This window comes from Heptranchias perlo, chromosome 44, assembly GCF_035084215.1.
Source record: "Heptranchias perlo isolate sHepPer1 chromosome 44, sHepPer1.hap1, whole genome shotgun sequence".
Lineage (NCBI taxonomy): Eukaryota > Metazoa > Chordata > Chondrichthyes > Hexanchiformes > Hexanchidae > Heptranchias > Heptranchias perlo.
Genome location: NC_090368.1, coordinates 2,238,059 through 2,524,471, shown reverse-complemented (window position 1 = coordinate 2,524,471; position 286,413 = coordinate 2,238,059). Strand labels below are relative to the sequence as shown.

At 47.2% G+C, this 286,413-nt stretch overlaps 8 protein-coding genes and 1 long non-coding RNA gene across 15 annotated transcripts in view; 2 read left to right on the top strand and 7 right to left on the bottom strand.

Annotated features, from left to right (window-relative positions):
• LOC137306590 (threonine--tRNA ligase 1, cytoplasmic-like) overlaps positions 1 to 8,800 on the bottom strand; it is a 32,678-nt gene extending 23,878 nt beyond the window's left edge. Inside the window, exons 1-8 of the mRNA XM_067975885.1 lie at positions 8,660 to 8,800; positions 7,950 to 8,030; positions 7,617 to 7,807; positions 5,771 to 5,894; positions 3,447 to 3,568; positions 2,409 to 2,526; positions 2,256 to 2,320; positions 95 to 173 (exon numbers count right to left, since the gene is read on the bottom strand). Of these exons, the coding sequence (XP_067831986.1) occupies positions 95 to 173; positions 2,256 to 2,320; positions 2,409 to 2,526; positions 3,447 to 3,568; positions 5,771 to 5,894; positions 7,617 to 7,807; positions 7,950 to 8,030; positions 8,660 to 8,749 (870 nt within the window). The 5' untranslated portion in view covers positions 8,750 to 8,800. The remainder of the gene's footprint in view (positions 1 to 94; positions 174 to 2,255; positions 2,321 to 2,408; positions 2,527 to 3,446; positions 3,569 to 5,770; positions 5,895 to 7,616; positions 7,808 to 7,949; positions 8,031 to 8,659) is intronic.
• A 5,355-nt stretch (positions 8,801 to 14,155) lies between these two features.
• Positions 14,156 to 81,493, bottom strand: LOC137306589 (regulation of nuclear pre-mRNA domain-containing protein 2-like). Of its 2 annotated transcripts, XM_067975883.1 has the most exons (11): positions 81,085 to 81,493; positions 56,202 to 56,331; positions 47,650 to 47,750; positions 43,028 to 43,066; positions 41,673 to 41,725; positions 39,429 to 39,555; positions 38,477 to 38,652; positions 36,610 to 36,901; positions 35,387 to 35,605; positions 30,817 to 31,032; positions 14,156 to 29,118 (listed from the first exon to the last, which is right to left on the bottom strand). In XM_067975883.1, the coding sequence occupies exons 1-11, from the start codon at positions 81,260 to 81,262 to the stop codon at positions 26,030 to 26,032; spliced, it is 4,620 nt and encodes a 1,539-aa protein (XP_067831984.1). In that variant the 5' UTR covers positions 81,263 to 81,493; the 3' UTR covers positions 14,156 to 26,029. The 2 variants fall into 2 exon arrangements, with proteins under 2 accessions (XP_067831984.1, XP_067831985.1); XM_067975884.1 differs by lacking the exon at positions 35,387 to 35,605.
• Positions 81,494 to 81,889: 396 nt separating this feature from the next.
• On the top strand, positions 81,890 to 85,862 carry LOC137306588 (uncharacterized). Its single transcript, XR_010958912.1, has 2 exons — positions 81,890 to 82,173; positions 84,736 to 85,862. It is a non-coding gene; the product is annotated as an uncharacterized lncRNA (long non-coding RNA).
• Positions 85,863 to 88,735: 2,873 nt separating this feature from the next.
• Positions 88,736 to 113,152, bottom strand: prpf3 (PRP3 pre-mRNA processing factor 3 homolog (yeast)). The gene is made up of 16 exons (XM_067975881.1): positions 113,049 to 113,152; positions 109,154 to 109,306; positions 108,088 to 108,218; positions 106,569 to 106,709; positions 102,337 to 102,420; positions 100,578 to 100,798; positions 99,527 to 99,836; positions 98,727 to 98,893; positions 97,039 to 97,121; positions 96,095 to 96,238; positions 95,895 to 95,994; positions 94,610 to 94,723; positions 93,894 to 94,012; positions 93,054 to 93,137; positions 92,423 to 92,484; positions 88,736 to 91,125 (listed from the first exon to the last, which is right to left on the bottom strand). Exons 2-16 carry the CDS (start codon positions 109,302 to 109,304, stop codon positions 90,976 to 90,978), a joined length of 2,061 nt encoding a protein of 686 aa, XP_067831982.1. The 5' UTR covers positions 109,305 to 109,306; positions 113,049 to 113,152; the 3' UTR covers positions 88,736 to 90,975.
• Positions 113,153 to 115,676: 2,524 nt separating this feature from the next.
• LOC137306586 (extracellular matrix protein 1-like) lies at positions 115,677 to 132,192 on the bottom strand. Its single transcript, XM_067975880.1, has 6 exons — positions 131,774 to 132,192; positions 126,389 to 126,810; positions 125,434 to 125,844; positions 122,453 to 122,673; positions 121,136 to 121,223; positions 115,677 to 117,335 (listed from the first exon to the last, which is right to left on the bottom strand). The coding sequence occupies exons 1-6, from the start codon at positions 131,838 to 131,840 to the stop codon at positions 117,192 to 117,194; spliced, it is 1,353 nt and encodes a 450-aa protein (XP_067831981.1). The 5' UTR covers positions 131,841 to 132,192; the 3' UTR covers positions 115,677 to 117,191.
• A 10,453-nt stretch (positions 132,193 to 142,645) lies between these two features.
• Positions 142,646 to 177,631, bottom strand: LOC137306585 (zinc finger protein 687-like). Of its 2 annotated transcripts, XM_067975878.1 has the most exons (11): positions 177,546 to 177,631; positions 177,346 to 177,457; positions 175,300 to 175,416; positions 155,255 to 157,512; positions 153,378 to 153,556; positions 152,041 to 152,217; positions 151,126 to 151,288; positions 149,615 to 149,878; positions 148,849 to 148,961; positions 147,956 to 148,088; positions 142,646 to 146,985 (listed from the first exon to the last, which is right to left on the bottom strand). In XM_067975878.1, the coding sequence occupies exons 4-11, from the start codon at positions 157,490 to 157,492 to the stop codon at positions 146,545 to 146,547; spliced, it is 3,708 nt and encodes a 1,235-aa protein (XP_067831979.1). In that variant the 5' UTR covers positions 157,493 to 157,512; positions 175,300 to 175,416; positions 177,346 to 177,457; positions 177,546 to 177,631; the 3' UTR covers positions 142,646 to 146,544. The 2 variants fall into 2 exon arrangements, with proteins under 2 accessions (XP_067831979.1, XP_067831980.1); XM_067975879.1 differs by lacking the exon at positions 177,346 to 177,457.
• A 5,117-nt stretch (positions 177,632 to 182,748) lies between these two features.
• On the bottom strand, positions 182,749 to 203,163 carry LOC137306584 (SH2 domain-containing adapter protein E-like). The gene is made up of 6 exons (XM_067975877.1): positions 201,608 to 203,163; positions 196,031 to 196,160; positions 188,068 to 188,304; positions 187,306 to 187,468; positions 186,535 to 186,654; positions 182,749 to 184,769 (listed from the first exon to the last, which is right to left on the bottom strand). Exons 1-6 carry the CDS (start codon positions 202,712 to 202,714, stop codon positions 184,583 to 184,585), a joined length of 1,944 nt encoding a protein of 647 aa, XP_067831978.1. The 5' UTR covers positions 202,715 to 203,163; the 3' UTR covers positions 182,749 to 184,582.
• Positions 203,164 to 205,867: 2,704 nt separating this feature from the next.
• LOC137306735 (tudor domain-containing protein 10-like) lies at positions 205,868 to 226,660 on the top strand. Of its 4 annotated transcripts, none has more exons than XM_067976101.1 (16): positions 205,868 to 205,923; positions 207,346 to 207,376; positions 208,653 to 208,747; positions 210,075 to 210,127; positions 211,130 to 211,200; positions 211,563 to 211,710; positions 213,237 to 213,282; positions 214,579 to 214,648; positions 216,012 to 216,159; positions 217,724 to 217,775; positions 219,727 to 219,796; positions 221,096 to 221,243; positions 222,151 to 222,290; positions 224,213 to 224,367; positions 225,765 to 225,835; positions 226,552 to 226,660. In XM_067976101.1, the coding sequence occupies exons 1-16, from the start codon at positions 205,902 to 205,904 to the stop codon at positions 226,588 to 226,590; spliced, it is 1,359 nt and encodes a 452-aa protein (XP_067832202.1). In that variant the 5' UTR covers positions 205,868 to 205,901; the 3' UTR covers positions 226,591 to 226,660. The 4 variants fall into 4 exon arrangements, with proteins under 4 accessions (XP_067832202.1, XP_067832203.1, XP_067832201.1 ...); XM_067976102.1 differs by having other exon boundaries at positions 213,237 to 213,288; positions 217,724 to 217,769; XM_067976100.1 differs by having other exon boundaries at positions 213,237 to 213,288.
• A 5,251-nt stretch (positions 226,661 to 231,911) lies between these two features.
• Positions 231,912 to 263,071, bottom strand: LOC137306583 (ubiquitin-conjugating enzyme E2 Q1). Of its 2 annotated transcripts, XM_067975875.1 has the most exons (13): positions 262,331 to 263,069; positions 249,244 to 249,348; positions 247,337 to 247,441; positions 246,385 to 246,435; positions 244,171 to 244,311; positions 243,100 to 243,184; positions 241,665 to 241,725; positions 240,095 to 240,185; positions 239,168 to 239,226; positions 238,178 to 238,226; positions 237,040 to 237,135; positions 235,874 to 235,940; positions 231,912 to 232,424 (listed from the first exon to the last, which is right to left on the bottom strand). In XM_067975875.1, exons 1-13 carry the CDS (start codon positions 262,484 to 262,486, stop codon positions 232,393 to 232,395), a joined length of 1,098 nt encoding a protein of 365 aa, XP_067831976.1. In that variant the 5' UTR covers positions 262,487 to 263,069; the 3' UTR covers positions 231,912 to 232,392. The 2 variants fall into 2 exon arrangements, with proteins under 2 accessions (XP_067831976.1, XP_067831977.1); XM_067975876.1 differs by lacking the exons at positions 246,385 to 246,435; positions 247,337 to 247,441 and having other exon boundaries at positions 262,331 to 263,071.
• Between the last annotated feature and the right edge of the window lie 23,342 nt (positions 263,072 to 286,413).

Here is a 286,413-nt window from a genome sequence, read left to right as displayed (position 1 = left end):
TCCCTCTACATTGTCCCATCATGCGGGGGTGGAGGAGGGGCAGGGAAGAGAGAGACTGATCTCATATCTATACAGAGAATGGCCCAAAACCCACCTTCACGATGCGGAAAGCCTTGATTTGGCCAATGTGCCTGATGTGGGGTCCTCGACACAAGTCAACCAATGAACCACACCTGAAGGCGGAACAAACAACATGAAAGCAAATCAAGAAAAGTGGGTCCTCACTAACAGGAGATCACAGAGAGGAGCAGGTACTGACCACCTAATCAACACTATGGTGAAGCTACGTCCCAGGCAATCACCAGCAGGTCAAGAGGTAAGAAGGTAATTCGGCCCAGCACTCAGGCTTGTTTGATATGGTCTCACGTTGAACAACACTGGGACGATGAGCCTGTCCAAGAAATAAGCTGGCAAATATCTACCTCTGTTTAGCGAGGGGATTGCAGTTTGGCAATCAGGACCTGCAGTGAACATCAAGGTGAATTGGACAGGACCCGTGCAGTGAATTCAAATGGTGCAACTTCCACCACGAGATGGTGATTTAATCCCCAACACAGCTCACTGAGAACCTCTTGTGGCAGAAACCTGGCACTGCGACACACCACCAGCAGGTAAAACTTGGTAAAATACTTGAAGAACTCTGTTGAGTTGGTCAGGAATTAGACCAGTGAAACACTCAGTTCTTTTTCTTAATGATAAGATTAATCATCATCTCATCTGACCCCACATCCTCTCCATCACCAAGACCCCCTTCTTCCACCTCTGTAATATCGCCCGTCTCCACTCTGCCTCAGCCCACCTGCTGCTGGAACCTTCATCCATGCTTTTGTTACCTCCAGACTCCACTATTCCAACACTCTCATCTTCCACCCTCCGTTTCCTTCAGCTCATCCAAAACTCTGCTGTCCCGTATCCTAACTCGCACCGAGTCCTGTTCACCCATCACTCCCTGTGCTCGCTGACCTACATCAGCTCCTGGTCTGGCAACGCCTCAGTTTTAAAATTCTTATCCTTGTTTTCAAATCCCACCATGGCTCTCGCGCCCCCCTCCCTATCCCTGTAACCTCCTCCAGCCCTACGACCCTCCGAGATCTCTGTGCTCCTCCAATTCTGGCCTCTTGCCCATCCCCGATTTTAATCGCTCCACCATTGGCGGCCGTGCCTTCAGCCGCCTCGGCCCTAAGCTCTGGAATTCCCTCCCTAAACCTCTCCGCCTCTCTCTCCTCCTTTAAGACGCTCCTTAAAACCTACCTCTTTGACCAAGCTTTTGGTCACCTGTCCTAATATCTCCTTATGCGGCTCAGTGTCAAATTTTGTTTGATAATCGCTCCTGTGAAGCACCTTGGGACGTTTCACTACGTTAAAGACACTATATAAATTTAAGTTGTTGTAAAAACAAAACATAGTGGGGTTCCCGACTAACTATCACAGCCTCTGTGCCATACAGACCAGGAAGGTTTCAGGTTCAATCCCTAGTCTGTGCTGAGTTAGCCTAACTGAGTTGAAACATTCACTCCCTTCACCACCGGCGCACTGTGGCTGCAGTGTGTACCATCCACAGGATGCACTGCAGCAACTCGCCAAGGTTTCTTCGACAGCACCTCCCAAACCCGCGACCTCTACCACCTAGAAGGACAAGAGCAGCAGGCACATGGGAACACCACCACCTGCACGTTCCCCTCCAAGTCACACACCATCCAGACTTGGAAATATATCGGCCATTCCTTCATCGTCGCTGGGTCAAAATCCTGGAACTCCCTTCCTAACAACACTGTGGGAGAACCGTCATCACACGGACTGCAGCGGTTCAAGAAGGCGGCTCACCACCACCTTCTCAAGGGCAATTAGGGATGGGCAATAAATGCCGGCCTCGCCAGCGACGCCCACATCCCATGAACGAATAATAAAAATATAGCTGTGGGGCACAAACGTGGTGATAGAATCCCTGGGTTAACAAAGGGAAAGATCGCCCAGGGCTCCTAATCACCATCTGGCATCGTCTGCTCGATACGTGCACCTGTGGGTGTCGAGGCGAACACAGGATCAGGCTCGACTGCGATGCCACCCGAGGTTGAACAGCCCGACACCCAACCTCTAGGCTCGTACGTGGAAGGAACCAGAGGGCAGCAGTTCCCACAGAACCCGTACCCCAGCAAGAGCCCGTGCCTTCAGAAGAGGATTAGAGGCAGAGAAGCAAATCATAACACTTAGAATTAACACACAGAAGTTGGCGACAATAGATAAATTCGGATTACCTGTAAATTGTAGCCATTGGTGTTGTCACCTTGTTCTCGATAAATCGTAACTTAAACTTGTTGTACTAAGGAGGAAAAACATTTTTAAATGAGATTTAGCGATCCCTCCCGTGCCCAGAAATTCACAATTTCTCCAATGCACTCGGACTCTACCTTGAAGAGTTCTAAAAGCTCCTCTCTGTGCACCTCCACCCTCTCGAAGGGGTGCTCCTCTTTCACCATCGACCTGCAGATATTTTCCAGCTCTGGGAAATCACTATTGGGAACAGGCCTGTTTGGGAGGAGGGAAAGAGAGGGAGTAGGCAGGGAAGAGAAGGAGTAAGTGGGGAGGGTGGGGAGAGGGAGTAGGTGGGGAGGGTGGGGAGAGGGAGTAGGTGGGGAGGGTGGGGAGAGGGACCGAGGAGAGACAGGTGAAGCAGTGATGCGATGAGGCTACTAGCTTTAAAGAAAATAAAAGCATTTACACATCACAAAATCACATCCTCAGGACGTCCCAAAGCGCTTTACAGCCAACTAAATACTTTCTGAAGTGTAGTCACTGTTGTAACGTAGGAAACGCGGCAGCCAATTTGCGCATAGCAAGATCCCAAAAACAGCAATATGATAATGAGCAGATAATCTGTTTTTGGTGGTTTGGGTTGGGACCAGGACTTCTGCTGAACTCCCTGCTCTTCTTCAAATATTGCCATGCATTTTTTTTTTACAATCTACCCGACCAGATGAAGTCGCAACAACAACTTGCATTTACACAGCATCTTTACCGTGGTAAAATGTCCCAGGGCGCTTTATAGGAGCGTAAATCAGACAAAATTTGACACTGAGCCACATAAGGAGATATTAGGACAGGTGACCAAAAGCTCGGTCAAAGAGGCAGGTTTTAAGGAGCGTCTTAAAGGAGGAGAGAGAGGCGGAGAGGTTTAGGGAGGGAATTCCAGAGCTTAGGGCCGAGGCAGCTGAAGGCACGGCCGCCAATGGTGGAGCGATAGAAATCGGGGAACCAAACACGGGTCCCCTCAGCCTGCCAGGCTCGGTTGCTCACCGCCGACACCAGGCGAGGCGCCGGGGTGAAGTGGGGGGGGGGGGGGGGGGTCCCCTCGGAGTCCTACACGGCCAGCGTGACGGGGAGAAAAAGAGAAAGGTTGAAGTTCTCCGTTCAGCGTAAGGATGCGGAGGCTGGGAAACCATACTCACCTGCCTTCCATGTACATGTCGTAGAAGAATCCGTTCTCTGTGTTCGGCCCGCGGCACAGCAGGCCCGCGTAGAAACGCTCCATGGCAGCTCCAAGGAGGTGGGCGCTGGAATGCCAGTACACCTGTGCAAAAAAGCACAAGGGCAAAACGTAACGACAGGAGCAAGCAGAGAGTCACAGGTTTACAAGGCTGATTCCAGAACGGAGAGGTTATAACCGTCAGGAAAGACTGAACAGGCTGGGGCTCTTTTCTCTAGACAAGAGAAGGCTGAGGGGTGACCTGATGGAGGTCTTTAAAATTACGAAGGGGTTTGATAGGGTAGACGTAGAGAAAATGTTTCCACTTGTGGAGAGACCAGAACTAGGGGCCATAAATATAAGAGAGTCACTAATAAATCCAATTGGGAATTCAGGAGAAACTTCTTTACCCAGAGAGCGGTGAGAAAGTGGAACTCACTACCTCAAGGAGTGGTTGAGGTGAATAACATAGATGCATTTAAGGGGAAGCTAGATAAACACATGAGGGAGAAAGGAATAGAAGGATATGCTGATAGGGTGAGATGATGTAGGGAGGGAGGAGGCTCGTGTGGAGCATAAACACCGGCATGGACCAGTTGGGCCGAATGGCCTGTTTCTGTGCTGTAAATTCTATTCCAGGTCACGATGCTGACTGGCTGCAGTGACCTCAATCCCTGTGGTGCTTGGGCTCACCATCCTCCCTTTTAATTAGTCCACTTCACTCTCACAGGACACCTAAACAAACCAAAACAGGAAGCCACACATCGACTGTTACCCACACTAGTCTTTTCCAAACTTTCTAAGGGGGGCGGGGGGGGTGATATTGATCGACTCCCAGGCACCTATTGTCCTAACTTCTTCGACTGTCAGTTGCCCAAAATTCAACAGTGAGACATTTTCAGAAAATCCCTTTCTTTTCTTACTTAGCGGCACAGAATCATTGATGCTTCCAGCAGAAAAGGAGGCTGTTCGGCCCATTGTGTCTGTGTTGGTTCTTTACTAGAGCAATCCAACTAATCTAAAAAACTAATCCCACTGCCCCCCTCTCTCCCCATAGTCCTGTATCTGCCTCTGCTTTAAAGATTTATCCAATTTTCCCTTAAAAGGTACAATGGTCTCTGCCTCAGCCACTCCCTGTGGAAAAGCATTTCATGCTCCAATAAACCCTCTGTAAATAGAAATTTTTCCTAATCGCTCTCCTCACTTTCAGTGAGGATTTATAACATATTAAATTGGCTATGTATGGCACGCACTCCTTATTTGGGCATCATCATTCTGTGACACACAGTATTGCCTGCAGCTGCACACTTCTACCACTAGTGGGTGCTTTATAAGGTTCAGAAGCAGCAGCTCCCCATATCTATACCTATAGAATTACTAACGGATTGGAGGGAAATTCACTTTGTTTTGACTTTTCATGGGCAAAGTTAGGGGACATTCACTATTTTTAAACTGATGACCCCTTGTCACTGACTCTCCAATCAGAGAAAGTTGTGTTTCCCTGAACACACTATCAAACTCTTTCAGAATTTTAAAAATCTCTATTAAATATCCTCTTCAGTGGAAATAGCAACCAAACAATGTGTGAATAAGTCAAATACAGAGCTCTGGTTAGACCCCATAAGTATTACGTTCGGTTCTGGACACCGCACCTTAAGAAGGATATATTGGCCTTGGAGAGGGTGCAGCGCTGATTCACCAGAACAATACTGGGGCTAAAAGGGTTAAATTATGAGATCAGGTCGCACAGACTAAGCTTGTATTCCCTCGAGTATGTAAGATTAAGGGCTGATCTAATTGAGGTGTTTAAGATGATTAAAGAATCTGATAGGGTCGATAGAGAGAAACTATTTCCTCTGGTGGGAGAGTCCAGAACAAGGGGGCATAACCTTAAAATTAGAGCCAGGCCGTTCAAGGGTGATGTCAGGAAGCACTTCTTCACACAAAGGGGAGTGGAAATCTGGAACTCTCTCCCCCAAAAAGCTGTTGAGGCCGGGGGTCAATTGAAAATTTAAAAACTGAGATGAATAGATTTTTGTTGGGTATTAAGGGTTACGGAACCAAGGCGGGTAAATGGAGTTAAGATACAGATCTATTGAATGGTGGAACAGATTCAAGGGGCTAAATGGCCTCCTCCTGTTCCTACGTAACAAACTTGAAGGGCTGAATGGCCTCTTCCTGTTCCTATGAAACAGGCTCGAGGGGCTGAAAGGCGTCCTCCTGTTCCTAAACAGAGTTCTCCAGACGTTGTGCCCGGGACAGACACAAATCGGCTGGCCTTCAGTTTTGAGCTCGCCCCTCACTCACCGCATTTGCTGCCTCGCTGTCGAATTTCAGAACCTCCACGATCGAGTCTCCCTCCAGCGGCCGGTCAAGATCCCACAGTGCTCCGTTCACTCGGGCCACCACTGCACTGTCCGCCAGCCCCCGACTGTCAGCCCAGAGGGGAAAAGGAAGAATTCAACTTTTTTCCTCCTTGTAGGTTGGAAGACATCAATTATTTTGGAAGAGAAAGCCATTGAGTCTGTCCCTTTTTCTTGGATCAACCCCCACCTTCTTCCCATGTCCCTCAACCCCCTTCTCTCCCTACAAACATCTCATGAGCCCATTCGCACTTCAATATCCTTCCTGGGTAATTTATTCCACAGCTTCATTGTCCTTTGAGTGAAAAAACTGCTCCCCCTGACTGCAGAGGAGGTTTAATAGAATGGTACCAGAGATATGGGATGCGGGACTCCAGATTTGTGGAGAGACTGGAGAAGCTGGGATTGTTCTCCTTAGAGCAGCAAAGGTTAAGGGGAGATTTAATAGAGGTGTTCAAAATCATGAAGGGTTGTGATAGGGTAAATAGGGAGAAACTGTTTCCAGTGGTACGAGGATCGGGAACCAGAGGACACAGATTTTAAGATAATTGGCAAAAAAGTTGTCGGGGGAGGGGAAAACTGATGAGGAGAATTTTTTTTACGCAGCGAGTTGTTATGATCTGGAATTCACTGCCTGAAAGGGCGGTAGAAGCAGATTCAATAGTAACTTTCAAAAGGGAATTGAATAAACAGTTGAAAAGAAATTTGCAGGGCAACAGGAAAAAAGTTGGGGGGGGGGGGGGGTGCGAGTGGGACTAATTGGGTAGCTCTTCAAAAAGCCAGCACAGACATGATGGGCCGAATGGCCTCCTTGTGTGCCGTATCATTTAATGACTACCCTTCTTACGCATAATATCTTCATTTCTAACTTGTGTCTCTTAGGATTTCAACCCTTCACCAAAAGGAACGATTTGCCTGGACCAATTTGTCAATTCCCTTCAGAATCTTGTAAACTTCTATTCTGTCATCTCAAAGTCTCCTCTTTCCCAAAGAAAACAATACCCCCAACTTGCTTAACCTTTCTTCAGAACTTAAATTCCTGAAATCCAGAATAGTCTTGCAGCTCCCCTCTCAAGCTTCACCTAAGCTTGCTCTTGAATCAGCTCCTGAGCAGTGTAGGAAAGACAGCCATGAGCCAGCCCATTCTGCAGTCTCTGACAGTAACTCATCTCACCTTCACTCATTAACCCAACACAGCTCAGTTACAGCTCTTCCGAAGGCCCAGTGGGACAAACGTTTGTGCAAAACAAAATCTTAATTCAGTGTTTCACTGAACTTTGTACCCCCAAGGAAGGAGATGTTCATACTGGGGATTGGAACTTTTCACACACTCAGTGCCAGCATCAAACACTCCCAGGGCAGGTACAGCACGGGTTAGATACAGAGTAAAGCTCCCTCTACACTGTCCCATCAAACACTCCCAGGGCAGGTACAGCACGGGTTAGATACAGAGTAAAGCTCCCTCTACACTGTCCCATCAAACACTCCCAGGGCAGGTACAGCACGGGTTAGATACAGAGTAAAGCTCCCTCTACACTGTCCCATCAAACACTCCCAGGGCAGGTACAGGGTTAGATACAGAGTAAAGCTCCCTCTACACTGTCCCATCAAACACTCCCAGGGCAGGTACAGCACAGGTTAGCTGCAGAATACACTGTCACAACAACATGCTTCAGCCTGAACCTCAAAAAGACACCCAGTTCTTTTTCCCTTCCCTACTCTGAAGCAGCCAATCTCCTGATTTCTTTAAAGCTCCGTCTTTCAGTGGAAGTCAGTTTGAATATTCTGACCTGATTGCTCTGATGATTTGGTACGGGCTGGTTTTCCACGACTCCCCCTCCACGCACTTCCCATCCGCCAGGCTGACCTTGATCGGCCGACTGTCTTTCGAGGCTCTCTCTCTAAGGATTTCATCGTGAGTTGCCTTTAGTTTCTCAAACCGCTGTAACCGCTCCTCGACATACGGAGGCCAAGGCTTCACCTGGAGGATGCAGGAAGAATTTACATCTCTGAGCAAGGACAAAAAGAAAAACTGGAAAATGCAGCCCACGTCAATCAGCAAGTGAAAGGGAAAAGACACGTCGATGTTTTTTTTTGTTTCACCCTGGCCCAGTGTCACTTACCTGCGTGCCACCGCCATCATCAAATCGTTTTCTGCAATGCTTGCCCGTATGTTCATTATTAGGTGCTGCTTCTGCTGTACTCTATCAACGAAAGTGAAAGGAGGTCATTATGGCTGCAAAATAGTTTAATAGCTGGCTCTTCCCTCTTCTCTCGAGACCCATAAAATGCTGAGGCCTTGTATCATTTCAGGCCCTGAGGTGAACTTATTTATATTTTAGCGAGCTCGGGGTGGGGGGGGGGGGTTCCCTCTATTAATGTAGAAGGGATGGTGATCAGGGGTGTAGACGCTGGTCGATTTCCCCCCTTCCTAAGTCAGGGGTGTTATTGTAGCCTCCCTTGAAGTACAGGAAGATCCAGGGCTGTGGGGCAGGCAGCAGGGCAGTGGGATTCGTTTTTGGATTATTCCAGCAAGGACCTGGCACAGGCGCAATGGGCTGAATGGCCTCCTTTTCTACAGTTACGGCTTTGTTGTTGCTCAGTCTGAGATCAGCGAAACAGTACAAGCCAGAGCTGGAACATGGGGCCTCCCTGATTTATGTGTTCCAATAATATAAAATGACCCCCCCCCCCCAACATCACAGAGGGAAGCATGGCAAAGTATTTTTATTAAGGCTGTAAGGAAATATTCAATAACAAAAAAAATACGTAGGACTAAAATTACGTAGCAGGTCTCGCATTCGGTAAAATAAAGTCCAGGAGTTCAACAGACCCAGCAGCGTCGCAGGCGAGGCTCTGAGGCGGTGGAGACGCGGCTGAGCCCCAATCTCCTAACAGACAGACTCCAAACAGCGACAGCCATTCCCTTCAGCCTCTTTCATGTCCTCTCCCTGGGCGCCGCCATGACAGCCCCTCGCCAGCCGCCCATTGGTCCAAACAATGTAACCAACTGCGGCAGCCCGCCTTCCGATTGGTCAATGTCCCCATCAATCAAAGGCTTGAGCTTCCGCATGGCGCTGCACCCAAATCCTTCCGGGAGAACATTAGCCAGTTAGTGTTATTATAGTCAGGTTTTGTTATACCACAATTACTGTTATATATATTTTTTTAAAGTTTGGGGCAAATTACCTGTGCTGTGTCCCATCCCCAGTGTTGTTGAACCTATGGGAAGCAAAATAGAACTCATTAGCTTTAATTTTAAAATAAAGCCTATTTATATTGACATATTAAAAAACCTGACATCTGCGCACACTTCATGTCAACTTTTCCCATTATAAATTCCAACCATGCAAATTTATAATGGAAAAAGCAAAATACCGCAGATGCTGGAAATCTGAAATAAAAACAGAAAATGCTGGAAATGCTCAGCAGGCCAGGCGACATCTGTGGAGAGAGAAATACAAAATTAATGTTTCAGCTTGATGACCTTTCGTCAGAACATTCTGACAAAAGGTTATCGGCTTGAAAGGTTAACTCTACGTTTCTCCACATTTTTTTTTAGAAGTGCAAGTGATAACGTTTTATTTAAATTGTATAATTCCATTTGCAAAAAAAATTAGGCCAGCTGTCCGCAATCAGTGATGGTAATTTTCTTGGTGGTTTTGCCACTTGAGCTGCCAAACTTTTCCATCTTGTTTATAACATCCATGTTGTAATGGATGCTAGATAAACACATGGGGGAGCAAGGAATAGAAGGTTATGCTGATAGGGTGAGATGGGAGGAGGTGCATGTGGAGCATAAACACCGGCAGTTGGTCTGAATGGCCTGTTTCTGCGCTGTACATTCTATGTAATCCTTCACAGAACCAAACACAACATGGCATCCATCCAACTTCTCAGTTCTCACTGTGCAAATAAAAAACTGGGATCCATTTGTATTTGGCCCGGCATTGGCCACAGACAGGATACTGGTCCCTGTGTGCTTCAGTTGGAAGTTCTCATTTATAATGGGAACTGCTTATGTAAACTCGTCATGCTGCAATTCCACCTTCTTCCAGCGGTGGCACAGCAGCCACTCGGCAGGCTGTAATTACAGCGTCAAAAATTTACTTAAGCATAGGAATTTATAATGGAAATATATAAAATAAATACAGCATGTATGACGTCAAATGAGGACTGAATTATGCCTGCGTACCTTGGTCTGATGATCCTATGTCCTGCAACTCCACTTCACCTGAAGAGCACACTTGGTCTTGACTTGCAACGCCACTCTAGATCAACTGTCGTAATGGGACAGAAATTGCTCGCCGCTCCATAGATTCATGCTAACCCACTAACTTACCGCGGTCTTGTCTTCGGGCACTTCCTCGAATAGCAAGCGGAGAAGAGCCCAGCGTCAGTTCACACAAAGCTAGGACCCAAGGACAAGCGAGAGGATCACACTCTCCTCGGCTGATCAGATTTAACAAGCTGTGTTCACTGTCTCCGCAGGCGTGGAACATTAAACCAGGAAGTGAAAGGTACAACATTGAAATCAATGCAAAAACAGTTATAGACAGCAAAAGAGAGTAAGAAATAATTGAATTAAATAAAAGAGACAGAAGGGAAAAGTTTTTTAAAAATTAATTTTTTTAAAAAATATTTTTTAATGACCCAAAGCTATTAAAATAAGGAGTAATGAGGCTCCACATTTTTAAAAGTTAATTTTTAGTTGTTTGGCAGTCATTAAGACTTACCGCACTGTTAAAACTTAGTTTAAACGTACCTCTTTTGTGGTGTAATTAGTTACTTTCCAGCTGGGTAGAAAAACAAGTTTGCACTCTTTCAATGATTTCTCTGATTGCAGCATGCAATATACCTTTAATTCAAAACTGTCGTATTGCCGGTGAACCAGTAGGAGCACGTTCCGGATTTCCACGTTTCACTGCACGTGTGCGAACGTCAGAACGTGCTCCTCCGTTTCGCTGCTAACAACGGTGAGCGCTGTTGAGCTCACCGTTATTTCGCAAGCAATTTCTGCCCCGCGACTATTGTTCGGTCTTCCAGTGATCTCCCATTGTCTCCTGAAGACCAACTCTTGCTGGGCTATGGTTCCATGGGCTCTGGCCTCCCTTCAGTACTTCACCAATTAACCGTTCTTTCATGTAAGCCTAGAGAGTGAGTGCCATCAGCTGTTCAACTATGGGGGTATCACATCAGTCTGATCCTGACCACACCCTGATGTGCACCTTTCAGCACTGGATAGTTATCAGGAGTGGGAGTCCTGGTTGACTTTTCCCTTCCTAACCAGGAGGTGCTGAGATCAACTATGGCACCTCCTATACCTGAGATCAGTCAATCTATACCCGAGTTGTTCGACCCGAGACCAGTCAATTAAGTGCCAACCAGTTTCTTGTTTTTCAAAACTATCCTTGAAAAATTAGTATGGAAAGTCATGGAACACTGCTTGGAAATAAATGATGCAGAGATGTTTTCACAATGCGATGACATAATTCAGGGGGAAAAAGACATTGCGGTTATTGCACAGGGACAAATACAATTCTCTTCCATCCTCTCAACACAACACTAGGCTCCTCCTAATTTTCACTGTCCCCTGCATCAAGGTGCTGAGCAGGGCATCCCGACAGAAAACCAAAATTAGGAGAACAAGCTGAGGAGTGGCTGGGCAGAAATCTTGGAGCAGGTTGCTCACCTCTCAGCTGCAGGCCTTCGTGGTTTGGCAGGCTTAGAATGAGGAAGAAAACCAAGTCTATCAAATACCCTCAGACAGGGAGTCCTAATAGGATTGGCATGCACATGACCACAATGACAAGCAGCTCTTCTGGGCAATTTCCTCCCCAAAGAGAAACATATAAACCTCCCTCTTCCTCCCTGGCCCAACCCCAGACTCTGCTCTATCAGCAAACGCCTGCCTATTGGCCCCCACCTTCCAATTTTGTCTCTTCTTCTCCTGAAGGTTTTGACTCTTGCTGGGTTCCTTTCCACTGGCCCTCCACTACCTCCGAGTGTCCATTAATGTGTGAGCCTAGTCAATGAATATCCACAGACAAATGGCAGTGGGACTCTCACAACCAATGGAACCCCAGCTGTTATTGCCTCTCCCCTGCCCGGGGACGCCGAGGCCAGTTATAATACCCATGCTGCTACAGCACCAGAGATCAGATAGCTTAGCACAGTCCAGGGATTAAGCTTGGAATCTTCCAGGTCTAAATGGCTCAGTTCCATACTTAGCATAGCACTTATCAGCTGAGTCATTGGGGATGGTAAACAGCACCACCCAAACCCACAACCTCTACCACACAGATAGACCAGGGCAGCAGGCGCATGGGGACACCATCACCCCCAAGTTCTCCTCCATGTCACACATTATCCTGACTTGGACATACACTGCCGTTCCTTCATCGTCGCTGGATCAAAATCCTGGAACACCCGACCTAACAGCACTGTGGGAGCATCTTCACCACACGGACTGCAACAGTTCAAGGCGGCGACTCACCACCATCTTCTCAAGGGCAACTAGGGATAGGCAATAAATGCTGGCCTTGCCAGCGACGCCCACATCCCAAGAATGAATTTTTTTTTAAATCTGTATTTGTTTGGACAGTATGTGGTGTTAACTCACACCCACTAGGAAATGGGTTGAAACTATTCCAGGTTAAGACCCTGAGTCTGAAGAAGAATTTCATCCCTCTCACCAGCTGAGGTTCAAACCCAGTTTAATGGCTGACCTTAGTGGGATTACACTTATTAACAAGTCCTGCATTAAGCTCAGCTCACAGACTGCATGACTGGAATAACTATTTTTGTCCCTCCGCTCTTCAACTTTGCCAGTCGTGGCAGCTTACCTTATCGGTTACAAAAAAAAACTGAGACCGCAAATCTTATCCTACCACTCCGTCATGTGACTGGTACCAACAAGGATCCTGTCCTGCAGCTGATGATGATGCTAAGATTCTGCGCAAGGTGGCTGTAAATAGCTGTAAAAAAGAAGTTTTGAGAGAACATTTTAGCCACGCTGTTTGCTGAGGTAGAACCTATGGAAAAGAATGAACTTATTTATTTTCCCCATTCCTCTCCTGAAGGTGCTGATCCATAGTAGGTGCCACAACTGAGCCCCATTCTGTCTCGCCAGGAGCACTTTCTAGCAAGAGTCATTGGATAGCAGTCAAAAGAAACACTTGCATTTATATAGCGCCTTTCACAATCTCAGGATATCCCAAAGCACTTTACAGCCAATAAAGTACTTTTGGAAGTGTAGTCACTGTTGTAACGTAGGGAAATGCAGCAGCCAAATAGCACAGAGCAAGGTCTTACAAACAGCAATGTGATAATGACCAGATATTCTGTTTTAGTGTTGTTTAGGGACTTCAACCCACAATCTTCTAACACAGAGGTGAGAGAGAGCATTACCACTGAGCCACGACTGACACCTATCAAGAGGGGGAACCCTGGCTTATTTTTCCTTTGCATAGTGCAGGGCTACCGAAACCAATTGTTATATTCCGACTGCTGAGATAAGCTAACTCAGCAGTGAGTTCCCACTCCTGATCATTATGTTTTGCTGAAAAGTGTACACATGGATGTCAGTTGAGATTAGGACCGGGCCCCAACTACAATGAACCCACTCAAATATTGCCTTGACACATGCTGTCTAAGCTTATAAACAAAAAGCAGCTGCTTTGGTGAGTTCACAGAGGGCTATCGGGGCCCTTGGAACTACACCTCAGCAAAAGTCAGTGCTTTCAGGAGAGGAGGTGAAAACCTTTTTTTTTAAAATTCTTGAAAAAAAAAAGCAACTTACCACTCTCAACCAGCGCATTTGAAACACTGGAGTCATCAGTAAAATTAAGGATAAGAAACCAGAAACCCAGCACATACACAGCAACTACTCAGTTGCAAACATAGGAGGAAAAAAAAAAGCAATTTGTTAGATATAAAAAGAGATAATAATTTACAAAGCTGCATTTAAACAATTTTAAATAAATGTGATTCCCTTTGTTCAGAAAATTTTGCTAACAAGAAGGGCAGTAAAATCTGATTATATTTATATTTAAAACGCTCCCAAAGTACTTGATTCACCTGTGTCTCCATAAAAGTCAAGAGGTTGACATCCTTTGGCATTGCCTCTGCAGTTAGACAGCAAGGAGAAAGTTTAGATTTGGGTACATCAGATAATAATAACCATGCAGCATCACAGTGATGTCAGAGGCACAAAGTTACAAGGCTGTATGATTTCCATCTTCTGACTGGGAAACACAATGATTTTCAGGAAAATGCTGACAAATTAAAGTAGCTGTTATATAGAATAAACACGCACGCAAGTCATATATATATAAAAATAAATTTTATTTCAATGTGTGCACAGAGCTATCTTGATCCAACATTAACACTGATATGTTCAAAGTGTGTTATGTTCTGCTACTTTCAAATATCTTTTTCAATAAAGTAAACATTTGCAATGGTATAAACGATGCAGTGGTGACTGCTACACAGGACATGCAATTAGGAAAGTGTCCCAGTCCTCACAGAGTAACTCGTTGACTTAAATTACTAATATCAAACGTTCACCTTTTTCCCCTCCAAATTCTGACCAGCAATGGATTCCTTTATCAAAATTATAATTACAAATTCTGAACATACACTAAGCTCTTTAGTTTTGTTTTAGAATGCAAAAAAAAAGTTAATTACATATTTTTCTGTGACACTCATTCTCAATGATGACATCAAACAGCTGTGCAGCCAATGTAAATTTCAGTTCTTTTTAAACTGACATTGACATTGGTGTCTCTTTGATTAAGACTACAGGACATTATAATTTTTTAAAAAATTATAGACAGTAGGGAGCATTGAAAGGCTGTAATTTAATCTCAGAGCTCAGGTACAGTAGTGCAGTCATTAAGGTATTGAACAAGAAACGCATAAGTTGTGTGTTCAAATCCTACCATTATAAAATTGAATTCAATAAATCTGGTTCGTTCCAGAAAAATAACCATGAAAGCTACTGGACTGTTATAAAAACCTTACTGGTTCACTGATACCTGACCTACACGTGGCTGATTCCTAATGCCCTCGGGGAAACTGGGGATAGGCAATAAAGGTAGCCATGCTGGTGTTGCCGACATCCCAAGAATTTTACAAAAAATAAAGCACCCAAGATTTGCTCAAGTCATTTGCAATGTTGGAACCACAAGATTAAATTTCAGCTTTCTAATAACCAACCATCCATATTTCACACTATATATTTACAAACACACACTATATATATATATATATATATACACACACAAAATCTTATTGCCAAAATTGATCCTTCCCAAGTCCTTTTACTGTTCTCCTGGTCCCCTATTCCAAACAAAACATACTAGAATCATGGGATAGCACTGGGTTATAGCCACATGCTGTTCCATGTTGGTTTGAGGCTGTAGATTCAAAACCAAAAAAAAGTCCCAAAGTCCTGCTTTTGCAATAATGAACTGCAAATCAGGTTATTTTCCATACGATCCTGTATTTTTGTATCTGCCCTATTGTCATGAAAATTAAACTGAATGTTTATGTCGCATTTATTCAAAAATTGCATGAAAATGGCCAGGTGCAGAATTAAAGCAACGGATATTTCATTAAGATGGCTCATGATAATGTATCTGCTATGAAAATTACCTGATTTACAGTAGTTATAAATGAGCTATTTGCCCTCACCACCACCACCAATTGATGGACAGCGGTCTTGATTATGTCATGGCAATATAACAGTACAGCCAAGGGTATCTTTAGCCAAAGCTGAGGGTCCTGCAATACTGTTGGTGTTCCTGTATGTTGCAAACTTACTGCAAAATAACCTGCTACTTGATAATGCCTATAAAATACAGAGCAATAAAGTAGCCAATGTGGATATTACCTGAAAGGTATGGTTGACAGATTTTAGATGATGTTAATGCATTGCTACCAAAGGTTTATGTTCTTGGAACATTATTATTCCACAGGTCAAGAGAAATTCTCATTTATTTGATCTGGTAGAGTTAAAATAAACTTCCCTTAGGCAGCATGGATTGTTGAAGCATCAACACATTGCACCACATGTGTAGCTTTGAGTTTGCCCACATCTTAGATTCTGAGAGCTTAATCTCAGTGCTGCCAACTAGAGGCCAGGCCAGGCAATTGCATACAATTGGGAGGGAAGGGGGTATAAATCAGGTCATCCCTGGGTCACTCTTGCTCACTTAAATCCAGAAGCAGGAGACCTGCGAGCAATCTGTCCATCAGCCTCTCAACCACAGGTACCAATGGTACCTGGCGTGAAGCAACTGGGGAGAAAATGAAAGGGTGGAAGAAAGAGATAAAATGGAGAGCAAGGGGAAGAAAGAAAATGAGAAAGAAAACAAGAAGAGCGCATGAGAAAGATAAAGAAATGAGAATATTGAAGAGTACAAAATGACAGAAAAATGAAAGAGAAATTGGAGGGAAAAAAACTATGCTTTCCTCAACAAAGCTTAAATAGGAATATCTTGGATTCTGTCCAGAACAATTTACCTCACTGTGTGTTTAATCTGCAATCTGAGTAAGTCATGTTTTTTCACACAAGAAATACACACATACAATGGTGTCTCCCCAGAATTGTGTTTCAAGTTTATACTGCTGGGCAGGAGCAGCCTTGCAGCACATTTCCTGTAGAAAGTGATTTAAAAGTATTCTCTGGAGGGATGAGGGTAACAATATAGCCTTATGTGTTTATTAAAGAAAAAATGTCATACTGCTTTAACAGGTAGAACATTCATCAAAAAATTATCATTTACAAAGGAAATGTTCCCATTATGTTCAGTGTTCCCAACACACAACCAGAGAAAATCTTCTCTTTAGTTCTGGCTTTGAATTTACTGCCACCCATCCACGCCCAGAAGAATAATCATTTAAATTTTTTTTTCAGTGTGTAATAAGCAATTTTTCAATAAAATATAAAGCAACACTGAACAAAAAAAATCCTCTAAATGTTTCACTTTCCCTCACCACACCTGATTAGTTGGTTTGAAACAATAGTCAGCTTCTCAACACCTCTGCGTGGCTGGACACAGCTTCTGGTAGCTTTCTCCCAGCATCCACTGGTGATCAAAAGTGACTATCTCTTCAAAACAATCAAACTTCATGTCACACAATTATAGGGCTGGAATTCCGGAACAGCAGATTTAACAACAACTAATACCTGCCAGCTGATTAACAAGCTGCAAAATGTTTAAATTGGCAAATTTTAATCTCCAACTTAAATGATTGCCCACTATTCATGTGTCCATCTCTTTAACCGATGGATAGCCTATAGCTCCCAAATTATTTCTAAACTTCCTCACGCAGTTCCAAACTCCTTAAGAATTCTTAAAATTTAGTAAGCAGTAATTCATATTTATTAAAGTGCCTCTTCTCCCCCAGCCATCATGCACAATCCTGCAATTCAGAACAAAAGTGGAGAGGTATGTTTCTAGGTCTCAGTGGTATGCTAACATTTGAGTATCAGGAAGTGCACAGCAGTCAATGTTACTACATCTCTAATTTCTCCTCCCTGCCAGAAAACACCAGGGTCTCCGATTAGCAACTCTGTGACTGAGAAACAAAATTGACCATACTGGGAATCAAAGGTGTAACACTGCACTCCATGGTATGCCAATGCAGTCTGCCAACATACCACCAATAAGCAGTTATATAAAAAAATACTATTTTGTAACAGGGAGCACGTGAAAAGATGCTCCAACAATTAGAAAATAACACACTTGGGACACAGAATTTCCCAGTGATCAATAAACTTGAGGCAATAGTGTTGGCCACTGATAGTCTTGTATGTCACGAAGGGCATCAACTCTTGCTGGCTGCACCAATGGGTGCTGCAAGCATCAAAATTAGCTATGAACAGTCGATGCTTTAGCATGTTGTTGTTCTAATGCAGTGAAAATGGTTAGCAATTTAAGCCTAGAATTTTCAATGTGGTGATGAAAGAGAATGGAAGAAGTGTCGTCCAAGACTTCTTAGTGACTGGTAGCAAGAGTGCCATTGGCAGATACTTCCAAACAGGCTGCCCCATGTTTTTGACTGGAAAAGGTGTGTGACAGAGGGAGACCACAAAAGGGAAAATGAAAAAGTGCAGACACCAGAAAGTGTTTTCAGGGCTTTAATTTAATCTCATGGTTCAAATTAGGCAGGAAACAAGAAAAATAAGACTTCACCCCTCTGCCATCACTCACTCCCAGCTACTCTTTCTGCAATTTAGTCCAAGTTACATGTAAGAAAATTGGCAAGTGTGCAAGGTCTTTGAGTAACTGTGATGGTCACCCATAGCCACTATGAACACATCAAGAATATGTCAGAATTTGTTGATATATTTAACCCAATTAATTGGGACTATGAGGTAGATAGAAGCAAACTGGTCAGATCATCCCCACTAAGGTTTCAGTGCCATATTTTAAAAACTTGTTAAAAGTTTTAGTTGAATGAACTGACATACTAAATGATCTCTGAGTAGGTTTCACATTTTCCACACTGACACTTCTGACTTTAAATTTGCCTCTGGCAGCTCCCTAGAAATTGCAGGTTTGCAGAATACCTCCCCATGGGACACTATCCCAATATAAATCCTGCTTTCAACAATGCTCCTCAGAAAGAGAATCGGAGTGCCAAACAGGAAAATAAGTAAGATGAATTGTGGGAAAGTAAGGAAACTGGAACAGTTGTGTATTTGTGTGGAAGACTCTTCTTCAGAGATGGTTACAATATAATCATACTCATTCCACACTTACACCAATATTTCTGTGCAGCTTATCAAGCAGCATTGAAGGATTATGATGAATATTTTAAAAAAGTAACCTAAGGGGGCAAAAGTGTTGTAGAAAGGAATTTACACATAGTTGCAACCAGTTCCAAGACTTTACTCTGAACGTGCTACGCCTTGAAAGGTTAACAACAGTGGCAGGAAACATGCAAAACAGCATGGTAGTCCTATGTATTTGCTCCAATGGAAACAGCCACCAATAGACAGAAGCTATTCCTCCAGTAATTCTTAATGCAGAATGGACAAGAAATGCAGTAAAATAGGAACCTTCCACAACCCAATTTTGAGCTGTTGTTTAGTGATTGTGATTTCCTAATTTATCTGCCTTATAGAAGAAGCAAATAATGAACTGGCAGGAGTTTTTTTTTGTTCTATTATTTAAACAAACAGCATTGTTATTGGGCTTAAATGTGCAAGTGAACATTATGGACTGTTGTAGCTGTAGTCCTGATAGAAAGTGTACAGCCTATCTTGCTAATATCACTGGGGTCTGGAGAAAATCCCAGAGTCCATCCAAGGAGTGCATTTTACACTCAAGATTTGGCACACATTAAGACAAAAATTCTGCAAGCACGGATGGCAATGTAAGTTGGATGGAATTCAATGCTAGGATAAAGACAACCGGATTCTGAAACATCTTTGTAAAATGGGGAAGGGAAGAGAAAAATCAATGATTAGAACTTTGCAGTTCACCATTCCATCTAGCAGGAAAATGCCTTTTTAGTGACAAACTTTATGTAGCACGCCATTGCTGATTTAAAACTAGTGCGACAGTTTGGGCATTATCAAGGCTAGGACCCACTTTGAAAAGATGAGCTTAACTGATGGTCATAACAGGATACAATAATAGAAGTAAAAGTGAAAACAGACTTTGCTGTTTTCATCCTTGTAAGAAATGGAATATCTGAAATATGGTAAAGATCCAGCTTTCCATACCCATGAAGAAGTTTCTGTTCATTTTTTTTCACTGCAACCACTATTGTAGGAAGGTCCAAAACATTCTCCATCCTCCCACAATCCATGTATCATTCCCTTTACAATCTAGAATTACCCTTGAAATTCATTGGTAGGTTTTGTCCACCAATTTTGAGTTGCTTGAAAACACAATCCACCAATACTTGTGAAGGTTAAGGCAATGTGCATCAATGACACACAAAGGGTTGAATGTACAAGATTATGAACTGCTGCTGGTATATCCCTGAAGCATAGAAAAAGGAATACACCTACAGGCACTCTTGTTCACATTATCAGGGACTGGGAAAACAGAACATCTTTCCAGGCAGGTTAAAGGTTTCAACAGATTCCTTCATTCTCTTGCTAAAAGCTACTCAAGATAGGAGTAAACACAAACTCTTATCTTTCTCACAGATGAGAGTTAAGGGCCCAACAAGATCTTGGCTGAACGCTTGAGGCACAAATATCAATCCAAAGGACTCCTTTGACTGTTAAGTTGCAGGCACTCATTTTTTTCAAACTAAAATGCAGAAATGTGCATTTAAGAAAAAGTGCTTCCAGAATTTTCTATTTGCTTGCATATTGGTATGGCTGGACATTTTGCTTAAGTAACATTTATTTTTAAATGGACACTCCATTGTTTTGGTGAAGCTCACGTGGATCATGAATTTGCCCATACAGGCAGGTTTGTGCAAACATCTTAAGACAAGATAAGCCACAAGCCCTTGCCAACTTTTGTAACAGAAAAATTGAGGAGTAATCACTTCTCAAGGTATACATTCTATGGCTCCTGATACTAGATCTGTTACATTTTTTTAGACAAACTATTGCCTGGAGAAGATATTGATGGGGATTATGAATTGTCAATTCCATGAAAAGAGGAAGTATAACTTTGGCAATGATGTTCTAAAATCTAGGACTCAAACACAATAGCTTTTCATTGTCCCAACAAATCCTAATGGCAGTCGATACTGAATGCTCTTCCTGCTTAAGAGGATCTTTTCAAGCAGTAGTTAAAAGAATATCAATCAGAAAATGGAAAAGGATCTTCAGAAGGAAAGTGCTTGGGTCTACCACTCAAAAGGATGACAGATGAAAATATCTGTATAATGTTTTACTGTGTTAAAAGTGCTATATAATTGCAAATTGATGTATATAATCCTTAATAAAAACTTGAGGCCAAAGGTCTAATCAATTAGACGACCAGTTTTCTGAGCCCCCTGATGGAAAGAGGGCTCTTTCCAAAGTTCAGCCAGAGGAGGTCACTTCACAAAAAGATATTGAACAGTGAACTAATAACTCCAGTATACCACACTCAAAGCTGTTGGTGACTAACCACAGCCAAGATGAACGATCAAGACTTAATGTCAAAATGCTTTTCAATCTCCCTTCGCCCAGAGATCAAACAAGTCTGGACAACTTGTAGATCCAAAACTGTTGAATAACCAAGACCTAGTATTGAAGACATCGTAAGTGATCTGAAGGTCCAGTTTCAGTGTATTCCTCCAAATATGGACTGAACTGTTTACATCTATATTCTGAGAATATAGGTTGAGCACAAATCTCTCATAAAATGCAACAGTAAATCATAGAGGTAGGTAACTGGCAATTTTGTGCACAGTATTATGCCCTTACACCCCAATTTAAATGTGCAAAACTGATACAAAGAGCATTAACAGCTGATCAATGAAACAGGATCAAATTGGCTTCATGGGAGGTTGCAAAACAAATGCATCCACTCAGTACAAGGTCTTCCTCGTTCGTCATGGGAACTTTGAAAGTTTGGAGGTGTTCCTCCATCACCTGCTCTGAATTCCAAATGACAGCCACCTAGACATGGGCATTTGGCTCATAATCTGTATTATATTCAGAAGGGCAGGCACTCTGTCAGAAAAGTGTAAAAGTTACAGAAGTAGGTATCCACGTTTATAATTGAAAGTGAAGACATTTGTTCTTAAGGAGTTTGTGCCTAGCCAAAAAAAGCTTTGAAACAAAATATCCAGTCATCCCATGTGCCAAGGGGACTGCAAATCTATATCGCCATTGACGTCCCATTGACAGTGATTCAAAAGCCAAAGTTGAATACCTATGCAGTTGTGCGAAACATTTATGAATTGGAGACCCACACTCAATAATAAGGATGAGTTGGCACCAGATGACAAGCAGAAAAGCCAAGTGTTGCTGACAGGTTGGTCATTACACCTTGTAGGAATGAATGAGGGAATTTTCTTTATTAGAAACAAATTCAGTCCAAAAATGGAAAGTAAAACCTCAGTGCTAGGAAGATCAAAATTTTGCACTTGAGTGCCAAGTCAGCACAAAGGAGGGGGAGGAAAACAAGCAGCAGGGAACCTAATATCTTGTTGAAATGAGCACAGATATCCATCAGCAAGATAGTAAGTACCTTAAGAAGAATGCATTATGCTGCGGGTCTGAGCAGATTGGAAAAGAAATGCCAACATAAATGCAACCCTATCCCTTTGTCGGCAGAACCAGAGGGAAGACATCACAACTATGAAGAGAAAGTAACTGTAGCGTGAGAATTTTTAATTTGCCAGCCAAATTTTGCACATTAAATCTAAAGACCAGATTTGAAGGGGAATTGGCAATTTGAACCCTTCTCAATTACAGCCTCACATCTGCACCTTAAAATTACATTATCCACAAGTCAAGTATACTAAAGATTTTTCTTCCTCTTTTTAAGAAAGCTGACTACAAAAGGCAAATGGTAAAGTTTTGCTCCATTTAACTGCTTTCCTAGCCAAAGATCACAGTGGCGTGTATTAAGTAGCTGAATGTGTGCAATGTAAAATATCTTGCAGCAGTAAGAAAAGAGAGAGTAAAACATAGGCCATGTGCAACACTTTGGTTGGTTTTCCAAACAAATGTCATGTGGTAGAGGCTGGGGTATCAAATTAGTACTAAATTACGATCATATGTGTAGCAAAATGGTTTCTGCAGTTATTCACCGACTCCAATGAATCCATTAGTCAGATCTTCAGCAAAAACCTTGCTACTGATTTAGACCCAATGAGAATTACTTCTACAGTTCAAGAAATTACCTACAATTCCCACATTACCCAGGCTCCTGTTACTGGTTCCCCCTGTCATTAGTGACTGTGTAGTGGTTGGACACGTATGAGCACAAGAATGTTTCCATGCAGAAAATCTTTGGAGGTCTCAGGCTTCTTCACAATGATTATAACATACTGCACTCTATCAGTGGACAGTGCACTTTCTACTAGGCTAGACATAGGTCAGCTTTTCGTCCACCTGAGGCAAGACACTCCATTTGTCAACCGAAAACTTTCAAAGATCCCCACAAGCATATGTGCCACTGGTGGCATGACAGTAATGATCTGAATCTGTGGCCAACTCCATCAAAGGGATTGAAAAACAATCACTACGGTGCTTAGAAGCTCTAGCCTTGAACTTCCTTTTTTTTTAAAGATTCCTTTCTACTATTTCATGTGGCTAAGCTTATTCCTTCTGGCTGATGGACAATGCCAGCTGTACATCTAGGCGGCACATTTTCTACAGCTATGTCACTCCATAGCCGGTGACCAGTGCAGCTCTTGTCCTGCAGCATATGTCCAATGCGGGCAGTTGCATTTTGCTCTATCCTCCACATCAAAAGACTGTACAGCGTACTGTTGGATGGAGTACCAGCTAGTGCCCCAGCCAAGAAATGGAAAACTTGCCCAATAAGGGCTAGTGTGTTCAAAATAAAGTCAAGGCTGCAAATCAACTTCACAACTCTTGGATTTGGAACACGGTACTCCACTTTTAGATGTACCAGGCTACTTCACATGTCAGTTTTAATATGTATTTGTAGATTAGGCAGAAAAAAAAACCCAAATACTACATTGAGCCAAATGCAGACACAAGCAAATTTATACAGGTCTTTAAAAAAGATTTCACTGACCCCTCCCACCTAAGTAACATTCAAGTAAAGGTTCACTGCTTGCGGCAAAATGCTGAATCCTTATTCATCTCAAAAAGAATTAGACTAGTTTTTTGTTTATTAAAGTAATTACAGGTCATTTCCAAAAGCATTTCAGTTTTTTCTCTAAAAGCAGGCAAGTCTTTCACTCAGCTTGACTGTTTCCAACACCATTAGTGAAGACATATAAGTCTAAGTGCGTTAACCAGACAACATATATTACAGAAGTATGTTTCGCTTTCTGGATACCACTGGATCTATAAAGTTACCCTTTCCCTCCAGTGAAGTTATATTCACTCGAAAAATGGTGTCATCAAGAAGTGGTGACAAATCAGCACAGTTGTACAACATAGCTCCAGGAGCGAAACTCGAAAGGGGTCTTCACAGCTTAAACTTCACATTGAATGCAATTTCATTTGTCATGTAGAATTAATAAAAATTGCTAAACGTTTACAAACTCTTAAGAAAAAAAAATGGAGAACTTGATCTTCACTTTTTAATTCAGGAAACAAAAAAAGTTTTTTTAATCTCTCTTGCTACATACAACATTGTACATTTCATCTGGGAGTAACCATTAATTGTGTGTGTGTGTGTGTGTGTGTGTATTTATTTATATATATATCCATATATAGATATATTTTTCAAAAAAGTCAAAACTCAGTTACTAACAGCGGTTCTTCAGCGTCAGCACAAAACGTGAACTGGATTGTATGGAACCAAGTCTGGTTACACTGTATCCACCTCGATTCATTGTATTTCTTCAAAGTCACCTTCAATTAAGCAAAACGAGCTCTGAAACAGACTGGTCATAAAAGTCAATGTTTTACAAAGCTGCTCCAGTCACTGCTTGGTAGTGTCCCCATTCCCCTATCCTCCCCTCCCCTCCCCTCCATTTATTTTTTAAATATATATATATATATATATATATAAACAGAACAAGTGTTATTCAGCAAGGGCGCTCCTCCAGGTCAAGCACGTCAGTTTGACAGAACGGTGACTGGTAAAGAATGAGTCAAAGAAAAAAGGCAAACAAAAGCACATTGGGTAGCTTAATGGCTGATCAACTGTTTCACCAGCCTTGGATAGAAATAATCAAACTCTTAACAAACTGCACAAAATTAGGTTTTATGTGGCCTCCTAATATCATTGGTTGGTCAGTCTATTATAAAAAGCTCGTAATATGCCCGAGGAATGTTTATTCCAAGGAGTTACCATCTTTTTGGAGACCAATGATATGAATCAAATTTTTACTACACTGTCATTAGAAACACTGCAAATCTCATTGTGGCCTGGTAGTGTAACAGGTAACTGAGCCCAGTCCACAGGTTCCAGTCCTGCCCACTATGCTTTTCATCTTCTTGCCTTGATTGCTGGGAGTCGCGTTAGGTTATCAACCAGGTTATTAGATGGAGCATCTTCCACCATTCCCACTTCTGGGAAGGACAACCAGGGCAGTGCGCTTCTCATTCCACCATAAGCGTGCCCTCCCTCTCCTTGGCATCTTAACGAGCAGCACTGATATTGCCAAGGGGAAGACGCTCCATCCTTGTGGCTGAAGGGGGTGCTGTGGAGAAAAAATTAAAATGGGGTGGGAGGAGCCGGGGAAGCTTACATTTTTTAAAAAATTCCTACATCAAAATATCACACAATCGACACATGGGACGATCCCAATATTCAGCTAAGTGGCTGATGCTGCACACATCCATATGTTTAAAAAAAAAAGTTTAGCGATTGGCACACAAGGAACAATCCCCAATGTGCAGGCAATGGATTGTAAACGTAACGCATCCCCGGCCACACATGCCTGCTGAAGTCGACTGATGCAAGCAACAGGCAACCCTCTACAAGGGGATGGCACCCATGACACAAAGTCAAAACAGCGTGTTGTCAAGTTTTAAAAGTCTGGAGCTGAAACTTGATTGTACACAAGTAACCAGGGGCATCTTCACAAACACTTTCAATGACGACAGAGACATTTGCCATTTGCGTTTAACCACTTTTTTTCCTCCACAACTGGTACAAAAGTAAAACTGTAATTAAAAACAACAAACACAAAATAGCAAGGGTCTGGAGAGAAGCTACAGCATCTTAAGACTGTATTTATGACGATTTTTGCATTAATATAAAAGTTTTACTTTGTGTAAAAGTAAGTGGTTGTCTAGCTCCAAGAAAGATTTCTATGCATCACTGAAGTTTCAAAGGTTTTTTGATGGAACCTTGTCGTGCAGTAGTTTGTAATGACACTGTAGTGAAAAGTTAACCTATATACCTTTGACCTAGCACAGCAGGTCAGCTTTGGGGAGGGCTGGTGGAGGAAAAGGAGAGGAACCAGGAGGGAGAACAGACTAGGACACAAAAAGACATGTAGATGACCTAAAAGCACCATGCTGAACTTTTGCCACTATGACCAGAGTTGCTTAGTGAGCATGGGTCAGAGATGAAGTAAGAGTTTCACATAATCCCCAATACAGAACATTCATGTTTGTCTGCTGCTTTCCTTTTCAATACCGTGGAGGCATGTACGGTCGTTTAGGAGCATTGGAAAAAGGGGGACTCCCATATGGCAAGCCAGGTCGTTTTCCACTTTGAAAAGGTTCTCTAGGCCTGAAGGACCCTCTGAAGTCTCTATGAAAGAATCTACCAGGACCACTGTAATCTCGTTGGGGTCCAAAGGGTGGCCCAAAGTAATCTCTCGGAGACCTTTGCATTGGAGGCCTAGTGGGTAGGCCAAGGAAGTCTCTTGGGGGGCATGGCAGCAGGCCAAGGAGTTCTCTTGGGGGTCCAGCTAATGGGCCAAGGAGGTCTCTTGGAGATCCAGGCAATGGACCAAGGAGGTCCTGTGGGGGAGGGACAGGAGGTGGGCCAAGCTGATCCCTTGGAGGAGGACCGGGAGGCGGGACAAGGTGATCCTGTGGAAGGGAGCCAGGAGGTGGTCCAAGACGATCCCTTGGAGGAGGACCAGGAGGGGGCCCAGGAGGGGGAATGGGAGGTGGCCCGAGGTGATCCCGGGGAGGAGGGCCAGGAGGTGGCACGAGGTGATCACGGGGAGGAGGGCCAGGAGGCGGCACAGGGGGACCAGGAGGAGGTCCAAGGTGATCCCTTGGAGGGGGCCCTAGGTGATCCCTTGGAGGGGGGCCAGGCGGTAGACCAGGGCCAAAGCGGTCAGGCGGAGGGCCAGAGGGCGGCCCAATGTGGTCAACGGGGGTTCCAGGAGGTGGTCCAACATGGTCCCGTGGCGGCCCAATTTGGTCGTGGGAAGGAACAGGAGGTGGACCACTGAGGTCTTGTGGAGGACCAGGGAATGAACCATGGTCTCTTAGGGAACCTGATGAGACACCCAGGTGCTCCTGAGGTGGGCCAGGAGGGCCTAGATGATCGTGTGAAACAGGAGGCGGACCTGGGGGTAGACCCATGTGATCTCGCGGGGGCCCAGGAGGCAGTCCAATATCCCGCAAGGGAACAGGAGGTGGTCCGACGTGATCTTGTGGGGGGCATGGGGCAAGTACAACGTGGTCTGGTGGAGGACCAGGTGGGTGTCCAATGTGGTCTCTGGGTGGAACGGGGGGTGGCCCAATATGATCATGCAGTGAACCAGGAGGAAGTCCAATCTGTTGAGTCTGCCTTTCAAAGGGGGTGTTAAAGCTGTTGTCTCTAAAGCTGTTTGAAGTGTCTGGGAACTGGAGTCTGTGCTCTTCGAACTGGTTTCTAAAGCTGGGAGGGACACCTTGAGTCATCTCAGAAACATCAATAGAGGAATCATCATCGTCAAAGTCTGAAATGCTTTCACTCTGTTCAAACCAACTGCTCCTGGACCCCCCTCTCCCATGACTCATATTGCCTCTGCCTGACCCTCGGCTGGAGTCCAGCGTCTGGATGGGCTCTCCAAACATCAGCCTCCCAGCCGATGGTGTACTGGAACCTAGTGTCTCTATGGGGGCTCCTTTTTCCTCTATGCTCTCGGGTAAATCTGATGTAGATACACGAGTCTCTATACAATGCTGCTCTCCATCTGCATGCTCTGCAATCGCAGATTGTCCAAAAACTGGTAGGTTCCCTTTCTCGCTCAAGCCTCCTGTTGGAGCAGGACTAATGGGACTTTCTAAAGGCTTGTCATCAGTAGGCCTACGAGAGGCATTTTTTAACATGTTTTTAAACTCTATGGTCGAAGTGGCAGAGACAGGAGAGCCTAGCGTTACAGCTTTTTCAATGTTGGTGACAGATGCACGGCTAAAAGAACCAGGTGCAGCACTTTGTGAAGAGGAAGGCTGTCGGGAAGGGGCAGAACAGAGAGAGTCAGAAAATGCTTTCTGAAGTGGCCCTGTGCGAGATAAATCTGAGAAGGACGGCTGTAATATGATGTTATTAGACTCTGAGCGGAAGAACTGATTGTTTTGACCAGGTGAAGGCAGATTCTCATGCTCAACTCCCTGCTCATCATTCCCATACCCTCTGCTACTATTTGGCCTACTGCCATAAACTTCCTGCTTCTTAAGGATGGATTTCATGGGCTTGGAGAAAACAGATTTTAGACGACTGTAACTGGTAGAAATGGACTGGTATTCATTGGGACTCTGCATCTGATCTGCCGGTTTGTTTGATTTGAGAATAGATTTTGGGGGCTGCTTCACCAAAGTGGAAACTGAAGGAGGAGGTGGTCCAGCGTAGTCAAAATCAGTGCAGGATTCACCAGAGTAAAACTGTTCTTGAGGAGAGTCTCTGTGGGGAGAAGATTCTTCCCACATCTCTGAAGGTTTGTAGGAGGAAGGGAATGGACCCCTTCCACGGTTATATGAAGCGTTGCTTTGGTAAGAAGGCACTGTATTGGAAATCTCTGAGTAACCAGAATCTCTGTTTTGTGGGAGTGAAAGTGGGGGGGATATTGTGCTGCTGGTCGAAGAGGAGGGCGGGCTGATTAGCTTAGACAGTAAGGACATTGGATCAATAGTGCCTGTGGTTGCTGGTTTGTCCATTATTTCATCCTGGGTAGGAGTTCCACCTCGCTCATCTCTGACTGGCGTGCCATCCTGGTTGTCTAGTATGGTACTGTTGGGATTACGATTACCTTCTGAAGGCTGCAGCAGACTCTTAGAGTCACTGGAGCCCAAATTGCTGAGAAGAGGGATATTCAGATCTAAAGCCTTAAAGCCTGGATTAACCTTCAGAAAGTTGTGAATTTTCAACTCCAAACTTGATGGTGAGGATGGCTCTGCCTCCATTTGGGCTGTGACTGCCTCAGTGGATGCCTTGTGACTGGTCAAGCTTCCTCTTGATGCAGAGGTAGTACTGCGAAGGGAACTTTCGAGCACAGTAGTGTTGGCTGGTGCCTTCAGGCTTGTATTGGACAGAGCAGGGCTATGGTTTACTGGGGCCGAGTTCACTGAAGAAGCAGAGGAAACTTCTGATGCAGGTGAATTTGGAGAGCAACCAATAAGCCCTTGAATCAAAGACTGAGTGCTGGCATTAATAATGGGAACATTTTTGTCCATTGGACTGGTGACGTTCGTCACTGCTGGGGTAGAAATGCTTGGAGTTGCACTGCTGGATGGGACAGAAGCGTTTCCTGTCACACTCTGAAGCAATGACGAAAGACCTAATAACAAGGGAAAAAAAAAAAGAATATTTCAGTACGGTTTTTTGTAGACCCACAGATTAATTTTAAACCTTTCACCTTGGTTCCAGAAAAAACAATGGGCATTAGATTAAAGTTGTTAAGTTAAAAAATACACTTTAATTGCCCGTTGTTACGTTTCTCTGTGTCCATCCTAACAACTGCATTTATACAGTACCTTTACCGTAGCAAAACATCCTGAAGTGCTTCACATAAGGAAGGAGGTTAGGTTCTAAAGGAGGAGTTGCGGGAAGATACTTGAAAGCTTTGAGGAGGCTTTGAAGGTGGGAAAAAAATGTCAGATGGATTTGAAAGGAAATACTCGTGTGTGGAAGCTTTGATGGCTCTGCCACCAATGGAAGGTGGAAGGAGATGGAGAAGGGAAGGCTGTATTCATAATAGAGTCAAATTAGAAGAATATGGGGTACAACAATAACATGCATTTATACAGCTCCTTTAACATAGTAAAACTTCCCAAGGCGCTTCACAGGAGTGTAATCAGACAAAAAGACACCAAGCCAAAGGAGGAGATATTAGGATAGGTGACCAAAAGCTTGGTCAAAGAGGTAGGTTTTAAGGCATGTCCTAAATGTAGAGAGAGAGGTGGTGGAGCAGTTTAGGGAGGGAATTCCAGAGCTTAGGGTCTAGGCAGCTGAAGGCACGGACGTCAATAGTTGGGCGAGGGGAGTCGGGGATACACAAAAGGCCAGAATTGCAGGAACGCAGAGATCTTGGAAGATTGTAGGGCCGGAGGAGTTTACAGAGACAGGGAAGGGGCGAAGCCATGGAGTGGTTTGAATACAGAGATGAGAATTTTAAATTTGAGGCAATGCCAGACCGGGAGCCAATGTAGGTCAGTGAGCACAGGGGTAATGGGCGAATGAAACTTGGTGCGAGTTAGGATATGGGCAGCAGAGTTTTGGATGAGCTCAAGTTTACTGAGGGTGGAAGTTGGGAGGCCGGCCAGGAGAGCATTGCAAAAGTCGAGTCGAGGTAACAGAAGCAAGATATAGGGCTGGAGGTAAGGGGGCGCAAAGCTGTGGTAGGATTTGAAGGTGAGAGCAGGTGAGCGGATGTGCTGCAGACTCCAACAAGCAACACCTCTTTATGCTGAGGAGGCTTACTTGCACAAAGGGAAACCAACATTGCGGCAATTTTTCTTCAGTTGGGTTAAAGGTTCCACTATCCTGAGATGCACTACCTAGTGGATGGTTGACAACAGGCTGATTATCAAAGATCAGAATGCAGCCAATTTAATTCTGCAATTTTTTTTTAAATTGAGAAACCCAGGAGAAGGGTCAGGAAGCATAGTGCAAGAAACCACCAAGGTTCAAAAGAATAAGGAAACAGCAAAATAAAAATCAAAAAATAGCAATCAGGTGACACAAAAATTGGTGTTAAAAGCCTGTGGATTATAGGAGGAAGGGAAGACAAAGGGAGTTGAAGAGCACCACGGATTTGAGATCCTGGGAAAGAGTGAGTTAAAATTAGGAAATGATGCAATGTGTCTTAGGGTGGTGTATATTTGGAGCTTGGGAGGATTAACCCAAGGGGAGGGCCTGGGTTTGAAGTTATCGGTCTCAGGGGCTCGGTGTCAAGAGGTGCTGAGCATAGACCAACTGGCGCTGGGAGGGAATCAGGGTCTGCTCAGATGGTTTTCATGCAGCTCCCTAGCTTTACCTTGCAGAGCTGGAGCAGAGGGCCCCTGGGTCTTGCTGAGCGCTGACAGGATACTCTCCGGAGTTAATTCAACTTTTGACAGGATGCTTGCCAGAGGATTGGGAGTAACTGGAGAAGGCTTCTGAATGGGGGCCTTTAGACCACTATTGAGTTGCACACCAGAAGAAGCCGCTGATGTTACTGCAGGCACAGACGTTTGACCAATCACTGGGCTGACTGCAGACAAGAGGGAGAGAAAAGAAAAATCTGATATGTTCAGTAAGCTGTGCAAAATAATGCAGCAACAAAGTTTAAAACGATTAAACAAGATTTCAGTGCAATTTAGTCCTTTGAGAGACTTAACGAGTTTTAAAAAAAAAAGGTTCACAGATAGATTGGTGCCATCTCACGTAAAACATTACCCTGAAGTGCAATACCTGTGTTGTCACTAACCCCTCCCCCCAAAGGTGCTGATACTTGCTAGGGGAACAGGTGCTGGCTGACCGCCCTCTTGTACCTCACCAGAGGGGCAGGATTCACATGTGAATTTAGAAAGGGGCCATTCACGTGTGACTATGGGGGAGGCATCACACAAGGCCTGATCCTGTTGTCCCTCGCTCGTATTTTCCTGCAGAGGTCAATGGATAGTGATTAGGAGTGGGACGTTGTCTGATTTACCTCCACTCCTCCATAGCCCCCCAGGAGCACTAAGACCAGCTGTAGCTCTTCAATTGACGTCTGCTGAGCTCAGCTCACCCAGCGGAGTCTGGTCTCACTAATTACCATATTGGCACCAATACAAAGGGAAGAAAAGTTGTGTAATGTGCTTCTTGTATTAATTCATCCCCTCAAATTGCTCCCAATCCGCAGCTCAAAATGCTCTCGAGAGACACAACCCATGTTTGGAAGAAACCAAACCTGTTTGTTACAGTTCAACTGGACATAGCAGCAACATTTCACATGCCCAACATTACACTTTGCTGAAATCCTACCCACAGCCCTGGAACATTAGCATTTCTCGTTTGGTTCTGCAATGCCAGATATATGGACCATGCTTTGTAGAACACTGGAAAGAAAAATTGGGGAATTTTAAAAAATTTTGGATCAAAGTGCAGCAATACCTTCGAGATTTGTCCGAACCTACCTGCGTCTTCATTAAAAGGATAAGAAACTGTAAAGCATACCTAACAGCCAGAGACGTTTCTAACAATTGGACGGTCAGTTCCGATTTAGTCTGTACAATCCACATCTGTTCACAACAAATTCAAGTTGCCAAGAAAGAAAAAAAAACTCATTTGCATCCCGATTCACTTCCTGGCCATTGTTACTAACTGATCCGATTTCTGTAAAGGACACAGGGATAAACACTTCCAAACAACAATGGGTGCAAACCTAAAAAGCACAGCAACTCTCAAAGATACGGGTCTTAGAAATCAAACTTGAAGTTGTCTGCTTCCTTCCCCCCTCCCCTCACCCCTCCCTCCCACTCCTAGACTCTCCTGAAGGCACTGACTGTTTCTGAGCTACAGGTGCTGACCACTCTCCAGTAGCTCGCTCACTTGACCATTTTTCCATGTGTGAACCTAGATGTTTAACCCTGGAGGGGCACCATAGCCAAGCCCAATCCTGGGCTCACCTGATGCCCACACACACACTCTCCAGCTGTGGTCACTGGAAAGCATTCAGCAGCAGAAGCCCCTTCCTAGCCCAGGAAGAAAGGAAGGAGGAAAGGAATAAAGAACTTGCATTCATTTGGGGCTTTATACAGCACTTTTCATGACCTCACGGCGTTCTAAAGTGCCTCACAGTCAACAAAGTACTTTTGAAGTGTAGTCACCGTTGTAATGTAGTGAAACTTGAAAGTCAATTTATGCACAGCAAGGTCCCACAAACAGCAATGAGACAAATGACCAGATATGTGTTTTTCTTTTTAAGTGATGGTGGTTGTGGGATAAATAATGGCCTGGACACCAGGAGAACTCCTCTGCTCTTCTTCGAATAGCACCATGAGATCTTTACATCCACCCAAGTGGGCAAATAGGGCCTCAGTTTAACACCTGATCTGAAAGACGGCACCTCCGATAGCACAGCGCTCCCTCAGTACTGCACTGAAGCATTAGTCTAAATTATGTGCTCAAGTCTCTGGAGTGGGGCTTGAACCCATGACCTTGAGCACCGAGATTAATAGCAGCCATCCTATCACTATACCCGAAACAGATTCTGGGACCTTGTAGTTTGTATGGTCCAATAGCACCTTCTGATAGAAGAATTTAGTCCATTTGAAGTAAACTCTGGAGGCAGAAAATCTGTAGATGGAGTAAATTGGAAATAAAACGCTCATTGATAAGGAGTAATCTTACATGGAATGGTTTATTGCCCAATAACAAATAATTATGTTTCTAAGGTTTCTTTTATCTCCTCTTCCACAAAATAATTACAGAAGAGACAACCTTTTAATTCACTGAAGGACAGAATTCTAAAGGCAGGTTTTTTTTTTGATTACCGTCAGCAGCTCATTATCAGGCTGAATAAAACGGATGGAAGTGCAAGCATATGTCTAATCATAGTCTTAACGTGAACTGCGAAAACCTCCCTGCCACAACTAATATGATTAGATCTGAGACACATTACTGGACATGATGGTATAGTTATTGCTTAGAGGCTTTAGTGCTTGTAAAGGTGAGGGACATTTCACAGATCTGTAATCACTTTACTTCACCCTGGTGATCTATAACTCTCCAGGTGTAACCCACGCTTGAAAGGCCAAAATCGATGTTTCCCCATTTCAAACTATGAACAGGGGAACTTTTGTCTTTATATTTTTTTATATATGTAATGACTTTTAGTTATGGTAAGACCAAATCAAAAATGCCTTCAGCCAGTTGCCTTGCTGGGATGCCCGTGTAAAGAGCCCTTTCCTCATTATACTGGTCAACTTAACTCAATTGGGACATCTTTCCCAAATTGGTCAATCCACGTTGGGCTATCACACTGTTAAGTGTTCACGGGATTCCCCGCAGGGCCATTTAATGCGAACACATTCTGGTGATTGATGGCTGTTGGTTATCATACTGTGGACATCATTGAGGAAATCCTGGACCATAAACTCATTGTTTACTGTGGTGGGTACCTGCTCAGATGTCTTTTGTTAAGGACAATCTTCAAAGTGACTGCTCTAATCCAGGCTCCTTCTCAGGATCTTCAGTCTTCTATTCACCCAGCCTCTTTTTTGCAAGGAGGTGAATAGGAACTCGGTCACAAATCATCTTATGCCTGCACTATCAAGACTGTGTTACCAAGAGAGGTGCTGCAAGACTTTTGGATACTGTCTTGGTTTTTAAAGTCAATCCAGTTTGTATTAGAATGAGCTGGATTTTGTAATAAATTGTACCATACCAATTTTTCTGCTCAAGTATATAAATAAATCTGAACAGTAGTCTTAGCCTGTATGCCGTGTGGTGCTTTCCCACATTTCTGAGGTGATGAGTTAATGTACTGATCATCCCACATAATCTACAGTGAGTGATTTACTGTAATTGTTAGACCTGGGCTACACCAACCTATACGTGACAGAAAATAAAGACACAGGTTTCAGTTCATAGCACAGTCTGCTTTTGCAAACTATAGTCCAGCTTTAAATACGAGAAAGATGTTGGGGGAAAAAATTCCAAACTATAACACAAGCATCCAGTGTCATTATTTAGCACTCTCAGATCAGGTACAGCCCATGTTAAACGCAGAGTAAAGCTCCCTCTACTTTGCACCAGTAATGTGACTCAGCTGCATCCTCAGAAGAGAGTACATCAGTGTGACAATTTCCCATATCAACCTTTCTGTGCCCTCTTTCAGAGGCTGACAATTTGGTGATTAGTGCTGAATTATGGCATCTGTTTCCTGTGGTCTGATGTCCACAAGGAACTGGACTGAAACTGACAAAACTTATTCCAAGGATGTATTTAATTTACTGGCTGAAGATTCCACTTCCCTGACTCTCAACAATCAAGCTCAAAAAAATAAATGGACTTATATTTATAAAGCACCATATCACATCTCTCAAAAACTTCTCCAACCGCTTAATATTCGAAGAATTGCCATGTTGCACAAAGCAAGATCTCACAAATAACAATAACCAGTTAATGCATTTTTAGTGGTGTTGATTGAGGGTGGGTTGTTGGACAGGACACAGGAACTCACTGCTTTGCGTTAGGTAGTGCCATGGGATCTTCAACAGCCACCTGAACCCCCAAAAAAGGCTGAGGTGGGCCTCAATTTAACATCTCATCCAAAGCACACTAATGACTATGCAGCACTCCCTTAGCACGGCAACTGGAGTGTCAGCTTAGATTATGGGTTCAAGTCTCTGGAGTGGGGCTTAAAGCCACGATCTCCTGATAGAGGCAAGTGTGATACCGACTGTGCCAGGCTGATGGATACCTTTTTAATTAACTAGCAGTCTTCCTATTCAGTTCAATTGTCAAGACCTCATTGCATGAGGAGGTAATGAAGGAACCTGCGACCCACCCCCTAAAATAAAACAAAACCTGCAGTGATTTGTGTTGGGTGGTCTCTGGCAAGCCCCTACATTTCTCACCTGTGTTCTTCATCGCTGATGTCAAGCTGCTAAGGATAGAGCTGATTTTGCCCAAGTCGATGTTTGCCAGGTTTGGGAGAGCCAGGGGCGGTGTTACAGTGTTGCTCTTTGCCTGCGGGGTCTCTGCTGGCGTGGATGTTTTTTCTGGTTGTGGGCTCACGCTTGCTGCTGTCGCTGTGTTTGGACTGGACTCCTCCTTTTTCTCTTCACTCTCTATTGCTAAAGGGCAACGATTTAAAAAAAAATTCAAAGTGGGATCATGTTTTCCCCATGATTGATTTATCTGCCAATTTTTTCCCACCCCCTTCTGGGTGCTTTCTTGTCCTTCATGTGCCCAGACAATAGGATGTCATGTGACATCATAATTAGACCAAATTCTGTCCTCGCCGAGTGTGAACATATTCAGTTTACAGTAGGAAACAGGAGCAAGAACCTCGTTCATTTTCCTCTCACTGGTCCACGGGGACTGAAGCTAATTGTAGCACCCCTACTGTCCCGCCAGCTGACAGGGTCCGTATGCTCATCTACTCACTGGATATATTCAGAGTCACCAGGAGAGGTCTAGCTTGATTTCTGACTGTCATTTGTTGAGCAATGAGCTAGAGTGTTCACATGAAAACATAGTTGGTTGGGTTCCCTAGTGATTAGTAGGTAAATGCACCATGTGGTGCTGTGCTGAGCCACAAACACTGTGAAGATTCCATGTTAAATTCTTGCTCTGTGCTGCATTAACAGACTCAACTGGAGGCAGTGATAAGGGCACTGCAAGAGGCCTCTGTACCCTGGGCTATTGCAGGATTCCCATTTCTATCAAGTGAGTCTTCCTGGAAAGTTACAGCTTTGTGAGGACAAGATCGGGCCTGTGATGTCTCCAACTGTCAAATGGTCTGGCATCTAGGCCAGTACATGAAGAATACCCATTCAGGTCAATGTATCGGAGCAGTGTCCGATCTGGGGAACTGAACCCCAGATCAAAACGCCATGAGGAAGAGAAGACTGAGTAAGCAATAAAACTGCTAGCACTGACTAATGGCACCAGTCAATGTAGGAAACGAGAGGGACATTTTCAACTGAAAATTAAAGCCTTATGTTTTATTTTAAAGAAACATATTAAACAAAAAAATCACAACTTATGATGGGATAAAACAATCTAATACTCAGCATAAATTTGCTAGTTCCTCTGATTAGGAACAACATCTGGCTGCTATTTCCATGACTAGTACCTATGATGTTTGCTGCTCCTGCTGCTTCATCGTCTGAAAGCTCCATGTCCTCAACGTCACAGTTATCGCCCGAGGCTTCGGGTGTTGGCGGCCCCGGGCTCTCCTCCACCGTCTTCAGTGGCTCCACGACAATCTCCTCCACGGGCCGGACAGGGGACTCGGAGCCAGTCGGTGACGGAGCGTCCATGCTGGGAGATGGAATGGGAGACTCATCTGGATCCGGGAGTGTGGTTTTCAGTTGGTCCAGCTTCTTCTTCAGGTTGTTGACTCTGTTGGCAAATGTCTTGTACGCCTGTGAGAAAATAGCAAATAGCAATAGTGATGAATAAAAAAAAACAGGATGCGGCTCCCCATATGGCTCAGTTAAGTCAATAAGTAGCTAAACAAAATACATCAAAAGCTAGAAGGTTTCTTCTCTGGTTTGTGCTGAGTTACTTAATCTGAGCCAGGGCAGCAACAGGAGGAACTCGAGAGGGGTAAGGAGGACAGCCAGGGTCCCTGCTCCTGATCACCGAGGTTACTGGAGGGCAGCTGGTGCCTGTGAGTGTATCCAGCACGCATGTGCACCTTCATAAAGCAGGGAAAAACCGCAGGGGAGAGGAACAATATGAATTAAAGTCTCGTGTTGGTTACTCAGAAGAAGGTGGCATGCGAATAGCAAAAGGTAACACTGGCCATTTTCCTCTTAGTGGAATATCTTTAGTACACTGGCTAGAGACCATCTACATAAGGCAAAATGTAGGTTCACCTAGACATTGGTGATGTCACTAAGCTTACGTAACTATTGGAATCAACGCAATATAGGAGAAATTGTATTTAAGCCAAATCTTTTAATGTTGTGTGATAGGTTTCCAACCCCAGTAACAGACCTGCTCCCACCACTATTTCACCCTAGTTTTGTAGTTCAAAATGTTCTCTGCAGACACAACTCAACTTTGGAAGGACAGTTTCCTGAATTGCCCTTCCAATTGGGTGTTTTATTCTGTTTGTGTTGACATGGTACAGAATAGCAGAAAGGTGTGGAGGACGTCGAGGAGAAATTTACTGAGCACTCCCCATGTTGAAATTGGCAAGAGTCCAATACTGATCAAGGAGACTGAGCAAGGGTCAACTCAATCACCACCATCACCTGACAGCTTTATATCCTATTTTAATCCTCATTTCTTGAAAGCTTCTGCAGCTATTCAGGAGATCCTGGGAACCATTATGACAGAAAAGCCATGTGCAAGTCCATTGGAGATTCTGCTTACCAACTAATCCAAGCTGTGATGAAGTAGGGCTTCCTAAGAGGGGAGGCACCAACAGATGCAACCACACTCACAGGGCATGGGCTTTAGCTTAGGGGCATCACGGCGAGGAGACAGAGCAGATGCCTCGGGGCCACTCTTCAGCACCTACCAGCGGTTGGAAGAGAGCATCACTGGCAAAGGTTTGGGAGCAAACTGCTTGCTTGTCCTGTTAGCCAGGGTCTGCATGTCACTCAGGGATCGTTCAGGCTTCTTTTCTTTGGAAACCAGGAGACTTCGAGGTGACCTAATTGAAGTTGTCAAGATTATGAAGGAAACTGATAAAAGTTGATCCAGGCAAATTGTTCACCATGCTTATGAGTGATACAAATACAAGGGGCACAAGTTTAAAAGTAAGGAACTCGGGGGTAAGGCAGAACTAACTTTTGCATGAAGGGTAATAGGAGTTGTGGAATAAATTACCAGGGAAGGCCAATGGAGCAGACAGTAAATGGGTTCAAGAGGTAATTAAACACGTTTCAGGAGATACATTTGCAAGGAATCCCCCAGCAGTGTGGGCACATTTGCGGCACGTCTCCCCACACAGAGAAAGTTTGAGATGAAGTAAAATAGACACTTACATTTGCTACGATCTTCACCTCCTTATACTGAGCCTCATAGAATATCTCTGCATTTTCCAGCGCTTCGATCAGTGGTGGAGTCTTCTTCACCTCCCTCTCAAGTTCAGCGCAGAAATCTTCCAACTTTGAGCTGGATTCCTCAAAGTCTTTGGAAAATCGTTTCCCTCCAGCACGATCTATAAAAAGAGAATGAGGCATTCCTACAAGTGAGCTTTCCAGTCTGTACAAACTACCAGTGGGGGCTTGTGGAACAGAAAACCACAGCAGGGTTTTAAAAAAGGACTGGATGAACTCTTATTAGGAAAGGGGATGCAGAGCTATTAATTCCAGACTCAATGTAAGGAAACCAATGGGAGGTTTGGAAGGGTAGGCTTGATGGATGAATGGTCTTTTCCTGCTGAAACATTACTATGATATGAAATCTCATTGAGGGGTTCAAGATGATTCCAAAAAACCACAAGAGTGAAATTCAAGCAGAGTATATAGATCCCGTGTACCCATATATAACTCCATATAAAACCTTGTGAACACACACTTTCCTGTCCATAAACTGCACTTACTGTTATTATGACTTTTGGTTATGCGTATATCAACAATTTTCCACATTTCCCAACATTATAACAGTGACTTCACTTCAAAAGTACTTCATTGGTTGTGAACCACTTTAGGATGTCCCGAGGTCATAAAAAGCGCTGTATAACTGCGGGTTCTTTCTTTAAATAGGTCTCGGTGGCACTCTAATTGCAAGTTGGAGCCACTGGGTGGCATCATATTCCACTGTATCCTGATAGTGAGCAATTCCACAGGAGACCTACTTGTACATTAAAACTGAAAAAGGCACACATGTAGGTAGTGAAACAAATAATGTTCAAACCCCTCCCCACAACAGACGTTCTACAAGTATTCAATAGATTAATTTATTGCCTGCTTCATGTTGGTTTCTGTGCTTTACCTTTCAATCGTTTCAATGTCTCTGTGCTACAGACGTCCACACGGAGGGTCCCAAGCTGCTTTTCTTTGAATTCTCGCTCATCCTCAGCTTGTTTGTATGACCCCAGCTGATCAATCAGTGCCTGCGGCTGCAGTGGAAAACGAACAACACAAAGTCAGTTTCTGTGAAGTTTGTGATTCAATTCCCACTGCTCCTCAAGAACTAGTCCCTATTATTTTGCTTTTGCCCTAGGGTCATTTACAAGCCATGGCATACCTTGTATGTTCAATACTATAAAAATGTGACATGGAAATGAAGTACAAGCGGAGAAGCATTGCAGTAATAAACACAAGCTGCTGGGAGAAGGAGGTGCCAAGTTTATTGTTTTCTAACTGTGTCAGCGTGGCTCAGTCGGTAGCACTTTCACTTCTGAGTCAGCAGGTTGTGCATTCGAGCCCCACTCCAGAGTCTTGAACACATGATCTAGGCTGACACTCCAGTGCAGTACTGAGGGAGTGCTGCACTGTTGGAGGTGCCATCTTTCAGATGAGACGTTAAATTGACGTAAAAGATCACACTGCATTATTTCGAAGAGGAGCAAGGAAGTTCTCCCCGGTGTCGTGGCCAATATTTGTCCCTCATCCAACATCACTAAAAAAAAAATTATCGGGTCATTACCTCATTGCTGTTTTGTGGGATCTTGCTGTGTGCAAATTGGTGCCGCGTTTCCTACATTACAACAGTAACTACACTTCAAAAGTACTTAATTGGCTCTAAAATGCTTTGGGATGTCTTGAGGTCGTGAACGCGCTATATAAATACATGATGTGGAGATGCCGGTGATGGACTGGGGTTGACAAATGTAAAGAATCTTACAACACCAGGTTATAGTCCAACAATTTTATTTGAAAATCACAAGCTTTCGGAGGCTTTCTCCTTCGTCAGGTGAATGTGACATAGGAGAAAGCCCCCGAAAGCTTGTGATTTTCAAATAAAATTGTTGGACTATAACCTGGTGTTGTAAGATTCTTTACATATATAAATACAAGTCTTTCTTTCTTTCTATTACAGCCACCAGGACACTGACGGTGCACAGGGATACAACAGTATCATGGTAATACTGCCGGTAAGCAGCTATAGCTGGAGTTCCTTCGTGACTGAGTGGGCGAATGCACTGCATAATGTGGTACCGCGCTATACAGACCAAGACGGTCAAGGCTCTCCCTGCGCCAAGTTTACTGATCTAAGCTAGGGCAAGTAATGGGACTCGGTAATTGGCCTCAATGACACTGGGCTGAGGAAAGAAAATCAGTCACGGGTCCCATTTCTAATCTCTATCCAGTAACCCCATGTATGGACATGGGGCAAGGACAAGATCAGGTTTCACTGGTGAATAGCCTGGTGAGACCCATGTCTTGGCTCACCCATCAAGTAAGGCAAGGTACTGAAGGGATACCAGCACTCATGAAGCTGTACCAAATCAGAAGTCACCACAGGAGGGGATAAGTTTGGGGGGGTGGGGTGGGATGCAGGAAATGTTAATATTAAGGTGACAATACATTTGGAGCACTTGCTACTAACACTGCACTGCCTGATTTTAACCACAAAAAGGCTGAGTTATCTATTTGTCTTTCTTACTCCTATCACCAGGGCAAGTGGGGGGAGCTGCTTCACTTTAATGAATGTGTTTTGCAGTGATATAGATCACTGCACCCTCTCTGAGGGGAGTTAAACATATAAAATCCGTTCTTAAATTCTACACAAGTGTAACTATTATTTTAAAGCTGTGTGGTCATGTCATGGTGAGGGTTTTCAGTGACTATGAAGACTAAAAAAAAAATCCCTTCATAAGTCACATTCAATCCACATGGTTGAGTGGATAATTGCGTGAGATACTGGGCTGCACAGACCAGATCCCATGTTCCATCTCTGATCTGTGCTGAGTTAGCTAATCTGAGTCTGAATGACGGTAAGGATGCCACAAATCAATCTCTGTGCTTCTGGACCAGGGAAGGGAAAAAATAAGCAGTCGCTGTTACTGCTCCTGATCGCTGTTCAGTAACCCCACCTAGAAAGCGTGTATGTGCGGGCTTCAGGTGAGGACAGGCTGAAATGCCTCCCATGGCCCAATGCTGGCATTGACCATCCAGGCTCGCACATTTAGAATGGGCACTTCAGTGAGGCGTCAGAGGGCAGCTGTACCTGTACCCCAGCATTCAGAAGAGATGGGGAGAAAATTGGGAAATAAAATGATAAAACACTCACCCTGAACTCAGCGAGTATCTTGGATTTCACAACTACTCGGGTTTTATTGCTCACTGTAAAGGAAGGGAAAATGCAATCAGCAGTGTAGACAGCAGCCTCACCAAAATACAGTTCTGCGGGGCCGTCACTAAGGTTTCAGTGAGTCGTAAAAGTAGATGTGTCAAATACATCACTAGTGTTTATCTTTTGGTGTGCATATCATACACAGCCACTCACTGGTATCCGTAGCGAGAAATGCCGTCAACCAAAAATGAGAGCAAAGCGTCACAGTACTCAATACCAAAAGAATAATAGATACACTGGAGCAGCTTTGCCTCAGGGCTCAGATGTGATTTTTATAAGCCATGACAGCTCAGTTCTGGTTTGGATGTTATCTGAACCCATGGCAATACCACTGCTCTGTAATGACTCCCTGGTAAACCTTTACTATACACACAAAACTATACACTACAGCATTAGCATCCCGTTGAAACATGATTTTACATAAGGTCTCAGATTCGATTCTCCCAGACCAAAGCTAGGAGAGCAGTAGGTACTGGTCCTAGCGATCTTGGATTACGACAGGAGAAGGAGGTTAACCCGATTACCACCCAGCATCTACTAGAGGAAAGTGTCCACGTGTGGATATCAGATGAGGACAGGATCTGACATGGCAGATATGCCCCCTCCCAATCCTATAAAGGAATATACTACCAACACTCATTGCCACATGAAGAATGGCCATTTGGCAGGGGTACCAGATGCACCCATCAAACAGTACTGCAACAAGTGCCAGTAACTATCGGGGGGGGCGGGTGCGTTCTGGATGCCACAGATAGCAAGCACGGAGCTCAGCGTTGTCAAATCTGTATTATTTCTGCTGACTAGCTAACATGTTATTTCTGCCAATGTACACTACTCAAAAAAAAACCTCTGCAGTAATAGCATTGTTTCCCTTTGGCCGGCTGACAATGTCTTTCGAGTGTTAGGGCAATGGGATTCCAGGAGAATGTCAATATCTGCAGAGGTTCCCCTACAAAGTAAAGCTTGAAAACCATCATGTTAGACAGACACTGGAGTATGGATATCAGAAGACGCAGCTCAGACCTGAACACTCAACTAACTAACCACAGCCAAAGGTTTAATTAATTAGATATACAGACACTTCACTGCCAGGTTAAGCTGTCACAAGATAGAAGAACAAGGTACCCAGTACACTTACAATGTCTGATGTTTAACTTCTGTTATCAGCATTGTGAGGGCATGAGGACAGCACAAGTCCTCCTTCCCCAACGTCACAAAGATTATTTAATAAAACATTTTTAATTTTGAGATTCTGATCTCATTTTTCCTACTGCTTGAAATTTGTTCCATACCTGTTGCCACTTTTGTAAATTCAGCTGTCTTTCGTCCCACTAAAATGAATGGAAACAAGTGAAAAAATAGTGAATTTCCTGTGTGCTTAGTCTGAAGTCTTTGTAACAATCGATCCGAACTGCATCGTGATACCTTTTGTTTGCATTTGTACATAAGGGAAGCAATAACTATTAAAAACATTTTGTGTAAAGCATCTGGCCTCATTAAACGGTTTTAACTGGTGAGAGTCGGCAGAAATAGAACCCCCCTCCCCCACCTTCAGTCTCCTCCTCTGCCTCCTTCATTTAGTTTTAAATGGACGCCTCTCCCCAAATGATATATAAACGCTGTGCAGGTTGTTGTTCAATTGCTCCTGCCCGTGGGGAAATGCTTTGTCTCTGCTTGGCATGTCCTGTGACTGAGATCGATAAATTGTCAGGTGGGGAAATTGCAAGCATGAAACTGCTTCCCGTTCAGTCTGTGGTGCACATCATTGGGACACCAATCAGTGGTACTTGATGTAAACTATTGGTTCATATAAATCTGTTCTGCTCAATGGCCTGCGCAGTCCTATATACTCAAACTGCAATATTTCTATTTTCACAAAATTTGCTAAAATAAAACGTAGGCATGGTCCTAACAATTGGAGGGTAACCAGAGGGGGATGACAGACCAGTATTTTATGGTCTGGGCTGAGTTAGGCAATCTCAAATACAACAACAGTTATGTGCTAAAGTTGGCCCTTGGGTTGGAAGGGGAAAGAGAGGAGAAAATCACCCAGGGTTTTTGCTCCTGATCATGAAACTGCAAGCGCGTGAACGTTAGGTGAGCATGGACTGGGATCGGCTCTCCACGGTCAAATAGCCGGTCAACACTCTCAGTCTAGGTCAGGACAGAAGAATGGTCCCTTGGGGAAGTATTGAAGGGCTACTGGTGTCAGTGGAACCATTCTCCAGCAAGAATCAGCATTTTGAGGGTAGAATAAAAATTGTTGAAAAAGCACAAGTGTATAAACTGTGCCCTTAATGGTGGCTGCTGTTTCAATACAAATTGCATATCTGCATTTAAGGAGAGATAAAATACATAGATGGTGGTGCGATATACACACCAAAGCATTTCGCAATTCACAGACAAGCACGGTAGGAAAGATATATAACCTGCTGCAGGCTGAATTTTCCAAAGTTAAAAGTTACCAGAACAGACATCAGTAGCTGTCACAATATAAATGCCACACAAGCTCAATTTGTCATTTTAACAATATGTCCTTCGGTGGGTCACAATTATGTTACCTGTTTTATAACATTGTGCTTCCTTGACCTTTTTAAAAAGAACACAACATAAACTAGGAACACAATCTCTTGATATACTGCACAAGTTCCTAGCAGTTCATTGGTTATATTTTATAAGGCTATACCCCTCCTCCCTTTCTTTGCGGGTGCTTAGCTTGTGTCGAGCCAGTCCTTACACCCTGGTCGTCATTAGAGGCCTCTTGACTGCATAAATGAATACTCCTTGCTTGACAGGACAATGATTTGGTGAGCTTGGTCATTAATAGCTTTGCTCCAATGCATGTTTATGACCTCTAACTCTGGGTTTTGTTATGCACTTACTTTGGCATCCCTCAGCAATTTTTTAATTAGTTAAAGCATAAAGAAATGCACAATTTATATAATGTGTGGGTGTGTGTTTCTCTGCATTTAACAGCAGTACAACCGAAACTGGCATCAGTGTTAGTTTCGTCATCGATTGTTACCCTACTGCAGCTCCTGGTTACATTTTAAGAAAAGCAAAAAACCGCAGATGCTGGAAATAAAAATAAAAACAGAAAATGCTAGAAATACTCAGGTCAGATGACATCTGTGGAGAGAGAGAAAGAGAGTTAACGTTTCATGTCGATGACCTTTCATCAGAGGTCTTCGACCAGAAACATTAACTCTGTTTGCTCTCCACAGATGCTATCTGACCTGCTGAGTGTTTCCAGCATTGTCTGTTTTTATCCAAGTTACATTTTGTTTTGTCTGGACTAAGAAAAGGAAAAAACTGCCACAACGCCTGCAAAAGCAACAAAATCAAAACACAGTTCCATACAATTACATGAATTCCACAGCACAAACAAGTCTTTCAGTCTAACTGGTCTATTCCAGTGTTTACATGCCACACAAGCCTCTTCCCACCCTGCCATCATATTCCTATCTGAGGTAGGGGAAAATTAATGTGCTGCCTTCATTTTTATGATCAGGGAGAAGAATGTAAGCAGAGAGTTGGCACCCACGAGTGGGTCCAGCAGTGGCATTGGACGGATCATTATTCTGAAGCTTGTAAACTAGGCTTAACTTTTTGCTGCACACTGAGGAGAGGCCAATTTAAGATACAAACAGAAAGTTCTTGGCACCTCCAGAGTAACTGAGTTGTGGAAAAGGTACATAGAAGGTTCACGAGAACGGTATCCGAAATGGGAGGTTATAGCTTTGAAGAAGGGGATCGTTTTCATTGGAACCTTGAAGGTTAAGCAGCAAGTCTACAAAATTATCAAAAGGTTGGAGAGGATAAATATTGAAAGGTTGTTTCCACCACTGAATCACTAACAAGGGGGCACAGACCAAGGATCATAACGGGAAGAGTGAAGGGTAAAGTTAGAAGAATTTTTCTTTCACACAGAGGATTATTAGAATATGGAATACTTCACAAGTGGCTGTTGAGGTGGAGACTGTAACATCGATTAAAAGGAATTTGGATAATTATTTGAAAAGGCAGAATATAAAAGGATGTAAGGAAAAGGCAGGGAAATGGGATTAGACAGTTCCAATTGCCAAACTAGCAACGGCACGATGGGCCGTAAACTTAAGATTCTATGAGAAAAGTACAGCACCAGTGTTACTGGGTCAGTGATCCCATGGTATCAGGCCTTTTTTAAAAAAAAACACACATCCCTTTTTGGTTGCTTTTCCAGTGTGTGGAAGTTTAAGCGCACAAAAAAATGATGGAAACAATGAAACTGTTTCCACAATTTTCTTTGCACTGTTCTTGTACATCTGGACTTTTATTTTTTTCAATCTAATTTAAGATTTCTATTCACTACTAATGGTTGCTGCAGTTCCTTTCTCTCTGCTGGTTCTCTACTTCTCTTGCAATGATTTGGTTCCCCTTATTCCCCTCTACCCACCGTTCATTTGCTGCTTCTTACTTCCCAAACTCCTGCTACCCAGTTCAGTTGTTGGATTCCGGCAAGTTTTGCTTTTTAAGATTCTACTTTAGAAAAAAAAAATGAATGTAACTTTTGTAGATTGTTTGCCCAAGAATTAAATCACATACCCTGAAGTAAATAAATGAGTGTCACAAAAAACAAAAAAGGATTCTCATATTTATTTTTGAACAAAACTTGTATTTATTTGGCACCTTTAACGTAGGACAACGTCCAAAGGTGTTTTACAGTTGTGTAAGGAAAATCAGATGCTGAGCAAAAGGAGAAGAGATTACAAGGGGTGATCAAAAGCTTGGTCAAGGGGGTGGGTTTTAAGCAGGGTCTTAAAGGAGTAGAGATGGAAGGATTTAGGGAGGCAATTACAGATAGCTGGTACCTATGTAGCTGAAGATACCGTCACCAATGGTGGGGAGAAGGATGGGGGAGATGCACAGAGGCCGAAGTCAGAGTAACAAAAAGTTCGGGGATGGGCCTGGAGGAAGCTACAATGATAGAGAGGGATAAGCTGAAGTTTATGGAGGGTGGAAGGATGAGAGCCCAGCCAGGAGAGCATTGGAGTAATTTAGTTTGGAGATGTAAAAGGCTTATGAGGTTTTCAGTGGCAGATGGGCTGAGGCAGAGGTAGAGGTAGAGGCGGTCAATGTTAGAGAGTAGGGAGTATTTGTGAGGGATAGCAATATCCCTAACTGGGACTGTCATGTTCTGATCTTTGGGAATATACAATGCATTATAACTGCGGGATAGTTAGCAACAGATCAGCTGGTGCGCGTACAAACTTCAAATTATTAGCTACCCTCCAGAACATGAGTAACTCCTACAGGCCAGGTTCCAAACATATGGGCACCTATTGCTTAGAAGTTTTGTGTAGGATAGGTCCAAAGTTTTAAATAACCCTTCACGTCAAATACAGTGAGGTGTGTTACAATTCTACACCATGGCTACTGAAATGCATGGAACTCCCGACCACAGCACCCTCCAGAATACAGTACCTTACTGTAACTGCGTCCATGGAAAGCACCTGTTTAACAAGGTTACTGGACTGACAGCTCGCAGGTGCTGAATAGTATTGTATAGCATCTCACAAACTGGTAAAGCGCTTGCTTTGCCACATGGCACAAGGTCACACGTGCCTTCCAGTTCCGGCACCTGTCAGCTCTCCTGCCTGGGAAATGGGATGTTACACGAGGAGAGGGGATGGAGCAGAAGACCAAACAAAGAACAGAGAATTCACTTATTGCGTCAGTTAATATAGCTCTGTGGCTATAAAGTGACTACAAGCTTGCAGTAATGCCCACCAGTAAGAAGGGTCTTGAATAATTGAGTTGTGTTACCGTTTAGGGTGAAGTATCCTGCTTTTTATATAAAAAAAATCAAATATCTTCTGAACATTTCTGGAACCAACACCGTACAGTCTTTTTTTTTTACACAAACTGCCCTCACCAAGAGCAGCTCGCAGGTCCACAATCAATTCCTCTGGGTAGACGCTCCTCTGCTCCCATATTGTAAATATTCGCTCCACTGATTTGCGAATGGAAGGATCCCTAAAAAAAGCCAAAAAAGTAAAAGAACATTTGTGAATTAGTACTAGTTTGGAACCACGAACATTTTACTTAGCTTTTTACACTTGGGTGACTGATTAAGATTGTTATTTGAGTCTCCTCAGATTTATCAAGTGTTGGGTCCAAGCTTATTATATGAAAAGGACAAAGGGAAGAGTACATTTTGTTTGTGTGGATCTCTCCTGTGCTGTCCCCATTCCCACATTCTTTTCTCTTTTTTTAAATCTCTGCACCATCTTACTAATGATCTTTCATATCAAATTACTTTCTATTAAGCATTTTGCAGATCAACTAATCCATCTGCTGATCTCCTCCCTCACCCTCATTTTCTATTTGTTTCCCCAACCTTCCTAAAATGCCTGTTTATCTTTCAGGCTTCAGTTCTGATGAAGGGTACACACCCAAAACGTCTTTTCTCTTTACAGATGTTGCCTAACCTGCTGTGCATTTCTAGCATTTTCTGTTTCAATTTCATTACCTGTGTTGGCCCAGTTTTGGATTTCACTGCAAAACTTGCCCATCTGTGCAAGTTCTTCTCTTTACACTAACCGTCCCCTTTAAAAAAATAAGAAAGCAACATCGCTAGTTGGTTTCTGTCCCATATCCCCTGAAACAGGCTGCAGGAACTTAGCAAGCCAGTGTCTATTATCAAATTCAGTTTGCAAATTGGCTGAGAACTTGTAATTACAAAGGTTTGCCAATATCCGACTTGAGAAGAAAAAAAATAAGGTTGCTTTGAGCAGGTTACATTTATTCGTGTCAGTATAAAATGCACCACTGTAGGGCTTTTTGCACATCTGTTGGCACAATAGCACGTAGCTGGAGACAACTAACAAGGACAGGTATACCACAAATTTGGCCAGTTGCTGTGGGGAGAAGAGGGATCACCTGGAGAAATTGCACTCCAGTACGAACAGAAAAGCCAGAGATTTCTCCTAATCTAATTCATGCTATAACAACCCTGCTTCATCAATTGTAAACAATTTTACAACACCAAGTTATAGTCCAGCAATTTTATTTTAAATTCACAAGCTTTCGGAGGCTTCCTCCTTCCTCAGGTACAATTGTCAACCCCAGTCCATCACCGGCATCTCCACATCACTGCTTCATCAAGTGATGGTTAACTCCATATCTAGACCTTGGTGCACCGGGACAGAGCTTCAACCAACAACACGTTCTGGAAGAGTGTTCCAAGTACAAACAGTATGTGAAGTTTCACCCTGGGACTGCAAGGCATCTTTACCTATACGGAGTTACTAAGTTAAGCAGTTGACAGCACTTTGCATGGTGGACATGTTCAGTGGCAATTATTTAAAATATCCCAAATTTACCTTTCCAAATATTCTTTGTACGAATTCCTGTCAAGTTGATTTGGCCACTTTTAAAAATATTATGCAATGATTTCAGTTATCCATGTATGTGTAGTTTCAATTTTCTATAACTGCCATGAATTGTTGAAATCCATTTATGATTTCACTGCATGCTTCTCCAGATTCAGGTCACTCTGTCTCTGCACTAAACTTCTTTTTAGGCCTTAACTTCTGTCAGAAAAAAAACTGAAGGGTGACTAATGTTACACTCAAAAGAGGGGAAAGGGATGTGCCAGGAAATGATAGGCCAGTTATTCCTAACTCAGTTGTGGGTAAACTTCTAGATACCATATTACGCAATGGAATTAATGAACATTTAAAGAGAAATGGGCTAATCAGGGACAGTTAGCATGGATTTGTAGTGGACCACTTGACTAATTGTACTTTTTGAGGAAATCAGAGTGTACAGATAAAGGGGTGGCACTGGATTTTCAGAAGGCATTTGATAAGGTGCTACATTAAAGACTTGTAACAAAAATTAAGGCACATGGTATCCAAGGAAATGTAGCCGCATGGGTAGAGAGCTAGCTACGGGACAGAAAATAAAGATGTGAGTGTGGACAATGGTGTGACCCATGGATCTGTGCTGGGACCTCTGTTGTCTATTTACAAAAGTAAGTTAGACATAGACACAAGAGAAATGATATACAAGCTTGTGGACAATGATGATGAACTAGGGGGCATGTCAAACTATGAGAAAATTTTAAGAGGACATTAACAGGTTAGCAACAGGCTAACAGGTGACCACACTATGAGCAGAAGTTTCATCCAATTCCATAGACCAATGGAAGAGATAGTTAATGAATATTCAGGGTTGAAATTTCAGCAAAGTATTCATCAGTTCAATACAGGACAAAAAAAGGTGCTTTCATAATTTATTTATACTAGCTGCAGGCTCTCATTCTTGGATCATAGAAATTATAGCACAGAAAGAGGTCATTTAGCTCATGGTAAACCATCTGTTCATATCATTGTCTCCTATCTGCATATTGTGCAGGTGCTAGCTCTTTAGCAGGAACTCTCTCAATCTTAATTACTGTAAACAATTTTACAACACCAAGTTATAGTCCAGCAATTTTATTTTAAATTCACAAGCTTTCGGAGGCTACCTCCTTCCTCAGGTGAACGATGTGGAAATGAAATCCTCGAAATGAAGTCGCATTTATAATTCACAGAACAATGCTTGGTGAGTACAGACAGTTTTTTCAACTGCCCGTTGCCAAGGCAATCAGTGTGCAGACAGACAGGTGTTACCTGCCAGGTCTCACAGAATATACAAATCACCAAAAAAAACAACAAACAAAAAAAAAGAGATAGAGAGGTATAAACATGCTTAATTACACCAGTGTCAAGTTTAGGATGCACATATATGGACATGCAAAGGCAAATAAATTTCTCAAATGCAATTGTAACTAAAGATAGCTTATTATTGAGATAACATTTAAACACTTTGTAATCTTGTAAGCCTCATCATGTAACAGTTTATTACATAGACCAGTTCTCCTCTTCTATTCCCCAATTACATCCAATATCACTAATCGCCCTTTTATAGTTCATGATGTGAATGGTTTTACAATTTACAAATAGACTTTCTTTAAGTGAACATTTAATGCAATGTTGTGGGTCTCTGACCCAGCACCGGGGTTCCAACTTCCTTCTTTACAATGGTGACTCCATTTTAAAAGTACTCCATTAGCTGTAAAGAGGTCGTGAAAGGCACTATATAAATGCAAGTCTTTCATTCTGTTTTCTTTCTTTATTGGACTTGAGCTGTTCAACATGCTTATGTTATGACACAAACACACAGGACTACTGATCAAGATTCACAGTGATGCATGCACAGTGCTGAAAGGGTCATAGTGCCAGTACAAAACATCCATGCATGCAGAGAACAACAGTTTTTTTTAAAAAGAGAGCTGCCTACATGGAAGCTGGAATCAGTGAGCTACACAAACGTGGTAGGCTGGTGGCACATAGTTCACTCTCTCAAGATTCAGACCCTACAGTAATGTGAAAGCACTGTGTCCAGCTTAAAATGCCCCTCTTCTGATATAACCAACGCTTGAAAAGTCAAAAGCTAGTGTACTGGTTGGATGCTTTTCATGCACCATCATTATTACACTTTACTGAAATCCTAGTGACAACATTGTTAGATTGATACTCAATACACATATTTCAACTGGTCATGTACAAGAAAGGCAGCTTATAATAGATGTAAAAAAATAGCCTGCTTTAGTAAGAAACTGTTGAATTTTAATCAGTTCAATTTGGTTTTGCACCTATTCCAGTTCCTCAATAAAAGGCACCAATTCCTAAGATACCTGACCTTCCTAAACACCTAGGATTCCAATTTTAAACGAACTGATCAATCCCATTCTGACTTGTTCTCTTTTCTAAAAATGTCATTTTTGTTCCCTATAACAATACAATATACATTCTCTATTTGTTTTCATTAAGTTCAATTGGCAAATCTCCAGCTTACCAGAGTCAAAAAAACTGCTATTACAACAAATGTGTATTCAATAAACAGACTGCTTTAAAATATTCAATTGTAAACAATTTTACAACACCAAGTTATAGTCCAGCAATTTTATTTTAAATTCACAAGCTTTCGGAGGCTTCCTCCTTCCTCAGGTGAACGATGTGACGAAGGAGGAAGCCTCCGAAAGCTTGTGAATTTAAAATAAAATTGCTGGACTATAACTTGGTGTTGTAAAATTGTTTACAATTGTCAACCCCAGTCCATCACCGGCATCTCCACATCATTAAAATATTCAGTAATTCATCCAGATGTGGTGCTGCCGAGTTCAATTGTGCGAGGCAACTGGATTAAATACATAGTTGTGGCATCGTCTCCCTCCAAGTTTCTCTTCTCCTCTCCTGAAGGTGCTGACTCTTACTAGGGTACGTGCACAGGAAGCAGCAGCCCAAGTGGCCATTCTTAAAGTGAGAGCCTAGACAGTGAGTGTTGGCAGGTCATTCAACCATGGAGACGTCACAATCAAGCACAATATTATTCTCAGCCAACTTTCAATAACAACTTGCATTTTTACTGCGCCTTTAATGTGATAAAACATCTCAAGGCGCTTCACAGGAGGGTTATCAAACAAAATTTGACACTGAGCCACATAAGGAGATATTAAGACAGGTGACCAAAAGCTTGGTCAAAGAGGTAGGTTTTAAGGAGTGTCTTAAAGGAGGAGCGAGGTGGAGAGGTTTAGGGAGGGAATTGTACAGCTTAAGGCCTAGGCAGCTGAAGGCACGGCCGCGATGAAAATCGGGGATGCGCAAGAGGCCAGAATTTGAGGAGCGCAGAGATCTCGGAGGGTTGTAGGGCTGGAGGAGTTTACAGATAGGGAGGGTCGAGACCATGGAGGAATTTGAAAACAAATATGAGAATTTTAAAATCCAGGCATTACTGGACTGAGAGCAAACATAGATCAGCGTGCACAGGGGTGATGGGTGAACAGAACTTGGTGCGAGTTAGGATACGGTCGGCAGAGTTTTGAATGAGCTCAAGTTTATAGAGGATGGATGATGGGAGGCCAGCCAGGAAAGCACTGGAATAGTCAAGTCTAGAGGTAACAACGGCATGGATGAGGGTTTTAACAGCAGACTTCACCACACGGACTGCAGCGGTTCAAGAAGGCGGCTCACCATTACCTTCTCGGGGCAATTAGGGATGGGCAATAAATGCCGGCCTCGCCATCCCATGAACGAATAAAAAAAAAAGATGAGCTGAGGCAGGGGTGGAGACGGACGATGTTACGGAGATGGAAGTAGGTGATGATGGAGCAGATATGGGGTCGGAAACTCATTTCGGGGTCAAATTACCTTCCAGTAAGGGGGTCACTGGATAGTGATCACGAGTGGGAACTATGGCTGTTTTGTTCAAACTCCTCCTAGCACAGGGCGGTGAGGTGAATTTAGTACCCAACTGTTACCCCAGTTGAGATCAGTTAATTCAGCAAAGACTGAGAATCAAACCCATGTCCTTTAGGTTTGTCCTGTCATATCATAGAACGGTTACAGCACAGAAGGAGGGCATTCGGCCTGTTGAGCCCATGCCGGCTCTCTGCAAGAGCAATCCAGTTAGTCCCACTCCCCTGACCTCTCCCCGTAGCCCTGCAAATTTTTTCCCTTCAAGTACTTATCCAATTCCCTTTTGAAAGCCATGATTGAATCTGCTTCCACCACCCTTTCAGGCAGTGCATTCCGGATCATAACCACTCGCTGCGTAAAAAAGCTTTTCCTCATGTCGCCTTTGGTTCTTTTACCAATCACCTTAAATCTGTGTCCTCTGGTTCTCGACCCTTCCGCCAATGGGAACAGTTTCTCTCTATCTACTCTGTCTAGAGACCCCTCATGATTTTGTACACCTTTATCAAATCTCCTCTCAACCTTCTCTGCTCTAAGGAGAACAACCCCAGTTTCTCCACATAACTCAAGTCCCTCATCCCTGGAACCAGTCGAGTAAATCTTTTGTGCACCCTCCCTAAGGCCTTCACATCCTTCCTAAAGTGCGGTGTCCAGAATTGGACACAATACTCCAGTTGTGGCCAAACCAGCGTTTTATAAAGATGTATCATAGCCTCCTTGCTTTAGTACTCAATGCCTCTATTTATAAAGCCCAGGATCCCGTATACAAACTGGTGGGATAGGGACAAACTGGTGGGATAGGGTGGCATTAATAAAAGGAAATAAATGGCCCATCCAAACTAAAATCAGTAGCGGCTAATTCAAAAAGCAATCATCAAATTCAGATCAATAACTTTCAGGTTTGTATGCTCAGTACAATACCACCCCACATGATGCATTACCCATAGTGTGAAATGTTCTGATCTTAATCCAAATCTTTTCCTAGTCAGGCTTAGTAACTTCACCCAGCCATTTGTATCAGCAGGGTTACCAGCACTAAATTTCTTAAATCTGCAAACATTAGCTGTTTCCCAGAAAAACAGAATACTAATCAAACACATTCTTTAAATTTCACAATCAGATTTATGCAGACAATGAATGAAAAATAAGTTTTTAAATCAAAGGTTTGTCAGCTTCTTCTCTTATCAGACTGAAAATGCTGTGAAGCATTTCTGTGTCTCCACAGATATTCTAATCACACAAAAAGCCAGCACAATCACATTGATCTCGCATTGAAGCATGTAGTAAAAAAGATCTCAAATCTAAAAGAAAGAAATACAGCACTAAAATAATGAGGGCAGTAAAAGCAGCAATGATTAAAATGGGCTGGTCTGGAAAATATAGTTCTTCTATTATCACTCTCACACTCACAAGCGCATGCACACACAGGAGAAACTTTCTGAAAAGAACTACAGCACTTCCCTGTTGGCTCAGCAGGTTGACGTGTTGAGCCAATCGGACCAGGAAAGTCCCGGGATCCACCCGCCAGTGGCTGATTTCAGCCAGGGTGGCATTGGGGAATTACAACTGACCTCAGCATCCAAAGGTCCCGGGAACGTGGGGGGAGGAGGCACTGGGGAAAACCAGCCACGGTTGTCATTCATCACTCATCCAGTGACCCTTGCTGGAAAATGTCTGTGCAAGAACAGTGGTTGAGGACTGGATCAGGGTTGGCCGTGATGCTTCCCGTGGTAAAATAGCCTGCCGACACACACCATCAAGCTCACACATAAACAATGGCCACTTAGAAGAGCAATGGCATGACAGGCACTGTACCCCTGTGAGAAGTCAACATCTGCAGGAGAGATGGCAAGAAAATTGACAAAAGGAAAAAAAAAATCTAATTCCAAGAACACTATATGATGTTACCACTGTACTCCAAGGGCATGCCCACAGGATACAAAATAACCTCAAATAAATGAACAGTCTTTGCACTGGATATCTTGTAAATTCCAAATGCCAATCCACACTACTTTGCATTTATAATGTCCCAATCGGTTATTGGTTCTAAGCTTGACCAGCACATCAACAGTTCTACCCACTTTTAATTTTAAGCCTCTATAGTGGGGAGAATTAGAAAATTAATAACTTTGTAAGTTTGCAAATCTGTCCCGACTGCAACATAAAAAAAAACTTTTTTTTATAATTTGCCCGAGAAAACAGAAATTAATTCCAAATAATATCATTCAGAGACCTCTCGTCTGATTACTTAGCAGGTAACTGTACTGTCCAGGGCTATGCTAAACCACAAACCAAAAAACCCTAACTTCAATCCCTCGTCTCTGCTGGTTAGTAGATCATCAGGCAGTAGGGATGCTGCAATTGGCATCAGCACCTCTGCATTTTTATTATTTGTTTTTAGGATATGAGTAACACTAGCAAGGCCTCATTTATGAGGTCCTGAGAAGTTGGTGGTGGGCCATCTTCCTGAACTGTTACAGTCCTTGTAGTAATGGTGCCCAGCAGAGAACCCAGGATCCTGACCCAGTTACAATGAAGGAATGGCAACATATGTCCAAGTTAGGATGGTGAGAAACTAATGGTAATGGTGTTCCCATAACACTGCTGTATTTGTCCTTCTTAGTGGTACAGGCTTGGATGGAGGGAAATGCCATTGAAGTAACACTGGTGAGTCGCTGCAGGGCATACTGTAGATAGTGCATACTGCAGCCACAGTCGGTGATAGAGGGTGCGGATTCTGAATCCAGTGGCACGGATTGCATTATGGAGAAGGGGGAAAAAACAAAAGTAAAATCAGTCAGGGTTCCTGCTACTGATCCCTATTCCCTTACTCCTGGTGGTAAGTGTAAACACATGCAAGTTTGTCCGTGATGCCCCCTACAGTTAAATAGTTTGCCAACACCAAGCTCCCAAGTCACTTTCATTCATGGGTGAAGTACTGGAGGATGGTCAGTTCCTCAAACAATACCCCAGCAAAAGTCAGCACCTTCAGGAGGGGAAGAGAAAACTGGAAGAAAACATTAAAAGAAAATCATTCATAGTCTACAGACTCCTCATTTCACATAGCAAGGAGGGAAGTCCTGCATACAGGCGGCATTCTCAATCAAGAAAAGTGATTGGCAAGAAAGTTCAAGTTATACACCACAGAAATAAAAATACCCTTAAAAAAAATTGCTTCACTTACCTCACCAAACTGCCTGCCTCAATTAGAACCTCTGAAAAAGCATCTCGAAAAATAATTGCGTTTTTCCTTTTGCAGTTCTGAATAACATCGTTGGCAACATAGAAAAGGTTCAGTCGATGAGGGATTGAAGCTAAGAAAAGAGAAACAGAAAGCTTTATTAATTTGTGACATTACCCCCCAAGGTGAGCAGAAGAGTAATATAATTCTCCAATTTACCAAAATTAAATATTCTACACTGCACAATACCAACACCAGAGTGAAACATGAATGGCCAGTGGCACAAGTAATAAATGACTGCTGGTTGCAGAGCAATTTCAATCTTAGATCACACACACAAAATCTATTATATTTAGGCTTTGTCCTTTTGATGTGTTTCCAACCTCAAGTAGGGCCATAACAAAACTCTGGTGCTTAGTTACAGGAAGTAATTTTCACATTTGACTCTCACTGTTCCCACTAATAATAATTGTTAAGACGAAAACTGCATCTGTCTTTCAGAATTATTCTGGTTTGTGCCTCTCATGGGCACAGAGGTGGCTTGTAAGAGCCATCTATGGGTGACAATCACAGCCACAGTACAGTCGCAGGAATTACTATGTAAACTGATCAATTAAAACTTTCTCTTTTCCTTAGCTAGCTATGTATTACTTTGAATTTACAAGTGCTTGCCATATTTTACTTCTATTTCTGTTTTGGGCTTTCTCTTCCCATAAGTCAGTGAGAATATTGATTCCATAAGGACAGGCTTCATCCAAAACTTCACAATCTCAGAACACATTTCATAGAATTATACAATGATACAGCACAGGAGGCCATTCAGCGCATCGTGCCTGTGCCGGCTTTTTGAAAAAGCTATCCAATTGGTCCCATTCCCCTGCCCTTCAGCTTTAATACTTTGTTACCAGTCCTAAATTGTTCTCTCTGACTGTGGTCATGCTTTATCTGCATAGATCATCACCATCATTGGTTTTAAATGTGCACGCACCAAAAGCCATTGCCCCAAAAGGTGCATTTATTATAGCTTGAACGTAAAGCTGCTGTAAAGCACCAAAAACCCTGTAATTCATTCTCAGCTGAAGAAATGGAAAACTGTGGGATACTCAATACATGAAAATGAAAGTTTGGACACTTGTGTGAAACCCACTTAAAATGCAATGTAAAAGGACAAAACAACTGAAACCTAAGCCCTGCCACAATGACCACTTTAAGCCATGGGCGTGACTGACTGCCACCTACTTTGGTAGTAGCTTCGCATTCCAATTCCAACAGCTTCAGCATAAGAGACCATCAGATTAGAATGTGAAATGGACTGATCAACCAGCAACTGGAAAATACCACAATCAACAAGTCACCAACTACAAGCCACAATAAAGTAGCGATCATTGTAAAAGTTGGACTGAATCATTCAAACTAAAAGTACTTTGTTATAGCAATCTCTTTAAAGCTACTTAAACGATGAGTTAATTTTGGAAAATACTATGGCTTTCTTCCCCAATTCCTTTTAAAAATATTTTCCTTTCCTTTTTGGCCGCTCCATAGTATACTTGCCTGGGGGGGGTTAGAGGAAGAAAAAGTAAGAGGAGCAGGTTAAAAAAAAGTTTTTAAAAAAAAGCCAATATGGAAAACTGGGGGGGGGGGGGGGGGGGAATCTATCACCCAATTATGTAACCCACAAAAAAATCTATGACCCATCAGTTATCACAGCGCCCCAGAGAGTGAGGAATTTAATTTTAATGTGCAATGACTGTTCCACAGATGCCATAAGCAGGGAGTAGGATACTGGGAGCTAGAAAATATAAAGAGGTGCTGGGGAATTAAAGGAAAGTGGAACCAGGCCAGCAACGGGTGAAGAGTTTCCCAGATTGAGCCACAATATAGCCTACCAACATGATTCACATACAAGACCTCCCCCTACATTCAATCCCCAAGAGGTGGCCTGAATTTATAACCTTGTACCTGGGTATATACACTATTAAGCTGTGTGTTTTAGTCTAGATACAGCTAGATAAGCAGATTTATAAATCAGGTTGTTACACAGTAACTAGTTTATCACGAAACATTACTTATCAGAAATTCAGAACAGAATATTAGTGAAACTGCTGCATTAAAACTATTTTTGCATACTTTCAATTGGAAATGCAGTTTCTAAAATAAAAATGCCACATTGTTCTGTGCTACCTGCTGATTACAGAAACAATAATAAAGTAGCTGCCTGCTGTGGATATTGTAGCACGCTGAAATACGTCATGACATAAACGGATGAGATGCAAGTTTGCACCCAGGATTTCACAAGTGAAAATTTTTTAAACTCAGCCAAGCTGTTGGTGGAAGTGACACTTAAAAACTAAGTACTGTACTGAGTCAAAGGGAAAGGGGGAGGAAAATGAAGAAAGCAAGTCATCAAGCTGCTATTGTGTACTCAACAGTAGGGTTTAGAGCAGCACTGGTAAAACACGGAGTAGGTGGCATAGCAAGGACATGGTGTATCAGAGATTGAAGAGAAAAGAGGAAAATTATAGATTTAAAAACCGCTTCAGTAGCTCACCTACCTAGTGAGTAACGGCATCACTTAGTATAGTACTAAGTCATGCAGACCAAAACGTCCCAGCTTCCATTCCTGGTCTGTGCTGATTTAGCTGTCAATCATTGTTTGACATTATATAGAAGGATTAAAGCAGTGTTACTCACTAATTTTTTTGGTGAGGGCCACAGTCCCAACCAATAGCAATACCTTGATCAGGAGCCACTCAGAAATGATGCAACACTGCACTAGAGAGAGATGGGTCGTTGGCCTGCACCTGCAATTGCTCACACAATGAGCTCCTGATTTTAATTACATCACTATGGGTAGTTGCCCAGTAGAGGTCAAGCATCTCCCACAAGAAGCGAATAAAACTATAGGAAAATAATTTTATTGGACTTCTATTTTTAAATGCGCCCTTTCACTTGCATGGGAGCCCTGCCTCCTTCAGGCATTACCTTGCCTTCTTTTGCCAGGCAGCATGAAAAGGAGAAGGAACAATGTTGGATCCAGTACACAATATCCTGCAGCCAGGCAGGCCATGAATTGAAGCCCAAAGGCATGTGGAGCAGCAAGTCTGCTGAGGATCAAAAGTGAAAGGAAGGCTGCAAATAGTATTAGATGCACCACTGGGCTCGACAAAGTAGCTGGAAATTATTTAGCACCATTAATAGTGAAGCGTTATTAGTGTAATGGTCCATCTCCAGTTTCAACCGGCAGTAATATTATCATAAACAGAAGACTGTGCTGAGGTTAAATATAAATTGGGCCCTGTCGTGTACCTTGCTTGAGAGTTTGTGATGCTGACAATGGGTGCTAAAGTGCCCGCTTCCCCAGCACAAGCATCCCATAGCTCTTGACAAAAAATTCAAAAGAAATAATAACCAGAAAATAAGGATGCAAACAATAGAACTTTAAGAACGAATTTCAGAATGAACAGTTTAGAAGTTCCTTATACGTTATCTGCCTCTATCTCACTAACCATGCTCAATTCCAACATTGTGCCTTTATTTGTACATGCTGCAAATCCCAAAAAAATACCTACACACCAAACGGTCTTAACTGTCCATTCAGAACAAAAACCACAAAAACTTCCTCCGATAACCGCAAAGAATTTTGTTGCGCTGTAATCAGCTTCTCTTAATTCACTTGCAGATTATTTTAACTCATTCACTGCTTTTGCACTGCTACTGTCTACAACCCACATCATGACATCATCTGGCTTACTTGCAGAACTAGGGACTACAGTGGGGATTCTGGAGAGAAAACTGAAATATTAACCAAATTTTAGTAAGGCAATACCTTATTTGCCCCAAATTCTATTTGCTACAATAAGAACTACCCAAACTGCAAGTAGCAAAATTAAAACCAGCACCAATGGGGAAAAGCTGCTTGATAAGATGCCTAAATGTATAAACAGAACAACTCCACTAGAAGCACCAAGTGTCAATATTAGTTCTAGTGTTGTCACTAGAACTTCAGTATGACACAATAACGAGTCTGTTAAATTTTCACACTGTGTCTGCTTGAGCTGTAAACACCCCCAGCAATTGTATCCTTACAAACTGGGATTGTGGCCAGAGAGAACATTTTACACTATGGAGCAATACGGTGAAGTGCTGTGGTTATAGCAGTCATTGGTGGTGGTATTGGTGGGATCAATTTAATGTGATGAATTCAACATGTCACACAAGAAGTGCATCACACATGAAAGCATATCGGTTAAAGAGAAAATTTTCATATAATGCTCTGGCACCAATATGTTTAGCAAGCCTATAACATACTGAACACACAGAATGCTAAAAGGTTATGCTGGTCTCAAATGTAAAATCTGAACCATGTGTGTTTAACTGCACATCATTTCCAGAACATGGTTTCTCCCCCCACCAGTGACCTTGAACTGAGAGCATGCTTTTAACCAGGGCAGAGACCATCCATTTTGCATTAGTGTTTGAAAATGGCAGCACAGGTCTCCAGTAAGTGAAGGGGGAAATAAAGTTGCTTTCCACAAACAGCATGGTGCAGAATCGCAACAATTAAATGCATCATATTCCAAACTTCCCCCCTCCACCGCACCCCCCCCCCCCCAAAATTAAACTGACCCACTGTTGACTCAGTTAATATACAATTTAGTCACATCTTTTCTACAGCAGATTGGAAGCATGGTTGCACTAAACACAAATAGATTTTTGTTATTGTGTTTACTGGCTGCTCAATTAATGTAATAGTGCCAAAAAAAGTGTAACCTAAGCGAAAGAGAGTTAATTTGACATAGTGCAAGTTTCTGAATCAGCGTTATGAAATTCAACCTGGAAACTAGCCAACAGACTGGTTTCTCCCCCTCAGTTTTTTTTCCTTCCCATACCCCTAAAGGGACATGCTGGGCATACAGTTCAATGGATGCTAGCCACCCTCTAGCACTTCACCCAAGTGACCTGGAGTGTGAGTGTCACCTGGCTGCTCTACCACAGAGGGCATCACGTTTGAGGTCAATCCTGTCCTGACCTAACATCCACATATACATATACATGCACTTTCCAGCAGGTGTCACTGGATAGCAAACAGGAGGAATTCTGGCTGATTTTTGCACTCCACAGCCCAGGGAAACGGAGGCCAAATGTAACATATACAACTGCCCCAGGTGACATCAGTTAACTCAACACAGATAAAATTTGGTACCTTCTTAGTTTGTATGGCTCAATATCACACTGGCCAGTATATTTACTCAGGCAGTGATAGCCAAGGGAGAGTTGCTCATCAGCTTTCAAATGCAGAAAAGCTGAGCAACTTTCTAAAATACATGCAAGATTGATGATTATTCTTCGATCGGCAATCTTTTCGTTCCATTTTCTTGTTGTGTCTGTGTTTTGTGTCTGGTTCCAGCACTTTTCTGCTCCAATGGCCAGCTCTTTCTCTACACTGAAAATTGTATTCCGTTCCTTTGTATGGGTTATATTATCTCTCGTTAAATACTTTTATTGGCAAAAGAACAATAAAATCAAAGAATTATTTATTTTCAAAGACCCACCTCCATGAATTCCCCAGTGACGTAGTGGGTAAATACACGGCACAGTTAACTAAGTCACTCAGAGGTGGTCCCAGGTTAAATCCAAGGCTTGTGCCGAATTAGTGAATGACAGCCAGGGCATCAGTAGGGATCGTAAATTTGCTTTAGTAGCCCTAAATTGAGCAAAAATCAGAAAAGGAGCCTCCTAAGCACAGTACAAAGATCTACCAGCACCTGTGGAATCATACCCCAAGCAATTGTCAAAATTGAAGAGAAGTACTACCCAAAAAGCAACAAGTAACTTATTTTTCCAGTGTGACCTGAATGCTCATTCAACCAGAGACAATACTTCAACCAGATTGGTAGTCATGGCACTGAACCGAAGAAAGCAAGCTACTTGCTCGGTGATAAAGACTTTGAATTGGTGTTCTTGGCAAATGCATTTTACCCACTATTAGGTAATGTATGTTTTGGCAAAAAGTTCATCTGCACTTCAAACATTTATCTACCTAATTCCACCAAGGACTTCAAGCAACAAAACATTCTCTTCCTGTACTGTCAGTAGACTTATTTGCCATAGGAAACCATTTTGTTGTATGAAAATCACACTTAGGCCAATACATTTTAATGGTTGTGCAATGCACTTGTGTGATACTTCTAATTCATCTTAAACTGCTCACTCCTCCCACCATAATCACCAGTACTTCTCCTAGTGTTATATAGCTCAAAATGCTCTCTCCAGACACAATCCAAGTGTGAAAGGGCAGACTCTACAATTGTAACGTTGGGTATTATTTTAAATTGAAGTGGACATAAGTTTCATCTTCTAACATTACTCTTTTCTGAAACACTAGTGACAAATCAAACCCAATAGAATCTGGCCAACATAAAAATGTCACTGTCGCATTTAACTAAAACTCTAGTGCTAGCACTGTCCTACCCAACATCCTCCTGATCATTCATACATTTTATTTTAAATCAGCTCTGAAGATCGGTTAGTAAACAATTTCAACTCCTATTAACAGTCAATACACCCAAGTATAATTTAATTTAAATGATGAGTATTTTGTTCCATGAGGGAACTTAACCTCTAATTTACTTTACCCTCAAATTTCATTCCCTTCCCTATTATTCATTACAAGCTTATACAATGTCATGATGTGGAGATGCCGGTGATGGACTGGGGTTGACAATTGTAAACAATTTTACAACACCAAGTTATAGTCCAGCAATTTTATTTTAAATTCACAAGCTTTCGGAGGCTTCCTCCTTCCTCAGGTGAACGTTTGTTGGAAACGTTCCAACAAACGTTCACCTGAGGAAGGAGGAAGCCTCCGAAAGCTTGTGAATTTAAAATAAAATTGCTGGACTATAACTTGGTGTTGTAAAATTGTTTACAATTATACAATGTCAGCAGGCTTTGCGGAGGGCATCACTGTCAAGTTCAATCCTGTCCTCATCCAACATCTACAAGTAATCTAGCAGGTGTTAAAGGAGCAAGAAGCCTGACTAATCTTTCCCTTTCTTGGCCCAGGGCTCCTAATATTAGTGATAGATACAAGTAATCACACACAAATAGTGTACCCCATAAAAATTTTCATTTCAAAGCCATTGTGCTATGCTGAAGGTCTTAAAACATGGATTTCCAGATCTGCCCAATGGGGATAAAAATACAGCTTTTAAAAACCGTTGTTCACCACAGGGACTAAATCATGGCTCTTTCCTGCACCACCAATGTCCATCACTAGAAGTAAATACTGTACATGTATTCTGTGCATTGATGATACTATTTGTAGAAAACTGTTAATGCAACTCCATGACTAAACTTTCAGATCTTCTTGCATGCACTCTTAATTCATCACTTCAAATTGCTCCCAATCTGTAGCCATCAGTAGTGGGAGGGAGTGGGGGGAAATGAGGAAAAGGACTTCCATCCAATTGTTGCTCACCCTGTAGTCTGGGTCCCTGTGCAAAATTTGTTCAACCATGTTTATTTTTGTTCTGACTTGGCGTCAAACTAATTTCAGGAGGTTTATTTTACACCTGAAATTCTACACTTACAGGGTCATTAATGAGTTCTGAAAGTCTTACTCCCAGAACATATTGTGTTCTCAGCTTATGCAAAAGGTTTGAGGACATTGTTCTCTTGAGGAACTAGTATGCAAATATCTCCTTATCCATTTCCATCTTCACTTCTGAAGCAGACTGAAATGTTAACCTGTCTTTTCTCTCCACAGATGCTGACTGACTTGCGGTGTGTTTCTGATTTTGTTTCTCATTTTCCTCTCCAATTTTCTCCCCATCTCCCCTAAAGTTGCTAAATCATGCTGGGATACATGCAGTGGATGCCAATCACTTGCTGAAATTCTGCATTTGTGAGTCTTTTACAGCGAGAGTCAGCAGGCTATTCCAGCATGGGGAGACATTTCAACCAAGCTCAATCCTACCTCCCTTCAGCAGACATCCATATAGGATCTGCTGGATAATGGTAGAGGAAATTTTGTCTGTCTTTTCCTTCCTAACTAACGCCTAATGTACCGCTGCCCTGGCTGATCAGCTAACTCAGCAAAGACCAGGAATCAAATCCAGCATCTTGGTCTGCATGACTCAGCTACTCACAGAATAAACTCTCAGAGCAATCTGGGAAATACAGGGGCAAACAGCTCCACTTTCTCATGGGAATACTGAGGATAACATATTCACATACACATATAGTGATACTGACACTTAACTCAGAAGTTGTGCAATTAACTCTGTTCAAATTATTGTATTACCCCATCAGTTTATTTCACTTATTCTCAATATGATTTGAAAGAAACTAGTACTAAACTTATTTTTGTTCACATCTGACCCAAAGGATTGGCAAAAAAAATTCACGGTCTTGCATCAGCTAGTTCAAAGCTGACAACATAACAAAACAAGTCCTGTTCTTTTGTGCGCTGCTCCAACTTTTGATTATAGCTTGTACCCTGCCCCCTCCTCGCCACCTATCAGAGGGAGTTCAGCCACTATTCCCTGTTCTTTGGAACTATCTCCCAAAACCTTTTCACTCTGTTAGAATTTAAGACAAAGATAAACATACATTTTAGTAAAGTTGGAAAGAGAGAGAGAGGAGAAGGGGTCAACAGATATACCAATCACAGGGAGGGAGTTAATGGGGTATATGACCTGCAGCTACTTAATAGTAAGCTGTTGGACAATACAAGATCTGTGAGACATCATAGCTTGTCTTCTTTCTACAGATGCTGAATGACCTATGCATTTCCAGCATTTTCTGCTTTTACTAAACAATGTTTTCATGTCAGTTCTCACTATATTATTACATCTGCCTCACTATATTATTACATACACCTGCTGGCAATCTCCTCGCCCCCTCGTGAAGTGCTCAGACTTTCCCAATGTAAGAATGTTATAAAAATGCAAGTTGTTCTTGTTGTATGCAATGTGGCAACAAATCCTTCAGCCATTTCAAACGATCAGTATTTCAGCTAATTTTAACAAGGCTGTATCACAGACCCTCCAAGACCCTTGGATGCAGAACTGAAAGTCCAGATTGTGTGAACTTCATAAAATTTCACTTAATTCCTGCAAACATTGATTGTGTTTCCCAAGAATTTATATCACAAATTTCAAATGCTTGCTGATTTTCAAAAAAACAGAAGCTGTTTATTTGTGCATGAAACACAAGTCCAACAAGGATGTTCCAGTATGAGCTCGCTATCGGACCTTTTTGTACAATCTCCGCACCCCCATCTATCTCATTACCATCACTCTCGAACTTTACCTCATCTTCCTTTCTCCCTACCTCCCACCTTTTGGTTTCCCAGCTCCTGGTCCATTTTTTTTCCCCTTTTGCCCTGCTCTCCTTTTATTCTTTCCCACGACTCCAAAACTGTTGAACTCCTTACCTTTCTCCTACAATATGAAGGCTTCAAAAAACCCAAACTTAGCGTCACCTAATGACTACTTCCTGATTTATCTCCTCTCCGTTTCAATATTGGTGTCTCCTACACAATAGGTTTGGCCCCTTTTCCATTTTTAAAAAAATAAAAATTAAATATGATACAAAAGACAAGACAGCAACCCAAATCTTGAAATCAGTCTTCTCAATGAATATTAGGTTTACTGTGAGGTGCACTGTACTTAAAGGTAGTACATGAATAAATGATATCAAATCAGGGCTTTCAAAGACATGTAGGGAAACCCATGTAACCACAGCAACCTCTAACAAAAATACAAAGCTTCATTGGCTTTTGATCACTAAACTGCTGTTACTCTTTCTTTATAAACTGGTAGAATTAGACTGCAACCTTTAAAACACAAAACTTAATCAGATTAGCCAATATAAAGTCAAAGAAAGCCACAGGTCATTGATGTACTTATAACACCATCTTTAAAGCTACATAGGCTTTTTAAAAAAAACTGGGGGGAGGGGTGTGGTGGAAGACTATGAATCCCTCTATCCCTCTTTTTCCCAAACTATGAAAATCCTACAGTCAAAAGAATGCTGTTCCAAATAGACCTTGTAAAAGACTTTGTAGATATAGAAAAACCTGGTTGTTTTGAATTGTAACTCACAGAGAGTGAGATAGATAGAGATGGAGAAGAGAACAAACTTGCATTTATATAGCACTTTATCATGTCAGAAATATTACAAAGTGCTTGAGATGCAACAAATTACTTCAAAGTGCAGTGGCTGTTGTTATGTAGGCAAACATGGCAGCTATTTGGCATACAACATGATCTCACAAATAGCAATGAGACAGAGACCAGCTAATCTGTTTTTGGCTAAGAAAGTAATGTCAGCCAGTGCACCAGGAGAACTCACTGCTCTTCTTCAAATATTGCCATAGGATCCACGCGAACCAGCAGAGCAGGGCTTAGGTTAACATCTGATCCAAAGGATGGCACCTTCGACACTTCAACATTCCCTAGATACTGTACTAGAATCTCAGCCTAGAATACGTGCTCAATTCCTGAAGTGGGACTAGAATCCTCAACCTTTTGAATCATAGGAAGGTGTTCTAACTTTTCAATGCAACTTTATGCTGCCATACTCATTGTTTTGTCATTCTGAGACCTGAAGATTGCTCAACAAATCACACTGTTGATCTGCATGAGAATGTAAAAAAATTACAAACTTTTAAACACAATGCCTCATTAAAGAAAATGTAAACATAAACCAGCATCAAAATTCACTGATGCTACACATATTCAAACCCTCTTCAACCAGCTCTCAATCCAAGTCTTTATTGCCTTGTGTCAGGTATCCATTATTCCATATTGAGAAAATGACCTGCATTTCACTATCCACAATAAAGGGAAAAAAAAACAAAGCACTGTCGGAATCCCCCATGCTCCAATTTGAAAGTTATCCTAGATTCAATTCCTAATCTAATTGGTCTCAGCCCAGTTGACAAAAAAGTGCTACTCTTGGTGGGGGTGGGGAGAGAGAGAAACATAACCATCCAGGTTTCCTGCTCCTGAACAGTATGCGATGATCCCTGTTGGAAAGTGTGCTGTGTGGACATTAGGTGAAGATAGGTCCAAACTTAGCTGAAGCACCTCCTAAACCGAAGGTCAAAGTAACAGCTAACATCATTAAGAATGGCCATCTGGGCAAAGCACCAGACGGGAACTGTACCGTAACAGGTGTCAATGTCAGAGTCAGGAAAATTGCCTTAAAGATTTTTTTTAATAGTGGAAGATGGGACTGAACATTTGTGGGACAAAGTGGACTCCTTGGAATTATTGGCAAGTCATTTTGCTTAATTTTCTTTGTTCTACACCCTCCAATATTTCTGCAGGACTCCACCATTATGAGCCATGAAAAGAATAAGAGAAAAAAGGATTAAAATAATGTAGTAGTGATTAGGTAACACCAAATTTGAGTTTAAGAAGCTTGTAGAAGTCAAGACTGAGGATAGGTAACAAGTTTTAAGTCCTTTTATGTCTTGCCCTAGGTTCAGTTTATTCTGAGGTGAATTAACTCTTACGGCACTTTTGACTTTAGACAATAGCAAATAAGCAGCACCCATGGCAGTTAATAATATAAACTTGCCGACTTCCCTTGTTCCACTGACAATAGAGACCCACTTCTTTGTGGGTCTGAGGAGTCAAGATCAGATATGCTAACTCCTTTTCTGTCCAACACCTGACAAAAATTTAAACATGGAAGATTGTCACTGAGAGGCTTGTGCGCCACCCTTCCAAAACTGGCACTGAAATGTAAAAGCACTGTCAGACTGTCAATAGGTTCAAGAAATTGCCTCCCTCTCTGAGCCAATCTTTTTTAAGCAAAGTATAGTACTGAAAAAAAAAGCCCCATCCCAGTAACAAAACTGCTGAAACTTCAGGAATAGATTACTGTAATATTAATCCTAAATTTTTACCTAAAATACAATTTTACATAAAAAAATTTAAAATGTCAACTTTATCTGTGCTCACCGCCATCTCTATTTCTCCAATGCAGTATTTTATTTTAACTTTAATTTTCTTTGAAGTTTCTTCACTAATCCTAACAGTTTTCTTTTTTTTAAAATTCTTAAAGCCCTCATTAACCTTTGTTTTTCTGCTGTTCCCACCATCCACTGGAAGTGGTAGCAAGTTTCTTTTTTAAAAAAAAGGATGGCACAAAACTGTCTTTAAAATGTTACTTGTCTAATTTCAGGCCCAGATCCTGAAGATTGATGTGGTTGCATCAGAGACACAGAAAGGTCAATGTTTGCCAAGTCAAAACACATCTAAACCCCACAGGGCTGCTTCCAATGAGTATATTGGCTGGCAGCCACAGCTGCCCAGAGCAGTGAAGTGTCAGTGGTGCTACAAAGTGTTAAAAGCAGATGGACACATGCATTTTTCCCCCCCTTGCCCATTTATGCAGCAGTGTGATAAAAGTTCCGGGATTCGGTTGATTTAAATCTGCCACCTAATAGGAGGGAATATTTAACTGTGAATAACTACACTTCTGCAACCAAGGCTAATGCTAAATGGGGTCACCCTTGAGTTCTCCCGACACAAATCACAGTAAACCAAAGCAATCTTGTTATAAAAATCACACTTCAGTTTCTATATATATGAAAAATAATTAAGAGATTTAAAAACTTGTTATTGTAACTGTGCACATTCGGCAATGTCATAGGTGGAAGTTAGAAAACTTTAACAGCTTATGTAGTCATGTGGTAAAAAAACTCCCCCAATGATATAGTGAGTTTATCCACTACCTAAGTAGCTCAGCTAGACAGGTTCGATCTCCAGTCTGAGAAGTTACTTGATGTCAGCTGGGGCTGCTACAATCAGCCTCAGTGCTCTTGGTTTAAGGAGAGGAAAATTGATTAGAGTTCCCACTCATGATCATTATCCAGCCTCCCCTGCTGGAAGTGAGCATGCGTGTGCATTGAAGGAGAGCAAGACAGGGCAGTAAAGTCTAACCCTCTCCTGCAGATGTACAGCCTTCCAACACATATTGTCCCGGTTCACACAGGAAAAATGGCCACTTGGATGAGGTACCAAAGTGTATCTAGAAACCATGGAACCTTACCCAGCAAGAGATGGGGCTAAAGAAAAATGTGGTCGTGTAATTTTGATGATTTCACAATACTGACAAGCAGGAGAGAAGACAAGGCAAATAAGAAAATAACAATGATCAAGTTTTGGTTTTAAGAGTTTGTAAATTGCAGAAAAAAGGTGAGACAGAGGGATTTCATGGTGTATAGGTCATGGGAAAGAACAAGTGAGAGTGTAACTGTGTGACGAGTGTAGATTTCAATGCAATGAAGTTGTAGAGAGGAGGAAGAGTGTGTCGGATCGTGCATTTGAACCAGAGAGGACAGTTCAGGAGAGTATTCAACGTGGTAGTATTGACGAGAGAGAGAGAATAATGATGGAAATAGGAGTGGTTAAAGTGAAAAGAATCCCCTTCAACAAGTCTTTTTGTAGCCCGTCCTTGAGTTTAAATCCTTTTGAGGCCTTGCCCCAGCCTATCTCTGTAACCTCCTCTGGCCCTACAAAGCCCGCCCCCTGAACGCTGCGTTTTTGGTCACGCCCCCCTGACAAAATCTCCACCTTTGGTCAGGCATCCATTTTTTAAAAATTAAGCCTCGATGAAGCCTTGGGAAGCTTTTCTACCTTAAAGGCACTACATAAATGCAAGTTGCATGTTGTTGATCTAACTGCAGAACACCACACAGGGTACATTTATGGCTTTGATTCCAATTAAACATGCTTCAGCAGGAGAGCATTAGATCTAGTTTGTAGCAGTGAGCCAAGATGGTGAAAATTTGGCAGCTTATGAGCATGCAAGTAACAATTAAGCTGATTTGATCTTAATAAGGACATCAGTCTAATTATAGATTTTGCCCTTTAAAATTTTTATTGTGTCAGGAGAAAACACTTTGAGGTGTAAAACAACAGATTGAAGTACTGATGGTTACAGATCTTGTGTCATTGGTAGTGGTACTGAAGGGAGCGAATTGGGGTAATGAATGAAAAGAATCACACAAGAAATGTGTGGACACAATAATAAAGCTAATTGCTCTAAGCACAATTATTTCTACAGGTTTTAAAGTCGGAAAGGGAGGTGGATAAGTGGAGGGGTTTAGATCAGGAATTCCAGAGCACGAGGCTTAGGTGACCAAAGGTACGGCTGTCAATGGTGCGATGAAGCGGGGAAGGGGTGAGGGGAATCCACAAGAGGCCAGAATCATAGGAACAGGGAGTTCGGTGGGGGGCACAGGGCTGGAGGAGGTCACAGAGATAGGGAGAGATGAGGCCATCAAGGGATTTAAACATGAGAGTGAGAATTTTAAACTTGAGATATTGGTGGAACCAGGAGCCAATGTAGGTCAGTGAGGACAGGGATGATGGGCAAGCAGAACTTTATGCAGGATAGGTTACAGACAGCAGAATTTTGGATTAGCTGAAGTTTACGGAGGATGAGAGCATTGGAATAGTTGAGCCTGGAAGTGACAAAGACATGGATGAGGGTTTCAAGAGCAGATGGGCTCTGGTAGGCAATATGATGGAGGTAGAAGTAGGTGATCTTTGTGATGCAGAGAACAAGGGGCTGGAACCTCTGCTCAGGTTAAATAGGATGCTGACATTACAGTGTGGTGCAGCCTGAGTCAGTGTCCAGAGAAGGTAATGGAAATCGGTGGCAAAGGAAATCGGAGATTGCACCTCCTCCAAGACTGGATGTCGGACAAGCAGTCTGACAACTCAAAGACAATGGAGGGTTAGAGGGAGGTGGTGGAGAGGTAGAGATGGGTGTTGTTAGCATACATACAGCATACAAATTGTGCACCTCTCAGGCTACATTAAAATCTATGAGAGCACACATCTTCGCTGCCCATAAGATGGGTATCTTTTGTTGGGGTGGAGACACATTGTTGAAGAGTAAACAAATCTTTACTTGACATCTAACTATGATACTGTGCTTGATACTGACACCAGGTGCCCAAAATGAAAATTCCCCAGCACATGACATCCCTCGCTTCAATAGCATAACATCCACATTTTTTTAAAATTCCCTGTTTAAAATTCAAAAAACATCTATCATATTTGTGCTTTAATGCACTTGCCAACATATATTAGGATATGGGTTTATAAACATAATCTGTCGTGCAGCTATTTCCCAATTTCTGTTACACAATTTTAGGAGTAGAAGTAGCACTGTCAGTGGCCTGGAGCCTGGACACTAGAAGAATGGTACATGTTGCAGGGAGATATGAAGAGGGAAATGAGAAATAATAACTCAAAAATGTGAAGTAGCAATAGACCATAACACACAATCTCCAGATTAAATTCACACCATTTTTACATTGATACCAGAGTAGATCATCACTCCAGCAGAGAACCATGACGTATGTACATCTCTATCCCCATATTTGAAGGCCTGAACCCAAAGTCTTGTCCTTCAGTTGATCTGGCTATACTTCAAAAAGTAAGCCATTGGTTGTGAAGCACTTTAGAATCTCCTGAGTGATAAAGCACTGTATAAATACAAGTTCATTTATTCTTTCTTTACAGTGCAATTTTGAGGAATCCTGCTCCCATTGTTTCCAATGCAGTCACTCCAGGATGCTACCCATCAGTGACATCATGGAGCAGCCTAGTAGGCAAGGTGGCAATATAAGTGGCCTGTGTGTCCCCAGGCAAGAGATGGGAAAATTCATACAGGGTTTCTACTCCCATGGAAATTAACACTTTTAAAATGTGAAAACAGATTTTGATAAGCCAATCGCTTTCCAGTATAAAGTGGGGGAATACTATTAAAAAGTAATCTCCCTGGACTTAACTTCCTCTTTAAGTCTCCATATACAGTAATTTACTTGCCATAAAAGTCTTAATACAAACTGCCAAAAGTACTTTGTATGATCTATTCACATCTGTACACAGCAGAGAAAACAGTTTTATTAAGAAGGAAACTATATGTAAAGTAATCTGTGGCAGTTTATGCATGTAAAGAGCTGGCATGGAACAACATATTTCAGATGCTGAGCAATGCATTAAATATTTTTAAATACAAATCAATCTTCCATTTATCTAACAAGTGCAAAACCCAACCCCTGCAAATTTTAAGAAGTTTTTCACCACGATGCTTATGATAATGCTACCTCTTTGCAATACATTAACTGTCACATCCCAACTCCTTGATACTTACTGAGTGAAAGCACCACCTGACATGGTACTGAACTATGTAGGCCAATAGGTCCTAGCTCCAATTCCTAGTCTCTACTAAGTTAGCTGATCTTCCCCAGGACAAGTGGCCTCAGTGCAGTGAATGGGATAAAAAAAAAAACAGGCCCCGATTACTACCCAGTGACATCTGCTGGAAAATGCACATGTCGATATTGGGTGAACACAGGATCAGACTTATCTAGGATATCCTCCACAGTTAAATAGCCTACTAACATTTAAAAATAAAAACTGGCTACTTGGAAAGATACCAAAGAATAGCCAATGCTTGTGGAGTTATGCGCCAGAGTCATTAGCTTCAGGAAAGATAGGGAGAAAAAAATATCGAACTAAACAGCAGATTAAGACAGCACAAATTTGAATCTGGTCATGATGTGGAGATGCCGGTGATGGACTGGAGTTGACAATTGTAAACAATTTTACAACACCAAGTTATAGTCCAGCAATTTTATTTTAAATTCACAAGCTTTCGGAGGCTTCCTCCGGTGAATGTTGTGGAAAAACATTCCATAACATTCACCTGAGGAAGGAGGAAGCCTCCGAAAGCTTGTGAATTTAAAATAAAATTGCTGGACTGTAACTTGGTGTTGTAAAATTGTTTACAATTGAATCTTGTCACTAGCTTAATCTTTTTCCTATTTTATGGCGTCACCTTTTGCACCTGTACTTTATCTCAAAATATTTCATTCAATGCAGTCAGTTGGAACTGCTACTGCAAACTGTGAATTTACTTAGAGCCCAGCAGCATTAACTAAGTGAAGGAGGACCATAGTATGGCACAAATCCAATTTGCTAGGTACTTCTGCAGGTTTTACTTTTTCAAATGCTATTATTACTGCACTTGCTGCTCAGCATTACTTCTTTCAGAAATGAACTTTATCCTGAGGCAGTGATTCATTTTCTCAATTACTGCTTTTCATACCTTCCCCTACCTAGTTTAATTTTAAGATTTCATTTATGGTGTTACATTTCTCACACAATTTTCTCTTTTTTCTCCCCCCTCTCCTGAAGGCAGTAACTTATGTTACGTTACAGCTTCACAGGCACTCAGCTGCCCCCCGTATATCCTTGAGTGGGGATTCTTCACATATGAGCCTAGATGATGAACAGTGATGTGTTACTTAACCATGGAAAGCATTGCAGCTGAGCTTGATCCAAGTCCCACCCATTCAGTTTCCAATAGCTAACTCTACACAGCCCATGGGTCAAATCTTATACGTTCCTGATCTATGTTATTTAATATCACACCAAGTAGTGCATTTACCCACGATCTATCGGGTGGGTGGCTTAATTTTTTTTGACAATGTCCTAGTAATATCATTTTCTACACCTATCAGTTTTGTCACCTCTATCTTTCAAAGTTATGATGTTCCATGCAAGTTGGTCAACTTTAAGAATCTGATTTCTCTCCTCACTTTTGTCACACTGGTCAAGTAGAAAGTAATTTTCTCTGTAACTTTGCCATTTAAATCAGGTGTCTACTTCAAATTCTATGTATTTATCTACAACAGAGTTTAAAATAAAAGCAGGATAATAGTTTTCCACAAGCTAGTGTTTTACATTGAGACACCCAAGTGAAAGGCCAAGAACCAAAGCAGATCATACTTGGGTTTCAAAAGGCTGCAGATTGTAAGAGGAACAGACTGAGGGGGCTAAGGAGCTTCACAATAAGCTTTCTGGGAAAGAATGATACTTTGCAACTTGCCCCAATTTTAACACCGTGAAGATACAGGGAAAGGGAACAACAATTTGTGCACATTTGAAGTTTAGTAGAAATGAGAAAGGAAAATTCAGATGATTGTAGTAACCTTTTCCACTGCAATTCCATTTTATTTATGCACTGCATGATCTGAAATATATTATGAGAAAAGGCCAGACTATCAAGCTCAATCCTACAGACAGGAACAATCTGCACTGTCATACTCTCTCCAAGTTAATTTTTTCTTAAGAAAAAGAGCAACAGTGTGCGACCTAACTGTACAACAAGCTGTTTCCAAAACAGTAACTCTCAGACAGACAACATGCTTACTGCTGCACTTGTCTGTCACTGATCTGCCTCGGGATTAACTCATATGCCAATAAGGCTGGATGAATTAAAGGGCGTGCTATCCATTAAAATCAGATCTGTTTGGAGATGGGTTTATTTAAAAATAAAAACAAAGCAGAAACCTCAAAATGCCCTAATATCAAAAAAGCCTCCAAATCAGTTTTCAAAATTCAACTTGTTCCTGATGTAAAGGTAAGGGCTAAAGCGGCCTACCCGTTAAAAACAGACATCTGTACGCGCGTACACACACAGCGGCAGTGTTCACACTATCACAGTAACTGAAAACGTTATTTCCAATCTGTCGTTTTGCGCCAACATGCATTTTGCTGGGAGCTGTTACATTTTTTGATGTGGAAAATCTGACAACAGGAATTTCCACATGCAATGAACTTTTTGTTTGGAAGTACAGAAACAGATTAGACTCATCACTGTAAAGATGTTTTTCTCTTAGGTTAGCAATGAGCTGCGGGATTGTGAGGGTACCACCAATCCAAGTTCCAACTGATTATGGCTCACTCCTCTGAGTTTACAGGAACTTGAGCCTGTGTTAAAAAGATTGTTGTCAGCCAATAAGAACATAAGCACTTAAAACAAGTGTCAAGAGTCATAGAACTCAGCACAGAAAGAGACCATTCAGTCCCTTATACTTAGGCTTTTCTAAAAATCTAGTCTATTTCCCTGTATCCTTTTATAGAATCATAGAATTTATGCAATTATTTCCATAAAGCATGGTGTCTTTCCTGGCCCCCCAAATTTTCCATCTCTCCTTCAGATACTGACTTTAGTTGGAGTACAATTCTATTGGTGCCAACAGCCCTCTTACGGCCAATCTTAATATGCGAGCCTAGACGGGAAGCGTTAACACGCTTTTCAAATGCAGGGAGGAATCACAGCCCAGTCCAAACCAATCCTCATCCAACACCTATTCCCACCTGCAACCATTCAGCAGGGATTACTGGATAGTGATCAGAAGTGGGAACACTGGCTAACTTTTGTCCTCCCTAGCCCTGTGGCACTGAGGCCAATTGTTCTGCCTCACTGCACTGTGTTCTTAACAGAAAGATTTCTTCAGCTCCTATGAAAAGAAACCTAATCATAACTGAGATAAAAACATAAAATGCTGGAAAAACTCAGCAAGTCAGGCAGCATCTGTGGAGAAAGAAACAGTTAATATTTCAGATTGATTAACTTCTTCCAATTCTGACGCAAGGTTAAGATTTAACAGTTTTTAAGCAAATACATAAGACCATAAGAGACAGGAGCAGGAGTAGGCCATTTGGCCCCCCGAGCCTGCTCCGCCATTTAATGAGATCATGGCTGATCTGATTTTTACTTCAACTCCACTTTCCTGCCCTTTCCCTATATCCTTTGACTATCTTGCTGATCAAAAATTTGTCTAACTCAGCCTTGAATGTATTCAATGACTCAGCCTCCACAGCTTTTTGGGGTAAAGAATTCCAAAGATTCACGACCCTCTGGGAGAAGAAATTCCTCCTCATTTCCGTCTTAAACGGGCAACCCCCTATGCCCCTTAGTTTTAGATTCCTCCATGAAGGGTAACGTCCTCTCAGCATCTACCCTATCGAGTCCCCTCAGAATCTTGTATGTTTCAATAAGATCTCCTCTCATTCTTCTAAACTCCAATGAGTATAGACCCAGCCTGTTCAATCTTTCCTCATAAGACAACCCTTCCATATCCGGAATCAACCTAGTGAACCTTCTCTGAATTGCCTCCAATGCAAGTATGTCCTTCCTTAAATAAGGGCACCAGAACTGTACGCAGTACTCCAGGTGTGGTCTCACCAGCACCCTGTACAGTTGTAGCATGACTTCCCTGCTTTTTTACTCCATCCCCCTAGAAATAAAGACCAATATTCCGTTTGCCTTCCGATTACCTGCTGCACCTGTATGTTGACTTTTTGTGTTTCATGTACGAGGAAACCCAGATCCCTCTGTACCACAGCATTCTGTAGTATTTCTCCATTCAAATAATATTTTGTTTTTTTATTTTTCCTCCCAAAGTGGATGACTTCACATTTTCCCACATTATATTCCATCTGCCAAATTTTTGCCCATTCACTTAACCTGTCAATATCCCTTTGCAGACACTTTGTGTCCTCATCGCAACTTGCTTTTCCACCTATCTTTGTATCATCAGCAAATTTGGTCACAAGACACTCTGTTCCTTCATCCAAGTCATTGATATATATTGTAAATAGTTGAGGCCCCAGCACTGATCCCTGCAGCAGAAGTTAAAGATTTAACAGTTTTTAAGCAAGTACAGAGCCAGGCAAAGGGGAGGGTGGTGGGGAGGGGGGGAATGGAAAGAACTAAAGGGAAGGTCTGTGATAGGGTGGAGGGCAGGTGTGATTAAATGACAAAAAAGGGATGATGTGTGCCTCCTTGCCTTGCACTATCATCCCTTTTGTCATTTAACCACTCCTGCCCTCCACCCTATCACAGGTCTTCCCTTTTGTTCTTTCCTCCCCTCTGTGCCTGGCTCTGTACTTGCTTAAAAACTGTTAAATCTTTACCTTCTTCCAGTTCTATCGAAAGCTCACTGACCTGAAACATTAACTCTGTTTCTTTCTCCACAGATGCTGCCTGACTTGCAGAGTATTTCCAGCAGTTTCTGTTTTTATTTCAGATTTCCAGCATCCACAGTATTTTGCTTATCATAACTGAGAACACCGCTTTAAATGCTCACATTACAGACTATGACCTCAATCTGTCCGCACTGTATAATTCAGTGCTCACGATCATGACAAACTCTCTGCTGCATTATGCAATACTAGTATTTACAATAATAGTCACTAGGCTCATTTAGCTTACCGGTACTGCACAATAGAAATTACATGCCATTACGCTTCTTTTAATTCATAAGCACAAATTGCTCCCATCTATCACCACCAACGGCAGAGTGGTGACCACCAGTACTGCACCTTAGTGCTGCCCAGTTCAAAGCACACTCTCCAAACACAACAAAGGAGAAATTCCTGAAGTCAGCCACTGGGTGTTTGCACAGTTTAAGCGGGCATAGCGCAAAAGTTTCACAGCACATCAGTGTGTTCTACTGAAATTCTAATGACAATACAGAGTGACGCTTGCACTTGCTCTCAACTGAACATACAACTTGGGGTCAATTCATATCATTGATATTGGACTGCTTCTAGAGGAAAAAGGGAGATTGGAAAACGGATCCCACAGCTGCTAAGTACATCATAGCTCCAATGCAATGTGCCACACAAAGTACAAAGAGGATCTGTGTCTTGATTGTCTACTTGGTTATCTTCTGATCAACCTGTTCTGTCAGAAGGTGGTGCAAAAAAGAGGACAGGCTATTTTTCTTGGAGAATGGGGAGAACTAAAGGGCATGTCACCCTAACCTACAAACCGTTATAGAACTGCATTGCCACAGACCTAGATTATAGTGTGGGGCAATTTAAAGATGCTTTTGTATTGGTTTAGTGCTATTATCTCTCAACATGCAGGTCTCCACAACCATGCTACCACCAAAGCAAAATAATCAAGGCTGGCAATCAGGAAGACCTAGTGAAAAGAAAACACTAGTCTTCCCAGCCACCTGCCTTCACAGATCTGGCAAGTCTACTTCAGCATTTCTGCTGGCTGCATGAGACTCATGCAGTAGGAACTGACTGCATAAACTCATCACTCAACCAATATAAGGAGAAAATATTAATTTAAAAAAAGAGAAACTTTAGCTTATCTAGCAGCAATCACTTATGTAAACCAGATCTGTTGATCCATCAGATTTCCCTGTTCAACATTTAAGACACCACTTGAATGGACTTGGTCAACTTACAAATTGCAAGTGTGCTTATTGTAGTGAGGTTTCTGCAATTCCCACCTCAGTGGCAACACAATACACTTGCGTATATGGATCTCGTGTCTGTTCACCCCAAGCGTTTGCACATTCTTTTGTCCTTTTTATATTTCCGCACCAGCTTACCGATGATCTTTTATGTCACCTGTTTGCTATTAAGCCGTTTACAGATCATTTAACCCAAACCATATTGTGTACGTTCATATTTGGTCCAGCACTTCACAGAATTAATACACATGGTAACGTAGTCCCCTGGGGATTGGTCGTTGAGGCCAGGAGAAGGGGGTAGCATGAATGGGGAAGAAAAGGAAAAGGGTGGACAACTCTGGATTAACAGAACTTAAAATACTTCCCTTCTCCACCTTGAAGCTTGGTCTTGTTTCCAGACTTTCTATAAATAAATGTGAAGAATATTTCTAATCCAAATTTCTTTTCACAACCCTGTTTAAACCTATCCTAGCAGCCATTGACAAATATGTTTTCAGTGCTTGTATTTTTTTTTGCTCTTTTTCAGTAGGAATGGCAAAGACAAACCGATGCTACTACAGCCAGATTTTTGTTTACGGCTTAGTCTATGTTCAAACTCCTGCACTTTTCAATAAAACATGCTCTCATTGCCTTCAATAATGATCATTCCTAATGGGATATTATTTCTGATTTCACCTTCATCTCAAACCGTACTCTACAATGTGTCAGCCAGCTCATCATGTCCCCATTAATAAACCACAACTATCTTGCAGGCAGAGCCCTAGTTTGAAGAACTGCTCTAAGGCATTAAAGACAATTAAACAATCAACAAATGCAACTCAATGTTTATAAATGTGCTGCCCCGAATTGAACTTGCACATATATATATGGACATTCCCAACAGGAGTCAGTGAGATCAAACATCTCACTCTTGTTTTCCAAAGTAACAAATTCAGTGTTGCTGATGGGTGTATTTAGTGTGTTAGTACCAATATGCTATGAAAAAAATTGCATGTAAACCATCTTTTAATATGTGATATGCTTCTTAGTGCATCACACCAAACAGCTCCCAACACGAGTGCTTCATAATAGTGTTATACAGTTTAAAATGCTCTCTCCTAACAACAATAGAATCTATAATTGTACAGCTCAGTATTTTACAGTTTGAGTGGACATTGCATAAGTTTATATTATGCTGTCCTGAAATTCTAATGACGATACCAAACACATTTTGAACTCGAAAACTATTAGTTTATATTTCACTGCAGGTTAAAGGAGAATACACTTTGCATTTACTGATTTAGGTTAGCAACAACATATTCAAAGCATATCAACATTTCCCCATTTGAAACAGGAAATTAAACATTCATATCACCACAGCCAGAGAATCAGAGTATACTAGTAAATGTCAATGCAAATTGGGGTAAGCAGAAATTAAGCCTCAAAGATTAAACAGATATGTATTTTTATTTCCCACTCATGATTTTAAAAAAAAGGAAGAGCTTTGGAAAGCAGTACACATTGAGGAGTTTGTGCAACACTCAAACTACACAAGCTCTGGTCGTGCAGTTATTATTTGCAGTTATCAGCTTTGGTCACATGGTAGCACACTTGCTCGAGTCTCCACTCCTGGACTTGAGCACATAATCTAGGCTGGCACTCCAGTTCAATATCGTCAGAGGTGTCATTCTTTGGATGAAACTTGAAACCAAGGACCCGTCTACCTGTACAGGTGGACGTTAAAGATCCCGTGCTACTGTTCAAAGATCAGGACATTCTCTTGATGTCCTGGCTAACATTCATCCCTTAATCCACACCAACAATAATGGATCAACTGCTCATTCACCTCATTACAGTTTGTGGCATTTTGTTGTGCGCAAAATAGCTGCCACCTTTGTTTACACAACAGATACCATAAGTCAAAAATAATTGAATGTGAAACACTTTGGGACATATGAATTGTGATAAGGCATTATATAAATGAAGGTCTTCCTTTTTCACATCCTCCAAACTGCTCGACGTATTAGGGCCTCGTAACACTTGAACCACTATTAGTCCGGTACTAATTCAGTATGAAGTACAGTACCTCATACATCTTGGGCTGAGTGACACTGCACAAGGAAGTAAAGCCATTAACAAAATGTTGGAATTTCATAGTTTTCTTGACCTAACAATGGTTTTGCCATCCATCCATTTTTAAAGTTTTGTTACCAGTTGCTGTTCCTATTGACGTTTGACCTGTAAATGCCAGGCACAGAACCTACTCAAAGCACAGCTACACAAAGCTTTGTTGGAGGCAATTGGTCTCCCATGATATCGCTTGCATGTTGTCTGGAGTTCAATTATCTGCTAAAATGGAGGTGTCCCTTTACATCCACTATTAAAGAAGCGCAGGAGCAGGGGCGGGAGGGGGGTGTAGTCTGAACAGGCACATCCTAAGTTCAATTAGAAGCTAGTTTCTGTTGATTTGGCAGCCACTTGTAAATCTCCAGCTCCTGTCCTTTCCAAAAGGACAGGTTATTAAGTTCAGAAAAACCAGCTAACTTGTAAACCTTTTGGAAAGGCCAGATTATTAAGTTCAGAAAAAAACAGCAGTAAATGACTGGCTTTTAAAAAAAAATTACAATTGACACTTTCAAGCGTGACAGATGCTGGCAAATTAGATGCACAACTTTCATATGCATCTTCAAAGATTCGACAAAATACAGAAGCATCTACATTTCATATATTCACATGAACACAATGCTGTGTGATCTCAGCCCCACTGCATAATATCCACATCAGGTTGCCAGTTATACTCACATTTCCTCATACACTTCATCCAGTGCTTGACTATGGAGGTGTAGTGTTTCTTGTTCTCGAGGATCCAGGAGGACAGGCCTTGGATACTGTCCATCGTGTTGGTGACCATCAGCAGTTTCTTCTCCAGCGTCGCTTCCAGACCACTCGAACCGGCAGAGCCGGCTGCAACGGCCGCCATCTTTCCCCCCCCTGCGCGTCACCTGGGAGGGGGGAGTAGGGTCGTCGCAGGAGACACACGCGTGTGTGCGTGCGTGCGTGTGCACGCGCACGCACGCAATACCAATAAACACGCGGGCGCGCACGCAATACCCTCCGCCACCAAAATAAACACGCGGGCGCGCACGCAAACAAAGTGAGCGGCGCGCGCGTAAACGAGAGGAGCGGCGCGCGCCCGCCCGCCGGTTTTGTTTTAATCACACACCCCCCCCCCCCCCCCTTTCAATTTACCCCCAACCCACACACACGCCAACCACCCACCCACCCAGATCAAAAGCTCGGTTGTTAAAAAAAAAGGGGGGGAAATTTATAAATTTAAAAAAAAAACCGCGTAGCTGGGAAAACGGAGCGTTCCCCGATTAATTCCTTCACGCGCAGTCGGGTGAGGGGGGAGGGGGTTGGTGAGGCGGGGGGAGGGGAGGGGAAGGGGAAACCGTTAGCTTATGCGCCTGCGCACACGGGGCGCAAGCTTTCCCCCCCTCTCTACACTTTCGCGCGTACGGTCTGGCCTCGCGCTCTTTCTGACGCATGCGGAGTAGCCCGCTCTCGCGCTCCCCCCCCTCCCCCTCGCGCGCGCACCAACCGACGGACGGACGGCAGGCAGTTCACGCGCGCGTGCCGCTCGGAGCGGACAACACGGTGGCCGGAGCTCGAGGAACGGCCCCCCTCGGGATATTTCCCCCCCCTCCCCCTTAATTAATTTGGTGGATTTATTTATTTATTTTATGAGGTGATTTATTTTTTTTATTCGCTGGGAATCAATTTTTTTTTAAAAAGGAAGAGGAGGAGGGGGGAAAAAAACGGACTCAACACCAACCAACCGCCGCCCCCCCTCAGAGCGCGCTCTCGCCCGCCTGTCTCCTGCGACTTGAGGTAAGCACTAATCACCCCTCGGCCGGCCGGTTGCTTGCTTGCTTGCTGCTGCTTCTTCTTCTCCTGCTGCGGGTGTATCTATATATAATGTGTATATATATGTTTTCCTTTTTCACCGTGCTTCCGGCGGTAATTCCAGTCACGATCTCCCCCTTGCCATCAGGGATTGCGAGGCGCTAAGACCCCGACTCTCACCGCCGCCGCCGCCATTTTACCTCCGCTCCGCGCACTTCGCAAGCGCGCGCGCAGAAACGGGCCGTCGGACCGCGCCATTCGGCGCCCTTGTTCGGAGGGGTAAGGAGGCGGGGCAAAGAAAAAAAAAGCCGTGCTGGGGGGGGGGGGAATAAAACTAACCGCCTACCGGGTTATTCACTACGAGGAGGGGCCCGTTACGCCTCGCAAACACCGTGCGGGCCGACAGGCTTCTCATCGCGGCGAGGTTTATTTCCGAATCATCGCCCCCCCCCCCCTAAAGCAGCGGCATGGTTCGTCCCTAGATGTACGGGACGCCGATGGGACCAAACCCCAAACGCGACGCCGCGCAGGTTACGCGGGTTCGTCCCGCTGTCTGGCGTTCAAAATTTTAAAGGACGTAACGTGGGCTTGGAAACTTAAAAGGCACGGTCATACGTATAAAATATTTTTTTTTAAAAAATCTTGCGCCTGCGTGCGTTTCTTGTCAACTTTTCCACTGTGATTCTTATCTCTGCATTTCATAGAATGATACAGCACATAGACGAAGTCCCCAAGTAAATACGTCGCAAAAATTCTAATTGGAGACATTACTGATTTCATAGTCCGAAACCTGCAATCCTTGTTATTGAACAGCAATTGATTCAAGATTATATAAAGTTAATTTTGCATTGTTTATAGCAATATGCATGCAATTGTCCACTGTATGTCAGGAACTTTATCAGCAGGGCACAAGTCAGTAAGTTTTTTAAAAAAAATTGGGGTTAACATCAACATCATTTTCATTTTTTCCAGCAGGTTTTATTTTTTTTCTTTAAACATTGAATATTGACATCAGAGAATGGCTTGGATGGGTTACGGAGCCTAGCAGTACAAATTGACAGAACTGAATTAACCTAACATAAAGCTAAAACTGAAGCAACCTAGATTAATAATTGTATCAATTAACCTGGCACAGGCACGATGGGCCGAATGGCCTCCTGCATGGTGCTGCATCATTCAGTGATTTACAGAAGGAGGCCATTCGATACTGTCCTGTCAGGCAGTAATTACACTCTTATCCTACAGACACGCTCCAAATAAAACAGAAAATACTGCAAACACCCAGCAGGTCAGGCAGCATCTGTGGAGATGAGAAAGGTCAGTTTACCGTTTCAGGTCAATGACCTTTCATCCTACTGTGTAACACAGTAGGCATAGATAGAGTGACAAGTTTACATAGGCAGTTCCCATTATAAATGTGGACATAGGACGTTCATAGAATCTTACAGCACAGAAGACGGCCATTAAACCCATCCTGCCTGTGCCATTTATAATGGAATGGTAATATACAGAATGGACAACTTTAAAACGGGGGACTATTATATATGAGCACCCTACACCAATATCTCCTGTCCTAACCCAGCTTCACCTGAAGACCACAACAACTTGCATTTATGTACAGCAGTGCCTCGAACATAGAAAAATGTCCCAAGGCACTTCACAGAGGAGTAATCAGATAACATTTGGTCTTGCCTCCCCATATGCAGTACCGTGGGAGACTGACATATATATATATATATATATAAAATCAAACCTAAACATGTAGGCCTGATCACGTAAGGGTAATGGGGCATTAATGAACCCATAGGTTTTTTACAAGAATCCAGCTGTCATGGTTATTTTTTCTGGAACTCGGATGATAGCAGGGATGGGACAATATAGTTATAATGAGAAACTTGGGTTACTGGAAAAGGGGGAGGGGAAATCTAATAGGTTCTAAATTATGTAAAGGTAAATTTATTTCCACTGGTCAGTGAATCGGCAACAAGGGCACATAAACTCAGGATTAGTAAAGGGGGGAAATTAAAGGACATTTTTATACAATAGAATATGGAATATTTGCCATAAGAGGTGATTGATGTCGAGCCAATTGCAGTGTTTAAGAGGGAATTAAATGAACACTTGGAAGAAAATTATGAAAGGAAAATAGGGTTTCAATGGATGTTAAATTTGGAGCTTGCAGTGGCACAGGCACAATGGGCCAGGATGGTGTCCTCTGATTACATTTCTACGAAAAACACAAAACAAGTCATCAGCAATTTACAGAGCGGTATTCTAGATACACAATAGGTCTTCAGCCCATACTATATTCTATTAGCCACTTAGGGTATTTATAGTAATGCGTGGGGACAGGTGAAATAATTACCAATAGCGACAGGAACCTCACAACATCAGCAGCCGTGTGTTTCCCCCCCCCCCCCACCCCACCCCTCCTCAATTTCTGCCCTCTTTTCAAAAGCATTGACTCATAAAATTGTCCAACTCAGCAGAGACCAGGGAATGAAAGGGTTTACACCCGAAACAGTAACCCACCTTTTGTCTTTTCAGATGCTGATGGCTGCGCAGTGTATTTGTATTTAATTTTTACTGTCATGGTTGATGTAGCTCCGAGCCGCACAAGCTGTCACACATATTTGTTAAAAAGTGATAACAGACCTGCAGGCTATCCAGTTCTGTGGCAGAACATCCCTGGGCAAATCCCACAGATTTCTACACTGCCTGTTTGCTACTCGAGCATCAGAATTTTGCACTAGAAATCCCAGAGACTGAAATTGATGGTGTCAGGGTAAGTGATTTGCTCTTGCACAAATGGTAATTAACGTAACATTCATGGGAACATAGGAATTGCTGGACAAAAAAAGACCAAGGTGCATCTAGTTCACCTTCTACCATCCTGGTAGTCACATGATACAACAATAATGGAGTTGTTGACTAATCATAGCAATCAATTAGTCTACAACAGACCTAGAAATGGCTCGAGGAAAACCCCAGTGGTGGAGAGCTTTGGGAACCATAGGCCCAAAATCACCTGTTGCTCCCAAGCCTGCTACACTTACCAGTAGGTAAGATTGTAGAAGAAAAATACAGGATCTAATTGCACTGCCTCAAGTGATTTAAAGGAGGATCGACTGTTCCACGGTGCCCTCATTAAGGTTTTAATAATTACAATGCAACATTTATCTGTTGCTCTCTTCATTTCCACTCAAAGACACTTGAAGACTGGCCATTTGGGCGAGGTGCTGGAGGACATCCAGTGCCCATGGAATTGTCCCCTAACAAGAGTCAGTACTCTGGAGAGGAGATGATTTGTGGAAAATAAAGCCGAACCAGATCCACCTGTTTTCGGGAAGAGGAGGACACAACACCAGAAGTACTTAATCCCTTTGCTACACCATGTAAACAGTAACAGCAACCACCTATATATAAACAAATTTAATTTTTGGTTGTGTTTTTGTCAACATTTATCATTGAAAAGGTCTATGTAAACATTTGGAATGGAAATCCTACATATAATTATTTTTAACTATGTAGATGGAGGCTCTAGTCACTATCTGGTACTGTGGAGCAAGTTTCTCTCTGACCTCCACTGCCATCTTGTACATATAAAAAAAATTTAATCAACTGCGGGAAATGTCATGGGTAATTTACTATTGTTAATAAAGAGGACAAACATGGTTTATCTCCAAAAACAAAATTTATTGATAAAATAGTTACAACAAAATGGAAGCCATCACTGCTCCAAATTAGGTATTTAACTGAAGGGTCCACACAGGAAACCAATCTCCCACTACCTGTAGAACTTGAGGTCTAAGGCATCCTGCAGCATTCCTAGAAAAATTGAATATTTTGAACTTTATATCCAATTCGTCGATCTCTTGTGTCACACAAGTGTAGTTTTCAGGTGAAGTGAGGTTAGAGGGTGGGGTGGTAATTGGGCCCATGGGCATAACTTGGTACCCAGTTTAAAGTCACACATGGAACCATACTCTGCAGGAGGCCATTCGGCCCATCGTGCCTTTGCCAGCTCTTTGAAAGATCTATCCAATTAGTCCCACTCCCCTGCTCTTTCCTCATAACCCTGCGAATTTTCCCCCTTCAAGTATTTATCCAATTCCCTTTTGAAAGTTACTATTGAATCTGCTTCCACCGCCCTTTCAGGCAATGCATTCCAGATCATCATAAAACGCTGTTTAAAAAAAAAATTCTCCTCATCTCACCTCTGGTTCTTTTGCCATTGTCCTTATTTTTATAATACTTTGTTTTGATATTATTCATAGTTAAATAGCAAAACATACAGCAATTTGGGAAGCAAAAAGTAGTTGGTTGGAGCATTGAAGCTTCTCTGCAGTGCTGGCTGAGGAGCTGCAATCATAGAATCTTACAGCACAGGAGGCCATTCAACCCATTGTGCCTGTGCCGGCTCTTTGAAAGAGCTATCCAATTAGTCCCACTCCCCTGCTGTCTCCCCGTAGCCCTGCAAATTTTTCCTTTGACGTACTACCACCCAACATGGGTAGGAGGGTGTAATTAGAGCATTGCATGGTTACATAGGTGGTTTCCATTGTAACTGTCAGCGTGGGAAATGAGTGCAGATGTGCGGTTTTTAATATATTATAGATGGATGTCAGCATCAGGTAGTCCTAGCTCAGGTACAGCACAAATTAGATGCAAAAGAAAACTGGATCTCGCCTAAGTCCAGCCTTAGACAATAATTCTCATTGCAGCGGTGACATATCTGTTTTGCGAAAGGCACTTTATAGATGGTAGGCTTCCCTAAGTGGACTTGCAGTGAGATTGCCCACTTAGTGCCAAATATTGGCATTTTTTTTTGCTGTTAACACAAGTTTTAATCCAGTTCCCACAAATCATAAGATTCCCCTGATCGTTTCAGTTGGCCAGCACACCACCTAGTGTGGAACTGAGTCATCCAGACCAGGAAAGACCCAGGTCCAATCCATGGACAGTAGTATGGACCCCCTGTAGTTGTTCTGAGCTAGTTTGGGCAGGAAGAATCACTCCTGATCACTGTCCATTGACCCCTACTGGAAAGTCCCCATGTGTGGACATTAGGTAAGGAGAGGATAGAGTTGCTTTGCCCTCCATAAAAAGAAAAAGACTTGCATTTATATCGCACCTTTCATGACCTCAGGACGTCCCAAAGCGCTTTACTGCCAACTAAGTACTTTTGAAGCGTTGTCACTGTTGTAATGTAGGAAACGCAGCAGCCAATTTTCACACAGCAAGATCCCACAAACAGCAATGACCAGATCATCTGTTTTAGTAATGTTGGTTGAGGGATAAATGTTGGCCCAGGACACCAGGGAGAACTCCCCTGCTCTTCTTCGAAATAGTGGCCATGGGATCTTTTACGTCCACCTGAGAGGGGCAGACGGGGCCTCAGCTTAACGTCTCATCCGAAAGACGGCACTTCCGACAGTGCAGCACTGTCCTCAGTACTGGCACTGGGAGTGTCGGCCTAGATTTTTGACCCCATGACCTTCTGACTCAGATGAGTGTGCTACCCACTGAACCACAGCTGACACGGTCAATTAGCCTGCTGACACACATGGGCAAGGTACTGGAGATGGGCAGCAATCAGTGCCTTTGAGAAAAAAAAATGATGGGTTGGGGGGAACCTAGTTTTACAGCAGTCAGGGAAATACCATTCTGGTCCTGAACCTCTGAGCTGTATTTGGACCAAAGTACCACAGTACCACAGACGAAGGGGTAGTTATAACAAACTATCCCACCACACCCCATTTTCAAAGATGCTGATTGTAGCTGCATCGGCACCAATTGCCGGTACAACTGGTCGTATCTGACCATATCCAGCCACCACACACGATGAGTGATGATCAGGAGCAGGTTACCCCACACCCTCACCCAAGGATGCTGAGGCCAGCTGTAGCATCCCTATTCCAACCCTGGTTCAGATTAGCTAACTCGGTGCGGACCAGGGATTGAACCTGGGACCTTCCTGATCTGCACCACCGTACGGTTAGTAAGTTAGACAGCAGGACGTGGGGTGCCCGACCAGAAAGGGTGGTGGAAGTAGAATCCAGAATAGTTTCTAAAAATTTAAAAGGGGTGTGGGAAAAGGGCAGGGGAATGGGACTAAAGGGAGAGCTGTTACAGTGAGCTAGCACAAGCACGAGGGGTCAAATGGCCACATTCTTTCCCCCAAAAGGCTGTTGATGCTGGGTCAAGTGAAATTTTCAACACCGAGATTGTGTAAGGGTATTAAGAGATATGGAACAAAGGCAGGTAAGTGGAGTTGAGGTACAGATCAGCCATGATCTATTAGAATGGCGGAACAGGCTCAAGGGGCTGAATGGCCTCCTCCTGTTCCTATGCTCAGATGATGTGCCTAACGACAGGATTCACCCACACAGAAACCAATTACCTTTGACGTAAAGTTTAGCTGTTAGGGTTTGTTGAAAGTTATTCACCTTTCAGTCACCAGAGTGAAAGGATGGCTAACGGGTCAGGCACTATGTAACCGTGCTAAACTGTTGCTGAGACAACCTGCAAAACACTGCACAGGCACTTTAGAAAAAAATAATTAGTCTTTATTATGAAACTCCAAGCTGTAACCCTCTACAGCACTGAATCACATCTGAGCAACTCCTCGTCTTTTACAGGCTGTTAACACGCTCTGAGGTTTTCTCTTTAAAGGTAACAACTGGTTGTTAATGAGATTATTCAGGTAGAGCACAGGACAGGGGGAATGCAATGGAAGAGTCACCGTAGAACATTGTGGGCCACAAAATAAAACAAGCAACTCCTCAGAGTGCGCATTACCCTGCTCGTCAAATTCAGGGAGTGACAGAGCTGGAACAATTTTCGACATTAAATGTCTCTCCCCTCCCCAAGGCCAGCATAAAGCATTCTCAGGCAGGTTAGATGCAGAGCAAAGCTCCCTCTACACTGTCCCATCAAACACTCCCAGGGCAGGTACAGCACGGGTTAGATAGAGAGTAAAGCTCCCTCTACACTGTCCCATCAAACACTCCCAGGCCAGGTACAGCACGGGTTAGATACAGAGTAAAGCTCCCTCTACACTGTCCCATCAAACACTCCCAGGGCAGGTACAGCACGGGTTAGATACAGAGTAAAGCTCCCTCTACACTGTCCCATCAAACACTCCCAGGGCAGGTACAGGGTTAGATACAGAGTAAAGCTCCCTCTACACTGTCCCATCAAACACTCCCAGGGCAGGTACAGGGTTAGATACAGAGTAAAGCTCGCTGTTACACTGCCCTAGCAACACGCCTTAACCTCAGCATCCGAACAGCACCACTGTCACATTTCCAGCTCTCACACCAACACCCTTGTGCCGTTCAAGAGTGTTATGGTCCCCGTCCCCCAAAGGGCTGCAATTGCCCCTAAACCCATTGCATCTGGGGCCTCTACAGCCAGCAGAGAGGGGAGATTTTCATCCCATCAGCCCAGGTGGGATCCACTTCCCCGAAACATTTGTTTGTGACCACAGCCACCACTCACTGGGAATACAGTGCCACCGAAACAAGAACATTTGGGCGGAGGGGCCATCGAGGAGACAATAAAACGAAGAGAGAGAGAGAGAGAGAGACTACTTGGAAGAGAAAAACTGCATTTTCAGGAGAACTTTGTCACATCAGACTTGCAGGTTTGCCCAAACCACATTCATCTTGCATTTTGGAAGGACAGTGCGGGATTACTGTAGGTGGAAGTGGGAGGATTAAACACTCCAGCCGCACTCAGCAGTGAAACTGCTCCAAGTTTGAGTCTCAGCGCTGATTTCCACCAGCTCCCCCATCACCTTAAAAAAAAACTTAATTGTTACGATCAACTTCCTATTTTTTTTAAAAAAAGAAACAGGTTCTATATATCTCTTCAATGGGCGAATCCAAAATGGAACAGAATATCCCAGATTGGAGCCGAGTTAGCCAATCTCAGCTGAAGCAGAGTGGTGCCCGATATAATTAGCCTCAGCACCTCTTTGGGGGGGGTGAAAATCAGCCAAGCTCAATCGCGATACAGTCCCTGTGTGCGGATGTCGGGTGAGGGCAGGATGGGGCTTGGCAGCGATGCACACACGGTCGAACAGTTTGCTGACACTCATTGCCTAGATGCAAACGTAGAGAGTGTCCTCTTAATTCCACAACGTACCCCTTTTGTTGGGGGTGGGGGAAGGGGGGGGGGGGGGGGAGAAGGGGGTTAAATGAACCTTGTAACAGCTGGCTCTGCATGGCACTGGCAGCAGCTGGTTAAATGTTAGTCACAGGGTGCCCGGGAAGACCAGAAGAAATAAAGCTGTTCAGAGACAATTAAGCTTAAACATTGTAGAGAATCGCAGCTCTCAAAACGGATTGTAAAGGGGACCCTGGCTGATGAAACCAGCCAACCCCTCTCTTTAAATGTGACCGGTCACAATTCCACTTTTGCACCACTCAATATTTCCCCAATACTTTTTCTACCAGATTTATCCTCTGTCAACACTGCTTTTCTTTTAATTAAAATGGGTCAAAGGACTGCGCATCTTCCAGTTTCCTACGTGCTCTAACGACATCACGGCCGTGCACAAAATGACTGCACGAAAGATAGCGGTATCTATAAGTGGAGAGAATATTGAATCCTGTATTTTCGGATAAGAGTGTTTTATGAACTCTCTGGCTTTTTCAGATCCAGATGAAAGCCCACCATCCATCTTAAGCCAAGGCATCTCCTCCTCCCTCCCAACCCCAACACCCGTGAAAAATCCAAACCGCCAGACAGTCTAAAGATGCAGATCGGAGTATTGCCGCCTCAGCCCTCTGTGACCTCCAGCACCGATTCACTGAGCGCCAGGTCCCAGTACTGTTCCACTCCGTATTTTTTGAAGTGCTCCCGTGCCATGCTCTCTGTCGGACACTGCTTGAATTTCATGTCGCCAAAGCTTCTCTCCTTTGCCGTTCCCTGGAGAAAGACAAGAAAGGAGAAAGATTTCAATGTATCAGAATTGAGATCCCGGCAGCAGCTGCAAACGCTCCAGAGCAGCAGTCACTCCTCATTCACGACATCGCATCGAGGGGAGTCCTTTAAAAACAATTTCCTCCCTCCGACAACAACTTGCATTTATATAGCGCCTTCAATGTAGTATAACATCCCAGGGCACCTTACAGGAGTGTAAATCAGACAAAATTTGACACTGAGCCACGTATGGAGATATTAGGACAGGTGACCAAAAGCTTGATCAAAGAGGCAGGTTTTAAGGAGTGTCTTAAAAGGAGAGAGAGGCGGAGAGGTTTAGGGAGGGTATTCCAGAGCTTAGGGCCCAGGCAGCTGAAGGTACGGCCACCAATGGTGCGGCGATGCGCAAAAGGCAAGAAATGGAGGAGCGCAGGGATCTCGGAGTGTTGTAGGGCTGGAGGAGGTTACAGAGATAGGGGGTGGGGGAGGGCCATGGAGGGATTTGAACATGAGGATGAAAATTTTAAAATCGAGGCGTTGTTGGACTGGGAGCCAATGTAGGCCAGCACAGTGACACAGAGTGCCCAGTGACAAGAAAATATAAATAGAAAATGCTGGAAGCTCATAGCAGGTCAATTGCAATCTGGCTAAAGGAAAGACCGGTTAAAGTTTCGGGTCTTTCATCAGAACTATTTGTGGGGCAGTGACTGCACCAAAAACATCAAAGTTTCTTTTCTGCTGAGCATTCCTGGCACTTTGTATTTTTACTTTGGTGTTTTCTGTTTCACTCTGCAATAAGAGATGACTGAGATACCCCAGTAAATATTCCAGCCATTCCTTTTCTCACATAATCTCCGGAATTTACACGGTCAGCGAAATTTCATAATTTGTCCGTAGGTAGTGGAACTTGACAGCGAAAAGTTTCCCCATTTTACGGCAATCCCTCTTAAGTAACCCTTCAGGGGATCGGTTGCTACACAGTCCCGTTAAGGACACTGATCAAGGCCTTCCCCCGACAGCTATGTTTCACAGTGACCAGTTGAGCCATTCAGCTGTGCCTTTAGTTTATCTCGGTTACAGCAGCTGCTACAAGTGGCCCCAGTTTTGGGGGGGGGGCGGGGGGAACACCAAGGACTCCTGATCGTTCTCCAGTGACCCTGTTGCATATGTGGAGTCGGGTGAGGGCAGGAACAGGTGCAGCTCTAACACCTCCCATGGTCGAATACCCTGCCAGCAGGCACTTGCCCTGCCTTCTCATATAAGAGGAGCAGGCACCAAGGCAAGCAATAAAACCACTCCTTACCTCCCACACCAGCACACACTTATTCATCTTCTTAACAACCTCATCGTCAGACCCATCATCATCTGTCGGGAACGAGAAGGGAAAACCAAAGGCACAAGATTAAAAGCTCTAGAACTGAAAACAAACTAGACTAATTCCCCACTGCAGCGAACAGCATTCAGTAACATCCCTACCCTGCTCCAGTCGACCCACATCCGTAGTAACCTCATGAGTAACCTCGGGCCTGGAACAGGGTTCTGATGTTTAGCTGCTAAACTGGCCTGTCCCTTTTAAGGCCACTGCTCCAAATAAGCAAATCCAGGCAATTGTGCATCAAGCACAGAAGGAGGCCTTTCGACCCATCGTGCCTGTGCCAGCTCTTTGAAAGAGCTCGCCAATTAGTCCCACTCCTCCAGCCCTTTACTCATAGTTGTTTATAAACTGCTGAGGTCAGTCAGAGGGAAGGGAACTGTAAGCTTCAGGCTGCAGGTCAATGGAAAGTTTTTATTCTGTCGCTGTTTTAGATTAAACTTTGGGAGCCTGCTCCCAGCGTTTACACCGCAAAATCCAGCTCTTCTATTCTGCCAGCAGGCTCGGGCACATAAATATATTCCCTGTCTTTAACTGACCAACGGCACAAACTCTGACTCACCATCGTCCCGGGAAGTGGCTGTCTGTTCATCCCATTTTATACGATGTAGCATCAAGCGTTTGAACTTCTTCTGCGCTTTTGGACCTGATTGGACAAGACAGGCAACAACTCAAAACCCCGACTCTGCTTTTTAACCCTCTCCCTCTTCCTGAAGGTGCAGATTCTTAAAGGTGGTGGTGCTGCAATAACTGCACCCCATCAAGTGGTCATGCATCAGGCGCAAGCCCAGTGAGTAAAGCTCCCTCTACACCATCCCATCAAACACTCCCAGGGCAGGTACAGCACGGGTTAGATACAGAGTAAAGCTCCCCCTACACTGTCCCATCAAACACTCCCAGGGCAGGTACAGCACGGGTTAGATACAGAGTAAAGCTCCCTCTACACTGTCCCATCAAACACTCCCAGGGCAGGTACAGCACGGGTTAGATACAGAGTAAAGCTCCCTCTACACTGTCCCATCAAACACTCCCAGGGCAGGTACAGCACGAGTTAGAAACAGAGTAAAGCTCCCTCTACACTGTCCCATCAAACACTCCCAGGGCAGGTACAGCACGAATTAGAAACAGAGTAAAGCTCCCTCTACACCGTCCCAACAATGAGCCTTAACCGTTCAAATGCCCCCTGCTGTACAAACGTGATATATTCCCATTTCTCATCGATCGCCTTTGAGTAAAATCAACAATTTGCTGCCAGATTAGGGACGCACCGCTGGGCCCAGTGGGACTGTCCCAAACTCAGAGAGGGGGAAAGACTTTCAGCCCATCCCTATAGGCTGGACTGCAGCCGGGTGTTGACGGTCAAGGTCCAGCCTGCAACTACCCAGTCCCCACATTGCCTCACCTCCCTCCACCACCACCACGTTAACGTCTTTGTGTAGGACCACGGTGCCCGTCAGGTACAGCTGCCCCGCGTTCGTCTCCACCTTGAACTTCTTCGCTGAGTTGCTCAGATTTCGGATCCTGTAGGTAACAAAGGGTGAAGCCACGTTACTGCAATTCCAGGGAGCACACTCAACGAGGGGGGAGCTGCTCAACAGGGTCCCCCTGATGATAACCTCCCGAAAGGATTCTACCGATAGGGAGAGATTATTATTATGGGCACGCCTCAAGTGCAGTACTGAGGGAGCGCCGCAATGTCGGAGGGTCAGTACTGAGGGAGCGCCGCACCGTCGGAGGGTCAGTACTGAGCAAAAATTGGTGTCAGCGCTCCTGGGCTGGGGAAAGGGGAAAGTAAAATATAATCAGCCAGTACTCCCGCTCCTGATCACTATCCAGTGTGTCTGTCGTCATCGTCCCGTTCCCACCCCCACCGGAGAGTGCACGTGTGGGTGAGGATGATCAGCTCAGTTGTGATGCCCTCCACAGTTGAATAATCCTCCGACGGTCACCATCGGGGTTAGCACAAGATGAATGGCCATTTCAGGCAAGATACCGGAGGGCCTCGAATGGCAGAGTCGCCGCCCCGGGGGTGGGTACTTGGGAGGGTAAAAAAGGGGACATTTTCCCGCCAGTGAAAACGACAAGGCTGTTAAACCTCCGGCGGAACTCCGAGCTCACCTATAGACGGCAATGTGGGCTCCCTGCGACACGTCTTCCTTCAGTTTCTTCATTTTCTTTTCTCTCCGCTGGTCTGCCGTCAGTTTCCGGGCGCTGTTCGCATCGTGATGAGCTCTGGCGGCAAAAAAAAAATGATTATACTTGGTGAGGGTGTCCACGCGATTCTCACCTGCGACTGTCTCCAGCTGTACGGCCCGGTCACACCCCCTGGCAGACTACTGCTCACTCTCCCTCTTTCGGTCACCGTACGCTGCCTGCACCTCGAACCCTCTCTCTAACCCACTTTGCCTCCCTCGCTGTTCAGACTGTACCAGCATGAAAGGCCGGTTGGATAAGGTACCAGGGCATCGACTGCCCCTGTGGAGCCCAGAGCCCCAGCAAGGAGCAGGTGCTTATAGGGGAAGAGGGAATGTGGGGAGGGGGTGAGGGGAAATCGGATGAGGAAAAGAATTAAAGACCTCGACACCTTGTCATTGGACATAAAACGTGTACAGTTTTGGTCTCCTTATCTAAGGAAGGATATACTTGCCTTAGAGGGTCACTAGATTGATTCCTGGGATGAGAGGGTTGTCCTATGAGGAGAGGTTGAGTAGAATGGGCCGATACTCTCTGGAGTTTAGAAGAACGAGAGGTGATCTCATTAAAACATAAAAGATTCTAAGAGGCCTTGATTGGGTAGATGCTGAGAGGACGTTTCCCCTGGCTGGAGAGTCTAGAACTAGGAGACAGAGTCTCAGGATAAGGAGTCGGCCATTTAGGACTGAGATGAGGAGAAATCTCTTCACTCAGAGGGTTGTGAATACTTGGAATTCTCTACCTCCAGTGGGCTGTGGATGCTCAGTCGTTGATTATATTCAAGAATCAGATCGATGGTTATTTGAACACTAAGGGAATCGAGGGATAGGGGGATTGTGGAGTTGAGGTCGAAGATCAGCCATGATCTTACTGAATGGTGGAGCAGGCTCGAGGGGTCGTGAGGCCTACTCCTGCTCCTATTTCTTATGTTCTTAAAATGACAGCCGCTCAAAAACTAGACAGGTGTTCACTCCAGTCGAGCGCTCCCCTCCACCCCCCCACTCATTCCCTGCACAACCCCATCCCCCCCACCCCATACCCCACACTTACCCTCCCCCACTGCTCCTCCCCCCCCATACTATCCCCTCCATCTGTCCACCCCTCCCCCACCACATCCGCCTCCCCCCCACACTACACCCTCCGCTCCAGTGTTTCAGCCCATTCCTTTCCAACCCCCCACCCCCAACCCCGCAAACACATGCTCACTCACTTTAGTCTCTTTGCCATCTGCGCCCTGACGTGAGCCTCGACCTTGGTCGGGTCCTGCACGGCTTCGGTCCCGAGCACTCGCATCAGATTGGAGATTCGCACTGCAGAGAGAAAGAAGGGGTGGGGTTAGGAAAGAGTTGTGGGGGGGAGGAAGGGGAATGTCACGGAGAGGCTGGGGTGACACAGTCGGCGTGTCCTTACCCTTCGGTTCGGGGGGGGGCATGAGGCCCAGGCGGATCTTCTCCTGCATTTCCTTCAGCCCTTCTCTCCGGGTCTGGCGACGAAGCTTCTTCTGTTCCTTCTTGGTCAGGTAAACACCGAGCGTCACTGGCTTGTCCATGTCGACTACACAGCGAGAAAAGCAAAGACCATCGATCAGCCCGGGGAGGAGTCTAACGCGGATCTCGCTCTGTGCCATCACGAGGATTTTGGCGACATGCGATGGAGGCCGTGCGAACACCATATACGCGGTATTTCTAACATGTACGTAACCGCACTTGCCGTATGCACCTGCGCAGCACGGCAACTTCTGCACAGTCGAAGCCTCTGAGTCAGAAGGTGGGTTCCATCCCCCGCACCAGAGACTTGAGCGCATAATCCAGGCTGACACTCCCAGTGCCAGTACTGAGGGAGTGCTGCACTGTCGGAAGTGCCGTCTTTTGGATAAGATGTTAAACCAAGGTCTCGCCTGCCCTCTCAGGTGGCAGTAAAAGATGCCAAGGCCATTATTTCGAAGAGCAGGGGAGTTCTCCTCTGTGTCCTGGGCCAATGTTTATCCCTCAACCAACATCACTAAAACAGATTATCTGGTCACCTGTTTGTGGAATCTTGCTGTGCGCAAATTGGCTGCTGCGTTTCCCACATTACATCAGTGTCTACACTTCACAAAGTACTTCATTGGCTGCAAAGCGCTTCGGGACATCCTGAGGTCGTGAAAGGCACTATATAAATGCAAGATCTTTACCTTTTATTCAGCTAACGTTTACTTTCCAGGCTCACATGACAAGTCATCAGAGCTGGGACCTTCAGGAGAGAAGACTGGGGGGCGGGGAGGAGGGAACAAAACGTTGTCTCGTTCACTCTACTCCCTCCGCTCCCCACCTGACCCCGTGGCGTCTATGCTGAAAGCTCGGTGACGTACGTACCTGGAGGGCTGATCTGAGTCGGGTGCTCGACGAGGTTCGTGATTCCGTGAAAATTCTGTTCCTTCGACAGGTTCTCTGGAGTCCTGCAGGTGCACACGTAGCGTTTCAGTCAGAACAAGGGAGGAGAAATACAGAGAAACACCAAGATAGCCGACCGGCACAGAAAAGGGTGGGGGCCCTGCTCTCTCTCAATATACAAGCTATTTGTTCTTGGAATGCGGGCGACACAGGCGGGGCTGCATTAATTGCCTTTCCCTTGTCAGCCTGGTCACTCCAGAGGGCATTAAGAGTCAACCCCGTACTGTGGGACTGCAGTCAATTGGAGGCTAGACCGGCTAGGTGCGAGAGGTTCCCTGCCCTGATGGACATTAGTGAAACAGACAATCCACCAGGTGTACTGAACTGAATTTTACAACGCGCCATGTAAGGTGAAGTACTGGCGGGCTTTGAACTCATGACCTCTGAGACGCCAGTCCAGACCCGTGTCAGCCGTGGGTCAGCGGGTAGCTTCTCTCACCTCAGATCTAGAAGGTTGTGGGTGCAATCCCCACTCCAGAGACTCGAGCCCACAATCCAGGCCGACGCTCCTAGTGCTGCACAGGCGGAGTGCTGCACTGTCGGAGGTGCCGTCACACCAAGGCCCCGTCTGCCCTCTCAGCTGGACGTAAAAGATCCCACAGCCGCTATTCAAAGAACAGGTGTCCCGGGCCAATATTTATCCCTCAACCAACATCAATCTGGGGCAGTATCACATTGCTGTTTGTGGGATCTCGCTGTGCGCAAATTGGAGGCTGCGTTTCCTACATTACGACAGTGACTACACTTCAAAAGTACTTCATTGACTGTAAAGCGCCATGGGACGTCCTGAGATCGTGAAAGGCGCGATAGACATGCAAGTTCTTTCTTTCTTTCTATAACCACCACACTACCGTACCTTGAATAACTACCGCATTAAGCCCTGGCCGGAAAGAGCATCAACTGAGGTCAGGATCTGACCCGGCTGTGCTGCCCCTCTCCCCACAGCCGAATACCCTCTCCGACACTCACTGCCGAGACCAATGGCCGCTTGGACGAAGCACCCACGGAACCCCGTACCCCAGCAACAACCAGCGACGTCAGAGATGGGAAGAACGTTGGGGAAATACAACGCAGCAGTGAACAAACGCCCCGCCTCCCTTGACCTGCAATAGTTTTGTTTCTTGTGCTACTGCCCGACGGGCCAGTAGATGGCGGTGCCACGCCAGATTTCGGTAAGATGCCAGTGAACTATGCACCATCGCCGCCATCTGCTGGCGCGTGGCTGAAAATTCAACTCAAGGGTAACCCCCCCAATGCCACAGGCCGTCAGCGGTCTGAGCTCCCTCCCACTCCCGCAGCTCCTGGTCTCCAGGGGAGCATCCGAGGAGAATTCCAGACGTTCCCTTTCACAGAAGATTTCTAAGCAGCCATGGCAGGAGGTCTTGGATGTGAGTGCGTGGGGTGCAGGACACAAGGCAGTGTGACAGTCAAATCCACTGACCACATCACAGCCCACCGGTGTAGGAGGAAATCAACTTTTTCTGAGTTGAAGTGAGTCCCTCATCCCTCCTCAGGAGAAAGGGGGCAGGAGAAGACTTAAAATTAATTACCACACATCTGTAATTCCATTGATTTCCTGCATTCAGGAAGCAACCCAGTTTGAAACTCACAATTCAATCCCTCCATGTATAATATACGAGTCCCACCACTCAATTTCTGGCACCTCTCCCTCCCTCAGCTCCTTTTTGGGGGCGATCAGAGCCAACTTGGTGGAGGTCTGGATTCCCGTCTTCTTGGCTGCTTGTGCAATCTCGGTCTGTAGTTTCTCCAGCTGTGCCTGAACGCAGAAAGAAAAGACCGAGTTAGTGATAACTTTTATCTCCGCAGAGATCGCAGCCGTCAGAAGAGAAAGGGGCGGGGTAGGGGATGGAACAATTAAGAGAAAACAAAAACACACAGACGAGGGACTTTTATCTTTTAGTCGGGACCGCGTTCACGGAAACCAGAGGTGAAAGGATAACATGTGACATTCTGAGTCCCTCGTGCCTCGAGTAGAACGGGCCTATACTCTCTGGAGTTTAGAAGAATGAGAGGTGATCGCACTGAAACATATAAGATTCCGAGGGGGCTTGACAGGGTAGATGCTGAGAGGCTGTTTCCCCTGGCTGGAGAGTGTAGAACTAGGGGGCATAGTCTCAGGATAAGGGGTCGGTCATTTAAGACTAAGATAAGGAGGAATTTCTTCACTCAGAGGGTTGTGAATCTTTGGAATTCTCTATCCCAGAGGGCTGTGGATGCTCAGTCGTTGAGTACATTCAAGAATGAGATCGATAGATTTTTGGACTCTAGGGGAATCAGGGGATCGGGCAGGAAAGTGGAGTTGAGGTTGAAGATCAGCCATGATCTGATTGAATGGTGGAGCAGGCTCGAGGGGCCGTCTGGCCTACTCCTGCTCCTATTTCTCACGTACCTTGGTTCGTATCCTCTGGGCTATCTTCTCGAACTTGCCCCTCTCGTGGAACCTGAACAGCCTCTTCTGCCGCTGGGAGGGGAGCACGGGGACGCGGGGGTCGTAGAAGGTGTTGGACTCCAGGTCGTCGGTCGGCTTCTCCTTCAGCAGGAGCTGCTTGAACTGTTCGCGTTTCACCGCCCGGATGTTGGCTTTCAGGGTGGGCATCCGGTGAGTCAGCTCCACCTCCTTCCCGGTCGCGTCCACCGTCCGCCCCTGGTCATCCAGGATCAGGGGCGTAGGTTTCAGGTGCTCCTTAGACTCGACTTTGCTGTGTGTGGGGGAAGAAAACAAAGGAACCCGCGTTAGGGTCAGGTTTTAATGCGTCAATCTTTATAAGAGGTTGGAAAGGAGTGGGGATGCGGGAAGTTCCACATGCAATATAAAAAACTGCAGTCCCACCTAGCTGAATAGCCAAATGTACCATTCATCGGGGAACCAGTCATAGGACCGCGGTCTCAGCAGCAGCACGTAAACCTCAAGCTTTCATTTAAAGGCGCAGGCATACTAGAATCAACGGGACCCGGGTTCAGTCCATGTGTGACAAGGTGGGGGATATCGGGTACTATATTTTTACATTTCTTTCCGAAAACAACGCTTTGGGACTCAGTGTACGGGTAATTGGAGACACGACATGTGGTAAGTGTCGGAGGCTGGGGAGGAACAGGTGACTTTAGATCGATGGTTCCCAAAGCTCTCCACCACTGGGGGTTTTCCTCGCCTCATGTCTGGGACTAATTGATAGAGACTGATTGCTGTGATTATAGTCAACAACTCCATTATCGTCGTATCCTGCGACTGTCAGGGTTGTAGAAGGCGGACTAGATGGACCTTGGTCTTTTTTTGTTAGCAGTGACCCCCCCCAACAGTGTTCGAGGGTACGCCCCTCACCCAGTGCTGCAGTGCCCCCCCCCCCCACCCAGTGCTGCAGTGCACCCCCCCACCCAGTGCTGCAGTGGCCCCCCCCCCCCCCCACCAGAGCCGCGGGGGAGTAGGTGGCACAGATACTCACGGAGGGGCGATGCCCATGGCGTGGAGGTTGGCGAGTCCCACCAGGTTGGTGCTCTGGAGCAGCCCCGGCTTCAGGGACAGCTGGGTCTGGATCCGAGCCTGCAGCTCCGCTGCCTTCTTGGCCTTCTCGATGGCGTCGTTCATGAAGGAGGCGGCCTGGGACGGCTGGATGGTCTGTCCCATCGGAGGCAGGTCCGCAGTGGGAGCCGGGGCCGAGACCCGCTGGAGGAAATAGAACCCACGTTTAAAAAAAAGGTCAGAAAGACAATGAAGGTCATTCATCAAAAGAAAGAACTTGCATTTCTATCGCGCCTTTCGCAACCTCGGGACGTCCCAAAGCGCTTTACACCCAATGAAGTCGTTTTTTTTTGAAGTGTAGTCACTGTTGTAATGTAGGAAACGCTGCAGCCAATTTGCGCACAGCAAGATCCCACAAACAGTGATAGTGACCAGATAATCTGCTTATTTAGTGATGTTGGTGACTGGCCCCAGGACACCAGGGGAGAACTCCCCCTGCTCTTCTTCACAATACCGGCCCCTCGAGTCTGCTCCGCCATTCGATTAGATTGTGGCTGATCTGTACCTCAACCCCATTTACTCACCTTTGACCCATATCCCTTGACACCCTCACCGTACCAAAATCTAACTATCTCAGTCTTGAAAACTTCAATTGACCCTCTCTCTCTCTCCCCCCACCCCCCTCCCCAGTATCCACAGCCTTTTTCGGAGGGGGGGGGGCTGGTGGAGAGAGTTTTCCAGGTTTCCACTACCTCTTGTGTGAAAAAGTGCTTCCTGATTTCACTTCTAAATGGCCTGGGTCTAATTTTAAGATTATGCCCCCTTGTTCGAGATTCAAGGGAAATAGGGGAAGAAGGGGAGAGGGTCACATGTAGCCCAGACTATAGCTTTGACAACCCTGCTCTAAAGTTGTTGCCTCAACTTATCCCACTACCCTCAGTAAAAGATTCAGTCATTAATTTCAGGGAAACTACTGGGAAATTCCTCCCCGACTCCTTAAGGCTCCAGTTTGAATAGCCCAGGCCCGGAAGAATCACAGAATGATTCGGCAGAGAAGGAGGCCCCTTCTTGCCTGTGCTGGCTCTTTGAAAGAGCAATCCAATCAGTCCCACTCCCCCTACTCTTTCCCCATCGCCCTGCTAATTTTCCCCCTTCAAGTATTTATACAATTCCCTTTTGAAAGTTACTATTGAATCTGCTTCCACCGCCCTTTCAGGCAGCGCATTCCAGATCATAACAACTCGCTGTGTGAAAAGTGTCTCATTGCACCTCTGGTTCTTTTGCCAATTATCTTAAATCTGTGTCCTCTGTTATTGATCCTCCTGCCACTGGAAACAGTTTCTCCTTATTTACTCTATCAAAACCCCCTCATGATTTTCAACACCTCTATTAAATCTCCCCTTAACGTCTCTGCTCTAAGGAGAACAATCCCAGCTTCTCCAGTCTCTCCACATTAACTAAGTCCCTCATCCCCGGTACCGTTCTGGTAAATCTCCTGTGCACCCTCTCCAAGGCCTTGGAGGGACCATTTCCATCCATTGAGCCAGTCCCACAGATCTCAAACCCCACCTTATCTCTCATAACCTACAAAAGTTCCTCTCCAGCTCAGCACAAAGCCACAATCAGTCACAGCACGGATTAGCTGCAGAGCGGAGTTCCCTCTACACTGCCCCTCACCAACGGAGCTCTGCCCCAGCCTCGGAGGCTCCCACTATTGGACCAGCGTGACATTTCACCTCTACCTGCGGGAACGATGGTGTGATCAGACTGAGCTGCCTTTTCCGCTCCTCGATCTGTTTTGTCGCTGCTTCCATCATCTGTTTGATCTGTAACACACAGTGAACAGAAAAAAATGAATTTAAGGTTAAACATACTAGAACTAGGGCAGCAGGTTAAAAACAAATCAAGCAGCTATTCTGTGTACAGAAAACAAATCTCAACTAAGTTTTGCAAGAGGAGGTTGATTGCACTAAATAGAATGTCAGTAAAGCTCCCTCTACACTGTCCCATCAAACACTCCCAGGGCAGGTACAGCACGGGTTAGATACAGAGTAAAGCTCCCTCTACACTGTCCCATCAAACACTCCCAGGGCAGGTACAGCACGGGTTAGATACAGAGTAAAGCTCCCTCTACACTGTCCCATCAAACACTCCCAGGGCAGGTACAGCACGGGTTAGATACAGAGTAAAGCTCCCTCTACACTGTCCCATCAAACACTCCCAGGGCAGGTACAGCACGGGTTAAATACAGAGTAAAGCTCCCTCTACACTGTCCCATCAAACACTCCCAGGGCAGGTACAGGGTTAGATACAGAGTAAAGCTCCCTCTACACTGTCCCATCAAACACTCCCAGGGCAGGTACAGGGTTAGATACAGAGTAAAGCTCCCTCTACACTGTCCCATCAAACACTCTCAGTGCAGGTACAGCACGGGTTAAATACAGAGTAAAGCTCCCTCTACACTGTCCCATCAAACACTCCCAGGGCAGGTACAGCACGGGTTTGATACAGAGTAAAGCTCCCTCCACTGTCCCATCAAACACTCCCAGGGCAGGTACAGGGTTAGATACAGAGTAAAGCTCCCTCTACACTGTCCCATCAAACGCTCTCAGGGCAGGTACAGGGTTAGATACAGAGTAAAGCTCCCTCTACACTGTCCCATCAAACGCTCTCAGGGCAGGTACAGGGTTAGATACAGAGTAAAGCTCCCTCTACACTGTCCCATCAAACACTCCCAGGGCAGGTACAGGGTTAGATACAGAGTAAAGCTCCCTCGACACTGTCCCATCAAACGCTCTCAGGGCAGGTACAGGGTTAGATACAGAGTAAAGCTCCCTCTACACTGTCCCATCAAACGCTCTCAGGGCAGGTACAGGGTGAGATACAGAGTAAAGCTCCCTCTACACTGTCCCATCAAACGCTCTCAGGGCAGGTACAGGGTTAGATACAGAGTAAAGCTCCCTCTACACTGTCCCATCAAACACTCCCAGGGCAGGTACAGCACGGGTTAGATACAGAGTAAAGCTCCCTCTACACTGTCCCGTCAAACACTCCCAGGGCAGGTACAGCACGGGTTAGATACAGAGTAAAGCTCCCTCTACACTGTCCCATCAAACACTCCCAGGGCAGGTACAGGGTTAGATACAGAGTAAAGCTCCCTCTACACTGTCCCATCAAACACTCCCAGGGCAGGTACAGGGTTAGATACAGAGTAAAGCTCCCTCTACACTGTCCCATCAAACACTCCCAGGGCAGGTACAGGGTTAGATACAGAGTAAAGCTCCCTCTACACTGTCCCATCAAACACTCCCAGGGCAGGTACAGCACGGGTTAGATACAGAGTAAAGCTCCCTCTACACTGTCCCATCAAACACTCCCAGGGCAGGTACAGCACGGGTTAGATACAGAGTAAAGCTCCCTCTACACTGTCCCGTCAAACACTCCCAGGGCAGGTACAGGGTTAGATACAGAGTAAAGCTCCCTCTACACTGTCCCGTCAAACACTCCCAGGGCAGGTACAGCACGGGTTAGATACAGAGTAAAGCTCCCTCTACACTGTCCCGTCAAACACTCCCAGGGCAGGTACAGCACGGGTTAGATACAGAGTAAAGCTCCCTCTACACTGTCCCATCAAACACTCCCAGGGCAGGTACAGGGTTAGATACAGAGTAAAGCTCCCTCTACACTGTCCCATCAAACACTCCCAGGGCAGGTACAGGGTTAGATACAGAGTAAAGCTCCCTCTACACTGTCCCATCAAACACTCCCAGGGCAGGTACAGGGTTAGATACAGAGTAAAGCTCCCTCTACACTGTCCCATCAAACACTCCCAGGGCAGGTACAGCACGGGTTAGATACAGAGTAAAGCTCCCTCTACACTGTCCCATCAAACACTCCCAGGGCAGGTACAGCACGGGTTAGATACAGAGTAAAGCTCCCTCTACACTGTCCCGTCAAACACTCCCAGGGCAGGTACAGGGTTAGATACAGAGTAAAGCTCCCTCTACACTGTCCCATCAAACACTCCCAGGGCAGGTACAGGGTTAGATACAGAGTAAAGCTCCCTCTACACTGTCCCATCAAACACTCCCAGGGCAGGTACAGCACGGGTTAGATACAGAGTAAAGCTCCCTCTACACTGTCCCGTCAAACACTCCCAGGGCAGGTACAGCACGGGTTAGATACAGAGTAAAGCTCCCTCTACACTGTCCCATCAAACACTCCCAGGGCAGGTACAGGGTTAGATACAGAGTAAAGCTCCCTCTACACTGTCCCATCAAACACTCCCAGGGCAGGTACAGGGTTAGATACAGAGTAAAGCTCCCTCTACACTGTCCCATCAAACACTCCCAGGGCAGGTACAGCACGGGTTTGATACAGAGTAAAGCTCCCTCCACTGTCCCATCAAACACTCCCAGGGCAGGTACAGGGTTAGATACAGAGTAAAGCTCCCTCTACACTGTCCCATCAAACGCTCTCAGGGCAGGTACAGGGTTAGATACAGAGTAAAGCTCCCTCTACACTGTCCCATCAAACGCTCTCAGGGCAGGTACAGGGTTAGATACAGAGTAAAGCTCCCTCTACACTGTCCCATCAAACACTCCCAGGGCAGGTACAGGGTTAGATACAGAGTAAAGCTCCCTCTACACTGTCCCATCAAACGCTCTCAGGGCAGGTACAGGGTTAGATACAGAGTAAAGCTCCCTCTACACTGTCCCATCAAACGCTCTCAGGGCAGGTACAGGGTTAGATACAGAGTAAAGCTCCCTCTACACTGTCCCATCAAACACTCCCAGGGCAGGTACAGCACGGGTTAGATACAGAGTAAAGCTCCCTCTACACTGTCCCGTCAAACACTCCCAGGGCAGGTACAGCACGGGTTAGATACAGAGTAAAGCTCCCTCTACACTGTCCCATCAAACACTCCCAGGGCAGGTACAGGGTTAGATACAGAGTAAAGCTCCCTCTACACTGTCCCATCAAACACTCCCAGGGCAGGTACAGGGTTAGATACAGAGTAAAGCTCCCTCTACACTGTCCCATCAAACACTCCCAGGGCAGGTACAGGGTTAGATACAGAGTAAAGCTCCCTCTACACTGTCCCATCAAACACTCCCAGGGCAGGTACAGCACGGGTTAGATACAGAGTAAAGCTCCCTCTACACTGTCCCGTCAAACACTCCCAGGGCAGGTACAGCACGGGTTAGATACAGAGTAAAGCTCCCTCTACACTGTCCCATCAAACACTCCCAGGGCAGGTACAGCACGGGTTAGATACAGAGTAAAGCTCCCTCTACACTGTCCCGTCAAACACTCCCAGGGCAGGTACAGGGTTAGATACAGAGTAAAGCTCCCTCTACACTGTCCCGTCAAACACTCCCAGGGCAGGTGCAGCACGGGTTAAATACAGAGTAAAGCTCCCTCTACACTGTCCCATCAAACACTCCCAGGGCAGGTACAGCACGGGTTAGATACAGAGTAAAGCTCCCTCTACACTGTCCCATCAAACACTCCCAGGGCAGGTACAGGGTTAGATACAGAGTAAAGCTCCCTCTACACTGTCCCATCAAACACTCCCAGGGCAGGTACAGCACGGGTTAGATACAGAGTAAAGCTCCCTCTACACTGTCCCGTCAAACACTCCCAGGGCAGGTACAGCACGGGTTAGATACAGAGTAAAGCTCCCTCTACACTGTCCCATCAAACACTCCCAGGGCAGGTACAGGGTTAGATACAGAGTAAAGCTCCCTCTACACTGTCCCATCAAACACTCCCAGGGCAGGTACAGCACGGGTTAGATACAGAGTAAAGCTCCCTCTACACTGTCCCAAAATGTACCTCGGCCCCACATGGAGGGGGAGTGGAACCTGGAGCCTGGCTCAGCACCGAGTGTTTCAGTTACCCTTTGAGCCACCGGACGGAGCTCCGCACAAGACTGGGAGAGGGGTGAAAACACAAGCCACGCGTGACTGACCTGAATCTTTGTCAGCATCCCCGGGCTCTCTGTCGGCGGGCCGGGGATGATTTCATTTTCCTCCACCTCTTCAAACCTCGGGATCCGTTTCCTCTTGGAGGACAATTCCCGCGTGACTTCCGAGTCTTCTCCAAAGACTTCCTGCCGGCAGCAAAAGAAAAGGATGAGCCACACATCCAGCTTATTGAGGCTCTGCAGGCAACAGCAACTTGCATTTATATAGCGCCTTTAACGTCCCAGGGCGCTTCACAGGACCGTAATTCAGACTAAAACTTGACACCGAGCCGCATAAGCAGATATTAGGACAGGTGACCAAAAGCTTGGTCAAAGAGGTAGGTTTTAAGGAGCATCTTATAGAATCATAGAATGGTTACAGCACAGAAGGAGGCCATTCGGCCCATCAAGCCTGTGCCGGCTCTTTGTTAAGAGCAATCCAGTTAGTCCCATTCCCCCGTATCCCTGCAAACTTTTTCCTTTCAAGTATTTATCGATTGAATCTGCTCCCACCACCCTTTCAGGCAGCGCATTCCAGACCATAACCACTCGCTGTGTATAAGAGTTTTTCCTCGTATCGCCTTTGAAGGAGAGAGAGGCGGAGAGGTTTAGGGAGGGAAATCAAGAGCTTAGGGCCTAGGCTGCTGAAGGCACGGCCGCCAATGGTGGGGTGAACAGAGTGGGGGATGCACAAGAGGCTAGAATAGGAGGAGCGCAGAGATCTCGGAGGCTGGAGGAGGTTACAGAGATAGGGAGGGAGGCGAGGCCACGGAGGGATTTGAACACGGGGATAAAAATTTTAAATTCGAGGTATCATTGGCATCAAGAGAAATATCAACGTGTGTTAATGGAGGCAGAGCTGACCCACAATGCTCAAAGAGATTGAATCTCCTCTATCATCTAAAGCAAGATAGAGGAGATTATGGTTTATGAGGGGTCTCGATAGAGTAAATAAGGAGAAACTGTTTCCACTGGCTGGAGGGTCGGTAACCAGAGCTCACAGATTTAAGATAATTGGCAAAAGAACCAGAGGGGGAGATGAGGAGAATGTTTTTTTAATGCACTGCCTGAAAGGGCGGTGGAAGCAGATTCAATAATAACTTTCAAAAAGGAATTAGACAAATACTTGAAGGGGAAAAAAAACTGCAGGACTATGGGGAAAGGGCAGAGGGAGTGGCACTAATTGGATAGCTCTTTCAAAGAGCCAGCACAGGCACGACGGGCCGAACGGCCTCCTGTGCTGTACGATTCTATGATAAGAGGTTTCGCCGCCAGTGTAGGCATCGCACTCTGGAAAACCAACAGGTTGAACATGAAGCACAGAGAGAGGAATAGCCCAGCCACGACTCCCCTGGCAGCACGATCAGCATTTCAACCGGGTGAGGCACCACACAGAGGCGGGGTACCGGAGAGCGACGGGCACCCTCTGAGCCGCACCCCCTGCAGGAGGCGCACAGAAAGGGCAGTGCCAACCCCTCGCGGCAGACGCTCGGCTTTCGGGGGGGCGACCGGGCAGGCTCCTAACCTTCAGCTCTCTTTTCCGGTGCTTCTCGCTGCTGGACTTGGAGTGCCGGGTGTTGCGGCCTTCTTCCACCGCCTCGAAGAGCCTGTCCACGAATCGCACCGTCGAGTCATCCAGGAACGGTTTCAAGTGCTCTGCGGGAGAAAGGAGGGGTGGGGGGGGGGGGGGGGGAGGAGGTTAGCGGTGCACCGTGTCTGGTTCTCTCCCTTCACTGCCCACCACCTCCTCCCCCCAACACAACCTCTCGTCCGATCGCAGAGCCGCCGGCAATCCTCCCACCGCCCCTCACCCAGCGTCATTGGCGAACCTGGCCGCTGAGCGCGAGGCTATTCCGTCACAAGGGGCATCACGGCGAAGCCTAATCATCACTCTCGTCTCTCCCCCACCCCCTCCCCATCAACAACATTCGGGGATACAGTATCTGAGTAATTGGAGACATGGCGTCTGGTAGGAGGCTGGGGAGGAACAGGTGACTGTGGACCTCCGGTTCCCAAAGCTCTCCACTGCTGGGGGTTTTCCTCGCCTCATGTCTGGGTCTGTTGTAGACTGACTGATGGAGATTGATTGCTGTGATTATAGTCAACAACTCCAATATCATCGTATCATCCAGGATGGTAGAAGGCGAACTAGGTGAACTTTGGTCATTTACATAGAATCACACAGAGCCTACAGCACAGAAACAGGCCAATCGACCCAGAGTCTATGCCGGCGTTTATGCTCCACACAAGCCTCCTCCCACCCTCTCAGCATATCCTTCTTGGTCGAGCAATTCCTATTAACCGTCTCTCACACACTAGGAGAGTGGATCTTTCCCCTCCCTAGCCAAAGGGCACCGGGGCTTATTATAACACCGTGTCCGACCTCAGCACAGACCTGTGATCTCAGCACCGTACCCGATGATGCTCCAGCCAGCCTGGCACGGTAGTTAACATGGATTAAAATACGAGCTTTGCCACGGTGTCCTTGGGTGACTCCGGGGACGGTAGAGCTGGGCTGGGCTCGCTGCTCTCACTCCTGTACCCAAGCCCAGCGCCGAGCCGCGGGTCCGCAAAGGACGCTACCACCTTACCCACTGTTTTCTTCTTGTCCATCCCTTTGCCCACGCAGTTCAGTGCGGCCGTGACCACGGTCTGCTCCGAGAACCCCAGCACCCGCTTCACCGTCTTCTCCACCCACGGCTTCAGCTCGTCAAGATCACGTTTCGACAGCGACAGTGACATCTCTGCAGGCGAAAGGGGGGCAAAGGTCAGAGAGAAGGTGGGGGGGGGGGGGGGGAGCACAAACCAAATCATCGCTGCAACCTGCACGCCCGTAAAGGTCAATTAGTGGCACTCTCGCCTCTGAGTCAGAAGGTCGTGGGTTCGAGTCCCACTCCAGAGACTTGAGCACAAAAATATAGGTCGACACTCCCAGTGCCAGTACTGAGGGAGCGCTGCACTGTCGGAGGTGCCGTCTTTCGGATGAGACGTTAAACCGAGGCCCCGTCTGCCTGTTCATTGAATATCCCATTTACCAGCAGGGAGTTCTCTCAGTGCCCAGAGCAACTTCCATCACTCAATCAACACCGCTGAAAAACATATTAGCATGTCATTCTTTCATTCGCGGTTTGTGGGATCTTGCTGTGAACATATTGGCTGCTGCATTTGCCCACGTAACTTGCATTTATATTGCGTCGTTAACATAGAAAAAAAACGTCCCAAGGCGCTTTACAGCGTCATAAGGGAACAATGGACACTGAGCCAAAGAAGGAGATGTTAGGAGGGATGACCAAAAGCTTGGTCAGAGGTGGATTTTAAGAAGGGTCCTAAAGGAGAAGAGAGAGGCAGAGGAGTTTAGGGAGGGAATTTCAGAGCGTAACAATGAAAAGAATGAATGAACTTCCATTTATAGAGCACTTTTCACAACCTAAGGATGGCCCAAAGCACTTTACAGCCAACAAAATACTAAGGGTAGTCACTGCTGTAATGTAGGAAATGCTGCAGCCAATTCGCACACAGCAAGATCCCACTAACAACAGAGACAAATGACCAGGTAATCTATTTTTAGTGGTGTTGGTTGAGGGATAAATATTGGCCAGAACTCCCCTACTCTTCTTCCAATAGTGGCCGTGGGATCTTTTATGTCCACCCGAGAGGGGCAGACGGGGCCTCGGTTTAACATCTCATCCGGCAGTGCAGCACTCCCTCAGTACTGCGCAGGGAGTGTCAGCCTGGATTAAGGGCTCAAGTCTCTGGAGTGGGGCTCGAAACCACAACCTCCTGACTCAGAGGCGAGAGGGAGAGAGTGCTACCCACTGAGACACGGCCGACATCAACTGCTATTCAAAGTAAGCCATTGATTGTACAGAGCTTTGATGCATCCTGAGGATGTGAAGTGCTATATAATGGTAAGATTTTTTTTTCTTTAAACATTAAAGCACAAACTGCCTATTTAAGCATCTGTCGAGTACCTAACTAAGACAAGACACACTTCTCCTTCAACCTCCGAACATTCAGAGAGTAAACACATATCCCCATGTGGTACTGAGCCATTCTGGCCCAGAAGATGTCGGCTTGGATTTTCTCAGATATGCGGGATGGAATCATTTAAATGACAACTCTGCTCTGGGTCACTGGGAACTCTTAAACTTTGACACTCTCTTTCACACCAGAGACAAAACAAGGGGGCTGTTTCAGAGGGTGGTGGGAGTGATATATTTACATATATATATATATATATATATAAAAATGCACAGACACCTCTCCCAACACCCTCTGAAACAGCTCCCTTGTTTCACAACTGAGAAACTCAGGTGAGGGAATCGAGCCACCAAGGTTGAAGAGCAAAGGAGAAGAGGGGTAAATCAGGTAGTGAATAGGTGACACCAAATTTGGATTTTGAAAGCCCTTACAATGTAGCAGGAAGGGAAGACTGAGGGGGGGGGGGGTCCCATGGTTTTAAGATCTAGGGAAGAGCTGAAGATCCAAAGAGGGTGGGGAAGAAATAAAGAATTTGTTTTAATTCACTCCCAGGAGGTAGGCATTATTGGCACGGCCAACATTTATTGCCCATTCCCATCTGTCCTGAGTTTGATACAATTGAGTGTTTTGCTAGGGCACTTCAGAGGGCAGTTAAGAGTCAACCACACTGGTGTGGGGACTGGAGTCACATACAGGCCCAGACCGGGAAATGACCGGCCGGTTTCCTTACTTAAAGGACATTAGTGAACCAGTTGGGTTTTTACGACAATCCGACAGCTTCATGGTCACTTTTTATTTCTAGATTTTCTTTTAAACTGAAAAATTCTCAAACTGCCCTGGTGGGATTTAAACTCACGTCCTCTGGATTATTAGTCCAGTAACATAATCACTATACCACCATACCCAGTCAAAAGTGATTACAAGAATGAGACGGGGAGTGAGCGTAATAAAAAAAAATCCCCATCTCTGAATATCAAAGTGGGACTAAGCGTCTGAGAGATGGCCGTGGTGTCTCAATCTGCCCCCCCACCCGAGAGATCCAGGAGGTAATAGAGGAGACTTGGTTCTTAAAACAATCAAAGATTTCACTATTTAACATGGGTGAGCACGGGATTAGAGGACACGAGCACAAAGCACATAGGCTGCGATCAAGGTTAGGGACTATTAAAAAACTTTCTATTCCCCTCACAGCGTTGTGTATGTGGAACAGACCCCCCCAAGGGAACGGGATGGATTCAGGGTTAATTGGCACCTTTAGAAGGAGTTGGGTCAATGTCTGTTGAGGAGGGTCAAGAAATCAACAGAACTGCTTGATGTATTTGGGAAGGGTGTTAAGGGAAGGAACTTATTATTCCTTAAAGTAGGGATCACTAGGTGCTGGTGACAGAATAATTAAACACAGACTCGAATGGAGGGGGACCAACTCGAGGGGAGTCCATGGCGGAGTTGGTCGAGAGAAAACTGTTGGCCAACACACTGGGAGATGCCACTGCCCTACCAACAGCATCACAGAATCGTCCACATCTTCCTGAACAAGCGGATTAACCTTTCATCTAAAGAACAACATCGAGCGTCATCCTAGATTGGGTATTTAAGTCCTGATTTGGGGCTGGAAAACCACGGTCCGCCTGGTCGAGAGTAGCACAGGCCTGATACACAGTAAAGCTCCCTCCGCACTGCTCACACTTAAAGGACACGCTGCAGCGTCCCGGTGCCATTCCAATCCCAACCGGCACCCCTAATTATCAGAGAGATCGCCAGTTAGGGGTAGTTTTATGCTGCGGACTCCCATTCAGTGGGAACTGGACTGAGACTAACAATACTAAAGCAGGGGAAGAGCTTCATCCAATCAGTCTAGGGTCGGACTGAACCTCAAAGCCCCTCAGGTTAAGGCGCTGGAACCGCTGCCTCACGAAGCCCCCCCACCCCCACTACAACTTTGCTTATTACTTTATAAACACCTGCCTCGTCCCCACGGCACGAAGCGGGCTCCCCCCACCGGCACCCGTTCTTCGCCCGAGGCCAGGCAGCCAGCACGCTGGTCGACTGTGGGGGGCATCGCAGAAGGGCTTGATTACCGCCCTTTGCCCCAGGGAGGGGGGATAGTGGAGGGGAGGGGGTCACTGGACTGGGGGGCGGGGGCAGGAACCCTCCCCCTCCTGGCTGATTTATCCTCCTCCTAACCCCGAATCCAGGGTGGTCCTGCCTTCGGGGGGAGGCCGCAACCCGAATCTTCACCCTGGAAGTAAAATCGGTCGCAGTGAAGGGGAACTGAGGCCCCGGGACCAGCAGGGATCAGGGATCAGGGACCAGGGATCAGGGATCAGGGACCAGGGATCAGGGCCTTCCCCTCCCGCCTGACCCACCTCAGCCCCGGCTGCCTGCGAGACTCGCGCCCCTTTGGGGAAGGGCTGATATTCCAACCCCTCCTCGCCCCCCTCCCCGTGGCCGTGGCTGTGGCTGTAGCCCGGGCCCAAGCCTCAGGCCTCGGCCTCACTCACTCACCCGCTCCCGGCGCCGACGTCCAACCCGCGAGAATGATCGGGACCGGAAGCCGGTGTCGCCGCCAAACCCGTCCGCCACAACCGGAAGCCGGTGTTACACCAAACTAAGTTCGTCCGGCAAAGCCTTGGCGGTACGGAGTAGGGGAAGGGGGGGTGGTGTCGCCGCAAAGGCGGTCCGGGTGGAGGCGGGGAGGGGGGGTCGCACCCAATTGAGTCCCGGATCAACGGAAGTTGACGAGCCAGCGGGAGGGTTCCGGGGCCCCGAAGAGGCGCAGGTTCTGACCGCAGTGAGGGGGAGGAGGGGAAATGAAACGTCGAGTTCAGAGGGCCGAAGCCCCGGGGTCAGTTGCGCGGGGCCGAAGCCCCGGGGTCGGTTGCGCGGCACCGCGGTGGGTTTTCGAGGCCACTTTGGGCCCGGCCGCTGGGAGGCGCCAGAGGACCGCCGGAAAATTCCAGAATGTTCAGAGAAAGTTCCAGGAAAATCCTAGAGGGTTCCAGAAAATTCCAGGAAAGTTCTAGAGGGTTCCAGAAATTCCAAGAAAGGACCAGAGGGTTCCAGAAAATCCCAAGGAAGTTCTAGAGGGTTCTAAAATTTCCGGGGGAGTTCTGGAAAGATCCAGAGGGCTCCAGTGAATTCAAAGATTTCACCGAGGAGCGCTAGAAAATTCCAGCACGTTTGGAGAGAGTGCCAGAACATTCCAGAAAATATCTAGAGGGTTCCAGGAAATTCCGGGAAGGGTCTAGAACCTTCCAGAAATTCACCCAAAAAAAAAAAAGGGGGGGTATCCAGATGCCGGGCGTTTTACCCGAGAGTCAGGGCGCTCTAGGAAATTTGAGTAGATGCGGGAAACCGTTTCCGGAGAACTTTCGGGAAAGATCTGGAGGGTTCTGGAAAATTCCAGAATCTCACACCTTTCGCCAGGGATTCAGAAGGTTCTAGAAAAATCACTCCGATTTGGAGATTTCCGGATACATTCACCAGGCGCCTTCTTTTCCTCCGTACCCTGTATATTTACGCTGCTACTTCAGAGTTTACTGAAGATCCTCAAAGACTATCCGTCACCGGTGATGAAAATATCTGAACTCAAGTCCTAAAGTCTGGCAGCTGGGCCCGGATCTAACCGACCTTCATCCGGTGGGATTGTCCCAGCGGTTTCTTGGAGCAACAATAGGTCCAGTTTGAGCGTTTAGGGCAGTTTCCTTGACACCAGTAAGTGCTGTATCAAAGTTAGAAATTTAATTTTTAGATTTTTGTTGGGTGTCACGGGTTACGGGACCAAGGCGGGTAGATGGAGTTAAGATACAGATCAGCCATGATCTATCTAATTGAATGGCGGAACAGGCTCGAGGGGCTGAATGGCCGCCTCCTGTCCCATGTTCCTTCCTAATTCTGCTGCGTATAAGCTGCTTTCTTAGTTGTCCCTTTTATCATTTCAGTGCTGGATTATTCAGAACCCTTAACAACAATATAATACAATATGCAAACCCGACAAGTTTAAACCTGGATTAGACCCAGACATAAACAAAAAGGGACACATTCCAAACTAATATGTTGTTCTGGATTTGGTATTTCTGTGCTGTAATTTAATATTTATAAAACCTAAAAAGAGCCGCCTTGTATTCAGACAAATCCCCCAGGATGTTTGAATTTGATTTGATTGACTAGGTCCTCCCCTTGGATTCTCAATTTGGACGATAGCTCCTGGTATGAATCCATTTTCTGTGGGTGAACCTGGTTTTTAAACCCCGTAGGAACCTTAACAGACAGAAAGAAACCAATTCCATAATACATTAAAAATGCTTAATTTCTGTCATAGTTCCACCCCCAGTCTCTGCTGATGAGCTAGTCTCAGCAGAAAGACTTGCATTTATAAAGCGCCTTTCACGACCTCAGGACGTCCCAAAGCACTTTACAGCCAATGAAGTACTTTTGAAGTGTAGTCATTGTTGTAATGTAGGAAACACGACAGCCAATTTGCGCACAGCAAGATCCCACAAACAGCAATGAGATAATGACCAGATCCTCTGTACTTAGGTGAGGGATAAATATTGGCCCAGGTCACCGGGGAGAACTCCCCTGCTCTTCTTCCAATAGTGGCCGTGGGATCTTTTATGTCCACCCGAGAGGGGCAGACGGGGCCTCGGTTTAACGTCTCATCCGGAAGACGGCACCTCCGACAGTGCAGCACTCCCTCAGTACTGCACTGGGAGTGTCGGCCTGGATTTTGTGCTCAAGTCTCCGGAATGGGAATTGAACCCATGACCTTCTGACTCCAAGGTGAGAGTGGGACCCACTGAGCCACGGCTGACACCAAGGGGCTAAAATTGGCCTCAGTGTCCCTAAACTAGTTGGGGGTGGGGTGAAAAGAAGGGTTCCTGCTCTCAAATGCTATCCAGTGACAGCAGATGGAATCGGTGATGCATTTATGTGTGAGAGAGCGTATGGACACTTACTGAGGGCAGGGTCAGGCTCAGCAATAATGCCTTCCATGGTCGAGCAGCCCGCTGACACATGAAGAATGGACGGGGTAAAGGAGGGCAACCAGGGTACCCCCCCCCTCCCACCCCAGAAAAGGTCAGGAGAGGTCAGGTGGGGAATTGGAAGAAAAGATATTGAGATAAAACCTAGTTTGTTAGAAATTGCTTTATTGGTGTTGCATTTTAAGCAGACAGGATAATGTGACCAGATAACAGAATTCAATACAAATTTAGAGACCTCCTCCACACAGTGCAAATTAAAACCATACTATTCACATCCAAACCTTTGGCCTGTACAGCTGGAGATCCAGCAGTGAGTCCCTCACATCCCATACAGATATACCACAGATGAATTCTTTAAGCAATACAGATATATTTCCCATTTTAAAAAGCCTATAGCCGCGCCCCCCCATCAGTTTAAAAAAATTGTTGCATTTATATAACCCGTTTGAAAGCATTGCTCCCAATTTTTGAAGTGCAGTCACTGTCATTATGTAGGCAAACGGAGCAGCCATTTTACACACAGCAAGATCCCACAAAGATCAATGCTCGGTTCGGCAGCATTGATTGAGGGAAGAACGTTGGTCAGGACACTGGGGAGAACTCCCCCTGTTCTTCTTCAAAATAGTGCCATGGGATCTTTTACATCCACCTGAGAGGGCAGACAGAGCCTCGATTTAACGTCTCACACGAAAGACGGCACATTCGACAGTGCAGCACTCCCTTGGTACTGCGCTGCGAGTGTCAGCCTAGATTATGTGCTCAAATCTCTGGAGTGGGAATTCATGATTGGAGGATCTCTTTCTCTCTCTCTCTCCCTCTCTCTGACACGGTCTGTCCTTGTCTCTCTCTCTCTCTCTCTCTCTGTCTCGCTCTATATTACTCTGTTGTCTCTTGTTCCTCCTTTCCCTCTGTCTATGTCCCTCTCCCTCTCGCTCTCCTCAGTATGTCTGTCCATCTGTGTCTGTTTCTGTCTCTCTGTGTCTCACTCTCAATAAATCAGTGTCTCTGTCTGTCCGTCTCTTCCTCTGTCTTTGTCCCTCTCCTTCTCTCTGTTGCTCTCAATCAGTGTCTCTCTATTTCTGTCTCTCATGTTGCTCTCTCCCTCTGTCACACAGTCTCTCTCTCTGCTGCTCTCGGTCAGTCTGTGTCTCTCTCTCTCTCAGTCTCTGACTCTCTGTTTCACTCTCTCCATCACACTCAGTCTCTCTCTCTGCTGCTCTCGGTCAGTCTGTGTCTCTCTCTACCTCACTCTCTCAGTCTCTGACTCTCTGTCTGACTCACTCTCTCTCTCTCTCTCTCTGTCCTTTCTCCACTCTGCAGGGTACTGACCAATGCACTCCATACTCTCCGATCCCTGTTCAGGTGGATTTTTGCCAGCCTCTGCTCTTACACTGTCCGTTCCATCACATCACTCAGGCATGTTCCAAATTGGCCACTTGAGGGCAAAAACATCTGTGAAAACTATACACCAGTGAGACTGCCCTCCGCAAGGTGCAGGGAAAGAACTGAACTGGAAAAAATACAATAGAGTTTATCAAAAGTGAAAAGCTGATGTTTTCAGCCATAGAAAACAAAGCATTTAACATTTTATTTTATGTATTTCACCGCTCGCCATCGCGAATCCATCCCCCGTGACCCTTTATTCCCCGCCCTTCCACGATACTCAGTACATATTCTTGGAGGCCACCTGAATGTGTGCCAGGTAACCAGAATCAAAGCAAGAGGCTGCGTCCTTCGAGCAGCACTTCAATTGGTCTTTCCAGGTCCTTCGCTTAACGCTGCACATGCGGGCAGGGAAAGTTCTTTTCTGTGTAGAGAAGGAGAAGGAGAAATTAAACAGATAATTTGAGGCCAACCCACGCTTCTGTTCAGTGCGAATTGCCTTGGTGACATTTCCCAACTTCCACTCCCAAATATTCTGGCTACAATTTAATTTCTAATTTTGCATCATTAGCACTGGGGGTTTGAGGCACTCAGTATAATCATCAAACACTCCCAGGGCAGGTACAGCACAGGTAAGATACAGAGTAAAGCTCCCTCTACACTGTCCCATCAAACACTCCCAGGGCAGGTACAGCACGGGTTAGATACAGAGTAAAGCTCCCTCTGCACTGTCCCATCAAACACTCCCAGGGCAGGTACAGCACAGGTAAGATACAGAGTAAAGCTCCCTCTACACTGTCCCATCAAACACTCCCAGGGCAGGTACAGCACGGGTTAGATACAGAGTAAAGCTCCCTCTACACTGTCCTATCAAACACTCCCAGGGCAGGTACAGGGTTAGATACAGAGTAAAGCTCCCTCTACACTGTCCCAACAACATGCCCCAGCCACAACCTCAGAAGAACACCTCTTACTATAGTAATGTGGCATATTTCAATCTCCCACTTCAGCAATCCTGTGGCCTCTCGGAGCGAGAGGATATTTGGTTTGAGTTAAGAAATAATAGAGGTGCCATTACACTACTGGGTGTATTCTACAGGCCACCAACTAGTGGGAAGGATATAGAGGAGCAAATTTGCAGGGAAATTACAGAGAGGTGCACGATCCATAGAGTAGTGTTCACGGGGAACTATCCGAATACAGACTGGGATAGTAATACTGTAAGGGGCAAAGAGGGGGAGGAATTTTTGAGGTGTGTTCAGGAGAACTTTCTTGACCAGTACGTTTCCAGCCCTGTGAGGAAGGAGGCATTGCTGGATTTGGTTCTGGGGAATGAGGCGGGCCAAGTGGAGCAAGTGTCAGTGGGGGAACATTTAGGGAGCAACGATCATAGTATCATAAGGTTTAGAATAGCTATGGAAAAGGACGAGGAGCAATCTAAAGTAAAAATACTCAATTGGAGGAGGGCCAATTTCCGTGGGATGAGAACAGATCTGGCCCGGGTAAATTGGAATCAAAGATTGGCAGGCAAAACCGTAATTGAACAGTGGGCGGCTTTTAAAGAGGAGACGGTTCGGGTACAGTCTGGGTACATTCCCACGAGGGGGAAAGGAGGGCAATTAAAGCCAGAGCTCCCTGGATGACAAAAGAGATAGAGAGTAAGATGAAGCAGAAAAAAGGGGCATATGACAGATGTCAGGTTAATAACACAAGTGAGAACCAGGCTGAATATAAGAAGTACAGAGGGGAAATGAAAAAGGAAATAAGAGGGGCAAAGAGAGAGTATGAGAATAGACTGGTGGCCAACATAAAAGGGAATCTAAAAGTCTTCTTTCGGCATATAAACAGTAAACAGGTAGTAAGGAGGGGTGGGGCCGAATAGGGACCAAAAAAGAGATCTACTCATGGAGGCAGAGGGCATGGCCGAGATACTAAATGAGTACTTTGCATCTATCTTTACCAAGGAAGAAGATGCTGCCAGAGTCTCAGTAAAGAAAGATGTCGTTGAGATACTGGATGGGATAAAAATTGATAAAGAGGTACTTGAAAGGCTAGCTGTACTTAAAGTAGATAAGTCACCTGGTCCAGATGGGATGCATCCTAGGTTTCTGAGGGAGGTAAGGGTGGAAATTTCAGAGGTACTGGCCATAATCTTCCAATCATCCTTAGATACAGGGGTGGGGCCAGAGGACTGGAGAATTGCAAATGTTACACCCTTGTTCAAAAAAGGATGTAAGGATAAACCCAGCAACTACAGGCCAGTCAGTTTAACCTCGGTGGTGGGGAAACTTTTAGAAATGATCATCTGGGACAGAATTAACAGTCACTTGGACAAGTGTGGATTGATTAGGGAAAGCCAACACGGATTTGTTAAAGGCAAATTGTGTTTAACTAACTTGATAGAATTTTTTTGATGAAGTAACAGAGAGGGTTGATGAGGGCAATGCGGTCGATGTGGTGTATATGGACTTTCAAAAGGTATTTGATAAAGTGCCGGATAATAGTCTTGTCATCAAGATTGAAGCCCATGGAATAAAGGGGGCAATAGCAGCACAGATACGGAATTGGCTCAGGGACAGGAAACAGAGAATAGTGGTGTTTTTCAGACTGGAGGGAGGTGTACAGTGGTGTTCCCCAGGGGTCGGTGCTGGGACCACTGCTTTTCTTGATATATATTAATAACTTGGACCTGGGTGCACAGGGCACAATTTCCAAATTTGCAGATGACACAAAACTTGGAAATGTAGTAAACAGTGAGGAGGATTGTGATAGACTTCAAGAGGATATAGACAGGCTGGTGGCATGGGCGGACACGTGGCAGGTGAAATTTAACACAGAAAAATTCGAAGTGATACATTTCGGTAGGAAGAATGAGGAGAGGCAATATAAACTAAAGGGCACAATTCTAAAAGGGGTACAGAACAGAGAGATCTGGGGGTATATGTACACAAATCATTGAAGGTGGCAGGACAGGTTGAGAAAGCAGTTAAAAAAGCATACAGGATCCTGGTCTTTATAAATAGAGGCATAGAGTACAAAGGCAAGGAAGTCATGGTGAACCTTTATAAAACACTGGTTCGGCCACAACTGGAGTATTGTGTCCAGTTTTGGGCACCGCACTTTAGGAAAGATGTGAAGGCCTTAGAGAGGGTGCAGAAGAGATTTGCTAGAATGATTCCAGGGATGAGGGACTTTAGTTACATGGATAGACTGGAGAAGCTGGGGTTGTTCTCCTTGGAACAGAGATGGTTGAGAGGAGATTTGATAGAGGTATTCAAAATCATGAAGGGTCTAGACAGAGTAGATAGAGAGAAACTGTTCCCATTGGCGGAAGGGTCAAGAACCAGAGGGCATAGATTTAAGGTGATTGGCAAAAGAACCAAAGGTGACATGAGGAAAAACTTTTTTACACAGCGAGTGGTTAGGATCTGGAATGCACTGTTAGGGTGGGTGGAGGCAGATTCAATCATGGCCTTCAAAAGGGAACTGGATAAATACTTAAAAGGAAAAAATTTGCAGGACTACGGGGAAAGGGTGGGGGAGTGGGACTAGCTGGATTACTCTTGCATAGAGTCGGCATGGACTCGACGGGCCGAATGGCTTCCTTCCATGCTGTAACCTTTCAATGATTCTGTGACTCGCTAGATTATCCCAAATTCATTACCGATAGTACTCTGTTACCAACAGAGAGGGGAAGCCTTCATCCCATCAGCTGAGATGGATTTGAACTGAGGGTTCAGAGGTGAAAGGCCAGTGTCTAACCCAAGGCTGCACCCAGTCTTTAGCTTCTTGTGTCCCCACTCTTTGTGGTGATTTACCAATCTCAAACTGGCCACCAGGGGACAGTGCTGAGCATTGGACGGGGCATTTCCTCACATTTCCAACAAACAGCTCCCCTGGTGGCTCAGCTTGGTAAAGATACTGTGCAACTGGCCTATCAAATCGAGCAATGTCCTGGGGTCAAAGTAACGGGCTGTGCTGTGAAAGCCCACCTCAGCCCAGTGGTAGCTGAGGCACTAGAGTTGGCCTCAGTTCAAGGGAAGGGCATCAGCCGGGGCTCCTGCACCTGATCACAATCCCGGCTGGATCGGGCTTGTCCGTGATGCCCCACGCAGTAGAATAGCCACCAGGCACCCTGCGGGGTCACATCCGAGCAACACCCCGTGCCTTTCGGAGGGGGAGGAGGGAGGGATGTGTGAATCGTAAAACAAGACATAACCTGACCTCTGTGACTCCACAGTGAACCTTCTGCTCCATCGTTTCAAGGTTGCAGCAGTCTTCCTGTATATTCCTCACCAGGATGGATGCAGGCCTGAAAGAAAGAAAGAGAAATAGTCAATCAGCAAACACTTCTCTTTTTAAATGTCTTATTTTCAACGACCTTCCCTCGTCCAACTTTCTCCTCACGCTTGGGTCCAGCTCCACGGGCCTCAGGACCCACCCACACCTCACCCCTGCGGAAAATCATAATGTGTCGGCCTGGACAGAGATTATTGACAGGTTGTGCGACTGTGGTAGCCATCACAGCCTAGCCCAACGTTCGCGCATCTTCCAACAGGGGTCACTGGGAAACAATAATGAGTGGGAGCTCAGCTCATGTCCCTCCTTAGGCAAGAAGCACAGAATTCCATTGTAGCACCCCTCTTATACCCTGATTGTGATAAGCCAGGCGGGTTATTTAACAGTGAAACCATCAGAAAGAAAAATGCCTCTCATGCTGTCCCTGCCCTGGGAGTGTTTGATGGGACAGTGTAGAGGGAGCTTTACTCTGTATCTAACCCTGTACCTGCCCTGGGAGTGTTTGATGGGACAGTGTAGAGGGAGCTTTACTCTGTATCTAACCCTGTACCTGCCCTGAGAGCGTTTGATGGGACAGTGTAGAGGGAGCTTTACTCTGTATCTAACCCTGTACCTGCCCTGGGAGTGTTTGATGGGACAGTGGAGGGAGCTTTACTCTGTATCAAACCCGTGCTGTACCTGCCCTGGGAGTGTTTGATGGGACAGTGTAGAGGGAGCTTTACTCTGTATCTAACCCGTGCTGTACCTGCTCTGGGAGTGTTTGATGGGACGGTGTAGAGGGGGCTTTACTCTGTATCTAACCCTGTACCTGCCCCGGGAGTGTTTGATGGGACAGTGTAGAGGGAGCTTTACTCTGTATCTAACCCTGTACCTGCCCTGGGAGTGTTTGATGGGACAGTGTAGAGGGAGCTTTACTCTGTATCTAACCCTGTACCTGCCCTGGGAGTGTTTGATGGGACAGTGTAGAGGGAGCTTTACTCTGTATCTAACCCTGTACCTGCCCCGGGAGTGTTTGATGGGACAGTGTAGAGGGAGCTTTACTCTGTATCTAACCCATGCTGTACCTGCCCTGGGAGTGTTTGATGGGACGGTGTAGAGGGGGCTTTACTCCGTACCTAACCCATGACCTAGGAACATCTGATGGTGACCTTGGGGCAAAAGGTTCAGTCCTCAAAATTGACTTTGATCTGCACTTAATGATCAGCCAAACTACAGAATAAATTTAGAAGATTCCCCACTTACTTTTTGCTGAGCAGTTTGAGAGAGGTTTGGCACAGTATCCGCATTGTTTGTTCCATCACATTTTGCAGACTGACTGTCCCAATCTCACGGTCGTACTTGGGGTAAGGGGCCTCTTCCCTGAAGCAGGAGTGCCGTTGGTGGCCGTGCAGCTTGCAGCAGTGGTAATGTTTATCCTTCACAGAGAACTCTCTCTCACAGAACTCATTGAGCACCTCCTTCCACTAGGAACGGGGGGGGAAGAGAGGGAAAAAAGGGGAAGACAGCAGGATAAAAAAGGTATGGAGGGAAAGATAGAAAAAGTGAGGAGGAGAGATGAAAAAAAGAAGACAAAAAAGGGGGAGGGAGAGGAAAAAGGGGGAGAGAGGGAAGAAGACGGGGAGAGAGAGAAAAATGGGGTGGATAAACACAAAAAGAGAGAGACAACGAGTGGAAGAGGAGTATTCACGCAAGAAACAGAGAATTGAAACAGGAAAAGATATGCAGAGAGACGGAGACAGGTACACAAGAGAAGAAACAAATAGAGCAGGAAGATGAGGTAGAGGGAAGGTGAGTGGGAGAGGGAAGGTGAGTGGGAGAGGGAAGGTGAGTGGGAGAGAGAATTTTTTTTGCATTAATATAAGTTCTGTAAACTTGAGCAGTATTTGCACACAAGCTGAACAAGGGCAAAAACCTTCCGTGCATTCCACATGGAACATTCTGGAAACATTCCCTATCAGGTCACAGACTCTGTCATTGCAACAAAGTGGACAAATGAAAGGGTTTCCTTCTCTTCCCAACCAATGATTTTCCTCCTCGTCTAAAGGTGCCGGCTCTCACCGGGATACAATTCCACAGGCAGCAGAGTCCTGCAGCACCTCACCCAAGTGGCCGTTCTTCGTGCGCGAGTGTCGGCCGGCTATTTGACTGTGGTTGGCATCACATTATAGCCGGGATCACCGGTCCGCAGGGCTCAGTTCTGCTCTGGGCTAAATTTTTGCCCATTCAACCACTGGTGAAATCAGCTCAGTGACACAAAGCTGGTCTCCTAATCAAAGGGTCAGAGCTTTAGGAACATAGGAACAGGAGGAGGCCGTTCAGCCCCTCGAGCCTGTTCCGTCATCAATTAGATCATGGGCTGATCTGTATCACCAATTACGTGGACCCATCAATTTCTTTTTTGAACTGAGAAGCCTAGGTGAAGGGCCGAGGCCCACAGTGCAGGGCAGCAGCAAGAGTAGGAGAGAAGGTAAATCAGGAAGTAGTGGTAAAGTGTTGGGTGAGACCAAGTCTGGAGGAGGAATGCAAGGCTTGAGGGAGTTGTGGAGATTAGGAGATGTCGAGAGGAAAAGAAGTGATTGGGACTAAAGGAGTAATGGGCTTATTGGAGAGAGCTTTAGTGACGGAGGAGTCAGTTAAGACGGTGAGGCCAAGTACGTCAACCGATAAAGAGGGACTAAGGGTAAAGCCATGAACGAGATGAGGTGGGAGATGTTGGTTAGACTTCGACAGATGTGAAGAATTGAAGGAAAAGCAGCGGATGGAGAAGATCAAGATATAGAGATTCAGCCACTGGAGGGCGGGAGGGTGTGAGAGGGGGTGGAGGGTGTGAGAGGGGGTGGAGGGTGTGAGAGGGGGTGGAGGGTGTGAGAGGGGGTGGAGGGTGTGAGAGGGGGTGAGAGGGGGTGGAGGGTGTGAGAGGGGGTGGAGGGTGTGAGAGGGGGTGGAGGGTGTGAGGGGGCTGGAGGGTGTGAGAGGGGGTGGAGAGTGTGAGGGGGCTGGAGGGCATGAGTGCTGGGGGGCAAGTGATGAATGTAGAGTGGAATCATTAGCTAAAGATGAAATAGAATGGAGGAGGCCATTGATAGAGAGAAGGAATGGAGAGGGAAAGGGCCCTGAGAAACTCTGGGTTAACAGGAAGGCGAACCAGTGAAGGATCTACCAATTACAGCAGGGGAAACCAGATCACCAGGAGCACAGATAGGGTGCGACAGCACATAATGGCAACTTGTTTTGAAGTGCACGGTGCCAGCCCTTGTCAGGGAAAGAAAGAACTTGCACCTTTCACAACCTCAGGACTTCCTATAAAAACATAAGAAATAGGAGCAGGAGTAGGCCATTCGGCCCCTCGAGCCTGCTGCACCATTCAAAAAGATCATGACTTCAACCTCAACTCCACTTTCCTGCCCGATCCCCGTTTCTCTTGATTCCCTTAGTGTACGAATAACCATCGATCTCAATCTTGAATATACTCGACGACGGAGCATCCACAGCCCTCTGGGGTAGAGAATTCCAAAGATTCACAACCCTCTGAGTGAAGAAATTCCTCCCCATCTCAGTCCTAAATGGCCGACCCCTTATCCTGAGACTATGCCCCCGTTCTAGTCTCTCCAGCCAGGGGCAACAACCTCTCAGCATCTACCCTGTCAAGCCCTCTAAGAAGTTTATATGTTTCAATGAGATCACCTCTTTCAATGAGGTCCCAAAGTGCTTTACAGCCAATGAAGTACTTTTGAAGTGTAATCACTGTTGTAATGTAGAAAACCTGACAGCCAATTTGCGCACAGCAAGATCCCACAAACAGCAATGTGATAATAACGAGATAATCTGTTTTTTGGTGATTTTTTTTGAGGGATAAATATTGGCCCAGGCCACCGGGGAGAACTCCCCTGCTCTTCCAATAGTGTCCGTGGGATCTTTTACATCCACCTGAGAGGGCATACGGGGCCTCGGTTTAACGTCTCATCCGAAAGACGGCACCTCCGACAGTGCAGCGCTCCCTCAGTACTGGTCAGCCTGGATTGTGGGCTCAAGTCTCTGGAGTGGAGACTCGAAGCCGCGACCTTCTGACTCCAAGGCGAGAGTGCCACCCACTGGAGATGTCCAAGACATGAGGCAGCAGCGTGTTTAAAGTGGGCCCATGAGATCATCACTGGGAGCTTTGTACCACAGGCATTTACCGAGCCGAGCCCCTTCAGGAGTATTCTCTCCGCGCCTCCCCCTACCTGCTCTTGTGCACAAGTCCATGCGTTGGGGCGTTTGCAGCATTTGGTGTAGCCGGATTCAATCCGATTAATGATCTTAGCCCGACGGATCAGCCAGCTGTAGCCGGACTTTGGCAGAGACTTGAGGGAGTATCGGGGGCGGAACTTTTTCAGGCGGCAGATGTTGAGGATGTTATGCTGGTTGGGCTCTCCGGGAGGGAAGTTGATAGTCGGCATCCTTATCTCCGACCCGGTCCTCTGACTCTGAGCGACTACTTCCTCTCTCTGCCAGTCATGATGTGCGTAGCTCGGAGACGGAGCTTCACTGGCAAAGCAGTCGTATCGCTTGTCCACCGTCACTTTACAGCAATGGTAATGCCTGGTTTTGATGGAAAACTCCTCCCCGCAGAACTGGTGAAGCTCATCCTGCCACTGCGGAGACAATCAGGACAGAATTACATAGAAGTACATAGAAATTACAGCACAGAAACAGGCCATTTGGCCCAACAACTACTTGCATTTATATAGCGCCCTTAACGTAATAAAACATCCCAAATCGCTTCACAGGAGCGTTAATCAAACAAAATTTTTGACACCGAGCCACATAAGGAGATATTAGAACAGGTGATCAAAAGATTGGTCAAAGAAGTAGGTTTTTAAGGAGCGTCTTAAAGAAGGAGAGGGAGGCGGAGAGGTTTAGGGAGGGAATTCCAGAGCTTAGGGCCTAGGCAGCTGAAGGCATAGCCGCCAATGGTGGAGCGATTAAAATCGGGGAGGCACAAGAGGCCAGAATTAGAGGAGCGCAGAGATCTCGGAGGGTTATGGGCTGGAGGAGGTTCCAGAGATAGGGAGGGGGGCGAGGGCCATGGAGAGATTTGAGAACACAGGATTGAGAATTTTAAAAACAGTGGAGCGCTTGTAGGGATAACTGAGGGTAGATGCCCAATGGTCCAACAAGAGGAGGGGAATAACTTACCACTGTCAGTGCACAGGCGAGTTTTTCTGTTTCATTTAGCTTGTGACAGCACTTTGCGTAACCGGCCTCCGTCTGATTGACTGCTGCGACCTGCCGGTGGAGGTAGCCATACCCGCTGGACGGCAAGTGCTCGGGCCCATAGGTCACGCGTTCCCCGAGGTGACGGCAGATAGCCCCAATGTTACCGGCGCTGGGACGCCCCAGAGGAAAGATGTGTCTGTGCCTCTTCTCGGCTGAGTGGCAGGGGTGGGAGCCTCTGCAGCCCGGCAGGTATTGGAAACTGCGGGGGCGATGGACCGTGCTGTTCGAGGAAGCTTCATGGTGAGAGTTGAACAGAGGCAGAGGCATCTCAATCTCGCGCTGCAGCATGTCGCGATGGTCTGTCATACCGTTTAACGGGGCCTCATTGCCCTGCTCATCATCTATATAAATAAAAAAAAATTATTAATATTGGGGGGCCAGAAACACACTCAAGTTCTTTTCCCTTTGACATTTTTCCTCTTCTAAGACGCCAACTCTTGTTGGGTCACCATTCCATGTGTATTGGATAAAAGAAAAGAAAGACAAGGATTTCTACAGCTCCTTTCACAACCTCAGGACATCCCAAAGTGCTTTACAGCCAATGAAATACTTTCTGAAGTGTAGTCACTGTTGTAATGTAGGAAACGTGGCAGCCAATTCACGCACAGCAAGATCCCACAAACAACAATGCAGTGTTAGCTAGAGATCTCGGAGAGTTGTGGGGCTTGTGGAGGTTACAGAGATAGAGAGGGACGAGGCCATGGAGGGATTTGAACACGAGGATGAGAATTTTAAAATCGAGGCGTTGCCGGACCAGGAGCCAATGTAGTTCAGTGAGCGCAGGAGTGATGGGTGAACGGGACTCAGTGCAAGTTAGGATACGAGCAGCAGAGTTTTGGATGAGCTCAAGTTTACAGAGGGTGCAAGGTGGGAGGCCGGGCAGGAGAGCATTGGAATAGTTGGAGTCTGGAGGTAACAAAGGAATGGCTGAGGGTTTCAGCAGCAGGTGAGCTGAGGTAGGAGTGGAGATGGGCGATGTTACGGAGGTGGAAGGAGGCGATCTTGGTGATGGAGAGGATATGGGGTCAGAAGCTCAGCTCAGGGTCAAATAGGATGCCAAGGTTGCGAATGGTCAGACAGTGGCTACTTCTCTGACCAAACTTCCTAATATCTCCTCCTTTGGATACACATACATTTTTTTCTGATTACGCCTCTGTGAAGCGCAGTGGGACTTATTTCTACATTAAAGACTCTATATAAATGCAAGTTGTTGTGAGACTGTCATGTGTCAGGTACTTGTCATGTGGAGTCAGGTCTGATGTCACTGACCGAGTAGCCGACAGCATTTCAGCAGCAACGAAATCCCTCGCCAACTGGAGACAGTGACTCACTTCCAGTTCCAGCCTGGGGCTTGAAACGGCCCCTCCCTCCGCAGCCCCAAATCTCCTCTAATTATAGAGAGCTGCCGTGTTTGTGCAATTTATAGCCACGCACGACTGCCTATAGAAGCAGCTGTTTACATTCGTACCATGAGAGACAGGCAAGGGAGCGTGTCTGGAAAATGAGCCAGAAATTTTTTTAAAATTGGTCTCGGGATGTGGGTGTCGCTGGCAAGGGCCACGATTATTGCCCATCCCTAGTTGCCCGCAATAGGTGGTCTGGGCTACTTATAGAGGGCATTTAGAAGCAATCACATGGAGGAGAGGGAGAGACTGTGTCAGGGGCGAGTGGAGAAAGTCGGGGGGGGGGGGATAGAAAGTGAGAGGGAGCGAGAAAGAGAGAGGGAGAGAATGAGGTGGGGAGAGTGACAAGGAGAAAGAAAGAGCAAGAGGCGAAGAGAGCGAGGAGGGGGAGAGAGAGCGAGGAGGGGGAGAGAGAGCGAGGAGGGGGAGAGAGAGCGAGGAGGGGGAGAGAGAGCGAGGAGGGGGAGAGAGAGCGAGGAGGGGGAGAGAGAGCGAGGAGGGGGAGAGAGAGCGAGGAGGGGGAGAGAGAGCGAGGAGGGGAGAGAGAGCGAGGAGGGGAGAGAGTGACAGACAGAAAAAGAGTGAAGGAGAAGAAAGATAGTGATGGTTAAGGACAAGAATGAATGGGGAGAGAGTGAAAGGGAGAAAAAATGTGAGGGAACACTGAAGGAGAGAGTGTGATGGGAGAGAAAGAAAGGGATTGAGGGAGAGAGGGAAAGCAAGGGAGGGAGGGAGGAAGAAAGTTTGACAGGAGAGAGAGGTGAGAGAAAAAACTGAAGGAGGGAAGGAACGTCTGTTGGGAGAGAGGAGGGGAGAGTGAAGGAAGTTTTAAGAGAGGGAGGGAAAGAGAGAGTGAAAGGGGGAGAGAGGAAGAGGGTAATTACAAAGAGGAACGAGTTGGGTGGTAGACAGTTACTAAGGTTCAGTTCCAAAATTGAATGCCAGAATAGGCTCAAGATGCTGAATGGCCTACTCCTGTTCCTATGACTAGGAGATGGGAGCGAGGTAGGGGAGGTGGGAGTGAGGTAGGGGAGGTGGGAGCGAGGTAGGGGAGGTGGGAGCGAGGTAGGGGAGGTGGGAGCGAGGTAGGGGAGGTGGGAGCGAGGAAGGGGAGGTGGGAGCGAGGATGGGGAGGTGGGAGCGAGGAAGGGGAGGTGGGAGCGAGGAAGGGGAGGTGGGAGCGAGGTAGGGGAGGTGGGAGCGAGGTAGAGGAGTTGGGCGTGAGATGGAGGTGGGAGCGGGATAGAGGAGGTGGGAGCGAGGTAGAGGAAATGGGAGCGGGATAGAGGAGGTGGGAGCGAGGTAGACGAGGTGGGAGCGAGGTAGACGAGGTGGGAGCGAGGTAGACGAGGTGGGAGCGAGGTAGACGAGGTGGGAGCGAGGTAGACGAGGTGGGAGCGAGGTAGACGAGGTGGGAGCGAGATAGAGGAGGTGGGAGCGAGGTAGAGGAGGTGGGAGCGAGGTAGAGGAGTTGGGAGCGAGATAGAGGAGGTGGGAGCGAGATAGAGGAGTTGGGCGTGAGATGGAGGTGGGAGCGAGGTAGAGGAGGTGGGAGCGGGATAGAGGAGGTGGGAGCGGGATAGAGGAGGTGGGAGCGAGGTAGGGGAGGTGGGAGCGAGGTAGGGGAGGTGGGAGCGAGGTAGGGGAGGTGGGAGCGAGGTAGGGGAGGTGGGAGCAAGGTAGAGGAGTTGGGCGTGAGATGGAGGTGGGAGCGGGATAGAGGAGGTGGGAGCGAGGTAGAGGAAATGGGAGCGCGGTAGACGAGGTGGGAGCGAGGTAGACGAGGTGGGAGCGAGGTAGACGAGGTGGGAGCGAGGTAGAGGAGGTGGGAGCGAGGTAGAGGAGGTGGGAGCGAGATAGAGGAGGTGGGAGCGAGATAGAGGAGGTGGGAGCGAGATAGAGGAGGTGGGAGTGAGTGAGAAAGCAAGATAGAGTGAAAGAGTGAGAGTGTGTGCAAGCGGAAGTGTGAGTCATGAAACTAATAAATAAGAAAGCTGTGAGTTCAGCTCAATGCGTCACTCTTGCAAAACTCACCATTCATCTTCCCCACAAAGTTCCCACACATACCAACAACCCCCCCCCCCCTCACCACATTCAGCCTGATTCACATCTTGATCTGAATCTTTTGTGCAGAAGCTTTCTCTAATGATCGCTCCACCTCAGAACCTGCCATTCTACATGTGTGGTATAGTTTGGCTTCTATCGGGGCCATGGAGAGTGACAATAAAAATATAGCAGTGGGTGAATGCACTGCCCAGTGTGGTACTGAACTGCAACAGTGAGATAGCTGAAACACATGCATTTCTATCGCCCCTTTCACGACCTCAGGACGTCCCAAAGCACTTTACAGTCAGTGTAGTACTTTTGAAGTGTAGTCTCTGTTGTAATGTAGGAAACACGGCAGCCAATTTTCACACAGCAAGATCCCACAAACAGCAATGTGTTGATGACCAGATAATCTGTTTTAGTGATGTTGGTTGAGGGATAAATATTGGCCCAGGACACCGGGGAGAACTCCCCCTGCTCTTCTTCGAAATAGTGGCTGTGGGATGTTTTACATCCAGCTGAGAGGGGCAGACGGGGCCTCGGTTTAACGTCTCATCCGAAAGACGCCACATCCAACCGTGCAGTGCTCCCTCAATACTGACCCTCCGACAGTGCAGCACTTCCTCAGTACTGACCCTCTGACAGTGCAGCGCTCCCTCAGTACTGACCCCCCGACGGTGCAGCGCTCCCTCAGTACTGACCCTCCGACAGTGCGGCGCTCCCTCAGTACTGACCCTCCGACAGTGCGGCGCTCCCTCAATACTGACCCTCCGACAGTGCAGCACTTCCTCAGTACTGACCCTCTGACAGTGCAGCGCTCCCTCAGTACTGACCCCCCGACGGTGCAGCGCTCCCTCAGTACTGACCCTCCGACAGTGCGGCGCTCCCTCAGTACTGACCCTCCGACAGTGCGGCGCTCCCTCAGTACTGACCCTCCGACAGTGCAGCGCTCCCTCAGTACTGAACCTCCGACCGTGTGGCGCTCCCTCAGTACTGACCCTCCGACAGTGCAGCACTCCCTCACTACTGACCCTCTGACAGTGCAGCGCTCCCTCAGCTGCTCCCTCAGTACTGACCCTCCGACAGCGCAGCGCTCCCTCAGTACTGACCCTCCGACAGTGCAGCGCTCCCTCAGTACTGACCCTCTGACAGTGCAGCACTCCCTCAGCTGCTCCCTCAGTACTGACCCTCCAACACTGCAGCACTCCCTCAGAACTGACCCTCCAACACTGCAGCACTCCCTCAGAACTGCATGCGAGTGTCAGCCTGTTTTATGGGCTCACATCTCTGGAATGGGACTGAAACCCACAACCTTCTGACTCAGAGGCGAGGTCGCTACCCACTGAGTCACAGCTGGCACCAGTAATTGATCCCAGATAGGGCAGCAGTGGATCTCAGTGCTTTCTGGGCTAGGTGTGGGAAAGAATCAGTCAGAGTTCTTGCTCCAGATCACTACTCAGTGAGACAGGGACAGGGTGTCAATTGGGGATAGGATCATCTTGCCAACCCTCATTCATGGAGAATGGCCACTGGAATGAGGTGGCTGGCGGGGGGCGGGTGGAGGGCAGCAGATCCGGACCTGAATCCTAGTAACTCATGCAAGGTGGGGGAAATCAAAACCCCAGTGTTTCGTCCAACTCTCTCGCTGTGAGTTCTGTTTCAGTTTTTAAAAAAATCACAACAGTGTCTCCCGATCTGGGAGGCAACACATCCACTTCCCGCCCCAGTGCAGTCAAACTTTGGTGTTTGTTTCAAAACTTTTTAACAACTGTCGCACCATATATAAACTTTGCTGAAACAATAAATAAGGTCAAAAGTTTTTTTGATTTAAATAAAAATATTTCTGGAGACTTACGAGCTTCGGCGAAGTTGGAAGAAGTGAAGAGGAAGAGTTGAGCGAGGAAGAGCCGCCCCCACATCATGTCCTTCTCTGGGGTTCCTTCTGTCTCCGTCCTGTGATCAACACTGGTTGTATCTCAGACCCGACCCGGGCTATATATCTACGTCGTGCGGGCGGAGGCAGATGTCTTCTGTCTATCTGACTGTGGCTTGTGTCTTTTGTGACAGTTTCTGGAACTCCTCCCAACTTGTAAACACAGAGGCAAAACTAAAACCCTTTCATTTCCCAATTAAAATCTTTCATTTCCCAATTCGCTCTGGATTTCTAAAGCGTTAATCCCACCACACCTCAGACCCACAATACGCCCCAAAGAACTCAGCCAGGGTATTAATACTCCATTTGACACAACAACAGGATATTTCCATCCCAGGTCTCGCTGGAGAGCTGCAAGTGGCTTTTGTACTATGATTCCAAGGGAAATCCTCTTGCCAAGTGGCCATTAGTCACGTGTGAGCCTAGTCAATGAATGTTAAAGGGCAATTCAACCATGGAAAGCATCACAGCCAAGTCCCTCCCTGTTCTTGCCCAAACAGCCACAAATATTTAAGGGGAAGCTAGATAAGTAAAGAAAGACTTGCATTTATACAGCACCTTTCATGACCTCAGGACGTCCCAAAGCACTTTACTGCCAGCGAAGTACTTTTTGAAGTGCAGTCACTGTTGTAATGTAGGAAACGCGGCAGCCGATTTGCACACAGCAAGATCCCACAAACAGCAATGTGATAATAATGACCAGATCATCTGTTGTGTGATGTTGGTTGAGGGATAAATATTGGCCCCAGACACCAGGGAGAACTCCCCTGCTCTTCTCCAAAATAGTGGCCACGCGATCTTTTACAACCGCCTGAGAGGGCAAACGGGGCCTCGGTTTAACGTCTCATCTGAAAGATGGGCACCTCCGACAGTACAGCACTCCCTCAGAACTAATCGCACCTCTAGCCAAGCTGTTCCAGCACAGCTACAACACTGGCATCTACCTGACAATGTGGAAAATTGTCCAGGTATGTCCTGTCCACAAAACGCAGGACAAATCCAACCCGGCCAATTACCGCCCCATCAGCCTACTCTCAATCATCAGCAAAGTGATGGAAAGAGTCATCGACAGTGCTGTCAAGCGGCACTTACTCACCAATAACCTGCTCACCGATGCTCAGTTTGGGTTCCGCCAGGACCACTCAGCTCCAGACCTCATTACAGCCTTGGTCCAAACATGGACAAAAGAGCTGAATTCCAGTGGTGAGGTGAGAGTGACTGCCCTTGACACCAAGGCAGTATTTGACCAAGTGTGGCACCAAGGAGCCCTAGTAAAATTGAGGTCAATGGGGATCAGGGGGAAAACTCAACAGTGCTGGAGTCATACCTGATTGTGGTTGTAGGAGGCCAATCATCTCTGCAGGAGTTCCTCAGGGCAGTGTCCTAGGCCCAACCATCTTCAGCTGCTTCATCAATGACCTTCCCTCCATCATAAGATCAGAAGTGGGGATGTTCACTGATGATTGCAATGTTCAGTTCCATTCGCAATTCCTCAGATAATGAAGCAGTCTGTGCCCGCATGCTGCAAGACCTAGACAACATCCAGGCTTGGGCTGATAAGTGGAAAGTAACATTCACGCCAGACAAGTGCCAGGCAATGACCATCTCCAACAAGAGAGAGTCTAACCACTTCCCCTGGACATTCAACAGCATTACCATCGCCGAATCCCCCACCATCAACATCCTGGGGGTCACCATTGACCAGAAACTTAACTGGAACAGCCATATAAATACTGTGGCTACAAGAGCAGGTCAGAGGCTGGGTATTCTGCAGCGAGTGACTCACCTCCTGACTCCCCAAAGCCTTTCCACCATCTACAAGGCACAAGTCAGGCGTGTGATGGAATACTCTCCACTTGCCTGGATGAGTGCAGCTCCAACAACACTCAAGAAGCTCGACACCATCCAGGACAAAGCAGCCCGCTTGATTGGCACCCCATCCACCACCCTAAACATTCACTCCCTTCATCACCAGTGCACTGTGGCTGCAGTGTGTACCATCCACAGGATGCACTGCAGCAACTCGCCAAGGCTTCTTTGACAGCACCTCCCAAACCCGCGACCTCTACCACCTAGAAGGACAAGAGCAGTAGGCACATGGGAACAACACCACCTGTATGTTCCCCTCCAAGTCACACACCATCCCGACTTGGAAATATATCGCCATTCCTTCATCGTCACTGGGTCAAAATCCTGGAACTCCCTTCCTAACAGCACTGTGGGAGAACCGTCACCACACGGACTGCAGTGGTTCAAGAAGGCGGCTCATCACCACCTTCTCAAGGGGCAATTAGGGACGGGCAATAAATGCCGGCCTCGCCAGCAACACCCACATCCCCAGAATGAATAAAAGCACAGATCAGGAATCATCTGATTGGCACCTTCTGGTTGATATGACTCGATCACGTGATACAATTACCCCTGAAGCCACCAGTTAGTAAAATGGTGAGACAAAAAGCAGAGTAAGCGAGTGATTAATAGATTGTGAATGCTTCACTTCATGGGTCAATGGTGATGGTAGATGTTTGTTCAGTAAATGTCCAGGTGTGAAGTACATTTACCTGTATTGTGTGTAAGATGTCTCCTACGACAGTTAGTGCTGGTGGTCAAAACAGTGTTGTCATAGTCACTTCTGTGGTTAGTCAGCAATTTTTATTGGACAACACTGATTTATAACCTCAGCTTGGCGGCCTCTTTGGAGCCAAGATTGATAATTTAGCCTTTAATTAAGTGCTATTTTGTAGCACGTTCCATGCATTCCCACAAGTAGAAAATAGATAAATCGCCAGGCCCGGATGAAATGTATTCCAGGCTGTTAAAAGAAGGGAGGAAATAGCGGAGGATCTGACCATCATTTTCCAATCCTCCCTGGTTACAGGCGTGGTGCCGGAGGATTGGAGGACTGCTAATGTTGTGCCATTGTTTAAAAAGGTAGAAAGGGATAGACCGAGTAATTACAGGCCAGTCAGTCTAACCTCGGTGGTGGGCAAATTATTGGAATCAATTCTGAGGGACAGGATAAACCGTCACTTAGAAAGGCACACAAAGGGTGGTAGAAGTTTGGAACTCTCTTCCGCAAACGGCAATTGATACTAGCTCAATTGCTAAATTTAAATCTGAGCTAGATAGCTTTTTGGCAACCAAAGGTATTAAGGGATATGGGCCTAAGGCAGGTATATGGAGTTAGATCACAGATCAGCCATGATCTTATCTAATGGCGGAGCAGGCATGAGGGGCTGAATGGCCTACTCCTGTTCCTATGTAATCAAGGACTGTCAGCATGGATTCGTTAAGGGAAGGTCGTGTCTGACTAACTTGATTGAATTTTTTGAGGAGGTAACAAGGAGGGTCGATGAGGGTAGTGCGTTTGTTGCAGTCCACATGGATTTTAGCAAGGCTTTTGACAAGGTCCCACAAAGTACATGCCCATGGGATCCAAGGGAGAGTGGCAAATTGGATCCAAAATTGGCTCAGTGGCAGGAAGCAAAGGGTAATGGTCGACGGGTGATTTTGCGACTCGAAGGCCGTTTCCAGTGGGGTTCCACAGGGCTCAGTACTAGGTCCCTTGCTTTTTGTGGTATATATTAATGATTTGGACCTAAATATAGAGGACATGATTAAAAAGTTTGCAGCTGATACAAAAATTGTCCGTGTGGTTGATAGTGAGGAGGAAAGCTGTGGACTGCAGGAAGATATCAATGGACTGGTCAGGTGGGCAGAAAAGTGGCAAAATGGAATTCAATCCGGAGAAGTGTGAGGTAATGCATTTGGGAGGGCAAACAAGGCAAGGGAGTACACAATAAATGGGAGGATACTGAGAGGTGTAGAGAAAGTGAGGGACCTTGGAGTGCATGTCCACAGATCCCTGAAGGTAGCAGGACAGGTAGATAAGGTGGTTAAAAAGGCATACGGGATACTTTACTTTATTAGCCGAGACATAGAATATAAGAGCAGGGAGGTTATGCAGGAACTTTATAAAACACTGGTTAGGCCACAGCTTGAGTACTGCGTACAGTTCTGGTCACCACATTACAGGAAGGATGTGATTGCACTAGAGAGGGTACAGAGGAGATTTACGAGGATGTTGCCAGGACTGGAGAATTTTAGCTATGAGGAAAGATTGGATAGGCTGGGGTTCTTCTCTTTGGAACAGAAGAGGCTGAGGGGAGATTTAATTGAGGTATATAAAATTATTAGGGGCCTAGATAGTGTGGATAGGGAGGACCTATTTCCCTTAGTAGAGAGGTCAATAACCAGGGGGCATAGATTTAAAGTAATTGGTAGAAGGATTAGAGGGGAGCTGAGGAGAATTTTTTTCCCCCAGAGGGTGGTGGGGGTCTGGAACTCTCTGCCTGAGAGGGTGGTAGAGGCAGAAACCCTCAACTCATTTAAAAAGTACCTGGATGTGCACCTGAAGTGCTGTAACCTACAGGGCTACGGACCAAGTGCTGGAAAGTGGGATTAGGCTGGGAGGCTCATTTTCGGCCGGTGCGCACACGATGGGCCGAATGGCCTCCTTCTGTGGCGTAAATTTTCTACGATTCTATGTTTCTAACTGCGTTGAGACTGCCCCAAACTTATTTCACATGTAGGATGTTTACAGATGGCTAAGAGAGGCTATCAGCTCAGCAGTCTGGGCTGGATTTGAAATTACAGGCCTGTGTTGTAAACGACTGCCACCCACCCAGATTGATGGTTAAAGTGTCAAACAGGTTTCTATCAAGAACATCCTTTATAAGTTGACTCCCCGATCGGGGAAAAGCCTTGCTCTACAGTTGCTAGGACATGGTGATGTATTACATTATTAGTAAATATTTAGTCAAGAATAGTTGAGAAGATGCCAGAAAAATCTTTCGAAACGTCGAATTTTATCTTTGGCGTTCTAGGCTTAATCCACAACATGTTTGTTAATTTAATGGCTTTCCGCAGGGTAACATCAGTGAAAATTAAACACTGCAACTGTCTCAGGGTTAGGGAGGGGAGAGTAAGCCTGGGTACCCTGGTGTATCAGCTGTCACTCAGTGGGTCCCACTCTCGCCTCTGAGTCTGAAGGTCGCGGGTTCGAGCCCCACTCCAAAGACTCGAGCACAAAATCCAGGCAGACACTCCCAGTGCCGGAGGTGCCGCCTTTTGGATGAGACGTTAAACCGAGGCCCCGTCTGCCCTCTCAGGCGGATGTAAAAGATCCCACGGACACTATTTCAAAGAAGAGCAGGGGGAGTTCTCCCCGGTGTCCTGGGCCGATATTTATCCCTCAACCAACATCACCAGAACAGATTATCTGATCATTATCACGTTGCTGTTTGTGGGATCTTGCTGTGTGCAAATTGGCTGCTGCATCGCCTACGTTACAACATATTTCCTACTACATGTCATTGGCTGTAATGTGCTTTGGGACATCCTGAGGTTGTGAAAGGCGAAATAGAAATGCAAGATTTTCCTTCTTTTTTTTACTGTGGGTTGAAATCTATCCAATGAAAAAAAAAGCAAAAATAATGAGGAACATTTTTATTCAATGGATAAACTGACCAAAACTGAAAGATTTATTTTTAAAAATGACTCCAAAAATGCATCATCTCCTCCAGTGAATTCACAACGAGACTCAGTACTTCAAAGGTCATCAAAACAAAAGAAAGATGATGAGTGGAATGGATAAATGTGCTGATACTGGCACTCTGCACATTCCAGGAATCAGGATTCACACTGACTACTCATTCTCTCAATCACTGACCATTTACAAAAGCTGGGAGCCATCGTATCAACTTGGGTTATAATAAAACCAAAAGGTTAAAACTTATCTACAACAAACTACCTCAGGAGGACTGTCCTGTAGGCACTGGAGAAGGTGCAAAAAAGTTTTACAAGGATAATACCAGAACTGAGAGATTATATCTATTAGGAAAGACTGAACAGGCTGGGACTCTTTTCTCTAGAAAAGAGAAGGCTGAGGGGTGACGTGATAGAGGTCTTTAAAATTATGAAGGGGTTCGATAGGGTAGACGTAGAGAAGATGTTTCCACTTGTGGAGAGACCAAAACTAGGAGGCCATAAATATAAGAAAGTCACTAATAAATCCACCGGGAAATTCAGGAGAAACTTCATTACCCAGAGAGTGGTGAGAAAGTGGAACTCGCTACCACAAGGAGTGGTTGAGGTGAATAGTGTAGATGCATTTAAGGGGAAGCTAGATAAACACATGAGGGAGAAAGGAATAGAAGGATATGCTGATAGAGTTAGGTGATGTAGGGTGGGAGGAGGCTCCTGTGGAGCATTAACACCGGCATAGACCAGTTGGACCGAATGGCCTGTTTCTGTTGCTGTAAAACTCGATGCAATTCAATGTAATGGCTCCACTCTTACCCGTACCAGTGCAGTCAGCCAATCTCATCCAAAGGCCTCTCTGCCCATCCCACCTATGGCTCCATCCTTGGCCCCTTCCTGTTCCTTGTCCACATGCAGCCCCTTGTGGGCTTTATCAGCCAGCACAGGGTCAGCTTCCACATACGTGCTGATGACACCCTGATTTATTCCTTCGCCATCTCTCTGGAGTCCATGACTGTCACCGTTCAAGTTGGGGATGGCACAGAATTTTCTCCAGCTGAACACTGGCAAGACTGAAGCCACCTAGATCATCTCACGCAAGAAAGTGCGCACTTCAAGCAGCAATTCCATCCCAGTGACCCAGTCAGGCCAAACCTGAGCTGAGCTGCAAATTCATCACCAAGACATGCTACCTTCACATTCACCAAAAGGGAAAGGGAGAAAGCTTATCATGTCAGCCCCTCCCAGCCCCACGATCTCCACCACCGAGAAGGACAAGAGCAGCAAGATCACTGCAACAGCATCACCCCCCCCCCAGTCTTGCACCTTCCTGACTTGGACCTGTATTTTACCATTCCTTCGACGCTGGGCCAGAATGCTGGATTTCCCTACCTAACACCATTGTGAAAACACCATCACCACAGGGACTGAGGCAGTTGAAGGCGGCCCACCACCACCTTCGCAGGGCAACCTGGCACAGCGACACCCACATCCCGAGAACGAATAAACCGTTATCCCGTGATCCCTGTTGGAAAGTGCGTGTGTATGGACGTCCGGTTAGGACAGGATTGGGCTCAACTGTGATGCCCCTCACAGTCCAGCCTTACACTTGAATAGTGTTGAGCTGAGCTACTGACTGGCAGCGCGGGTGAAGGTGGGGGGAAGGGACAAAAAAATACTTGTCGAGGACATAGATTTTTTTCCAAATTATACATCCCATTAGAAGTTGACTTCAACTACAGATCAACACAAACCCAACCTCAGGGAGGGATCAGCTGGTTTCCTGGGTTGATTTAGTCAGGTTCTGACCATTACACATTATAACAACCATTTCTTTTCCTCCAGTTCCCCAGAGAATTACCCTTTACTATCTCAATTTTTTTTATTTTCTCTCTCTCGATAAGTGTCAGCCATCGCTCAGTGGTCAGCACTCTCACCTCTAAGTCAGAAGGTCGTGGGCTCAAGCCCCACTCCGGAAACTTGAGCCCATAACACAGTGCGGCGCTCCCTCGGTACTGCCCCCTCCGACAGCGGGGGCGCTCCCTCGGTACTGCCCCCTCCGACAGCGCGGCGCTCCCTCGGTACTGCCCCCTCCGACAGCGCGGCGCTCCCTCGGTACTGCCCCCTCCGACAGCGCGGCGCTCCCTCGGTACTGCCCCCTCCGACAGCGCGGCGCTCCCTCGGTACTGCCCCCTCCGACAGCGCGGCGCTCCCTCGGTACTGCCCCCTCCGACAGCGCGGCGCTCCCTCGGTACTGACCCTCCGACAGTGCGGCGCTCCCTCGGTACTGCACCAGGAGTGTCAGCCTGGTTTATGTGCTCAAGTCTCTGGAGTGCAACATGAGCCACAGCTGAGCAGGGACTTTGGGCTGGAGGTGAATTATGTCAGCCAGTGAATGTCGTTAAGTAGGCAAGTCTTGTGTCCGACTCATTGTCGTTTGGTGCAGAACGGCAGTAGTGTGCAAACGGTAATAAGTATGGGACGGAGTGATATCCTGCAAATTTCTATACTTTTACCAGCTTCTGAACAGATTAGAGTGATAACAAATTACTTGTTCTGTCAGTGAGCTGAATAACCAGTTAATCTGTATTTTCTTTAATGGTGTTGATTGAGGGAGGAATGTTGGTCAGGACACTCCTTTGAATAGTGCTGTGTGATCTTTAACACCCATCTGAAAAGGTAGGCTGACATGTCATTCGAAACACCAGGTTACCCTGAATGGAGCTGGTACATCCCCTTTAACCATCCACGGTACTTTACACATAAGAGAGTCATGGCCGATCTGTACTTCAACTCCATTTACCCACCTATGCTCCATATCCCTTGATAGCCTTACCCAACAGAAATCTATCCATTTCAGTCTTGGCAGCTCCAATTGTTCCTCAGTATCCACAGCCTTTGTGGCCGGGGCGGGCGGGCAGAGAGGAAGGAGGAGGGAGAGAAAGAGTTTGCACAATTAGTCCCAGCCCATGCTTGCAAAAGAAGCAAAATGCATTGGGTGCTAGGATACTAACACAGCCTGGGGGCCTCTCACTGGTCAGGCTTGAAACAAAATTCAATAAGGTAATCAGAAAAACAACATACGCAATGTTGAATAAGTACGACTCTGTATCACTCCCAAAAACCTGCTTGTAAGCAGTACGCAGCCAGTGAGATTAAGTAAAGTTTCTGAGATATACAGGGTGACGAGTGGTAACAGAGGCTTTGTGCTTTTGCCAATTTTCTCAATAACAACAAACTTGCATTTGTACAGAGCCTTTAATGTAGAAAAAAATTCCAAAACGCTTCACAGGAGCGATCATCCAACAAAAATTGACACTGAGCAAAGGAGATATTAGGACAGGTTACCAAATGCTTGATCAAAGAGGTAGGTTTTAAGCAGCATCTTAAAAGGAGAGAGGTAGAGGTGAAGCAGCTTGGGGAGGAAATTCCAGAGTTTAGGCAGCTGAAGGCACGGCTGCCAATGGTGGAGCGAAGGAAGTGGGGGATGCGTAAGAGACAAGAGTTGGAGACTCTCACTGGGGTCTAGGTTCCACAGGCACCCTCTAGTACCTCATCTATTCATCACAGGTGAACCGAGCTGCTGTTTGTCGACCGGCTGTTCAACTGCAGGGGCACAGCTGCTAACCCAGGGTGTCCTCACTTCATGTTCCCTAAACCTTTATCAGGAGGCTGTCCCTTGGATGCCGAATTCTGGCTATTCCCCCGCCCCAACATCAGTTGCAACATCCCTATTGTTCTGGCTGGAATTAGCTAACTTGAACACAGATTTGGCCCTTCCCAATCTGCTTTGATCAGTGCTACACTGGGTGCTGCCATTATACAGGCGTCAGAAGCAGGAACACTTGCTCCCCCTCGACAAGGGGTTTTTCACATTTTGCTCCCCTTACTCTTCTTTCATCCCTTGCACCACATGGCACACAAGAGAAGCTTCACAGCAAGAGAGAGAGAGACACACACACACAGGGGAGAAATGAATAGAGACAGGCAGACAGAGACAGACATAGACGTAGATTCCAGTAACCGTCTTTCCCAATAACAGGAGTTGGATCAGTTGGATCAACAAGCTGGTTGCAAAAGTTTGTAAATGAAGGTGGAGTTGTGAAAGAGAGCAATCTGTTCTAATCAGACACAGACCAGGACAAGAAAGAAATTAATACACTTCAATTTCTCTATGCAATAAATTACAGGGCAACAGCTCTTCCTGCTGGCTGCTAGTCTCCTCTGGTAATCATTCCCTGAAGTCACGCCGCAGCAGCTGATCCAGGATAGACTTCAATTCCAATGAAGAAATTAATCATGCAGGAAGGGGGGGCGAGAATGAGGGAGAAAGAGAGAAGGGGAGAGAGATGGGAGAAAGGAATAGAGAGGGGAGAGTGAAGACACTGTACCCCAGTGTGAAACAACACCTTCAAGAGAGGAGGGAGGAAAATTGGAAAAATAATGAGCTGCTTTACTCAGGGAAGATTCAAAGAATTTTTCCTCATACTGTCCACATCCAATCCCATTGAAGGTTCAAACAGCCAAATATTGTGACTGCTCTCAATGCTTAAAAATTAAATCATCCCATTGATTTGAATACTGAGAAATTCAGAACAATGCAATTGGTAACTGAGTTACACCACCATTCTTTTGGGTTTAAATGATGGAATGGGTGCCGACCGGAAAGTTGCAAAATGACAGCTGAATCTAGGTCCACATTGGCACAAATCCCAGGAACAACAGCTGCCTGATGTTGGAAATGGAAATATGCCGCTAGGTGAGAGTGCTCTACTGAAAATAGGATTAGGGCACACTGTAGGGGGGGATTTTACTATCTAACCTGTGCTGTACCTGCCCTGGGAGTGTTTGATGGGACAGTGTAGAGGGAGCTTTACTCTGTATCTAACCCGTGCTGTACCTGCCCTGGGAGTGTTTGATGGGATAGTGTAGAGGGAGCTTTACTCTGTATCTAACCCCGTGCTGTACCTGCCCTGGGAGTGTTTGATGCAGAAACAGTGTGCCTGAAAGCGACTAACACAGAGATGTCTTGAGTAGAAAGATTCATGAAAAGGTGAGAGTGTTAGTCTTGCCTCCACTTAAATAACAATTGAAATCTGTCTCCCTCCATGAAGTAATGATGTGGAGATGCCGGTGATGGACTGGGGTTGACAATTGTAAACAATTTGACAATTGTAAACAATTTTAATCCATGAAGTAAGGAAAGGTGATTGGAAGAGCGGAGGGAAAGGAAAATAAACAATCAACTCCCTGTTTTAACAAATACTTGTGAAAATTTTAATGCATTTTTGTTACATTCACTCTCACATTCAACACAGAAATCAAACTGTAGAAATCTTTTAAATCTCTGCGACTACAATTTCAATATATAAATAAATTCTAAATAAAAATTACAATTTCTTTTCTTTGAAAGGTGAGAAGAAAACAGCTTCTTTAAAGAATAAACTTTTGACAAATTCCAAAATCTTATAGTACAATATACGAGCATTGTGCATGCACCTTGCAGACACGCCCCCTGCCCGAACCCCCTTACACATCCGAGGGAGGACTGAGCATTGATTCCAGACAGTGGTAATTAATTTCACTCATTCTCCCGCCCAGACTCCTGTAGTTTTACAGTACCCAGGCACCAGGCACCCTGTGAGACCAGGAACGTCAGCAGGATGTCTAATCTGTCCTCACGTGCACTTTCCAGTATGGGCCACTGGATAGCAATCAGGACCTTATTTATTCCCCCCCTACCCACCCCGTCCACTAACCCAGGGGTGCTAAGGCCGATGGTATCACACCCACACCTGCACACTGGTACCTCAGCCGAGATGGGTTCACAGCACACAGTCCAGGGATCAATCCTTGCCCTGCTGGTCTATGGGGCCCTGTACCACACTAGGCCAACAGGGGGAGTGGACACTTCAGTCTCCATAATCATCAAATCCTGTCTCAACATCGCCCAAACACAGGCCTGGGACCATACAAAACTGCAGCCAATCAGACATTTCCTGCTGCCACGAGAGCAGGGATTCAGATTGGGTGCCAACCTGGATGCGCTCCACTCCCAGGTACTGTAGGACCCTGCCGAGATTAGCAATTGCAAATGCTGATTATTGGATCAATTAATCAATACAGTCAACTATCTCCAGGTATTACACAAACATTGGGTGATAACCTCCTCCTGTAATAGAGAAACTACATTAATTACCCCCCACTGGACTTGGTGACCTGATAGAAACACATTCTGCTTAGAGTTCCCCCTTTTCCCCCTCTCAGTTTCCCACCGATTTTCACTGGCCTACCCTCACTAAGTGCTGATTGTTGTCGGAGCTCCACAGGCTCCAAATGCCTTCCACCGGCGAGCCCAGACATTGGGTGGCAACCGGCTATTCAACTGGGCGGGGCATCACGGCTACGTTCGATCCTGTCCTCACCTGGAAAACACACACACACACACACACACACACAGACACTATTTCCATCAGTGCTCACAGAAGCTCCGATCCTCGCCAGCTCAAGGGAACTGAGGCCAACTGAGGTGCCCCAACTGGCTGAGATCAGAATAGACTGGCAATCAGGCCTCTCCTGGTCTGTACTGCTGAGACACTCATCGAATAGCCTGTATATTAAATATCATCCACAACACGTCCCTTACTGGAACAAGCACTCCAAATGGTTCCTCCTCACAGAGGAACCCGCTGGATAGATTATAGACAAGGTCGAAGATTCTAGTTTGACGCACGCTCGACATTACCTCAGGCCACCGGGCCCCCAGCTCATACACATTACAGGTGAAGATCCCAGAGACATGACCAACAGTTCAGTGTGTATTTCCCAACACCAGGCTCTCTGCTGCTAAATGGAACCTGAAGCCCATACCTCTCCTGTCCTACAGTCGGTGACGTTTGCTGGTCCTGCAGGTCCTGACCATCCTCCAGGACCAGGGCGTGTCGGCAGGGTATTCAACTGTGGAAGGCATCACAGCAGAGCCCCATCCTGTCCGCACCTGATATGCTGCGTACACAAAAGTTTCCAGCGAGAGTCACTGCAGTGACCCTGGTTGACTTCTCTCTCCCCATCCCATTTGTAGTTGCCAGACTACCACCATCCCAGCTGGGATGAGCTAACTCGGCACAGACCAGGGCTCAAACCTGGGACCTTATTGATCTGTACTGCTCAGTACCGCACCACATGGTGCGATTAACCATCGGGGGGGGCGGAGCTCTCATGGACCCCATTGTAAATTCAAATGATTCACAAATATATAAAAGTAATAATCAGTTGTGAGGCACAGCCACACAGTAGGGAGCAGATAGGCCCAATTTAACCGTGTGCATTAGTTCCATCACAGCTGCAAATTCTCTCAGCCATTATCTGCTGTCAGATCTGGTCCCGTGTTGCGTGCAGCGGTTTTAAGTTCTGGTGATGTACAGTGTGGTGTATCCAGGACAGGGGGAATGGGGAGTGCAGACGTCACGAGTCACACCAGCGTGACAATCTCTGCCAATGTCCCCAGGTCACCAATGAAACATCACAACACCCAGCGAGAGTATCCCTCTCATTAACTCAGCAGTGTGCGAGGCAGAACAGGTCAAAAGCCTCTGGTCCCCTAACAACGCCCCCCGCCCCCCCCCCCCCCGCCCAACCCAGGGCTGAGCTTGTGCGCCGGAGGATGCGGCATAAAACCGCCACTGATCAAATTCGTCAGAAGGTTGTAGCCGGGACACAAAACTGGTCATCCTTGGATTTACCGTACTTCTCTGTGTCACAGCAGCAACTGTGATACCAGGTGTCCCAGCGGCTTGCTCTGGGTCCAGTCCACCAATAACTTGTTCAACTAGCTAACCTCATTAACCACCACCTCCCCCCCCGCCACTTCGTCTCATCTAATCCAGAGGAATAAACCCCAGATTTCACCGGCATATTTGGATTTAGCTGCCTCACGTCCTGCGCTTGCGATGGAAGCCTTATAAATGGCTCGAGGGGATAGTGACGAACATCTCCCCGCAGCTTGTCCTGAGGGAGACTTTAAACTCGGGGGTGTGGGGGAAGGAGAAAAAGGGGTGAAAGCTGTAAGGGGGGGGGGGGCAGGGCAAACACATGACTGGAAGCCCCAATATCACAGAGCGGATCCTCTTCCCGGGTACGGTCCAGCCCCATTCAAACAAAACCTCCTCTTAAAATGGGCAGAGCAGAGTGGTGGTGAGTCAATGCCACGTGCTCTCCTCAGGCACATTTATTAACAATTAAACTGTAAAGTAAACGGTCTAAAAAGTATAAATTATAAGATAATATCGACATTACCACATTACCTATTTCAACGTCGCCTCGGTGACTGTGTTGGGGGATGAGGGGGCGTCACTGCATTTACTCTGGGAAACGTTCCACAAACCACGGGCACAAAAGAAAATCTCTTTCCCCTGCGGCCAATTACTTAGTGTAGCGGAATACCCCAGTGTACCAAACCGCCTGCCTCCCTACACTGGGTGCATGGCTGCCCCTTACTGTCGCTCGGCGATATCTGCGAGCGGAGGGATATTCCGCAGGGGGAGGCAGTAACCGGAGCACTGGGGGTGGGGGCGCAGGATGCAGGGTACCGCGGGACGGTATCGATCAGGTTAGAATTTACATTCCTCCCTCCTAGGGCACAGTTTAGATATCGGCTGCCCTCCGTTCCCGTAACGAGTGCCCACTGTCGGCGTGCGATCCTGGACCATTAACCATGGTGGGGGCATCACAGCCAAGCCTGATCCTCTCTTCACCGGACAGCCACACACACCTGCATTTTCCAGCAGGGATCATCAGGGGAAACGCAGGCTGATTCTCCCCTCCCTTTCCCAGGGGCACGGAGGCCAACTGTAGTGACCCCAGGTGAGATCAGCTACATTAGCTATAGGCTGGTGATGGGACCTGGGCCCAGTACCTCACTGGGTATGTTATTCTGCCCACTGAAATTCCACTGCAGCAACCGATCTCTCTCCACGGACCTTTCAATTGGAAGTTCACCGAGAATTTGCAGAACTACAAAAGGGGAGACACTTATAATGAAACCGGAGGCCAGTTAGCCGTCTCTCAGGACCTGTGTGTCTCTGGCATTCAACATGCCAGGTCCTGCTTATAAATAAAATGTTTTTTTTAAAAAAAAAACAAACGTTGCTCACTTACTTCTCCAGACCGTTTTGCTTGGATTTAATGAATGCCATCCCGTGAGTCCGGAAATGTGTTTTTAACAGGGACTCGCTCTCGAACAGCTTCCCACACACATCACATATCACCCCGCCCTCCAATTTTATACCCTCAGTTTCTCCCTTGTGCTCCACTATCTTGGCCCCCTCAGACTCCTTCACTCCGTGCACGATGAAGAGGTGGCGGTTTAAGGAAGGGTGGGCAGTGAAGCACAGCCCACACTGGCGGCACTGGTGCGACGAGCTGCCTGTCCGGTGCTGAGGGATGTGCTTGTGGAAATCAGAGAAGCTGTTGGTGTTGTAACCGCACTTCATGCATCGGTACGGCGAGTTCCCGTTCACCTTTCGGCTCTTGGTGGTCTCCGAACCCCAGCGCTCCGTCCCGTCCCGGGAACCAGGCCGCTTGCGAATGGTTGTCTGTTGTGAGTGAGAGAGACGCAGGGAGCGACAGAGAGAGAGAGAGAGAGAGCGCGCGAGCGAGAGATAGATAGAGAGAGAGAGAGAGACAGACAGACGTAGGGAGCGTGAGATAGAGACACGCAGGTAGTGTGAGATCGAGAGAGACACGCAGGGAACAAGAGAGAGACACATGCAGGGAGCATGAGAGAGAGAGAGAGAGAGAGAGAGAGACAGAAGTAGGGAGCGTGAGATAGAGAGACGCAGGTAGTGTGAGATCGAGAGAGACACGCAGGGAACAAGAGAGAGACACATGCAGGGAGCATGAGAGAGAGAGAGAAAGAGAGACAGAAGTAGGGAGCGTGAGATCGAGAGAAAGAGAGAGAGAGAGACAGACACGCAGGGAACGAGAGAGAGACAGAAGTAGGGAGCGTGAGAGAGAGAGAGAGAGAGAGAGAGAGAAGTAGGGAGCATGAGAGAGAGAGAGAGAGAGACAAAGGGAGCGTGAAAGAGAATGAGAGAGACGCAGGAAGAGTTCGAAAGAGAGAAAAAGAAGATTTTAAAAAATTTTAAAGGAGATTTGCTCACAGTGTTGCTCCAGCACGTCTATTGCACTAAAACAGTTCCCCAGTGATGGGTCAGGACGATTAAAGACAGACTTACGGTCATACAGTAAGATGCTATTTGACTGTGGGGGCATCACAGTAGAGTCCAATTCAGTCCTCGCCCAACATGGATACACTCCATTTCTAGCAGGAGTCTCTCAATCTTGATCAGCAACAGAAACACTGGCTGATTTCCCCCTCCTTACCCCGGGCACGAACCCAAATGCTGCCTCAGCCCCGAGATCAGCTAACTCAGTACAGACCAGGGATTGAACCTGGCATCTCCTGGTTTGTAATGCAACCTACAGGCTGCTTTTACTGGGACGGGCACTGGAGGAGCTCTGTTCTGGAGATCTACAATGTACATCCAGTCTGGGTATCGGTACCTTAATGCTCACTCTCTCGAAGAGATTCTCCTGGTCCTGTGTGTGGTCTGCCATGTTAATTCCATGGATGACTTGTAAGTGCTTCTCCAGAGTCAGGCGACTGCTGAACGTCCGCTTGCCCTCGGTGCAGTGCCTGAAACACAGACAGGATATCACAACCCCGCACTTTGGGCGCGCAAACTATTACCTTTAATTTTTAAGAAATGTTTTACCCTCTCCAGCTGACTCCTGCCCTTTTTAAAATACTTGTTCTCAGGATGTAGCAAGGCCGGAATTTACTGCCCCGAGATGGTGGGCCTTCTTCATGAACCGCTCGTACGTTGCAGCGGATTTGATACAACCGAGCGGCTTGCCCACTTCAGAGGGCAGTTAAGAGTCAACCACGTTGGTGTGGCACTGGAGTCAAATATAGGGCCAGGCCAGGTAAGGACGGCGGGTTTCCGTCCCTAAAGGACATTAGTGAACCTGTTGGGTTTTTACGACAATCCGACAGCTTCACGGTCATTTTTACTGAGACCAGCTTTTTATACATTTTTTAAAACTGAATGCAAGTTTTCAAACTGCTATGGTGGGATTTGAACTCATGTTTGCAGGCCTCTGGGTTACTAGTCCAGTAACATAATCACTACGCTACCGTACCCGTATGCTGTGGGGGGCGCTCCCTCAGTACTGGCACTGGGAGTGTCGGCCTAGATTTTGTGCTCAAGTCTCTAGAGTGGGACGTGAACCCACGACCTTCTGACTCAGAGGCCAGACTGCTACCCACTGAGCCTCGGCTGTGTGCTCATGCTATATCCACCCATCGTTACAAAGCAGCGCATGGCTGCGAGGAATACCATGGGAGATTCACTTGTTTGTCAACAGGGAATTTTAATTAGAAGTAGTCAAGTTACCGGCAGTTGTAAACGCGTTTAATCCCCTCGTGGTTGACTCGCACGTGTCTTCGTAAACTGGGTGCGGAGCAAAATGACCTCTCGCAGAGTCGGCACGGGAATTTCTTCATTGCCTGTCAGCAACATCAAAGGTCAAATAAAGCTGAACATATCAGTTACTGTTCTGTGAGGCAGACTTCATACTGCACCCAATCATATCTCAGAAACATCCCAAAGTGCTGCATTTTCAATTAATCACTTTGAAGTGTAGCGACTGTTATGTCAGATCCCACACACAATAATGAGATAAAGTTCATCTATTTCTCTTGATGGTGTTGTTTGAGGGAACAGTTTTAGTCATAGGTAGTTTTACTCTGTATCTAACCCGTGCTGTACCTGCCCTGGAAGTGTTTGATGGGACAGTGTAGAGGGAGCTTTACTCTGTATCTAACCCGTGCTGTACCTGCCCTGGGAGTGTTTGATGGGACAGTGTAGAGGGAGCTTTACTCTGTATCTAACCCCGTGCTGTACCTGCCCTGGGAGTGTTTGATGCCAAAACTGGGTGCCTGAAGCATTGGTATTCTCCAATTTGAGCATTAAAAAAAATTCTCAAGGCTCAAAGCAAATGCAAGCAACTGGAGATACTTCAATCTATAACCTATCGCCATTGAGGTGAGCTACAGAGCTCCCCCCTGCTTTGTTTGTGATTTATGATGTTATCCCAACTCTCGATCACATTACTGTCTGTAGCCCTAACTCCGACCACTCCCGTGTCCCGTACACTGACCTTGCCATGGTCCTTCTTCATGTGCGTCACATACTCCTCCCGCTCGGGGAACCACATCTGGCACTGCCCGCACGTCCAGCCCGCATTCTTCAGCTTCAGTCTCATCTCTTTCCTCCGCTGGAGGCTGAGGACAGCCTTTGGGCTGGAGGACGATTCGTCTGTGGAGGATTCCGAGGAGTCCGGGCTCGACTTGGCCGCTGCTTTGACAGATGAGACTGTCCGACTTTGAATCACGTCCTCGCTTTTCAAGTTAGAATGGGTGCTCTGAGGGAAAGGAACCAGCATTTACTCTCGGTGCTTTGACAGAGATGCCTTACTCCGGTTCCCTCCCCTCCTGAAGGTGCTGGCACGTGCTAGGGTACAGGCTCCAGCCACCAGCCGCCCTCCAGTACCTCAGCTCGTCCTTCACATGTGCCTAGGCAAGTGTTGATGGGCTATTTGACCATGGTGGTGGTGGGGGGGGGGGCAACACAAACAGGCCGTATCCTGTCCTCACCCGACATCAAGCAGGGGGTCACCGGCCAGTGATCAGGAGCAAGAACACTGGCTGATTTCCCCCTCTCTCTAACCCAGGGGGGTCACTGGACAGTGATCAGGAGCAGGAACCCTGGCTGATTTCCTCTCTCTCTAACCCAGGGGTCACTGGACAGTGATCAGGAGCAGGAACCCTGGCTGATTTCCTCTCTCTCTAACCCAGGGGTCACTGGACAGTGATCAGGAGCAGGTACCCTGGCTGATTCCCCCTCTCTCTAACCCAGGGGTCACTGGACAGTGATCAGGAGCAGAAACCCTGGCTGATTTCCCCCTCTCTCTAACCCTGGAGTCACTGGGCAGTGATCAGGAGCCCTGGCTGACCTTTCCCCTCTCTTTACTCCGGGGCATTAACGCTGATTGTAGGCGTCCAGCCCTTTCCCTGATTGAAATCAGCTAACTCAACACAGACCAGGCACTAAACATGGGCTCTTCCTGATCTGTAGGATCTGTCGTTTTACCAGCAGTGGCTTTTCTCCCAACGCAACACCATGAAGCACGTCTGTACTTTCCTGAGATTCCAGGGTTGGGAGTGGGGGTTTATGGAAAAATTGCAGACAATCTTTGATTGTGTGGCATAGAGAGCGAGCTTGGGGCCCTCAGTCTGTGTTCCTTACATCTGCCTTAAATTAAAGGAAGAGTTTTATCTGAGGATGGAATATTGGCCAGCACACCAGCCCTGCTTCTCTTCCAACAGTGGCCATGGGATCTTTTACCCGAAAGGGCAGACGGGGCCTCGGATTAACGTCTCATCCAAAAGACGGTACCCCCGACAGCGCAGCACTCCCTCAGTACTGCACTGGGAGAGTGAGGTCCGATATGGTGCTGGAACCCGCAACCTTCTGACTCCACGCACTAAGAGTGCTGCCAACTGAGCCAAGCTGACCGTAACCCGTAATTCTCCCAGGCAGGTCAGGCTCCAGTTTGAGGTGTAACGAGGGGGAAGGGGAGGTGGAAAGTCCACCGTGCTACCCACTCACCTTGATGTGCTCCATCATGGTCCGTTTCTGGGCGAAAAGCACCGGGCACTGTGGACACTTGAAGACGCTGACCCGCTGCTTGCTCAGGTGCTGGTCGAAGTGGGCGCTCAGCAACGGCTGATGGGTGAAGACTGTGTCACACATGGCGCATTTGTGAATCACCCTGTGAGCGACAGAGAGAGAGAGAGAGAAGGAAAACAAAGTGAGAGGCGAGCAGAGGGGTTTTAGACACCCGCTGCCATGGTAATTAGTAACAGGACAAGGAACGGAGTCACACAGTTTCACTTATCCCTCACTGGGAGGTGATCTCGCTTAACAAGGCTTGTTGTATTAATAGATTCCCCTCCCTCCAATCGTCTCCCCTCCTTTCCTGAATTGGGTGGGTACCCGAATCTCAGAAAGTTAACATGCAGGTACAGCAAGCAATTAAGGAGGGAAATAGTATGTTGGCCTTTATTGTAAGGGGGTTGGAGTATAAGAGTAAGGCGGTCTTGCCACTATTATATAGGCCTTTGGTGAGACCACAACTGGAGTACTGTGTACAGTTGTGGTCTCCTTATCTAAGGAAGGATATACTTGCCTTAGAATGGGTGCAACAAAAGTTCACTAGATTGATTCCTGGGATGAGAGATTGAGTAGATCAGGCCTATACTCTCTGGAGTTTAGCAGAATGAGAGGTGGTCGAAGTGGGCGGGCTTAGTTGCGATGCCTTATATAGTTGAATAGCCCACCAATACGCAGGTCCAGGCTCGCACAATAAAAATGGCCTTGGGGTGAGGTAGAGGAGGGGGGCAGCCACCCATGGAACATAGAATCCTTCAGGAGGAGAGGGGATTTTGCTCTTTGTGTAAATTAGCACTGGCACCATCTCTCCCGAGCGGCACCTCACTTCGACCCCTGCCCGGCGTTACTTACTTGGCTTGCTGATTGCTGACACCCGGGTGCTGCGTGTAGATGTGCGAGTGGGCGCTGGGCGCAGATTTGAACGCCATCGGGCATATCGGGCACTTGTGGAACGCCTCACAGTGCACGTCCTGAATGTGAGACTTGATCGAGGTGATCCCTCCGTACACAACTCCACACTGGGGGCACCTTCGGAGGAAAGAGAGAGGGAGGGAGGTTTAAGCAAGTGCTGGACTATTAATTACGACTAGGTTCAAGAACCCAGGGCTGTCCCGGACGTTTACTGAAGTATCAACAGCAGTGCACTGGTCAGGGTGAGGGTCAGGGGTCAGGCTTTGTGTCCGTCTATCGGTGTGAACCACAGGGCCACATTATAAAAGTCTAAATGCTCCCGTACAGCTGCGTACATCTCAAGTTGCTGATACTACCTGATTATTCTTGGTGTTCTGCTTGGGACAGACTGCACTGCAAATTTTCCAGGATGATCTTGATATCTATTAATGACTTGAGCTTGGGTGTACAGGGCACAGTTTCAAAATCTGCAGATGACGCAAAACTTGGAAGTGTAGTAAACAGTGAGGAGGATAGTGATAGACTTCAAGAGGATACAGACAGGCTGGTGGCCTGGGTGGACATGTGGCAGATGAAATTTAATGCAGAGAAGTTCAAAGTGATAGATTTTGGCAGGAAGAATGAGGAGAGGCAATTACAACAGTGACTACACTTCAAAAGTATTCCATTGATTGTAAAGCGCTTTGGGTCGTCCTGAGGTGATGAAAGCCTCTGTATCAACGCAAGTCTTTCTTTTTCTTTCAGACATTGTCTGAGCTCCTCGGCTCCACTCCAAGCCTATGACAAGCAGCTCCCTGTTGACAGGTTTCACTTGGTAAATGCACCATGTGGCACTGGGCTGATGTTTGCTGAGCACAAGGTCCCAGGTTTGAGAGCTGAGTTAGCTGATCTCAGCCAGGGCGGTAACGGGGGCGGGGGAAAGAGAGCACAGAGGGGTGGTAACGGGGTGGGGGGGGGGGGGTTAAACAAACAATTGTAAATGCACACCTTGCTTTCTGCTCCTGATCACCGTCCAGTGACTCCTGCTGTAATCTGGGTGTGGACGTCGAGCGAGGGCAGGATGGGGATTAGTCCTGATAAGCTACGCGGCCAAACAAGCCATCGACTGCGTCTGGGTTCACGCAGGAGGGAAGGCCACGGGGAGGGGTGAGGTGCCGGAGGGCGAGAGTCCGAGACTACTGGGGAGGAGGGAGGAAACTGTCAAAAAACAAAAAAAACCCCCACACAGGCTGAGCCATGAATCCCAGGATAAGGAGCTCCCGCCCGCAGTCACTTACTTGTAGCCGACTTTGCGGGCGAAATGGAAGCAGACGTCCTTCACGTGACCCTGGATGTGCACTGCCCGGCAGACCCCTCCGCACTCGGGGCAGATGTACGGAGACTTGCTCTTGTGCAGTCGGTAGTGAGCAAAGTAGCTGCACTTGCTTGGAAGCAACATCTGGCAGAGCTGACAGACCTGGAGGGAGGGAGGAAGGAAACGAGACATAAAGGTACAGGATCTAACGCAGGGCTGGCACATCACCAGCAACAGGAGTTAGCTGCTCACTCAATACTGGCGGGAAGAATTCCAGATGTTTACCACCCCTGGTGCACTTAGAGAAGAAAAGGACGCATTAGTGCCATGGACTGAGTGTGAAGGAGCTGAATTAACATCGGTAGAGATGCAGTCAGTAACACAGGGCACTAGATGATCCAGCCATGCCAATTTGTGATTTAAAATAAGTTTCTATGATTGCTTGATGTAGTTCAGATTCACACAGATCAGGAAAGTCCCAGTTGCTGAGTAGTGTGAAAACCGCCAGTGTCCCTGTCCCCTGATCACTATCCAGTGCCCCTGGGGGAAACAGCCAGTGTTCCTGTCCCCTGATCACTATCCAGTGACCGTTGGGGAAAACCGCCAGTGTTCCTGTCCCCTGATCACTATCCAGTGCCCCTGGGGGAAACCGCCAGTGTTCCTGTCCCCTGATCACTATCCAGTGCCCCTGGGGGAAACCGCCAGTGTTCCTGTCCCCTGATCACTATCCAGTGACCCTGGGGGGAACCGCCAGTGTCCCTGTCCCCTGATCACTATCCAGTGACCCTGGGGGGAACCGCCAGTGTCCCTGTCCCCTGATCACTATCCAGTGACCGTTGGGGAAAACCGCCAGTGTTCCTGTCCCCTGATCACTATCCAGTGACCATGGGGGGAAACCGCCAGTGTCCCTGTCCCCTGATCACTATCCAGTGACTCTGGGGGAAAACCGCCAGTGTTCCTGTCCCCTGATCACTATCCAGTGACTCTGGGGGAAAACCGCCAGTGTTCCTGTCCTCTGATCACTATCCAGTGACCATGGGGGAAAACCGCCAGTGTCCCTGTCCCCTGATCACTATCCAGTGACCCTGGGGGGAAACCACCAGTGTTCCTGTCCCCTGATCACTATCCAGTGACCCTGGGGGAAATTTGGGCTAGAGACCCAAATGGCCCTTTTGACCTGCTGCAGTCTGGAATCGTGCGGCAGTGCAAGTCGCTGCTTCGGGGCAGTTCTTTTCTCTGGAGAAGAGAAGGCTGAGGGGTGACCTGATAGAGGTCTCTAAAATTACAAAGGGGTTCGATGGGGTAGACATAGAGAAGATGTTTCCACTTGTGGGGGGGAGGGAGGGGGGGAAAATCAAAAACTAGGAGCCATGAATATAAGAGAGTCACTAATAGATCCAATAGAGAATTCAGGAGAAACTTCTTTACCCAGAGAGTGGTGAGAATGTGGAACTCACTACCACATGGAGTGGTTGAGGCGAATAACGTAGAGACATTTAAGGGGAAGCTAAATAAGCACATGAGGGAGAAAGGAATAGAAGGAAATGCTGATAGGGTGAGATGAAGTAGGAGTTTGGGAGGAGGCTTGTGTGGAGCATAAACACCGGCACAGACCAGTTGGGCCGAATGGCCTGTTTCTGTGCTGTACAGTCAATGTAATTCAGGGGAGGAGGGGCAGAGGGAGGAGGAGTCAATGGTCAGTTAGTAAGTGTACCATGTGCCGTGTATAAAACCACACACTGTAGCAACAGGCAACACTTTCAAAGGCAGGAGGGAAGACTTTCGAGGGGGGTGGATGGATGAGTAAGGGGCTGAAAACAGATATACCCTCCCTCCCCAACCCTATCCCACCCCCCTCACCTGTACAGCAGCACTGGGTGCCCCCAGTTGGAAGTGTGCGGCCAGACTAACTCGGTCGGGGAGTTGCTGATCACATTCCGTGCAGTCGAAGCTGTCGCAACTAATCAGAGCCGGGTCGGGGAACAGCGGCATCACCGGGGAGCTCTGCTGGGACCCCGCGGCAGTGTCGGCCGCCGCGCTCTTCCCCGCCCTGGAGGCTCCGGCTGTTCCCGCCACCACCGGGGACACGTCAGCCTGGCCGATCATCTGGTCCAGGGTGATGGGCTTCATGACCAGGTTGGAGCATTGCATGACCAGCCCCTTGTCCTTGTGCTCGCGGGCGTGCAGCATCAGGCTGCAGCGGTTGAAGAAGACGATTCTCTTGGCGCAGTGGTTGCACGTCACGTCGATCCGCATGCTCCGCCGGTCGTAATGGCGAGCCAGGCTCTTCTCCAGGGCGAACGAGTCCCCGCACTCCAGGCACCGGTACCCAGAGGGGGGGAGAGACAGGCAGCTGTCGGCAGGCGGGTTGAGGTTGGGCTTGTAGGTGGGTAGAGGGTTCTTCCCGTTCAACAGTTTGTGAAAAGCCTCCACCAGGGGGACTTGACTGCGGGACACGACGGAGCCGTTGGCGGCGTGGGTGGTCTTCTGCGGCTGCACCGCCATAGTGCCGTTCACCGACTTGGTGGCCAGCTGAAGGGTGGTGGTGGTAACGTACTTGGGCGTCAGGGCTAGGGTCTTCGTAGCAGTCGCCGCAGAGAGAGTCTGAGGGACCAGATTCAGGCTCGCCAAGTGGACACTTTTGGAAACGGGTTTCGTGCCGCCGGCAACCTTGGCCGGTGCCAGAGTGGCCTTCTGGGCGATGCTGGCCGCCATCAACATGGCGGTGCTGGCATTCTGGAACGTGGATGTTGGCAGGACCGTCCCTTTCATGATGGTGCCATTGCCCAGTTGAAGACTGACTACCTCAGCCCCGTCGCTCCTTGCAGGAGCGGAGGCTGGCATCTCTGGCTTGGACGGAAGCTGACTCGTCTCGGCAACACTGCCTTCTTCCTCTTCCTCTTCCCCTTCCTCCATCCGCTCTGAATCATCATCCGGTGCCATTCCATCCTCTGCTGTTCTGTTTGACCGGAGCTCGGAATCAGACGAAACCCTCGTCACCGTTCGCATGATTCCCCCGGTGGAGGTTTTAATGGTCTTGATTCGCACCTTGAGAGGCCGGGAAGAGCTGGTGGAGGAGGATTCCTTACTGCTGCTGTCGTCCCCGTCGTTGCTCGATACGCTCCGAGGGCTGTCAGGCTGCTTCTTAATTTGCCTGCTGAGGCTCGGTGGTGAAGGAGACACCTTTGGGCTCTCTTTGGATATCGTGGACGCGGGAGGGCTGTGCGACTGCAGCTCAGCTGCCCCGTCAGGGGACTTTACGCTGGCAGACACGGTCACACTCGAGTTTGGATTGGGATCTTGCCACGGTGACACAGGTGAGGTTGGGATAGGGGAGGAGGTGGGATCATCCCTTGCCCCGTCAGGCTCCTCGTGCAGGCTGCCTTCCGGCTCGCTGCTTTGCTCCATCTCCTCCTCCTCCTCCTCCTCCTCCGACTCCACATCCGATTGCTTCTCCTCTTCGGAAGATCCAGCTTTCCCGTTCGTCCTCCTTTGCTCCTCGTCATCCAATGCAAACCGCTGGGAATATTCCACAGGCAATTCTTCCACGACGTCCTCGCTCAGCATTCTGGAATTCGAAGCCTCGGAGTCCGGAGGAACAGGAAAGAGGGGGGACTGTGGGGAGAAGCAGTCGGCATCTTCATCCTGCTCCTCGAGCTTCACGGTGTTCTCAGTTTCCGGGACACTGACCGGATTGAAGGGAGGGAGCCCCTCAGAGTCTTCCCCTCCATGGGGGGCACCCATTTTCGTCTGGATGCTGGTCCAGTTGTCGCAGTTGGACGATGGCGACGCCAACTTTGGTGACCTGGGCATCGAAACGGCCTCAAAGCCGTTGTGCATAGAATTGGCATCAAAGCGATGGGCGTCCTTGTTGTTGGCGGGGGTGGGGTCGCAGCGTTTGGGGCTGACGCTATTCTTGACGATCACGCTGACTGCTGGTTCATCCGGTGTGGTGGCTGGGGCCTTACTGGGGGGTATAGAGGTCTGTTTCAAATGGGCTTCCTCCTGGCCTGACTGGATGGTGTCCTTCGGATCCAGATCTGGGATGTCAAAGGCTGCCAACAGGTCATCAAAATCAGGGGTCGTCATGTCGGCCATTATAGGAAGACTAGTTAAACCTGGAGAAGAGAAAAGAAAAAATTATATATTCCTGGCTAATTTAATATTGAAAAGTACTATCCCCCCTCCACCGTTTCTCCCCCCCTGCCGAAGGTGCTGACTCTCCCTGAGCTACAGTTCTACAGGTGACAGCAATCCTCCCAGTACGTCACCCATGAGGTCATTCTCCCTATGTGAGCCGACACAGCGAGTGCTGCAGGCTCTCGACTGTGTGAGGCATCACAGCCAAGCCCGATCTTGTTCTCAACCGACATCCATGCACATTGGCTTTTTCACCAGGGTCCCTGGATAGCGATCGGGAGCAGGATCTCTTGAACTTGATTCTCCCCGCCCTAATCCAGGGGACACTGAAGCCAACTGTAACCTCCCACTGGTCAAGATCAGTTTACACAAAGACCAAAAGAGCAAACTCGGGGCCTTCCCCGTTCTTGTACAAACACTGGAGATTACAAAAGGAGTAAAACGTCACGTGTTGAGTCACCACTTAACTTCAGTAACTGCTGACGTTCACTCCAGCAGCCGACTCTGTAATTTAATCTGAAATTGGTTAGTGACGGGAAAATAAAAACATCTGTTTACTCTTATTGGTTGTCATGGCGGCCAAAGACTGCTCACAGTATCACTTTCGCCCGTGCTGGTTCCCTCCAGTCTCACTGGGATGTCTGCTGAATCATTATTCCTAGCTGGGGGAAAAGGCACACAGACCAGGGAGAGCAGGGGGGGGGGGGGGGGAGGGGGGAGACTCAGGTTACATCACTGATCCGCAGCGAGCGAGCTGACCGCAGCCGGGGAGGCCGCATGGGATGTACAAGTGATCCCTCAGCTTGCTGGGAGGGGGAGGGGGGAAAAAAATCAAATCACCCGGAGTTTCTGCTCTCAATCGCCATGCAGTGACTCCCGCTGGAACGTGCTGGGATGTGTGTGAGGGTTAGGAGGGGATTTGAACACAGTTGTAATGTTTTCCTTGCAGCCAAATGCCTGTCGGCATGCACAAAATCATACAGCACAAGAGGCCATTCGGCTCATCGTGCCTGTGCTGGCTCTTTGAAAGAGCTAGCCAATTAGTCCCACTTCCCCTACTCTTTCCCCCATAGCCTTGTAATTTTTTTTCCTTTTCAAATATTTATCCAATTCCCCTTTTGAAAGTTACTACTGAATCTGCTTCCACTTCCCTTTCAGGCAGCACATTCCAGATCAGAACTCGCTGCGTAAAAAAAAATTCTCATCTCCCCTCTGGTTCTTTTGCCGATTACCTTGGCTGATGGGGGTGAATTGAAGTAGGGAGGGAGAAGCCTCGTGTGGAGCATAAACGTCAGCATAGACCAGTTGGGCCGAACGGCCTGTTTCTGTGCAGTAAATTCTAAATAATACCTTAAATCTGTGTCCTCTGGTTACTGACCCTCCCGCCAGTTTCTCCTTATTTACTCCATCAAAACCCCTCGTGATTTTGAGCACCTCTATTAAATCTCCCCTTAACCCTCTCTGCTCGAAGGAGAACAATCCCAGCTTCTCCAGTCTCTCCACGTTACTGAAGTCCCTCATCCCTGGTACCATCCTGGTAAGTCTCCTTTGCACCCTCTCCAAGGCCTTGACATCCTTGGGTGGGTTAGACGGCGATGAATGGCCATTTGAGTGAGGAATTGGATGACAACCAGTGTCCAAGAAACAGAAGCTGAGCGAGACAGCTTGCACCTTCGAGGGAGGAGGTGGAAAACCCCAGCACAGACTGCCGACGAGGATCCAGGAGTTTGAGATAAAAGCACGTAACTTGCTGTCATGAACTGGAATGTGCTGCCTGAAAGGGCGGTGGAAGCAGATTCAATAATAACTTTCAAAAGAGAATTGGATAAATACTTGAAGGGGAGAAATTTGCAGGGTTATGAGGAAAGAGCAGGGGGCCGGGGGGGGTAGTGGGACTAATTGGACAGCTCTTGCAAACAGTTGACACAGACACGATGGCCAATCGGCCTCCTTCTGTGCTGCATGATTCTATGACTTATTTACAATTCCAACACAGCGCAGAGTCATTTGCGAAAGGGAACCGGCTGTGGGCCTTCTTTTTTTGTTGAGGAGACGACGATGTAAATTGGACAAGGCTGGGTCCTCCTCCCACACACACACAAGTCGGGTATGGCAGAGCTGCACAGGAACAGTGAATCCCTGAAAAACCACAAAAGGATGAAACAGACTCCAGAGCGAAAGGGCGCAGGGGTCAGACCTGCTGCCTGTCTTGCGTTAAGCTGCTGTGGGGGATCTCCAGCTGATTCAGTGGCAGGGATTCACTTATCACTCAGTCAGCCCACACAATTCAGCAAGACGTACCACATCATACATAACGCTGCACACAACAGGACAGCTGGGTCAAATTGGAATCAAATTGTCGTCAAACCTTCTAAAAAGTTTGGTTACTCAAAAAAAACACATGATTCTGTCTCCCGTCCCCTCCCCTAGGGGTAAAGACACCACCCGGCAGTCCCAGGCTCAACTTCTGGCCTGTGCCAAGTTAGCTCATATCAACTGAAGCAGTTACTGAGCACAATTGGAGCTGGGACCCGACCCTGGACGGGGGAGTGGGAGGGGTAAAAGAATCAGCTCGGGACCCCATTCCAAATCACTGTCCAGCGACACCCTGGAAAACATGAGTCTTTCTGCAAATAAGAGAACGTTTCAATGGGACCTTTCGGTGTCTCTTGCTTCGCGTCCGTGTAAAGTTCAATAGGATATTACACAAAGACTAATGACGAACAAAGCTTCAATGGTTGAGACACTGGGAAGCACTCAGACTTAACAAGCCCAGTATTGTCATTACTCAGAGGATGACACAGACATGGGATTGTAAGGCTACACACTTCAGTCCCCAATGGCCAAGGTTGCAGGGGCTGACATGTGACCAGCGGCAGGTACCTGACAGAAGCACAGGGATCTCTCTCTCTCCAAATGGAAGATGCCTTCCTCCATTCAGTGCCTCCTCGGGCACCAAGTTGGGATCAGGAACACCTCGGCCCTGAGGGGGACGGGGAAATCTCCTGCCACATATTGGTCTTACAACACTCCGACACACCACTTTGTGCAGCCAGCTTTGCAGGAGTCCTCAATCACTCTGATAGGCTTAAAGCACTGGGTCTGTTTACTTCAGAGCAGCACAAACTTAGAGAGGCGACCCGATACAATCATAGAATGCTTACAGCACAGAAGGAGGCCATTCGGCCCATCGAGCCAGTGCCGGCTCTTTGTAAGAGCAGTCCAGTTAGTCCCATTCCCCCGTAGCCCTGCAAACTTTTTCCCTTCAAGTATTTATCCAATTCCTTTTTGAAAGCCACGATTGAATCTCCTTCCACCGCCCTTTCAGGCAGCGCGTTCCAGATCATAACCACTCGCTGCGTAAGAAAGTTTTTCCTCACGTCACCTTTGGTTCTTTTGCCAATCACCTTAACTCTGCATCCTCTGGTTCTTAACCCTTCTGCCAATGGGAACAGTTTCTCTTTACGGCATGATATAATATGTTCCGACTGTTACCTCCTGTAGTGTGATTTGCTGGCCAAGTACCGCAAGAAGTCTCAGATATAGTTACTGTATGTTGTAACGATAGAAGCTTGGACTGAAGATAACCAGGGCAAGTGGTTTGATACAGCGGTGCGGCTTGTAAGTCACTATCCTGGCCACTTATAGTGGGGTGCGCTGCCCATGCACAAGAATTCTCAGTGAAGGTCACAGGTTCAGAGAGAATCCGAGTGACGACAACATCACTCGCCTGAACCATTGGGGTTGTTTAACCTCCACTGAAATGAGGAAATAAGGACTCATTGGCTAATTTATTGCATTTCCGTCTCTAAATTAAAAATTGGAACTAAGATCAAAAATTCAAGAAAAAGAGAATAAAACTCAAATTCAAATGATTTCTTGGAGTGAAATGTTAATTCTTCGTCACCATCCTCAAGAACACATTAAATGGATGAATAAAATCTTCCCTTCTATCCAAATCCCAGTTTATTATTCTCAACATTTCTCGTGGAGTTAAGACTTGTTCAAGAGGTGAAATGACAATTAGGGCAATTCTTGAAACATATTTTGACAGGGAATTCCTGAAAGAACCAGAACAAAAGTGTGGGATGCAGAAACTAAAGGCCATGAATAAAATCTCACTACAATTTGGCAACAAAAGACTCAACTGGGACTAACAGTGGTCCACACAGGAGATTACAACTCAAATCATTTCTTGAATGTTAAAACATATTGCTCAGGTTTAATCTGCTCATCCTCCCCAGCATGAACACATTCGCTAAATCAACAACGTCACTCTTCTGAGGTTGGGACAGTGTGGAGGGAGCTTTACTCTGTATCTAACCTGTGCTGTACCTGCCCTGGGAGTGTTTGATGGGACAGTGTAGAGGGAGCTTTACTCTGTATCTAACCCTGTACCTGCCCTGGGAGTGTTTGATGGGACAGTGTAGAGGGAGCTTTACTCTGTATCTAACCCGTGCTGTACCTGCCCTGGGAGTGTTTGATGGGACAGTTTAGAGGGAGCTTTACTCTCTCTGTATGTAGAAATGTTCGATGCAGACACAGACACAGTACAAAAATAGAGAAGTGCTGGGCAGCAAAGGGTCCAATCCTTTTTGCTTGTTCAGGAACCATCAGGTTCTAAAATTACTTCGGATTTAAATAAACTCGGGTGACAACTAAAAGTTGAAACACCTTTCTGATGTTCCCTTGGTTTTAGGGGTTTCTGATGTTAACGAGACCAAACCTACAATTGAAAACACAGATCGCCATCTTCTGTACCCTATTTGAGAACCGCGCGGCTTAATTTCTTCCGAAGCGGCCTGATCTTAAAGGATTGCGGTGGATCCCTGCAGTCGTGGAAGGGTTGTGCCTGTAGTCAGCAGAGTGCTAGTTGGGGCAGTGATTACCAGGCCCTGCAGGAATCCATCGGGCCACTCGCGGTTTGTAACCGCCGTCGGACTCGCAGGGCTGCGGATTTCACGTGGGTCGCTGAGGCCGTGCTTCACCATAGAGCCCAGAGTGTTTGGGACTTCTCGTACAGGACTCACTGCACATCACAGCTTGTGTGTGCTACTTCCTGGTCCCAACAGACACAGCAAGAAGGGAGGGCAGTGTAAAACAGAATGCTGAACAGTTTCCTGCATCAGTAAACCAGTGATGAAATTACCCCCTTCAAAGTTTACTCACTCTCTATAATCTCCATCTTTAGGGTTTGATCGATGCAAGGAGTCCAGTTTCTAGTGCTTTATCCTTTCCCATTCTGATGAGGCCCAGACTGACACTGCACTTCCTCCTTGCTCACTGCTGCCCGGCAGTTTCCCCACACCCCCACGTTTTTCCACAAACTGGCTCTCTGCAGGCTCTGACATCATTTATCCCAGCAGCAACCTTCCTTTCATTTTTTGTCCTCTTTCTTAAAATTGCAAGCACAAAATACAGAACAGCAAAATCAAAATGCCAGGGGAAGAGAGAGCTCAGAGCTGCTGAGGGGGATGTTTGAACAAAGGAAGTCACCTCTCACCTTTCTACATTAACTGCAGTGAAGAAACAGTCATCTGCTTGGATGTATTTATAATTTTTTTTTTAAAAAAAGGGGCACTACAATAGATCCCAGTGCCCCCAAGCTAGACTGGTGAGGAGAGACAAAAAAAAATCAGCTAGGATTCCCTCTCCTGATCACTATCCAGTGACTCCTGCTGGATAGTGCTTGGATTTAGCTGGGGTGCCCTGTGCTTCCCGGATCAAATACCCTGCTGACACCCCCCTATCTGGGCTCAGGCATGAATAATGGTCACCAGGGTGAGATTATCCCAGGTCACTGTAGGTCCCAGGTCACTGACGCCTGTCCTAATATCTCCTTATGTGGTTTGGTGTCAATCTATGTCTGATTTACGCTCCTGTGAAGCGCCTTGGGACGTTTTACTACGTTAAAGGCGCTGTGTAAATGCAACTGTGTCCCGGGAATGAGACATCACTTTCAGGTGAGGTGGAAACTAGAGGCGGGTTTGTACGGGACAGGGCGTGAAAGCAATAACTGGGAGTGAGGGCAACGCTATAATTCAACCTGATGATTCACAGTACACAATAAATTCAAACCAATGCAAATGACAGCCTTGTTGTAATGAGCAGCACTTAAGAGCGCCTTAAACGGAGTGAAACAGCCCGAGGTGCTTCACTGGGGTGGGGGGTGGAAGAGAATAAAAGAGGAAGGAACACAGACACCGACCAGGAATTGGTAGAAAAGTTCGGGACAGGTTGAACAGTCGAAGAGGTAGGTTGCTGCGCTCGTCCCAATTTTGGCCTCTTGTGCACCCACAATTTCTTTCATCCCACCATTGGTGGCCATGCCTTCAGCTGTTTAGGCCCTAAACTCTTGAATTCCCTCCCTAAACCTCTCCATCTCTCTACCTCTCGCCTCCTTTAAGAAGCTCCTTAAAACCTACCTCTTTAACCAAGCTTTTGGTCACCTGTCCTAATATCTCCTTGTGGTTTGGTGTCAATTTATGTCTGATTTACGCTCCTGTGAAGCGCCTTGGGACGTTTCACTACGTTAAAGGCACTATATAAATGCAAATTGTTGCTGTTGTTTTGAGGAGGCTTTGGAAATTGGGGAGAGCTGAATTAAAAAGGCCGGGTTTTAGGGAAAGAATTCCAGAGCGCAGGGATGGGTCGCATGACAGACTGGCCACTGGCGGCGAGTGGATGGGGATTGGGGAGTTGGGAAAGAAAGGCACAGCAGTCCAGATTACAAAGAGCAGAGGGTGCTAGCTGGGATCTGGTCCAAAAAGGTTGCAACAAGTGGGGTAGGATGTACAATCTGTAGATGAGGAGAAGGATTATTGAAATGCACTGTGTCACAGGGACCATGGAGAGGTCAGTGATGATGGGGAAGCAGGTATGGGATAGCATGGAGGCAGTAAAGTTCAAGAAACTTCTTTATCCAGAGAGTGGTGAGAATGTGGAACTCGCTACCACATGGAGTGCTTGGGGCGAATAGCGTAGATTGCATTTAAGGGGAAGCTGGATAAACACCTGAGGGAGAAAGGAATAGAAGGATATGCTGATAGGGTGAGATGAAGTAAGGTGGGAGGAGGCTCGTGTGGAGCACAAACGCCGGCATAGACCTGTTGGGCCGAATGGCATGTTACTGTGCTGAAAATTCTATGTGAAGATGAGGTGGTATCAAGCAGCCAGCAAAGAAAGCACTGGAGAGAAATTGAGGCTGGAGGTGACGACGGCCACGCACGAGGGTTTCAGTGGTGAAGGTGTGGCGGGGTAGGATCAGAGACGGGCAATATTACGGCGCTGACTTACACTAACAGGCCACAGTTCCTCTCTTCCCCGCAGATGTCATTAGGTATTGCTGGTGAAATGAGAGATCAGCTCCTGTTACCTTGTATCCTGCCGAACAAGCTCACAGCTCCTATATTGAAGGAGAAGTTGCAATGGAGAGGCGACTTCCTTGGAGTCTGAATTTGATTTTTTTTTTAAACAGACGCCCTTCATTTGTACCAGAATCTTCCTTTTATGTTGGGTCTGTGCTGAGCTATTTGCATCTCTCATCCTTGCAGCCGTTCAACAATAGATATCCAAAGATGTTTGAAAGGCTGTGTCAGAGCCTCGGCTTGTTCCCTCACCTCCCTCATCATTCGAGGATGCAGTTATCAGGGCCCCGATGCCTTACCAATTTAGACTTGCACCAGTACTTTTTGTACTACTTCCATATCTATAGTTTCCCTCTCTAACTGCTCCATCTTATACCCTTTCATTCTCTACTACCACACTAAGCTGTGAAAACCAAGTCCTCATGTATATATCCGCCATTCATAAGAACATGGAACAGGAGTAGGCCATACGGCCCCTCAGGCCTGCTCCGCCATTCAATAAGATCATGGCTGATCTTCAACCTCAACTCCACTTTCCTGCCCTATCCCCATATCCCTTGATTCCCTTTTTCCTCCATAAGATTTCCTTTCTCATCGACCCTACCCTTTCTTTAACCATTTTTTAAATGTTTATAAAAGCCTTTACTATTTCCCTTCATGTTACCTACCAGTCTTTCTTGATACCCTCTCTCAACCTTTCTAATCTCCTTTTTAGCTTCTCTCTATATTCCACTTGAATTTAATTTTTCTACTCATCCAAGCTTTTTCTGCACCATCTTTCCTTCTCGCAGGAACACGTCCAGTCTATACTCTTACCTTCTCCTGTTTGATCACTTCCCAGTGTTTGTGGGACGGTCTTATCAGACAGTTTTACTTTCCAGTTTATCTGGGCTAGTTCACTTTTTAGCTCACTGAAATTGGCTATCCCACTGCCCGCACCCCACCCCCGATCTGCCATTAAGTCCCTCCATCTTTGACTCTTTCCTCTCCTTTTCCATTTTTAAAAATAAAACCTAATTATGTTATGATCGCTGTTTCCTAGGTGTTCCCCAACTTTATGTTACCCACTTCAGCAGTGGTTCAGTGGGTAGCACTCTCGCCTCTGAGACAGCAGGTTGTGGGGGTCGAGTCCCACTCCAGACAAATGAGCACATTATCCAGGCTGACACTCCAGTGCAGTACTGAGGGAGTGCTACGCTGTTGGAGATGCCATCTTTCAGATGAGACGTTAAACTGAGGCCCTTTCTGCCCTCTCAGGTGGACGTAAAGGATCCCAAAGCGCTATTTTGAAGAAGAGCAGGGAGTTCTCCCAGGTGTCCTAGGCTAATATTTATCCCTCAACCAATATCACCAAAACAGATGATCTGGTCATTATTACATTGCTGTTTGTGGGATCTTGCTGTGCGCAAATTGGCTGCCGCGTTTCCTACATTACAACAGTGACCACACTTCAAAAGTACTTTGTTGGCTGTAAAGTGCTTTGGGATGTGAAAGGCACTATATAAATGCAAGTCTTTCTTTCATTTCTAGATTATAGAACCAGCACTTCCCCACAGAGAGGACCCACGCAGTGGCCTTAAAGGGACAAATCAGGTTAAACACAGCTCCATCCTAACAACTATACATCACAAGAGACGGGTTCACAAGGATTGCTACAGGACATTAGCTGCTTTAGAAATAAGTCTCGTGTGCTTTGTAAAACAAAACAATACATAGCCATGACACGGTAGGAGCTTTAATTACAGCAGGAAATCAATAGGTTCCTTAACCTTTTGCTCCGCCTTTCAACATGACACAACCTGACTGCGAGAGTGGGCCACAGCAACTAGCCATTTCCCCGAAAGAATACAGCCTGTCAGAATTAATAGTAAACACAACCAGTGCTGGGATAACACCACAATTGGCAGAAACAATCCTGGGCTGGGTGGTGAGGAGGGAATCACAATCTTAATCGCTATTCAGTGGGTCACATGTGGATGTGAGCTCAGGATAGGGTTTTGATAGTTTCTCCTTATTTACTCTGTTTCCACTGGCAGAAGGGTCGGTAAGCAGAGGTCACAGATTTAAGGTAATTGGCAAAAGAAGCAGAGGCGCGATGAGGACAAAAAGCCGGCACAGACATGATGGGCCAAATGGCCTCCTCCTGTGCTGTATCGATCTCTCTCTCTCTCTCTCTCACACACACACACACACACACACACACACACACACAGGCACAGTTTGAAGACGGGACACTCGGGTATTTAGAAATTTCACCACAATTCCTCACGGCAACAGAACGCCAGCTTTTCAAAGTTACAAGATAATTGAAAGATTTCACTCCTAAGCTCCAGCACCACAGATCCTGGATTTAAACACTTATTACACGGCAGGAAAGGCCACTCAGGGAAGACCTTAATGAGAGTTTCAATCGTCTCGGGGGGGCCGACAGACTGAACCACAACAAGTCGTCGACATAATTAAAAACTCTAACCAGGCGGCATGGACTCGAGGGACAGCGAGCGTCCAGTTTACACGTAACTGCTTCCCTCGGAGGATGGGCAGTGTGTGGAACAGACTGCCCAGGGACAGAGTGTTCAGGTGATCGTGCTGACCAAAATCCAAGTACAAAATCATCTGAAGGATGGTGTTGGGGGGGGGGGAATCGTTCTCCAGCAAGAGTCAGGTGGAAGGGAGCGGGTAAAAAAACAGCGCCAAAACTTCCTCGTTAACCGTCTAAAAGTACGTAGCTCTTACACAGCAGTTTCAGTTGGTATCAGCCGTGGCTCAGTGGGTAGCACTCTTGCCTCAGAGTCAGAAGGTTGTGGGTTCAAGTCCCACTCTAGGTACTTGAACACAAAATCTACTGACACTTCAGTGCCAGTACTGAAGGAGTGCTGAACTGTCGGAGGTGCCGTCATTCGGATGAGACATTAAATCGAGGCCCCGTCTGCCCCTCTCAGGTGGACGTGAAAGATCCCACGGACACTATTTCAAAGAAGAGCGGGGGAGTTCTCCCTGGGCCAATATTTATACCTCAACCGACATCACTAAAACAGATTATCTGGTCATTATCACATTGCTATTTGTGGGACCTTGCTGTGCGCAAATTACCTGCCATGTTTCTTACATTACAACAGTGACTTTACTTCACTGGCTGTGAAGCACTTTGGGACGTCCTGAGGTCGTGAAAGGGGCGACAGAAATGCAAGTTCTTTCTTTTCATTACTGCTGCAGCATCATCAATGTCACAGGTATCTGCGATGTACTTTCAGGAGCGAATCAATAGCAATTTTATTACCTCAGGGGTTGTTGCTTTAATGCAAAGATGTTAAGAAACACAGAAAATGAAAGCTTACTACACGCAGGTTGAATGCGGTCACGAGCAGCCCAGGAGTGAGGTGGTGATTCAGTCTCCAGGCTGCGCTGGTGTCTAATCTCCAGTCAAGCTCTGTTCCTTGCAGTTTACGGGAGCTTCCGAACAGGCTCAGTTGAACCGTAGGCTTGAGGCACAACACCTGGGACACGCCCAGGGGGCCGATTGGTCAAATCCCGACAGGTGCCCAGTCTCTCCCCTGGGTGCCTGTGACCGGGTTAGAAAGTACAGCTGGTCAACCAGTGACTGTGCGCCAGCACCAATTAATGCCTCGTTTCCCTACATTACAACAGTGGCTACACTTCAAAAGTACTTCATTGACTGTAAAGCGCTTTGAGACGTCCGGAGGTTGTGAAAGGCGTGATAGAAATGCAAATTTTTTCTTTCTTTTCTTCAAAAGCCTGTACGTTGTGGGAGGAAGTTTTAAAGGTTTCGGATCCTGGGAAAGAATGAGTTAAGAGTAGGAGACAGTGCAATGAACCTCGGTTTTGATACGGTGAGGATGCAGGGAGGTGGGAGTGTGTGTCGGGTGGTGGGATTGGGAAATTAGAAGGAACAGGAGAGGAAAGTTCCCAGGAGCGTGACCTTTATTTTCAAAAAAAGCCGAGAGGCGAGGTGAGAGCACAGGAGGAAGCACGAGGACAGAACAAAAACTACAAAACCCAACGGTGCAGCTTTGAACTCAAATTGGAACAAGTGAAGGTTCAAGACTTCAAAAACATTCCGCGGCTAGTTGCACACTAACCAAAACAATAATTAACTTTAACCCAGATAGCGCTCGGCTCAGCATTTACTCAACCTGCATTAAGTGAGTGGGCAAGAAGGTGGCAGATGGAGTATAATGTGGGGAAATGTGAGGTTATTCACTTTGGTAGGAAGAACAGAAACGCAGAATATTGTTTAAATGGTGAGGAACTATTAAGTGTTGGTGTTCAGAAAGACTTGGGTGTCCTCGTACAAGAAATACAGAAAGTTAGTATGCAGGTACAGCAAGCAATTAGAAAGGCAAATGGCATGTTGGCCTTTATTGCAAGGGGGTTGGAGTACAAGAGTAAGGAAGTCTTACTACAGTGATACAGGGCTTTAGTGAGGCCTCACCTTGAGTACTGCGTACAGTCTTGGCCTCCTTATCTGAGGAAGGATATACTTGCCTTAGGTTCACTAGATTAATTCCTGGGATGAGAGGGTTGTCCTATGAAGAGAGGTTGAGTAGAATGGGCCTATACTCTCTGGAGTTTAGAAGAATGAGAGGTGATCTCATTGAAACATGTAAGATTAAGAGAGGGCTTGACAGGATAGATGCTGAGAGATTGCTTCCCTTGGCTAGAGAGTCTAGAACTAGAGGGCATAGTCGCAGGATAAGGGGTCGGCCATTCAAGACTGAGATGAGGAGGAATTTCTTGACTCAGGATTGAGAATCTTTGGAATTCTCTACCCCAGAGGGCTATGGATGCTGAGTCATTGAGTATATTCAAGGCTGAGATAGATAGATTTTTCGACTCTAGGGGAATCAAAGGATATGGGGATCGGGCGGGAAAGTGGAGTTGAGGTCGAAGATCAGCCATGATCTGATTAAATGGCGGAGCAGGCTCGAGGGGCCATATGGCCGACTCCTGCTCCTATTTCTTATGTTATTATGTAGGGTGCATCTGTCCTCAGCACCCCTTGGTGTCAGCCGTGGCTCAGTGGGTAGCACTCTCTCGCCTCCGTGTCAGAAGTTCGTGGGTTCAAGTCCCACTCCAGAGACTTGAGCCCATAATCCAGGCTGACGCTCCCAGTGCAATACTGAGTGCTGCACTGTCGGGGTTGCCATCTTTCAGATGAGCAACCATTAAACCAAAGCCCCGTTTGCCCTCTCAGGTGGACGTAAAAGATCCCAGGGCACTATTTCGAACAAGAGCAGGGGAGTTCTCCCCAGTGTCCTGGCCAATATTTATCCTTCAACCAACATCACTAAAAATCACTAATGACCAGATTATCTGGTCATTATCACATTGTTGTTTGTGGGATCTTGCTGTGCGCAAATTGGCTGCCGCCTTTTCTACATTACAACAGTGACTACATTTCAGAAAAGTACTTCATTGGCTATAAAGCACTTTGGGACGTCCTGAGGTTGTAAAAGGTGCAACAGAATTGCAAATCTCTCTTACTCCTTCAGAGAAGGAAAAATATCTGCCAGGGTTTCTGCTCCTGACCATTCTCCAGTGACCGCTGCTAGAAAGTGCACATATGGGAGGTCAGGCAAGGGCAGGAGCTGACTCATCTGTAATGCCCCCTGCAGTTGAATATCATGCTGACACTCACTTGGGCAAGGTAGCAGAGGGTGTTGTTCATGGGAGGCTGCAGTCCGCCAGCTCATCAGGCTATTCAACACTGAACAGAAGTCACTGGGCGGCGATCAGAAGCAGGAGCTCTGGATGACTCCCACACTCGTGGAGTGCGCACGATTCAGTCCAAAACCCCAGTGGAGTACCGAGGGGGCGCTGCGCTGTCGGAGGGGGGGTACCGAGGGGGCGCTGCGCTGTCGGAGGGCTGGTTTTCGGACAAGAATTTAAACCAAGTCTGCCTGCCTGTGGGTGTTAAAGATCCCACGGCACTATTGAAAGAGCAGGCAGTTCTCCCGATGTCCTGGGGCCAACATTCCTCCCTCAGTCAATACCACCAAAAACAGATTCAGTGATCATTTCTCTCATTTGTTGCTGGTGGGATCTTGCTTTTTAAAAAATTCGTTCATGGGATGTGGGCGTCGCTGGTGAGGCCGGCATTTATTACCCATCCCTAATTGCCCTTGAGAAGGTGGTGGTGAGCTGCCTTCTTAAACCACTGCAGTCCGTGTGGTGAAGGTTCTCCCACAGTGCTGTTGGGAAGGGAGTTCCAGGATTTTGACCCAGCGACGATGAAGGAATGGCGATATATTTCCAAGTCGGGATGGTGTGTGACTTGGAGGGGAGCATGCAGGTGGTGTTGTTCCCATGTACCTGCTGCCCTTGTCCTTCCAGGTGGTAGAGGTTGCGGGTTTGGGAGGTGCTGTCGAAGAAGCCTTGGTGAGTTGCTGCAGTGCATCCTGTGGATGGTGCACACTGCAGCCACAGTGCGCCGGTGGTGAAGGGAGTGAATGTTTAGGGTGGTGGATGGGGTGCCAATCAAGTGGGCTGCTTTGTCCTGGATGGTGTTGAGCTTCTTGAGTGTTGTCGGAGCTGCACTCATCCAGGCAAGTGGAGAGTATTCCATCACACTCCTGACTTATGCCTTGTAGATGCTGGAAAGGCTTTGGGGAGTCAGGAGGTGAGTCACTTGCCGCAGAATACCCAGCCTCTGACCTGCTCTTGTAGCCAAGTATTTATATGGCTAGTCCAGTTAAGTTTCTGGTCAATGGTGACCCCCAGGATGTTGATGGTGGGGGATTCGGCGATGGTAATGCCGTTGAATGTCAAGGAGAGGTGGTTAGACTCTCTCTTGTTGGAGATGGTCATTGCCTGGCACTTGCCTGGCGCGAATGTTACTTGCCAATTATCAGCCCAAGCCTGGACGTTGTCCAGGTCTTGCTGCATGCGGGCTCGGACTGCTTCATTATTTGAGGAGTCGCGAATGGAACTGAACACTGTGCAATCGTCAGCGAACATCCCCATTTCTGATCTGATGATGGAGGGAAGGTCATTGATGAAGCAGCTGAAGATGGTTGGGCCTAGGACACTGCCCTGAGGAACTCCTGCAGCAATGTCCTGGTGCTGAGTTGATTATATTGGCTCATATTGGCTGCTGCATTTGCCTGCACAATAAGTAACTGCACTTCAGGACAATTCATTGACTGTAAAGTAATCCTGAAGATGAGATAAGATGCCATATAAAAGTGCTATCTTTCACATGCCACTCGCACTCTGGCGTTCTGGGCAAGACATTTCCCAGCAATATTGTGACGCTGTTTATTAAACTCCATTACATGCTGAAACACAGGCAACACCAATTCCTTCCTCTCGCCCAAAAGAGAAAGAGGGTACACGGGGGCAGTGACCCCAAAACGGGTCTAAACAAAACCACCGCCTCTCATGGCCATGGACACAACATGACATCAAGCAATCCAAGCACACACTGCAATAGAAAATAACAAAGAACGCATCTCGCACCAGCACAGGGCCGGCTGCAGAGTGTGTGTGTGTGTGTGTGTGTGTGTGTGTGTGTGTGTGTGTGTGTGTGAGAGTGAGTGAGACTGTGAGACAGAGTGAGAGTGAGAGATCAATCTCATGTCTGTAAACAAATAAAAGACATCGGGTGGAAGGAATAGTATGTAACACCAATTTTACATAGACTCTACAGCATGGATATATACAAGGCCTGAACTCACCGAGGTCAGTCACGTAGGAACAGGTCATGGTGGTGTTACGTCAGTGCAGAATGTAGATTTGTGGTTATCATGTTGGACATAATTGGGGTCATTTTGACTTTGTGTGATAGTGTAAAATCAGCAATAGCGGATAGGCAGCCCATTTTACATCTCTCTCACTTTCCACTGACTTCATGGCTTTCAGTGATGAACAGCCTGCTAACATGCACAGTCTGGTGTGGGAGGCGCAGGTAGTGTTGTGTAGCACAATGTACAAACAGCAAAGAGTTAAAAGCAATCACAGAGATGGTGGTTTCGGGGAGGGCTAACGCCAACATATCACCTGCATTTCAGCACAATCTGCAGGAGGAGACCATTAATTCTCACGTGATACTGATTCTGAACACTGTTCCCCGTCTTTGGAAAAACAAAAGCAGTACAGAATCATCCAAAAGGTCTTGCACGCCAAAGCACAGTTTCTCACATTTGCATCCATGTTTCATTCTGATAATGGGAAGTCCCCTTCCATCTCACAAGACATAGCAGCATGGCTTCCACTGAGAGCACTTGGACTTACTGAGACTGCCCTGTGCACCCTGACACAGTAACAGCTCACCGTCCTCCTTCCTGGATCACACCGACCACAAACTGTCACTGGGTTTCTCTGCTTCACGCAGCCATCAGCAGGCCGGGAGAGTCACACACAGACGGACTGGGTAACTAACACAGACACGCGATAAGATAACCGAGTCACATTGCCGTCAAACCATACCAGGCTACCCCCACTTCTCCTCACATATTCGAGTGTGTAAAGACAGACTCCTGTGGACCAAGCAATACAGGCCCAGAAAGTCCCAAGTTTAATTCCCATTCTGTGCTGCTTCAGCTGATCTCAGAGTCAGAAGGTTGTGGGTTCGAGCCTCACTCCAGGGACTTGAGCTCATAATCCAGGCCGACACTCCCAGTGCAGTACTGAGGGAGTGCTGCACTGTCGGAGGTGCCGTCTTTCAGGTGAGACGTTAAACCAAGACCCCGTCTACCCCATCAGGTGGGCGCAAAAGATCCCGTGGCACACTGCCACGTTTCCGAGATTACAACAGCGACTACACCTTAAAAAGAACTTCATTGGCTTTATGCGTGCTCACAGACTGTGCCGCGCTTTCTGCACACACATACGCCCACGATGTGCCGCGCTCTGCACGCGCACACCCACAAAGTGCTGCGCTTGCGCGCGCACCCCCACATCGTGCCGTGCTCCACGTGCACACCCCCACACATCGTGCCAGGCTTTATCCCCACAATGCGCCAGGCTTTACTGGCACACACACAGCACCCTTCACAACCTCTGGACGTCCCAAAGCGCTTTACAGTCAATTAAGTACTTTTGAAGTGTGGTCAATGTTGTAATGTAGGAAAGGCGGCAGCCAATTTGCGCACAGCAAGATCCCACAAACAGCAATGTGATAATGACCAGATCATCTGTTTTGTTTTAGTGGTGCTGGTTGGGGGATAAATATTGGCCCAGGACACTGGGGAGAACTCCCCTGCTCTTCTTCGTAATAGTGGCCATGGGATCTTTTACATCCACCCGAGAGGGCAGACGGGGCCTCAGTTTAACGTCTCATCCGAAAGGCAGCACCTCCAACAGTGCAGTGCTCCCTCAGTACTGCACGGGGAGCGTCTGCTCAGATTTTGTGCTCAAGACTCTGGAGTGGGGCTCGAACCCACGACCTTCTGACACAGGGGCAAGAGTGCTAGCCACTGAGCCACGGCTGACACTTAATCGCTGATACATGCCTCATCCTAATAAATCACTAGCTCTCTGTTGATGCCTCAACGCCAGCAGGTGTGAGAATAGCCCAAGATACTCAGATTGTAATCAACTGTTGCTAAAAGAGGAAGCAGTGTTGCGGGGGTGGGGGGCTCCTGATTTACTTTATAACCCCCCAGCTGGCTTAAATCCCATGTTCTCCCTTTTTTGGGCACGCAAGCATCGTTTTGTGCATGTGTGACACCTTGCATTCTGAGCTGTACGTGAGAGCTAGTGGTTTGCATTGTGTGTTTGTGTGACATATGCATGTGCATGAGAGATGCAATGGAATTCCCTCTAACCCTCTCCACCTCCTTCCCCTAAGACTTTCCTCAAAACCCATCTCTTAGACCAAGCTTTTGGGCATCCCCTTCTAATATGCTTTGGCTTACACTTGTTTTCTCATTTTTCTATGAAGAATCTTGGCATTAAGACTGGTATATAAATTGTGTGTGTGTGTGTGAGAGAGAGAGAGAACTGTATCATGTGTGCATAACAGCACATTGTAACGCACACATACGTGACACTGCATTGTAGAGTGCGAGATGCAGGGCACATCGTGGGTGCGTGCGCACGTTAAAAAAAAATACTTTATTGGCTGTAAAGCACTTTGGGATGCCGAGGGTGTGCCTGCGCCCTCTCCCTGAAACAGCTCTTCACTTAGTCCCATTCCCTACCCTTTCCCCACACCCTTTTAAATTTTTCTTTTTTCAAACATTCATCCACTTAAAATCATTCTTTTTGCTCATCAGCTGCTCACATGCTCAGAACGTTCCTTTAGAGTTTAAAACGCACAGACGATGGGCAGATTTTAAAACGTCCTCCCCACCATCTTCACTCCGCGTTTAAAATGTCTATAGGGATCAAAGATAAACCTAAACCAGACTGTACACAGATGGAACGAGATTGTACCTGTGGGAAAAGCGTAGAGACTGGATGACGCAGGGAGCAGGAGAGGAGTGAGGGAGCCTCAGGTCCATGGATTATACATCAAGTACCCCCAAACACAAGATCGCATCACACCTGCACCTGAAAGGAATGGAGGCAGGTCAGTGACGTTAAAGGGAATATTACTTGAAGCCATTGCCCTGTACACAAAAAAAAATTTTTGCATTGGCTGTGGATTTATATAGCGCCTTTCAAATCCCGAGTCGCCCCTACGTATGCAAATGTAGCAGCCAGTTTGGGCACAGCAAGATTCCACAAACTGTTTTAGTTTATTTTTTCAATGTGGAAGATCTTTCCTCGCAAGGGCGAAGCCGAAAGTAGCACCATGTCGCACCACTGATTGTGACCGAACCCGTGCAGCAGGCCTGATGAGACGGGACGAGACATTAAACCGAGGCCTGGTCAGGTCGATGTAAAAGATCCCACGGCAACTATTTCGAAGAAGAGCAGGGAGTTCTCTCCCGTGTCCTGGGCCAATATTTATCCCTCTATCAACGCCACCAGAAAACAGGCAAATGGCCATTTCTTTCAGTGGGATCTTGCTGTATGCAACGTGGCTGCCACATGACTGGAGTTCAAAGTAATTCATTGTGCGTGAAGCCTTTTTTGATGTTTCTAATATTCTCAGCTCCCCAGTGAGATGCAGTTTCACACCTGGTATAAATTCACTGACTCACACTCTCCTAATGTTTTAGATAAAATGGTTCCGAGACTCACGTAGGTCCCATTAACAGAACGTGGGACTTTAAGCGAATGCACCCTCCGATGTCCCCAGTCCTGCTGGTGTCAGCGAACGGGGAGCGGGAGCCCAAAAAGGGTGAGGAACTCTATTAAGTGCCAGCGTGGCTCAGTGGGTAAGCTCACTCCCTTCTGAAACAGCAGGGTGTGTGAACCCCACTCCAAGACTTGAGCGCATAATCTAGGCCGGCACCCAGTGCAGTACTGAGGGAGAGCAGCATTGTCTGAGGTGCTATCCTTTGGATGAGACGTTAAACCGAGGATCCGTCTGCCATCTCAGGTAGACGTAAAATATCCAACGGCCACTATTTAAAGAAGAGCAGGGAAGTTCTCCCCGGTGTCCTGGCTAACATTTATCCCTCAACCAACATCACTGAAAAACAGATTATCCAGTCATTGTCACATTGCCGTTTGTGGGATCTTGTTGTGTGCAAATTAGCTGCCGCGTTTCCTACGTTACAACGGTGACTACACTTCAAAAGTACTTAATTGGCTGTAAAGCGCTTTGGGACGTCCCGAGGTCGTGAAAGGCATGATAGAGATGCAAGTTCTTTCTTTCTTTCCTTGCATTGAACACAACACAAAACCTGAGGGCCCTCTGAGAACTTGCAATGACTGCACAACTACCACAAACTACAATCCAAGAACAGTAAGAAAACCTCCGCTAACTCAAGGAATTCTGCCCACTTCCCTTTCGATTACTTCAACTCCAAGTGGCTGCTTACCCCATAAACTCCCAACACCTTTGGTTTCTGGAATACGGTTCTTTTACGGAATTGGGACTTACTCACGCCCTAAAACGTCAACCTCGAAACCCCACCCCCTCCCGAAACACCCAACCTCGTGACCCGTTGCTCCAGTGGGATAGTCCCACTTCCCACTGCAGCCGTCCACCGGCCCATTCTCCGACGAGACGACCTGGAAATCCGGTGCCAATTTCCCACCGCCAGAGGGGCTGCGTCTTTTCACCCCGGAGAGGGGAGGGAAGGAAACAGACAAAATGGCGTCACCCGCGCGCCATTACGAATCCCGCTGTGTGAGGAGAACTGACTTTGGCCTGTTAAGTCGCCGTAAGACGGCTCACGCCGCCGATCCTCGACGGAACGGGAGGGGTATCCAACGTGGCGGAACATCCGTGGGATTTGCCGCAGCAGCCCAGGGCGATAGGGTTTATTTTTTTCCCCCACTGCCCCCCTCTCAGGGAGGGCTGTTTCTCAGCAATTATTTTTTTAAACCCCCCTCCTCCTCCTCCCTAACCTCTTTAATATTTACCAGTTTCAGGGGCATTATGGCCTATGGTTCCTGGTCAGGTGACTCCCCTTTCCACCAGTGCCAGCTGCAGCCTCACTGGCTCTGAGGCCTGTTCATAATCAAAATGTTCACCCTCAAGCAATGGAAAAAAAAAACGTCAAATAAAAGACTGGCCGATTTTTTTTTGAGCTAGATTATGTATAAATAAATTAAACTTTAACCTGGGACATTTCTCTTCAACCACTTTTCTCCATCTTTTCCTCTCAGGCGCTTCCTGTTTATTTAAAATATAATTTCAACTCTCCACCCGCCCCCCTCCTCTCCTCTCCTCCCCCCGCCTTCTCTCGCCAACATCGCAAGGCCTTCCCTCCCGCCCTAGTCCGGGCACTTCCTCGACGGTGATTGGTTGAGGCGCACGTCCATCAGCCCGGCCCGCTCCGGCTCCGAGCGCCGATTGGTCGGCCATCACGTGACGGCGGCTCGGGGGTCCCGCCCACCCACCTGCCGTAGTCAAGGAAGTTTTTTTGGCCTTTGCTCCGACTTTGCCTTCTTTTTTGCTGGCTGAAGCGGTGCCTGCCTCATTCCGGTGGTGGGAGGGAGAAAAAAAAAGCAACCCCTCGCTTTTCTCTTGTTAATCGTTGACTTTGCAAGTAGATTTTTTTTTTAAAGTTTTTTTTTAAAAAAGAAGGGAGAAGGAAAAAAAAGAGGCGCAGGTTATCCATCAATCCCGCCCCTGGGAATTCATTGGCTGCTTAGCTGTCTGTCAGCGCGCCGTGCTCCACTTGGGCGATTCTGATTGGCTCTCGCGCCTGTCAGTCACGCAGAAACCCGCCTCTTCTGTGAAAAGGGGCTGCAATGTTGGCCTCCCGCAAACTTTGTGCTCGTTGCTCTCTTTTATTTACGACGCTATTTGAGCTGCGCCTCATTTACGCTCAATCTCTTGTAATTCCCCCCCCCACACACACAAAAAAACTATTTTACCAAATTTCCTTTCCCCCCTCCAAAAAAAAATGATGTCCCCTGACGTCCGTCATCCCGCCCAAAAAGCAGAAAAGCTCAATTCCGATTGGTCCGTTGGAGCCCCGCCGGCTCGTCAGGCCCGTGTCGTGAGTGGCGCGGCAACCTGTCAATCACACACAGATTTAACGGAAGTAACGGGGGCGCAGTTGAACTTGTCAAAGGTCAAGTCTTGTATCTGGGAAATTCAAGTTTTAAATACTTCCATTGCCATCCAACTCAATGTTAGCAGATCTGCCTTGCTCTTAAATATAAACACACTTTTCAGTGCTATAATTTCTGTTAAATGAAGAGTTTATTTTTTATTATTAGAGGCTAAAAATTAAAAAGTTTGTAATAATTTATTTAAGGGGTCTGGGGGGGGGGGTGTCTAAAACAGCCCCTGAATCCCCAACCATTTTGACCAAAGTGCACAGTTCCAGCATTTGTCCAAAAGTTCAGTCTTAGGTTGGCGAAGTTTGCCGATGACACAAAGATAGGTATGATGTGGAGATGCCGGTGATGGACTGGGGTGGACAAATGTAAGGAATCTTACAACACCAGGTTATAGTCCAACAGTTTTATTTGAAAATCGCAAGCTTTCGGAGATTATCTCCTTCGTCAGGTGAGTGAGTGAATGAGAGGTTCTCAAATCACATATCTTATATTAGGCTGGGACACCATCACACCAATCAAAGGTGTCGTTGGTGTTCAGACAGGTTAGCCACGGAAAACAGTAGGTCCCAGTATACTGAATACACAATGGGTCAAATTACCCATGTGTAATTTGACCCATTGTGTAATTTGACCCATTGTGTATTCAGTATACTGGGACCTACTGTTTTCCGTGGCTAACCTGTCTGAACACCAACGACACCTTTGATTGGTGTGATGGTGTCCCAGCCTAATATAAGATATGCGATTTGAGAACCTCTCATTCACTCACTCACCTGACGAAGGAGATAATCTCCGAAAGCTTGTGATTTTCAAATAAAACTGTTGGACTATAACCTGGTGTTGTAAGATTCCTTACAAAGATAGGTGGCATAGTAAGGAGTGTAGATGGGAGCTTAAAATGACATTGATAGACTAAGTGAGTGGGCAAAACTGCAGCAGGTAGATTTCAACACAGGTAAGTGTGAGGTCATCCATTTTGGACCAAAAAAAGGATAGATCCGAGTACATTTTAAGTGATGGAACACTAGGAACAGCGGAGGTCCCAAAGAGATTTAGGTGTCCATGTACGCAGATCACTAAAATGTAGTGGTCAGGTACAAAACATAATCAAAAAGGCTAATGGAATGTTAGCCTTTATAACTAGAGAACTAGAATACAAAGGGGAGGAAGTTTTGCTACAGCTATACAAAGCCCTGGTTTGACCACATCTGGAGTATGGTGTACACTTCTGGGCACCGCGCCTTAGAATGTATTGGCCCTGGAAGGAGTGCAGCACAGATTCACCAGAAGATCACCAGGGCTCCAAGGGTTACATTATGAGGAGCGATTACATAAACTAGGCTTGTATTCTCTGGAATATAGAAGGCTAAGAGGTGATTTGATTGAGGTTTTTAGGATTTTGAAAGGAATTGATAGGGTAGAGAGAATCTTTTTCTGCTGGTGGGGGAGTTTAGATCAAGGGGACATAACCTTAAAATCAGAGCCAGGCCATTCAGAAGTTGGGAAACATTTCTTCACACAAAAGGTGGTCGAAGTTTGCAACTCTCTCCCACAAAAAGCAGTAGACACTAGCTCAATTAATAATTTTAAATCTGAGATCGATAGATTTTTGCTATCCAAGGGTATTAAGGGATATGGAGCCAAGGCGGGTAAATGGAGTTAGGATACAGATTAGCTGTGATCTCATTGAATGGCAGAACAGGTGTGAGGGGCTGAATGGCCAAATCCTGTTCCTAAGGTCTGCAATGGCCTTCCCGATTTATAAATCCTTGAGTTGGTAACGCCATCACACCCCCAGTCCATTAGGTAGGACCGTAATCTTGCTTAACCTGTCACAACAACCATAGCTAAAATACATTCCATTTCCTCCAATGCAGACACTAATTGCAAGGAGGAAGCAATCTTAACAATATGACCCCTTAATTCAAGGTCATTAAAGGTGGCAGCGGAAATAGATAAGACCCTAAAATGTCAAATCCTTGGTTTGGTGGCGAGGAATACAGAAGCAAAGAGGTGATGTTGAACACATATAAGAGCTCAGTTAGCAATAGTTGGAGTGTGGTGTACAGTTTTTGGCACACCATTATAGGAAAGATATAAACACTATGAGAAAGGTGAAGCGTAGATTCACTAAAATGTTAACAAGGGGTCAAAGATGATGGCTTCGGTCTTCCCAGTATTGAGCTGGAGGAAGTTAAGACTGTTCTGTGACTGATGTTAAGTAAGCAGTCTGACAGCACAGAGACAGTGGGGGGGGCGAAAGAGATAGAACTTTGTGTTTTCAGCATATGTGGGTAAAGTTAAGGTTATCCCTTAACATCCACAGCTCCAGTGAAAATATTTCTGAATTCTCAAGTTTCTTTTATAAGGCTCCTATGAAGAAAAGCACTAGTGCAGACTTGTTGAGTCTAATGTTCTGTTTCTGGGCTGTAAAATTCAATGTTTTTGGTAGAATGTTTTTTTTTTAAATGATCACAACGATCGACTGGGCCAAGGGTTGTCATATGTCATTCCTTATGGAACAGGAGATCCCATGTTTAATTTCCGATAAAATTTCTGCTGCGTTATCTACTTTCAGACATCAACATTACATAGCGCCTTTAACATAGTAAAACGTCCCAAGGCGCTTCACAGAAGTGTAATCAGACAAAATTTGATTCTGAGCTACATAAGGAGATATTAGGACAGATGACCAACAGCTTGGTCAAAGAGGTAGGTTTTAAGGAGCGTCTTAAAGGAGGAGAGAGAGGCGGAGAGGTTTAGGGAGGGAATTCCAGAGTTTAGGGCCCAGGCAACTGAAGGCACGGCCGCCAATGGTGGAGTGATTAAAATCGGGGATGCGCAAGAGGTCAGAATTGGAGGAGCGCAGAGATCTCGGAGGGTTGTAGGGCTGGAGGAGGTTACAGACATAGGGAGGGGGGCGAGACCATGGAGAGATTTGAAGACAAGGATGAGAATTTTGAAATTAAGGCGTTGCCACACCTGGAGCCAATGTAGGTCAACGAGCACAGGGGTGATGGGTAAACAGGACTTGGTGCAAGTTATGATACGGGGCAGCAGAGTTTTGGATGAGCTCAAGATTACAGAGGGTGCAAGGTGGGAGGCCGGGCAGGAGAGCATTGGAATAGTTGAGTCTAGAAGTAACAAAGGCACGGATGAGGGTTTCAGCAGCAGGTGAGCTGAGGTAGGAGTGGAGACGGGCGACATTACGGAGGTGGAAGTAGGCGGTCTTGGTGATGGAGAGGAAATGGGGTGATGGGGAGGATATGGGGTGAGAAGATATTAGAGTGCTAAAACTGGCCTCAGCACTGCAGAAGGAGGAGGAAAAATTAACCATGTATCCTGCTCCTGATCAGTGTCCAATGAGTGTTGCTAGAAAGTGGATATGTGTGGACACTGGGTGAAGACAATATTGGGCTTGGCTGTGATGACCCTCATGGAAAATAGTCTGCTGACACTCACTGTCTAGACTCACGCATGAAGAGGGTATTTACAGGTGGGCAGAACTGTGGCACATGAAATTCAACGAAGATAGGTGCAAGGTATTATATGTTGAAAGAGAGAATAAGACTAGCATTTACATAATGCCTTATTACATCTATCTGCGTTTTTGAAGCACTTCACACACAATCTATTTCTTCAAAGTGTCTTGACTTGTTACACAGGTAAATGCTGCATCCATTTTGCACGCAGGACGATCCTACAAACAGTAATACAAATGAACGACCAGATAATCTGTCTCTGCTTCAGGGATGAATGCTGGTCAGGGCACCCAAAAATACCATGCTTACCTTCAAGTACTGCATAAGATCATTTACATCCTGCCTTTAGCGGCACATGAGGCCCTCGTTTAATGTCTCCACTGAAAAGCAGCACCTCTGACAATGAGGACTCCCTGTGCTGGAACGCAGCCTAGATCATGGACTCAAGTACTGGAGTGGGATTTGCATAGCCAACTTTCCGACTCAGAGGTGAGAGAACTATCAACTGAGCCAAGCTGACACTTAATAATTTATTTTACATCGCTTTCTGGAGGCATTATATTTTGTGAGCCAAAAAATTAAAACTCCTTCCATTTTGCTAAGTGGTTTAATTAAACGTATATTATATGTACAAGATATGATATTCTCCTCAACCAGTGAAACAAATCCCAGCATCACTGCTTGTCACATAACATAATTCAACCATGACGGCTCACCATCTGTCACTGCCCACCAAAATATCCCACCAGCAAAAGAGGCAAACAGTAGGGAAACTATAAGTTTTTTGTTTATTATCAAGAAAGGAGCACTTTCCAACAGTGACACACCTCAGGAACAAGACAATACTTGCATTAATCTAGCCCCTTATTATGTTAAATGCCACCAAACACTTTGCACAATGAATCATAGAATCATAGAAGTTACAACAGGGAAACAGGCCCTTCGGCCCAACATGTCCATGTCGCCCAGTTTATACCACTAAGCTAGTCCCAATTGCCTGCACTTGGCACATATTCCTCTATACCCATCTTACCCATGTAACTGTCCAAATGCTTTTTAAAAGACAAAATTGTACCCGCCTCTACTACTGCCTCTGGCAGCTCGTTCCAGACACTCACCACCCTTTGAGTGAAAAAACTGCCCCTCTGGACCCTTTTGTATCTCTCCCCTCTCACCTTAAATCTATGTCCCCTCACAAGTTGTCAAGTAGCAAGTTGGTTGTTTATTTATAATCTTTTTTGTTCATTAAAGTAAGGGTTGTCGTTGCTGGGAATTGGAAAGTGAAATCATTAAGCATTCCCAGCACGGGTTAGATACAGAGTAAAGCTCCCTCTACACTGTCCCATCAAACACTCCCAGGGCAGCTACAGCACGGGTTAGATACAGAGTAAACCTCCCTCTACACCGTCCCATCAAACACTCCCAGGGCAGGTACAGCACGGGTTAGATACAGAGTAAAGCTCCCTCTACACTGTCCCATCAAACACTCCCAGGGCAGGTACAGCACGGGTTAGATACAGAGTAAAGCTCCCTCTACACTGTCCCATCAAACACTCCCAGGGCAGGTACAGCACGGGTTAGATACAGAGTAAAGCTCCCTCTACACTGTCCCATCAAACACTCCCAGGGCAGGTACAGCACGGGTTAGATACAGAGTAAAGCTCCCTCTACACTGTCCCATCAAACACTCCCAGGGCAGGTACAGGGTTAGATACAGAGTAAAGCTCCCTCTACACTGTCCCATCAAACACTCCCAGGGCAGGTACAGCACGGGTTAGATACAGAGTAAAGCTCCCTCTACACTGTCCCATCAAACACTCCCAGGGCACGTACAGCACGGGTTAGATACAGAGTAAAGCTCCCTCTACACTGTCCCATCAAACACTCCCAGGGCAGGTACAGCACGGGTTAGATACAGAGTAAAGCTCCCTTTACACAGTTATAACAATGTAGCTGAACCCATCATCAGAATACTGGCCAATTTTGTGCAACATTTTTCCGTTCCCTACTTCAGCTGTCCTGCGGCCTCTGAGTGAGATTGCCAATTCAGTGAGAACCAAGGAGACGGGTTGAGTATGCTTCAGATTGATTTCACGTCCAGTTAACGCACAGAGGAGACTTTTATCTCATCATTCTGGGCTGTGTTTGAAACCAGATTTCAGGATGAAACGTGAGTAAGCACCGCCCCGCCCTCTCATTTCCTGTTTACTTCTAACTCTCCTCTCTCCCCACTTTTCTAGACTGGCTGTCCCTAGGCTAGAAAATTGGCCATTTTGTGACTGTATTCTTTCTGCTTCCGCTACACTTTGTCAGGAGATCAGGCCATTGATGTCCTCTCTTGGCCTCTCATAATGCTCGCACTTTTGCTGGTTTGGAGGCCTGGCTGTAATTGTGGGATTTGTGGCTACGCTGTCTCTCCTTGTACCTGTCAGTTGCAGTTGGTTTGGAAGCTGTCTGTCAAGCATTTTACAACTGCATTGTGCAATATCTGGCTGCAACCCCCCTCTCTCTGTCAGTTGGCGTTGGTTGGGAGGTTGCTGTTGGGGTGCATTTTACGGACTGTTCTCTCTTCGTCAGGTTATAATGACAGGTGGTTGCACAAGTTATTGCTGTTTGTTCTGCACAGGGTAAAGGAGAGTCATGTGTTCCGCATCCTTGAATGGAAGCTTTTCATCGCAATAGTAATGCACCACCTCTGGAATACTGTCAAACAGGGCGCTGTTCTGATTCAGAGTGTATTTATTGTCTTTGGTCTGGGCCAATATGATGTGGACACATCCCTGGCTGGTCCTGTACAGAGTAGGTAAAACAGGAGAGAGCGTCAGTACCATCAATAGACCATTTGTTTTTTTTTGTTACCCATCTCCAGCCCCTCTCCCCCCAAATTCTGAAGATGTTGACTCTTGCTGGGGTATGGGTGCCACAGGCATCATATGCCCTCGGGTACTTCACTCAAATGGCCATTCTTCACGCAGGAGTTAAGGCAGTGAGTGTCTGCGGGTGGGGCATCACAGTTTATCCTGATCTGGTCTTCACCTGACACTCACTCACTCTCGCTCTCTGTGTCACACTCTCCCCCTGCCCCCCACAAATCAGGAGTTCCTAGATGAAGAGAAGCAACCAGGGCTGATTTTCTTCCCCCCTCCCTAACCCATTGTAACATCTAACTGCTGAGATCAGCAGACTCAGCACAAACCAGGAAGGATCTGAGACCTTCTGGTGAGCACAGCTTGACTCATGGGTGTAAACCTATGTTCTACCAGATGTCCACCCTGCTAGAACCTTCTAACCAGTGGTATCGTGAGCTCCTTTGTCTAGTGATTAAGGGCATTGTCTGATATGATACATGATCGACTCTTAACCGCCCTGAGAAGTGGCTCAGCATGCCGCTCAGTTATATCAAACTGCTCACCATCACCACATAGACTGATGTGGAGATGCCGGTGATGAACTGGGGTTGACAACTGTAAACAATTGTAAACAATTGTAGACAATTGTAAACAATTTACACATAGACTGAAACAGCGAGCGGGAGAGTGACATTAGACTATGTGGGATATTAAGAGGTACGGGGACCAAGTAGGAGAGTGGGATTAGACTATGTGGGATATTAAGGGGTACGGGGACCAAGTAGGAGAGTGGGATTAGACTATGTGGGATATTAAGGGGTACGGGGACCCAAGTAGGAGAGTGGGATTAGACTATGTGGGATATTAAGGGGTACGAGGACCAAGTAGGAGAGTGGAATTAGACTATGAGGCTTATATGGGGCAAAATACAGATACAGACTTGATGGGCCGAATGGTCTGTTTCTGTGCTGTGCGGTCACATTTGAAAGATGGCAAAACCCTAGGTTTGATCTCAGTACTTCAGGTCAACTTTTCTTCACAGTCTCCTCTGACTTAGCTGCGATTTGGACTGTTGGGCATTGTTGTAAGCCCTGATCCAACCCCTGCCTCGCCCTGATTCTGTCCCCCACATACCTCACTCATACCCCTAGATACCTACCCTGCATCTGACCCCCTCCCTGCCTCTACCCCATCCGAACCCGATCCCAACCCTGCTACTGTCCTTTCTCCTGCCGCCCTGCCGCTATCACTGATCCCACCCTGCCCCCTGCCCCTAACCCCACCAACTATCCCACCACTGCCCTTGACATCCTGCCCCACCACTGGTCCCACCTGCCCCTAATCTTACCCCTACTCCTGGTCCCACGTCTTGCTCCTGTTTCTGACCCCCCTGTCCCCTACCTCTGCTCCTGACCCCTTGCCCCCCTACACTTGATGCCACCCCTGCCATGTCTCTTGTCTGGATTGGCACTTGGACACTGGTGGCACCTGCACCCGGCTGTGCTTTTGATAGCGACACTGGCAAGAGTCAGAGGAAGCCAACTGCTTGGTGTTGAACCCAAGGGACGACTCCTTCAAATTATTGCTTCGCTATTGTACGTGAATACAGCTTCGAGAACAAGGTTCAAAGAGCAACTCTGTTTAATTCCTCTTCTAAACATTTCAAGCTACGACCCACTGGTGCCCGAGGCCTCCCGAATACTTACTTTAAAGCAAGGGAATACTTGCTGTTTCCTGACTCGCTGTTTCGTACCAGGTAACTGGCTTCTTTACAGGGCTGCAGTCGAGACTCTGCCTCCATCCGGGTGATGGCTCCGTGATACCAGCTGTGGGAAAAATGCAAACGCTAGTTAAAGCTTTTTCTTTTTCTCCTGGCAATCACTGGGAAGGGGTCCCACAGGCGCTCGTCCTCCAACACCTCACCCCAGTGGACGTTTTTCACGTGTGATTCGTGACAGCGAGTGGAGGCAGGTTAGCCAACTGTGGAGAGAGAGTCACAGACAAGCCCATACTGTCCTCACCCAACACCCACGCAGGCATTTTCCAAAAGGGGTCACTGGAAAGTGATCACGGGCAGGAACTCTGACTGGCTTCATTCACTCCCTTTACCTGGGAGCCCAATCTTGTCCTCACCCAGCATCCACACACGTGCACTTCTGGCAGGGGGGGGCAGTGTATAGCAAACAGGAGCGAGAGCCCTGGTCGCTATCCAGTGACACCTGCTGGAAAGGTTTCATGTGGGCTTCAGTGATGTCCCCGGAGGTAGCCTGCTGATCGTCACTGTCAAGGTAAATACATGAAGAATGGTCACTTGGGCAAGGTTGGAGGACAACTGAGCCCTGTGGAACTGAATCCCAACAAGAGTCAGCGCCTAGAGGAGAGGAGGGAATAACTCGAAGGAAAGTAAATTTTATCTGGGGGGGGGGGCGATCTAATTGAGGAACAAGAGAGGAAAGTGAGGGGATATTGTCACTTACACTTGTTTTTCTAAGGGAATGGTTGGATCCACCTTCTCTCCCACCTCGCTGCTCTCTGGGCTCTGTTGCCTCAGGACCTTCTGCGTCCAGCTCGGGTGCCTATGATGGTGCTTGACTTTTTCCTCTTTGGGTGGAGATGCTCTCTCTGCAGAGTCAAACTGGACTAAGGGGGATAGACAGAAGGTGGCAAAAAATATTAGACAAAGTATCCATAAAGGGTCTGCTCAGGAACTTTTCAGAGTTCATCCGCTTTCCCTATTTGCAAAAAAAAAATATTTCTTTGCCAAAAGTATTTCACACCATCCTTCAAATGTTCTCCTCCTCTCTGACGCATGCTGAGATCCTGTTCTAAAAGCACTAGCAACCCCCCAGCACATCACCCAATTCTTCCAAGTATGAGTTTTGACAGGCTATTGGACCACAGGCAGCAACACAGCTGAGCCTGCTCACGTCTTGCGTACAAAACACGCACGCACGCGACACACACACACACACACTCTCTCTCTCTCACGTACTATACAGGTGACTAGATGGTGATCAGGAACAGGAACTGTGGCAGATTTTTCCCTCCCTAACCCAGAGGTGCTGGAGCCAATTGTAGAGTGCCAATTGCTGCCCCGGCTTAGGTCAGGTACGTCAACACAGAACACAGAGGGAACCTGAGACCTTCCTCGCCCATGTGGCTCAGAACCACATTAGGGGCTAACTTTGCCCACCTCAACCCCCTGAGCACAGTTCTACCTTCAGACCTTCCTGCTGTACCTGCGAATGCTTTTACTATCTGTTCTGTCTTCCACTCCCAGGGCTGTTCATACTCTGCTGCAGGACGCTCATCGTTCTCTGGCAGGCAGCTGTCCACTGGCCGCTGGTTTCCTGTCCTCTCTAGAGCAGAGTTCCCAAGTGCCTCTGGCTTTGTCCCCACTTCCCCCGGCTCGTAGGGACTATCGTACAACAGGGACTGCTTTCCGAGGGGGTCCTTCGATCCTCGTCTTCGAATTTCTGAATTGGGAAAAAAAAGTTAGTTCATCTACTAACTGGGAAACAAACCCAAGAAACTCCAATCTGCTCAGGGATCATATAAATGGTTGACGTGCTAGAAACAAATCCCTCTGTGTGATATTTTAACAGAGGTGGGTTAAGTTAATGCTTCCGTTAAAATATTGGAGAAAGGAATTTGTTACAAGCGTGTTAAATTTTCATATAAGACTAGAGCGACAGTAATTTATCTTATGGTTTGGATAGCTCTCCCAAGCTCCAAGTGGTTAAGAGAAGCACTGGGTGCAGTGCTGTCATCCCAGGTGGAAATTGCAGGTGTGTAGTTTTGGGTGTGAACTTAATTGTTTGTGATACTCTATTTAGATAGATGCCCTACTGGCACTCACTGTCCAAGCTGGGTGAAGCACAGGGAGGGGTAGCACAGTTAGTGCCCATAGAACTGTTCCTCAGCAAGAGCCACTGCCTTCAAGAGTGGAGGGCAGAAAACAGGCAATAAAAGGGAAACATGCTCTGTGCACCAGGCCACTGGGTTTACACCTGTGATTCTCCAACAAGTGGGTACCCCAATTAAAAGAACAAAAAAGAAAAACTTGCATTTATATAGCACCTTTCATGATCTCAGGACATGCCAAAGCGCTTTAGAGTCAATGAATTACTTTTGAAGTGTAGTCTCTGTTGTAATGTAGGAAAGGCGGCAGCCAATTTGCACGCAGCAAGATCCCACAAACAGCAATGTGATAATGACCAGATCATCTGTTTTTTTTAGTGATGTTGGTTGATGGAGATGGGGAAAAGGCAGGAAAGTGGAGTTGAGGTAAAAATCAAATCAGCCATGATCTCATTGAATGGCGGAGCAGGCTCGAGGGACCGAATGACCTACTCCTGCTCCTATCTCTTATGGACTTATGGATAAATATTGGCCCAGGACACCGGGGAGAACTCGCCTGCTCTTCTTCAAAATAAGCGCCGTGGGATCTTCTGCATCCACCTGAGAGGGCAGACGGGGCCTCGGTTTAACGTCTCATCCGAAAGAAAGCACTCCCTCAGTACAGCAATGGAGTGTCAGCCTGGATTTTGTGCTCAAGTCTCTGGAGTGGGACTCGAACCCACGACCTTCTGACTCAGAGGCAAGGAATAGGGCTGCAATGCACCTCCAATCTGAGCTGAGTACCTTTTCCTCAGCTTCTGACAGCTTGTTTCTCAGGTGGTCATCCTGTGCCTTCCTACAAAATGGAACTGCAGCGACTCGCAGCAACCTCTCAAGAATTTTTTTTGCTTTTAACAACAGCTCCATGGGAATAAATCGAGAAGTTTTTTTTTGCTAAACAATGCAGGAACCTGCCAGAACCCCGCTCATTTACATTTGCAGCCAGTTAAGTCGGCGGTTCCAGAGTGTCCACACCCCAGGGGCCTGCACCATCACTCACCACAGGCAGCTGTCACGCAACCTAGAGGCAGTTTCAGGGAGCAGGTCTTCCACCCATTCTCTTGAACGAGGATGGTTCGTTACGGTCAGAAGCTGACATTTTCACTGGGACTTTTTAATATCAAATTGTGTTACTCAACAACAACAACAACATCTTGCATTTATATAGCCTTTAACGTAGGGAAACGTCCCAAGGCGCTTCACAGGAGCGATTTTCAAACAAAATTTGACACTCAGCAAAGTGCACTACATGCAGGAAATGTAGACATTCATCCAGAATGTCACATTGCACAAAAGATGGCAGACAGGGCAAGTCCATGGAGGAACAATTGAAATTATGTTTCAGGATACCAGTGTACAAACACCTCGTGTGTGTATGTGCAATACCACAACAGGCAATGGAAATACGCAACAGGCCTGTAAGTATCGGAAAAGAGAAAAGTCAGGTGAATGTTTTGGGTGGAGAATCTTCGCCAGACCTGCTGTGCATTTCCAGCAGTTTCTTTTTCTTGTCTATTTACAACCCTCCTCACCTGAAGGTGTTGCCTCCTTTCCAGGATATGACTCTCTGGACACTGAGTACCTCACTCAAATGGCCATTCTTCATGGGTGAACCTAGAGGAAAGTCGACATAGGTCGTATCACAGCCCAGCCCGACTCTCTCACCACCTGACATCCATGCACACACACTTCCCAGCGGCAGTCACTGCATTGTGGAACCCCGGCTGATTTTCCGGTGAGCGACCGTGGTAGCCATTTTGTGTACAGCAAGATCCCACAAACAGCAATGAGTTGAGTGACCAGTTAATCTGTTTTTGGTGGTGGTTGAGGGAGGAATGTTGGCCGGGACACACCAGGAGAACTCCCCCAATCTGCTCTTCTTCCAACAGTACCATGGGATCTTGCACACTCACCTGAACAGGCATATGGGGGTCTCGGGATAATGTCTCATCCAAAGGACAGCACCTCCAACGATGCAGCACTCCCTCCATACTCCACTGGAGCGTCAGCCTAGATCATGTGCTCAAGTCCAGGAGTGGGGCTCAAACCCATAACCTTCTGACTCAGAGGCAACAGTGCTACAGACAGAGCCAAGCTCAGTTCAGTGGAAGCGTCCAAGGGTTCTGAACCACATTGTTCAGCAGTAAAATGGTTAAGGCTGTGTTCTCGGAATCCTGTCTCCCTTCTAAACCATTTCCAAATGTGGATGTGTTGTATTGTTTCCAGGGTGCAGTTTCCTCAGCCTGTTTCCTCCCTCTCTCTCCCGCTTCCTCTCTGAGTTGCAAACGCCACATTCGTACTGTGGAAAGGAAGTCTCCGCTTGCAGCAGTGGGATTGTTGCTGTTAGCCCGGCGTCGCCCCTGCTCAGGCGACACTGGGCTCTCAAGCTCAGGAAGCCGCACTGTGACGAAATAATCTGCAGCCGCAGTCCATCGCTGCACAATTATCAACAAGGCCGGTTAAAAACTGCAGGCAGGTGGTAGGTGGCTGAGGGGCAAAGTTTCCATCACTGAGCCCTTACAGACCAGGGAGGCCACGGGATCAATCCCCGGGCTATGCTGAGTTAGCTGATCTCAGCTGGGATAGCAGAAGGGATGCTACAATTGGCCTCAATGCCTATGAGTTTTCCTGCTGCTGATCCCTGTCCAGTGATGCCTGCTGAAAAGTGCATGTATGTGGATGTCAGGTGAGGAAGATTGGCCTCCCTCCCCCCCTTCCTCATAGTTTGCTTCCAGGCCTCAACCAGAGCTGCGTTGAACCAGCTGCAACAAGATGTGCAGAAGCAGCTTCCTGCAATGTGCATGGTTCTCTGTTTTCCCGGCTATCTTTGTGTGGAAGTGCCTGGGCTCCCGTCTGTGTCTCCTGTCAGCCGTGGCTCAGTGGGTAGCACTCTCGTCTGAGTCAAAGGTTGTGGGTTCAAGTCCCACTCCAGAGACTTGAGCACAAAATCTAAGCTGACACTCCAGTGCAGTACGGAGACAGTGCTGCACTGTCAGAGGTGCCGTCTTTCGGATGAAAAGTTAAACCGAGGCCTCGTCTGCCCCCTCAGGTGGATGTAAAAGATCCAAAGGCACTATTCGAAGAGCAGGGGAGTTTCTCCCGGTGTCCTGGCCAACTTCTATCCCTCAACAAACACCTAAAACAGATGAACTGGTCATTATCTCCTTTCTGTTTGTGGGACCTTGCTATGCGCAAATTGGCTGCCACATTTCCTATTTTACAACAGTGACTACACTTCAAAAGTACTTAATTGGCTGTAAAGCACTTTGGGACGTCCTGAGGTTATGAAAGGCACTTTATAAATGCAAGTTCTTTCTTTCTCTTTTGTTAGTTTGATACAGATGCTAGAGTGGTGCAGTATATGACAGAACACATGGGGTTAAGATAGTTAATGGTAAATTTCAAAAACGCTGTTCCATAAATATCGGCGATCAGGAACTCAGCACAAAGAACAGGCAGAAATTATATTAATAAAGAGAACAAAATCTTTTATTCTGGCCTTCCGCTGCCTGCCCGCTCGCTTCCTGACATTCTATGCAGCTGGAGAATTATTAACCTTTTCCAGGTCAGGCAGAAAGCGATCCTGCTCCGTACTGAGCTTTCCTTTCTTAATTTTTGTCTCTGGCTAATTTTCTCCCCTCCCCACCTGAGGGCACTGGCTCTCGCTGGGGTAGCACTCCACAAGCACTGGCAGCCCACCAATTCCTCACTTAAATGGCCATCTTCTTCACGTGTGAGCTTAGACAGTAAGCGTCGGAGCGTCACAGCTGAGCCTGATCCTGGTCTCACCCGATATCCGCACACATGCTCTTTCCAGCAGGAGTTACTGTACACAACAACAGCTTGCATTTATACACCGCTTTTAATGTTATAAAACGTCCCAAGGCGCTTCACAGGAGCATAATCAGACAAAATCTGACACCGAGCCACATAAGGAGATATTAGGACAGGTGACCAAAAGCTTAGTCAAAGAGATAGATTTTAAGGAACGTCTTAAAGGAGGAGAGAGAGGCGGAGAGGTTTCGGGAGGGAATTCCAGAGCTTAGGGGCTAGGCAGCTGAAGGCACGGCCACCAATGGTGGAGCGATGAAAATCGGGGATGTGCAAAAGGCAGGAACTGGAGGAGCGTAGAGATCTCGGAGGGTTGTAGGGCTGGAGGAGGTTACAGAGATAGGGAGGTGCGAGGTCATGGAGCGATTTGAAAACAAGGATGAGAATTTTCAAAATCGAGTTGCCGGACCAGGAGCCAATGTAAGTTAGTGAGCACAGGGGTGATGGGTCACAACAAGGACTTGGTGTGAGTTAGGATCTTACAGCACAGAAGGAGGTCATTTGGCCCATCGTGCCTGTGCCGGCTCTTTGAAAGAACTATCCAATTAGTCCCACTCCCCCACTCTTTCTCCATAGCCTGCATAAGTGACTATACTTCAAAGTAATTCACTGCGTGTGAAACGCTTTGAGATGTTTCCGAGAGATGTGGTACGATGATATAAAAATGCAAGACTTTTCTTAAGTCTGCAGTCACAGGTGCCTCCCATCTGCCATCTCTCTGATTGAATCAATCCGTGATCCATCTTCCCTAACTTTTGGTGCCAATAGTGGGTGTGTTCATTGCTCATGCAGGCAATCTCAGCTGTAAACATTCACTGAACACTGAGGCTGTCTCGATCTGTCATCGATGCTCTTGTCCCATGGTCCTCACTATCTAACAGTAATAAATCCATTCTCTACAACATTAACATGCAGGTACTTGTCAGGTTTTTTTTTACATTCAATTGCAGGAGCCTCTCAGCTCTACTGGTAAGGCACTGGGTTACAGGCTGTTTAGGGTGCCTGGAGGTAAGGGCATCGGATACTGTATTTATATATTGTACAGTATTGAATATCTTACAGATGATGTGCTATTTAATAATGAGAGGATCATTATACCATGTAACACAGAGTGTATTATTGTGCTGCTAAAGTGGGTCTGTGTTTAATGTATCTTTTAAGGCCACAAAGTCCAGTTGCTGTGAATAAGATAACCTTGGGGTCAACTTATAGAATCTTAAGAATGACAGCACAGAAAGTGCCCATTTGACCCACTGCACTTAGCTGAAGCTCTCTACTCTGAACCCTATTCCCCACCTTTTCCCCGTATCATTCTATATTCTTTCTTTTCAATCTGGAGTAAATGAAATTATCGTCCACGTCACAAAAGCCACATGTGGTGAAGCATTCCTGGAACTGCTTGTTCAAGGCTGAATTAGCTGACTGCAGATGGGACAGCAGTAAGGTACTGCTAGTGGGCTCAGCACTCCTGGGGTCGGGAGTGGCCTCACCCCTCTCTATCTCTGTTACCTCCTCCAGCCCTACAACCCTCTGAGATGTCTGCGCTCCTCTGATTCTGGCATCTTGCGCATCCCCCGATTTTCATCGCTCCACCATTGGCAGCTGTGCCTTCAGCTGCCTAGACCCTAATCTCTGCAGTTCCCTCCCTAAACCTCTCCGCCTCTCTCTGCTCCTTTAAGACGCTCCTTAAAACCTACCTTTTTGACCAAGCTTTGACCAACCTGACCTCATTGGGATGACTTTAAACCCCAAGAACAGGTGGGTTGGGGCCGGATGGGAGTTGAAAATAGTTGTTTTTTTGGGTCACAACTGCAAAATGTTTGGACTTGGCATTCCCAGTGGGAAGCCTGTACTTTTACGTGCCCAAGTTAAACCCGGAAATAAAGCCGGGTTGCGACCCCAAAACCCAACTATTTTCAACTCCCACCTGCCCCCAACCCGCTCGTTCTTGGGGGTTAAAATCACCCCGCATATCTTTATGTGGCTCGGTGTCAAATTTTGTCTGATTACGCTGCTGTGAAGCGCCTTGAGAGGTTTTACTATGTTTAAGGTGCTATATAAATCCAAGTTGTTATTGATTCTATAGGCAAATGCAGCAGCCATTTTGCACATTGCAAAGTACCATAAGTAATGATACAAACGACTAGTTAATTTGTTTTTTGGTTGAGAGAGGTATGTTGACCAGGACATCTGAGAAACCCTCTTCAAATAGTACGATGGGATATTTAACATCCACCTGAACCACCAGTATAAGCAGAAGCAACCGTGGTTTAATTGTTCGTCCGAAGGCCAACATCTGTAAGATACAGCACTCCCTCAGTGTTACAACGGAGTTGTAAAATTGGTGTAGTAAAATTGTTTACAATTGTCAACCCCAGTCCATCACCGGCATCTCCACATCATTACAACGGAGTGTCAGCCTAGATTACAAACTCAATTCCTGGAGTGGGACTCAAAGCCACAACCTTCTGACTCGGAAGCTTGAGTTCTACCAACTAAGACAGGCTGAGCAGCTCGAAGGTGTTTTGGAGGGAAGCAGAGATTTTTTTTTAAAAAAGAGTATGCAAATTTATGTCACAGAGATAATTCTGCATAAAATAGTTGATCCTAAGCTGCCTCCAACCAGCAGTTTGAGAAATTAAACATAGAGATAAAGAAGCCGAGAAGCACCAGTAAGTGTACAAGAATCTCTCTTTATACTTTTGAGAATGTGGCAACACAAATGAATAGACTCCCCCTCAAGAGGTCTCACAATTAATGTGGGGGGGTGGGCGGGAAGAAAAGTTTAAAGGAATGATTGTACAATTGCCTGCACTAGCTGTAAGTAAATCAGCATTTGTCAAGCATCTGACTCACTACAGCCGGGTTCAGATGTCACAACCCCAAAGGTCAGCACTGGCCTTGTCACTTCCCCCTCCCCTGGCGTCCCTTATCTCTCCCTCACACGAGGGCAGGAAAAAACTCACCGCCTTCCGCCAGCAAGGCGTCACTTTCTCAAACCCACCCCTGACCCGGTCACAGGAACTAGGCTGCAAGGGATGGGAATGCTTCAAGGCTTGTACTAATGCCAGCTTTCTGGGCTTTGTCTCATCAGCACAGTAATAACCTCCCTCTCCTCCCTTAGTTAGTGGGATTACAGTGCAAATTAGACTCTGTTCATACCAAGGGCTGGGTGCCATATTCCAGATGCAGCTATTAAATCCACATAGGTGCTTTAAGAAGAATTGTCCACTTTTCTAGGGAAAAGAGCCCCAGCCTGTTCAGTCTTTCAGTCTTTGAGTTGGTGCCTTTATACACTTACTAGGTGCTATTTTCAGCCTACAAGGAGTTCCTTTATCAACTGCGTATTGTTCCTCTTTTCAACACTATGCAAACTGGATCGCCATAGTGTGCCAGCTACCATGCGGTTTCTCCAAACAAGCCAGATCTGGGTTAGCTGAACTGAGCTGCCCTACAGCTTAGTCACCTTACCTGTAATCATCTGCTGTGCATCATAAGGCTCCATGTAGCCATCATTCTCCCCCACCCGCTCTGCCTCATTCTGTCCAGTCTCTCGTTTCTTGGCATCATAGGGATCTGCATAATCCTCCACAATGATGACCTGTAAGGAGAAGAGTTGAATCAAGTCCATGATAATCAGAGTGGAAGAACCTGACTGTATTAACGTATTAGTTTCGAAATACATTTTTCTTCCTTATTTTCCCTCTCTTATAGTCTCCCTGTGCAGGTTTCTACATTTGCTCCTCGCCCTCTGAAAATGCCACCCGATGCTCAGCTGCACCTCCAATTTTCCTTTCCTTCAAGCTGGGAAACAGCTTAACGCCTCCTCATGGAGGAATCAGTCTGTTCTCTCACCCACGAGAGATGTATGAAACTTGACAGGTGCAGTATCAGCCACAAACCCAAGTGCTAACAGTGAGGTATCCTTAAGCTTACTGAATATTTCAGAAGATGACATCCAGGAGCACAGTGCATTGGTATTCCAAAGAACTATACCATAAACCGGTAACACCTTCACAGCAAGTTCTTGCATTTGGGTTCCGCTGGGTGTGAAGTATTCAGGTATAGCATAAGAACATAAGAATTAGGAGCAGGAGCAGGCAATATGGCCCCTCGAGCCTGCTCAGCCACTCAATAAGATCATGGCTGATTTTCAACCTCAACTCCACTTTCCTGCCCGATCCCCATATCCCTTGATTCCCCTAGAGTCCCAAAATCTATGGATCTCTGCCTTGAATATACTCAACGACTCAGCATTCACAGTCCTCTGGGGATAGAGAATTCCAAAGATTCACAACCCTCTGAGTGAAGAAATTCCTCCTCATCTCAGTCTTAAATGGCCAACCTCTTATCCTGCGACTATGCCCTCTAGTTCTAGGAGAGCGTAGACATTTCCTTGCAACAAGAGACAGCAACAGGATAAAAAGATCTTCAGGAAGTCACCCTGGGCTACATCTCCATATGGTTTACCACACCGGCCTGGGAGCACTTACTTGCTATCTCAGTCGTAAATTAGCACTGTGGGGAGGAGCCAACTAAAAGCCCTGTCCTTTCTGCAGGAGTGAAAAACATTGGAGAGCCATCCTTGTGCATGGAATTAGGTTTAAATGAGTTGAAGAGAAGCCGTTCTTTTTACAAGATCATCCTCTGTGTTTATTACGTCAGCAACATATGCCAACTTGTTGATCCTCTATTGCTCGGCCTGAACTTTACCAAATAAATAATAACATAACCTCCATGACAAGCCTCCATCTGGTGGATAGATGTGCAACTACAAAATATATCCCTAAACTTGACAATCCTGTGACTGCTCTTGTGCTTGTCCCAACAACAACTTGCATTTATATAGCACCTTTAAGAACATAAGAGAACATAAGAACATAAGAAATAGGAGCAATAGGAGGCCATATGGCCCCTCGAGCCTGCTCCGCCATTCAATAAGATCATGGCTGATCTTCAACCTCAACTCCACTTTCCTGCCCGATCCCCATATCTCTTGATTCCCCTCAGTCCAAAAATCTACCTATCTCAGCCTTGAATATACACAATGACTCAGCATCCACAGCCCTCTGGGGTAGAGAATTCCAAAGATTCACAACCCTCTGAATGAAGAAATTCCTCATCATCTCAGTCTTAAATGACCGACCCCTAATCCAGTGATTATGCCCCCTAGTTCTAGACTTTCCAGCCGGGGGAAACAACCTCTCAGCATCTACCCTGTCAAGCTCCCTTAGAATCATGTATGTTTCAATGAGATCACCTCTCATTCTTCTAAACTCCAGACAGCATAGGCCCATTCTACTCAACCTCTCCTCATAGGACAACCCTCTCATCCCAGGAATTAATCTAGTGAACCTTTGTTGCACCACCTCTAAGTAAAGTATATCCTTCCTTAGATAAGGAGACCAAAACTGTACGTAGTACTCCAGGGGAGGTCTAACCAAAGCCCCGCACAATTGTAGTAAGACTTCCTTACTCTTGTACTCCAACCCCCTCGCAATAAAGGCCAACATGCCATTTGCTTTCCTAATTGCCTGCTGTACCTGCATGCTAACCTTCTGTGCTTCTTGTACCAGGACATCCAAGTAAGTAAAACGTCCCAAGACACTTCACAGGAGCGAATATCAAACAAAATTTGACACCGAGCTGCATAAAGAGATATTAGGACAGGTGACCAAAAGCTTGGTCAAAGAGGTAGGTTTCAAGGAGCGACTTAAAGGAGGAGAGAGAGGTAGAGAGGTTTAGGGAGAGAATTACAGAGCTTAGGGCCTAGGCAGCTGAAGGCAACGCTGGCAATGGCACAGCAAAGGAAATCGGGGATTTGCGGGAGGCCAGAATTGGTGGAGTGCAGAGATCTCAGAGAGTTGTAGGGCTGGAGGAGGTTACAGAAATAGGGAGAAGCAAGGCCATGGAGGGATTTGAACACAAGGATGAGAATTTTAAATTCGAGGCGTTGCCTGACCAGGAGCCAATGTAAGTCAGCGAGCATAGGGGTGATGGGTGAGCGGGACTTAGTTTGAGTTAGGGTATGGGCTGCAGAGTCCTGGAACTCCCTTCCTAACAGCACTGTGGGAGAACCGTCACCACACGGACTGCAGCGGTTCAAGAAGGCGGCTCACCACCACCTTCTCGAGGGCAATTAGGGATGGGCAATAAATGCCGGCCTTGCCAGCGACGCCCACATCCCTGAACGAATAAAAAAAAAAGGATGAGCTTAAATTGGTAGGACGGATTACAACATGAGGTCTGACAACAGGTTACAGGTGATCCTCAAATGTTAGTGGTGTGGGGGAAAAATGGAAAGGACCATATTAAATGAAAAGGATCACTTTGATTGTGAGTGCAGTCTATATGCAAGTTAATATATTTATCCCTAGGAAGGTGGATTCAACTTTTGGGTGTAGCCTATATGTGCACAGTACTGTGCATACCATGGAAAAACAAATGTGGAAAATATAACTTAAAACTCTTGCTAAACTAAATTATAAGGGGGATAAAATATAAGTCTAGCAAGCTACAGCAGTGCATTAGGGCACAAGTGAACGTCTGTGACTCCCATGTGGTGGGTTCATAACCATTCCGAAAAGCCATCATGGAGACTGGTGTGTGGAGGCCAGAAAGAGAAGGAAAATCATAGTCAGGAAGCCTGTTCACACTAAGGTGGTCACCTTTTTCCCAGTCCAAATCAGGACAGGAGCAGGGTATTTGAAGGATTGCAGTGTGTGCATGCGTGCAACAAATGAGTTTGCACATGCACAAATGTGAATCCGGCCTGCTCACTCATGCACATTGTGGTTTTATTAACACAGTAATTAAAAAATGGAATTTTATTGTCCCATTTTTGATGATGAAAATGAACAGGCAACCAGCACCCAAAACCAGATGGGTATTATACCTTGTGCACCTCCTACTAGGTATCAGCCATGGCTCAGTGGGTAGCAGTCTTGCCTCTGAGTTAGAAGGTTGTGGGTTCAAGTCCCACTCACAAGACTTAAGTATATAATCCAGGCTGACACTACAGTGCTACACTGTCAGAGGTGCCGTCTTTCAGATGAGATGTTATACCAAGGCCCTGTCTGCCCTCTCAGGTGGACGTGAAAGATCCCACGGCACTACTTTGAAGAAGAGCAGGGGAGTTCTCCCCAGTATCTTGGGGCCAATATTTCTCCCTCAACCAACATCACTAAAACAGATTATCTGGTCATTATCACATTCCTGTTTGTGGGACCTCCCTGTGCCCAAATTGGCTGCTGCATTTCCTACATTACAACAGTGACTACACTTCACAAAGTACTTCAGTGGCTGTAAAGTGCTCTGGGACATCCTGAGGGTGTGAAAGGTGCGATATGAATGCAAGTTCTTTCTTTTATGGCTGGTTACAGAATGGCATGTGAGCAGACTTTTAATCTAACCTGTAAGGCTAAGGAGGCATGCAACATTGGTGGGGGAAGGCATTAGAGACAATCACAAAATAAATATATAGAAAATAATATTCTTGTGGTTCCCAAAGGATTAAAGTCAACAGATTTTGTACCTACTCTTCAGGGTTTTCTCCCTAATTGCATTTATTTTAGTTCAAGAATGATTTCAGGAGCACCACCTCCTACTCCATCTTCAAACACTTTCAACATTTTCCTGTTGGAGAAGGATTTAATCATGCTAGTGCTCAACAGGAATTTAAACAGAGAAATATCACAAGTATTGTGATCACGATTCATGAATGATTCAACGTTTGTGATGCAGCTAGCTCTCCCTGTAATATAAAGCCACCTAATACATTCACCCTGAAAGCTAATAGCAGAATCATACTCATGCACTTTTGGTGCAATCATGTTTTGAGCTGCAGATGGGAGCTTTAAGTTTATTGAATGGGACGTAATAATGAACAACAGGAACTCCAATTTTGCAAGATTTTGCCCTTAATTTACTCCTCCCCTCCCTCTGCTGCTGATTCTTGGTGGGGACTAGTTCCACAACTCTCAGCACCTCTTTCAACTGGCCATTCTTTATGTGTGAGCCCAGGCAGACAGTTGGCAGGCTATTCAACTGTGGAGGGGGGGGCATTACATCCAAGCCAGATCCTTTCCTGAGCCGATATCTACATAACGCGCTGTCCAAGGGTCACTGGCTGGTTTTGCCCTTCCATAGCCCGTGGGCTTTGAGGCCAACTGTGGTGCCATTCCAGCTGAGATGCAACCTGGACCCTTCTTGCACTGTCTGGCTTAGTAGAATACCGAGCAGCCCATTTACTCACTGAGTCAGTAGAGGAGCTCAGACAACGGGTTTTTATGTGCCGCTGTTTCTTACCAAAATAAAGTAATTGGCACGGTAAAAATTTGAAATACTTTTCTCTTTTTGCCTGAGTCAGAAGGTTGTGGGTTCAAGTCCCACTCCAGAGTCTTGAGCACACAATCTGGACTGATATGTTAGTGCAGTACTGAGGGAGTGCTGCGCTTTCAGAGGTGCCGTCTTTCGAGCTAAACCGAGGTAGCATCTGCCCTCTCAGGTGGATGTAAAAGATCCTACAGCCACTATTTCAATGAAGAGCAGGGGAGTTCTCCCCAGTATCCTGGCCAATATTTATCCCACAACCAACATCACTAAAAAAAAGATTATTTGGTCGTTATCACATTGCTGTTTGTGCGAGCTTGCTGTGCGCAAATTGGCTGCCGCGATTCCTACAATAGTGACTACACTTCGAAAGTACTTCATTGGCAGTAAAGCACTTTGGGACGTCCTGTGGTCGTGAAAGGTGTGATAGAAATGCAAGTCTTTCTTTTTTTCTTTATTATTTCCTAACAATTAAACTGAGGTTTTGTCTGTCAGTTCAGGTGGATGTTAAAGATGCACAAGCAGCCGTTTCGCCCTCAACCAACACCACCAAAAAACAGATTAACTCGTCATTCAAATAAATGCTGTTTGTGGAACATCGTTAGTGCAGAATGGCTGCTGCCTTTACCTACGTAACATGTCAATGTACTTCAAAAGTAGTTTGTTTTGTGATGTGCTAAGCCATCGTGTAATCCTAAGATTTAAACAACTCCCTACCGTGTCCTGCTTGGCTTTCCCACTCTCATCGTCCTCCATCACGTTCTGAATCCTGTTCATCAGGTTTTTCCCATTTTTCTCTTGATTGTCCACTTTGATCAGTCTGTGTTTGGGTGAAATGAAGCTGGATCCTGACAGCTTCCCAGGATTTTGTCCTGTTTTTCCAGGATTCGTCCCAGTTATTTTCCCGAGATTCAATCCGCTTTTCCCTGGACTTGGTCCCGTTTTCCCAGATTTCAATCCGTTTTTCCCAGGGTTTGTCCCAGTTATTTTTCCAAGATTCAATCCAGTTTTCCCAGGACTTTGGCTTGTTGTTTTGCCAGTTTTCAGGTCAGTTTTCCCAGTTTTCAAATCGGGCGTTTTCCCAGTTTTTGTATCGGGCTTCCCAGCTTTCAAATCTGCCTTCCTGGTTTTCAAGTCTGTTTTCCCACTTTTTACATCCGTTTTCCCCACTTTCAAGTCCACCTTCCCAGTTTTTGAATCTGTTTTCGCAGCTTTCAGATCAGGTTTCAATTCAGGTTTCACTGGGCTCTTCCCCGTAATTTTCCCTGGATTCAATCCAAGCTTCCCAGAAAAACTCTGTCCTGATTTACTGGGATTTTGTCCACGTTTCAACGATGGATTTTTGACTAGTTTTCCAGCTTCTTCACCACTCCCGGGATCCACATGGGAATTTTTGCTGTTTTTTCCAGGGACACTGTTCCCATTCTCCCCAGATCCTTTGGGCGGTTTCCCATTGTCCTTCTTTATTGTCAATCCGTTTTTCATCAGTCCTGTAGGATTTTTCCCCTGAATGAGACTTTTATTTGGTTCAGTTTTCCCCCGCATTAGAGTGCCACTGCCAGTTTTTCCTAGAATTCCAGTAGACTTCCCCTGTATCCCAGCACTTACTGCTTTTCCAAGTTTTCCCAGCCCTGACTCTCCGTGCCCTCTCTCCGCAGCTCCTTTCACCTCTCTCCCAGTCCCCCGAGGGTTCACCTCACCCTGGGTGGCACGCCGGTTCCTGTTTGCTCCCTCACAATCCGTTCCACTCCGGTTCGCTCCTGTGCCCTCTGGCTTTGGTCGGGTCTTTAAGCTCAGCTGGAACTCCTTGAACCACTTTGCCATTGTGAATGGTAACCCAACTCACACGGTCACAGGCTTACGTTCCGATACAAGGGATTTGACACTGTACAGCAACACAAGTCCTGGTGGTCTCAAACCTCAGTCTAAATCACAACTTAAACACAGAGTGCTGTACAATCTTTGTCTTTACAAAATGTTATCAGTCAGCCAAAGAAAAATCTGTTACAAACATCCAGGGTCTTGAGATGTCAGCACAGTCTCCTCTCGATCCGACAGTTACATTTTCCTCTACTTTGTGCCTTCCTGGGATTCCAGTCAGAAAACCTCCCTCCCTCTCTGCCTTTTGCAGACATGGGCTATTCCACACAGCTTGCTCCTCTCATTAGCCTTCAAACTCCACCTTCCTGCCATTGTGAGCTTGAGTGATGAAAAGTACAGCCACTTCCACTTCTATGGACACCTGATAATTCAACAGAAACTGGAAAAAAAACACACATTTTCCATCTACAGCTATTGTACTCGTTCCTGTTTAATTGAAACACAATCAGTCCCAGTACGAGCATTCAAGGCAGGAGCGAACTGACCCTTTTTTGCAGCCACCTCCCTTAATTAACTTAAAATGCAGTTGTTCTTATTGTGCTGTGAAAACAGCCCATCACAATGCTCCTCTGATATTCAGTTCTACACAGTGATGTGATACAATGAACCCTGCCTGCTATTCTCTCACCCCCACCCCCTCTATACATAAGTTTCCAATCAGGTGCTGAGAGAAAGCAGGAGGCAGAGAAAGAGATAAGGAGAGAAAGGAAGAAAGAAAAACACTTGCATTTATACAGTGCATTGTCACATCTCTCAGAAATGTCTCAAAGTCCTTCACATACAGCATGACGAGCATCTCCCCACCACGTCCTGTAGTGACAAGATGCTGCGCTGGAACATGCTGGGTGAATCCACCTACACTCATGAGATGAATGACTAGCTAATCTGATTTTAGTGGTAGTGCTGGTTGGTCTGAACACTGGCATATACCATTCCTAGCAACTTTCTCAGCTGGTAAGACAGGTTAGTGCTCACAGCCAACATCACCGAAGAGTTCCAATCTCCTCCATGGTTCATTGAGTAAAGGTACCTGTCAAGATCAATTGTAGTCTCTCAGCTGATGCAGCACAGGCTGAGGGTTGAATCTGAGACTGGTTCATATGGCTCAGTGCTACAACGGGAGTGCATTCACCCACTGAGATCCCCGAAGGAAAAATATCTATTTATATAGCACCTTATCACACTTTCTCAGAAACATCCCAAAGTGCTTTGCATATAATGAATTAATTGAATTGCAGGGACTATTGTCATGTATACAGACATGGCAGCTGTTTTATGCACTGCAAGATCCAAAAAAGGCAGTAAGATAAATGACCAGGTAATCTGTTTTTCTGATGTTAGTTGAAGGAGGAATGTTGTCTGGGACACTAGAGAACTCCCTGCTCTTTTTCAAATAGTGCGATGAGGTCTGTTCCACCGGAACAGATTGCGCCTCAGTTTAATGTCTCACCTGAAGGATAGCACCTCTAACAGTGCAGTACTCCATCTGTACTGCACTGCAGTGTCAGCTTGTTTATGGACTTATGTCTTGGAGCAAGGCTTGAGACAATAACCTTCTGATTCAGAGGTGAGAGTGCTACTAACTGAGTCAAGCTAACACACAGAAAAAGAGAAACAGGTAGAACAACCAGGGAATGGAGGAGACTTCACTCCCTCTCTCACACATATCTCTTATAGCACATATATAAAGTGATGTGTCAAAGGCCTAGGAGTAGGAGGAGGACAGCCTACACTCTTCACTGTGGAGGAGTGTGTAATTAGCACTAAAAAATTAAAATTTTAAAATGATGGAGGGGGAATTAAAGAACATACCCACTGCTTACTTTCAGTAATGGATAGAGCACCATGTGGGAAGTGGCACTGTGACCCACTCAACTGTTTCCTCAGCTGAACAGGATGAATGAGGTCTACAAGCAAATGAATTCAATATGCTGGGTGCCAGGTCCATTGGCACCCTAAAGTACTGTGTCATCTTTTCTATTTAACTTTCTGTCTGATTAACTCTCCCTGAACTCACCATTCAGCCCCTCGAGCCTGTTACATAGGAACAAGAGAAGGCCATCCAGCCCCTCGAGCCTGTTATATAGGAAGAGGAGGCCATTCAGCCCCTCGAGCCTGTTACCTGAGAACAGGAGGAGGCCATCCAGCCCCTCGAGCCTGTTACCTGGGAACAGGAGGAGGCCATTCAGCCCCTCGAGCCTGTTACCTGAGAACAGGAGGAGGCCATTCAGCCCCTCGAGCCTGTTACATAGGAACAGGAGGAGACCATTCAGCCTCTTGATGTTCCACCACCAATTAGATTGTGGTTGAACTGTATCTTAACTCCATCCACCGGCCTTGGTTCCCTAACCCCTAATATCCTTGCCTAACAAAAATCTATCAATCTCAGTTTTGAAATTTTCAACTGACCTCCAGCCTTAACAGGCTTTTCGGGGGAAGAGAGTTCCGGATTTCCATACACCTTGCTCTTTTATCGCTGTGGTGAGGCGTCGCCTCAGGGGCTCAGTCTTCGACTGAAAACCCCCCACCCTGGGCTTGGAGAGTGAGGGGAATCGCCTATTTAGGGGCGGTCTGTGGAACAGTACCCCAGCCCCTTCAAATATTTTGAAATGAAAGAACAAAAAACGAAGCACATCTACGGAAGAGGCTGTGGTGTGTGTATATGTTGTGGGGAGTTGGGGAGTTATAATAGCTCAACCATTTGACTCAACGACTCTTACTTCTTCTCACTGAGCTCGACGCCCCTCTTCAAGACCGTCCCCACCACACCCGCACAAAATGGCGGCGGCTCACGCGGCCGCCTTCCCGCCCGCGCGAGGCCTGACGGGTAACCGCCGCCGCCCCCTCACAAAGCCCACCCAGCGGGGCGGAAGTGACATCAACTGCCCAACACTGCGGGGCAACTCGACGACACCTTCTGCACCATCACTCGCGCCTCCCCCCCCCCCCAAAAAAAAAAAACCACACACATCATTTGCTAGCACCTTGGCTTGTTTTATTTTAAAATTTTAGCCTGGGGAAGGTAGGAGAGAGGGAAACAGTTGGGATTCTTTTGCAAAGTCACGTGAGGACAGCCGGCCGGCGGTATTTCCGGCGGCGCTCGATCAGCTGACGAGAAGCACGTGGTGTGATGGAGCGCGACGCCATGGAGGGTGAGGACTTGATGGCTCCTTATGGGCCCCGGGTCCCACATGATGATTGGGGGGGTGTCACTGGTATTTATTGCCCACCCCTTATTGCCCAGTCTTTGATACCCAACCGAGTGGCTTCCTTGGCCAATTCATGAGGGGGAGGGGGCAGCTAAGAGTCAACCACTTTGGTGTGGGGACTGGAGTCACATATAGGCCGGGACTGGAGTCACATATCAGGCCCAGACTGGGTAAGGGGGGCAGGTTTCCTCCCCTAATGGTGAAAGTTTTACCACTGTCTTGTGTCAAGGGTGTGGAGAGTGTCACCATTGTTTTAATTGCTAATCTACCTAATGTAAAACTGAATTCTTATCAATAACTAACACGTATTAAACACTTTGGTATGATCCCAGCCTGTAACTCACTCCTGGGTATCTGTTATTCTATATATAAACCCCCCGAACCCCTCGATTAGAGTCCAGTCTGTAACTCACTCCCGGGTATCTGTTATTCTATATATAAACCCCCCGAACCCCTCGATTAGAGTCCAGTCTGTAACTCACTCCCGGGTATCTGTTATTCTATATATAAACCCCCCGAACCCCTCGATTAGATTCCAGCCTGTAACTCACTCCCGGGTATCTGTTATTCTATATATAAACCCCCCGAACCCCTCGATTAGATTCCAGTCTGTAACTCACTCCCGGGTATCTGTTATTCTATATATAAACCCCCCGAACCCCTCGATTAGAGTCCAGTCTGTAACTCACTCCCGGGTATCTGTTATTCTATATATAAACCCCCCGAACCCCTCGATTAGATTCCAGCCTGTAACTCACTCCCGGGTATCTGTTATTCTATATATAAACCCCCCGAACCCCTCGATTAGATTCCAGCCTGTAACACACTCCCGGGTATCTATTATTCTATATATTAAACCCCCCCCCCCCGAACCCCTCCATTAGAGTCCAGTCTGTAACTCACTCCCAGGTATCTGTTATTCTATATATAAACCTCCCGAATCCCTTGATTAGATTCCAGCCTGTAACTCACTCCCGGGTATCTGTTACTCTATATATAACCCCCCGAACCCCTCGATTAGATCCCAGCCTGTAACTCACTCCCGGGTATCTGTTTTTCTATATATAACCCCCCGAACCCCTCGATTAGATTCCAGCCTGTAACTCACTCTTGGGTCTCTGTTTTTCTATATATAACCCCCCCCGCCCAAACTCCATGATTAGATCTCAGCCTGTAACTCACTCCCGATTATCTGTTATTCTATATCTAGAAATCAGTACTTTTGGCAGAAGGCAGCAGTAAACCTGGAGCATTGAGCAGTGTGGACAGAGCTGCATGGTCTAATTCAGGATTTATTTAGTTGTTAGAAAACTGTCATAATATTTGCTCAGAATTGAAACTGATTGGATGCTCAAACTCTTGCAGGTCTGAGGAAGCCTTTGGAGAAAATGAGAATGTGAGTCTTGTACAAAATTATTATACTTAAATATGGACATACAATCTTGGAAGAAGGATGTGGAAACATCTCTTAAATTCTAGATCTGTGTTAGAATCTGTTTTGAGGTGCTGACTGTCTCTGGGGTATGAGCTCCATGTGTTTCTATGGTAACTTGCCCAAGTGCCCATTCTTCATGTGTGAGCCTAAGCGATGAATGTTGATAAGACTGTTTGACTGCGAGAGGCATTACAGCTGAGCTGATCCTGACGTGCATTATCTTGCAAGGTTTAGTGGATAATGCCCAATAACCCAGGAGGACTGGGGACAACTGCTGTCCTAGCCAAGATCTTCTCATTTACAATGTTAAGCATTTATCCACTGATCTAGGGGGAAGGGAAGGATGTCTATCGATATCCAACAAATTGGATCCTTGGAATCAATTCTAGGTTCAGATGTCAGACTGCTTTAGTGACTTATCTGAAAATTATCTTCATTATATTAGCTTGTAATTTGTACCCAGGTACCCATTATTCTCTAATCAGTGAATAGGAGACCAAACCTTCATTGACACCAAATACTTATTCATGGCACCATGCAAGCCAGGCAGTTCCCAACTTCTGTTGCTGGTCTGGTAGAGATAGAGCACTGCAATTGCCTGCAGTGGGGGGGGGGGGGGGGGTGGAGGTTGGGAAATCAGTCAGGGTCCTGCCCCTGATCACTCTCCAGTGACCTCTGTTGGAGGTGGATGTTGGGTGAAGGCAGGATCTGGCATGGCTTTGATAAGTTGTCAGTGGTGGAGCATTCTCATCTCTTGAATCAGACCAGAGACGTGAGCCCATACACTAGGCTGACGGGGTGCTGCACCGTCAGAGATGCCGCCTTTCAGATGGGACGTTAAACCGAGGCCCCGTCTGCCCTCATCAGATGGATGTAAAAGATCCACGGCATTATTTCGAGGAAGAGCAGGGCTCTCTGTGTCCTGGGGCAACATTTATCCCTCTATCAACATCACCAAAAACAGATGATCTGGTCATTTATCTCATTACTGTTTGTGGGACCTTGCAGTGTGCAAATTGGTTGCTGCATTTCCTATTTCAAGAGTTTGTCAATTAGCTATAAAGCACTTTGGGACATCCTGAGGTAGTGAAAGGAGGCTATAGAAATGGATATTCTTTCTGTGTAAAAGTATGACATGCTGATGGTCAAGTGTTATTATGTCCTATCAGGCACTAGTTGGATATCACCTTGTTTCTGGAACAAAAATAAAATGGGACTGTTTCTGTGTTGGGCCCAGGGCGAAGAATGAAAGTGGTGACAAGCAGCAGGCTCGGAGGGTGTTCTGCCTGGAGGGAACACCTAACAAGAGATCAGAATCAAGAAAAACAACTGGTAAATGGGAAGGACTTGCATCTGTCTTTTTTTTAAATGTTATTTTCCCAGAGCTCCCCCTGTTTCAACAAATGAGAAATTTTGTTTTCATTTTGGGATACAGTATATGAGTAATTTGAGACATGATGTGTGGTAAGCGTAGGAGGCTTGGGAGGAATAGAGGACTTTGGACCTCTGGATCCCAAAGCTTTCCACCACTGGGGGTTTTCCTCACCTCATGTCTGTCGTAGAATCATTGATAAGAGATTGATTGCTATGATTAGTCAATAACTCCGTTATCGTATCATGCGACTACCAGGATGGTAGAAGGCAAACTAGGTGGACCTTGGTCTTTTATCATCTAGCAATTTTTCTGAAATGAACACACTGCCCAGTTTAGAAATGAGACATACGGACTGGAAGGTCCACAAGTTGAAGGATATACTTGCCTTGGAGGCCGTACAGCGAAAGTTCACTGGATTGATTCCTGGGCTGAGAGGGTTGTCCTAATGAGGAGAGGTTGAGTAGAATGGGCCTATACTCTCTGGAGTTTAGAAGAATGAGAGGTGATCTCATTGAAACATATAAGATTCTAAGGGGGCTTGACAGGTTAGATGCTGAGAGGCTGTTTCCCCTGGCTGGAGAGTCCAGAACTAGGGGGCATAGTCGCAGGATATGGGGTCGGCCATTTAGGACTGAGATGAGGAGAAATTTCTTCATTTTAGAGGGTTGTGAATCTTTGGAATTCTCTACCCCAGCGGGCTGTGGATGCTCAGTCGTTGAGTATATTCAAGGCTGAGATCGATAGATTTTGGGACTCTTTTAAGGAAATCAAGGGTTATGGGGATTGGGCGGGAAAGTGGAGTTGAGGTCGATGATCAGCCATGATCTGACTGAATGGCGGAGCAGGCTCGAGGGGCCATGTGGCCTACTCCTGCTCCTATTTCTTATGTTCTTTATAAGCTTCATCCCTGGTCTATGCCGAGGTCGCAGATTGGAGCTGGGGAAGCACTTGAGGTGGTACGATTTAGCCTCGGTGTCATTTTGTTAAGAAGGGAAGGGAGAATACAGCCTGGGTTCCCACTCCATCCACTTGTGCATGCGTGTGTGTAGAGAGGAGAGTAATGGGCTTGGCTATGATGCCTCCCTTGAACGAATTGCCTCTACTTGGGTGAGATGCTGGTGGGCCACTGGTCCCCATGGAACCATATCCTAGCAGGAGTCAGCGACTTTGGAGAAGGGGAAATTTTCATCATTCGCCCCACCTTTTTAACGTGTCCATAATTAACCCTGTAACAGGATGCAGAACAAACAAACCCTTTTAATTCTGGTTTCTCCCATCTCTCAGGGCTGATCAAGAATGAGGTTTATATCGGAAACCTTCCATCCGAGATGATAGAGGTAAATCGGGACACTTTTGAGTCATTGTTATCAACACCTGCAGTTTCGCGAGCCATCAGTTTTGCACTGTGCCTAGCATTTAATAGATATTGACCTTGCACTGTTTCAATGTATGTGATTCACGATTATGAGAGAGAGTTTGTGTCTCAGCTTGGTCTCCCTGTCGTATACTGCCCTCGCATAACATGGTGAGACTCGGTCAAGGCTCCTGCAGAACTAGCCATCTCGAAATGTACCAGCCGTGTCCTGCGATTGACTCTCTTGCTCCCTAATCTGTGTGTGTGGGGTAAATCTCTACCCTGGGCCTGCCCACAGTGCTGGTTGTAGCAGGGAGAGATAGTTGGATTTTACTGTTACCATCGTGCATTGGGATTCATTGCCCTGTGCCTCGCCATACAAATTCCACAATACGCTGGCACCCAGCCACGGTGAATGCTGACTCGGGTGATGCCTTGACCAGGTGACCGGGCAGAGTCACGAGGGAGAGATTCGAGCCCTGGAAATGGTGCAGAGAGGGACAGGAGCCCTGAGAAACTGAGGAAAGACTAGAGAAAGTTGGGCCTTTTTGTATAGCTTTGAAATTAAATGATTGTGCAGGGAATCCCCATTGAAGGAATATAAGATAGTAAATGGCATGGATGGGGTAAATTCTGACCGGACGATAATTGGGGAAAGGTGATGTTAGGACTTCTCTCGTGAAGGCGTTTGTACAGAGACATGAAATGGACTTTGGGTAGGGGAGCGGAGGCAAAATCCTCTGGTATCAGTTTTAAAAAGTTGGATCGTATAGCAGGGTCTTTTCTGGATGAACTAAGACAGGCTGGATCTGGATCTGTCTTGTGAACAGTTCCTGGGAGTGGAGGAAAGCAGCAGGAACAGACCCCAATGATGGGGTGGGCCGGAGTTGGACTGGCCTCTTCTGCCCTCTTTGGATCTTTAGTACAACTTAGAAAGAATTCCTGAGAGCTGGCTCCTCACGGTTACATTTCCATTTGTTCTCAGGATCAGATCATGCAGCTGTTTGCTGCCTATGAGCCCGTGAAGGTTCGCAAAGTTGTGTCGGGGCTAAAGTGGTAAGCTACAGATTTGCTGTTCGATTTAGTCACGCCAACTTGCATTTATATAGCACCTTTTAACGTAGTAAAACGTCCCAAGGCGCTTCACAGGAGCGATTATCAAACAAAATTTGACACTGAGCCATGTAAGGAGATATTAGGACAGGTGACCAAAAGCTTGGTCAAAGAGGGAGGTTTTAAGGAGCGTCTTAAAGGAGGAGAGAGAGGTGGAGAGGTTTAGGGAGGGAATTCCAGAGCTTAGGGTCTAGGCAGCTGAGCCGTCCTGTATGGATTGTGATCAGTTAACTGGTGAAGGGGGAAGGGGAGGGCGGGTTCTACTGTGCTACATTCCCATCGATGTCCCCTCCTCCCCTTGGCAGCTACGCTTTTGTCGACGTGGGGGATGCTGAAAATGTGGCGCTCGCAGTCAGTCACTTGAACAACACCTTCTACAGCGGGCGGCGCCTGGTTGTGAGAGACCTGGCCGAGTCCAGGAGCAGTGAAAGGCCAACGGAAATGGAGTTACCGGTAAGCGTTGGTAGCGCGGGAGGAGGGGGCTGGGTGGCGGCAGGACTCTTTGCACCTCAGCGATAGGATCACCGCACAATTCCCAATCACGGATCTGCCGTCGGTAACAACAACCACCTGCATTTATACAGCTCCTTTAACTTAGTAAAACATCCCAGTGCACTTCACAGGAGCGATTATCAAACAAAATTTGACACCGAGCCACATAAGGAGATATTAGGACAGGTGACCGACAGCTTGCTCAAAAAGGTAGGTTTTAAAGAGAGGTTGGGGCCCAGGCAGCTGAAGGCACGGCCGCCAGTGGTGGAGCGATGAAAATCGGGGACACGCACGAGGCCAGAATTGGAGGAATGCAGAGATCTCGGAGGGTTGTAGGGCTGGAGGAGGTTACAGAGATAGGGAGGGGACGAGGACCATGGAGGGATTTGAAAACAAGGATGAGAATTTTAAATTTGAGGCGTTGCCGGACCGGGAGCCAACGTAGGTCAGCGAGCACAGGGGGCGATGGGTGAACGGGACTTGGTGCGAGTTAGGATACGGGGCAGCAGAGTTTTGGATGAGTAGAATCCAAACTGTGATTTTGGGGGTGGAATGGTCATGAAGATGCCCTTGCAGCACCATCTAATGGCAGGCTTTTAAAAAAAAAATTGTTAGTCATTCTTGGGATGTTGGTGTCGTTGGCAAGGCTGGGATTTATTGCCCATCTCCTAGTTGCCCCTTGAGAAGGTGGTGGTGAGCCGCCTTCTTGAACCGCTGCAGTCCATGTGGAGAAGGTTCTCCCACGGCATTTTGCAGTTAGGTTGGGAGTTCCAGGATTTTGACCCAGCGACGATGAAGGAACGGCCGATGTGTGTCCAAGTCAGGATGGCGTGTGACTTAGCGGGGAACTTGGAGGTGATGGTGTTCCCATGCACCTGCTGCCCTTGTCCTTCTAGGTGGCGGACCCAGGTTTCATTTAACTGTTGGCTTAAACAATTGGGGAGGAGGGGGAATTAAATCAGCCAGGGTCCATGCCCTGATCGACTCCTATTAGTCCAGCAATTTTATTTTAAATTCACAAGCTTTCGGAGGCTTCCTCCTTCCTCAGGTGAACGAAATGAAATCCTCGAAATGAAATCGCATTTATAATGAAATTTCATTTCGAGGATTTCATTTCGTTCACCTGAGGAAGGAGGAAGCCTCCGAAAGCTTGTGAATTTAAAATAAAATTGCTGGACTATAACTTGGTGTTGTAAAATTGTTTACAATTGTCAACCCCAGTCCATCACCGGCATCTCCACATCATGACTCCTATTAGGAAATTGCCTCAGATAAGGACAGGTTCGGACTCAGCGGTGATGAGCCCCGTGGTCAAACGGCCTACTGACCCATGTGGAGTGGCTGAAGTAATGAGAGTGTGGCTGACCGGCACCTGTGGAACCGCATTGGGAGGGAAAAGGTTCTTTTGATCTGAGCCGTTCTGTGCTTTCATCGGCAGAGTGCCCTTATGGAAGGTCCTAATACTGTACCCCTCTCCTGTTTTCCAGGCTCTGGAGAAGGTTGACAAGGACTCCAGCTCACAGTCCAGCGAAGGTAGCAGTGAGTACATTTTGTGTCTTGTTCCCTCCACACACGACCGCCGACCCTCCTTTACTGGCCACGTTCCTAGGAAGGAACATAGGAACAGGAGGAGGCCATTCAGTCCCTCAAGCCTGCACCGCCTTTCAATTAGATCGTGGCAAACCTCCACTTATCTCAACTCCGTTTACCCGTCTTTGCTCCAGATCCCTCGATGCCCTTACCTTACAAAAATCTGTCGCTCTCAGTCCTGAAAGCTTCAGTTGACCCCCAGCATCCACAGCCTTTTGGGGGAAGAGCGTTCCAGATTTCCACTACCCTTTGTGTGAAAAATTGCTTCTTCATTTCCCTCCTGAATGTCTTAGCTCTAATTTTAAGATTATGTCCCCTCGTTTTCAGTTCCCCAACCAGAGGAAATAGTTTCTCTGTAGCTACCCTATCCTTTTAACATTTTAAACACCTCAATATTCTATACTCGAGGGAATACAAGCCAAGTTTATGCATTCTGTCCTCATAATTTAACCCTCTAAGCCCGGTATCATTCTGGTGAATCTGCACTGCATCCACTCCATGGCCAGTATATCCTTCCTGAGGCTCGGTGCCCAATGAACAGTTTATCTACCTACCATCCTCCCATGAAGGGACTGACTCTTGTTAGCTTCCAGTCAGACTCCTACTCCACCAAAGTGCTCATTCTTCATGTTTGAACCTAGACAACAAAAACTTGCATTTAGATAGCGCCTTTAACTTCGTAAAACGCCCCAAGGGGCTTCACAGGAGCGATTATCAGACAAAAATTGACACCGACCTAAAGAAGGAGATATTGGAACAGGTGACCAAAAGCTTGGTCCAAGAGGTAGGTTTTGAGGAGAGGGGGAGAGAGAGAGGGGTTTGGGAAGGGAATTTCAGAGCTTAGGGCCTAGGCAGCTGAAGGCACAGCCGCCAATGGTGGAGTAAAGTTGGATGCTTGGAGTTGGAGGAGCGCTGAGTTCTTGGAGGGGCGAGGCCATGGAGGGATTTAAATACTAAGATGAGAATTTTAAAACCGAGTATCAGTGAGCTATTCAACCATTGAGGGCATCACTGAGCCCAACAATCAACATACACACAATATGGCCCCAGGTTCCATCAGTGCATAGTACAACCGTTATACTATTGGGCACAACAACACTGGGTAAAGAACAGGCTCACATCTCAAACTCTGCATGGGGGGGGGGGAGATGGAGAATGGAACGGGGCAGATTTTTACAGTGGGATTCTTCCATATCTCTTTGTGGAGTTAATTTCTCCCCATTTTTTTTTCTCCCTCAGAATCTCAGTTTGTCTCTCGGCCAATTAAAGATGGAAGTCAGTCTAGCAACGCAGTCCCTTTGGAGATGAGGTATGGGCCGCCATTACAGGGTGTTTATAAATAGCAATCAAAGGCAACTACTCGCAATGGCTCAAGTAACAATTGTCCTACTGAGCCACACAGACCAGAAGGTCCTGGGTTTGATTCCTGGCTCGTACTGAGTTCAATGAGTCACATTGCACAGTTGGGTACCAGTCAATCTCCTGCCTCACCCATGTGTTCAATCTTCATGCTTGAACCTAGACAACAACAACTACTTGCATTTATATAGCGCCTTTTAACGTCATAAAATGCCCCAAGACGCTTCACAGGAGCGATTATCAAACAAAATTTGACACTGAGCCACATAAGGACATATCAGGACAGGCAACCAAAAGCTTGGTCAAAGAGGTAGGTTTTAAGGAGAGAGAGAGGTGCGGAGAGGTTTAGGGAGGGAATTCCAGAGCTTAGGGCCTAGGCAGCTGAAGGTATGGTCGCCAGTGGTGGAGCGATGAAAATCAGGGACGCGCAAGTGGCCAGAATTGGAGGAGTGCAGAGATCTCGGAGGGTTGCAGAGATAACGAGGAGCGAGGCCACGGAGGGATTTGAAAACAAATGCCTTCCTCATCCTCTGTGGTTCTTACTGGGGAACTGCTGGATGGATAGCAGCCTCCTCCAGTATTCTCTACGTGAGGCAAGATAGTGAGTCTTGGCAGGGTATTTGACTATTGGGGAGGGAGGGTAAAAATAGTGGGATCGTACTGACAGTGGAGTCCAACATTCACGCATGCAATTTCCAGCAGGAGTCACTGGAGAGCACAAGAATACTGACTGAATTCCCGCAAGCCCATGGCTACCGAGGCCAATCCTATCACTTCTGCCTCAGCCGAAATGGTGAAACAGTAGTGTAATGGTTATGAGCCTGGTTTAGCCACCCAGAGGTCATGAGTTCAAACCCCACCAGGGCAAGATGTGGAATCGAATTCAACAAAATCTAGTGATCTTTGCGGGCTTGTACCAGAACAAAAATAACAATGAAATCTGCCGAAAAACACGAATGGGTTCACTAAACAAACCCCTGCCCAGTATGGTTGACTATCAAGCTACTCATGTACTGGCCATTACCACCTGCTCAGGGCAACTAGGGATGGGCAATAAATGCGGACTTGACTTCTGAGAACATTTAGATTTAAAAAAAAAGAAAAATCCTTGACAATCTCTGCACAGAACTGGGGGCATTTCCTGGTCTGTGTGTTTCAGTATCACAAAAGTACGTTACTTGAGCCAACATGGCACGGCCTGCATGGATTGTGGTCAGTCAACGGGCGGAGGGGATGTCCTGTGGGCAGGGGGGAGGGGAGGGCGGGTTCCACTGTGCTACGTGCCCATCGATGTCCCTTCCTCCCCTTGGCAGCTACGCTTTTGTCGACGTGGGGGATGCTGAAAATGTGGCGCTCGCAGTCAGTCACTTGAACAACACCTTCTACAGCGGGCGGCGCCTGGTTGTGAGAGACCTGGCCGAGTCCAGGAGCAGCGAAAGGCCAACGGAAATGGAGTTACCGGTGAGTGTTGGGTAGCGCGGGAGGAGGGGGCTGGGTGGCGGCAGGGCTCTTTGCACCTCGGCGGCAGGATCACCGCACAATTCCCAATCACGGATCTGCCATCGGTAACGGGTAGGGTCGCCAACCCTCCAGGATTGCCCCGGAGTCTCCAGGAATTGAAGATTAATTTCCGGGACAACTGCTGCGAGCAAATCCCGGGACTAAAATCATGGGGGCATTAAAATCAATGTTTTTTTTCATATCCATTTAACACCTTTTTTTAAATGGTTGTAGAAACGGGGATAAAAGGCTGTTTGACTCCTCAGGGCCGTTAAGAGGCTGGAGATCATGTGATGAAATCTCCAGGAATACGTCCACCCCAGTAACAGGTAGAATCCAAGCTGTGATTGGGGGGAGGGAATGATCATGAAGATGCTCTCGTGACACAATCTAATGGCAGGGCTTTTTAAAAAAAATATATTATTTATTCATGGGATGTGGGCGTCACTGGCAAGGCCGTCATTTATTGCCCGTCCCTAGTTGCCCCTTGAGAAGTTGGTGGTTAGCCTCCTTCTTGAACCGCTGCAGTCCGTGTGGTGAAGGTTCTCCCACAGTGCTGTTAGGTCGGAAGTTCCAGGATTTTGACCCAGCGATGATGAAGGAACAGCGATATATGTCCAAGTCGGGATGGTGTGTGTGGACTTGGAGGTGATGGTGTTCCCGTGCACCTGCTGCCCTTTGTCCTTCTAGGTGGCGGAGGTCATGGGTTTAGGAGGTGCTGTCGAAGATTGAAGAGGAGCTTTGGAAGGAGGTGAGCCAAAGGAAGAGAATGGGCTGCTGATGTGGATCTGCTGTCAGTGTCCACTGTGGTACTGAACTACAGAGATCAGAAAGGTCCCAGGTTTCATTTAACTGTTGGCTTAAACATGGAGTAGACGAATGAGAGATGATCTTACTGAAACATATAAGATCCTGAGGGCACTAGAAGGGGTAGATGCTGAGAGGAGGTTTCTCCTTGTGGGAGAGACTAGAACTAGGGGCCACAGTTTAAAAATAAGGGGTCTCCCATTTAAGACGGAGATGAGGAGAAATTTTTTCTCTCAGAGGGTCGTGAGTCTGTGGCAGTCCATTCCCCAGGTGGAGGCAGGGTCATTGAATATTTTTAAGGCTGAGTTAGATAGATTCCTGATTAACAAGGTTATAGTAGGTAGACGGGAAAGCAGGGTTGAGGTCGCAATCAGATCAGCCATGATCTTATCAAATGGCAGAGCAGCCTCGAGGGGCCGAATGGCCTACTCCTGCTCTTAATTCGTATGTGGTGGGATGGGGAAGGGGGATTAAATCAGCCAAGGTCCATGTTCCTGATCGACTCCTACTAGGAAAGTGCCTCAGATAAGGACAGGCTAACAACAGCGATGAGCCTGTGGTCAAACGGCCTGCTGAAGTAATAGGAATGTGGCTGACCGGCACCTGTGGAACCGCATTGGGAGGGAAAAGGTTCTTTTGATCTGAGCCGTTCTGTGCTTGCATCGGCAGAGTGCTCTTATGGAAGGCCCTAAAACTGTACCCCTCTCCTGTTTTCCAGGCTCTAGAGAAGATTGACAAGGACTCCAACTCACAGTCCAGCGAAGGTACGGGTAAGTACATTTTTTTTTATTCGTTCATGGGATGTGGGCGTCGCTGGCAAGGCTGGCATTTATTGCCCATCCCTAATTGCCCTTGAGAAGGTGGTGGTGAGCCGCCTTCTTGAACCGCTGCAGTCCGTGTGGTGAAGGTTCTCCCACAGTGCTGTTAGGAAGGGAGTTCCGGGATTTTGACCCAGCGACGATGAAGGAACGGCCGATATATTTCCAAGTCGGGATGGTGTGTGACTTGGAGGGGAACGTGCAGGTGGTGTTGTTCCCATGTGCCCGCTGCCCTTGTCCTTCTAGGTGGTAGAGGTTGCGGGTTTGGGAGGTGCTGTCGAAGAAGCCTTGGCGAGTTGCTGCAGTGCATCCTGTGGATGGTACACACTGCAGCCACTGTGCGCCGGTGGTGAAGGGAGTGAATGTTTAGGGTGGTGGATGGAGTGCCAATCAAGCGGGCTGCTTTGTCCTGGATGGTGTCGAGCTTCTTGAGTGTTGTTGGAGCTGTGATTGGGGGGAACGGGGGGATGGTCATGAAGATGCCCTTGTGACACAATCTAATGGCAGGCCCCATTCACAGGAAGGAACATTAGGAACAGGAGTAGGCCATTCAGCCCCTCGAGCCTGCCCTGCCTTTCAGTTGGCTGATTTCCGTTTACCCGCCTTAGCTCCATATCTGTTGATTCCCTTACCGAACAAAAAACCTATCCAGTTAACCCCCAGCATCCACAGACTTTTGGGGGAGAGGGTTCCAGATTTCCACTACCCTGTGTGAAAAAGAACCTTCTGATTTCCATCATAAATGGCCTAGCTCTAATTTTATCATGTCCCCTCATTTTCGATTTCCCCAACCAGAGGAAATAGTTTCTCTGTATCTACTCTATCGAATCCTTTTAATGTTTTAAACCCCTCAATCTTTTATATTCAAGGGCATACAAGCCCAGTTTATGCAACCTGTCCTCATAATTTAACCTTCTAAGCCCCGGTAAATCTGCGGCACACCCCTTCCAAGGCCAATGTGTCCTTCCTGAGGCTCGGTGCCCAGTGAATGGCTCCTATTTCTTATAAAGCATACGGCCCCTCGACTCTGCTCCGCCATTCATTCAGATCATGGATGATCTTCGACCTCAACTCCACTCCCCCTCTTTCCCTCCCCCCACTCCTGGATCCCCATATCCCTTGATTCCCCTAGAGTCCAAAAATCTATCGATCTCAGCCTTGAATATGCTCAATGACTGGGCATCCACAGCCCTCTGGGTTATCTATCTGCCATCCTCCCCTCCTGAAGGGACTGACTCTTGGCGGGTGCCAGTCAGTCTCCTACTCCACCCAAGATCCTAGATAAACAACTTGCATTTAAACAGCGCCTTTAACTTAGCAAAAGGCCCCAAGCAGCGATTATCAGACAAAAATTGACACTGAGCCAAGGAAGGAGATATTGGGACAGGTGACCAAAAGCAAGGTCAAAGAGGTAGAATTTAAGGAGGGTCTTAAAGGAGAGGTAGAGAGGTTTGAGGAAGGGAATTTCAGAGCTTGGGGCTTAGATGGCAGAAGGCCCGGCCGCCAAAGTAGGATGGACAGAGTTGGAGGAGCGCTGAGCTCTCGGAGGATTGTGGGCCTGGAGGAGGTTATAGAGATAGGGAGGGGCGAGGCCGTGGTGGGATTTAAACAATAGGATGAGAATTTTAAAATCGAGGCGGTATCTGTCAGCTATTCAACCATTGAGGGCATCACTGAGCCCAACAATCACACACACACAGTATGGCGGCAGTCACTGCATGGTACAACCGTTATAATATTGGGCACAACAACACTGGACAAAAAACAGGCTCACTTCTCTCTCGCAAACTCTGCATGGAGTTGGGGGGAGATGGAGAAGAGAATGGGGCAGATTTTTACGGTGGGTTTCTTCCATATCTCTTTGTGGAGTTAATTTCCCCCCATTTTTTTTCTCTTCCCTCAGAATTTCAGTTTGTCTCTCGGCCAATTAAAGATGGAAGCCAGACCAGCTACGCAGTCCCTTTGGAGATGAGGTATGGGCCACCATTGCAGGGTGTTTATAAATACCAGTCAAAGGCAGCTACGCACAATGGCTCCAAGCAACAGTTGTCTTACTGAGCCACAGCAGAAGGTCCTGGGTTTGATTTCTGGTTCGTGCTGAGTTCATAGAATCATACAGTACAGAATGAGGCCATTCGGCCCACCATGCCTGTGCTGGCTCTTTGAAAGAGCTATCCAATTAGTCCCACTCCCCCCTGCTCTTTCCCCATAGCCCTGAAAATTTCTCATTTTCAAGTATTTATCCAAGTTATTATTGAATCTGATTCCACCGCCCTTTCAGGCAGCGCATTCCAGATCATAACAACTCGCTGCGTTAAAAAAAAAATTCTCCATCTCCCCTCTGGTTCTTTTGTCAATTAGCTTAAATCTGTGGTCTCTGGTTACCGATCCTCCTGATCTCAGCTGGTGCAGAGGTAGGTACACTCAGTTTTTGGGTTCATATTAAATTTAAGATAACGTTTTTAACCTATCGGACTGGCTCAGTGGGTAGCACCCTTGTCTGAGTCGGAAGGTTGTGGGTTTAAGGCCCGCTCCAGGGTTCAAGCACACAATCTAGGCTGTGAATGAGGGGCTGCTGCACTCCCGAGAGGTGAGATTTAAACCGAGGCCCCGTCTGCCCGTTCCAGTCAATTGTAAAATGATCCCAAGCCTCTGTTGGAAGAAGAGCAGGGGAGTTATTCCGGGTTCCTGGCCAACATTGATTCCTCAACCTACACCGCCCAATTTTTTAGTGGGATCTTGCTGTGCGCAGTTGGCTGCTGAGTTTACCCACAAAAGAGTGACGACACTTTAATAGTAACCCGTTGGCCGCAAAGCGCTATGGGACATCCTGGGCCTCGTGAAAAGTGTTGTATAAATGAAAAGAGAAGGCTGAGGGGTGACCTGATAAAGGTCTTCAAAATTATGAAGAGGTTTGATAGGGTAGACGTAGAGAAGATGTTTCCACTTGTGGGGGAGACCAGAACTAGGGGGTCATAAATATAAGAGAGTCACTAATAAATCCAATAGGGAATTCAGGAGAAACTTCTTTACCCAGAGAGTGGTGAGAATGTGGAACTCACTACCACATGGAGTGGTTGAGGCGAATAACGTAGATGCATTTAAGGGGAAGCTAAATAAACAGATGCGGGAGAAAGGAATAGAAGGATATGCTGATAGGGTGAGATGAAGTAAGGTGAGAGGGGGCTTGTGTGGAGCTTAAACACCAGCATAGACCAGTTGGGCCGAATGGCCTGTTTCTGTGCTGTAAATTCTGTGTTATTTCTTTCCAGGAGTTTGACGTTGGTGCAGATGCTGACCAGCTGTTTCAAGGATATCGGGTGGCTCGCTGAGAGTACAAAGGTACACGGGGAGGTCGGACTGATGGTCATGGACACATTCCCTCGTGTGCCATACTTCTGGGCCATAAACTTAACTCCGGTAAGGGGTCGACCGGCTACGACGAAAATGAGCGTTTGGGTGTTTCAATGACTAGTTTTATCTTGTAAAACCATTTGAAGAATGCTCAAAACTGACACTCCCAGTGCAGTACTGGGGGAGTGCTGCACTGTCAGAGGTGCCGTCTTTCGGATGTGCCGTTAAGGCCACGTCTGCCTTCTCGGGTGGCTGCAAAAGATCCCACGACACTGTTTCGAAGCAGAGGAGTTCTCCCCCGTTGTCCTGGGGCCAATATTTAATCCCTCAACCAACATCACTAAAGAAAGCAGATGATCCGGTCATTGTCACACTGCTGTTTGTGGGATCTTGCTGTGCGCAAATTGACTGCTGAGTTTCCTACTTTACAACAGTAACTATACTTAAAAAGTACTTAATTAGCTGTAAAACACTTTGGGACGTCCTGAGATTGTGAAAGGCGCAATATAAATACCAAAACTGAGAGGTTATAACTATTATAAAAGACTGAACAGGCTGGGGCTCTTTTCTCTAGAAAAAAGACTGAGGGGTGACCTAATAGAGGTCTTTAAAATTATGAAGGGGTTCGACAGCATAAACATGGAGAAGATGTTTCTACTTGTTGGGGAGACCAAAACTAGGGGCCATAAATATAAGATAGTCACTAATAAATCCAATAGGGAATTCAGGAGAAACTTCTTTACCCAGAGAGGGGTGAGAATGTGGAACTCGTAAGGGTGGTTGAGGCGAACAGCGAAGATGCATTTAAGGGGAAGCTGGATAAACACATGGGGGAGAAAGGAATAGAAGGATATGTTGATAGGGTGGGAGGAGGCTCGTGTGGAGCATAAACGCCGGCATAGTTTGGGGGGAGGGAGAGGAAAATCCCAAGCTCGTTGGGTTTGAGATTTAAAAATGATTTCCTTTCTGGTAGGAGACGTACGTGAAGATGTGCCAGCTGTTCAACGCACTCTCCGTCGTTACCCAGGAGCAACCGTTCCTCAAGAAAAGCAACGTCCAGAGGGGCCAGCGTTGCATGGCTGAATTCCCGGGAGAGGGCGGAGAATGGAACAGGTCGGTGAGCTTCCTTGTGCGGTTGAGGGGGGGGGACATTGTGCTCGGGGTGGGGGAGGGATGATCCAAGCAATAAATTTGCACGCACGCTCGTCCCAATGGCTCCAGTGGGATTACACACTGCCTGGTTAGTGCTGGAGCCTCACAGATAGGAGCCTAGCAGGTTCAGCCTCTGATCATAGCATCATACAGCATAGAAAGAGGCCATTCGGGCCATCGTGCCCGTGCTGGCTCTTTGAAAGAGCAATCCAATTAGTCCCACTCTCCCCTGCTCGTTCCCCATCGCCCTGCAAATTTTTCCCCTACAAAGCACAAGTCAGGAGTGTGATGGAATACTCTCCACTTGCCTGGATGAGTGCAGCTCCGACAACACTCAAGAAGCTCGACACCATCCAAGATAAAGCAGCCTGCTTGATTGGCACCCCATCCACCACCCTAAACATTCACTCCCTTCACCACTGGCGCACAGTGGCTGCAGTGTGTACCATCCACAGGATGCAGTGCAGCAACTCGCCAAGGCTTCTTCGACAGCACCTCCCAAACCCGCGACCTCTACCACCTAGAAGGACAAGGGCAGCAGGCACATGGGAACACCACCACCTGCACGTTCCCCTCCAAGTCACACACCATCCTGACTTGGAAATATATCGCCGTTCCTTCATCGTCGCTGGGTCAAAATCCTGGAACTCCCTTCCTAACAGCACTGTGGGAGAACCGTCACCACACAGACTGCAGCGGTTCAAGAAGGCGGCTCACCACCACTTTCTCCAGGGGCAATTAGTGGGCAATAAATGCTGGCCTGGCCAGCGACGCCCACATCCCATGAACGAATAAACAAAAAAAAGTATTTATCCAGTTCCTTTTTTTTTTGAACGTTACTATTGAATCTGCTTCCACCGCCCTCTCAGACAGCGCATTCCAGATGTGTGGTGAGTTGGCTCATCTCAGCCCGGGGGGGGTTACAATTGGGCTGTGCCCCAGGGCTAGACGGGCTGTGGGGGAGAAATGAGGCTTCTGCTCCCGACTGCAGTGACCCTACGTGTGCAGATGTTGAGTCCACCTGAACTCCTGGTGTGATTTCCAGCCTTGTTGCTCACTCCCAGCAGCAGTGTTTATATATTTGCTTCCAGTCACTGTGTTGTGCAGTCAGTGTTGATGTGCAGTGCCACCAGCTGCCTGGAATGAGTATTACAACCAGGCCCTTTCTGTGCAGAAACATTTCTTTGCCGAAATCCAGACCAGGAAGGTCCTGGGTGGGTTCCCCCGGTCTGTGCTGAGCACGCTGATCTCAGCTGGGTGGTGGACTATAAACAACTGGTCTCATCGTCCGAGGGCTAGTGCGGGGACTAAAAATATTAATCACTATCTACTGACCCCTGCTGGTTTGCTGATTTTCATCACTGCACCATTGGTGTCCGTGCCTTCAGCTGCCTAGGCCCTGAGCTCTGGAACTCCCTCCCTAAACCCTTCCGCCTCTCTCTCCTCCTTTAAGACACGCCCTTAAAACCGACCTCTTTGACCAAGCTTGTGGTCACCTGTCCTAATATCTCCTTGTGTGGTTCAGTGTCAAATTTTGCCCGATTTACGCACCTGTGAAACGCCTTGGGACGTTTTACTACGTTAGAGGAGCTATATAAATGCAGGGTGTTGTAAAGAGACTCCAGGAATCACTAATTTAGATTTTGTGCAGCTTTGAGGGAGGGTTGAGGTGGTGGACCCAGCAAGAACAAGGAAAGTCCCGAGCAAAGTTCGGGGTGGGGGGGTGGGGGTTTGAGATGCTGCACAACTGACACCCCCTCTCTTTCTTCCCCCCCCCCCCCCCCCAAAATCTTTGAGCATTATCGCCACAACTAATCGGTCGTTATGCTGACCCCTTTGAGGATTAAATGGTAAAATCTACCTTGTCCGTTTTTGTATTGAAGGTGCTGGATAGTCGATGTGGTGGAGAGCCGGGTCATCCTGTTCTACGTGGATTCTGGGAGCACGGCCTGTGTCCCCACAACGTCGGTGAAATCTCTGGACAATGATGAGTTCTGGACGGTCCCGCCTCTGGTCCAGCCCTTCGTCCTGCAGCAAGGTAAGTCTCTGCATCCTTTTGCTTTCTGTGGCAGACCCTGTGGAACCTCCCCTCCTCTTGTTGCTGGACCATGCCTATGGCTAGACTATGCCTGGACATGCAGTTACCCATCTGGACTGAATCTTCCATCCATTGTTCATGCATACTGTCGCGATTGGTCAGGTGGCTCAGTGGGCAGCTCTCTCGCCTCTGAGCTACCAGGTTGTGGGTTCGAGCCCCACTCCAGAGACTCGAGCACATAATCCAGGCCCACACTCCCGGTCCCAGTACTGAGGGCAGTGCTGCACTGTCGGAGGTGCCGTCTTTAGGATGAGACGTTAAACCGAGGCCCCGTCTGCCCCTCTCAGGTGGATGTAAAAGATCCCACAGCCACTATTTCAAAGAAGAGCAGGGTGTCCTGGGACGATATTTATCCCTCAACCAACACCTAAAAAACGATGATCTGGTCATTATCACATTGCTGTTTGTGGGATCTTGCTGTGCGCAGATTGGCTGCTGCCTTTCCTACATTACAACAGCGACTACACTTCATAAGTACTTAACTGGCTGTAAAGCGCTTTGGGACATCCTGAGGTCGTTAAAGGCACTATATAAATGCAAGCCTGTCTGTCTTTTTATGATTTTGTTGCTATTTTGTGAACAATCAAAACATTTCCTGCTAGTTGTCCTGACCTCACTAACCTGATGTCTCCCCAAGGGCAGAGGCCAGATTTACAAGCATCTGCCAACCCGGAGCAACAGCAATTAGCCTCTCAACTAACCTCACAATCTGCTTATTTAGAGCACTTACCCCACAGGGAAGTGTTGTGCAGCAGGTACTAAGTCAGATTTCTGCTCTCCTTCAGTGACTATATTCTTAAGGGTTTAAACCAGGCCTGTCCTTATCAACACACATTTCTGCAAGTGCCCTTATGCCTGGTAGGAAAAGTCTTATCATCCCATAAAATGTGAGACTGGCCTTGTGCAACATGGCAGAGGATCCGATAGTAAGAATGTAACTGCTCACCCCAATGGCTGAGTTTTGAGCAGCTGAACCATAAAGGCGGGCAGGACCCACATTTGGTTCACACTCCCCCCTCAGTCTGCACCGAGTGAGACAGTCCCTGCCGGGGTAACAGCCTAGGGCGGTATCTGTGCTCCTGGGCTGAAGGAATGGGAAGCTTACTCCTGGTGTTGCAGCTGCATCAGGCTCGTGGTCTAATAACCTGCGTACACTCGCAGCTCGGGCTCACTCGTGGAGAACGGTCGCTTGGGTAAGGCACAGGGGTGCGTGACGGTCGGCACGTTCAGGGGGCGCAGAGGAAACTACGAGGACCCTTTGTTTTAAGGTGGCAGAAAATATGGCCCAAGGCGAATGTCGGCATTAAAAACCTATTCACAATGTGTTTTTAAAACAGGCGTCATGGGCAATCGCAAGATGGATGGGACCATTCTGAAGGGGAGAGTTGTCGGATTCCACGAGGCAGAGGTAAGAATACACAACGGGAATTAAGTAACTGAAATACGTTGGGGAAATTTCCCCCCCCCCCCCCCCAACCCCGGACACACTGACTCCCGCTGGGGTAGTGGCATGGTTACCTGCCTCTGATACCTCACCCGAGTGCTTGTTCTCCATTGCGTGCACCTGAGCAGGGAGCGTCGGCAGGCGATCAGACCGCAGAGGGAGCCCTGTCCCCGAAAGGGCCTCTGAGTGGTCACTTTTAACGCCCGACGGGGTGAGCCGTTGTGAAATGGGAATCCCCATTAGCCAGACCCCTTTATCCATCAGAACTTTTGGTAAGACAAAGCCACACCTCATCATGAATGAATTGGAGGGGGCCAGAAAAGACCAGTCCCAGTGTAGAGGAGATGAGTTACCAGAAGGTAAGTTGGGAACGATGGTTAAGGGGAGAGGAAAGCGAACGGGACCTCACCGAGATGCAGTCAGTCTCGCTAAAGCCTTCCCTCTGTTGGGTGTACGACTGCTATTAATGGCTTGCAAGTCGGTGAGGGAGGAGCTGCCGCCCGAGTCACCGGCCAAGGGTGTGTGGGGAGGGGGGAGTCCGAGGGAGGGGGAAGGTCTGGAGGGAGAGGGGGCCGAGGCCGGGGTGGTGGGGGAAAACAAGTGTCTGATTAGCTGAGTGTCTGCCCCCCCCCCCCCACCTTTCTCCTTCTCTGGAATGAAACTATCTTTTTTTTTAAAAGCCCCACATCCTGAAATTTTGCATCACACATGAGGACTGAAGGCGGCGCTGACAAGGAAGCAAACCCAAACACTGAGAAAATGAAATAAAGTATGTTATGAAATTGTAAACCAGAGTGTGTGCTAATCACCTTTCATATAACCGAGCTTTAAGCAGTAAAGGGAAGGGCCACAGCAATTAATCCAAATGATTTTCCACCAGGACGATTCAAGTCAAATTAATTTGTGTTTTAAGGGCTTCCCACCCCACAATCCTGTTTACTTCTGTCTCTTCAACTTTCTCCGGCCAGCCTTTTCTGTACAAGAAACAAGGTTTTAATTGTGTCGGGTGGGGGGAGTGCTGGCAGTGGATGGAGATCTCTGTCTGGCGAGAGTAGAATTTAAATTTCTGGGCTGACTACAGGGGCAAATGTAACCCCTGCCCCACAGATTGGGGGAGTTAATTCCCACCACTTCATCCAAACTCAAGAGGAACAATTTAAATGTCATGACCTGTTGAAACCGCTCTAAAAGAGTGTTTTTTTTTTGGGGGGGGGAGGGAGGGAGGATGAAAAAATGTTGATGGCGGAGGGAAGCTGAACCCCAGACCTGAAGGAACCCCAGGATTCAGTGCACCTCTCGCACCTCCCCCCTCACTCTTTCACTGCCTTTTAAACACGATGCTGAAATGATTATGGAGAGACTGGGATTATTCTCCGTTGGAGCAGAGAGGTTAAGAGACATTTAAAAGGGGAGTTCAAAATTATGAAGGGTCTTGAGAGAGTAGATAGGGAGAAACGGTTTCCGGTGGCAGCAAGGTCGGCAACCAGAGGCCACAGATTTAAGATAATTGGTAAAAGAACCAGAGGGGAGAGTAGCAGAATTTTTTTACACAGCGAGTTATGATGATCGGGAACGCGCTGCCTGAAAGGGCGGTGGAAGCAGATTCAATAGTAACTTTGAAGGGGAAAAATTTGGAGGGCAATGGGGAAAGAGCAGGGGAGTGGGAATAATTGGATTGCTCCTTCAGAGAGCCGGCACAGGCAGGATGAGCTGAATAGCTTCCTTCTGTACTGTATATATGTATGTGCACAGATTAGATACAGCTCCCTCTACACTGTCCCATCAAACACTCCCAAGACAGGTACAGCATGGGTTAGATACGGAGTAAAGCTCCCTCTACACTGTCCCATCAAACACTCCCAGGGTAGGTACAGAGTAAAGCTCCCTCTACACTGTCCCATCAAACACTCCTGGAATAGTACAGCACGCGCTAGGTACAGGGGAAAGTGCCCTCTACACTGCCCCATCAACCACGCTCAGGGCAGGTACAACACCACTATGCCTCAGCCTTAATTTCAGAAGAGTGCTCCTGACTGCATTTTTCCACATCGCACAGCAGTCATCCTATGAATTAGCTTAACAGCTGCACCAGATCCGCTACCCACCACTCTGATTGAACAATACAGTGACCACCTCACCGTTTTACACCACGGGCTATCAGCAGTGTCTCTATTCCATAAGATATCAGAGGAGGTTAGTTCTAGAGCAGATATCGCTCCTCAGCAACTCTGTCCCATGTGTTTTACCAAGTTCCACGTCGTCAATATGTCTCCCTCCTCTGCTGCCCCACAATTTTCTCCCTTTCTTTCCTGAAGGCACTGATTGCTGGGATTCAATGCCATAGGTGGCCGTTCTTCTTATACCCCCTAAGCAGTGAGCGTGGCAAGATATGAGCGGGCGGGCGTGTGGGAAGGAGATAGATCACAGACACACCCCACTTTCCAGTGGGACACACCCCACTTTCCAGTGGGGTTCACTAGTGATCAGCAATAAGAAGGTGGCTCAATTTTACTGCTCCCCTTTCCCCTCAAAGCTAAATTACAGCACCCAGAGCTCCTAAAGGTTCTGTTGTGCAGGAGGTTCCCCAGACATGGTACAGTGAAGATGGGGAGCTAAAGAAATTTTACCCTCACTCTTCAGAATATATCAGCGCCCAAGGGAACAGGCAGTGTCGTTGGACCAAAGCTTGTTCCCATCATTACGTGCTGTTAGGGATATAGGAAGACATGGAATCAGCTGGAATTTACAGCACAAAAACAGGCCATTCGGCCCAACTGGTCTCTGCCAGCGTTTATGCTCCACACAAGCCTCCTCCCTTCCCACTTCATCTGACCCTATTCACCATATCCTTCCATTCCTTTCTCCCTCATGTGTTTATCTAGCTTCCCCTTAAATGCATCGATACTATTTGCCTCACCTACTCCTTGTAGTAGCAAGTTTCCACATTCTTACCATTCTCTAAGAAGTTTCCCCTGAAATCTTTATTGGTGACTATCTTATATTTATGACCCCAGACCATTGCAGGCTGACTGGCCGGTCCAAAGTTCAACACATTCCATACACACTCACCCCTTTCGTCTGCCAAATATCTATTCAGTTCCCTCTTGAATTTGCCAACACTATCTCCCGCCACCCTCCCCAAAGGCAATCTATTCTATATACCGTCCGCCCCATTTAAAACGTCCAGTCGCTTAAAGCGCAGGAGGCCATTTGGCCCATCGTGCCTGTGCTGGCTCTTTGAAAGAGCTATCCAATTAGTCCCACTCCTCCTGCTCTTTCCCCTGTAGCCCTGCAAATTTTACCCCTTCAAGTATTTATCCAATTCCCTTTTGAAAGTTATTATTGATTCTGCTTCCACTGCCCTTTCAGGCAGCGAATTCCAGATCATAACTCGCTGTGTGTGTGTAAAAAAAATAATTCTCCTCCTCTCCCCTCTGGTTCTTTTGCCGATTATCTTAAATCTGTGTCCTCTGGTTACCGACCCTCCTGGCACTGGGAACAGTTTCTTCTTATTTACTCTATCAAAACCCCTCATAATTTTGAACACCTCCATTAAATCTCCCCTTAACTGTCTCTGCTCTAAGGAGAACAATCCCAGCTTCTCCACATAACTGCAGTCCCTCATTCCCGGTACCATTCTGGTAAATCCTCCCCCAAAAAACACGGCCCAAATTTTTACAGCCCATTTTTCCCCAGTGGTAGTTTGATTACAGCTTTACAAAGACCTCATTTCCAAGTGTGCGCAGTTCTTGGCTGGTGTTGAAAGCAGCTGTTCCAGTGTACGACACTAGGCTTACACATCTGCAGTTAACACTTACTTCCTGCTGCTGAGGACACCGGTCCCAGGCAGAAACACTATCCCTGGCCGTTTTCGGAATCCACAGTTGGAGCATGGACTATTACAGAATATAGGAACTGGAAGAGGCCAGTCAGGGCCATCGAGCCTGTACATAGTCATAGAAAGTTACGGCACAAAAGGAAGCCAATTGGCCCAGCATATCCGTGCCGGCCGACAAAGAGCTATTCAGCCTAATCCCACTTTCCAGCACTTGGTCCGTAGGCCTGTAGGTTACGGCACTTCAAATGCATATCCAAGTACTTTTTAAATGAGTTGAGGGTTTCTGCCTCTACCACCCTCTCAGGCAGTGAGTTCCAGACCCCCACCACCCTCTGGGTGAAAAAAATTCTCCTCAGCTCCCCTCGAATCCTTCTACCGATTACTTTAAATCTCTGCCCCCTGTTTTACCATTCAGTTAGATCACAGCTGATCTGTATCTTAACTCCATCTACCCGCCTTTGTTCCATACCTCTTAATACCCTTGCCTAACAAAAATAAATCTGTTTTGAAATTTTCAATTGACCCCCGGCCGCATCAGCTTTTTGGGGAGAGAGTTCCAGATTTCCACTCCCCTTTGTGTGAAGAAGTGCTTCCTGACATCACCCCTGAACGGCCTGGCTCTCATTTTAAGGTTATGCCTCCTTGTTCTAGACTCATAGTTTCTCTCTATCGACCCTATCAAATCCTTTAATCATCTTAAACACCTCGATCAGATCACCCCATAATCTCCTATACTTGAGGGAATACACCCTAGTCTGTGCAACCTCTCCTCATAATTTAACCCCTTTAGTCCCAGTATAATTCTGGTGAATCTGTACTGCACCCCCTCCAAGGCCATCCTGAGGTATGGTACCCAGTACTGAACGCAGTGCTCCAGCTGTAGTATAACTGGAGCTTTATACAACTTCCACCCCTTTGTTTTTGAGGCGGGAAAAGATTTTAAACTTTTCCCTCCTCCTCCGAGTCATCTCACGCCCGTGGGCACCAGCAGCCCTCTGGCTCCCCACCCATTCATAACGTCTCAGCAGGATATCAAACCGCTGAAAGCATCTCAGCCAAGCCCCTCAGCCCTACTGTCCTCACCTCTTGTCAACATGTGGACATTTCAGCAGTGAGGGGGTGGTCACTGGATAGTAAGCAGGAGACTGGCTGATTTTTCTCCTCCTCCCCAAACCAAAGGGTTGCCGAGTCCAATCGCAGCATCGCTACCCAAGATCAGCTGAGTCAACAAAGACAAGGGTCCATGAGCATTGGACCTTCATGGTATCATCACCCCACCCTCTGCTCACTGCCCTACATTGGCTCCCAGTCCCAGTTTACAATTCTCATCCTCGTGTTCAAATCCCTCCGTGGCCTTACCCCCTCCCTACTATCTCTGTAACCTTCTACAACCCTCCGAGAACTCTGCGTTCCTCCAACTCTGGCCTCTCGTGCATCTCTGACATAATTCGCCCCATCATTGGCGACCGTGCCTTCAACTGGCTAGGCCTAAGCTCTGGAATTTCCTCCCTAAACCCCTCCGCCCCTCTCTCCTCCTTTAAGACGCTTCTTAAAATCCACCTCTTTGACCAAGCTTTTGGTCACCTGTCCCAACGTCTGCAGATGTGGGTCGTTGTCAATTTTTGTCTGATTACGTTCCCGTGAAGCGCCTTGAAAAGTTTTACTATGTTAAAGGTGCTGTATAAATGCAGGTTGCTGTTTAGCTTATTACCACCGGTACATTTATCAACTGAGCCAGCTCTAGAGGACTGAAAACCTAGCACTGTCCCTTTAATGGGAGCAGGCACGTGGGATACACGAGACACAAGTAGTCAAAGTGGAAGCAAGGATGGCCGTAGCAGACGCAGAAAGCCACACTCCCAACGCAACCTGCCCTTTAGCTCACAGCATCTCCTCCGGGTAGTGACGCCCTCGCAACACTTGGACTGGAGACGAGAATCCAGTTGGCGCGAAACACAGTCATGCAACCGTTTGTCTCCGTCGATCAGGAGACCCCGAGGTCACCTCTCGGGCAGTTCCAACTATTGGCCTTCCGCCGTCAGAGCACCTGGAGCGAGGAGGAAGACAGGCAGACACACTCACACAGCTGTGGTCTCGGTTGCCGGCTGCGGTGAATGCTGGTGCGACCCCTCTCCTCCCCACGAAACGTAGACTGGCGCAAGAGGGTGATGAGACAGTGAGACACCAGGCAGGAAACAAGGCTGCAGTCATTAATAAACTGTAATTATCATTTCAGAAAGATACACATCTTCACAAAACCAGCATACATTTTAAACAAAAAAAAGAGAAAAAAGGTGCATGTGAAGAAAAAAAAATAAATTAAACGTCCACATTGATACCTAGTTAGAGTGAGGTGGGAGGGAGGGAGAGGGCAAAAAAAACCTAGATGCAAAATTGATCCGAATCTATTCGAAATCCCAGTTTACATGAAGTGGATTTAAGAGTCTGCAGGAGCAGGAGGCCCAGAACAGGGCCTGGCAAGAGAAAGGAGTTGCAGTATTTGTCCATGAGTGTACAGATGTATACTTTTATATACAGGTTTTTTTTTTATAATAAGTAAATGATCCAAGGTTCCTGCTGAAGGTCGTTCGTCTCACACGGAAGAGGCAGCTATCGATAAAATGGAGAGTTTTCCCAACTGGTGCAGCTTAATTGGTCCTGAAGCACATGGCACCTCGCACAATTAGCCATCCTCCTTGGGTGGAGTATACCAGCCTGCGGACAGAAAGAACTCAAAGTGGTGGATTGTATCAAACAGCGTCTACTCCTAGAGCTAAGGACAAGAGAAGGCTACAGTCAAGATCAACGGAGCAAACCCTTCTTGTTCATTGCCATTGTATAGAATCCCAATGGACCAAACCCCTTCCCATTCACTCCCACTGTACAGAATCCCAATAGAAACCTCTTCCCATTCACTCCCACTGTACAGAATCCCAATGGACCCAAACCCCTTCCCATTCACTCCCACTGTACAGAATCCCAATAGAAACCTCTTCCCATTTACTCCCACTGTACAGAATCCCAATAGAAACCTCTTCCCATTTACTCCCACTGTACAGAATCCCAATAGAAACCCCTTCCCATTCACTCCCACTGTACAGAATCCCAATAGAAACCTCTTCCCATTTACTCCCACTGTACAGAATCCCAATAGAAACCCCTTCCCATTCACTCCCACTGTACAGAATCCCAATAGAAACCCCTTCCCATTCACTCCCACTGTACAGAATCCCAATAGAAACCCCTTCCCATTCACTCCCACTGTACAGAATCCCAATAGAAACCCCTTCCCATTCACGCCCACTGTACAGAATCCCAATGGACCCAAAGCTCTTCCCATTCACTCCCACTGTACAGAATCCCAATAGAAACCTCTTCCCATTCACGCCCACTGTACAGAATCCCAATGGACTAAACCCCTTCCCATTCACTCCCATTGTACAGAATCCCAGTGGAGTAAACTCTCATTCTATACTTCTCCCGATCCAAGCAATAACATCCCCAAATTTCCAGCTTCTTATTTGCTCATCAACTGATGGTTCCAAGCAGTGGGAGCACAATTTACAAATAAAATATCGTTTCGGCTCAAACTGCACGTTTGTACCTGTTGTGTGCAATGTGCGACCAGATGTATGACATACCCCAACATAAGAAATAGGAGCAGGAGTAGGCCATATAGCCCCTCGAGCCTGCTCCGCCATTCAATCAGATCATGGCTGATCTTCAACCTCAACTCCACTTTCCCGCCCGATCCCCATATCCCTTGATTCCCCTACAGTCCAAAAATCTATCGATCTCAATGATTCAGCATCCACAGTCCTCTGGGGTAGAGAATTCCAAAGATTCACAATCCTGAGTGAAGGAATTCCTCATCATCTCAGTCTTAAATGGCTGATCCCTTATCCTGAGACTGTGCCCCCGAGTTCTAGACTCTCCAGCCAGGGGAAACAACTTCAGCATCTACCCTGTCAAGCCCTCTCAGAATCTTACATGTTTCAATGAGATCACCTCTCATTCTTCTAAACTCCAGAGAGTATAGGCCCATTCTACTCAATCTCTCCTCATAGGACAACCCACTCATCCCAGGAATCAATCCAGTGAACCTTTGTTGCACCATCTCTAAGGCAAGTATATCCTTCTTTAGATAAGGAGACCAAAACTGTACACAGTACTCCAGGGGAGGTCTCACCAAAGCCCTGTACAATTGTACTCCAACCCCTTGCAATAAAGGCCAACATGTCATTTGCTTTCCTAATTGCCTGCTGTACCTGCTAACACCAAGCTCAAACCCCCCTCCCCCCATCAGACTGGACCCACCCAACATTTTCATTTCCCAGACCAGACAAAGAGAGAAACATGGTTTCTGCCACCTTACAAGTAGCTCTGTGCAGTTGAGGACACGTACAAGGAACTGTGCTAAGGCTGCCCAAACCAGTTTATTTTACAATCAACAGACAAGAGGAATCTGAGCTGGATTCAAACCAGGAAAGCAAAGGTGAAAGTACTGTGTGCTAAGTAAATGTGTCGCCCAGTCTCGATAACACAAATCACTTATTTATAAATCTCATCAGGATCTGACAAATAAACTCGCAGACTGTTGTCGTTTCAGGGCTTAATGTACTGGAACCAATGGGCAGTGTTATATGGGGACAGACCTGTACCCACCAGTACTGTACCCCAGTTTTATACGGGGACAGGCCTGTACCCACCAGTACTGTACCCCAGTGTTATACAGGGACAGACCTGTACCCACCAGTACTGTACCCCAGTTTTATACGGGGACAGGCCTGTACCCACCAGTACTGTACCCCAGTGTTATACAGGGACAGACCTGTACCCACCAGTACTGTACCCCAGTTTTATACGGGGACAGGCCTGTACCCACCAGTACTGTACCCCAGTGTTATACGGGGACAGGCCTGTACCCACCAGTACTGTACCCCAGTGTTATACGGGGACAGGCCTGTACCCACCAGTACTGTACCCCAGTGTTATACAGGGACAGACCTGTACCCACCAGTACTGTACCCCAGTGTTATACAGGGACAGACCTGTACCCACCAGTACTGTACCCCAGTGTTATACAGGGACAGACCTGTACCCACCAGTACTGTACCCCAGTGTTATACAGGGACAGACCTGTACCCACCAGTACTGTACCCCAGTTTTATACGGGGACAGGCCTGTACCCACCAGTACTGTACCCCAGTGTTATACAGGGACAGACCTGTACCCACCAGTACTGTACCCCAGTTTTATACGGGGACAGGCCTGTACCCACCAGTACTGTACCCCAGTGTTATACGGGGACAGGCCTGTACCCACCAGTACTGTACCCCAGTGTTATACGGGGACAGGCCTGTACCCACCAGTACTGTACCCCAGTGTTATACAGGGACAGACCTGTACCCACCAGTACTGTACCCCAGTGTTATACAGGGACAGACCTGTACCCACCAGTACTGTACCCCAGTGTTATACAGGGATAGGCCTGTACCCACCAGTAATGTACCCCAGTGTTAGAGCTCAAAGTGCTCCCTCCAGACACAATCTAGAATTGTCTAGCACAGTGTTGTGTACTGTTCAAATGGACACTTCAATAATAATGACTAACGTTATCACAGGAGTCAGGTTATCAATGCACAGTCTCATTTGCATTTACGTAGCACCGTATAATGTCAAAACGTTTTAAAGCACTTTACACAATGAATCACTATTCTTTTGGAGTGGAGTGGCAGTCACACAGTGAATTGCCAAAAATACGGAGGTGAATGACACTGGGAGAACTCTCGCCCTTCCACGAATACCTCCCATGGGATCTTTAACATCCACCTGAACCACTGGGAAGGCCCCCCACCCCGAGTTCAGCGTCTTGTCTGGAGAACGGCACCTCTGACAACGCAGCACTCCCTCAGCACTGCACTGGAGCGTCAGCCTGGGTTACGGCCTCAATCTCCTAGTGTGAGGCCCCAATATCAGGTGAAGACAGGATCAGGCGAGACTGTGATGCCCACTACAGTCAAATATCCCTCCAACACTCACTGTCTAGGCTCACACATGTAGAAGAGCCTCTTGGCTCAGGCAACACAGCTGTGAGGTGGGGGTGGGGGCAGGATTTATAATTTCAACCGCGTTCAGCTGTGGTCTTTCTCGGCTTTTCGTACCATTTTTCTCGTGAATCTGAACCAGCGATTTGTAGGACTGCTGCGCCCTGGTCAGGCTGTATTGTGACTGGAAGAGAAGAGAAGAGAGTGTTTGTTAGAAAGAAAAATAAAGAAAAAGCACTTGTATTTCTATCGTGCCTTTCACACCCTCAGGACGGCCCAAATGGTTTTACAGCCAATGAGGTACTTTTTGAAGTGCAGTCACTGTTGTAATGTAGGAAACACGGCAGCTAATTTGTGCACAGCAAGATCCCACAAACAGCAGTGTGATAAATGACCAGATCATCTGTTTTTAAGGTGTTGATTGAGGGATAAATATTGGCCCAGGACACCGGGGAGAACTCCCCTGCTCTTCTTCCAATAGTGCCGTGGGATCTTTTACATTCCCCCAAGGGGGAAGACGGGGCCTCGATTAAATGTCTCATCTGAAAAACGGCACCTCTGACAGTGCAGCACTCCCTCACTGGGTGGGTAGAGTCCGTGAGAGGGGAGGGTGTACATGGGCTGTGGGGGGGGGGGAGATTAAATGGGTGGGTAGAGTCTGTGTGAGGGGAGAGTGTACATGGGCTGTGGGGGGGGGGGGGGGGGGAGGAGGAGATTGAATGGGTGGGTAGAGCCTGTGAGAGGGGAGGGTGTACATGGGCTGTGGGGGGAGATTGAATGGGTGGGTAGAGCCTGTGAGAGGGGAGAGTATACATGGGCTGTGGGGGGAGCAGGCTTCATGGACCAAAAACTGCAGCAGTTCAAGAAGACAGCCCACCACCTCCTTTTCAAGGGCAATTAGGGATGGGCAATAAATGCCGGCCTCACCAGTGACGCCCACATCCCATGAACGAATAAAAAAAAGACCTTTGCCCGGCTTCACATTGAGATGGTAGCTGGAATTATGGGATGTCTAATTTGCTTAAAGGGGGGTGGTGACGGTACAGTGTGATGGAGCCACAGAGCCCGAGCTCACACACAATCTTTTGGTTGCCGGCATACTTACCTTGGCCTTATTACAGTGGGCACGCACTGAGCGGGAGGGCACAGGGAATGGGCGCCAGGGCACAGGGAATGGGCGCCAGGGCGCGGCTCTCGCTTCGACTGAACCGGGGATAACAACAGGAGATTGTGTGGGGGTGGGTGTGGCGGTCGCATCATCTCTTGCACCCTGCCTCCCTTACCTTATTGGCTCCGAACTGAATCCTCGCTTTTCCTTTGACCAGTGTCGCACTGATCTGCATAATGACGGACTCGATGGAGTATGCACTGCTCCAGCCCTGGGGAGGTGAAGTGGGGGGGGAAAGAGAGGGGGAACAACGACAGCAAAAAGGTTAGACTGGCCCACAACCTGGCACAATACCGATGCTTGATGATCAATGGTCTGAGGCCATTACGAAGGGTTACGGTGGTGTAGCGGTCATTTTGCTGGACTGATAATCCAGAGAACGCGAGTTCAAATCCCACCGTGGCAGCTTTGAGAATTTGTAGTTCAAAAAAAAAATCTGGAAATAAAAAGGTCCGTGTCACTAAAAGTGACCGTGAAGCTGTCGGATTGTCATCAAAACCCAACTGATTTCACTAATGTCCCTTTAGGGAGGGAAACTGGCCGTCCTTACCCGGACTGGGCCCATATGTGACTCCAGTCCAGTGGTTGACTCTAACCTAGCAAGCCCCTCTGTTGTATGAAACGGTTGCATCATTGAATCACACAGCGCAGGAGGCCATTTGGCCCATCATGCCTGTGCTGGCTCTTTGAAAGAGTTACCTAATTAGTCCCACTCTCCTCCTGCTCTTTTCCCCCACAGCCCTGCAAATTTTTCCTTTAAGTATTTATCCAATTCCCATTGAATTTGCTTCCACCGCCCTTTCAGGCAGTGAATTCCAGATCATCACAACTTGCTGTGCAAAATAAAAATCTCATCTCCCCCCTGGCTTTTTTGCCAATTATTTTAAATCTGTCCCCTCCGGTTACCGACCCTCCTGCCAGTAGAAACAGTTTGTCCCTATCTCCCCGCAGAGGGTTATTAGGATATAGAATATATTACCACAAGTGGTTACTGAAGATGTGTCCATTACATTTAACAGGGAATTAACCACTTGAAAAAATAACATTAACGGGTACAGGAAAGTAGGAAGAGAGTAGGTAGCTTCAGTTGAAGAGATAGCACTGACACAGCCTCGATGGGCCGAATGGCCCCCTTTCTGTGCTGTCATTTTTATGATTCGGGGGGGGGGGGGGGAGGGATCAAATTATCTGCTAAGACCGTATGAGGGGAGAAAGGAGGAGGAAAAAGGTTTTCTCTCTGATAACTCACTCACCTGTTTCGTAAGGAGTTCCATGCAAATCGCACCCCCTCCGAGAACATAGCTGTGAAAATAAACCAGGCACGGGTTAGGGACTGTTGAGGGGAATCTGAAACAGAGACACAGCTGTAGCACTAAGAGGCTTGCACTTGTATAGCGGCCCATGACATCCCGTAAATTACTTTAATGCGCAACGACTTGTGTGGATAAATGTAGCAGCCGAATGGCACACAGCAAGATCCCACAGTCAGTGGTGAGACAAATGACCAGCTGAACCTGTCTTGTGATGGGGCGGCCTGAGACAGGAATGTTGATCGGGGCACCCTGGGGAACTCCCTGCGCCGCCACTGACGCCATGGGATCGTCAACATCCTCCTGAACAGGCAGACAGGGCCGCGGTTTAACATTTCAACTGAAGGACGGCACCTCCGACAATGCAGCACGCCCTCGGTACTGTACTGAAGCGTGAGCCTTGCTTCTGGGCTCAAGAATGGGACTTGAAACCACCTTTTGACTCAGAGACAGGATTAAGTGGGGGAGAAATCGTCGATTTAATAAATGAAATCACCTTTGCCAATCGATTTCTGGTCGACTGTGGGGAAATTTCTGAGGAGATTAAATGGGTGGGTAAAGTCCATGATAGGATAGAGTGCACAGGGGAAGTGGGAGGAGTCCAAAAAGAGGTGGAGGAATCCATGAGAAGGACTGCTCTCCCTTCTCATGAACTCTTTGGCAGGCCCACATCAAGGGTCTCTGCTTTGAGACCCGGTGGGTGCAGAGAAAGGCATTTAGAAGTGGAAAATCATCGGGCCGTGCCTTGTGATGGAATCGGAGGTGGTGATTCCTGACCGAAGAAGTCGTACCTTCATCACAAGACACGAGAGGATCGGCAAGGCAACACCTCCTCTAAAACATTGCTTCCATCCCCCGCTCGGCTCAGTGCTCCCGAATGGTTCGTATTCCCAATACTTAAACAGGCAATAATCAGGATGTGCTGTTACTCACCCTCCGGAGAGCACTGGAGACACGACACGTACGAAGGGTGGGTCGAAAGGGAAATTATCCTAGGAGGCAACAAGAGAATCGTTAGAGGCTCAGCCCAGGTCCCATTTTCAAATCGAGAACAGACAGTCAGCCCATCAAGCCCAATCCTCCCACAGCCCATGTACACCCTCCCCAATCGCGGACTCTACCCACCCATTTAACCTCCTCCCACAGCCCACGTACACTCTCCCCAATCGCGGACTCTACCCACCCATTTAACCTCCTCCCACAGCCCACGTACACTCTCCCCAATCGCGGACTCTACCCACCCATTTAACCTCCTCCCACAGCCCACGTACACTCTCCCCAATCGCGGACTCTACCCACCCATTTAACCTCCTCCCACAGCCTATGTACACCCTCCCAATCACGGACTCTACCCACCCATTTAATCTCCTCCCACGGCCCACGTACACTCTCCCCAATCGTGGACTCTACCCACCCATTTAACCTCCTCCCACAGCCCAATCACATTCGCAACCAGGTATCTATCCAGCTCCTTTTTGCAGGAACGAGTCAACGTGGCCTCGGCTATTTTTGCTGGGAGTCTGTTCTGCAACCGCGCTCTGGGGTGGGGAAGGTGTTCCTTCTAATATCACGTGCTGCCTGAATCCAGTTCATTTTAGCCCCGTTTGCTCTAGCTTAATGCCGACAGTTCGACAGTCCGTGATACCCTGCGAGTACAGGTGCTCACAAGATGGGCCCCGTAAAACTGAATTCAAATTCTCAAAGTGCCGAAGTGGGATTTGAACTCACGGCCTCTGGGTTATTAGTCCAGAGACACAACCAGTACCATCACCATACCCAGAATGAGTAAGGGCACACCCTACTGGCCAGCAGCCTGGTACTGCAGCTCCCTCGCTCCCCTGGACCCTTTCTGGTACTTACTTTAAAAGAAAAATTTAACAAAATAAAGTCGACTCCTTCTTTTTCTTTGAGGATCTGGAGGTCGTTATGCAAGGCGCTGTCCTGATCAACTCTACAAGCAAAACAACAAAAAAAAGTCAGCCAAGAGCACCAAACAGCCCTCCCACCTCCCTCCCGCACCTACAGTCAACCAGAGGTCATGGTTCAGAACCCCCCCCCACCTCGGTCCTGGGGGCCTCTAACTTGACGCTTCTGCCGTGTTTTCTTTTCCCGCACAAATGACGAATGGACGACCCTCGAGGGAGGATCGAGGGTCATCATCCTCTCCCCAATAGCCACCTTACATTCCAGTTTCCCATTGCTGGTGATTGGGTGCATAGGAAGAGAGTGTGCAGTCAGGGCTCACTCAGAGAGAGATGATTCAGAACTCCCAGACAGTTTCACTTCTCTCTCCCCCCACCAAAACAAAACAAACATTGCTATCCCATTATCAGCACAAAAAAAACTTCTCACTCAAACACTCCCAAGGGAAATGGGATCTTCCGATCCCCAGTCACAAGGCAAGCAGGTCAAGGGTTAGCCTCAGAGCTGGACGTCTGTCTTCTACGTCCCAACAACGTACTTGCCCCCCCCAAGCTCCAATGCGACATTTCCCACTTTGACCATCCTGCAGCTTCTCTCTCTCTCTATTGATGCCACTAAGTCAGCCAATGTGTCGGAGTGGGGTGGGACTTACGGCAAGACTCACAGCAAACAGTCTATTTTCCAGCAAACAAAGCTTACTTAAACAGCGCACTACAGCAAACAGTCTACAGAGTCTACTTAAAAAGAGAGTCTCCACGAACTACAGCAAACAGAACTTGTAACTGAAACTGTAGCAACTTCTCCCGACAAAAGCAGGACTATTTCTCCAGCAAAATGCAGTGAGTGGAGGATAGTTACAGAATGCAAATTAGGTGCGTAAATTCAATCCCAGTCACTTACAGCGGTGGGTTTCTGGGCGTGATTGACAGGGGGAATTACCCAATCATCTCGATCCGACTGGGAACAGTGGTGTCACTATATGCAGCCGCCCCTCTCAGTGCTGAATTAGGGCCACGTGCCCCATGAATGGACCTGGGACGGCCCCAAAAATCATTTCACCCAACCCGCTCGGGGAGGTGCACGGTTACTTTCCCCTCATCGGTCAGGGCTGGATGGCCCCCCTCTCCCCCCCCCCCCCCCAGCAGCAGCGGAAAGGTCACGGCCTGACCTCTGACCTTCCCTTCAGAGTGACCATCCGAGCCAGCGCTCAAATGGTCAGTCGGGATTTGGGGGCTGACCCACGCTTTGACTGGGGAACGAAAAAAAAAGACAATATAACTCGTCGATTGACCTTCTACATCCCTCTCCCTCCGCTATCACTTTGGATTGGGCTAAAAGAGGCTGCCATATTGGAACCTTCCTCAATAAGGGGGGGGGGGGGGGGAGGAACACAGCAGTCACATGACAGGAAAGGGACGGTTACAACCCCTTTTGCAGTGTTACCAGGAGATTAAACACCCTGCACATTCGGAATTTTAATACAAATCAGTCGGAGAGAGTCACTTACTTAAGAATCTTTACGTTCCAGTCATATAGGCTGTCGTTCACAAGCTCAACTGCATAGTTTCCTATTGGGCAAAATAAAAAGCCAATCAGCATGCAGCGCCAAGGGACCATCTCCAAACTCAACTTTCCCCATGTGCAGCTTTCCATTCACCACCTCCCCTGTCACCCCTTCCCAACCCTTGTAATGTTCTCCCCCTTCCTCTCCTAGGGTTGCCAATTCGTGGTGGAGTACAGGCTGCCCCCCAGCCTTTGACGGTGGCTGTTCGACTCTAGTTGGCATCACAGCCGAGATTGATCCGGGCCCTCCCCCAAAACGAGTATTTGGAAAGCAGGGGTCACTGTCTAGCGATCAGGAATGGGAAACCTGGCTAATAGCGTCCTTCCTGAGACCAGGGGCAAGGAGATCAATTTTATCACCCCCCCTCTAGTTAGGATGAGGGACTTCAGTTATGCGGAGAGGCTGGAGAAGCTGGGATTGTTCTCCTTAGAGCAGAGAAGGTTAAGGGGAGATTTAATGGAGGTGTTCAAAATCACGAAGGGGTTTGATAGAGTAAATAAGGAGAAACTCTTTCCACTGGTGAGAGGGTCAGATTGAAGATAATTGGCAAAAGAATCAGAGGGGAGATGAGGAGATTTTTTTTTATATAAACGCAGCGAGTTGTTATGATCTAGAATAAGAACAAAAGAAATAGGAGCAGGAGTAGGCCATTCGGCCCCTCGAGCCTGCTCCGCCATTCAATAAGATCATGGCTGATCTTCGACCTCAACTCCACTTTCCCGCCCGATCCCCATATCCCTTCATTCCCCTAGAGTCCAAAAATCTATCGATCTCATTCTTGAATATACTCAACGACGGAGCATCCACAGCCCTCTGGGGTAGAGAATTCCAAAGATTCACAACCCTCCGAGTGAAGAAATTCCTCCTTATCTTAGTCTTAAATGACAGACCCCTTATCCTGAGACTATGCCCCCTAGTTCTAAACTCTCCAGCCAGGGGAAACGGCCTCTCAGCATCTACCCTGTCAAGCCCTCTCAGAATCTTATATGTTTCAACGAGATCACCTCTCGTTCTTCTAAACTCCAGAATGCGCTGCCTGAAAGGGCGGTGGAAGCAGATTCAATAGTAACTCTCAAAATGGGAATTGGATAAATGGGCTGAATGGCCTCCTTCTACCGAGGACAGGTGGAATCAGGATCGGGCTCGGCGCAGTACCCTGTGGTTGAATAGCCAGACGCGGATGGCTACTTGCGTGGGGAACCGTTAACCCCAACAAGTGTCAGTGTCTGCAGGAAGGGAGGGGAGAAAATGGTGTATATTGGGGTGGGGCGTAGTTAAAATGTATGGAACGCAAATGCTGTCAAGTGTATTAAACACAAATCCTGGGCTCGTACAATACAGTGACAAGTAAACAATCCAATTAGAAGCGTCTCCTTACCTGCTTTAAAACTCTCCGACCGGTAAATATCCCTGAGCTCTTTCATGAGTCGATCAGTGGCCTGAACTGACCCAGACACTGCTCCCTGTAACACAGCCAGCAGAACATTAACATCATCAACAAACCATCAAGCCTTTTCTACATGTTACCTTTGTTCAACTCCTCTGGATTTCCCCCCTCTGAAAGTTTCTCTCCCTCAGCTCCGAGGATTCAGGAGTTTGGCCGCAGTCTGGTGCTGCCCTGCTCTCCCCCTAAACCCTCTCCCTGCCCTCCAGGGGCGAACAGTCAGCAACAACTCCCATTTATCCAGTGCCTTTAACGTAGTAAAACGTCCCAAGGCGCTTCACAGGAGCGATTATCAAACCAAATTTGACACCGAGCCACATAAGGAGATATTAGGACAGGTGATCAAAAGCTCGGTCAAAGAGACAGGTTTTAAGGAGCGTCTTAAAAGGAGGAGAGAAAGAGGCGGAGAGGTTTAGGGAGGGAATTCCAGAGATTAGGGCCGAGGCAGCTGAAGGCACGGCTGCCAGTGGTGAAGCAAAGCTGGGGGGAGATGGACAAGAGGCCAGAATTGGAGCAACATCAGAGATCTGGGCACCTCCTCACAGAAGATGCCAGCAGCAGTAACTCACCGCGCAAATCTACACCCTGCAGCCCCAGGGCCGACCGCACAGCAACTCACGGAGTCGCCGCTGGGGTACGGGTTCCGCAGGAGGGCCGCCTGGCCTCCGAGACCTCACCCAGAGGGGCCGATCTGCCAGACAGCGACCGGTGGGCAGGGGGAGCCGGCTCCGAGCCGCTCCCTGCCCTCTCCTCACCCTGCTTCCCGGCACCGACCAGGAGTGGAATTCCTACCTTGCTTACCACCCCAGCCCCCGGGCCAAGGGCAACTAACTCGGCACAGACCGGGTATCTCCCTCCCCCCGTGGCTCAGCACCGCACGGTCCAGGGAGCCCCGACAATTAAACACTTCAGAGACGCGTCAGTAACGGAGCCCAATCGAGCATCACACAGGAGAGGTCACAGTGACTCAGGTAGTTAAAGTCGTTTTCTCCTACAGACACGTACATTTAGGTAATCTTGCCTCTGGTTCTTTTTTATTTTTTCCAAAATAGCCAGGTTTTCCTTTCCGATCCCTTCGTCCTCGGACTTCTTGCCCTCCGCTGGCTCTTCCTCCTTCATCTCGTAATGGTCCAGGTCCTCATTGTCCTGGGGGAACAGGAGGGAGAGAGGTGAGCACATGGGGGAAGACACTGCCAGCATCTTCGCAATGCCCGCTGGGGCGGGGGCAGGGCGGGGCAAGGCCCCCCCCCCCCCCTTGGGTCTCAACTCCTCACTTTTCTCTTCTTTCCCCCCCCACCCCCATCCCCCATCAATTACATAGCATTTAACAGCACAGAAACAGGCCATTCGGCCCAACTGCTCTATGCTGGTGTTTATGCTCCACACGAGCCTCCTCCCTCCCCTCTTCATCTCACCCTATCAGCATATCCTTCTATCCCTTTCTCCCTCATGTGTTTATCGAGCTTCCCCTTAAATCCATCCATGTTATTCACCTCAACCACTCCTTGTGGGAGTGAATTCCACATTCTCACCACTCTCTGGGTAAAGAAGTTTCTCCTGACTCTCTTATATTTATGGCCCCTAGTTCTGATCTCCCCCACAAGTGGAAACATCTTCTCTACATTTAGTTAATCCAGGTTCTAAAGACAAGTATGGGCTCATTACAAATGCTTATAAACAGTGAATTAATTATTGATATTATGGATTTAATTAATATATTATAATAAGCAGTTGGCTGCACGGAGATAGCAACTTGGCATGGGGAAGGAGTGCTGCGTCAGTGGGAGGGGGGAGGAATTAGAGGGAAAAACGCCCATCTCCCCTTCCCCCAACGACGTCTCGGGAATCACAGGCACAGCACGATCCCATGCTCAGCTCAACGGCCAGTGCCATAGACTACATCAGAAATAGGAGCAGGAGTAGGCTATACGGCCCCTCGGGCCTGCTCCGCCATTCAATCAGATCATGGCTGATCTTCGACCTCAGCTCCACTTACCGCCCAATCCCCATATCCCTTGATTTCTTTAGAGTCCAAAAATCTATCGATCTCAGCCTTGAATATATTCAATGACTCAGCGCCCACAGCCCTCTGGGGTAGAGAATTCCAAAGATTCACAACCCTCTGAGTGCAGAAATTCCTCCTCATCTCAGTCCTAAACGGCCGACCCCTTATCCTGAGACTATGCCCCCTAGTTCTAGACTCTCCAGCCAGGGGAAACAGTCTCTCAGCATCTACCCTGTCAAGCCCTCTCAGAATTTTATATGTTTCAAAGAGATCACCTCTCATTCTTCTAAACTCCAGAGAGTCTCAGCCCATTCTGCTCAACCTCTCCTCATAGGACAACCCTCTCATCCCAGGAATTAATCTAGTGAACCTTCGTTGCACTCCCTCTAAGGCAAGTATATCCTTCCATAGATAAGGAGACCAAAACTGTACACAGTACTCCAGGTGTGGTCTCACCAAAGCCCTGTACAATTGTAGCAAGACTTCCTTACTCTTGTACTCCAAACCCCTAGGCTTGTAGTCCCCGAGTATAGAAGATTAAGGGGTGATCTAATTGAGGTGTTTAAGATGATTAAAGGAGTCGATAGAGAGAAACTATTTCCTCTGGTGGGAGAGTCCAGAACAAGGGGGGAATAACCTTAAAATGAGAGCCAGGCCGTTCAGGGGTGATGTCAGGAAGCACTTCTTCACACAAAGGGGAGTGGAAATCTGGAACTCTCTCCCCCCAAAAGCTGTTGAGACTGGGGGTCAATTGGAAATGTCAAAACTGAGATTGATTTTTGTTGGAACCAAGGTGGATAAATAGTGTTAAGATACAGATCAGCAGTGATCTAATTGAATGTTGGAATAGGCTCGAGGGGCTGAAAGGCCTCCACCTGCTCCTATGGGCCGATATCACAGCAGGGACCTGTCATTCCAGCAGGGAACACATCCCTGGACAATTCTTTTCCTTCCCCTTTCCTGGCCCAGAGACACGGAAGCCAACTGCTGCCCCCCTCCCCGCTCCGTGAGGCCCGGTCCCACACCCAGTGGGCCATAAGGAGGAGCCATAGTCAGGAGAGTTTCAATGCATTGTGACCCCCCACCCACCCCACAACACGTTCTACACATCGATACACCTGGCATCAAGGAAAGGGGGCCAACGTGAACCCCAACAAAAGGCCTCCCTCCCAGTAGTGGGGTTACGGGTCGGGTCGGGTTGAAGAAAGCCTCACCTCTGCCATCTCCTCGTCCTCCTCCTCTGATGTCACATCATCCCGTGTGCTCTGCAAACAGAGAGAGGCCCTCAACTGAATACCAGGTCACGGCAAACGGCTCCCGAGACACACAACACGTGGCACCCTGCCAGCCAATAGGTTGGTACCCGCAATATGGCGAATGCCCAATCTCGGACATGCCCATTTGGGGATGGGCCAAGTACAAGTCAGCCCCTCCCCTAAGGCATTCTCTTATTGGACTTGTCAGTCGGGACAAGGCATGGGGATTGAAGGGAAGGGGTTTAAAAATTGGGAATTTTCTCGTCTTCCTCGGTCGTACAGTATCTGCTGTCCAAGGCAGCACTTGGATCACCTCCTTGCTGCAGGCCTCACATCGATGCCCTCCTGAAAGCCAGGAGCGATACTCCCTCCGCACAGCCACAAGCCTCTGCTCTAACTCACTGGTGCCAGCCGTGGCTCAGTGGGCAGCACTCTCTGCTCAGAGTCAGAGCGTCGTGGGTTCGAATCCCGCTCCAGAGACTTGAGCACATTATCCAGGCCGGCACTCCCGGTGCAGTACTGAGGGAGTGCTACGGAGGTGCCGTCTTTCGGATGAGACGTTAAACCGAGGCCCCGTCTGCCCCTCTCAGGTGGACGTAAAAGATCCCACGGCCACTATTTCAAAGAAGAGCAGGGGGGAGTTCACCCCGGTGTCCTGGGGCCAATATTTATCCCTCAACCAACACCTAAAAACAGATGATCTGGCTCATTATCACATTGCTGTTTGTGGGATCTTGCTGTGCGCAAATTGGCTGCCGCCTTTCCTACATTTCAACAGTGACTACACTTCAAAAACACTTCATTGGCTCCAAAGCGCTTTGGGACGTCCTGAGGTGGTGAAAGGCGCTATATAAATGCAAGTCTTTCTTGCAGGGGGCCCCCCCCTTCCCCCAGCTGTACTCTGCCCTACCTGTTCTGTCGGTAATGGCTGATCCAACATTTCAACGTCCGGGTGTTGTGGGAGGTTGTAAAGTTTGCACAGGTCAGAGATTATTCGCTTTAAGTGTTGAAGAAGCTGCAGGGATAGAGAGAGAGAGAGAGAGAGAGAGATAGATAGAGAAAAAAAAGAGAGAAAATCAGTAAACAAAGGACAGAGCCCAGAGTACGGAGAGGCCATTCGGCCCATCACAGCCAGACTCCATGCTACCTCCCCACACTGTCCATTGACCCCTTTCCTTCAATACCACATCGGATTGGTTTTTTTTATATAAAAGAACAAGCCCAAGTGCGTCAGTGAAGGAACACACGAGAGGAAGGACTCAAAGTCCAGGCTGGATTAAACCCAGATCCCAAATGGTCGATCTAAAAAGGAAGGGATGGCCTGGTGTGTAATTTCTCATCCCTCACGTTATTTTCCACCCGACAACGAAATCCGCCCCCAAAACAGTTGTGCGGAGACGTGGCCGGGAGTATCGTACGACCACCAGGCTGGTGGACCCCAAACTAGACCGAGCGTAGGAACAGGAGGCGGCCACTCAGCCCCCCCGCCCCCCGAGCCTGTTCCACCATTCAATTAGATCATGATCTGTACCTCAACTCCGCACCCCTTGATACCCTTACCTAATAGGAATCCATTGCCACCTTGAAAATTTCAATTGACGCCGCCTTTTTTGAGGGAGGGAGTTCCATATTCCCACTCGCCGGCACAGGCACGATGGGCCGAATGGCGTCTTTCTGTGTTGTATCATTCTACGACTCTACTCTGTGTGAAGAAGTGCTTCCTGATTTCACCCCCCGAATGGCCAAACTCTAATTTTAAGGTTATGTCCCCCCCACTACCACCAGAGGAAATAGTTTCTCTCTATCTACCCCATCAAATCTTTTATCATTTTAAACACCTCGATTAGATCACCCTCTATACTCGAGGGAATACAAGCCTGGTCTGTGCAACATGTCCGCATAATTTAACCCTTTTAGCCCCGGTATCACTCTGGTGAATCTGCTCTGCACCCCCTCCAAGGCCCATATACCCCTCCTGAGGTGCGGTGCCCAGAACTGAACGCAGTATCTCCAGGTGGACTTTGGTCTTTTTGTACACCTAGCAATTTCTCCGACAGAAGTCCGGCTGCAAGTCCTAGAACATCTCCATCGATTGCAGCAGTGAGCGCAGGGTCAGAACTCAGCGATGGCCCATCTCAAGGGGTGGCCAAACTACAGCCTGTGGGGGCCACCCGAGTCCTGGAAAACTTCCCCCGGAGCCCAAGCCACAGGTTCTATTTATGCTCATATTTTTTTTTTAATTCGCTGTGTTGTTTAGTTTCACCGGGCTGGAGGTTTGGAAAATTGCTGTTGTTGCCTCACTGGTGGACAAATCCTAAATTGGACACCATCTAAATCGGCATGTGGGAATTAACGGGAACAGGGAAGAAACTTTAAAAGCACAACTAACCCATCCCCGAGAACGAAACAATCCTGGCCTCCGGTCCCGGAAAGATTATCCGCGGGGATAGGGCAGGGGAGTGGGACTGGCTGGATTCCTCTTGCATAGAGCCAGCGTGGACTCGATGGGCCGAACGGCCTCCTTCCGTGCTGTAACCTTTCTACTGTTCTTTCCTTCCAAGTGCCTGTGGGTTTATATCTCCCTTTAAGTGCCCGTGGGTTCCTGTTTGGACAGGTGGGTGATCATTGATAGATTAACGATGGGGCAGAAATGCCCCTGAGATTGAAACAAAAATTCACCATCAATTTCTGCAGATTTCCAACCCATCCCAAATAAACGCGCCCTGTTCAGTTTTGCTCAGAAGCCACGAGGGGTGGGGGTCTCCCCGTGAGTTAACAACCCCCCCCCCTCCCTCTTCCTCCTCACCCCAAACTCACCAGCGTGCTGCCTTTCTTTATGTCCGCGAGTCGCTCCAGCACTGCAGCCAGGTTCGGGTCATCTGACTCTACGAACCATATGGGTGGCACCGAGGGATAGGATTCCTGGAAAACAGGAGCATGGAAAGTACAGTCAGCGCAGGAACCCAGCAGTTATCGCAGAAACTTAACTGGACCAGCCATATAAATACCGTGGCTACGAGAGCAGGTCAGAGGCTGGGTATTCTGCGGCAAGTGACTCACCTCCTGACTCCCCAAAGCCTTTCCACCATCTACAAGGCACGAGTCAGGAGTGTGATGGAATACTCTCCACTTGCCTGGATGAGTGCAGCTCCAACAACACTCAAGAAGCTCGACACCATCCAGGACAAAGCAGCCCGCTTGATTGGCACCCCATCCACCACCCTAAACATTCACTCCCTTCACCACCGGCGCACTGTGGCTGCAGTGTGTACCATCCACAGGATGCACTGCAGCAACTCGCCAAGGCTTCTTCGACAGCACCTCCCAAACCCGCGACCTCGACCACCTAGAAGGACAAGAGCAGCAGGCACATGGGAACAACACCACCTGCACGTTCCCCTCCGAGTCACACACCATCCCGACTTGGAAATATATCGGCCGTTCCTTCATCGTCACTGGGTCAAAATCCTGGAACTCCCTTCCTAACAGCACTGTGGGAGAACCTTCACCACACGGACTGCAGCGGTTCAAGAAGGCGGCTCACCACCACCTTCTCAAGGGGCAATTAGGGATGGGCAATAAATGCCGGCCTCGCCAGCGACACCCACATCCAATGAACAAATAAAAAAAGTTCCTGTCCTGGAGAAATCCAATGGACCAAAATCCCCATCCCTTCCCATTCCCTTTTATTTGTATCCCATTCCCTTCCGTTTCCTAGTCTCCCGCCCACCCCTTCACCCTGAACTCCACCCCTTTCCTTGGGGAGGTCCAAATGGACCAAACCCTCCCGCCAACAACTCCAGGTGCCACAACTCCAGGTGTTAAATGCGACGCGCTCCACGACAAGGCCTGGCCACAAACCAGTTTAACAGACCCCAGTCGTTAATGGGCAGGGGTCAGGATTAAAACCCTTCCCCTCTCCCAAAACGAAAAAAATAACACACAGCTGAAGACATACCGTTTCTGGTGAAGTCTAATGGCGGCCACCCAGCTCTCAAGACCCCATTAGTGCTGCTTGAAGTTACCACGCACAAATAATTCAAGAGATGAAAGCTATTAAGTCCCCTACGGACGCCAGGGTGTGGTACTGAGCCCAGGAGGACTCCATCCCTAGTCTGAGGTGAGTCATGTGACTGTGTTACGGGTCACAATTGGTCTGGGTGTTTATTGGGGGCGGGGGGAGGGGGGAGGTGGGTGAAAAACTAACAGGGTTCCTGCCGCTGACCACTACCCAGTGACCTCTGCCACAAGGCGTGCCCGTAAGCTCGGGCTCAGCTCCGACGCCTCCCAGTCGAATAGCCCACCGGGCACCCTGACTGGGCCGCTTTGGGGAAGCTGCTCGAGGAACGATGCACCCAGGATGCTTCCGCAAGGGGCGAGACGCTGGGGGGGTGGGGGCTGCCTTCACAAGTGCGAGCCTGGACCAGCAGCAGGCTATTCCACCATAGGAAGGCATCGCGGCCGACACTGATCCTGTCCTCACACAACACCGAGATACGAGCAGGGGGTCACCGGACAGCATTCAGGAGCTGATTTCTACCCTCCCCACCCACCTCATTTGCCCGGGGCACTAACGTCAGTTGTAGCAACCCCAATCAGTACCCCAGCTGGCATCAGCTAGCTTCGCACAGACCGGGGACAGAATTCGCGTTCAGCACCGCCAGGTGGGGCATTTACCTACAGCGTCATCTCGGGTGGGGGCTGGAGGGGGAAGGAGAGGGAGAGAGGCATGTTAACTGTCACTGCACCAAGCACGGCCCATCGCCACAAAGCAATGCTGTCTATTCATTCAAGAGAACAACTGGTATCTCGCAAAGATGCAACCATTGAGACTTGGCCAGCACAGCGTTACTGTAAATGCACCAGAATAATAATCGGGGCTAAAATGGTTAAATTACGAGGAGAGGTTGCACAGACTGGGCTTGTATTCCCTCGAGTATAGAGGGTGATCTAATCCAGGTGTTTAAGATGATTAAAGGATTCGATAGGGTCGATGGAGAGAAACTATTTCCTCTGGTGGGAGAGAGTCCAGAACAAGGGGGCAGAACCTTAAAATTAGAGCCAGGCCATTCAGGGGTGATGTCAGGAAGCATTTCTTCACACAAAGGGGAGTGGGAATCTGGAAATCTCTATCCCAAAAAGCTGTTGAGGCCGGGGGTCAATTGGAAATGTCAAAGCTGAGATTGATCGATTTTTGTTGGGTATTAAGGGTTAGGGAACCAAGGCGGGTAGATGGAGTTAAGACACAGATCAGCCATTATCTAATTGAATGGCGGAGCAGCCTCGAGGGGCTGAATGGCCTCCTCCTGTTCCTACCTATGTAAATCCGTGTGGGGCAAGGTTTAAACGCTAGGTGAGGCTCTGACTCATGCTGTTTGCATCGCAGGGAGAGAGAAGATTCTGAAAATATCCCTATTGACTCAGAGACCCAAGGCGGTGATGTGGGACTGCCAGACACTACAAGGCACCAATATTCAAACATGGACACCCAATGGTGGTGACTCAGCTATAATTTAATGGCAAGGTTCAGGTGTGGTTCACACGTCTAAACCCACTTACCGCCTGATCCCCACTCCCTGAACAGCGGTACAGGGAGTTACATACAGAACCTGCAGCTCAATCCAGCCCCAACCAATGGAGCAAAGGTCTCTCCACATTGCTGGCTGTCGGGATCCCACACGTAATGAATTTGGGGAAAATTTCAAACCGGTTGTTAGCCCAAACTGCCGCTAATTCTCCAATAACTGGCTACCTCACTCCAACTGACAACAAAAAAAAAACCACACTGGTTTTATTGGGTGGTCCTCGGAGGTTTAGATTGGAACAGAGTAAAATGGCTTTACTCTGTATCTAATCCATGCTGTACCTGCCCTGGGAGTGTTTGATGGGACAGTGTAGAGGGAGCTTTACTCTGTATCTAACCCGTGCTGTACCTGCCCTGGGAGTGTTTGATGGGACAGTGTAGAGGGAGCTTTACTCTGTATCTAACCCGTGCTGTACCTGCCCTGGGAGTGTTTGATGGGACAGTGTAGAGGGAGCTTTACTCTGTATCTAACCCGTGCTGTACCTGCCCCGGGAGCATTTGACGGGACCTTGATGTGTCCCTGATCAAGATTAAAGAGTTCTCTCCAGTGTCCTGACCAACATTCCTTCCTCAACCACCAAAAAAACAGATTAACCGGGTTTCATTTTGTTGCTAATTGTGGATCTTGCTATGCTGCCTACAAAGTATTCACTGAACTTTAAGTAATTAACTGTATGTGAAGCGCTCAGAAATGTTTTGAAAGATGTGATACAGTGCTACGTGGAGTTGTACAGAAATCACAACACGAAAACAGGTCCGTGTTGGTATTAGAGCTCCTCATGGACAGCATCCTAATCCCTTGTCCCCTGCCCTGATCCTGTGTCCCTTTCCTTCAACCCCCAATCTAATCTATTCTTAAATGTTGACATGCTCTCTGCTTCAGTCACTAACTCCAATCATACATTCCACAACCTCACAACCCTCTGCATGAAAATGTTTCTCCTGCTCTCTGTCCTAAATCTCTTACATTTAATCTTGTATCTGCGTCCCCTCGTTCTAGACCCCCCCCTACAATCACTGAACCAGTCTGTTTCTAGCTACTCTAAATTTATGAAGCAGTGGGATAAACGCCGCTATCAAATCATCCCATAATCTCCTCCGTTCCAGTGAATACAGTCCCAATTTTTCCAGAAGCCTTTTCTCGCATTTGTTTCTCCGCACACCAGGCAGCCTCCGAGTGAATCTGTGCTCAATTCCCTCAATGTCCTTCCTATAGCGTGGAGCCCAAAACTGCACGCGGTACTCCCAACGGTGGTCATAGAATCATGGCGCACAGACGGAGGCCATTCGGCCCACCGTGCCCGTGCCAGCTCTCTGAAAGGGCTGTCCAATTAGCCCTGCTCTTTCCCCGTAGCCCTGCAAATTTTTCCCACGAGCGTTTTGTACAGATTCGCTATTACGTTTTATACATCTCGCCATAAAACATGGGACTCCATTAGCTTTTTAAGGCCTTGCTATATAACTACAAGTCTTTCCCGCCCACCACCATCCTGGCTATGGGATTCCCCCGTTCTTCTGACTGGAGAATGAAAGCAAAAAGAATGTGATGGCAGTGGGGTTATCCCAGCATGCACTGAGTAAGTGAAAGCCCTCTATCATATCCAGAGTCTACAATTCCAACATAGTGGGCTTTCATTTCTATTATAGCAAGAGGCCATTCGGCCCATCGAGCTTGGTCCAGTGCTAGCCCCTCAACTCATCCATTCCCAGCAGACCATCAGCCCAACTGTCCCTCACCAAATTTCACAGAGACAGACTTGCCAACAGTAGTCACTGGACAATCAGAGGCTGGACCCCTGATTGATTCCTCCTGAAACACCACCCCCCACCGCCCCGGGGCAGCGAAGACAGTTGCTGCACGGGCCGGAGATAGAACCTGGGATCTCGCTGCTCTTCGTTTCTCAGTAACTGCACCAACTTCGTCCCAGGCCCTCCACCCGCCACAACCTCCAAACGACAGTGTCATTTGCCCCCCTCGCCCGCCAAACGGAAAACAGCTTTTATCTGACAGCAATGGCAATAATGGGCTCGGAATTAAACTAATACAGGTCTGATGGCAAACAGGAATAAATCTGGGCACCTTGGGACCCCAAGGACCGGGGTCCATCCCCCCAGTTTGAAAACCTGTTCTTCAATTTATCCCGTCAATTTTCTTCCACCCAACTAGTGACAGACCTGTACCCACCAGTACTGTACCCCAGTGTTATACAGGGACAGACCTGTACCCACCAGTACTGTACCCCAGTGTTATACAGTGACAGACCTGCACCCCCAGTACTGTACCCCAGTGTTATACAGTGACAGACCTGTACCCACCAGTACTGTACCCCAGTGTTATACAGGGACAGACCTGTACCCACCAGTACTGTATCCCAGTGTTATACAGGGACAGACCTGTACCCACCAGTACTGTATCCCAGTGTTATACAGGGACAGACCTGTACCCACCAGTACTGTACCCCAGTGTTATACAGGGACAGACCTGTACCCACCAGTACTGTACCCCAGTGTTATACAGGGACAGACCTGTACCCACCAGTACTGTACCCCAGTGTTATACAGGGACAGACCTGTACCCACCAGTACTGTACCCCAGTGTTATACAGTGACAGACCTGTACCCCCAGTACTGTACCCCAGTGTTATACAGTGACAGACCTGTACCCCCAGTACTGTACCCCAGTGTTATACAGTGACAGACCTGTACCCCCAGTACTGTACCCCAGTGTTACACAGGGACAGACCTGTACCCCCAGTACTGTACCCCAGTGTTATACAGTGACAGACCTGTACCCACCAGTACTGTACCCCAGTGTTACACAGGGACAGACCTGTACCCACCAGTACTGTACCCCAGTGTTACACAGGGACAGACCTGTACCCACCAGTACTGTACCCCAGTGTTACACAGGGACAGACCTGTACCCACCAATACTGTACCCCAGTATTATACAGTGACAGACCTGTACCCACCAGTACTGTACCCCAATGTTATACTGTGACAGACCTGTACCCACCAGTACTGTACCCCAGTGTTACACAGGGACAGGCCTGTACCCACCAGTACTGTACCCCAGTGTTACACAGGGACAGACCTGCACCCCCGCATTACACAGTTCAAAATACTCTCAGAAGGTCATGAGTTCAAGTCCCACTCCAGAGTCTTGAGCAGTACTGAGGGAGTGCTGCACTGTCCGAGGTGCCGTCTTTCAGATGAGACGTTAAATTGAGGCCCCGTCTGCCCCTCTCAGGTGGACGTAAAAGATCCCATGACCACTATTTCGAAGAAGAGCAGGAGAGTTCTCCCCGGTGTCCTGGGCCAATATTTATCCCTCAACCAACGTCACTAAAAACAGATGATCTGGTCATTATCACATTGCTGTTTGTGGGATCTTGCTGTGCGCAAATTGGCTGCTGCGTTTCCTACATTACAACAGTGGCTACACTTCAAAAGGTACTTCATTGACTGTAAAGCGCTTTGGGACGTCGAGGTTGTGAAAGGCACTATATAAATGCAAATCTTCTTTCTTTCAGTCAAAGCTCAAGTGCAGATAGAGAAAGTTATTGAAAGGTTAACAACATTGTGGGTTTTATAAATAGGTGCACGGATTGCAAACGCGAAGAAGTTCAGATCTGGTGAGAATTGTGGGCCGCACTGAGTTAACTAAACTCACCGGGAGGGACAGGGCAGCTGGCTTCAGCATCTCTGGGCTAGGGAAAAAAAAGAGAAAAGAGAAAATCTAAATCAGCCAGCGCTCCTGCGCCTGAGGGCTATCAAGCAATTCCTGCTGGAATCTGCTCACGTGTATTCAGAGGACTGGGCTCAGCCGCGACGCCCTCCGTGGTCGAATATCTCGCCGTCCGGCCCCACAGGTAACGAAACAGCCGCTTGGTGGGGTACTGACGGGTGATCGGTAGAACTCGTCCTCCACCAACCCCACCCACCCACCCACCGCCCCAGCGAGAGTCAGCAACTTCCCGAGAGGAGGGAGGGGGGAAAATAATGTTTTTTTTTAAAAAAAACAACAGCTGCTGTCCATAATTATCAGCTGTGTCACAGCAACACTTGACAGAAGATTGAAACAAACAGAACATGTGAAAGACAGGCCCACCTTAAATAAACATGACTCAATGCTGCTCGATTTTTCCAAGCTGTCTGAAATAAAAACTGAATCAGGATCATTAAACCCCGAGGGATGCCACTGTATACTTCCCTCCAGTTCACCACCGCGCTCAGCTTTCCGCAGAGACACCAGCGAGGCTGGGATTGTTCTCCTTGGGACGAGGGGAGGTTAAGGGTCAGATTTAATGGAGGTGTTCGCAATTACGAGGGAACGTAGGAACAGGAGGAGGCCATTCAGCCCCTCGAGCCTGCTCCGCCATTCTACTAGATTGCGGGCTGATCTGCACCTCAACTCCCATTTGCCCCGTATCCCTCACCCAACAAAAAAAAAATCGTTCGATCTCAGTCTTGAAAGCTCCACTGAACTCCCCAGCAGTCCACAGCCTTTCGGGGGGAAAAGAGAGTTCCAGATTTCCACTACCCTTCGTGTGAAGAAGTGCCTTCTGATTTCACTCCTGAACAGCCTGGCTCTAATTTTAAGCTTATGAAAGTGGTTTTGATAGAATAAATAAGGAGAAACTGTTTCTACTGGCGGAGAGTCGGTAACCAGAGAACACAGATTTAAGGTCATTGACAAAAGAACCAGATGGGAGATGAGGAGAATTTTTTTTTTAAACTCAGCGAGTTGTTATGATCTGGAATACGCTGCCTGAAAGGGCGGTGGAAGCAGATTCAATAATAACTTTCAAAAGGGAATTGGATAAATACTTGAAAAGGAAAAATTTGCAGGGCTACGGGGAAAGAGCAGGGGGGAGTGGGACTGATTGGATAGCTCTTTCAAAGAGCCGGCACAGGCACGATGGACCGAATGGCCTCCTTCCGAGCTGCATGATTCTATGATTGATTCAGATTTATGGGATCCTTTCCCACGGGGAACTGGGTTCAGACGGTTCCTAACTCATTTCACACCAGACATCTACAGCCAGCACAGAGAGGAGGCATCGTCCGGGCGGGGATAGAACCCAGGACCACTCAGTATTCTAAATCGACCAGTACCACGAACGCTAGGTGGGGGGGCTCTGCCACATTTGAAGACAGTTTATTAGTTGCAGAGTCATTTCTGGATTTTTATTTCTCCAAATATCTGAATTTAAAGTTCTGACTGAATATCTGAACCGTGCCCAGCTCCTACCCCGCGTCACACATCAGAGGACAGACACTGCACCACTTCTGAACTGAGAGAGAGAGACAGACAGAGACAGACACAATACTCCAGCTAAGGCCTAACCAGTGCTCTATAAAGGTTTAACATAACTTATTTGCTTTTATACTCTAGGCGTCTATTAATAAAACCTAGGATCCTCTATGCTTTTTTAAAAAGCAGCCTTCTCAACTTGTCCTGCCACCTTCAAAGATTTGTCTATGTGAGCCTCCAGGTCTGTCCGTTTCTGCACCCACTTTAAAAATTGTACCAGTTAGCTTATATTGCCTCTCCTCATTCTTCCCTCCAAAATGCATCACTTTACACTTTTCTGCGTTAAATTTCATACCATAACGCAGCAGATTGTCACCTTTAGCCTGTGTACTGTCTTCATTGGGAATTGGCGTTTCAAGACCTGAATGCTTTGATTATATTCTCTCTATGCTTTGGTGCCACCGTGAAGGGCAAGAAGAGAATCCCGTTCAGTAACAGTGTAAAGTTTGCATTTATTCAGTTACGTCTTCAGGACGTCCAAGAGCATTAGATAAGCGGTGAATCACTTGTGAACTTCAGTCACTGTTCTTTCAGCAAACGCAGCAGCCAATGTGTACACAGTAAGATCCCACAAAACAAGCGAGCTGAAAGACCGGTCAATCTGTTTTCCGTGGCGTTGTTTGAGGAATCGGGGGGGCCGTGGGATCTTTAACATCCACCCAAACAGGCAGAAGAGCTTCTCGGTTTAATCTCTCATCCGACGACGGCGCCTCTGACAGTGCAGCACTCCCTCCAGTGCTGCGCTGGAGCGTCAGCCTAGATTATGGGCCCAAATCCTGGACCGAGCTCTCAAACCCACAACCTTCCGAGGTTGGAATGCTACCAACCGAGCCAAGCTGACACCTAATAACAATTGATTTGTGTCTGTATGATTGTATAAATGTAGCGTTCCACATGGTTGATCAAAAAGATCTCACAAACATATTCCACAACAAACACAGACGAGAGTCAATGCATTTCCCCAACAAAAAACAAAGTTTATGCAAGTTGCAATAATTAACCATTTAAAATTGTAACTAAAACCTTACAGTAGTTTAAGTAACAGCAGATATTTTAAAGATCAAGTTCGGACTGAAATTGTAGCTATGCCAACAGCTTGGGCCTAGTCAAGCCTGGGACTCAATTTATGAGCAAGCTCAGAGTGTCAGCTGCTGAGGCCTACAAATTTTTTTAAAAATGTATTCTGTCAGCAACACTGGAGATTAACAAATAATAAACGTTAGCTCACGCCCTGGCTGGTACAGTGTCTGACAAGCAGATTTTGCTACTATTGATTTTGTGTCTTGTAACTGAACGAAATAGAAAAGTGCCTTATCTCTCAAAAACACACCATACTAACTACAAACATTATATAAAGATATGCACACATTATCCCAGTAACAGTGCATTATCTAATATCCATACAGAACTGTTACATGCAGTAACAGTATTATAATATATACAGGAGTATATTATATAAGAGTGTTATACCCAGTGACACACAGTGTATTATGTAATATATATATACACAGGAGTGTTATACCTAATAACACATTGTGTTATTATATTACACAGAATGTACAGCACAGAAACAGGCCATTCGGCCCAACAAGTCCATGCCAGTGTTTATGCTCCACATGAGCCTCCTCCCTCCCTACTTCATCTAACCCTATCAGCATATCCTTCTATTCCTTTCTCCCTCATGTGTTTATCGAGCTTCCCCTTAAATGCACCTATGCTATTCACCTCAACCACTCCATGTGGTAGTGAGTTCCACATTCTCACCACTCTCTGGGTAAAGAAGTTTCTCCTGAATTCCCCATTGGATTTATTAGTGACTCTCTTATATTTATGGCCCCTAGTTTTGGTCTCCCCCACAAGTGGAAACATCTTTTCTACGTCTACCCTATCAAACCCCTTCATAATTTTAAAGACTTCTATCAGGTCACCCCTTAGTCTTCTCTTTTTGAGAGAAAAGACCCCCAAGCCTGTTCAATGATACCAGAATGGAGAGGTTACACCTACTAAATCTTTTTTGCACCTTCTCCATACTGGCGTGTTATACCCAGCCTAGTAACACACAGTGTGTTATTATATAATATATATACACAGGAGTGTTATACCCAGTAACACACGGTGTGTTATTATATAATATATACAGGAGTGTTATATCCAGTGACACACGGTGTGTTATTATATAATATATACAGGAGTGTTATATCCAGTGACACACGGTGTGTTATTATATAATATATACAGGAGTGTTATACCCAGTAACACACGGTGTGTTATTATATAATATATACAGGAGTGTTATACCCAGTGACACACGGTGTGTTATTATATAATATATACAGGAGTGTTATACCCAGTAACACACGGTGTGTTATTATATAATATATACAGGAGTGTTATACCCAGTAACACACGGTGTGTTATTATATAATATATACAGGAGTGTTATACCCAGTAACACACGGTGTGTTATTATATAATATATACAGGAGTGTTATACCCAGTAACACACGGTGTGTTATTATATAATATATATACAGGAGTGTTATACCCAGTGACACACGGTGTGTTATTATATAATATATACAGGAGTGTTATACCCAGTAACACATGGTGTGTTATTATATATTATGTAGGAATGTTATACCCAGCAACACACTATTATATTATATAGGAATGTTATACAATAGTGCAGTGTGTTACTGGGTGTATTATATAGGGGTGTTACACCCAGTAACAGTAATATTTCCCTAATTTAAATATTATTATTAAGCAAGCCCTCCGTGTGGTATCACACGCCCCCAACTCGGGTACGGCAGCATCGAGGGATGATGAGGACTCGAGATCAAAACTCCCCAGCAGAAAATTCCCGATAAAGTTAACAAAACCTAAATTATGTTGAATTATTTTTTTATTATTAAATAACTCACCAGGTCAGGGAGAGTTCAAGATCAAACCCTCAGGATTCAGACGAGTGTGAGATCTACTAAAAACGGCATTTTTTTTTTGCCGGTTTGTAACATCAAATGAGATCCCTCCAGCACCATCCCAACCTTCAAATAGTGCTTGCTGCTTCTCCCAGCATGGTTTACTGTGTCTGCTACACCGAGTCTACAGAAGCTGCAGGCCCCTCTCCCATATCTCAACCACATCCTGCATTTATATAGCGCCTTTAATGTAGTAAAACGTCCCAAGGCACTTCACAGGACCGTAAATCAGACAAAATTTGACACCGAGCCACATAAGGAGATATTAGGACAGGTGACCAAAAGCTTGGTCAAAGAAGTAGGTTTTAGGGAGTGTCTTAAAGGAGGAGAGAGAGGCGGAGAGGTTTAGGGAGGGAATTCCAGAGCTTAGGGCCCAGGCAGCTGAAGGCACGGCCGCCAATGGTGGAGCGATGGAAATCGGGGATGCGCAAGAGGCCAGAATTGGAGGAGCGCAGAGATCTCGGAGGGTCGTAGGGGCTGAAGGAGGTTACAGAGATAGGGAGAGGGTGAGGCCATGGAGCGATTTGAAAACAGGGATGAGAATTTTTTTTTAAAAGGTGTTGCCAGACCGGGAGCCAATGTAGGTCAGCGAGCACAGGCGGTGCGAGTTAGGATACGGGGCAGCAGAGTTTTGGATGAGCTCAAGTTTATGGAGGGTCTCACCAAGATGCCATTCAGAGACACCCAAGTTTCACCCGGGGTCAGGGAGGGGGTGAAATCAGCAGAGTCTGATCCTGCCCTTACCCCCACCCACCTGCCAGCCAGCGAGAGTCACTGGATGACGATTAGGAGCAGGAACCCTGGCTGATTTGTCCCTCCCTCCCAAATCCAGGGCTACCAAGGCCGATGGTACCCACCTCCCCAGCCCAGATTAAAGAAGTCTGCACAAATCATTATCGAGCCTTGGGATCTTCCTGGTCTATTTAGCTCAGTGTCACAGTGGGTGGTGCATTTACTAGCCCATCCTTATTAATAATAATAATAATAATAATAATACCACCAATTATTCATGTGATGCATCACTGTTTAAAACGGACTGCAGTCATTATCCAAGCTCACAGCATCAAGGTTGCAGATAGAGAAGCCTCTGCTCATTTGGGTTCTGTTTACAATAACCAAGAACTGGGCCCAATTTAACACCAAGCCTCATCTCGATTTACAGCATTTATTTGTGTGTTGTGTGTGTGTGTGTGTTTTTAAAATATATAAAATTTGTTCAACCACGTTTGTAAAGGATGGATCTCAAACCAACAATCCCTTCCCCATCGCCTCTACAGGAACCCTTTCTCGCTCCCTTTCAGCACAGAAACTTTTAGGCCTGGCCTCGTTTTTTTTTTGCCTGCTTAGACACAATGCAACGCCTCGCTTTAAGAGATGAGATTGGGGGGGGGGGGGGTGAAGATTTGCCGAATGAGGCCACAAAATGAACCCTTTATTTTTTTTTAAAAACACGATCCCAATTCGGGTTAGTAAATAAACCCTCCTGGGCCTGATCCCCGGGTTTATTTACCCCCTGGGCCTTGGGGGGATGTGATCCATAAGGGTGTTCTTTAAAAAAAAAGAGCAGGGCAAAAAGAGGGAATTCGAGATCCCCGGCTTATTGTTCGGAGGCCGGGTGTTACTATTTTTATTAGATACAATGTTACAATTACCGACCTCCCCGACACAATGTTGCAGTTTCTCGATACAATGTAGCGACCGCTGGTTACTTTCACGCCGCTGATGTGTTGCTGATTGCGTGCGTGTGGCTTGTGTGTGTGTCTGTGTTAATGTTAGTTACCCAGTCTCTGGTTAGTTTCACGCCATTACTCTGTGTTAATGTTAGTTACCCAGTCTCTGGTTAGTTTACTGTGTGTCTGTGTTAGTTACCCAGTCTCTGGTTAGTTTCACGTCATTACTCTGTGTGTGTCTGTGTTAGTTACCCAGTCTCTGATTAGTTTCACGCCGCTTCTGCTGCGTGTGTGTGTGTGTGTGTGTGTGTTAGTTACCCGTCGCTAGTTAGTTTCGTGTCAGTTTCCTTACCGTGATGTTACAGTGAATGACCAGGATCTGCTCCTGGGTGACGAACTGACAGCTGATCTCGTCCAAGGAGCCAGAGACGATGCGGAATCGCTCGTGTTTTTGGTGGAAGATCGACTCGAGTAATTTGAGCTCTTGTTTCAACGCAGAGCCCGACATTTTCTCACCATTTCCGACGGACGAAATTTAAAAAAAAATTCAAAACCAAAAAAAATAATAATAATAAAAAAAAATCTACTGCTTGCCCCCTTTTTTTTATTATTATTCAGGCACAAAGCACGCAGGAGAGCAGGAAGGAGCAGAGATAATAAGATAAATCCGACACGGGAGGGGGGGGGAATTAAGGGAAGGAGGGGGGGAAGGAAGGAAGGAAGGAGGAAGGGGGGGGGAAAGAGAGAGAGAGAGAGAGAGGCGTGGAGACAGGAAGATTGGAGAGAGAGAGAGAGAGAGAGAAGGGGAAAGAGAAAAGCAGCCTGAGATCCAACTTCTACAGACGCGCAGCGAGAAGGAAACTCGAATGCACCAGAATCCCCGGGGCCCAAAAAAAAACCAAAAACAAAAAAAAAACACTAACCAAAAAAAAAATAGATTCCCCCCAACCAAAAAAAAAACTTCCTCACAACCCCCAAAATGGCGACGGCGACGAGCCCAGGGTCCCGGCGTCCATCCTGATCGCGACCAAAAACCCGTGAGATCCGAGAAAAAGGGAAAGAGAGAGAGAGAGGGAGAGAGAAAAGAGGAACCGCGGCTTCTTAAAGCGACACCCACTCTTAAAGCCGGAGCGCCCAACCCGGAAGTGATTTGGATCTACGGACCGAAATGACGGCAAACGCTCGTCGGCTTCCTAAAAAGACGTGAACTTTATACTCTACATTTTTTTTGGTGGAGGGGGGTTGTGGAAAAATTAAACGTGCGGTCTGATTTTGGAAAATTATTTTTCTTTTGCAAAATTCCAATTAATTAATCAGTTGCAATGATTTGCATTTTTTTATAGCGCCTTTACTGTAGAAAACATCTCCAGACACTTTAAAAGGGGAGGGGTTGAAAAATATAAATAAAGAGGAATAAAGGAAGGGACAATGATGAGCCATGGTTTTGAAGATGTAACTAACCAGGTAGATAAGGGAGTGTCTATGGATGTTATTTATATGGACTTCCAGAAGGCATTCGATCAGGTTCCACATGAGAGGCTTTTAACAAAAATTAGAATGCACAGAATTGGAGGTAGCCTACTGTCATGGGTCGGGGATTGGTTAGGAGACAGATAGACGGGAAAATTGGTATGTACTTAAATTGGCAGGATGTGACTAATGATGTACCCCAGGTATCTGTACTGGGGCCTTCGCTTTTCATTATAAATGACTTAGATGAAGGAAGAGACAGTCATATATTCAAAGATTTCTGACGACACCAAGTTAGGTGGCACAGTGAGTAGTGTAGATCGGAGCAGAGAGTTGCAGAGGGACGTTGATAGATTCAGTGAGTGGGCAAAACTGGGGCAGATGGAGTTCAATGTGGGGAGTGTGAGGTCATCCACTTTGGATCTAAGAAAGACAAATCCGAGTATTTTCTGAATGGTGAGGAGCTCAGAATTATGGAGAAGCAGAGAGATTTAGGGGTCCAAGTACAGAAATCACTAAAAGCCAGTGGACAGGTACAAAAAATAATTTCAAAGGCCTTCATCCCAAGGGGGCTGGAATACAAAGGGGTGGAGTATAAAGCTCTGGTCAGATCCCTGGAGAGACTGAGTTCAGTTCTGGGCACCGCACCTCAGGAAGGATATATTGGCCTTGGAGGGGGTGCAGCGCAGATTCACCAGAATGATGCCGGGGCTAAAAGGGTTAAATTACGAGGACAGGTTGCACAGACCAGGCTTGTATTCCCTCGAGTATAGAGGGTGATCTAATTGATTAAAGAAGTGTAGGTAGAGAGAAAACTATTTCCTCTGGTGGGGGAGAGTCCAGAACAAGGGGGGCAGAACCTTAAAATTAGAGCCAGGCCGTTCAGGGGTGATGTCAGGAAGCATTTCTTCACACAAAGGGGAGTGGAAATCTGGAACTCTCTCCCCCCAAAAAGCTGTTGAGGCCGGGGGTCAATTGAAAATGTCAAAACTGAGATTGATAGATTTTTGTTGGGTATTAAGGGTTAGGGAACCAAGGCGGGTAATTGGAGTTAAGATACAGATCAGCCATGATCTAATTTTTAAAAATTCATTCATGGGATGTGGGCATCGCTGGCGAGGCCAGCATTTATTGCTCATCCCTAATTGCCCCTGGAGAAGGTGGTGGTGAGCCGCCTTCTTGAACCGCGGCAGTCCGTGTGGTGACGGTTCTCCCACAGTGCTGTTAGGAAGGGAGTTCCAGGATTTCGACCCAGCGACGATGAAGGAACGGCCGATATATTTCCAAGTCTGGATGGTGTGTGAGTTGGAGGGGAACGTGCAGGTGGTGTTGTTCCCATGTGCCTGCTGCTCTTGTCCTTCTAGGTGGTAGAGGTCGCGGGTTTGGGAGGTGCTGTCGAAGAAGCCTTGGCGAGATGCTGCAGTGCATCCTGTGGATGGTACACACTGCAGCCACTGTGCGCCGGTGGTGAAGGGAGTGAATGTTTAGGGTGGTGGATGGGGTGCCAATCAAGCGGGCTGCTTTATCCTGGATGGTGTCGAGCTTCTTGAGTGTTGTTGGAGCTGCACTCATCCAGGCAAGTGGAGAGTATTCCATCACACTCCTGACTTGTGCCTTGTAGATGGTGGAAAGGCTTTGGGGAGTCAGGAGGTGAGTCACACGCCACAGAATACCCAGCCTCTGACCTGCTCTTATAGCCACAGTATTTATATGGCTGGTCCAGTTAAGTTTCTGGTCAATGGTGACCCCCAGGATGTTGATGGTGGGGGATTCGGCGATGGTAATGCCGTTGAATGTCAAGGGGAGATGGTTAGACTCTCTCTTGTTGGAGATGGTCATTGCCTGGCACTTGTCTGGCGTGAATGTTACTTGCCACTTATGAGCCCAAGCCTGGATGTTGTCCAGGTCTTGCTGCAAGCGGGCTCAGACTGCTTCATTATCTGAGGGGTTGTGAATGGAACTGAACACTGTGCAGTCATCAGCGAACATCCTCATTTCTGACCTTATGATGGAGGGAAGGTCATTGATGAAGCAGCTGAAGATGGTTGGACCTAGGACACTGCCCTGAGGAACTCCTGCAGCAATGTGGAATGGTGGAACAGGCACGAGGGGCTGAATGGCCTCCTCCTGTTCCTATTCCTAAATGTTAGAAGAGGTGTCCATAAGCTTGGACAAAAAGATGGACTTTGAGAAGGTGTTTAAAGGCGGAGGGAAAAGAGAAATGGTGAGAGGTCATGTGATGAAATCTCTAGGAATACATAAAATACCAACAGTTGGTAACTGGGGCGGGGGGGGGGCTGGGGGATAGGTAAAGAATGGAGTCGTTGGACCAAAGTTTGTGGGAGGGGGTGTGAGATCGGAGGAGGTTACAGAGATAGGGTGGGGTGAGGCCATGGAGGGATGTGAAGATGAGGACGAGGAGTTTACATTCAGTGCATTGGGGACGATGTATGTCAGCAAGGATGGGGTGATGGGTAAACGGGACTTTGTTACGAGATCGGGGCGGGCTGGATTTTAGACAAGTTGGTGTTTATGGAAGGTGGGGAACGGGAGGCCGGAAAGGTGAAGTGGGTGAATCTGGAGGTGACTAAAGCATCAAAGAAAGAAAGATCTAGAATTTAAGGAGTGTCTTTCACAACCTCAGGACGACCACATCTGGAATACTGTGTGCAGTTTTGGTCTCTTTATTTAAGAAAGGACATAATTGCTTTAGAGGCGGTTCAGAGAAGGTTCACTCGACTGATTCCTGGGATGAGGGGATTATCTCATGAGGAAAGGTTGGACAAGTTGGGCCTGTATACATTGGAGTTTAGAAGAATGAGAGGTGATCTTATTGAAACATATAAGATCCTGAGGGGACTTGAAGGGGTCGATGCTGAGAGGAGGTTTCTCCTTGTGGGAGAGACTAGAACTAGGGGCCACAGTTTAAAAATAAGGGGTCTCCCATTTAAGACGGAGATGAGGAGAAATTTTTTCTCTCAGAGAGTCGTGAGTCTGTGGAACTCCCTTCCCCAGAGAGTGGGGGAGGCAGGGTCATTGAATATTTTGAAGGCTGAGTTAGATAGATTCCTGATTAACAAGGGAATCAAAGGTTATAGTAGGTAGACGGGAAAGTAGGGTTGAGGTCACAATCAGATCAGCCATGATCTTATCAAATGGCAGAGCAGGATCGAGGGGCCGAATGGCCTACTCCTGCTCTTAATTCTTATGTTCGTATGTCCCAAAGTGCATCACAGCCAATTAACTATTTTTTGAAGTGTAGTCACTATTGTCTCTACAGTTCCTGGTAGAAAATACTCCAATTGGGTCCAAAGTAGATGACCTCACACTTGCTCACATTAAGCTCCATTTTTCATCGTTTTGCCCACTCACATCTGTCCATGTACCTTTTCAACATTCAGCTCCCATCTGCACCACTTACTGTCTCGCCTAACTTAGTGTCATCCACAACTTTGGACATACAACTCTCTATTCCACCATCCAGGTCATTGATAAATATGGTGAAAAGTTGAGACCCCAGAACAGATCCCCGGGGGACTCCATTCTGCCAATCAAGAGAACATTCTCTCTGTCTCCAATCCCCCCACCAACCATTTGAAAATGGTGGATTGGAAAAGACCACCTGGTCCACCCAGCCTTCCCCACACTCAATGGACCAGTTGGTCTTTGCCCATTCCCCCCTCTCCCCCTCCCAACCCCACCTCCTCCATCCCATCAGCAGCCATGTAATCCCCTGGGAGGGGCAAAAATAAAACAGATAAGAAAACCAATTTAGGGGGGGGGGGGAAACATTTGGAAAATTCCTCTCTGACACCACCCCACCCTGATCAAAACCAGTCCAGGAGACCTTCACAGTGACCAGGATTTATATTACTCAATGTTCCATCTACCTCCTGTACGTGATAACCTTGGCCCCAGCTAGAAACGGGCCCAGCTCTCTGCTGAAAGGCCAAGCCGGTAACTGGGGTCCATAGGTCTACGATCCTCTGGGAACAGAAGAACATCTGGACATCCAACCCAGCTGTTCCCCTTGCGTGACTCATACGCGTGACCCTCCCTAACCTATCTAGCTGTCAGTACGATCATAGTCTAGTCCCTCCATCAATTAAACATCTCGATCAGATAGCCCCGGAGTCTACCTAATTTTTGTTAGGTAGCAAAGGATGTGGAGGAAAGATGTGTTTGAGGTACCTGATCAGCCACGGTCAGCAAGCTTGAGGGGCTGAATGGCCTACTCCTGTCCCCTACGCATCTGTAAGGCAAATAGACGCAGCTTTTTAAGCCTATCTGGGTAACTAAGGTGCTTAAAGCTTTAAGGTTATGATTCTTGGCGCCCCTCCTCTGAACTTTTTCCAAAGCCCCTACATCACCCACCATGTGAGGGTGGGGGGCCTGATCGGACAGGCCGCCAAGGCCACAGTCTGAAATAAAATGGAAGGAGTGTTTGGGGCCCTGGACGGTGGGGAGGGAGGGAGGGAGGGGGTGAAAGGGCAGGTGCTGCTTTCTCACAGTCTGGGTGAACTTAGGGAATTAGGAGGAGGCCATTCATCCCATCGAGCCTGTTCCTAGCTCGTGGCTGATCTGTACCTCAACTCCGTTCACCCGCCTTTGCTCCATATCTCCTAATACCCTTGCTCAATAAAAATCTATCGATCTCAGTCTTGAAAGCTCTGATTGACCCCCGGAATCCACTGCATTTTTGGGGGGAGAGTTTTCCAGATTTCCACTCCCCTTTATGTGGAAAAGTGCCTCCTGGTTTTGCTACTGAACGGCCCAGCTCTAATTTTAAGATTATTCCCCCTTGGTCTGGATTCCCCCCACCAGAGGAAATAGTTTTTCTGTATCTTCGCTATCAAATCCATTTCTCATTTTGTGCGCCTCGGTTGGATCACCCCTTAATCTTCTAAACTCGAGGGAATACAAGCCTAGTCTGTGCAACCTGTCCTCATCATTCAATCCTCTACACCCCGGTCAATAAAGGGATGGATCTGATTGAGTTTGAGTGAGTGGATGTGGAGGGGGCTGGATCTGATTGAGTTTGAGTGAGTGGATGAGGAGGGGGCTGGATCTGATTGAGTTTGAGTGAGTGGATGAGGAGGGGGCTGGATCTGGTTGAGTTTGAGTGAGTGGATGAGGAGGGGGCTGGATCTGGTTGAGTTTGAGTGGGTGGATGAGGAGGGGGCTGGATCTGATTGAGTTTGAGTGAGTGGATGAGGAGGGGGCTGGATCTGGTTGAGTTTGAGTGGGTGGATGAGGAGGGGGCTGGATCTGATTGAGTTTGAGCGGGTGGATGAGGAGGGGGCTGGATCTGGTTGAGTTTGAGTGAGTGGATGAGGAGGGGGCTGGATCTGGTTGAGTTTGAGTGAGTGGATGAGGAGGGGGCTGGATCTGGTTGAGTTTGAGTGGGTGGATGAGGAGGGGGCTGGATCTGATTGAGTTTGAGTGAGTGGATGAGGAGGGGGCTGGAACTGGTTGAATTTGAGCGGGTGGATGAGGAGGGGGCTGGATCTGGTTGAATTTGAGCGGGTGGATGAGGAGGGGGCTGGATCTGGTTGAGTTTGAGTGGGTGGATGAGGAGGGGGCTGGATTTGGTTGAGTTTGAGCGGGTGGATGAGGAGGGGGCTGGATCTGGTTGAGTTTGAGTGGGTGGATGAGGAGGGGGCTGGATTTGGTTGAGTTTGAGTGGGTGGCCGGAGAGGGGGCTGGAACTGGTTGAGTTTGAGTGGGTGGATGAGGAGGGGGCTGGATCTGGTTGAGTTTGAGTGGGTGGATGAGGAGGGGGCTGGATCTGGTTGAGTTTGAGTGGGTGGAGGAGGAGGGGGCTGGATCTGGTTGAGTTTGAGTGGGTGGATGAGGAGGGGGCTGGATCTGGTTGAGTTTGAGTGGGTGGCCGGGGAGGGGGCTGGAACCAGTAGTGAGGGAGCAGAGTTTATGTCATGACCATCCTGATGTTCAGTTCGAGGCTCGTTCAGGACTCAATGGTGGACAGGAGGATCAAAGAGAGAAACTGTGGAGATGGGGCAGGAATTGCAGAGGGTGGTGGTCCTTTTGGGGGCGGGGGGGGCGAAGGTGGTGACGCAGCTCTGAATGGGACAGCGATGGTGTGGGAGTGATGGGAACCATTCAGAATGTCAGCAAGCACGGAGGCCTGGGGAGTTAGTTGAGTAGCCTGGAGCTGAGTGAGAAGGAGATCACAGTGAGCAGGGGTGAAGAGGTGAAGAATTGACTTGGGGGGGGTGCAGTACTTGGGGGGGGTGCTGCATTGTCAGAGTTGCTGTCCTTTGGGGTCAGATGTTAAACCGGGGCCTTGTCTGCCTGTTCCACTCATTGAGGTAGATGTTAAAGGTCCCTACGGGTCTATTTAAAGAGCAGGGGGAGTTCTCCCCGGTGTCCTGGGGCCAATATTCCTCCCACCACCAACACCACCGAGACTGACTGGTCAACCATTATCTCACCGCTGTTTGTGGGACCTTGCTGTGTGCAAAATGGCTGCTGCGTGACGAAAGATTATAGGTTTCAAAGTAATTGGTTGTGAACCCAGAGGGTGGTGGGGGTCTGGAACTCACTGCCTGAGAGGGTGGGAGAGGCAGAAACCCTCAACTCATTTAGAAAGTACCTGGATGTGCACCTGAAGAGCCGTGAGCCGCAGGGCTACGGACCAAATGCGGGAAAGTGGGATTGGGATAGGTGGCTCGTTTCTCATCCGGCGCGGGCACGATGGGCCGAATGGCCTCCTTCTGTGCCGTAAAATTTTCTATGATTCTCTCGGGACATCCCCAGGTCCCGATGTGGCGGACTGGACAATTAACCGGGCTCAGTTTGAGTGTCCACCAGTAAAAACAGTCATCCACAGAGAACTGAACAAAAGATTTTGGGGACAATTCTGAAATGATGGTGCGCTCAGCCTGGAGGTACGATTCTTATTGTCTGGGAGAGTCTCTGGATCACCTGCTATCATCAAAGATCGGCCTTAGGTTTTCAATCTGGCTTTTGTTTGCTCCTTCCGGGGGATTACACGGTTGCTGATAGAGGAGGGGGGGGGGGAAATGTTGGGAATCGTGTTGGGATAAGGCCAACTGGGTGTGGGGCAGGCTGGGTGGACCATCGGGGGTGGGGCAGGCTGGTGGTCCATCTGGTCCATCGGGGGTGGGGCAGGCTGGTGGACCATCTGGTCCATCGGGGGTGGGGCAGGCTGGGTGGACCATCCGGTCCATCGGGTGTGGGGCAGGCTGGATGGACCATCCGGTCCATCGGGGGTGGGGCAGGCTGGGTGGACCGTCTGGTCCATCGGGGGTGGGGCAGGCTGGGTGGACCGTCTGGTCCATCAGGTGTAGGGCAGGCTGGTGGACCATCTGGTCCATCGGGTGTAGGGCAGGCTGGTGGACCATCTGGTCCATCGGGGGTGGGGCAGGCTGGTGATCCATCTGGTCCATCGGGGGTGGGGCAGGCTGGTGATCCATCTGGTCCATCGGGGGTGGGGCAGGCTGGTGGACCATCTGGTCCAACGGGGGTGGGGCAGGCTGGGTGGACCATCGGGGGTGGGGCAGGTTGGTGGACCATCTGGTCCATCGGGTGTGAGGCAGGCTGGGTGGACCATCGGGGGTGGGGCAGGTTGGTGGACCATCTGGTCCATCGGGGGTGGGGCAGGTTGGTGGACCATCTGGTCCATCGGGTGTGAGGCAGGCTGGGTGGACCATCGGGGGTGGGGCAGGTTGGTGGACCATCTGGTCCATCGGGGGTGGGGCAGGTTGGTGGACCATCTGGTCCATCGGGTGTGGGGCAGGCTGGGTGGACCATCGGGGGTGGGGCAGGTTGGTGGACCATCTGGTCCATCGGGGGTGGGGCAGGCTGGGTGGACCATCGGGGGTGGGGCAGGCTGGTGGACCATCTGGTCCATCGGGGGGTGGGGCAGGCTGGTGGACCATCTGGTCTTTTCCAATCCACCATTTTCAATGGTTGGTGGGGGGAGGGGGTAGGAGGCGGAGAGCGGGGGTAAAAGGGAATGTTTTCTGATTGGGAGAATGTTTCGAGTGGTGTTCCCCAGGGACTGTTTCCGGGGCCTCAACTTTTCACCATATTTATCAATGACCTGGATGGAGGAAGAGAGAGTTATCAATGGAAACTTGCAGGTCGCACTACATTAGGAGGCACAGTAAGTAACGCAACTGGGAGCAGGAAGTTACAAAGGGACACAGACAGATTAAGTGAGTGGGCAAAACTACGGCAGATGGAGTTCGACGTGAGCAAATGTGAGTTTACCCACTTTGGACCCAAGAAAGATAAATTGGAGTATTTTCTAATTGGTGAGAAACCAGCAACTGTGGAGGAGCAGAGAGATTTGGGAGTCCAAAGCTGGTCGACAGGTGCAAAAAGGCTAATGGAATCTTTATTTCAAGGGGGCTGGAATACAAAGGGGAGTAAGTTTCTCTGCATTTGTATTCCAGACCCCACCTGGAGACACTGCGTTCAGTTCTGGGCACCGCACCTCAGGAAGGATATGTTGGCCTTGGAGGTGGAGGGGGAGGCAGCCCAGATTCACCAGAATGATACCGGGGCTTAAAGGGTTAAATTACGAGGCCAGGTTGCACAGACTGGGCTTGTATTCCCTCGAGTTTAGAAGATTGAGAGGTGTGACCTAATCGAGGTGTTGAGAGGATTCCATAGGGTAGATACGGAGAAACTATTTCCTCTGGTGATAGAATCAAGAACGGAAGGGGACACAGCTTTAAAATTAGAGGCTGGGACATTCAGGAGTGAAATCAGGAAACACTTCTTCACCTAAAGACCCCCAAAAGGCTGTGGATGCTGGGAGCTTTCAAGGCTGAGATCGATGGTTTCTGTTGGGGTAACGCTATCAAGGGATTATGAAGCAAAGATGGGAAAATGGAGTTGGGGTGCAGATCAGCCATGATCTAACTGAATGGCGGGGTAGGCTCAAGGGGCTGAATGGCCTCCTCCTGTCCCTGTGATATCCATCCCTATGATCCTCCGAAGCACTAAAGACGTATCTGCCACCAGATGGGTCATCAAGTGCACAGGGAGCTGGAGTAGTGTTCAGTCACAGCAGAACATGTGGATACTGACAGTAATTGGCCTTCATTACAAGAGGATTTGAGTATAGGAGCAGGGATGTCTTACTGCAGTTATACAGGGCCTTGGTGAGACCACACCTGGAGTATTGTGTGCAGTTTTGGTCGCCTTACCTAAGAAAGGATATACTTGCCATAGAGGGAGTGCAGCGAAAGTTCACCAGACTGATCCCTGGGATGGCAGGACTGTCATTTGATGAGAGATTGGGTCGACTCGGCCTGTATTCACTCGAGTTTAGAAGAATGAGAGGGGATCTCATTGAAACATAAAAAATTCTGACAGGGCCAGACAGACTGGACGCAGAGAGGACGTTTCCCCTGGCTGGGGGGTCCAGAACGAGGGGCCACAGTCTCAGGATATGGGGTAGGACATTTAGGACTGAGATGAGGAGAAATTTCTTCACTCAGAGGGGGGTGAACCTGTGGAATTCTCTACCACAGAAGGCTGTGGAGGCCAAGTCACTAAATATATTTAAGAAGGAGCTGGATAGATTTCTAGACACAAAAGGCATCAAGGGGTATGGGGAGAGAGCGGGAATATATTATTGAGATAGAGGATCAGCCATGATCATATTGAATGGGGGAGCAGGCTCGAAGGGCCGAATGGCCTACTCCTGCTCCTATTTTCTATGTGATGGCAAATGATGTATTGCCCTGTAGTATATTGACCAAAAGAGTAAAACAGCACCATTTTGTATCGAAGTCAAATAAATTATCTATCTTATGTTCTCCTTAGAGCAGAGAAGGTCAAGGGGAGATTTAATAGAGGTGTTCAAAATAATGGGGGGGTTTGTTAGAAGGAAGGAAAGAAAGACCTGTATTTCTAGAGCACTTTTCACGACCTCAGGACATCCCTAAGCACTTTACATCCAATGGAGTATTTTTGAAGTGTAGTCACTGTTGTAATGTGGGAAACGCGGCAGCCAATTTGCGCACAGCAAGATCCCACAAACAGCAATGAGATAATGACCCAGATCATCTGTTTTTAGTGATGTTGGTTGAGGGATAAATATCGGCCCCAGGATACAGTAAATAAGGAGAAACTGTTTCCAACGGCAGGAGGGTCGGTAACCAGAGGACACAGATTTAAGGTGATTGGTAAAAGAACCGGAGGGGAGATGAGGAGAATTTTTTTTACGCAGCGAGTTGTGATGATCTGGGAATGCGCTGCCTGAAAGGGCGGTGGAAACAGATTCAATAGTGACTTTCAAAAGGGAATTGGATAAATACTTGAAGGGGGAAAATTTGCAGGGCTACGGGGAAAGAGCAGGGGCGGAGTGGAACTAATTGGATAGTGCTTTCAAAGAGCTGGCACAGGCATAATGGGCCGCATGGCCTCCTTCTGTGCTGTAATTTTCTATAATGATTTAAAAATCATACACCTGGAATCTTAGAATGATACAGCATACAGCATCAAAGGAGGCCATTTGGCCCATCGAGCCTGTGCCAGAGAAATTTCCCATTCCGTTGTGCACATGTATAATGGAAACTGCCTATGCAAGCATGGCAGATTTTAATTACATCCTCCTACCAGTGGCGGCACCACAGCACCTCTGCTGGCGGGAGGGTGTAATTACAGTGTGACAAGTTTACATAGGCAGTTCCCATTATAAATGTGAACATAGGGATTTATAATGGAAATACAAAAATAAGGACAGAATGACTGACTCGAAAATGAGGACTGAATTATCTCTGCTTTTCCTGGCCCAATGATCTCCCGCTCGCTAACGCTGCTTCACCTGAAGACAACACTTGGTGTTGACGTCAAGGGAGCTAAACTACTATATTATTAAATATCCTATGAATAACATGTATACTTCTTATCCATAAACCTTACTTATTGTTGTCACAATTTTTGGTTACCCTTTGATGAAAACATTTCTCATTGTAAATTGCTATGTCAACACTTCCCATTCAATTTTGCTACGTCAAACTGTCACCCTGTAGTTACCGAATCTGACCACTAGAGGGCGATGTGGAGTGAGTTTCTGACATCCTTTTTCCCAATTCTGTCATTATCTTGTGGATAAAAAACTTACTTTCATCAACTGGTTCTGGACAGCCATGTACAATTTACTAAAGCTGAATTAAAAGTCTTGTAAATTAGTGCAATTGTCTATATTTTTCATACTTACTTCCTGTAACACATCATTCAGTCATGTTTTCTGCCATGCTACAACTGACCATTGTGTTCACAAGGTCTGCAGTGCACTGTTGCTGTATACAAGTCATCCCAACTCACCTCCAGGCTAGGTGGCGCTGTGGCAGTGTTCTCAACAAACATGGAGCTGGGTTCCAGGACCCTCTATGAAAGTGGGGGTGGGATTTCCTCTGGGGCTTCCCCACCCTACCATGGGAGGCTGCAGCCGCTGGACTTCCACTGGCCATTGCTCCCTCCCCCCTCCCACCACGAATGACTCTAAGCCGCCACCCACCATGAGCACTGCAAGCCATTCCCAAATACGTCCAAAATCTCCCATCCTCTCTTGTCCGAGCCCGACTCCTGGGATCCATTTCCCAACCTCCTGGTCCTGGGGTCCTGGTCCTCTTGCTCCTGGTCCTGGGGTCCTGGTGCTTGGGTCCTGGTCTGGGTCCTGGTCCTCTTGGTTCTGGACCTCCTGGTCCTGGGGACTTGGTGCTTGGGTCCTGGTCTGGTCCTGGTCCTCTTGGTTCTGGACCTCCTGGTCCCGGTCCTCTTCGTCCTGGTCCTGGTCTCCAGGTCCTGGTCTCCAGGTCCTGATCCCGTTTCCCTGCGTCTCAACCTCACGACACAGCCGCAGGGCAAAGACCTAGAATGGTATCAATGATCAGGAGGCATACATGAGACTAATTATCCACTTGTTGCACTGATTCAGCTCTGATAAAAGGGGAGAGGGCTTGATCTTCCTCCGATATATTGGGCAGTGAAAGCAACCTGTCCGAACCACACGGACAAGAAAGTCCCAGGCACGATTCCTGGCCTACACCGAGTTTGTTCATTTCATCCGGGGAAGCAGATGAGGGCACCACAATTTAAAAAAAATTCATTCTGGGGATGTGGGCGTCGCTGGCAAGGCCGGCATTTATTGCCCATCCCCTGGTTGCCCTGAAGTGGTGGGGTCAGGCCTTCTCCTTCTCTTAGTCGCAGTTTGACGCAACTGAGTGTTTTGCTAGGGCTGCTTCAGAGGGTCAGTTAAGAGTCAGCCCCCATGAGCACTGCAAGCCATTCCCAAATACGTCCAAAGTCCAAAATCTCCCATCTCCTCTTGTCCGAGCCCGACTCCTGGGATCCATTTCCCAACCTCCTGGTCCTGGGGTCCTGGTGCTTGGGTCCTGGTCCTCTTGGTTCTGGACCTCATGGTCCCGGTCCTGGTGTAGGACTGGAGTCACATATAGGCCCAGACCGGGTAAGGATGGCAGGTTTCCTCCACTAAAGGACATTAGGCCTGGGCCCTAAGCTCTGGAATTCCCTCCCTAAACCTCTCCGCCTCTCTCTCCTCCTTTAAGACGCTCCTTAAAACCGACCTCTTTGACTGAGCTTCTGTCCTAATATCTCCTGATGGGGCTCGGTGTCAAATTTTGTTTGATTATCGCTCCTGAGAAGCGCCTCGGGCCGTTTTACCATCCTAAAGACGCTGTATAAATACAAGGTGTTGTTGATATTGTTCAACGAGTTGGGTTTTCACAACATTCCAAGACTGTCATGGTCACTTTTACTGAAATCAGATTCTTATTTCAAATCGAATTCAAATTCGCTAACTGCCCCGGTGGGATTTGAACTCACGCCCTCCAGATTACTAGTCCAGCGGAATAAGCACGAGCCTCACCTCATTGAGAGCAGGAACGCTGGCTAACTCTTGCCCTCCCAGACCCAAGGGGCAATTGCAGCCCCCCACAGGCCAGCTTACTCAGCTCAAACCCGTACCCCAGTGAGAGTCAGTGTCTGTGGAACCTGTACCCCAGTGAGAGTCAGTGTCTGTGGAACCCGTACCCCAGTGAGAGTCAGTGTCCGTGGGACCCGTACCCCAGTGAGAGTCAGTGTCTGTGGAACCCGTACCCCAGTGAGAGTCAGTGTCCGTGGGACCCGTACCCCAGTGAGAGTCAGTGTCCGTGGGACCCGTACCCCAGTGAGAGTCAGTGTCCGTGGGACCCGTACCCCAGTGAGAGTCAGTGTCCGTGGGACCCGTACCCCAGTGAGAGTCAGTGTCCGTGGGACCCGTACCCCAGTGAGAGTCAGTGTCCGTGGGACCCGTACCCCAGTGAGAGTCAGTGTCCGTGGAACCCGTACCCCAGTGAGAGTCAGTGTCCGTGGGACCCGTACCCCAGTGAGAGTCAGTGTCTGTGGGACCCGTACCCCAGTGAGAGTCAGTGTCTGTGGGACCTGTACCCCAGTGAGAGTCAGTGTCTGTGGGACCTGTACCCCAGTGAGAGTCAGTGTCTGTGGGACCCGTACCCCAGTGAGAGTCAGTGTCTGTGGAACCCGTACCCCAGTGAGAGTCAGTGTCTGTGGAACCTGTACCCCAGTGAGAGTCAGTGTCTGTGGAACCCGTACCCCAGTGAGAGTCAGTGTCTGTGGGACCCGTACCCCAGTGAGAGTCAGTGTCTGTGGAACCTGTACCCCAGTGAGAGTCAGTGTCTGTGGAACCTGTACCCCAGTGAGAGTCAGTGTCTGTGGGACCCGTACCCCAGTGAGAGTCAGTGTCTGTGGAACCTGTACCCCAGTGAGAGTCAGTGTCTGTGGAACCCGTACCCCAGTGAGAGTCAGTGTCTGTGGAACCCGTACCCCAGTGAGAGTCAGTGTCTGTGGGACCCGTACCCCAGTGAGAGTCAGTGTCCGTGGGACCCGTACCCCAGTGAGAGTCAGTGTCCGTGGGACCCGTACCCCAGTGAGAGTCAGTGTCCGTGGGACCCGTACCCCAGTGAGAGTCAGTGTCTGTGGGACCCGTACCCCAGTGAGAGTCAGTGTCTGTGGGACCTGTACCCCAGTGAGAGTCAGTGTCTGTGGAACCCGTACCCCAGTGAGAGTCAGTGTCTGTGGAACCTGTACCCCAGTGAGAGTCAGTGTCTGTGGAACCCGTACCCCAGTGAGAGTCAGTGTCTGTGGGACCCGTACCCCAGTGAGAGTCAGTGTCTGTGGAACCTGTACCCCAGTGAGAGTCAGTGTCTGTGGAACCTGTACCCCAGTGAGAGTCAGTGTCTGTGGAACCCGTACCCCAGTGAGAGTCAGTGTCTGTGGAACCCGTACCCCAGTGAGAGTCAGTGTCTGTGGAACCCGTACCCCAGTGAGAGTCAGTGTCTGTGGAACCCGTACCCCAGTGAGAGTCAGTGTCTGTGGAACCTGTACCCCAGTGAGAGTCAGCGCTTTCAGGACAGGAAGGTTAAAAATAAAAAAGCAGAATCTGAGCCACCAGCAGGTGGCAGTATCTCCTCAGTTCGAGGAATCTGAGCCTGTTACAGAATTCGGGTCTTTACAAATCCTCTGCTGGCAGCGTCATGTTTAACCAGATTGATAAACTCCACCTGCACGAGTCATATTAAAAAAACAAACTCCCTTTCCCAACAGAGCTTTTCAAACCCTCTAGTAATCTTTATAAAGTACGAGTTAGGTCATGGAAAGTTATTTTTATCCACAGTTTCAGTTGCTCTTCCCCCTCGTCTCCGAGGCACTGATTCGTGCCAGCCTGCGGGCTCCACAGGCATTGAACACCCTCTGGTACAGCGGCCACCTCGCCATTCCTCCGGTGCGTGATAGTGAGTGTCAGAGGGCTATTTGACCATGGGGTGGGGGGAGGGCGCACTGTAGCCGTGCGTATTCCTGGCCTCACCTCATCGGGAGCAGGAACGCTGGCTAACACTTGCCCTCCCAGACCCAAGGGGCAATTGCAGCCCCCACAGTCCAGCTTACTCAGCTCAGACTGGGACTCTGAACCTGGGACCGTCCTGTACCAAACGGTGAACAGCGGAGTGAGGGGAGGGGAGACCCCGTGTTATTTCCCTTGGCTGGTGTTTTATTGTCTTCAAGGTGAGGGATTTGGAGTAAAACTGGCCAACACAGAGCAAACTCTGAGAGACTGATCCATTCAAGCCGTTATCACCGAGGAGTTATCTCACATGGAACATGACTGACGGCTGTGTCCCACTCGTGGGCTACAAGGGACCTCGAGTTATTCCTGACTCATCTCCATTAGCCTTATTGTCTTTCCTCTGGCTCGGAGAATGAAAGAGAGTAGAAATGCTGGGAGTTACTGCCACATTGGAGGTAGGAGATTGGGATCTTCCAAGTGAGACACCCTCTGAACATGGGATCAGTGCTGGATATCCCTGCCGAGGAACGGAGCATATCCATACCCACTGTCCCATCAAACACTCCCAGGGCAGGTACAGGGTTAGATACAGAGTAAAGCTCCCTCTACACTGTCCCATCAAACACTCCCAGGGCAGGTACAGCACGGGTTAGATACAGAGTAAAGCTCCCTCTGCACTGTCCCATCAAACACTCCCAGGGCAGGTACAGCACGGGTTAGATACAGAGTAAAGCTCCCTCTGCACTGTCCCATCAAACACTCCCAGGGCAGGTACAGCACGGGTTAGATACAGAGTAAAGCTCCCTCTACACTGTCCCATCAAACACTCCCAGGGCAGGTACAGCACGGGTTAGATACAGAGTAAAGCTCCCTCTACACTGTCCCGTCAAACACTCCCAGGGCAGGTACAGGATTAAATACAGAGTAAAGCTCCCTCTACACTGTCCCATCAAACACTCCCAGGGCAGGTACAGCATGGGTTAAATACAGAGTAAAGCTCCCTCTGCACTGTCCCATCAAACACTCCCAGGGCAGGTACAGCATAGGTTAGATACAGAGTAAAGCTCCCTCTACACTATCCCATCAAACACTCCCAGGGCAGGTACAGCACGGGTTAGATACAGAGTAAAGCTCCCTCTACACTATCCCTTCAAACACTCCCAGGGCAGGTACTGCACAGGTTAGATACAGAGTAAAGCTCCCTCTACACTGTCCCATCAAACACTCCCAGGGCAGGTACAGGGTTAGATACAGAGTGAAGCTCCCTCTACACTGTCCCATCAAACACTCCCAGGGCAGGTACAGCACGGGTTAGATACAGAGTAAAGCTCCCTCTACACTGTCCCATAAAACACTCCCAGGGCAGGTACATCATGGGTTAGATACAGAGTAAAGTTCTCTCTACACTGTCCCATCAAACACTCCCAGGGCAGGTACTGCACAGGTTAGATACAGAGTAAAGCTCCCTCTACACTATCCCATCAAACACTCCCAGGGCAGGTACTGCACAGGTTAGATACAGAGTAAAGCTCCCTCTACACTGTCCCATCAAACACTCCCAGGGCAGGTACAGGGTTAGATACAGAGTAAAGCTCCCTGTACACTGTCCAATTCACACAGAGTGTGGGGCAGCTTCCTGCTGTGGACCTGCACCCATTGGAAGATGGGTGTCCCCCTGTGATTGACCCTGTGATGCCTCCTACTGTCGAACAGCCAGCCAATGAAGAATGCCCATTCGGGCCGTGGTACCAGAGGGAAGCCAAGGCCCCAGGGTACTGCAGGCCGGTAACCAACACATTCGGTCCAGTCACCGAACCACTCGATTTTCTGGCTTTGGGGCGTTGGATAATTCCAGGGTGAATTGAGATCTTGGAATGAATAGGGTGGGAAGAGTGCCAGATCCTGTTTGTGTTGAGGAGATCACTGAACAGGCTGACATCATGTGCAGCAGCTCTGCGACAGCATCCTACACCCGGAAGGCATTGCAAATAGGAAGCAAGGAAGCTTCGTCCTTGACCCCACAATGTCTCTCTCCCCACCCGCCCCCCCCTCAACCCAGCCCCACGTTCCTGAACAGATCGAGCGGAAATTAAGAGGCTGCAACGATTGCGGCTTTAGTGGTCGCTGTGGAGCTGGCAACGGGCTGAACAAATGGAAAAAAACACAATCGACAGATGCAATCTCCAGCCTTGTCCTTGAATAGTCTGGCCTCAGCTCAATGTGTGCCCAAACAGCACAACACACAGTGTCCTGTTGTAGGTGTTGGTGACGTGAGTTGGGGGAGGCTCTCGACACCAATTTTTATAATAATATAAACAAGAGAACGAGACCGTCAGGATTTCAGGGAAAGAACTTGCTTTTCTGTCGCTCCTCTCTCCACCTCAGGACGTCCCAAAGCGCTTTACAGCCAGTGAAGTACTGTTTTGAAGCGTAGTCACTGTTGTAATGTAGGAAAGGCGGCAGCCAATTTGCGCACAGCAAGATCCCACAAACAGCAATGTGATAATGACCGGATAATCTGTTTTTTAGTGATGTGGGTTAAGGGATAAATATTGTCCCGAACACCGGCGGCGGGTGGGGGGGAACTCCCCTGCTCTTCTTTAAATTAACGGCCGTGAGATCTTTTGCATCCACCCGAGAGGGGCAGACAGGGCCTGCGGTTTGACGTATCGTCCCTCAGGACTGCACTGGGAGCGTCAGCCTAGATTTCGTGTTCAAGTCTCTGGAGTGGGACTTGAACCCACGACCTTGTGCCCACTGAGTCACAGCTGTACAAAGGTTACAAGAGGATATGGAGCGAAAGGCGAGTACAGATCAGCCGTGATCTAACTGAATGGCGGGATAGGCTCGAGGGGCTGAATGGCCCACTCCTGCTCCCATGTTAGCACAGTGAGGATGCAGGAAGAGTGTGGGAGCTAAGGAGGAACAAGAGAGGAGAAACTCTTGGCCCCAGTTTCTCGTGGGATTTATTTCACGGACCAATGACGGTAGAGAAGATCAGGGGTTAAATTGGTTAACTCCCGAAACCGGGCGCGGGTGTCGCGACCCGCATCCATCGCAGGCAGGACGAGGCGTCCGTCCCGCCCGAACACCCGCCTAAACCAAGGGTTCCAAACCAGCGCTGACACGAGGATTCAATGACATTCGCACTTTCCACCAGCAGGGGGAGCCCGAGTCTCTTAAAGGCAGGCTGTATCTCTGACAGGCAGCCTGTGTCTCTTAAAGGCAGCCGGTACCTGTTGTTTGATAAACATAAGGTACGGGTCTGCATGGGGTCTGAACGGAGATCAGACATCGCACATGTAAAACACAGATGCAGGTCCCGGCCCTATGTTTACAAACTGATGAGTTGATTTAAAACATTGAATAAAGGTTGCGCACCACTAAATCCCACATCCTCCAATCTGCACGCCAGACCTCACCAATCCGCCGATCTGAGTTGGTACCAGGCCTGCGAGGGTGCGTGCACCAAGGGTCTCTGCTGACGCACTAGGGGCCTTGGTGCAAGAGGTGGACAGAAGGAGGGACATCCTATATCCGCGGGGGAAGGCAGGGGCTAGAAGCCCTCCACACATATACCCAAAAGGCAGTGGGAGGCAGCGGGGGACGAAGTCAATGCCAGGCGCACAGCACCACGAACATGGATGCAGTGCAGGAAGAAGTTCAATGCTTTGACATGAGTGGTCAAGGTGAGTGAGGTCAACTGTCAAGTGGCGTCTCCCACCAACTGCTCCACACACTACACCCCCATCACCCACATACCAACAAACTCTTTCCATCAGTACTCAACTCTTCCAATTGGATGCTTCCTCTCACCCTTACACATTTCCACTGTTGCAAGCTGCACACCCACAACTCACAGGCCACACACACTGGCAGCTATTCAACCATGACAGGCACATCGCCCAGACACATGTCCCGCTTTCTTGCAGGAGAAGGTGGCGCATATCAGGAGGCAGCAAGTGGCAGTGGCATTTAGCCCCTCGAGCCTGTTCCACCATTCAATGAGATCATGGTGGACCTGTGACCTAACTCCATATACCCGTCTGAGCCCCATATCCCTTAATACCCTTGGTTCACAGAAATCTATCAATCTCAGATTTAAAATTCACAATTGAGCTGTTATCAAGACCTACTCCGTTAATGGTAGGGCGTTGGGGAGAGTTATAGAACAAAGAGATCTAGGAGTACAGATTCATAGCTCCTTGAAAGTGGAGTCACAGGTGGATAGGGTGGTGAAGAAGGCATTCAGCATGCTTGGTTTCATTGGTCAGAACATTGAATACAGGAGTTGGGATGTCTTGTTGAAGTTGTACAAGACATTAGTAAGGCCACACTTGGAATATTGTGTACAGTTCTGGTCACCCTATTATAGAAAGGATATTATTAAACTAGAAAGAGTGCAGAAAAGATTTACTAGGATGCTACCGGGACTTGATGGTTTGACTTATAGGGAGAGGTTGGATGGACTGAGACTTTTTTCCCTGGAGAGTAGGAGGTTAAGGGGTGATCTTATAGAAGTCTATAAAATAATGAGGGGCATAGATAAGGTAGATAGTCAAAATCTTTTCCCAAAGGTAGGGGAGTCTATAACGAGGGGACATAGATTTAAGGTGAGAGGGGAGAGATACAAAAGGGTCCAGAGGGGCAATTTTTTCACTCAAAGGGTGGTGAGTGTCTGGAACGAGCTGCCAGAGGCAGTAGTAGAGGCGGGTACAATTTTGTCTTTTAAAAAGCATTTGGACAGTTACATGGGTAAGATGGGTATGGAGGGATATGGGCCAAGTGCAGGAAATTGGGGCTAGCTTAGTGGTATAAACTGGGCGACATGGACATGTTGGGCCGAAGGGCCTGTTTCCATGTTGTAAACTTCTATGATTCCATGATATCAACTGCCGTTTGCAGAAGAGCGTTCCAAACCTCTCTCACCCTTTGCTTGCAGAAGTGTTTCCTGCACGTCCTGGCTCTAAATGTTAGGCCATGTCCCCACATCCTAGCATTCAAGTATAGGAGACCTCCAAAAACAGTTACAAAAGCATCAGCAGCCAGAAGCAATAATCCAGCAACTAATCTGTAAATCCTGCACGGTCCCTTTAAATAGTCCTGGTGGTGGGGGGGGGGGGTCTTCCAGGCCGACTAAGACATGTTTAGATGGTCGCGGTTAAGACAGTGCGTTGAGCAGAGCGTTAAGTGCCAAAATGGTGTGTATCTCTTTAAATCAGCGCTGCACACTGATCGGACGCTTATTACACGATGCCGGCATTCGTTATTTGCGCGTTATTTACCAAGATGGCGTCCGGCGCATGTCACGCCATCTTGGATATCCGGGAAGCCGCATCGTGCCGAAACAACGGGCGCTACCCTGCCCAATTTAGGGCCCGATGTTTCCACTTGTGGGGAAACCAGAATTAGGGGCCATAAATATGAGAGAGTCGCTGTCAAATCCAATAAGGAATTCAGGAGAAACTTCTTTACCCAGAGAGTGGTGAGAATGTGGAACTCGCTCCCACGTGGAGTGGTTGGGGCGAATAACATAGATGGATTTAAGGGGAAGCTGGATAAACACATGAGGGAGAAAGGAATAGAAGGATATGCCGATAGGGTGAGATGATGTAGGGAGGGAGGAGGCTCGTGTGGAGCATAAACACCGGGATAGACCAGTTGGGCCGAATGGCCGTAAATTATTTTGTGGGATCCTCACTATTTTAGCAGAGATGTTTGCTTGGAAGGAGAGAATAATTTGAGACAGATTGATTCAGCCAATGTCCCACGCCATCAGTTTATTCACTGGCGTTCATTGCCCATCTCTTCTTGCCCAATATTTGATACAACCGAGTGGCTTGCTAGGCCACTGCAGAGGGGCAGTTAAGAGTCAACCACGTTGGTGTGGGGACTGGAGTCACATATAGGCCCAGAGCGGGTAAGGACGGGAGGTTTACTCCCCCTAAAGAACGTCAGTGAACCAGTTGGGTTTTTACGACAATCCGACAGCTTCGCGGTTATTTTTACTGAGACCGGCTTTTTTATTTCCAGATTCGTCAAACCGAGTTCAAATTCTCAAAACGCTGAGTTGGGAATTGAACTGAAACGGCTGAGGAAGCCACTCAGTTTGTACAAGGGGCGACTAGCGGATGGGCAATAAATGCCGGCCTTGCCCACATCCCCAGAATGAATAAAACTAAAACAGCCCGTGCTATCTGGGGAGGAGGGGAGAAGATCGGCAAAGGGAAAAGTCTCGTAGTCAGGCTACCAAAAGGTGGCAGAATTACCAGTAAGTGCGAGGATGCAATGAGGTGTAACTGAGATCCAGCCCATTAATTTATAAAATTAATACAGGATGTGTAACAAACCCTGTTTGTTTACTCAGTTCCTTTCTCCTCTGGTGAGAGATAAGAGTAACAGCAGCACGAGCCTGTATATAGGTTAAAAATGTCCCACAGGCTCTTCTGAAAAATCTATATATAGGACTGTTGGTGACGGGTTTCTCAATTCAGGACACTGCGTATGTCCCCGAACGGCCTCTTCACCACTGACACATGTTGGGGCTGTGCCTCCACGGGCTTTGGCCACGCAGTCACTCACCCCAAGGGTCCATCTCCACATGTGAGCTCTCACAGTGAATGGTGGAATGCTATTTGACCGTGAGGGAGCTCCATAACCGAGCCTGATTCTGCTTACGCGCGAACATGCACAATAACCTGCATTTATACAGCGCTTTTAATGTAGTTCAACGTCCCGAGGCGCTTCACAGGAGCGATTATCAAACAAAATTTGACACCGAGCCACGTAAGGAGATATTAGGACAGGTGACCGACAGCTTGGTCAAAGAGGTGGGTTTTGAGGAGCGTCTTAAAGAAGGAGAGAGAGGCGGAGAGGAAACACACCAGGGAGGGTTCACTGGATTGTGGTCAGGAGTCAGAGTGTTGGCTGTTTACCCCCTCCCGAGTACAGAGTAATGAAACTAATTGCTAGTCAACCATTGATGTCATCCGCAACTCCTTGTGTCGGTCGTGGGTTCAAGTCCCACTCCGGAGACTTGAGCCCATAATCTAGGCTGTCACTCCCAGTGCCAGCTCTGAGGGAATGCTGCACTGTTGGAGGTGCCGTCTTTTGGATGGGATGGAAGATCCCACCTTCTCAGGCGGACGTAAAAGATCCCACAGTCACTATTTGGAAGAAGAGCAGAGGTCCTGGACCAATATTTATCCCTCAACCAACATCATTAAAAACAGATGATCTGCTCATTATCACATTGCTGTTTGTGGGATCTTGCTGTGTGCAAATTGGCTGCTGCATTTCCTACATTACAACAGTGACTACACTTCAAAAAGTACTTCATTGGCTGTAAAACACTTTGGGACATCCTGAGGTTGTGAAATGTGCGATAGAAATACGAGTTCTTTCTTTCTTGTATCCTGTTAAATTGTTCCTTTTTATATATTTTCCATCATTTGTCAAGTTGGAACTTCCTAAAAGAAAGAATTTGCATTTATACAGCTACTTATCACCTCCTCAGGATGTCCCAACACACTAACACTGCATCTTATCACCTCCTCAGGATGTCCCAACACACTAACACTGCACCTTATCACCTCCTCAGGATGTCCCAACACACTAACACTGCATCTTATCACCTCCTCAGGATGTCCCAACACACTAACACTGCATCTTATCACCTCCTCAGGATGTCCCAACACACTAACACTGCACCTTATCACCTCCTCAGCATGTCCCAACACACTAACACTGCATCTTATCAGCTCCTCAGGATGTCCCAACACACTAACACTGCATCTTATCACCTCCTCAGGATGTCCCAACACACTAACACTGCATCTTATCACCTCCTCAGGATGTCCCAACACACTAACACTGCACCTTATCACCTCCTCAGCATGTCCCAACACACTAACACTGCATCTTATCAGCTCCTCAGGATGTCCCAACACACTAACACTGCATCTTATCAGCTCCTCAGGATGTCCCAACACACTAACACTGCACCTTATCAGCTCCTCAGGATGTCCCAATACACTAACACTGCATCTTATCACCTCCTCAGGATGTCCCAACACACTAACACTGCACCTTAT

What these genes read in the sequence shown, in the direction of transcription:
- LOC137306589 (XM_067975883.1), bottom strand. Translation starts at nt 81,262, where the DNA reads ATGGCGGCCGTTGCAGCCGGCTCTGCCGGTTCGAGTGGTCTGGAAGCG. An exon ending in AGATACTCGCTGAGTTCAGG is followed by an intron (nt 39,556 to 41,672) that starts GTGAGTGTTTTA and finishes TTTCCACTGCAG; the next exon opens with CCGCAGGCACTGATTGATCA. An exon ending in ATCAGCGATGAAGAACACAG is followed by an intron (nt 31,033 to 35,386) that starts GTGAGAAATGTA and finishes TCTTGTCTGCAG; the next exon opens with TCAGCCCAGTGATTGGTCAA.
- LOC137306584 (XM_067975877.1), bottom strand. Translation starts at nt 202,714, where the DNA reads ATGGCAAAGTGGTTCAAGGAGTTCCAGCTGAGCTTAAAGACCCGACCA. An exon ending in GATAGTAAAAGCATTCGCAG is followed by an intron (nt 187,469 to 188,067) that starts GTACAGCAGGAA and finishes TATCCCCCTTAG; the next exon opens with TCCAGTTTGACTCTGCAGAG. An exon ending in AAGTATTCCCTTGCTTTAAA is followed by an intron (nt 184,770 to 186,534) that starts GTAAGTATTCGG and finishes TACTCTGTACAG; the next exon opens with GACCAGCCAGGGATGTGTCC.
- prpf3 (XM_067975881.1), bottom strand. Translation starts at nt 109,304, where the DNA reads ATGTCACTGTCGCTGTCGAAACGTGATCTTGACGAGCTGAAGCCGTGG. An exon ending in ACCGGAAAAGAGAGCTGAAG is followed by an intron (nt 106,710 to 108,087) that starts GTTAGGAGCCTG and finishes TGCTGCCGGCAG; the next exon opens with GAAGTCTTTGGAGAAGACTC. An exon ending in ATACATGGAGGGATTGAATT is followed by an intron (nt 97,122 to 98,726) that starts GTGAGTTTCAAA and finishes GTGCACCTGCAG; the next exon opens with GACTCCAGAGAACCTGTCGA.
- LOC137306586 (XM_067975880.1), bottom strand. Translation starts at nt 131,840, where the DNA reads ATGATGTGGGGGCGGCTCTTCCTCGCTCAACTCTTCCTCTTCACTTCT. An exon ending in TCGCCTGTGCACTGACAGTG is followed by an intron (nt 125,845 to 126,388) that starts GTAAGTTATTCC and finishes TTGTCTCCGCAG; the next exon opens with TGGCAGGATGAGCTTCACCA. An exon ending in CTCAAACTGCTCAGCAAAAA is followed by an intron (nt 121,224 to 122,452) that starts GTAAGTGGGGAA and finishes TCTTTCTTTCAG; the next exon opens with GCCTGCATCCATCCTGGTGA.
- LOC137306585 (XM_067975878.1), bottom strand. Translation starts at nt 157,492, where the DNA reads ATGGCCGACATGACGACCCCTGATTTTGATGACCTGTTGGCAGCCTTT. An exon ending in GTCAGCAATCAGCAAGCCAA is followed by an intron (nt 151,289 to 152,040) that starts GTAAGTAACGCC and finishes TGTCGCTCACAG; the next exon opens with GGTGATTCACAAATGCGCCA. An exon ending in TCGAGAGAGTGAGCATTAAG is followed by an intron (nt 146,986 to 147,955) that starts GTACCGATACCC and finishes CACTCACAACAG; the next exon opens with ACAACCATTCGCAAGCGGCC.
- LOC137306735 (XM_067976100.1), top strand. Translation starts at nt 205,902, where the DNA reads ATGGAGCGCGACGCCATGGAGG. An exon ending in CCTTTGGAGAAAATGAGAAT is followed by an intron (nt 207,377 to 208,652) that starts GTGAGTCTTGTA and finishes TGTTGGGCCCAG; the next exon opens with GGCGAAGAATGAAAGTGGTG. An exon ending in GGGCCATAAACTTAACTCCG is followed by an intron (nt 221,244 to 222,150) that starts GTAAGGGGTCGA and finishes CCTTTCTGGTAG; the next exon opens with GAGACGTACGTGAAGATGTG.
- LOC137306583 (XM_067975875.1), bottom strand. Translation starts at nt 262,486, where the DNA reads ATGTCGGGCTCTGCGTTGAAACAAGAGCTCAAATTACTCGAGTCGATC. An exon ending in TTCAGTTCGGAGCCAATAAG is followed by an intron (nt 235,941 to 237,039) that starts GTAAGGGAGGCA and finishes CTTCTCTTCCAG; the next exon opens with TCACAATACAGCCTGACCAG. An exon ending in TCAGATTCACGAGAAAAATG is followed by an intron (nt 232,425 to 235,873) that starts GTACGAAAAGCC and finishes TTCTGTCCGCAG; the next exon opens with GCTGGTATACTCCACCCAAG.